This window comes from Mytilus californianus, unplaced genomic scaffold (genome assembly GCF_021869535.1).
Source record: "Mytilus californianus isolate M0D057914Y unplaced genomic scaffold, xbMytCali1.0.p SCAF_18, whole genome shotgun sequence".
Classification (NCBI taxonomy): domain Eukaryota; kingdom Metazoa; phylum Mollusca; class Bivalvia; order Mytilida; family Mytilidae; genus Mytilus; species Mytilus californianus.
The window spans coordinates 7,666,958-7,955,315 of record NW_026262666.1 but is presented as its reverse complement, the minus strand read 5'-3'; the positions used below and the strand labels follow the sequence as shown (position 1 = coordinate 7,955,315).

The following is a 288,358-nucleotide window of genomic DNA, read 5'->3' as shown; positions in this document are numbered from 1 at the left end:
TGTTCTTCCAAAACTGGGTTACAATGTACAAGTGGATTGGTTTATATTAATGACATATTGGATCGTGAGGGAAAATTATCAGAAATTTATATTAGAAAAGTTAATTAATGTGTTAAACTGGATTGCAGAGTTAGAGATGTTAAAATCTTCCATCCAAAAAGAATGGCAGCAAGTTTAAAAAAAGAAAACTCCGTTAAGAGTGAAATCAATATATGTAAGGATAAATTGAGATGGCGAATAACATAAATTAAAGCAAAAGATATTAACAATATAATACTCTACACTATTTTAGTGAATCAAAAATATACAAAGCCAATCGGTTTCAGTATTTGGACAAGATATTTAAAATTGGAATACACACCACATATGTCATCTGTAAACGATTTTATATTTATAATTAAAAAAAAAAAAAAAAAAAAAAAGCTTAAAAGTTTCAGATGGAAACTGCTTCAGTATATTATTCCTATAAAGCAGTTACTATTAAAATGGAACATTTCTGATCAAGGGTCTGAGGCGGGGATGACGCTGACGCACACGTTTATCAAGTTGATTCCATAAATGCTCAATAGGTTTCAAGTCCGGTAATTTGGAAGGCCAAGGTAGCACATTGATGTTATTCTGCTCAAGGTAGTCCATTGTTAAACGCGCTGTGTGAGGCCTAGCATTGTCCTGCTGGAATAACTCCCTCTGTCGGTCAATAACATGCATAAGGTGAGGTTGTACCTTTGGGCCGTTAAATTACCCGGAACATGTACCAATTCCGTTTTACGGTCATTAGCGATAGCCGCCCACATCATGACACTTCCTCCACTTCTTGGACACAAGAGGAAGCAAAACGTTCATTCATGCACCGGTAGACACGAATTCTTCCTTCACGTTTCTAAAGCATAAAACGGGACTCACCACTGAACCAGATTCTGCACCAGTTGCGGAGTGTCCAGCCCCTCAATCTGTTGCACCATCGGACTCTATTCCATCTGTGAAACGGCCTCAAAACGGGTCCCAAATACGGCCTCTTGGATCTAATGCCAAGTAATGTTGTCCCAGTCGATCACAGACTGTTTGTGAGCTGATTCGTCTCAATCCTGGTATCCCAAATGCAGTGGCTGTTGCGTAAACGGTTCAATTCCGTAGATGAAATACCCGGATGTAGCGATCTTGACCAAGAGTCTTTAGGCGAGGTCGTCCACTCCTCGGGCGGTCCTTAGTATAACCAGTCTGCTGGTATCTGTAACAGTTCTAAAGTCGCGAAATTGTGCTCTGGTTAACATATCTACTTAAATTTTCAAACTTGGTCCTTATATGCGCAAAAGTGTAACAGTTGAGTGGACCACAAAATTCTCGTGAAAAACGTTAGCAAAATTTCGCCGCAAAAAAGGTCATATGCACTTTTAGCGAGTCGCAAATTTCATGTGGCAGAGAACCAAATCAAACAAACAGGCATTTTTAAAGTTTAAAACTTACCTGTAAAATTTCGAAGATGCAATTGACCTACATGTATTCATTTTACCTTGTAAAATACATATTTTGCATTTTGAAAGTTCATCCGAGATATGCGTTTCTTCTTTTGAACAGTATATTTTGTCTGTGTACGTCTATTTTGTCTGTGTATGTCTATTTTGTCTGTGTACGTCTATTTTGTCTGTGTATGTCTATTTTGTCTGTGTACGTCTATTTTGTCTGTGTACGTCTATTTTGTCTGTGTACGTCTATTTTGTCTGTATACGTCTATTTTGTCTGTGTACGTCTATTTTGTCTGTGTACGTCTATTTTGTCTGTGTATATCTATTTTGTCTGTGTACGTCTATTTTGTCTGTGTACGTCTATTTTGTCTGTGTACGTCTATTTTGTCTGTGTACGTCTATTTTGTCTGTGTATGTCTATTTTGTCTGTGTACGTCTATTTTGTCTGTGTATGTCTATTTTGTCTGTGTACGTCTATTTTGTCTGTGTATGTCTATTTTGTCGGAGCAGTGGGGTATTGGTGGTTGGTGAAGTCTGTTGTATTGTTGAAAACTTTTGGCGAGTCCTATTATCCTCTCTATAGTCATTATTGCGATATCTTGAAATTCGTTATCGAAAAAAATTGCAATATTTTCCATAATTTAGTATGAACTTGTCAAAAACAAACTCATTAAGGACTGGAGAATCAGTACAATTACAACAGAGATTGGGTTTACAGGTTCAAACTATATTTATGGTAGTATAAGTTGACCCTGGAGCTCATAAACTACGTGAAAATAAGTAGAAATTAGAAGATTTTTAAACAGAAAGGAGAAACTATTATAAACACGGGGGGATATGGTGGTTGGTGTATTGTTGTAGATATCTTTTACATCACTGTAATCAGGCCTTTTGAATCTACACAGAAAGCTTTTCTCAAGAAAGAATAAAATTTTGAGTTTTTGTTGCCAATGGCTAAATTTAAGATGACCACCAACACTTGCACTACTGAACAAAGTTTAAAATAGAACTATGAGTAATACGTTTACAAACACAAAGATTCTTCTCCGAAAAATGAAATCTTCCACTAATTATACTAAGGTGATCCTGTATTAATTTGCATTTTTTTGCCTAATTGAAATAAGAAATGGCCACCAGGATGAATTACAATAAAACCATATGAGTTATACATACATACAGCTTCTAAGAAACCTTCTCATACCTTAGAACTAAATTATGCACACTTGCATCTAAAGTATTCCTATAATTATGAGTTTTCGTTCTATAATTATCATATAGGGAGAGGAAGATCTCTTTTTGCTTAGAGGTCACCACATCAAAGGACTAGGTCAAAGCTGCTAATCAAATAGACAGAAATAGAAATTGTTGCAGAAATGTGGTTTCCTGATGATACATTAAATATGACTGTTACCTAACTTGGACATATGGTCACGAAAGAATGGCGAGCTTATGGGGTCACGGAGGGTCTCAAGGGTAGAGCCCTGTTGGGGGATCCGGGCCTAGTCTCATATAGGATCTAGCAATATGGGCATATATTTCGAACTGATTGAGAGGAGTTTATTTCGATTTCGGAATACGATTATTTGAACTTTATGAGAGTCAAGTATGACTCTTCTACAAAATTATAATAATAAATACATGGCTGGAGAAATAAAGAATGTGTGTTGAAAATTATCTTGATTATCTTTAAAATAATAAATATATAAAAACCTATACCTATGCTATTTATAAATAACAAGTATGAATTTAACAATAAGAGTATCTAACTTTAGTCTATTTCTAATTCAGTAGACAACATTTGCTGAAAAAAATAGTTTTGGGACCGGGTACCAGACTATCTGGTTTATATTTCTCTTTTCCAATACTGACCATGGGGAGGGACACGGGATTTTTTTATTTTTTTTGGGGGGGGGGGGCAGCATATTTTTTTTTATCTGTAACAGTAAGGTACGACTTTGGCGAGCGAAGCGAGTACGAAAGCAGAAACTTTCTTGGGGCTCAAACATTAATGCATTTGTTACAGAACGGTAGGACCATGGCGAGCGAAACTAGAAAATCAAATGAGCTTGATAAGGGGACAATATATTTATTATAATGTGCATTTAGACCAGCAAAGTTATCTTCAACAAGGTATTAAAAATAAGAAGATGTGGTATGATTGCCAATGAGACAACTCTCCACAAGATACTAAATGACACAAAAATTAAAAACTATAGGTCACCGTACGGCCTTCAACAATGAGCAAAGCCCATACCGCATAGTCAGCTATAAAAGGCTTCGAAATGACCAATGTAAAACAATTCAAACGAGAAAACTAACGGCCTAATTTATGTACACAATATTTAATGAACGAAAAAGAAATATGTTACACAGCAACAAACGACAACCACTGAATTACAGGCTCCTGACTTAGGACAGGCACATACAGAATTTAGCTAGACTAGATTAACTAGAAAGTTATTTGAGAAAACTGTCTTTAAACAACTACATGTATTTTTATTTTTTTAACAATGCAAAAATTATTATTACAATAGCAGTCTGGATTTAGAGAAAAACATTCTTGTCATACAGCACTCATTAAAATAATTGATAAATGGTTAGAAGAATTGGACAATGGAAATTTTACTGCTATTCTTTTTTTAGATTTTAAGAAGGCATTTGATACTGTAAATCACAATATCCTTTTTTCCAAACTAAAATTATACAAATGTGATGATCACTCTGTAAAATGGTTTTCATCATACCTTTCGCAGAGAATGTAAAAGGTCAATTTAGGAACCACTGAATCAGAATATATAACTGTAACTTTTGGAGTTTCTCAAGGTTCTATACTTGGACCTTTATTATTCCTTGTTTATATCAATTACTTACCATTAACTTTAGAATATACATAATCTTATCTATATGCTGATGATACAACTCTGCATTTGTCATCTAAATCTATTGTAAATTTTAACATATGTTTGAATAAAGACTAAGAAAATGTTATTAAATAGTGTAAAGAAAATATGGATTCCAAGAAGATGATAAATAACAAGAAATCTAAACGTATGCTTGTTGGATCAGACAGAAAACTGGACAGCTACAATGAATGTTTATGTGTTTTATCACAACATATATAATGTAGCTTTAAATAATGTTGAAGTTGAAAAACTTCTTGGAATCCATGTTGAAAAAAATCTGTCATTGTCAAATCAAATTGATAAAATTTGTGAAATTATTGCAGCCAGAATATACCTGTTAAAAAGGTTGAAACATTATTTACCATTAAAGGGTCTTATTCTTTTTTACAATAGCTATATATTCCCCATAATTGACAACTGTTGTACAGTATGGGGTCTTACCAAAAACTGTAATCGGGAAAGGATTCAAAAGCTCCATAAACGTGCTGCAAGATTAGTCTTACCTTTTTTTTTTTTTTTTTCCATATACTTTAATGTTTAAAGAGCTTGAATGGATGACTATATTTACGAGGATACAATATTTCCAGGCTGTCCTAATGTTTAAATGTATGAATGGTCTAGCACCTGATTATCTATTTACTGCTTGTATTGATCTTTATAATTGTTCGCTCAAGTCGACAACATCTTCTTCATGTACCAATACCTAATCCTGATTTTTTTATAAGAACATTCAAATATTCTGGTCTTACATATATTACCTAGAATAATTTGCCAAATAATATTAAGGAAATTGAACATTTGATCTAGATCAAATGTTCAAACTATTTTTTAACTGTACAGAATGAAGATATCTGAATCTTATGTATTTTTGTTCTATTGAATGCATATGTTCTTTTTCAACTTTTTAGCGTCTTTATATAGGTAACTGTGTTATGCATTTTATTTGTTTGTATTTTTTTCTATTTGTATTAATTGTTTTTGAAGGCCTCAGGGAAGATTAACATGTTATTGTGAAATGAGTTATCTTCGTTAAATAACATTTTTTATTTATTATCATAATCTTTTGTTTACTTACAGTAAAAAAATGAGATACAACTGCCCTTCAGGAAGCACTTGTATCATTATGATATGCTTTCTGATTGCAATAGCTTTTATGTTGAATTTAAATTAAAAACAAAAACAAAAAGAAAGAAGGTTGATGTTAAATCGAATGTCAGTAACTTCAAGATTTTAACTTTGAAACAACAATAATAGAACACAATCAAATCAAATACCTCTCCTACCACCACCACCACAACAAAAAAAAAAAAAAAAAAATAACAAAAACAAAAACAGAACGAAACAAAACAAATAATAAACCGCAATAAAAAACAAAAACGAAACGAAGAAAGGAAAAGAGAGACAAATCTCAAGAATGATGTATAAACTAAACAGTTAACTACTACATCTTCTCAAACTCAGATTTCTGAATAATGCGGAATTTGTAAAATACTCATCAGAAATAATTCCATCCATTCAATAGAAAAATAAGGAGATGTGGTATGATTGCCAATGAGATAGCTATCCATCAAAGTTCAAATGAAGGGGATGTGATAAGCGATTTAAGACAACCTTATGGCATAACAACGAGAAAACCCATACCGTATAGTCGGCTTTAAAAGGCCCGACACTAATATGAAAAAATTCAGTTCAGAAATGTCACTTGCGTTTACTAAACCCGTACAACCAAATATTTCTGATATTAAGCTTGATTTCTCTTTGTCGTTGTTACTTATCTTATTTTTTAAATGATCAAACACATCAAACGAATGGAAAACAACTGTTCTTGACTTGGTACAGATATTTCCTTATGTAGAAAATGGTGGATTAAGCCTGGTTTTATAGCTAGCTAAACCTCTCACTTGTATGACAGTCGCATAAAATTCCATAATGTTGACAACAATATGTGAGCAAAATAAACAGACATAATAGGTAAAAATGTCAAAAATTGGGGTATAGCAGTCATCATTGTGTTGTAACCTTAAGCACTATTAAAACAAACAACTTTGCCAACAAAGAAAAACAAAATGGCATGTAGACACTCGCAAAAGCAAAAATGAAAGACAAGAATAAAAAATTACCATAGCACAATAACATAATGGCGGGATGTATAAATACCGAGCCACGCCAAAAGGATATTAACAAAAATGGACTAAATAGTAAAGGTTAAAAATATACAATGAACAACAAATAAAAAGAACACTATAACACATAATATAGATGATAAACAACGTCAGTACCTAAAATCTATACTTCAAAATCATCATGTATTTTTTGTTGATACGGGATATTTATCTTGGTATCTGAACTTTTTTTAGATACATTGACCTTGATGTGTTCGCTGCAAAGAAGACGCTTCATTCCTGAAAAAAAAACCGTCGTCAATGGCTTTATATTTATAAACCGGATTCATTATCACTGCGTACTGCGTTCGCGATAGTCTATACTTTGAATTGTTTCGGATAGCAAAGCCTTGACATGCGATAGAAAAGTATGGTACAACAGGAAGGATCATTCCCAGTGAAGGTACATTGGCCAAACAAATACGGGGTGATCACCAGGTTCTTTGTTTATAACCTTTATGTTTTTTGTACACAACATTCGTAACGTAAACAGCCCTTAAATTAAAAATTATATCGATGACGAGTATACGGTCTGGGTCTGTCTTTAAAACTTGCTTCATATCATCCATTTATATAATGTGATTTATCATCGCGATGATATATATTATACGGTTTATTCACGGTTCTCCAACATTTGAAAAATCAAACTCGCTTTTATCCAACAAGTGTCAAACATAACATACAGATTTAATTATCACTAATTCTAATTGTGTACTATTAATGATTATCCGGTAAACAAACAATGAATAACTCTGACCATGCACCCATGCAATTGATCAAACGATATATCAATAATTCATGTATCTTTGATTTATACCGACTATGAAATTGATAACCTCTGTGGATTTATCCTACCCACTTTCCATTTGTTAACATCGTCTCATTGATATCAATAATTTATAATTATTTCTAAAAGTATAGAAAATAGTTTTCGACTTAGTTTGTAATAAAGTTTTATCAAATATTGTGTCACAGTATTGGGGGTTAACAGTTTTGTGTTTTTTTAATCACGACAAAATCATCGGTAAATAATAATTGTCTATATTGTTGACAGACAGAACAAAACAAAACAATTCAAAGAAAGAAAGAAAAAGAGAACAATCGCAGGAATGAAGTATCATAAAAACATTTAGCTACTACTTCTTCTCAGACTCATATTTTTGGATAATTCGAAATTTGTAATAATACTCATTACTGTAACATTATACAGGCATTCTAATTATATTTCGTTTATATTTATGACAAAGCAGTAGTAGGAAAGCTTGTGCCACATAATGTTTGAATTAATCGCATGTCTATTGTAGAAACTATTCGACTATTTTTCTGTTTTTAATGAATATATAATTAAGTTGTTGAATTTGAGTGAATACGATACTATATTTTATACGATGAAATTACGACTTGCAAACAAAGGCTACGATCCCATTTAAAAAAAATCCAGTATCAGCCGTTTTAGTAAGTTTTCGTCTTCATTCAATATCGCGTTACGTCCTTTATTATTTCCATGGGTTAACACTTTTTAAGAAAGTGCCCATGGAATTATCCAAAATGACAAAACGTCCGGATGATAGAAGATGAACAATAGAACATATCTCTCCGTTCCTTAAAAATAATGAAGAGTTTACGTCACAAGTGTACTTCACATGGCAAACTATCGTCGTCTTAACTTATAAAGTTTTATAATATATTTAAACGGTTCATTTATTTGTTTTAAATTACAACAATCTTTGTGCTGAATAAATATCCAATTTAATCCGTATAACTTATCCATAACTATTTCCTTAACTTTTATTTGAAGCCTTAGGGTTATCACCAAACATTACTACTTATCATATCAAAGAGAGGCGAAAGACACCAAAGGGATTTTCAAACTCATAAGTCTAAAATAACCTACGACGCCATGGAAAAAACACTGAAAAGACAAAAAAGACAAACAACAGTATAAAAAACACAGCATAAAAAACTAAATACTGAGCAACACGAACCCCACCAAAAACTTGGGTTGATCTCAGGCGCTCAAAATACTAATAAACAAATGAAAATGAATCTTCGTATAATGAAAATGTAGACAAAATATGTACCCGTTACTGTCTCCTGTGGCCACACACAGACGCATCAAAGAGTTTCAAAAGGTGTTAACATGTAGAAAACTTGGCGCTCTCCCTTCATGAGGAATCTTAGTTTACGTTTCCATTCTGAACGGACGTGCCTGTGTATTTATACATCCCGCACAACCAAATGACGCTCCAATTTGGCAAAAGTTTTACTGCTGGTCGGAAGAAAAACAAGAGTGACCATAGTTTAGTCCCTTATCACCCTTGAGATCCTCTCGACATTTACCACCCATCATCATTCTCTCCTTTGTCGTTAGTTTATACTTTATTGAACAAGTTAGTAAATAACTTCAGATCAAATTCTGAAAAAGAAGAACATGTTGAATCTCATGATTTGAGATAAGTTTGGATGCTAGCCTTGGAGTTTTGGCGAGCGGAGAAAGAGATAAAGTCTTATTTCTTTAAGATCTTTATTTTGTGTCTGGTAAAAGAACCAACAACCACGCACCGGCCTTCTTAAGTACATGATTAATGGACTCAAACTTGTTGTTTGGCCATAAATGGTCATGTTTAAGCAGCAGATTTGGCTGACCGAAATAATTCTCTAGTCGGTCGCGTGGATAAAAGCTGAAATAGTTGGCAAAGAAGAAATATATCGAACTGATATTGTCTGTTAAGTAGTTATAATCAGAAATTTCACTTGTGTTCACTAAACCTGTACAACCAAATATTTCAGATATTAAGCTTGATCATCCTTTATTAAAGTAGTTAGTAAATTAACTTCAGATAAAATTCTGAAATAGAAGAACATATTGAATCTCAAGATTTGATGTAAGTTTGGATGCAAGCCTTACAGTTTTGGCGAGCGGAACAAGATAAAATTGAGAATGGAAATGGGGAATGTGTCAAAGAGACAACAACCCGACCATAGAGCAGACACCAGCCGAAGGCCACCAATGGGTCTTCAATGCAGCGAGAAACTTCCGCACCCGGAGGCGTCCTTCAGCTGGCCCCTTAATAAATATGTATACTAGTTGAGTGATAATTAATGGACGTCATACTTTACTCCAAATTATACACAAGAAACTAAAATTAAAAATGATACAAGACTAACAAAGGCCAGAGGCTCCTTACTTCGGACAGGCGCAAAAAGGCGGCGGGGTTAAACATGTTTTTTTAGATCTCAACCCTCCCCCTATATATACCTCTAGCCAATGTAGAAAAAACAAACGTACAACAGTACGCACAGTAAAACTCAGTTCAAGAGAAGTCCGAGTCTGATGTCAGAATTGAAAACAAAAGAAAATAAACAAAATGACAATAATACATAAATAACAACAGACTACTAGCAGTTACTGACATGCCAGCTCCAGACCTCAATTAAACTGATTGAAAGATTATGTCTTCATCATATGAATATCAGGCACAATCCCTCCTAGTAGGGGTTTAGTATTATACCATCATAAAATATATGAGGCATTTTTTAAACATGTCGGATGCCATTACATTGTTTGAATTGTCTTTTATGTTGAAAGGGTTCACCTCTGAAGGTAATACAAGAAATAATCATCATATAGACATGTACAGATGTTTCGAATGACACTTGAGAAAGACAATCGAGAGCTTCCGATGCAGATGTACATTTTTTTCTATTATGAAATAAAAATACTTTTAATGGACAAGATAGATTGAGAAGGTTTTTGTTCAATCTGAGAAACAGAAAAAGTCTTATTTCATTTAAGTTTTTGTGTCTGGTAAATACCCAATTTACAAAATCATAACAACCTTTTGACACTTTATTATAATTGTTTGATGATTTAAACACCACAAGGTTCATCAAACAGGTTTACCCCAAGGGTCAATGAAATTGTTACATTTTATTGAACAGAGATTACCGACTACAAGTCATGTCACCTTATCAAGAAAAAAGTAAAATTACAAAAATACCGAAATCCAAGGAAAATTCAAAACGGAATGCAATTTATCGAATTGCAAAATTAAAAGCTCAAACACATCAAACATCAACTGTTATATTCCTGACTTGGTACAGGCATTTACTTATGTAGAAAATGGTAGATTAAATTAGGTTTTACAGCTAGCAAAACCTCTCACTTGTATGACAGTCGCATAGCATTCCATTATATTGACAACAGTGTGTGAGCAAAACAAACATATACAATATGTCAAAATGTCAGAAATTTCAGTACAGTTGGCAGTCAACATTGTGTAATAATCTTTATCACTATAAAAACAAATAACCATTTCAACAAGTTGTTTATTCTTTGTTATTTCGAACATACTCTCCCGTTCTCGTTTAACGGAAAACAAGTATTTCCCCATCTATCTTATATAGTACATGCCTATCCATGCGTTATAAAATGTTATTCATGAACGACTTTTCATTGTAGATTAATTATATAAATGAAAGTGAAGTCTTAAAAACTGCACTATCAAAATGTAGAACCCCCGAGGCAATTTCCATACGAAAAAGAAAATAAATAAATCATGGGTACTGTTGTTTATCTAATTATGTTAAATGAAAACAGGCGAATAGAACTATAAAAGCCTGTTAAGTTGAGATTTAAACATCCCCCCCCCCCCCCAAAAAAAAAAAGAATTGAAAAGGGGGCAAAGGTGAAGGTAAAAAAATTTTAAATCTAATTTCTAAACGAGAACTTAAAATCATTTAGTGTTAAACATGTTAGTGACATTTTGGATTTTGATGACTCTGAGTTCGAAATGTAGAACAAATGGCTGCAAAACTTGTGAAATTTTAATAACAGATGCTCAATTCACTAGCAATTTAACTAAAAAGTCTTATTTTACTAGAAGTTACGAAGATCTAAAATGTAAATCTACAAATGTCGTCTACGGATTAGAGTGTAACCTCTACGGATTGGTATACGTCGGTGAAACGAAAGGAAGGCTACACAAACGTATGTGCGGCCATAGATCAGATATCAACCTCAATGCAAACGACATTCTGTACCAGCATTTTAATCAGCCTGATCATTCCATCGTTTCTATGACAGTTCGTATTATCGAAAAAATTTACCACACGACTAACAATCCTCAACTTGCAACGCCTCTCCGTAGACAAAAAGAGGACTACTGGATTCGACAATTGGGAACTGCGACACCATATGGTTGCAATGACACAATTGATGGTATAGGTATTCAGTCCTTCCTGTCGCTCAGTGAATGTGATGAATATTTTCAACTCTACTCCTCGACGTAGACGCAGTCATGGTCATCGTCATTATACATCACCTACTTTGCATGATGTCTCTATTAATGACTTGCTGCCATTTATACAAAAGCCGTTAGATATTCATCACATTCGCACGAAACTTTATTCATTACCACTTTCAAAACTGCATTCTCTGTTCAATTTATGTTTGGAAACCACTGTTACAAACCCTCATTCAAACCAATACAAACTTACAGTTATCATTTCGGATATTGCAAGTCACAGACTTTTCAAACCAGTTCGCATTGGAAAAGATGAAAAAGAGAAAAAATCTTTTCTTAAACTTTCCTTTGCCAACAAAGGTCTCGATGGCGTCAACTTAAGCAATACCTTTCATCATAAATTAGTTCAGTCGAAAATACCTCCTTATTTTAAAGATCAGTCTGTACCAATCATTTCTCATATCTATACCAAAGCAATTGCAACTAAAACTTTCAATTACAAACACGTTTTGCAGGATCTCAACATTGACGACTTCAAGTCTAAACCTCCTGATTGCACCTGTGCTAGTTCCTAATTCACATATAATCCGGTTGGCCACGTTATTACCGGAGACTTTAACATTGTCAATAACACTTCCCTGCAAAATTTGTTATCCAAAGGTCCGAAATATTGTGGAAATACAACTTCAAAATACTGATGGATTCAGTCGAGGATTATGCCAGACAATGGGCTAAACGCGAGAAAGAAGACGTAGATACTCTTTCCGAATGGATTAAGGCTGTGAGGTCGTTGATACAAATCCGAATTAAGAAACTAAATGGGTCTATCATTACCCACGCTACGTCAATTTTTAAAGACCCAAATGTTCAAAACACTTGTCCTACCTCCATGACAAATATGTTGTTGTCCCAGCAGATAAAGCCCCAAACAGCATCGTTGTTGTGTGTAAATATCATTACATGAACTGCTTGATAAATCAATTTGGTATTGACAATTCATTTGGAAACTCATCATATACCCTCACGACACTTACCAAAGAGGAAATCCTGGAAAATCATAGGTCTGTTCTATGTTCCTTTGGAATTTCAACCAAAGATGAAGAACTGGATCTTCCATCACTGTATTGGATACCTAAACTACATAAGTGTCCTTACAAACAATGGTATATTGCTGGGTCTTCCAAGTGCTCCACGAAACCTCTTTCTAAATTTTTAACATATATTTTATCAGCAATCAAAGCCGGGCTCCAAAGTTATTGTGAAACTGCCTATTCTAGAGGTGGCGTGAATCAGATGTGGATACTAAAAAAATCCAAAGATCTTTTAGAGTACATACAATCTAAGACTCTCTTGTCTTGCAATATTAAAACATTTGACTTTTCTACACTTTCCACAAGTATTCCCAATTCCAAACTAAAAGACAAATTGAAAGTGTTTTTCAACAGACTGTCGGAATTCCAATGGGAACCAATTGTGCCCCCCTTCTTGCCGACTTGTTTCTTTATTATTATGAGGCTGACTTCATACAGGAACTTCTCAGGAAGAAAGATAAGAAGTTAGCAATAGCCTTCAACTTTACGTTCCGCTATATAGATGATGTTCTCTCACTAAATAATACAAAATTTGGTGACTATGTTGAACGAATCTATCCCATCGAACTAGAGATAAAGGATACTACAGATACAGTTAAGTCTGCCTCATATCTTGACTTACATCTAGAAATTGACAATGCGGGTCGGTTGAAACAAAACTTTTCGACTGAAGAGATGATTTCAGCTTCCCAATTGTGAACTTACCATTTATATGTAGCAACATACCAGCAGCGCCTGCATACGGAGTATATATCTCCCTATTGATATGATATTCCCGGGCCTGTATTTCCTATCATGATTTCCTTGATAGAGGATTGCTGCTCACAAGGAAGCTATTAAACCAAGAGTTCTAAAAGCTGAAGTTGAAATTATCCCTTCGTAAATTTGACGGACGCCATCACGAGTTGGTTGACCGTTATGGAATAACCGTTTCACAGATGATATCGGATATGTTCCTTATGTCGTAACTAAGGATACCCTTCCCTTTTCACGAATGTGACCTACCGAATTAGACTATTTACCGGATTTGTAATAATATAAACAACACGACGGGTGCCACATGTGGACAAGATCTGCTTACCCTTCCGGAGCACCTGAGATCACCCCCAGTTTTTGGTGGGGTTTGTGTTGCTTAGTCTTTTTTCTGTGTTGTGTCATCTGTACTATTATTTATCTGTTTGTCTTTTAATTTTTGGCCATGGCGTTGTCAGTTTGTTTTCGATCTATGAGTTTGACTGTCCCTCTGGTATCTTTCGTCCCTCCTTTAAAGAAACAATGAATGCTGATAAAAAAAAAGAAAAAAAAAGCAATACCTTCATCAATACAAGAAGTAAGCATCTGATGTTGAAACGATTGTAATTTATTGATGAAGTTTTGTCATTATTAAAAAATATTCGATTTTAAAAAACTGTTTCATATAATATTGTGTGCTTTTTAAAATGAAGGAATTTTAGGTAAATAAGTAATAAATTGTACCTGGGGCAGAAAAAATCTCCATTTTTGAATAATTTATCCTTTTTTGTTATCACAAAAATATTTCATTGCTATTTCATTCCACATGTTGAAATGGCGATTAAATATGATTTACATCCCCTTTACTAACCATGTTAACACTTAAAAATAGCTCATATTAAGGTTTGATTATTACAATGGGAAAGGCTAATTTTGTTATGTCACTCGAAGGTGTGAATATGTTCTAAATTAGTTAGACAATACTTGATCATGTTTCATGAACATGACCAAGTATTATCTAACCTATACGTAAATGACATTTAGACAAAATTTGATTAATTGTAAGCAATCCTTCTTACCACAATTAATTTACGATTTCCGAGTGGGAAACAGGGGGAAGTGGAACTTCCTTCATTTCAGCCATTGATTTAACAATAAATGTGTATTTATTAAATTATTCACGGTATGATATAAAATTTCAAGAGAGCTTTAATTTTCTAAGTGTATTAAAAGTCTTGCATCGATCCATATTTTTATAATAATGTTACAATACATACACTAATTTACAACACTTTGAAACTTTGTTCTGTCGTAACCACATTGAAATTTGACGAATTAACAGACACAATGAGACGAAAACCGTTCACCACATAACATCCACTTTAATGTTTTCGGATGTGAATTCTTTTTAATGTGTACGGAAGAAAATCCTGTGTAGTGTATAAAGAAGAAAATCCTTTTTAATGTATACTGAGGAAAATCCTTTAAAAATTGCATGTATATGGAATATTTGTTTAAGCTCACCCGGCCCAAAGGATCAATTAAGCTTTTCTCATCACTTGGCGTCCGTCTTCCGTCGTCGTATGTCGTCGTCTGTTAACTTTTACAAAAACATTATCCTATGAAACTACTAGGGCAAATTTGACCAAACATGGTCACACTCATTATTGGGGTATCTTATTCAAAAAAACGTGTCTGATGATCCCGCCTGCTTACCAAGATAGCCGACATGGCTAAACATAGAACATAGGGGTAACATATTTGTATATTCTGTAGAAAACTTCTATAGATACAGGACATCTTACTTGGGGAGAAATGTTCAGAATGTTGAGCTCTACTTATTCTTCAGTTACGTCAAAACTGTCAGACTACTCCTTATAGGAGTTATTGCCCTTAAATTTCGAAAATCTTACCATTTTTTCTACATTTTTGCCTATTACCATGAAATCTATAATAGATAGAGAGAAACTTTAGATAACAAAAATGATCAGCAAAACAATTTCTACAAATAAGTCAAACATGACCAAAATCGTCAGACGACTCCTTAATAGAGTTATTGCCCTTTAATGACGATTTTTGTTATTTGTTTGCCTTATATCTTCAAAACTATCATAAATAGATAGAAACTTTATACAGCAAAACTAATCAACAAGACAAGATCTACAAATAAGTCTACGGGAATGAATTTGTCAGACGATTCATTATTGGAGTTCTTGCTCTTGAATTTTTATCATTTTTAGTTCTTTTGCCTATTATCTTGAAGTTATTATCATAGACACTTTGAATAGCAAAAAAAGACCAGATCTATAAACAAGTCAAATTTTGCCGAAATAGTTAGTAGACTCTTTAAGAGAATAATTGCCCTTAAATGCCGATGTGTTTACCCAATTTTGTGTTTTGGGTAAAACGCAAAGAAAGTAGAGAGAAAATTGTAAAAATAATTTATGATCACCGATACTAGATCAACAAGAAAAAGATATTTATTTCATGAATTTTATTCTGTTCTACAACTTTGAAAAGTGTCATTTATTGAAAATGCAAATGTATCAAGGTGAGCGACAAAGGCTCTATAGAGCCTCTAGTTAATGTACATGAAAGACTTTTATTGGAACGTTTGTTTTTCCTAAACTGTATAATCTATATAAAAATGTTCAGATTAATTCAACAAATATGGCTTTCTTCCCAAAAGTAGTATGTATTTGAAAAGAAAGAGCATTGATATCCATCCATGACTCAAAATCAGTACACAGCAAGAAAAAAAAAAAAAAAAAGAAAAAAAACACAAACCCATAAAAACAACACCAAAAACCAAAAAGCAGCAATTTTATTGCTGTTCTTCATTTCAAAGTCACATTTAGGCCTTCGAGGTTGTTTTTTTTTCTAATGATTAATTTTGGGTTAGTTGGGGAAACGTAGGAATTATTCAAATGAGAATTGTTTAAAAAAAATCCGAGGTAAACGACAGTTAGAATGGTTTTCAAACAATCTTGATAATTTTGCTAATATACAATGCAATAATCGATTCGCAAGTTTGTGAAGTATTGTATTATATTTGAGGTACTATTTATATAAACGATTACTTGAACAGATGTCGTACTTGAAAATAAATGTTTAACTTAGACGATGTGGTATTATTGCCAATGATTGAAATTATCCACCAAAAATCGATGTGGTATTATTACCAATGATTCAACTATCCACCAAATATCGATTCGGTATTATTGCCATTGATCCAACTGTCCACCAACAATCGATGTGGTATTATTGCCAATGATTCAACTATCAACCAACAATCGATGTGGTACTATTGCCAATGATTAAACTATCCATCAAAAATCGATGTGGTATCATTACCAATGATTCAACTGTCCACCAAAAATCGATGTGGTACTATTTGCAATGATTCAACTATCCACCAAAAATCGATGTGGTATTATTACCAATGATTCAACTATCCACAAACAATCGATGTGGTACTATTGCCTTTGATTCAACTATACACCGGAATTAAATGTGGTATTACTATAAATGATTCAACTATCCACCAAAAATCGATGTGGTACTATTACCAATTATTAAACTACCTACCAACAATCGATGTGGTATTATAACCAATGATTCAACTATCCACCAAAAATCGATGTGGTATTAATACCAATGATTCATCTATCCACCAAACATCGATGTGGTATGATTACCAATGATTCATCTATCCAACAAACATCGATGATGTATTATTACCAATGATTCATCTATCCACCAAACATCCATGTGGTATGATTACCAATGATTCACAAGCCACCAAAAATCGAATGGCATTATGTTTACAGATTCGGATTGCTGTACGACATTCATCTATGTGTTTAACCCCAGTTGTAGAGAAATTTATATAAGAATGTTTCTTTTTATAATCTTATTGCAGTGTAAAAGCGTTGACTGAAGCACACTTTGTATGAAGCGTAAATCCAATGATCAACACACTCCGGAGTAAGAACAGGCATATTACGAATATGGTCGAGCTATTTGTGTTTGTGCTCACCTGTCGAATTAGGAAAGTTCTTAATAGGCACCAGAGTAGAACAAATTTTAATATTTGATAAAGATAAGCTTGATTAATCAGAAGTCCTTAGCAAAAAAAAAAAAAACAGAAATAAAAAAATAACATTGAAAAAAGACACAAAGTACCGATCTGAGATAACTAGCATTTGTTAAAAGCTAGACAAACAACCAAATGACTATGTGTAGAAATAATAAAAAAAACTTTTCCAGATATAGTGTACAGAAGTCAATATCAATATTCCAAAAGAAATTGTTGCAACTGCGAAATGTACAAGAAAGGCGGAAAATACCAAAGGGACATTCAAGTAAGTGTTGACAATACTCAGCCACATACATTATAACTTATAGGCACTATACTGTACAGCCAAGGGAATGCTACTATATTAGAGAGGAACTCAAATTACAGAAATAATTTATTTTACATTGATAAGTCCTTTCCGTTTATATATCTATATTCCCAATGACTTACCACAGATGTTATACATTGATTATCTGATAAGAATGTTAACATTTTGGCATTTTCTGCTGGGTCTTGTAAAAATCTATACGTTAAACTACTTCTATGTTCTCCATAAGATTTTAACAAATCTATTAGTATAGTTTGCTAAATGATATTCGGACACAGACAATAAATACGATATAAAAGTATGTTTATTATTTAAACTTTTCAAAACATTTGTGTAAGATGATAAAGAAATCTGCCTTTTTTATTTCCATGAATGATTTTTGTTAAATATAAACTTCATTTTGAATTATTCTAGTTCTCTGTTGATGAAATATTATTAAAAATCAAATACGTCATTTTCTTAATACATTGCTAGACAACACTTATAAAACAAGCCAAATTTAATAACATTCATTTGTAATATTTGTGAAAAATGCAAGCAAAAAATATTGTTGATTTGCACCAAAATGTAAATCGTACCACAAAAGTATTACCAAGGCATGTCCGTTTTTTGCGTGTTACATGTACATTATGATTTTACGCTCTCTTTGTGCCAATTCGTGAAATTTTACATTCATCATGTTTATATATTATACCTTTTAAACTATCAAATTATCAAATACTTTCATTTTCTATAGGGGAACAGCCGTAAACCTTAAAATTAAATGGCTTGGTGTTGGTGGGTGAGTTATGATTTTTCGGGTTTTAAAGAAAAGATTTTATTGCTAGAAAAAAAGAGGGAAAACAAGTATGCTGAATAATTCGTTTTAAAATTGAAACTCAAAACAATACACACGTTAAACAAATGAAATCTACAAAAAGAATCCAAAAAAAATAACAGTAAATGCAATGGACTGCATAGTTTTAAATTATGTTCAAAGCATATCGCATACATTGTCAACATTACATTAAATAACAATTGATGTGTTCACCTGAAAATATATCGTATGTTTTACATACTAGCTATAGGTTGGTGCCAGTAGCTTACTAAATAATGGTTTGGTACTTGCATTAGAGTACAAATGTAAAAATTCCAATTTCAGTTTTAATTTACGAAATACAGAGTTGTATTAAAGGTATCGCTGAAACCCTTTCAACCGTTTTGGCGGTTTTTCCTCTTTCACTATTGGTAATGAAGAATTCAGCGTCGCTACTCAGTTACATACTTATTAAATGATTATCCATTTGTCACAGTACTATAAATCGACCATCTAAAGCATTCTTACAGAAATTGTTCTTTGAGGATCTCATTCACTACGATTAGCAGATTTTATTCAATGCACCTAAGATGAATAAACTAAGTTAATGTTCCCAAAATGAAATATCGACACGTTGCGCTTTTTCAATTATTTGTGTTTTTCAATGGCACCATATACACGTTAACTAATCGGACAAACGATGAAGAATGACAATTGATGAACGTGCTGACCAATAGACAGGTTTATTTTTTTTTATCATCTTTAAGTTGGAAATTCGATCTTTTTTTGTTGTTCATGTAAAAATAATAAAGCATGTATATATTTCCATCAATTTTAAGATTGGTTATCTAAATGTTCACTACAGTTATTACATTACACATGTTTTTATTTCTGATTACCGCTGACCCCAAAATCTCAAATATATACTAGATACATCAAATGTAAAAAAAAAAATGGAATCTGGATAATCAGTTAGCAAACAATGTGGAAGAAGCAATTGTAAGTGATGTAAAGTCCCCAACATTGAAAATCCTTTCACTAGCACAATGATTAAGCAGTGATACAATATCTATGTATCATCTAACGGCAAAACGGAAAATAGAATTTATCTTCTTGCTTGTTGAACTTGCATAAGTTGGCGAATTATAAACTAAATATAAAATCATAACAAATAATCACTGGCCATTTCATTCCAAAGAAAGAAACTGTCAATTACAAGACACCTCTTTAGAACAGGACATTCTTTTGAAAATATCACCTTTGAAATAATGAAGGCTAACTAAAAATAGGACACACAAGATAGAAATCAGAGAGAGAGAGAGAGAGAGAGAGAGAGAGAGAGAGAGAGAGAGCGATTGGATGCACCAGCTACGTACATGAACACGATGAACCGAATGAAAGAGATTACAACCCGTCTTATAACTTATGGAATAAATCTTGAACTTCATACTAGTTGAATAAACTACAACGAAATGTGCAACAAGCTGCAAAAATATATTCAAATGAAATCCGCGATTAGCTGCAACTATTTCCTATCAGTATCCGATTTTACCTGGATAGCTGCACACGCCATTTTAAGCTAGTTTGAAATATTGCGTGAATATATGAAGGATAAAAACTATTTCTTTAACTCTCATCAGCATGTTAAAGCTACAACTTTATCAACATGTGGTTGCCGATGATCTCAGTAGATGATTGGTTAAGTTTAAAGGTCAAAAATTTTTTATCAGCTCTCTGGATAAATCGTAATGTGCTAACAGGTGATAGTCAAAAGTGACATCTTTATATTTGCATGACGTAGAAATCCGGAATGTGGTGGGCCCTCGAAGGAGGTTTTCGTATATTAAAAGTGAAAACCTATTTGATAATCATTAGAGAACCAGATTCTAACATATAACCTTGTGGATAATCGGATTTATCCAATCCACATAGTTAAAGTATCGAATGTTATAGTCCGAGTACCAATTTAAGAATCTTTAAATATCAGAACATGCCAATGAACAATAAATAAAAAAATACTATTTAATCGAAACAGCTATTGGTAAAAACATATAATTTGCAAACAATGTGCATTCTGATAATGTAGTTACATGTAGTAATGTTCAAGGCCAAGATTATGAAAACACAAACATTGAAGATCTGTTAACATCCCTCTTTCCTCCTTCCCCAAAAAGAAATTAAAACCTAAACAGGTCAAGGATCGATTTTTGACATATGCATTACGAAGATACAATCCTTAATACAAAACGATTTACGAAATCCTATAACAGCAAATTTTAATAACAATGTACTACTGGTGAAAATAATCAAAAAAATTGCATAAACAAAAACGGTGGTAAAACCAGATGAAACGACTGGATAAACGTTTCTTGTATTGCATACATTACTCACCGTGACTTAGAAAAGACTTAACAGAGAAGAGATATAATGGCAAATAGAATAATTTTTATTTTTTTACTTTTGACATAAAGCAATGGATATGGAAGACTTTAAATAATGCAAAAATAATTGTATTACTAACAGTTACGATAGATAAGTGTAAACGATAACTGACCAGTCTAAGGATAATCTAGTCACTGTCCATTTTGAGTTTCCGAACATTCATGAAGTCGATGGGAACAGACATATTTGTTGCAGAAGGTTTTCTGAATGTTCGGTGGATAGTTGAAAATCTAGCTAGGGAAAGTGATGTCTTAATGGAAATGACGTCATTAATTTTCGTTTGATAAGTGACTGTAGTCATCTCTCCAGAAGGGTTGTGTGAACTATTCTCATCACTTGGAGTCTGTCGTCAATCGACCTCGTCGTCGTCGTTCGTTCACTTTGAGAAAAATCTCTGCCTCTGAACCTGCTGGGCCAAATTGAACCCAACTAAGTCACGACCATCATATTAATATTTAGTTTTTTAAGTTTTCCCGATGATCCCTCCTTATTTGAACATAGTTGTAAGCTGCAAGTTATTATTATTATCACTTGATTTTTTATAGGAGTTATTGTTCATAATGGCACTTTTTATTCTATTTTTATTTTAGACAAAAGTATAGGAGATAGAGAGAAACTGTAAACACTAATGATGATCAGCAAGACACGATCAACAAAAAAGAGATTGAGTCATGACTTATGTTCTTGTCTACAATGTTTAACATTAGGTATTGTTTAAGATGTCTATATATCCAGTTGAGAGACACATGCTCTTCAGATGACTTGTTAATATACGTACGCTTTAGGCGAAGTTACAATGAATATTTCGAAAGCATACTTTTTTTTCAATTTTTATGCTGGCCGTCGTAGGTGAATGATGTATGAATGTATTATCTTGAACTGTTTTTATATCTGTGCACTTGACGAAGTTAAGGTAACATATTATTAACAGACATGTTTTTTACATGCATGGCAGGATTGTGCAGTTGGCCATATTAAAGCATTTGAATTTCGATTTATTTTTGAGGGAGTTTTAGGACTTTATCATTTTAATGCTAACTGTAAGTACCATGAATATCAGAAACTGCGATGACATTTTCATATCGGGTAATCTTTCGACCGATTAACATAATTAACCGGTTAACTGGTATTCTAATATGACGATCTTGAAACATTTTGAGTACACACCCGTGGTAAAATATGAATATATTGATATGTCAGCTGATCGTCAACGTCACGGATTGTTTGGGCTGTTCCAATCTTACTCCCATGTCGTTTGCTTACTATGAATGTGGCACCCGAGGTTAGACGGTGTAAATGACGTCATTGAATATGACGTAAGAATATAAACACTCTACGGGAAAATGCACGAATTTGAAATGGAAATTCGTTAAAACATGAAAACATAAACAAAAGATGATAAGAATTTGACGAAAGCCCATTTTCTTAAATAAAACTAAGATAATCAATCAACTTCGTCCAATACTGTCTGAGTATATTATTGCAAATCATTTAAGCAAGTCACTTATTCGGTTTTCTTCGTATTTTACGTCAATATTAATAGTGTGTTCAATTACGAGAACATCAAACAATGCCCTTTACCTAGAGCGCTTCCAAACAAAACAAGTGCTGTCTTTGTCCTATCAGATATAAAATAATTCATGGGGGCTTGAATTTATATTGATTTTTACAATGGGTTGGCCCTTTATGGTGATATTTACACCTCGCTATCGCTCGTGGTAAAATATTAAGCATAAATTGCCAACCCATGGTAAAATCACAATAGAATCAAGCCCTTATGAATTATTTCTTAATTACACTTTATGTTTAAATACAATTTTAAACGATACGATATATTGTATTGATCGTGACATATTTCTTGATTATTATATGTTTTTCGTATTTGCGCGTTAATTGTTTGGCTAATATACGCATAATTAGTATTTACAATTTCTGAATTATAATTTCGTTTGAAATATAACTATTCCTTAAATGCGGATGATTAGCATTTTTACATTTACTCCCACACATTATAATGATTTGATTATCTTACATATATTATAATTTTTCGTGGCTACCCCTTTAATATGATCAAAAACGACTAAAGACATGTTCTTACAAAGTTTCATGATTGTATCACCATTTGTATGATGTTTGTGGTAAGCTGCTCAGCTATACGAATAGAAAAGTATATGTTCATTGCAAACACTATTATTTTTAGTCGTAAACGATCAGTTTGATCTCTTCATCATCTAATAAGGCTGAACAATACATTATATATTCATGTTTACGCTTGTAATCAATTTTCATAAAAATCAACTGAAGTGAATTCATTACTGTTCAGTAGCTTTTGAGATAATTCAATATGTTTACAGGTAACGAACAGCAACTATTAAACAGTCTTAACGTAGACTGAAAAGATCTTAATTGACCGTAACCGAATTGTCTGAACAGTACTGCATTTACTGCAAGCAGTCAATAAGTCAAAAAATTGACTGAAATATATATATATATAAAAAAAAAAAAATTGACGGATCAAAATTGGTTTACTTGTTAAGTATCTTGCACGTACTTTATCGATGTTTACAGTGCATGGAAAAGTCATGTTCAATAAATGGGTATTATTTTGATTTTATTTCTTTTCTTTTCAAATTCATCAGTAACTACTTTAGTTTTGTTAAGTTTAAAGAATCGTGTTAATTTTCATTGATATATACTAGTCAACAAAGTAACGATACAAAAGTTTGATCTCCAATTTATCATAAAATATAATAAATAGGATAAACTATTAAATTTATATCCAATGAAAAACATCCATTTACAAAGCAAATGCATAGCATTAAAAGAATCTGATCAAATTGGAAATTGAGAAAATACCGTGTTATTGAACACGGGGGTCAAATTTATTTTGCGGAAAATGATGACAAAAGTCGGCACTTAATTTCGTAGATGAAAATTAAGTATTTAAATATCTGCACAGGCATTCAAAATTTCAAGCAGACCATGTTTAGGTTTAAAGTTTAAAGTTCTAATATCTTTTTTTAGTTTTTGGGTGAAAATACGATTTTTGCAAAATTGCAAAAAAATAAAATATTCGCCTGAAATCAATGGTTTTGATACGAAAATAACACCCTGTAAATATTAGACCATTTGGGCAATTATATACCATGGTACAGTGTATCAAATTTCATTATATATGGAAAATACGTTCCCTTGTACCGTTTCTTTTGTTGACTAGTATATATTATGTTGATAAAATGGTTATCTTGACTTATTGGACCAAGCCATTAAATAATTTTATTTGCAATTTACTGGGAATCATCGACAAATTATATTATAGGTATTGATAGATTTCAGATCACAGTATTAATTGAGTTTGAAATCTTCGATTATATTATATTTTAATCTTTTCCTGATTATTTCTGGTATTTACAAAATTCTCTTTGTACAAAACATATTATGACAACCAACCAAAGACTGTATGATATGTTTCAAACAATAAATAGTTTGATGTGAAAATTATGTGTTAAATAATATTGTACAACTTAAGGAAATTTATATTCAGGACACTGAAGTTTAAAAAATTACGTTTTCGAACGTTAACTTATGGATTTTGTGATTAATATTGCATAATGTTGTCCATAAAAATCCTATTGATTTATCTAAGTGTATTTGACCGTGTCATGATAAATTGTAAACAATTTGGTATACGTACATGCTGACGTAGAAGTGATTAGATTAACATGTACCTAATATTAGCAGCAGTTGATATACTTTTCAACATTAAAAGCAAACATATACTGTATTTTCAGTGACATGAAGTTAAAAAAGTACCGTCAATTTTATTATTTATTCTTGCTAGATATGCGTCTTGTTCAAGATTGTCATTGAACAATTTCATGCATTAAATGCGAACATGATAATTATTGAAAGTTTCTGTTCCTATTTTAAGCCATCCCTCTAAAGGTTCGTCTTCCGTAATCACGATTTTGCTGACCTTTATAGATGATCAATGTTACATATCGATTCATACAATTTTTGAAGCCAACATCCCATCCTGTTGTCATCGACTGTGGTATAACCAACTGTCACGTATCAGTGATGTTGTATTTACCATGGGCAACATAATGGGTGTTGCGTGTAGAGCAAGATCTGTTCATCTCTTTTGTTGGGTGTATGCTGCTCATTTCTTTTTTTATCTTACGCCTTTTTTCCATTATTCAAGACATTAATCACTACTAATGGAAAACATGGTATTATATATATTGTATGAATGAAAGTAAAACCATACTTTATATACAAATATGATTTATGGGCATGTATCAATATGAACACCATGTCAGAAATACGAATAAGGAGATGATGTATGATTGCCAATACGACTACATGTACATAATATAGATAAAATTAAAACTAGGATGTATACAACTTTAGGGCACTTAAATTCAGTGCAGTAGGAGCTGGTTGCTGTCTGCCATATTCTTCTTTCTTTTCATATATATATTCGTTGCATGAATAAACCCATTGATTTTTTTATGATTTCTCAAACATATTATTTATACCCGCGTCCTTTGGTTTCTTGGAGATAGTCATCTTATTGGCAATCACACCCACCTCCTTAACCATGTCTTACACCTTTTTTCATAGCGAGTTCTTTAACAACTGAAAATGAACAAGTCAGGACAATCGAAACAAGTGAACACTTATGAATACAGATATAAAACAAAAATCATAAAAGGTACTCGTGTAGTTTAGGAAGCAAATACATATGGGAACTTTGAAATGTTCAGTAGCAGCTTTCAATTCAGTCGTTGTTGAAGTACTTCGGTAAGGTACTTACGTTAATCGACTTAAACGTTGTTTACACAACACGCTTTCCTAAAGTTTGTTCTATAGCCTCGGCATCTTTCGGAAGAAATCTTGTATTAGGTCATTTCCGAAATATTTACAACAAAATATCTTCAAAAACTGATGATTTTTTAAAACGAGGAATCAAAACTTTAGAATCAACATTCTCTCGTCTTCAAAATGATTTGCAGAAAGGGAAAAGGGAGGCGTTAATGAGTTTACAAAACACCTCTTCCAGTTAATTTTGATGGTGGATGGAATTTTGGGCCTTTCTTATTTTGATAATCACAGGTTATGACATGATCCTTGTGGCTATTTTGTTACCGGACACTTTGTCAAATACCGTGAGGTGTTGTGTTTCTAAGAAAGGCCCAAATTTCCATCCACCATCAAAATTAACTGGAAGAGGTGTTTTGTAATCATATCAATTATCATTATTAGATACACATTTTGAAATGCAGCTAGTATTGAATAAAAATTACGATTTATAAATTAAGTGCATGAGAAATTATTTCTGCACTAACCTTCATCGTTATCATTCAAATACAAGGAAATCAAATACCTGAACATAACCAGCAGTTTTTCAAATTAATTATTTAAATTAAAATTTCTAATGAATATTGATATGCTGTGTTGTAAGGAATACGCGACGTTTTCAATTAGTTACGTACGTTGGTTTTGTGTTGAAATCATCTTGTTTATTTTAGAATTAGTGTTTTATCCGTTCTTCAAAAGATGTTGAATACATGTTGTTTGACAATAGAAAGTCATAAAGATAAAAAAAATGTACTTATACACCATTCAATACTTTTGTTTATCTTTTTAAACATTGATGATTTTTTTTTTCAAATTAATTCAAGTTAGGTTTTCCACGCTAATGTATTATATAGCTTTTGTTATGACTGCCAGATATAGTTGTGATATTATTTTGCAGAAAAAATGCGATTGTTTTTAACTTTTACAGATAACTTATGCATTTCAGAGGGTGGTTGATGTATGACCAAAATATAACACATAACTTGTAAAAAAATCGCATTCTATATTCATATATATTGTTTTATTGTGTAGTCAAGCGTAACTTGTCAATTTAATAAACCTACAGAGAAAAAAAGTTATATAAAGAACGGACAAGTTGAATTGATATAACGTGACAAAGTCTTTTCTGATGTTCTGGATGATGAATGATATATTATTGTTTTCCTGACGTCCAAAGACAAATATCGCCTGCATTATCAAGACGAGAATTTACAGCAACTACAATAACATGAAATAGGAATTCCACGATAGATATCGACCTATTTGGACTGCCACAGCGAATTGAGGGTATATTGAAAAGTAATAGATACTAATGATTGAAACAGGCTAAGAATTCACCCTCAATGAGAATTCTTTCTACACGAGACATTGGATTTAACGTCCCTATTCTGACCGGCTGCGAATTTATACAACCTGCACATTCAATTGGACGCCTTGCTTACGCAACGATTTTACTGCCACTTGAAAGAACACCAAGCAACCTTTTGGGCCGGATGCTTTAAATTTTTAATATTCTCTGTGAAAATATTTTGCAATTTATTAAGAATCTCAGAGTTTCTCATTTTGGAAGTAAAGCTCTGTATTGTTCTTTTAATATTTCTTCTTGGTCATTTTGAAAGTTTTTGTCCAAAAACCGGGTTGATATGACTGTGTGAACAAGTCCGCGAACATGATGTCACATAAATTTTCAATGGAATGTCGTCGACTTCCGATTTGAGAAAGAATAAATAAATGTAATAAAATAATGGTAATAAAGTTTTCACCAATAACCATAGCATTTACTTTGTTATATAGATACAATGGATAAGCGTGGATTTTTGAAAAAGAAACCATGATCCCGGAGGGCAAATGGTTTGTTTTTCATGAATCTACGCTTATCCATTGTATCTATAACTTAAACTATTGTGTTAATTACTTTTCAAAATTAAAGCCTTTTCTTAATTAGAAGGTACTGTATGTGAGTCCAACAATGCATTGATAAATCTCAGATCACAATTAATTGGTTAACAAAATACAAATATAACACTTCCACCTTTAAAGATCTTTATATTATCAGGCATCTGAAAATTATCTGTTTTTACATTTTCGAACTTATTTCTACTAAAATTGAGAATGAAAATGGGGAATGTGTCAAAGAGACAACAACCCGACCAAAGAGCATATATAAAGTATATATAATAAGTATGTTACCGAAATTTCTAGCACTCTAGGCACATCACGATTTTTTCGCGTAGGAATTTGCGAACAAGGATTTGTAAAATTATGTAGTAAAACAGATTAAATCATACTATATTTATACAACAAAAAATGACAAATAGAATGTAGTCATTTTTGTTTCAAACATGTGAAATAGCCAATAATAATAAAAAAAAAATGAACGATAAAACTCGTTATTTTTACAAAAACATGCACTATAACATGCACAATTAGAAAAAAAAACAACACAGAATTGGGACAAGAGAGATAATACAGGGATTCGAACCTAAACCGACAAATCCCTATCGTTTAACTCGTTGATTTTAAGCAAGCTAACCTCGCGGCTACCAACTTATACTATACGACTGCCCATTGTGTATATATAAAGGTACAACCCCTGTGTGTTCGATGTTCATTTATATATGTATAAAATAGACATCTAAGTTGTAACCCATTGGTAGCTGAGAGGTTTCGTCGATGTGTTGATGTCAGTCATTCATAACAGATTTCAAGTAAGGGTTCGATTCCCAGTGAAGGTATATACAAATTACAAAATTTAAAGGTAAGTTTTTAAATTAATTCCATTAGTGAACAGAAATCAGTAAATTAGCTAATTCAAACTTAATGAAATTAGAGACACAAAGGAAACAATTGAATATAATTTGGTGAGTCCATTTCAGCGGCAGATTTAGGAAGCGTTGATTCTAGAAAAAGAATCTACGGTAAATGAATAGGTTGACGTCACCACAATGGTTTAAGTCCATTTGAATCTAAGGCTTTTTTTTATATCTTCGATAGCTATGTTTTAGTCCTATGATTTGTTTACCAGAAATATTAACAACAAAGACAAAAACTCCCAAAACCTAGGTTTATAAACTTAGTATATGCGCTTGCCATTAATTAGTATAGAAGAAATCGTGGATTTAAGGATGCTGAATACGATTTGTCAATTAGAATTGATGAGAAATAAATGTTCAAGAGTTACAGCATTTAATTATGTTGCAAGATTTTAGTGTCAATTGATTACTTAAGGTAGCTGGGGTATCTTAAGCTACAGAAGTAGACTTCTGGGGATCAATGTACTTTCAAATTTCAATTTGAAAATTGTGGGTCACAGGCCTTGTTTTGTTGTTAAGATACAATGAAATTAAAGAAATCACAGTTACATTGTATTTTATATAAATCAAATACAAGAAACTATTTTTTTCTTTATTGAGGAAACATTTAAGGTTGCAATTCTGTAAATATAGACAATGCAATTTCCCATAGGAACTCCTTTTGCACCTAAAACTGTGCCACTTTTACTGTGAAGTTTCGTGAAAAATTATATCCTAGAACGGAAAGTTGATATGCACTACTATTTTATTCAAAGGTCATAATATAGGGCTGTGCGGCATATTTTCAACATTTATATGCCCTGAACCTCTAAGAGTTTAAACTTATACTTAAATTCTATACTACCCCTACCTCCATTTTGGACCTCCTAAGAATTAAATTTTAGGCGCTACCATGTTTTTCCGTACTGGTAACATTCCCAAGTTATGTCTCTATGAGATGAAACACAGAGATCTTATCTGGAAACCAGTACGTTAACAAATTAACATATCTATGAATATTATATATCTCCCCAAAAGAGGCGTTGCTTGTGAAACAGCTGTATGTACAAAGTGCAACCTATACAATCATTTATTCAAATAGAAAACTCTTGAAAAACACTTTTTCTCACAACAATACTTATTTAACAGAATTATAGAATTAAAGAAATCAGTGCATATACTCTAACTGTTTCTTTACAGTACATTTTATACCCCCACCCCTGTTTCAAACAAGACTTTAATTATTGTCAACTTACCCTATGTGCATGTTTTCTGACAAGAAATGTCTAGAACTTGTTTGAAACTATTCTTATAACAAATTAAAAGCATTTCAGAATACTATAAATGTAAAGTTTAGTAGTTAATCATTCCAACATTCAAGATTATATAAAGTATCCAATCCTGCCTTAGTCTCCAGTCCACATCTTACTGTATGCCTATTTGTCAATTAAAGTTAACAATTTTTACCTCAAATGGTCAGTGTAGAAATGTTGTCACAACAATATCATCTCTAACCATATATCTAACATAATTAAGCAAATATATGAACTAGAAGTGTTTAAACAAAGCCATATTTCTCAAAAGTTATATGTATAAAGTTACCAGTCTAATGTATGTCTTCACTAAAAGTTTTATAGAACTGACTGCTAACATCTGTTTTTTTTTGCATAATTTCAAAGCATAGTTATTGTTTTCTATACAACAGACTTTACAATAATAAAATCATAGCGTTTACAGGTTGAACACTCTGTTTTGTGACCCAGGGGGTAGGCATTTTTCTTGGGTTTTTTTTGCCACTGGGGCCTCACATTTGCTAAATTATTCTGCCTTTTCTGTAAAAATGGAATATTTTAAGTACATTTTTAGGATAGAACTAACTATTGTTAGTTTTTTTGAGGTATTTTTGTATTTCTAGCTTGTATTTGTTTATGCCGCGGTCACAAAAAAAGCACATTCAGGTGTTACGGCTTACTTTTGGGTTATCGACAGAACAAAAACACCTCAAAACAATATTCAGGAAGAATCTATGAGTTTCAATGGCTGCGAAGAGTAAATATCAGCACTTCTTAACAATTCAAATTACAAATATGCATACATTACGAATTTATTTTGAATTCAGGCCTTTAAGTAAACTATGCATACTGCAAACTGTGAATTTATGCTGAGTCATCATAGTTAAGGCCCAGGATTTTCTCAATCTTCATGAAATATTCATAAAACTTTGTATTTGAGTTAATTTCATTTAAATCTCTGAGATAAACCAGATTTGATGAAATTCTATATGTTTTCTTTTTTCACCCTATATAGATTGCACTTCTCTAAATATAGACAATGCAATTTCCCATAGGAACTCTCTTTGCAGGTAAAACTGTGCCACTATTGCTATGAAGTTTCGTGAAAAATTATATCCCAGAATGGAAAGTTGATATGCACTACTATTATTCAAAGGTCAAAGGTCAAAATATAGGGCTGTGCGGCATATTTTCAAAATGTATAGCCCTGAACCTCTAAGAGTTTAAACTTATACTAAAGTTCTAAACTACCTCTACCTCCATTTTTGGACCTCCTAAGAATTAAATTTTAAGCGCTACCATGTTTTTCTATACTGGTAACAATCCCAAGTTATGTCTCTATGAGATGAAACACAGAGATCATATCTGGGAACCAGTACGTTAACAAATTAACATATCTATGAATATTATATATCTCCCCAAAAGAGGCGTGGTTTGTGAAACAGCTGCCTTTACAAAGTGCAACCTAGAGGATATAATTGGTTATATGTGAGTCCAACGATGCATTGATAAATCTCAGATCACAATTAATTGGTTAACAAAATACAAATATAACACTTCCACCTTTAAAGATCTTTATATTATCAGGCATCTGAAAATTATCTGTTTTTACATTTTCGAACTTATTTCTACTAAAATTGAGAATGAAATGGGGAATGTGTCAAAGAGACAACAACCCGACCAAAGAGCATATATAAAGTATATATAATAAGTATGTTACCGAAATTTCTAGCACTCTAGGCACATCACGATTTTTTCGCGTAGGAATTTGCGAACAAGGATTTGTAAAATTATGTAGTAAAACAGATTAAATCATACTATATTTATACAACAAAAAATGACAAATAGAATGTAGTCATTTTTGTTTCAAACATGTAAAATAGCCAATAATAATAAAAAAAAAAATGAACGATAAAACTCGTTATTTTTACAAAAACATGCACTATAACATGCACAATTAGAAAAAAAAAAAACAACACAGAATTGGGACAAGAGAGATAATACAGGGATTCGAACCTAAACCGACAAATCCCTATCGTTTAACTCGTTGATTTTAAGCAAGCTAACCTCGCGGCTACCAACTTATACTATACGACTGCCCATTGTGTATATATAAAGGTACAACCCCTGTGTGTTCGATGTTCATTTATATATGTATAAAATAGACATCTAAGTTGTAACCCATTGGTAGCTGAGAGGTTTCGTCGATGTGTTGATGTCAGTCATTCATAACAGATTTCAAGTAAGGGTTCGATTCCCAGTGAAGGTATATACAAATTACAAAATTTAAAGGTAAGTTTTTAAATTAATTCCATTAGTGAACAGAAATCAGTAAATTAGCTAATTCAAACTTAATGAAATTAGAGACACAAAGGAAACAATTGAATATAATTTGGTGAGTCCATTTCAGCGGCAGATTTAGGAAGCGTTGATTCTAGAAAAAGAATCTACGGTAAATGAATAGGTTGACGTCACCACAATGCTTTAAGTCCATTTGAATCTAAGGCTTTTTTTTATATCTTCGATAGCTATGTTTTAGTCCTATGATTTGTTTACCAGAAATATTAACAACAAAGACAAAAACTCCCAAAACCTAGGTTTATAAACTTAGTATATGCGCTTGCCATTAATTAGTATAGAAGAAATCGTGGATTTAAGGATGCTGAATACGATTTGTCAATTAGAATTGAAGAGAAATAAATGTTCAAGAGTTACAGCATTTAATTATGTTGCAAGATTTTAGTGTCAATTGATTACTTAAGGTAGCTGGGGTATCTTAAGCTACAGAAGTAGACTTCTGGGGATCAATGTACTTTCAAATTTCAATTTGAAAATTGTGGGTCACAGGCCTTGTTTTGTTGTTAAGATACAATGAAATTAAAGAAATCACAGTTACATTGTATTTTATATAAATCAAATACAAGAAACTATTTTTTTCTTTATTGAGGAAACATTTAAGGTTGCAATTCTGTAAATATAGACAATGCAATTTCCCATAGGAACTCCTTTTGCACCTAAAACTGTGCCACTTTTACTGTGAAGTTTCGTGAAAAATTATATCCTAGAACGGAAAGTTGATATGCACTACTATTTTATTCAAAGGTCATAATATAGGGCTGTGCGGCATATTTTCAACATTTATATGCCCTGAACCTCTAAGAGTTTAAACTTATACTTAAATTCTATACTACCCCTACCTCCATTTTGGACCTCCTAAGAATTAAATTTTAGGCGCTACCATGTTTTTCCGTACTGGTAACATTCCCAAGTTATGTCTCTATGAGATGAAACACAGAGATCTTATCTGGAAACCAGTACGTTAACAAATTAACATATCTATGAATATTATATATCTCCCCAAAAGAGGCGTTGCTTGTGAAACAGCTGTATGTACAAAGTGCAACCTATACAATCATTTATTCAAATAGAAAACTCTTGAAAAACACTTTTTCTCACAACAATACTTATTTAACAGAATTATAGAATTAAAGAAATCAGTGCATATACTCTAACTGTTTCTTTACAGTACATTTTATACCCCCACCCCTGTTTCAAACAAGACTTTAATTATTGTCAACTTACCCTATGTGCATGTTTTCTGACATGAAATGTCTAGAACTTGTTTGAAACTATTCTTATAACAAATTAAAAGCATTTCAGAATACTATAAATGTAAAGTTTAGTAGTTAATCATTCCAACATTCAAGATTATATAAAGTATCCAATCCTGCCTTAGTCTCCAGTCCACATCTTACTGTATGCCTATTTGTCAATTAAAGTTAACAATTTTTACCTCAAATGGTCAGTGTAGAAATGTTGTCACAACAATATCATCTCTAACCATATATCTAACATAATTAAGCAAATATATGAACTAGAAGTGTTTAAACAAAGCCATATTTCTCAAAAGTTATATGTATAAAGTTACCAGTCTAATGTATGTCTTCACTAAAAGTTTTATAGAACTGACTGCTAACATCTGTTTTTTTTTGCATAATTTCAAAGCATAGTTATTGTTTTCTATACAACAGACTTTACAATAATAAAATCATAGCGTTTACAGGTTGAACACTCTGTTTTGTGACCCAGGGGGTAGGCATTTTTCTTGGGTTTTTTTTGCCACTGGGGCCTCACATTTGCTAAATTATTCTGCCTTTTCTGTAAAAATGGAATATTTTAAGTACATTTTTAGGATAGAACTAACTATTGTTAGTTTTTTTGAGGTATTTTTGTATTTCTAGCTTGTATTTGTTTATGCCGCGGTCACAAAAAAAGCACATTCAGGTGTTACGGCTTACTTTTGGGTTATCGACAGAACAAAAACACCTCAAAACAATATTCAGGAAGGATCTATGAGTTTCAATGGCTGCGAAGAGTAAATATCAGCACTTCTTAACAATTCAAATTACAAATATGCATACATTACGAGTTTATTTTGAATTCAGGCCTTTAAGTAAACTATGCATACTGCAAACTGTGAATTTATGCTGAGTCATCATAGTTAAGGCCCAGGATTTTCTCAATCTTCATGAAATATTCATAAAACTTTGTATTTGAGTTAATTTCATTTAAATCTCTGAGATAAACCAGATTTGATGAAATTCTATATGTTTTCTTTTTTCACCCTATATAGATTGCACTTCTCTAAATATAGACAATGCAATTTCCCATAGGAACTCTCTTTGCAGGTAAAACTGTGCCACTATTGCTATGAAGTTTCGTGAAAAATTATATCCCAGAATGGAAAGTTGATATGCACTACTATTATTCAAAGGTCAAAGGTCAAAATATAGGGCTGTGCGGCATATTTTCAAAATGTATAGCCCTGAACCTCTAAGAGTTTAAACTTATACTAAAGTTCTAAACTACCTCTACCTCCATTTTTGGACCTCCTAAGAATTAAATTTTAAGCGCTACCATGTTTTTCTATACTGGTAACAATCCCAAGTTATGTCTCTATGAGATGAAACACAGAGATCATATCTGGGAACCAGTACGTTAACAAATTAACATATCTATGAATATTATATATCTCCCCAAAAGAGGCGTGGTTTGTGAAACAGCTGCCTTTACAAAGTGCAACCTAGAGGATATAATTGGTTATATGTGAGTCCAACGATGCATTGATAAATCTCAGATCACAATTAATTGGTTAACAAAATACAAATATAACACTTCCACCTTTAAAGATCTTTATATTATCAGGCATCTGAAAATTATCTGTTTTTACATTTTCGAACTTATTTCTACTAAAATTGAGAATGAAAATGGGGAATGTGTCAAAGAGACAACAACCCGACCAAAGAGCATATATAAAGTATATATAATAAGTATGTTACCGAAATTTCTAGCACTCTAGGCACATCACGATTTTTTCGCGTAGGAATTTGCGAACAAGGATTTGTAAAATTATGTAGTAAAACAGATTAAATCATACTATATTTATACAACAAAAAATGACAAATAGAATGTAGTCATTTTTGTTTCAAACATGTGAAATAGCCAATAATAATAAAAAAAAAAATGAACGATAAAACTCGTTATTTTTACAAAAACATGCACTATAACATGCACAATTAGAAAAAAAAAACAACACAGAATTGGGACAAGAGAGATAATACAGGGATTCGAACCTAAACCGACAAATCCCTATCGTTTAACTCGTTGATTTTAAGCAAGCTAACCTCGCGGCTACCAACTTATACTATACGACTGCCCATTGTGTATATATAAAGGTACAACCCCTGTGTGTTCGATGTTCATTTATATATGTATAAAATAGACATCTAAGTTGTAACCCATTGGTAGCTGAGAGGTTTCGTCGATGTGTTGATGTCAGTCATTCATAACAGATTTCAAGTAAGGGTTCGATTCCCAGTGAAGGTATATACAAATTACAAAATTTAAAGGTAAGTTTTTAAATTAATTCCATTAGTGAACAGAAATCAGTAAATTAGCTAATTCAAACTTAATGAAATTAGAGACACAAAGGAAACAATTGAATATAATTTGGTGAGTCCATTTCAGCGGCAGATTTAGGAAGCGTTGATTCTAGAAAAAGAATCTACGGTAAATGAATAGGTTGACGTCACCACAATGCTTTAAGTCCATTTGAATCTAAGGCTTTTTTTTATATCTTCGATAGCTATGTTTTAGTCCTATGATTTGTTTACCAGAAATATTAACAACAAAGACAAAAACTCCCAAAACCTAGGTTTATAAACTTGGTATATGCGCTTGCCATTAATTAGTATAGAAGAAATCGTGGATTTAAGGATGCTGAATACGATTTGTCAATTAGAATTGAAGAGAAATAAATGTTCAAGAGTTACAGCATTTAATTATGTTGCAAGATTTTAGTGTCAATTGATTACTTAAGGTAGCTGGGGTATCTTAAGCTACAGAAGTAGACTTCTGGGGATCAATGTACTTTCAAATTTCAATTTGAAAATTGTGGGTCACAGGCCTTGTTTTGTTGTTAAGATACAATGAAATTAAAGAAATCACAGTTACATTGTATTTTATATAAATCAAATACAAGAAACTATTTTTTTCTTTATTGAGGAAACATTTAAGGTTGCAATTCTGTAAATATAGACAATGCAATTTCCCATAGGAACTCCTTTTGCACCTAAAACTGTGCCACTTTTACTGTGAAGTTTCGTGAAAAATTATATCCTAGAACGGAAAGTTGATATGCACTACTATTTTATTCAAAGGTCATAATATAGGGCTGTGCGGCATATTTTCAACATTTATATGCCCTGAACCTCTAAGAGTTTAAACTTATACTTAAATTCTATACTACCCCTACCTCCATTTTGGACCTCCTAAGAATTAAATTTTAGGCGCTACCATGTTTTTCCGTACTGGTAACATTCCCAAGTTATGTCTCTATGAGATGAAACACAGAGATCTTATCTGGAAACCAGTACGTTAACAAATTAACATATCTATGAATATTATATATCTCCCCAAAAGAGGCGTTGCTTGTGAAACAGCTGTATGTACAAAGTGCAACCTATACAATCATTTATTCAAATAGAAAACTCTTGAAAAACACTTTTTCTCACAACAATACTTATTTAACAGAATTATAGAATTAAAGAAATCAGTGCATATACTCTAACTGTTTCTTTACAGTACATTTTATACCCCCACCCCTGTTTCAAACAAGACTTTAATTATTGTCAACTTACCCTATGTGCATGTTTTCTGACATGAAATGTCTAGAACTTGTTTGAAACTATTCTTATAACAAATTAAAAGCATTTCAGAATACTATAAATGTAAAGTTTAGTAGTTAATCATTCCAACATTCAAGATTATATAAAGTATCCAATCCTGCCTTAGTCTCCAGTCCACATCTTACTGTATGCCTATTTGTCTATTAAAGTTAACAATTTTTACCTCAAATGGTCAGTGTAGAAATGTTGTCACAACAATATCATCTCTAACCATATATCTAACATAATTAAGCAAATATATGAACTAGAAGTGTTTAAACAAAGCCATATTTCTCAAAAGTTATATGTATAAAGTTACCAGTCTAATGTATGTCTTCACTAAAAGTTTTATAGAACTGACTGCTAACATCTGTTTTTTTTTGCATAATTTCAAAGCATAGTTATTGTTTTCTATACAACAGACTTTACAATAATAAAATCATAGCGTTTACAGGTTGAACACTCTGTTTTGTGACCCAGGGGGTAGGCATTTTTCTTGGGTTTTTTTTGCCACTGGGGCCTCACATTTGCTAAATTATTCTGCCTTTTCTGTAAAAATGGAATATTTTAAGTACATTTTTAGGATAGAACTAACTATTGTTAGTTTTTTTGAGGTATTTTTGTATTTCTAGCTTGTATTTGTTTATGCCGCGGTCACAAAAAAAGCACATTCAGGTGTTACGGCTTACTTTTGGGTTATCGACAGAACAAAAACACCTCAAAACAATATTCAGGAAGGATCTATGAGTTTCAATGGCTGCGAAGAGTAAATATCAGCACTTCTTAACAATTCAAATTACAAATATGCATACATTACGAGTTTATTTTGAATTCAGGCCTTTAAGTAAACTATGCATACTGCAAACTGTGAATTTATGCTGAGTCATCATAGTTAAGGCCCAGGATTTTCTCAATCTTCATGAAATATTCATAAAACTTTGTATTTGAGTTAATTTCATTTAAATCTCTGAGATAAACCAGATTTGATGAAATTCTATATGTTTTCTTTTTTCACCCTATATAGATTGCACTTCTCTAAATATAGACAATGCAATTTCCCATAGGAACTCTCTTTGCAGGTAAAACTGTGCCACTATTGCTATGAAGTTTCGTGAAAAATTATATCCCAGAATGGAAAGTTGATATGCACTACTATTATTCAAAGGTCAAAGGTCAAAATATAGGGCTGTGCGGCATATTTTCAAAATGTATAGCCCTGAACCTCTAAGAGTTTAAACTTATACTAAAGTTCTAAACTACCTCTACCTCCATTTTTGGACCTCCTAAGAATTAAATTTTAAGCGCTACCATGTTTTTCTATACTGGTAACAATCCCAAGTTATGTCTCTATGAGATGAAACACAGAGATCATATCTGGGAACCAGTACGTTAACAAATTAACATATCTATGAATATTATATATCTCCCCAAAAGAGGCGTGGTTTGTGAAACAGCTGCCTTTACAAAGTGCAACCTAGAGGATATAATTGGTTAAAATCAAATAAGAGAATTGCTTTTCATAAATACTTTCGAAATATTAAGTAAAAGTAGGCGGTCAAGGGCCTTACAGTCTTGAAAAAGCAGACAAACAAATACAAAGTGTCCTATCAAATTCAATATTATTAGCTGCCCCTGATTTGAACATTTTTTTCTTCTAAAAATTAAAAAATACATCTAACGATAATTATTTTTTTATAGTTTGATCTTAAAATATCAAGTGTAAGGTGTTGTGTTGTATAATGAATGATACTTTTTAGACTATTTTTAACCCCAAAAAAGTAGCTTTGAAGCATGCATAGAAGGTATACTCAGAAAAAATACACTCGATCTATCTTAATCTATGAAATAGTTTTCATTTTGCCATTTAGACCTGGAATATTTAATCACTCAATTGCAACTAGTCCAGTTTAGTTGTCCAATTCTGAAAATGAGAAGAATAATACTTCTAACTTATTAGAAAGACAAAGATTAGTTCTTTGAAGTGTCTGTGAATTTTCATTGATGTGTAATCATTCAAAACAATTATCGTATACAGTGATACACGTGTTTTGTCGGATTAATTTGTAATATAAGACAGACCATGTTCAACATCGATGTTTGGTTGTTTAGTGTTCATTGTTGTCTTTTTGCCTTCAAGCGTCAGGATGGTACAATTGAATGAGTTTTGGTCTGTTCTGACTGACAGGTGATCTATCGAGCTTTATTCGGATAATATAAACTTGTGTATGTGCTCTTTGTTTGAGAAGAGCCAGGGGTGTTATCGACAAATGTTTATATTTGATTATATAATTTCCTTACACTTGCATTGTAAAGGAGTATATATAGGTTCCGGAGGATAACACTAGAAATTAGTAATCCGCTTGTAGTGATCGGCTTCCTCAACGCCGTTTACGTATTCATATAAAATAGAATTTACTCATTCTGTATAACAGGATGTTCAGAAAATATGTGGGAAAAGAATCGATACAAAAAACCAGTTTTAAAGAACCATATCATTAGCCGGTCTTTCTTTCAAACACATTATTTTCGAGCTTCCATCAATAAAACTCATCATAGATATTGGGATTCAAATTTTGTACGCCTGATTCATTTTACGTTTACAAAAGAGTAATCACTGCACTCGAAAAAAATAAATAAAAAAAAAGCCAAATTAAGTACAAAAAGAGCCTAACATTGTACAAACGAAGAACCCTAATACTTTAAGAAAACAAAAGACAAACACACAAAAAACAGTGCACAAATCACAATACACAATATAGAAAACCAAAGACTGAGCAACAAGAACCCCACCAAAAACTGGGGGTGATCTCAGGTGCTTCAGAAGGGTGAGCAGATCCTGCTCAAAATATGGCACCCGTCGTGTTGCTCATGTTAGTACAAACCCGATGATAAGTCTTATTTGGTAGGTCATATTCGGGGAAAAGAGGACAGGATTGTTGTAACGAAAATTCGAACATATCCGTTATCATCTGTGAAATGGATATTCCATTACGGTCAACCAACTCGTGATGGCGTCTGTGAAATTTACGAAAGGACGATTTCACCACTCGGACTCTTGCTTCAATAGATTCTTTGTGAACAGCAACCCTCTATCAAGAAAATCATGATAGGAAATTCAAGCCATGGAATATCGTATCAACTGTAAGATATATACTCCGTATGTAGGTGTTGCTGGAATGTTGCTGCGTAGAAATGGAAAGTTTACATTAGGGAAACTAAAATCATCTTTTTTTGTCGTAAAGTTTTTTCTTCCAAAGACGTACCTATATGAATTCAGCCTCATATGAATGAAGAAACAAGTCGCAAGATGAGGAGCAAAGTTACTTCCCATCCTCCAAACGAAACAATTATGTGGTCAATCAAGAAATCAAGCATTGTGATTATGTCAATTTCAGAGATTTGTTTGTTTGAATCAGAGTAATTTTTTACAATGTACGATAGATGCCTTTCTAAGACAAGAAACGTGTATCTACGTAGGCGATTTTTTCAAATATGAAATCTATTAAACATTAACATATGTTTATATATCTCTTACAAAAAGACTAAAATTACGGGTAAAAGACTAAGATTATTCACCCGCTCTTCAATGTTAATATGAGGTTGCGGACTTTCATATAATTGGCCTCAGGCATCACTGAAGATATATTGATTGACGTAAAGCACATCAAGTGCACTACAATTAATACTGTTAATGTTATTACAGCAATATTCATAAGATTTGCTAGCTACCTCATTCAAAGTCATTACCCTTTGACATCATTTAGAAAATATCATTTAGCACATTATTCACAGAGAATATTGTACAATTAATGTCGTATGATGAGTTAAATGTGATGTTTATTAATTTTCGAAAACTGATATTCACGGAGGTCAATGTCTCATTCATTATTCCGAGAGAAATCAATGTATTTAACGACAATTATTTACCAAATATAACATAAAACCATTTGCCATAATAAATACATGTAAAAACATCTGACGTTTAGCCTGTTGAATATCACATTTCGTCAGGTGAATATACTGTTTGATTCAAAATCGTATTTAAAAAGAACAACAAGGAATACAATAAAGCAGTGTAGAGTTCCAAAGTTCACAGAAATAATGAACAATCGTAGAGGTTCCTTTCTTTCATAATACCATTAGCGTCATTGATGAGTCTTTTGTAGACGAAACGCACGTCTGACGCAAATTCAAAATTTCAATCCTGGTATCTATGATGAATTTATTTACTGTAATGATATCTATTTTAATCCTTGTAAATTTAAATCTAGTGTATTCAATGCGAAATGCATTATCGTATAACGAATTTTTCTAAATCTTTATTTAAACTTTTCCGAAATGAAAAGAAAAATACTAAAAAAATAATTTACATCAAGAGGGTTTTAGGAAACATATACTATAACCTGATCAAAATTGAATTTGAAAGATGATGATTGTCAATCACTTCTAGCTAATGCAAAGGCGACTTATATCATTATAAAGTAATATTAAGCCAATTGTGTCCATCGCACTCATCAGGTCCAACTATATAAAACTTTTAAAATCCGTATATTTCAAATAACATCATCTAATTGAACAAACAGGATATAAAAATCAATAACAAAATATAGAAATTGTTGTTGCAATTCTAAATAAAAAATCGTTAAGAAGTTGGATGTTTGTTATGCTAGTTATATTTACGAACGTTTAGAGATTAAATTTACTAAAAATAAATTTTATGAGTTCATGCGATTTCCTCAGTTTTTGTTTGTTACTATAAATAAAAAGATGTGGTATAAGTGCCAATGAGACAACTCTCCATCCAAGTCACAATGTATAAAAAGTAAACAATTATGAGTCAAAGTACGGCCTTCAACACGGAGCATTGGCTCACACCGAAAAGCAAGCTATAAAGGGTCCCAAAATGACTATAAAACAATTCAAACAGGAAAACCAACGGTCTAATCTATATAAATGAGAAAGACTTATGAACCACACCAACCAACGACAACGACTGAACAACAGGCTCCTGACTTAGGACTGATGCATACAAATGCTGCCGGTTTAAACGTTTTAACAGGCGCCAGCCTTCACCCAAACCTGAATCATTAGTGTAACATTACAACATAAAAAAACACACTATAAAATATCAATTGAAATGGCTTAACTCGATCCAAAAGACATATAAATAAAAACAAGTAAACATACACTGAACGAATAAGTTTGATCTATGACACAATATAGATAAAATATTAATTAAAAAGGTGTAGGAACAATTTCGAAAAGACAAATCTAGCCTGGCGCAAAATGGCGTTAAATAAAATAACGTACACTGGTAAATCAAAATATAATAATTTTGTAGTTAGGAGCACGGAGTACCTTGATTTGTCTTATTAATCGATATTTGAACATCGGTCAGCAGCTGTTGTCTTAATTTCTACTTTCACATGAAAAATATGCTTCGGTTAAACATGATTTTAGCGCTCAACCTTCCAATCGCATTGACTTAGACAATAGTTAAACAACACCATAACAAGCAGTTTGAAGGTGTTTGGAACATCAGATCAATTCCAAGTACAAAACAACTCACAACACAAAACACACAAAATACATATCTAAGAGTGTTTACAATTCAAATTACAACTTTAACAAATTCATATTCCCACAGACTTTTAAAAATATCAATTATTACCACTTTACGGATTTAGTGTAAAGACGCCATACATAGTCAGCGTTTCATTCGTTCACATTAATTCAATACTTATAGAATAAAGGCTTTTTTGTTTTTGATACTTAGTTTCAAAAGAATATCAAGCGAGCCCGCAAGATGAAAGGAAAAGTGTACAAACTGCCGATAATTTCTTTTACAAGTTCCAACTCCTAGTTCAATGTTTTAATGCTATATCTACACAAATAAAAAACTAAAAACATTGGGCATTCAAGAGCAATACAAAAAGATATACGAACAAATTAAAACATTACTACAAGAGTTACGACGACGTATAACTTGAATGTTTTATTTGCAAAAGCTGACAATCCGTTTTGAATATGAAAAACAAGAGGAAACAAAACTAAGGTTATGAGATAAACAAGAATTGAACGAGACTGGTTGTGTAGGCAAGGTCAACAGTCAATGATACCACAGCTAGAGATGGTTTAAATGGTATAAATCTGTATGAAACGTGAAGCCTTTTGAAAGAAAAATAGTCTTTTTAGTTGATAGTACAACATGTATAGTGCACACTGAATACAACTTTAATTCGGCCATTTTTATGATTAATTGATTCATTGTTTGTTTTAATGTCCTGTTATAGGGTCCGGGGTGAAGGTCAAGAAATTTAGACGACCACTTGAAAATGAGGGTACATTGGATAAGGACAGAACTTTTGCCTTACAACAGGTCACCTCAAAGAGTTGTTGCAAGGGTTCTTAATGTTCAGAGAGCGTGACACTCTCTCTACACCAGGGTTCGGATTTAAATCTCCTTTCTGATCGGAATTTTTGGTGTATTTGTACACTCTATACATCCAAACGGACCTCCTCTTTGGCAAGGGTTTTACTGTCTGTCGGAAGAAGACCAAGAGTAAACATATTTCTATTTCCAAGTCACTCTTGGGTGCCAAATTTTATAAAAAAGTGATTGTATATCATAATTGAACTCTTGAATTGTAAAACGTACGGTTATTAATCAATTTAAAGATTCCAATGCATATTGTTAACAAGATATCAATCATGATAATTTACTAACTTGACCTTCCACTAAATTTTCCGCTTAAACATACTTAAAAATGTAACACATTTTGAGCGATATTTCGATCATCTTAAAACATCCATCGTACATTATGAGGAATTTTTTAACATAACAGTAACATTGGAAAATGCTTTTGTAGCACATGCATTATTCATCTAAACATGATTAACTAGATCGTTATAAGGTATGTTAACTAGCACAATTAACTATCTTAACAAGTTTCTTCAATCAAGCTCACTGTATCATGATATAACGCTGTAGGATTGCACACATCATGATTTCAAATAATTATAAGGTTACCTGACATAATAAGAATAAAGTCAAACTAGTTATTGTAGCAGATTGAATTTTATTCATACAAGTATATCATTATTGTATAGCCCACAAAAAAATGTGTCTAAGGACACGATTGCCCCCTCTCAAGCATGCTTATAATATGTGAACATACTTTTGGGATAGACGGGCGGACGGATGGACGGTCAGGGGTAACAGCAAATGACCCTTTCGCCTAGTAATGGGGGCTTAAAAAACATGGTCATTGTGTTTTGTGTGATATTTTTAACAAACGCTTGCATGCCAGAATGTTAAATCAGGGTAGTATAGGGATTTTCATATAAATTACAAGAGGTGTAGGGTAATACGTCATGGGAACAGGAACACAAGGCAATACTGTTCTTCAAATTTTGTATTTTTATTTATCACTGGTGAGGGGGGATTTACTTCAATGAAAGATCAAAACAAAAACAGTTACCCACAGGTCAACATGATATAATAGGTTCACCCAGTCAAACAGCTTTCTCAGGTATATCACACTATGAGACAAATGTTATTGTTACCCAGGGGACAAAAGACAAATTGAAATCGTTTAAAAATTCTGTTTTTATTGCAGATCTTTGGTCCCGAAATAATAAAATTCCATTCTGGCATTCAAATGTGTGCTTTGTTGAACTTTATTCGCAATGTCTTTACTTTCGATAATATGTAAAGATGTTTTGAATTGTTTTACTCATGTCTTTTCTGGCCTTTCATAGATTAATATGTGCTATGTGTTTTGCTCATTATCGACGACCGCTTAGTGGCCTATGGTTGTTTACTTTTATGTTATTTGGTCTCTGATAGAGAGTTGTCTTATTGGCAAGCATACACATCTTCTCATTTGTATATTATTTACTAATAAAGATGATTGAAATATGCAATGTGTATGCATGATATGAGTAAATTACCTATCAAAAAGAACATTAAAACTTTAAAAATAAAACTGTATTACGATTTACTAAAAATACTGGCGAAGGCCTACTTATATATGCCTGTAATGTCCCTTCCATAATTACACGAGGACAAAAGACTAATTAAAATTGGAGGGTTGAGTGCTCAAAAAAGTAGTTAATGTTTCATGTCCCCTCATAAATTTGGTTTTCATTGCATATCTGTGATTCCGGAGTAATATAACTTGAGTCTGACATTAAAATGTGTGCACTGTTGAACTCTATTCACAATGATCTTATTTTCGTGAATATGATTTAATCTATGACTATGTGTTACAATAACATGTAAATCTAATATACATTAACTGTAGAACACGATTTAAAAAAAAGATTGATAATTGAATAAATTAAATATCTATCAATGATCAATACCCAGACAATTGTTAAGCCATGCTGTTGGATAGGTTATACCTGATTAAATCATCTATCCTACAGTCAATGTTCCAACATTTATCAACCTTGTACGCACGAACATTTTAGTATATTTCTACCTGATATACTGCGCTTAATTAAAGATTAAATAAAGATGCAACACAATCGGTTAAAAGGAAAGACTGTAAGGCAGGGTTTCCGCTTGTGAAAAAAAATCATTATTGGCGAATGAAATTGGCGAAAAAAATATAACGGTTCTACATCATCTTGTTTATTTTTTTCTGGTTTGTCGGACATTTCTCCTTGATCAGACAATACTGGGATTTCACCTTAACAGAAAATCAGTAATCAGTTATTTGTACGGTTGCGAAATATGGGGAACAGGTAACAACGATATCATTGAAAGGGTTCACTTAAAGTTTTGTAAGATGCTTTTACAACTTAAATCGTCAACACCATCTTTTATGGTATATGGCGACCTTTGAAGGTTTCCTCTAGAAATACATATAAAAACAAGAATTGTGTCATTTTGGACAACATTAATTGAAGGTAAAAGTTCGAAACTGTCCTCTATAACATACAAACTGATTTATCAATTGAATATTGTAAATAATGTAGGGTCTCCATGGTTATCGAGTATAATGAGTATACTCAATGATTGTGGATAGGCATATGTATGGAACACACAAACTTTTATTAACAAAAGATGGTTGGTAAACACAATTGCTCAACTGTTTCGGTACTTATACATCCCTCGGATTTCAAATGTTTGGCTTTGAGCATTCCTGATGAAGGTAAATCCAGAAAAGCGCGTCGGACGCATGAAATTATTAAACGTGTTGTTTTCAATTTTTTATTTTGTTCAAAGTACGAAAGATCAATATGAACAAAATTGGCATAGTGAAATGGAAAACTCGTCAAAATCACTTTGTTAACGGCTATTTAAACAAAAACTCGAATTCGAAAGTTATTTTGATATTTAATAATAGAACTCTGCAAGTTTAGGACAACAAATCATAAGCTACCTATTGAACAAGGAAGATGGCAAAATATCCAATGTGAAAAAATAATCTGCACATTATGCGACTTGAATGAATTTGGTGACGAATTTCATTACATTATGTCATGCAGGAAATTTGCCAACATCCGAAATTTATTTATTTATTGAAGAAATTTTTTCAAAACGTCCAAATACACTTAGATATAGTAAACTTATGACCGGCAAAAAAAATCGATACTTTCGAAACTGCAAATTTATTAAAATTGTTAATAAAGGGTTGTGTGATCCTGGCTGACATCTCTCTCATACATGTTGATTTGTTGATTTGTTATTAATATTATGTGTTCTCTGTACCATTCCAATGCAAATGGTTTATCGGCAACAATGGACTACTAAATACAGGTGTTGATTGTATTGTATATTTGTCTGGTTAAATGGTTTTGTTTTTCTGACTTTGAACTAAACAGTAAGAAATTAAAAATAATATCAATTTGGTTCTGAGAAATGTCAGAAAAGTCAGAAATCTGAGCTTGAGACTGAGAAATGTAAAGTTGGAACAATTTAAGAGGACGATTCATTGTCAAACGTCCATACTTGTAGGTTTGTTGGTTGCTTAACGTCCAGTGGCAAAAAATTTCTGGACGAGAACAAATTACCAATAAAACAAAAGATAGGTCCTGTAATAGGGTCCAGTATAAAGGTCAGTAATTTGGACTAGTGCTTAAATTGGATAGAAACAAATTTACCTTGCAGCAGGTCACCTCAAAGATTTGTTGCAAAGATTCTTAACGTTCAGCGAGCGTGGCATTCTCTCTACACGAGGGTTTGGAATTAAATTTCCTTTTTAATCGGAATTGGCTTCGTATTTATACATCCCAGACATCCAAACGGGCGTCCACCTCTGACAAGGGTTTCACTACCGGTCGGAAAAAAAAGATGAAGACTGACCATATTTCAAATCCCAAGTCACCCTTGGGGTGCCAGTTTTATAAAAGTGATTGTGTATCATAATTCTGAACTTTTGAATTGAAAAAAAATACGGTTGTTATTTTTTAAATTTAAAGATGCCAATGCATATTGATTACATGCTATCAATCTTGATAATTTTAATACTTGATGATCTGCACTTAATTTTCGATTTAGAATTTAGAAAGGCGAAGGATACCAAAAAGACATTCAAATTCATAAGTCGAAAATAGACTGACAACGCCATGGCTAAAAAAGAAAAAAGACAAACAGACAAACACCAGTACACAGAACAAAAAGGAAAACCAAAGACTAAGCAACACGAACCCCACCAAAACTGGGGGTGATCTCAGGTTTTTATTTCAAAAATGTAACGCATTTTGAGCGATATTTTAAATATCTTAAACATCAATCGTACATTTTATGAGGAATTTTTAACATACACAGACACATTGGAAAATGTTATTGTAGCACATGCATTAGATTCTTCTAAGCAAGACTCACTAGGTCGTTATACGGTCTGTTCATTTGCATTCTATACTATCTACAAGTCTCACCTTATCATGATATAACGCGATGAGATTAAACAAAATATGATATCAAATGAGTATAAGGTTAACAGACATAATGAACATAAAGCAAAATTAGTTGATGTAGCAGTTTGAGTTGTATCATAGAAGTATTTCATTAATGTATAGCCAAACAACCATTGTCGTTGTTTTTTTATTTTATATGTTTAACAAACAGTTGTCATTGGCTTCAATGACAGAAGGTAGATTCAATGCGTTTGCTGATTTTGTGATGAGTTACAGGCGATGTACGGTATATAGTCAAAGAAACAGGATACAATGACTATAATAATACTCAAATATTTTATAATATTTATCATTGGTGAGGGGATTTACTTCAATCAAAGATCAAACCAAAAACATTTATTCACAGGGTAAAGACAGTGTTGTGTAAACAATAAGTCAATATCTCGATCGTCACGTGTCTATCTAATTTTTTAAACAAATGAACAGAAAATATCAAACGCCGTCAACATTCTTATTACAATTGTCAACATATTTCAATTAATCAATTTCATATCTATGAATAATAATTATTCGATTTTAACATGTTACATATAATAGGTTCACTTAGTCAAACAACTTTCTCAAGCATATCATAATATGTGTTAAAATTACACGGGGAACAGAAGACAAATTGAAATCGTTTAAAAATTTTGTTTTGTATGGCAGATCTTTCATCCCTAAATAATATATATTGATTCTTCGTTGAACTGTATACGCATTGGCTTTACTTTCGATAATATGCAAGGATATTTTTAATTCTTTTTTCTATCGCCATTTCAGGGCAATTTATAGCTTACTATCCGGTATTGCTTTTGCTAATTTTCGACCTATAGTTTTTAATTTTTGAAATATTTGGTCTCTGGTGGAAAGTTTTATTGGCAAAACATAACACATCTTCTTATTTTTGTAATAATTACTAATAAAGAAGGTTGAAATATGCAATGTGTATGCATGATTTGAGAAGTCAATTACGTAAAAAAACATTTAAACTTTAAAATTAAAACTGTATTGCGATCTTCTAAATAATACGAGTCAAGGGTTAATGATATACTGATATATGCCTGTACTATCCCTTCTATCATTACACAAGGAACCAAATACTTATTGAAATCACAGGGGTTGAGTGCTGTAAAGTAGTTTATGTTTCATAAACACCCCCCAACCCCCGTCATTTTTTTGTTTTCACTGCAGATCTTTGATCCCGAAGTAATATATTTGTATAATTGGATTCTGTCACATTAACATGTGTGCACTATTGCATTCTATTCGCAAATATCGTATGTTTGTTACAACAACATGGAAATCTACTATACATAAATGACAACGACTATGCTCGTAAAACACGAGTATACATAACAAAAATAATTGATGATTGCATTCATTAAATATCAATCAACTATCAGTATCAAGAAAATTGCTTAGCCATGCTGTTTGATAGTTAATACCTGATTTTATCATCGGCCCTGCAGTCAATGTTCTAACATTTATCAATCAATTATGCACGCACATTTTTGGTAATATACTGCGCTAATTTTACAAAAGAAAAAAAAAAAGAAAAAAAAAAAAGAATGCAATAAAATATGTTAAAAGGAAAGACTGTTAGGTATTTTATTTCTAAATTTATCTTCTGTTTTGACAGTTTGAGTGGACTATTCATTTTTCTAATGTTCCTTGTTATTCTTTTGTTTTGTTATATTTGTTTTTGCAAATTAACTTATTTGTATTGTATTGTACTGCAATTTCTTTTAACAAAGAGCTGAAAGATGCCAAAGGGACATTCAAACTCATAAGTCGAAGATAAACTGATAACGTCATTACAAAAAAAGAAAAGGATCAACAGACAAACAACAGTACACAAAACACAACATAGAAAACCAAAGACTGAGCAAAAGGTACCCAATCAAAAACTGGATGTGATCTTATATGCTCCTAACGGGTAAGCAGATCCTGCTCCACATGTGGTACCCATTTTGTTGCTCATATTAGTACAAACCCGGTGATCAATTTAATTCAGTAGGTCACATTCAGGGGACAGGATTGTAGTTGCGACAATTGGAACATACCCGATGTCATCTGTGAAACGGATACTCATAAAGGTCAACAAACTCGTGATGGCGTCTTTACAATTTACAAAGGGATGATTTCAACTTCACCACTGGGACCTCTTGATTTAATAGCTTCCTTGTGAGCAGAACATAAGGAAATCATGATATCAAATGCAAGCCCTGGAATATCGTATCAACTGGGAGATATATACTCCGTATGCTGGCTCTGCTGGAATGTTGCGACATGGAAAGTTCACAATTGGGAAGCTGAAATCATCTCTTTTGTCGTAAGGTTTTGTTTTCACCCGACCCTCATTGTCAATTTTTAGATGTAAGTCATGATATGAGGCAGACTTAACTGTAAATGTTGAATCTTTTATCTCAAGTTCCATGGGTTAGATGCGTTTAACATAGTCAACAAATTTTGAATTATTTAGTGAAAGAACATTTTCTATATACTAGTAGCGAAAAGTGAAATTAAAGGAATAAGTTAAAATGCAAACACGATATTAAGTACTAAATCAACTACACATTTTTCATGAGATCAATGAAATATATATTTTGTTGTCTGCTGCTTTTGGAATTTCTTCATTTGTCACCATTCAACATCACAAGATTACAGACGTGACTTTTCGACTTGAATATAATATTCATAATAAGTGATACTCCGACAACACGGCTGTGTCTAGAGGTTGGAAAATTTACACGGGAAGTTACAAACTAAAGATTTCAACTATTTAGAAGAATGATATATTTGATAATTTTCTTAACATTTTGATTTGAAAAATAAAAACAAAACTAATGCAAAAAGAAAACAGAACAAAGAATACAGTTCGCCTTAGAAAATCAACTTGACATAGAAATGAGAAGGTCCGGTAAGGGTTAATTTTGGCCTAAAATTCGAAGTACATCTGATGAAAGATTTTTGTCATGTTTTATACAATGAAGTGTCTTCTTCAGTCGATTCAATTAGATTATGTTAAAGATTTTAACTGAATTGGTCATCAAAGAGGCTCAAATTCAAGCTTAAATATGAAAAATCTATCAAATATGTCATAAAACGTCACTTTTCAGATGGTTTTTGTCTAAAATGAGAGTGGCCGCATTCGTGTTCAGTCTCAACATTTATATATGTTATGGGTTTTCAATAAATACAACATATATTTAAATATTAAGACTGAACACAAGTGCGGCCACTTCCAATTTAGACAAAAAACGCCTTACAATTAGAAAAAATGACAATATTGTGAAGATTTCAGTATTTTTGCATGAAATAATGATGCTAGTACCTGCTGCATATCCATTGTACTGTAAAAAAAACCATATTTATGTAACAAAAGTTTTCAACAACTTTGAAAAACGCTGCATTTTAGGGTCAAAAAGGGGTCTTACCGGACCTTCTCCTTTTGTCATCTTTTATTTAAAGCAGCGATCGTTGTTCAGCCCCTCTAAAAGTAATGGCTTCATGAATAATGTAATTTTGATGGGACCTTTCATGAAAGGAAATTTCAGGAAAATTTGTAATCGTGATCGAGATTGGTAAGTGTCATCTGTACTATTATTTGTCTGTTTGTCTTTTTATTTTTGGCCGTGGCGTTGTCAGTTTGTTTTCGATCTCTGAGTTTGACTGTCCCTCTGGTATCTTTCTTTTCTCTTTTAAGGTGTTATTTTTCAAGTTTCATTATGTGTGTTCTACGTCACTATCAATATTTGTTATATAGAAGATGCATTTAAAATTAATAATACAGTAAAATGAAACAGGATTGAAAAAGAACAAGTAATAATGCTGCTCGCTTGGGAGATAGACTCTGCTCTATCCAAATAACATAATAGATAAATGAGAAATAACGACTTGACAAAATACTTTAAATCAACATAAACCATAATTTTTCACATATAGCAATGATATGGCTGTTATAAAAACCAACAATGGATCCGTTCCAGAACATAATTATATAAGTATATGCATATAACATTATATGAATGATCTTAAGATGAAACTATAACTATAATACTTGTAGAGTATAAATTTTATAATCTGTAATCACATTAAGGTTCTTCGGATTTAATTTCATTCGTCATTCATTGATTAATTGAGTAAAGCTTGATAATGTGTGGAGACATATTTGCTATATTTCTATGCTTTGTTATGTCTCATTGTGAATTTATGGTTATTGAAAAACAGAAGGATGTAATATACACAGGGCATGTTGCTTTTGAAATATTTTCGATACCTATGTGGTCACTTTGTGCTCAGTTGTGTACAAGACTTAGAATCTGCAAATCTATTAATTTCATAACGTTGAATAAAACCTGCCAGATCAACGTAGCTGAGCCTAACTGTTCTACCAGCTGTCTGGCAAATAGTGTTGGAGATAGTTTCGTGGCAGCATCTGCACTTCCTAAGGTAAATAAAACGAAAAATTAGAAAGAAAAAAAAAGACTACCTATTAATATAAACAGGGGCAATATATTGAGATGAAGTTCTGATAAATGTGGACGTAGGTAATTTTGTTTTGATATACAAAACAATATTTCTACTTAACGACACATTATACATGTTAAATACCGGACTTTCATTGCAGCATCCATACTGTAACAGGTAAATATGTTGTAATCATAAAAAGAAAACAAAGCAAAATGTGGCTCACCTCGTTTTAGCACGGATATTTATAGTTTTCAAAAAACAGAGAGAATTGGATGTCGCTTGATATCAACTCAAGTTATTTAATGTTTTTAGTAATTTTTTAGAAAGTAATATGACGCTTGTTGCTATATTGAGCACATGTCATATAAATAGCGGCAACATTAGTAAACCATGGTTCAATAGTCATAATTCGATTAGGCGAAAACAAATCCGGGTAACAAGTTAAGACCGAGGGAAACACATCACCTATAAGGGGAAAACAACGGAACAACAGAATCACTGAATTACAACAAAAGCAAACGCCAACATACATAGAAACGAATTATCTGAGAAAATCTGCTACATTCCTGACTTTGTACAAGACATTTTAAGACAAAATGGTTGGTTAAACCTGGTTTTATGGCTAGCCAAACCTCCCTCTTATATGGCAATGTTAAAGAGACGTATTGATTTGTCTATGATAAGTCATAACAATTTGTTATAAAAACTCAAAGAGAAATTATGTTATGTGGGGAATTACTGAAGGTATACCTACAATATATTAGATATGAAAAAAAAAAACAGTCTGTTTTCAAAATACACATCTGGATGTCTATCTCTAAAAAGTAAACACGTTTAATCTATGCTTTTTCCAATGAGGTCATAAATTCGTTAGATATCTTATAAATTTCCGGATAGGATTGAGCTGGACGTAAACATATCAACAGCATAATTGTCGTTTCTTCTATATTTTGTAATCTAAATCTTCTAGTAACACTGATGATATAGAAGGGAACATTTTGCAATATAATTTACAAATAACATTAAAAAAATGCTTTAACATAATCCTTTAGAAAACCATCAGAGCATATCATGAAAATGATAAACGAACCGAAACCTCTTATTTTTTAATACAAACACCAAACAAAACTTGGGAAACATAAAATAATATATGTTATAACCCACACACAAATAGATTTGACCAATGGATACATGATGCACATGTATGTTTTTGCAAATATATGTAGGCGTAAAGATTTATCAAATAAAAGTATGAAAGCAGCTAAAAGTTCAAATAAAATAAGAAATAAGCATATTTTTTTTATCATTTTCAGCGATTCACCTGGTCATTGCATTAGGTTTTATTTATCTTTTACACATCTAAACTTGAAGACAAATTGAAAGCTTTGGTTCTATTTGTATCATACAAACCAATAGCCAGCATAGATACAAGTATCTTGTTTAAGGGAGGACACATCATATTTTGTGAAACAAAAAACAAAACACTCTGATATAAACAAAACATACTTTGAAACTGACACTATGCAGAACCAATTCTACTTCCCTTTTGTGCCGACTTGTTTCATTTTTCATGAGTGGCAGGTTTTACACAGGGGCTTTTTATGAAGAATAGTCATTTTACTTTGCGTTCTGTTTTAAAGATGATGCCCTCCCACTAAATTATTCAATGTTTGGTGACTACGCTGAACGCATATATTCGCTCGAATTTAAAATAAAGTATACAATAGATACAGTTATTTCAGCCTCTATATCTTGAGAGGGTCAGTTGAGAACAAAACTTTATGACAAAGAGATAATTTCTATGAAACAACAGATGGGTATGAAATATATATCTTCAAGAGGATCAGATCTTGCTTTCCTTACCAGGATTACCCTGGTAGATGGTAGCTGCTTTAAATGACGATATTATACAAAACTTTCCAAGTGTTGATTGTAAAATCACCCCTTTTTAAATGTTACGGACGCCATCATGGGTTGGTTGACCGCTTTAAAAGAGAAGTGAAAGATATCAAAGGAACCTTCAAACTCATTAGTCGAAAATAAACTGACTCATTTAAAATAGCTATTTCACATATCACGACGGGTAAGTTCAATGTGAGTCTTGGCGCCTCTTTTTCTCCAATGTTTCACCACCTAATTACCGAGTGTGAACTTACATGAGCAACCCGACGGGTGCCACATGTTGAGCAGAATCAGCTTAGCAATTCGTGAGCACCAGAAATAAATCACGTTTTTTATGTGGGGATTGTGTTCATAATCTTTGGATTTCTATGTTGTGTTTTGTATACTCTTGTTTGTCGATTGGTCGTTTTTTCGGTTTTGAAATGGCGTTGTTAATTTGTCATCGACTTATGAGTTTGAATATCCCTGTGGCATCTTCTGCCTTTCTTTTTATGAATTTTATATAAATGTGTGTATAAAAATCAAAATATTTATACCTTGTTGTTTAAGGAACTAGCTGGTATATGTAAAGGACATGGCTGTAACATCACTGAAATATGTGTACCAAAGTCAAAGTCAAAAGGCTACCTATGTCATCCATTGATAGGATATAGAATTGGTAAGTTAGATTTATATAGCATTCTAATATATATATATATAAATATACTAGGTAATGTAAGAATACTTGGAGGTAAAATAGTATTTAACCACCACCTAAGTTCCTTTAAATGTATACAATTGGAAAATCGATGAAGCTGGAACAATTGAAAATCAACTTTTTTAAAGATAGAAAAATTAAAGAAATTATCTATAGAACGATGTGAGTTGAATTAGACATTACGCATACGTATTGTCTAATTTTGATTATTCATTAAGATTACAAGCATAAAATTACAAGCGCGGTACACATGTTACAGGGAAGTACGAAATATGTTAATATTTGCTGCATATTAAGATAAAGAAAGGGAAAAATTATGTATTTTCAAAATGTAAAGCTCTTTCAAGATACCAACTTTTGGAGTATTCCACATAGTCCTTAGTATAGTAATATTTCAAAAAATTTACCTATTTTCTACAACTTGTGTTCAAGCATTGCTGTGTGCTCATTGTTACGAAAACTTCCATTACAGGAATATGTGTGAATTTAACGATATAAAAGTTCAGTCTGTTCAGGTTAAGCAATTGCAGAATTTTATTTTTTTAAAGTTGATTACATACAATTGTACTTATTTGATTTAAGTAATTCGAAGAGCAGGTCTTCTTGATTTTTTACATGTTTGTGCGGTCATTTATTTTCATTTAATGTTTACATCATAATAAAGTTCGTTTAGATATGCCTGGTAAATTAATTGTTGATTCTATTGCATATCAATCGATGTTGTTAGTAGTTTTCCCCTGCACTTCTCTGATTAATCAGCAAACATCTACGGGTAATTGAAGTATACAATCAGAAGAAACATAGATTGGTGCTTCATTTTGAGTATTTTTTTCGCATAGCAGCATTTTGTACCATTTTTACACAAAACGCCTATGGCCTGCAATTATCATTGCTTGCTAGAAAATGATATCATTTTATGGTAAGTTTATTTTTATTTCAATTATTGTGTGATATTACTATCTATCAAAATATCAAAGTTGTAGAGAGATTCAGTTATCAGTGTTTGCAAGGGATCTAGTTTTTTGTCATTACAATCATGACTCTATCAACACCGCGATCTGTTCAAATCGTGTTTTTGTTGTCTAATTACCCGCAAACAATTGACTTAAATGAAGACAAGTGTGTATTTAATCTTTTGGAGAAAATTTTTTTACAATGGTTTCAATCAAGGTAGAAAAAAAAGCCGAATTCCGAGAAAATTGAAATTTAGATTTCAAATTTGTCTTGTAAATATTTCTTAGGTTGAAATTTTGAAATAATCAGAACAAAGTAAATTAACGCACCAAAATAAAATGTCTGATGTTTACATAGTCCTTTTTTTATAACTATTTTTTTTGTGTTTTATCAAATTTTATTTAACAGTTCCTCCAAATGTACACATTCTACAATCATTCTATGGTGTTATTATTGGACAGTCTGTTACGTTGGTTTGTTTAGTGACATCTCACTTACCCATCACAGACGTCACTTGGAAGAAAAACATAAACAATTCTATATCGACGATTGATTCTGGTGGCAGTGCTCACTTATATAGTGGTGGCAATGTCGAATCACCATCTCTAATCATATCAAACGTAACACAGAATGATATAGGAACATACATTTGTTCTGCTACCAACATGATAGAAACAAGAAGCAGTAACACCATTACAGTTGTTCTAAATCGTGAGTAAATTAAAACGAAAACTATTTGGTTCAGTTATTTAATCAAATAAGAGAACATTAGATAACCCCAAAAACACTAGTTTTACAACAATCTATATTTGATTTCCAAAATTGATTGTCAAAAACGAGTTCAAAGAACTGATTTATAACACGGAACTTCAAAAGTAAAAACATGGAATACATTTTTTACCCGGAAATACCGATAATGAATGAAGTCACCACCAAGGGCAAATACCATTATATCGTTTTTTTTTCATGATCGTGGCTTTGATTCGTGTAGATGTGGGTGTCCTTATGAATAACAAAAGATGAGTATCATGTTGACATACATTGCCTCACTCTGTTCATGATTTATATCTTTCCGTGTCCTACCATTGTTATAAGTTTTCTAAAAACACAGTCACTATGGGACTTTTTCAGACTATGTGTTTGTGTCGTCTTTGATCTAATGACCATGATGATACAGGAATAGTCGTCTGATCTCTATTTTTTTTTCTATAGTTTTCTTTTCCCAATCGCGAACTTGTAAACTTATATAAAATAAGGAGACGAGACGTGGTTTGATTGCAAATAAGACAATTATCAAAGATTCTTAATGATGTAGATTAGTACAACTGCAGGTCACAAGATGGTTTTCAACAATAAGCCAATTCATACCGTATAATTAGCTTCAAATATAGGCAGAAGATACCAAAGGAATAGTCAAACTTATAAGTCGAAAACGAACTGACAATGTCAAAGTTCAAAGTTTAAGACGATTTGAAAAGAAAAGAAAAGTAAACTACAGACAGAAAAACACTAACTCCACTTAAAATCGGGGGTTCCACTTGATGCAAAAGGCAGTTAAATTTGGAACCGATTTAAACAGAAAAAAACAACGGCCTGATTTAACAATAAACATTAAAACAAATATGATAGTAGCTTTAAGTTTATTATTAAAAAGTGTGTGATTGTACTATGAAGGGTCGATGTTTTTATTTTTTTTTCAATCAAGGAAGAACATATAACAAGAAACGCAAAAAAATTGAAATGAAATTTCTCAATTTTTTGATAAATATCTCTAGAAACAATTTTTCAAATAAGCATTAACATATTGAAGTTAAACATCATTAATTTAACCTAAGAACAAATATTCTATGTTAACATCAACCTTCCTTGTTTGCCTTTTTTTCGTGTTTTTTTATAAAATTATATTCAACAGTTCCTCCACATGTACACATTCCACAGTCATCATATGAGGTAACATTTGGGAAGTCTGTAACTTTGGTTTGTATAGTGACATCTCGTCTACCCCTCACAGATGTCATTTGGAAGAAAAACGTAGGCGGTTCTGTATCGATGATTGATCCAGACGACAGTGCTAATTTATATAGTGGCGGGAATGTTGAATCACCATCTCTAATCATTTTAAACGTAACAGCGAATGATACTGGAACATACATTTGTTCTGCCTCTAACTTAGTTGACATAAGAAGTAGCGACACCATTTCACTTGTCATAAACTGTAAGTAAAATTTCCTCTTTCAATTTGCATTTAAGATTTTTGGGGTACAATTCAAAGTGTTAGTCGTTCAATTCAAAGAAGAGAACATGAAACTATTCCTAAAGAACTAAATAACAAACTCTATTCGATTTCCACGATGTCATGAACGAGTTCAAAGAACTGACTTATAACACAAAATTTCGACTGAACCTATGGAATATATTTTTCTACCTAAAATTACCGATAAATATAGCGATAAAAGTACTGTTTCTTTTTAGTGAAGTATTTGGCATATTACCAATCGCAAAACACCCATTATCTTGTCGTACCATTATTACTGATTTTTTTTCCCAATGACCATGGCTTTGATTCGTTTGGATGTTGCTGTTCTTAACTTTTGATGAAAACCAAAATAGGACTACCATGTTGACACACATTGAATACAAAAAGTAAACAAAGAAACAAAGAATCGTTTGCATGGACATTGTTGTCTGCTACCAAAAATATATTTTAAGTAATATTGATGTTTCAACCATTAAATATGTTTATCTATTATACACTGATATCAAAATAATAGAACGAATCAATAATATGGATTAAGAATTTAACAATTAATTCACAAGCACATTCAAATCTCTACATGTTGTACTGTCGCGAAGTATTCGTTGGCTTGGTATTGATTGCCATGGACCGAATCTACAACTTAAAGACAGTCCAAAATGACGAATTCAGAAAAAAAATAGTAACGTCTTCATTATAGTGTTGGAACCATTTTTTTCTAAATCAGAAACGTTCAAAATGGAAGTGATTTTTAGTCACTAGATTCCCGACTGTATCTAAACAGCAAACTGTTCTTTTTAATTGTTGGAAAAATTGTCTAGTTGCGGCAAACAATTTATTTAATTGAACAAAGGTGTGTGATTATACTATTAGAAGTCACTGGTTTACAATGTTTTCAAAACATGTAGGAAATATTACACTAATCACAGAGATATAAATTTGTAGTTTAAGATGTTTTATAATTAGATCGACCCTTTTTGTTTGATTTTTTTATGCTTTATAAAATTATATTCAACAGTTCCTCCAAATGTACACATTCCACAGTCATCCTATGATGGAATAACTGGACAGTCTGTTACTTTGGTTTGTATAGTGACATCTCAACTACCTCTCACAGACGTCACTTGGAAGAAAAACGTTAGTGGTACTGTATCGACGATTGATCCAGACGACAGTGCTAGCTTATATAGTGGCGGGAATGTTGAATCACCATCTCTAATCATATTAAACGTAACACAGAATGATACAGGAACTTACATGTGTTCTGCTTCCAATAAAGTTGGCACAAGAGGTAGCGACATCATTACTCTTGTTATACACAGTGAGTAAAATTTCCTCTAAAATTTAGTTTACGATATTTGGGATTGAATTAAACAGGTCAGGTCAACATTAGATATAAGAGAACATAAATCTTCTCCAAAATAACTAGTTTAACAACACTATCAATTCAATTTCTGTTATCTCGTATTCGTGTTCACAGAACTGAACTGATTTATAACACAGAACTTCGAAAGTGAACATATAGAATACATGTTCCTACCAAAAATTACCGATTACTATAAAGACAAAAATTAATGTTATAGTAGTGAAGTCGTTAAGCGATTGAAGTCAATGGGTCAGTTGATCAATTTCAATTAGAGAACATTTCATGATACCTCAAAAAAATAGTTTTCCAACAATCTCAAGTTGATTTCCACGATGTCTTAAAACGAGCTCAAAGAATTGACTTATAAAACCGAGAGTATCTTGTCTTGTCATCATTTCCTTTGACAATGAATAATAAGAGATGACTACCCTGTTGAATCATATGGTCTGCCTTTTTGTGTGATATCTTGTGATGTATGCAATTACGTGCACTACCAATCTAAGATGCTTTTCTACAGGCACAATCACATTCTGCCTGTTTCTCATTGCTACTGAAACGTGTGTGCAGTCTTTCAATCTAATAATACAGTAATAGTCGTCTGTAATTTCAGCGATTGTTTTACTTTCCCGATTGTGAACTTGTTTACTGATCTAACATAAGGAGATGTTGTATAATTGCCATTGAGGAAACTATCCAGTAGAGGCCAAATTAAATCGATTAAAGCAACAACTACAGACCATTAGACGGTGATCAACAATGCACAAAACACATACTATCTAGTACGCCATACAAGTTCCAGTAATGGCTTAATATGAAACAATTCAAACGGATTTGATAATTATCTAAAATCAAATATAACAGAAAGCTTGACTTTTGTTTTTCATGTCAGAGTCGCACCATGTCTTGCTTTTATGTGGATGCCAGTAACAATCATTTTTTAATCGGAAGCGTTCAGAACAAGCATCTTGATCAGCAAATACGTCAGGCTATTTTGTATAAATGGCAGTGAAGTTACTTGTTTCCGCGTACCTAAGGTATCTCCCGAAGTATTAATATTCCATTGATCAGTTTTTGATATTATGTATTGATCAGTGAGTTCTTAACGCATTGTAGATTTCAAATATGCATTCATAAAAAACGTAAATTTCTAAATGCATAAGAAGATTCATAAATGACGTATATCCACGATTTATTAAATAATTAAATTCAGACATCTTTCTTAATTACTCTTCTCCTGCCCCCAACAAAATCAAAACAAAACAAAATAAATATGTCTGTTATCAAACTAAATGGTTGATTTGTAACATACAACACGTGTGCGCAATCTTTATTTTTAGAGAAAATTCTTTATTGTATCCAAATCATTAAGAAATTTACTGTTGTTCCACTATTGTCTTCTCGTTCCCTTATTCACCGACATTTGGTTTGTATGCAGTGACTTGTATCACTTAAGTGCAAAAGGCAAAACCTTTATCGAAGAAAATGAGCGTGGAAGGAAGATATTATTAATCGATTCTGAACATAAATCATTAAAAAAACAAATAAAATATCATTTGTGATGACAAGGTTACATCACTTAATATTGGAACGCATGAAAAATACAACCTAATACAAACAATACATATCACTGTGTTTCCTCATTCATTATACCTGTGGCTCAACTAATTATTCATGCATTTGTAGTGTTTATTTATTGAAGTCATGGCGTACAAATTATGGCGCCAAAACAGGAAAGTTTATCATCTCCCATTGCTTTCGATCAACAATCTACGAATGACTTTTTTTTTGTCACCTATAAGATATGGATTAGAAGTCAATGGAAAATGTGAAATCACTAAGTTATGAGTGTATACATGCATTGGTTCAATAAGTTCCTCAAAATTATAAACTGAAAGCAAACTGACAATGTTCTGGCAAAAATGGAAAACGACCAAAAGGTAAACAGTATACAAAACACAACCCAGAAACAAAAGCCTTCGAAACATGGATGATATGACTGTAAAATAGTGTGTGTTAATCAATTTTAGGTATCCCTAATGTTCATGTTCACCAACTGCTATATAATGCTACCTTTGGCAGTACTGTGACTTTGGACTGTTCGGTGAACACAACGACCTCTGCTTCAATAACCGAAGTTTACTGGCAGAAATGGGACGAGTGTCAAATAAAAATCATCTCATCTACAACAACATCTTCGTCTGCTAAGTACAGTGGTAGTACCGTAAATACACCGTCCCTTACAATATTCAACGCTGAGGGACTTGATGTATCATCTTATACATGTGTTGCATCAAATATTGCTGGAACGGGTTACAGTTCAGCTTCATTTCTAAATGTATCAGCAGGTAAAATTTATGTATAGCAGTTATTGACTTTTGTATATATTTTACTTGTTTATGGACATTTATTTACCAAGTAAACAAATAGATACAACTAAATACACCAATCATTATTATTGACGATGTTCTTTGGTTAAAGGGACATTAGTTGTCATATTTATGTTCGTTGATTTGATGGCCATTGTTATATTATAGTTCGTTTCTGTGTGTGTTACATTTTAATGTTGTGTTTTTGTTGTGTCGTTGTTCTCCTCTTATATTTGATGCGTTTCCCTCAGTTTTAGTTTGTAACCCGGATTGGTTTTGATCTCTTTCGATTTATGAGTTTCGAACAGCGGTTTACTACTGTTGCCTTTATTTGACTCAAGATAATATATTTGATTATTTACATATTTAAACGTATGTGCAAATTACAAAAAATAGTTTAAAATGAACAATTTACGTGGCATGGACTTAATAATATTTACTAGCATTACATGTGCATTATAGTCTAGACGCCATCTAGTTACTTATTGGGGTGACCTCCGAAGACTGCCGACGGTCATGTTACCCGATATAAACATAAGTATAGATATGAAAAGCTATCAAACATTTGCCGTTGGATTTTAAAAGGTCTTTTTGATTTCAAACTATAGGTTAAAACAATATGTTAATCATCGTTTGTGCCTGTAAGATAATTTGTGTGGATCAAATCAATCACCCACATGGTTAAATTTCGATGTTGACTTTCTTTTAAGTTACATAGCTGAACACGCCTAGTTAATGCGCAACCAATCTCTAAATAATAGTTAAAATATTGATTCATTAAGGTCGAATTATCCACTTGCAAGCGAATAATTCATCAGTGATGGTTCTTAGCTTATTTTGACAAACTGGAACCAAACTGACTGCTTATAGCGAATTATTATTTCACTCTTTCACTTTCATTATTGATTGAACAAACAACAATCATATTTGTTTTTTGTTATATCTCGTAGCTAGTGCCCATTTATGACACAAATAAGCATAATATTTAAACATAATTCATTTGGCATAACCAGATGTGCAAAGATACTACAAAAACTAGTCCAAAAGAAGATCTTAAGTTAAGTATCAAAATCGGTACTACAGATAAAGAAGACAAAGCTGACAGTAAAGCACAATTTTGTTTAATGGCCACAACCTTAATCCTTAAAAGCAAATAACTGAAACATTTGATAATTTCAAACTGTAATAACTTTGATTCGACAGCCATTCACTAGCCTTAAAACATCAGCAGCTTTTTAATATGTACCAATATGTTCATGAATTCGAGAAGATAGATTAAAAGGAAAATGGTGTTTATTTTTCTGGATTACACATGTTACATGATGAATGATATTGATAGAAATAGCTGTTACTATCAATATTTATAAGTTCCTGCAAATAGAATCATACTTCCATAAACATCTACCAGAAATATTATAAAATTAGGCTAACCTTTTAACTTGGTTTCTTTAGTAATAAATTGTTTAGCCTACATAGATCTAATTTAAATGAAATGTCATGCAAATCCCATCTTTTTGAAGAATTTAAAAGATACGTCAACAATACTGGTAAATACGTTTATTAGTAGATTTTCCATGATAAATTCCTATTTTCTTATTTAAATCAATAGCTAAAAGAGATCTTTAATTGCACAGTATGTTTCAAGTTTTCATCGAGGTTTGTATGGCTACTTTTTACACTTAGTTTAAAATAAGTTTCAGAAAAACTGAATGTCCTGCTAGATCCTGATTTTGTGTTTTTGGCATTTTATTAAAGTACCGAGGCCAAAAATAAAATATGTGAGTTTACTGTCACATGCTGAAAAAAAAGGTTCGGTAGGTCGATTTTTTTACGGGTTGGGATTCAATTGTTGTTTCTTGACACAACCAATTGCCTACATACAGACAAACAAAAGACTGTTTCGAATACTACAGGCAATTACACAAAAGAGCTGACATATACATGTATATTTCCGAACCAACAAGATGCCATTGAACATGCATACCATGATTTATTTCGGAACTTGCTATGCAATATATACTCTAAATTTTACGTTTGTAAAATCGAGAATTTTCAAAACCTCAGGAATTATTAAAATATTAGTTTCATTAGGTTCTTTGAGAGAGATAAAAGTAAATTGTCTAACACTGAACAATGTCACTATTTCTACGACAATGTAGGATTAACCTCAAAATTATTTGGAGACTTTACTTTACATGAATCATTGCTTTTCAAAAGAAAATCGTCACTATCGTGATATCAATTGAATTCATCAATGAAAGTTCTTGAATTGTTAAACAATTGCCTTGTTGTTTAATACGATAAATACCAATAACGGTGACGGAAAAGGCGGGAATTTCCGGAATTTCAGAAAATTGCCGATAAAAAAGTTAGGGTCGTTCGGTTGACCGTAAACACACATATTTGTTTATGGCTCCATCTGATGATTTAAGTCCAAATTCAACTTTTTTTTTAATAAGTCTATTGTTGTATTGTTACACTGCTGTTCCAAGTAATGGTAACGGTAGAGGGCTTACAAACATATTTAGCTTAGTCAAAATCTTAACATAATTATCTAATTCATTTGGTCTATATGCAAGTGTTTGTAGTTATTTACCTACTAATTGCTTCTCGTCCTTGATATTTCACACAATCATGATGACAAAACAACCCCAAAAAATCTTTAAAATCATCAGACTAAAGAATAACAAGGCTATAATCTCGATTCACTTAAATGAAAATATGATCCCTTTGGAATATTACTATTAAGATATTTAAAGCAATTATGAAAAGTTTATTACTTACGTAAATTAAAAGCAGACGAAAACATTTAATGTCAAGGTTGTTAATCCTATATACTGTCATGACATGAACAGAATGGAAACTCCCAAACGTACATTAAACAACGTGTTTTCCTTTATGGTATGGTTTGTGGTTTAAAGACTGGGAGGTTTGCCTTACAGTTCCAAATTTTGGGATCGCAGTTGATGATCTTATCAAAATCAGACAAAAATGAGAAAAAGCTAATACATATGGCCGAACATCTTATGGACTACTCAATTAACAGAATAGGATAAACGAAATATACGAAATAACATGCTTTTTACAAATCAAAGACACGGAAGATTTGAGTAAAACAAGCTATGACTTAATATCAATATATGTTTTATACGGTTAATTAAGGTGATAGCAGTTAACTGATGCATTAAATCTTCTCAATTGATTAAGAGAAGACAAAGCAAGATAAAAAAAAATAAAAAAATGGAGGATCGCGTTAACTTCAAAAGAAGCGAAACCCGGTGAGTCGACAGAGTAAACATCCCCTGCTATGCGTGCAACATCTGCCGTGCGAATCTACACTCAGTTAAATATCAAAATCACGAATGGAACTAGCTTTTAAGATAATAAAACGACTATACTGATATCTAAAGATAAAAGACCGGTAAACATGTCGCTTGTGAGTTGAAACACAGACACATCGATCGTATCGGTTAACTTATTTGTGCTGGTGATCATTTAAAAACAGTCCTTCTAATTTAATTCCAAACTCCAAAATTTCGTTCGTTGACCATTTTTACAAGTAAACGTTGTTCACATCGGATTAGCCCTTGTTCGTTCGTCTTTGGTGGGTAGTTATATCATTAGCAGTCTGTGTTTTCGATAGACGTTTTATGCTTTCTATCAATCTGATGAGTTAAGCCCTTTTCAACTGATTTTTACAGTTTGTTCTCATGTCGTACTGTTACACCACTGTCCCATAATAGAGGAGAGTTTGAGCACACACAAACATGTTTTACCCCGCCATGTTCTGTATGTGCCTGTCCCAAGTCAGCTGGAGCCTGACGTTTAGTGGTTGGACTTCGGAAGATAGTTGTGTCATTGGCAATCATACCATATCTTAATTTTAATACATATAACATCTTCTTATGTGTATACAATACAATGAGTTTTGATTTAGTGCTAGCATAAATATCTTTTTTTAGGTATTCCAATTTGCCTTTTGGACTTCATATGAATAATGTTTTAATACAATTACAAACATACGTATTTAACAATTTAACAAATATCTCTTATTACAGATAACGCAATATTATTATAAAATTTAATTTTGGATGTAATAAGTCTTTTGATTGGCTGAAAGTGTTTTGTCTATTAGCTCATAGACATAATTTTGTTATGTGGCTTAAGTAGTCAGTTTTAAGCATTAATCCCTTCTATCCTGAAAATTGATTTCAAAACCAGTGTACTATGTTATTTCTTTGGAATCGAATACTAGTGATTTATTGGTTTTTCTTTGTTCAAATCTGATTGTAAACGTAAAACATGCAGAACAATATGCAATAAGTAGATTTTGAGAGGTTGTTCTACAAGTTATACCATTGAAGTTTAAATTTGCACTAAGCATGAGTGAAGAGCAATAACTGAACCGTTTGAAGTCACTACAAAGTAGTTTATAAAGGTTATTCATCTTCGGATACACTGAGTCATTTTGCACTTGCAGGAAAAGTCAAATTCAGCACCTATGGTATACAGCAGGAATATTCAAAATACATATATATATATTGACATTTTGTTTATATGTTTATGCATGTGTTATTTTACACTCTTTTTTAACGAAAGCAACTTTTTTTATTCAAGAAATTCCTGATATATAAATACCTAAGTAGACCAGGTTGCATACTTAGGGACCCTGTATTTTTAACAGCCTCACTTGACTAGGGAATATATCAAATGAGTTTGATATCCCAATAACCAGTAAAATTGTTTTTTTTACCTGATAAGCATCATCGCAATGCATAATCATTATCGAAAAAATAAACGGTTCTCTGACTACCATTTATTGTGTTAACATTGACAATTATATATGTGATTGATACAAATAATATTCATAATATGAATTGAAAATTATTGAGATGTGATTGACAAAGTATATATAGATATTAAATCTAGAATTTACCCTTGTATGGATTTAAAAAAAGTTAAGAACGTGTGGTAAGTACTAAAGTAGTATGAAGCATGATAGATGTGGTAATTTTCTAATATACTTAATACAGTATATATGCACAGACATAAATTCAGATATCGATCACAGTTAAAAATATTTGGAGTTTTCTTTCTGCCAAAAATATCTAAATATTTTTTTACAAGTTTATTCTAAGATAAAATAAGTTAAGATAATAACATATGAAATCGAACACACCTTTTGGCTTAGAGCAGTGTAACTCATTATCTTTTCTTATATTTGTTCGATAAAGAGTTAAGCTTTCGCTCTGCACATATGCTTTACATTCTATCGTAACAAGAGCAGTTTTAATTTGTTCTTCATGCGCAATTGCAGAAAATCTGTACAGACTGCACATTCAGTTTGATTTTATCGAATTTATATTTATTACGTATTTCCATTTAAACCATTTGAAATAAAATACTATTGCGTCAACAATTATATTATATGGATTATCTTTGTAGGTTTCTAATAGAAAATCTTTTTCAACAAATGTCTCGTTATTTTTTAAGTTGCAAAGTTTCTGATAGCTGTTTCTGTCAATGGTTTACCATTGTTGCATTGATAACGTAAATGCTCAAATGTTTTATCATCGACATTTTTCGTTTGACATGTGTTGAAGTCTGTTTTCGGTATTTTCTATCCTATGTTTAGCCATTAAAATTCTTTAACTTTTCTTTTAATATATGTTCTACTGAGATTTAATCGAATGTTTTCCAAATGTATATGCTCGCTATACAAATTTCCCCAAATTTGTTTGACACTTAGGGATCTAGGTTCTGTTTAGATACTCAGAGATGTTTTAATGTTGAATCTTTAATCTTAATGATTTTGTTATCTGGATTTAAAATTCAAGTTCTCAGAAATTTAGATTTTTCAAAGTGCATTGAACAGCGTAGGTTTGTTTTTAAATTTACAGGAGTGATTGTGGTATGCAATAGTTCATTCGTGATATTTCAGAAAATACATTTACGTTTTTTTTTGGTTGTTGGTATATTTTATTGCATGATTTAAATTCTCTGATAAATTGTCCCAAATATCACCAATAGTTTTTATTTGACTTAAAAAAAAAAAAAGAACATAAGTATTTGCCCTCAGATTAAATATTTCATTTTACAAATACTAGCAGTTTCTCACATCTATTTTGTTTAACGTAGCCTGTCAATTTTGACCAAGATTGTAAAGAGCTTTTATGATAATGTGGTAGGGTTTGATATCAAATCCTGAAAGGTCAGAACACCTACAAAGAACAAGTTTATCGGCAAATTTCTTATCATATTTGTGTACCAAAATGTACCTTTTAACTAGATAATGGCTTGTGTAATATCGAATATAACGAGTTTGTATTATCTCTTTTCTATCCAACTATCGAAATTTACCTTCCCCATTCCCCCTTTTTAACACCCAAACAAAAAATCTTTCGGTCTACTTGATTTACTTTACCATCCAAAATAAATTTCCATTTTATCTTATTAAAATCTTTTTTTTTTTTTATTATTTCAGGTAAATCTATTATTTCGAACTCATAATCACACACGGACATTATCACATTTTTAACAATTGGGATTTTTCCAGATTATATCAATTTTCCACATTCCAGATATGTACACTATGTTGTACCTTTTCTAATATTGATGTCCAATGTTATAATCAATAATATAATGTTGTATCTGCATTCAATCCTGTCAAAGGCTTTTTGTTGGTCTAAAAAGACAATATCTACATTATTAATATATTCTTTAATAGTCTGTATCAACCTATGTGATTCAGTTATATGTCTGCATTTTACAAACCCTTTTGTAGGGGATTTTAGAAGGACTATTTTAATCTTTCTGCTTGTATTTGTACTATAATTTTGTAATGCGAATGCAGCAGTGTAAACGGGAGCCAGTTTTGTATGTTTTCGCTTTTCCCGCCCTTAAAAAGTAATGTTAAAACTTTCTCACATAGTGATTCTTACAATTTTTTTTATTTAATATTTCTTGCAATTACGTACAAAATTCTTTTTATAAAATATTCCAGAAAATTTTAAAAACAAAAAATGGAAATGACCCCGCCCAGAGCATAATTATTTGTTTTTGTATAATTGTTCAAACTTTCTTTATTTCCTTTGCGGTAATATCACCATGTAAATTTTTTTTGGTTTTTTATGTTTTTTATGTGGCTTGTTAAATCTTGAGCTCTTCAAAATGCCATCCCCCAGAGCTGAATTAATTCGAAAAAAAAACTGAACTGGTTTATTGAGTATTTCGTCTATAATGTATTTAAAATTGCTAGTTTCTGTTTTCATTCTACTCCATAATTCAATTTTACGGTTTTACTGTTCGAGATGGAAAATTTAGTTTGACGATTTTCCCTTTCTTCCGCCCATTTGACACGCGGTCTTTTTTTTAACCTTTGATTTGATCTCATATAGTTTAATTAGTGACATCTGATTTTCGTCCCCAGACGTGATGCTATTTAATTTGAGCCTCTCTAATTTTTGTTCAAGGTTACAAATATAACATTTTTCACTATATCTGATTAAGGTTTTAATTACTTCCATTGTTTATTTTGTGAAATTCAACCAATCTTGAATTTTTTCAAACCTATTTTTCATTTTCCAAGTTATCTACCTAATTTTGAAAGCATTCTTAAATTCTTCACTCTTTGTTGTTAACTTGTCATAATAAAAACGGAATTCTTCTGAACCAATATCATCACGACAAAATTGGTTTCTAACATGTTTTTGTCAAGTGTACAGTTTAAATTCCCAACCAAAATATTGTTATGATCTACAATATCATTGGTAAAATTACCAAACAAATATTAGTATTAAACGATTCAAAAAGCCGTTTTCTCTCAATACCGTTATTGTTGCCAGATACATTTGATATATGATAGTTCGCCCTTTTAGCGTTATTGTTGCATTTTATTATTCGACCGTTTTACGAGTTAGGATAATCAAACACAACATCGCCGGGACAATTTTTTTTTTTTTGTAAAATAGAGACACCCATCTTCCATTCATTTTACCACTGTAATATATCATTAACTGTTCATTTTTTTCATGTAGACAAATTAAAGCATATGTTTGTAAACTAAAAAAGGTGGAAACTAAATTACGTTTCTTTTTATCACGTGAGCAGTTTGCATTCAAAGTTATGATTAGGGTAGACATTCTTTATTTAGTATTTATTTTAACGTATAAGATTTGATTTACATTTTAACATCGCTATGACTCGTTGATTTAATGTAAACGAAACACCATAAACAATCACTTTCAACACTTCCGTTTTAGATTAACTTTAAGTTTTACGAGTCATTAGCCAATTCTAACAATCATTAAACTCTATAAGTGAGCAAATTTCAAATTGTCTATCTTAAAGAATAACAATACAAAAATAGCAATTCATATGGAAGAACTGTAGGCTAATATTGAAAAATAAGCTGTTATAATTATTCAAAAACTGCAGTTTTTGTTTAAGTAAAACTAAAAAAAATGTCTGATTCATCAGGGTAACCTTGCTTGCTTTGTTTAATATCTTTTCTCTGTAGATATTGCCGTCAGCGACATTTGATTAATTTGCGCTTGGTGTCCCCAGAACAAGGGGTTTGCTGGATTTGTGACAACGTAGAAATTCACGTAATTTGACTCGAACTGTTTGAGCTCCTACAATTGTTATACGAACTCCACTTTCATCTGTTTTTTTTATAAAGCGCCTTAATCAGGGTACCATTTTTTGTGAAACTGTGTTCTACAACAATGTACATGATGTAGTTCAGCATTTCATCTTTGAAAAGCGTAAATTTACATTTATAGCTATTTCATTTACTATTTGAATATGGTTATTGTCCCCTTCCCCTAATGATACCACACAGTTCAATATCCGCATAAGTAAATGCGTGTTTTACTTTAACTATGTCTTGTGTTGCATAAGCATTCACCTGATCACAATATTTTACTCTTAATTCACGTTGAATACTGGTAATCCCTTTATTAATTAATTATTTTTTTTATCACAGCTGCTTTTCCAAGAGATTGTAGTGCTCTTGATCCTCTATCCGTATCAGGGGTATACAGAATATATCCAGCAGCATTAGTTGAATTCGATGTCTATTGTGACATGGATACGATGTGTGGAGGATGGACCGTGAGTGATAAGAAAAAAAAAATATACTTGATTCGATTTATATTTAAGGATGTTAGCAACTCTTGTTTTTGACATTTTGTCACATATCCAGAATCTTCTTGTTTTATCCATGTTATGCAATACATAAAATAGTCCCTTAACTCCCACTTTTTTAATTATCTAAAAGGAAGTGAATAAATAAACATTAACAGAAATAATGAATCTTGTCATTCCAATCGCGTAAACATTTCTTTATTTCAACATGTTCAATGAATGACAAATGATAACATATTTATCGTGTTCTGTAGATATAGGTTGTCAATAATATCAGTAGTGATTGAAACTCATTGTGAATGTCATTAACATTATATTAATCATAACATAATTATTATCGTCGTGTTTCCACAGCACACTACATGTGGAGTTATGATTTGAAATTGATATCGTCATATCAAACTTATTGTACTTATAACTTAATTAAACTACTTGAAAATATCTAAATTACTGCAGGTGTTCCAACAGAGAATTGACGGAACGCACAACTTCTTTACAGATTGGAATGCGTATAAAACAGGTTTTGGAGATCTGAACGAGGAATTCTGGCTTGGTATGTTTTGAACATATTTGATAAAAGTGAAATGAGAAACAACATTCAACCCGTATATAAATTAATTAATTAATTTATTTATTTTTAGAAAGTAAGGTATGTTGAAGTGCTGTAAGAGTGTCACAAGAGTACAATATCAAATTATATACATATTCTGTATTTACTAAAGGATGATTGATTGATTGATTGATTCGTTAATGGTTGATGTTTGAATGTTTTAAACGCAACTATCTCCACACTTTACTACGCTATAGCGGCCAGAAGTTGTTGGTGGGTGAAGCCTAGAAAATCCGGAAATTCTTTCAATTAAGATTGGGATCGAACACACTTTTCCACGAGCCAGGTTTAAATTCAAACTAGCCATGAATCTCAAAATTTTAAATATTCAGAAAAAAAGTCTAATTATGTAGATTTTATGTGTTATACTCATTGTAAAGGGGCAGTATTTCCTATTGGAAATTGGAAGAGGTGCGTATGCGCAAATGAACAAATATTGCGGTTCAAATATATAAAAAAGATCTTGACATTTATCGGTTTATTTAGGTTTGAGAGAATAATTTTTGGCAATTGAATGTTTTAAATTAGAACATGACTTTACAATAACACTTAATGCACCAACGGACCCTTAATAAAAACAACGTATTGTCTCCTTGCCTTTAAAAAGTAACATACCGTTATCCCTAACTAAATGATCAAAGCGAGATTAATCGTATCATAAATTATTTTAAATAAAATTAACCACAACATTCTGAAAATTTAACGAATAATCATGTATACATCGATATCAGGGAAACAGAAACAACTCCAACTAAGACAATTGTAAGTAGTGACAGGATGAATTGTAAAAGCAGATTGCTATTTTTAGCCAAAATCTTATGGAGATGTTGCATTATAGATTTACGCTGAAGTCAACTGTTGACACAGAGATATGCTTGTCTTTATGTAATTTTGAGAGTATAATGAACATTTTGCCATAAAAATGGCAATACTTTTAAATGTTAACTATGCAAAACGTTATATATACATGAAACATAACTGAACTTGCAGGGCAATATAACATTCATGGAAAAGAAACATACAAGTCCTAATACAATTCCATACCAAATATTATTGACCTACCACTAGTGGTTTCCTGACACTTATCTAATCTCAATCTTAAAAATGTTAAATGTAAACTAAGGTAAACCGCTTCCGGTATGTTTTGCTTTTTGTTTTTCGTTTTTTTGTTAGATGTTTTTTATTCATATCGACCTGATGAGTTTTTATAGTTTGTTCTTATGTTGTACTGTTACACCACTGTCCCAGGTTAGAGAAGGGTTTGGCGCCAGCAAACTAGTTTAACCTTGCCACATTATGTATGCGTGTGTCCCAAGGCAGAAGTTTGTACTTCAGTGGTTGTCGTTGGTTCATGTCTGACATAGCTGTTTTTCGCAAATTGTTTTGTTATAAATTGGGCTGTTAGTTTTTGTCAGTTAAATTGTTTTATATTTGTCATGTCGGGGCCTTCTATAGCCGACTATACGGTATTGGTTTAATCATTGCTGAAGGCCGTACGGTTGTCTTACAATTGCTTACATTCACTTCATTTTAACTTTGATTGATAGTTGTCTCATTGGTAATAATACCACATCTCCTTATTTTCATAAGCAAACGTTTCAAATTCAATAGACCATGACTGTGGGGTTAGGCCAAATTATCTCCATAAAAATGAGATGCGTTAATTATAAAACAACTGCATACCTAATACCATTGGCCTACTACTAATGTTTTTTTTTCTTCTTAAATCGACCGAATCACAAACAAATACATCGTTGCCGCCGTCGCCGTCGGACGTAGAAAGCTTATTATAAGTCTTTTCTTTTGATTTCGTCGAGGCAGGACAAGAATTTAAAATAAAAAAAAAATGTCAAAGAGTGCTCAGACCCAGTAAAACATGTAAAACTTATATAATAAAACACTTTTAATCTGGCAGGTAAACAAAACCATTTAATCATCAATTGCATAAACAGAGTAATCAGTTATTCGATACTTACACGATTTATAACGAACCTTTATTAAATTATCCGTTTTTAAGTTTAGAAATTATTCAGAAACTAAGGTTAAAACTCTCTCAAGCAACGTTGACCTTCAATGGATTTGACCATTATCTTTAGGTCCTTTTTGGTCATTTAACTTTCAAACTATTTCGTGCATTTTTGTTCTTTTACATCCCTGGCTTTCAAATATTCAACTGTGAGCGATCCGGTTGAAGGTAGGTCAGAAAAGCGCTTCGGACGCATGACATTCGTGCTGTTTTCTTTTTCTTCATAACGTTGAAAACATATGAAAAACATTTGGTGTCGCTAGTCTATTAACATTCAAATGGTAGCATTTCCTTTTGGCAAATATGTGATAAAATACAAACACACTGTGGGTATCAAATGTTCGTTGAAAAAATGATTTTGTTGTTTTTCAAAATGTTGCATACGAAACTATGGAAAATGTAAACTTCGTTAAACATTAAACATTTTAATTCGTGGTTCACCTTTACCTACGAAATCCACAAAAATTGGTATCCCACGAAGAATGGTGAGTCCACAGTGCATGTATTTTACAGAATAAAAGTCTAAAACGTTGCAGTTTAAAAATTATTTTGACAGTTGATTGCTTCTTACGTTAATGTAGTCAATTGTGTAAATGGATGACTATCTTCAGTATTTGTTAAAAAAGAAATAATAACGGACGAAATAAAACTAAACAACAAGTAGTGTTTATGCAATAGTAGTATAAAGCAATCTAATACCTGTGAAACACAGGAAAGGATCTGAAGATATGCTTATGATACTAGGAGTTTTTTTCACACTTCAGCAAGAATAATGAATGGAGAGTACTTAGTTTTATTATACTTCATGTCAAAATGCTAGATTTTAATTGGTTGATACGAGGGAGATAATTTACTCTATCCCATTGCAATACTCAATCACCCTTCTCGGAGACGCTTGATCAAGTGTGTGCTTTATTAAATGTAGAATGTTGGTATATACAAGACGTCATAGATTATTACTTTCAATTGAAATTTAATAGACAGTAATAACAGAACATTCAGTATAATAAATTAAATAACACATATTTGAGATGGTGATAGACCAGCTTGTTACCCATCGACAGACATTGTCAACATTGGCTTCGCCTGAATGATTTATCTAGGTAACAATCTACTCTATCACCCATTTCAGCTATGTGTTATTCATATAATGTTATACGTTCTCAATTAAAAGCGTCATATCTTTGATGATTTTTTTATACGATACATGTACATATATAGTTTTATACAACACTAGCAGAAAACAAAACATCTGTCTATACGATACATATATAGTTTTATACAACACTAGCAGAAAACAAAACATCTGTCTATACGATACATATATAGTTTCATACAACACTAGCAGAAAACAAAACATCTGTCTATACGATACATATATAGTTTCATACAACACTAGCAGAAAACAAAACATCTGTCTATACGATACATATATAGTTTCATACAACACTAGCAGAAAACAAAACATCTGTCTATACGATACATATATAGTTTCATACAACACTAGCAGAAAACAAAACATCTGTCTATACGATACATATATAGTTTTATACAACACTAGCAGAAAACAAAACATCTGTCTATACGATACATATATAGTTTCATACAACACTAGCAGAAAACAAAACATCTGTCTATACGATACATATATAGTTTCATACAACACTAGCAGAAAACAAAACATCTGTCTATACGATACATATATAGTTTCATACAACACTAGCAGAAAACAAAACATCTGTCTATACGATACATATATAGTTTTATACAACACTAGCAGAAAACAAAACATCTGTCTATACGATACATATATAGTTTTATACAACACTAGCAGAAAACAAAACATCTGTCTATACGATACATATATAGTTTCATACAACACTAGCAGAAAACAAAACGTCTGTCTATACGATACATATATAGTTTCATACAACACTAGCAGAAAACAAAACATCTGTCTATACGATACATATATAGTTTTATACAACACTAGCAGAAAACAAAACATCTGTCTAAGCATATGATAAAGGGAATACTAGTATCGTATTACTTTTGTTAATAAGACACTCGTATAAACTTGAGACATCTTTACAATTCATGTATTTGGTACTTGAACGGTATTGAAATGTAAATAAAATTATTTGCATAAAAAATATGTGGTAAATCAATTTTTTTGTCTTTCACTAGGGAATGATTATTTACATTCTATAACGTCATCTGGTCAACACAGACTACGTGTGGAACTTGAGGCCTATGATGGATCAACTGCATATGCTGAATATAGCACATTTAATATCGATGACTCCAAGTCGGATTATATTCTAAATATCAGTGGATATTCTGGAAATGCCGGTATGTAAAGGAATGTACAAAGCGTAAAACAATGAATGAACCAATTGTAATTTCAATGTATTTTCGCATCATTATGCAGTTGTTTATACAATGCATAATTGTTTTCAACTTTACATTACTTTACATTACGAAATAAGTAATGAAGGATTTGTTTGTTTTAAATTAACTTATAGTTATTTCGAAGAAAGACTCAAAACTATAAATTTTTGACGGTCACTATAAGAAGTTAGTTTATTAATACGATGGTGCCAATTCCCCCAAGTAAAGGTAATTTGGTTATTCTATTATATCCTTTTTGGTAGCTCCTTATTAACGTTTTTACATATTATTACATCAAATGTTTAAGTTTGAGCCTTCCTGAGAATACACGAAGAAAAGCCCTTTTCCAGCACACGATGCATTGCGTATTAATTTCATTACAACATGCGACACCAACAACACATGTCTGTCTTACATCTTTTAGAAACAAACATGTCAACAACGTAACAGTTAAGGTATTGGAATATCCCAGTAAAATTGTTTATTATTACGAACATATCAATCAAAAACTTTTTCGTGTCATGCTTACAAAACAAATTACATTGTTTATAAGTTAACATCTTAAAGTTTAAAAGCAAGTATTGATATATTCTTTTAAAAAATGAATAAGACATTTTTTGTTCTCCCATTTTCTTTAACTCGGATCTTGTGTTGAAGATTGAAAAGTTTTGCATCGATCGAGTTATATCTAGCTATCTTGAATGCAATGTGTATAATGAAGAAGAAAAATGTCTTACATTAACATGATAAATAGTAACAACTGCCGACATTTAAATAAAAATTTTGTTTCTTTTTTAATCTAGGGGATAGTTTTGATTACCATAACGGGATGAAATTTTCTACTTCGGACAAAGATAACGATATTGCGTCCTGGAATTGCGCCACTTCTTCCGTTGGTGCATGGTGGTACGCTAATTGTCACAGTTCAAATCTAAACGGGCGTTATGGAATTGTTGATGACCACACTGGTATTGTGTGGCGTGCATTTAAAGACTTTTTGTCGCTTAAAGCTACTAAAATGATGATAAAAAGATACTACTGACATCACATGATAGCTGTACTCTTAATTTGTTTTATTATATAACATGTTTGTGTTAGCAACGATACTTAGTTATGTTTTTCATAAGACAACACCAATAAAACTGAAACCAGTTAGGTTTAACGGTATGCAGTTACAAACCAAAGACCTTGACAATAATTTGAAGGAGAAAATAATGGTGTAGATATAACCCTTTTTGTATAGGGGCATTTTTCAAAGGTCAAAACATAGGATTTTGCGGCATATTTGCAACATCTTTATGCTTCGAACCTCTAGGTGTTTAATTTATACTAAAATTCTGTACTACCCATCCCTTTACTTTGAGTCTTCCTGAGAATTGATGTTAATCCTATCCAACTGTCTTTATACTGGTCAAATTACAAAGTTGTGTCGCTATGAAATAATACATAAATACATATCAGGGAGCCAGTAGTAAACAAAACAAAACATCTTTAGATATTGAAGCGTTGTTTGTAAATTAGCGGTAATTTTTTCTTTCGATTTTATTATTGTATGCACTGCTTTTTGTGCTCTCTAAACGTTTTAAATTAATTTGTCTTTTTTTTTGTTTACATTAATGAAAAAGTAAGACAATTTTCATTTTTAATCAATTCGGCTGGTCGCCTTAGAGGCAAAAGCATCCTGCGATCCAGTTAAGGTAAATAAAAAGCAGTAGTAGTTTAACGATGTTCAAATCTATTAGATTAAAAAAAAAAAGATACAATTTGAAATAGAAAAAAATGAAGAATCGCATAAACTTGAAAAGGGATGAGACCTGGTACGTCGGTAGAGTAATCGTCTCCGCTAGGTGATTCATTCACAGTCAAATTATAATTGTTTTTTTAGAACAAAGACTGACATAAATTAGAACTAATAACATCATTTATAGATACAAACTACTTTTTTATGTCCAACATATGGTTTTAGAGGTTTTTGGTATGTCTGTTATTCCGTTTGTCCGTTCCCGTAAAGTGTTATGGAAAAGATAGTTTACCAAGATTATTAACCCATATTTAATAATATCAATTTGAAACTTAAAACACATGTCCATCTTGATGTGAACTTTTCAATTGTATGATAAATGAGTGTGTCTTTCCCAATTTCACGGTTAACTGAACATATAAATAACCAGACGATGGAGCATTGTGCTTTTATAACACCCATTATAATTCTTTAAAAATCATTGCTGCCATGCCAGCGCATTCATTCATCTTGGTCATATTAATCTAGGATGCATCTTCTTGAAACGATCACTAGTGTTTCCAGTATATATTCAATTCTTTCGCGTTTGTTGACGTCATGTAGTTATGTTTAATGCAGTTTTTCATATTTCTGTTTATAAATGGAGTTTTAAGATTTCACCTTCGAGATTGGTTTGCATCATGTTCATAACTACGTTTATCAGAGGCTGTTATCGTAAGGGGTATAAATCATCAACAAAAGTTGTATTCTCAAGTTAATTTTATGTTTTTTTCGTTTTCGTGTTTTCCTAATGAAAATACATTCTTATTTTTGTTACATGTCTGTCACTTGTATTTCATACGATGATTAATATATTGTGAAATGTTGTGTATTTTGGTAATTTTAACTTCAAATTCAATACCGTATTCATAAAATATAATCAGTGTAATTAGAAAGATATGTTTCATTATTTTTTTTTTTATTTCTAAAATTCAATAGCATATTTATGTTAATATTAAATGTAAGTTTGTTCTATTATGTTTTATTAAATTTCATGCTTATAAGCTATTATGTGTTTATAATTCAATAATTGTTATACAAATGAATTATTTATATGTTTGTTCTTGAGGAGCATTACGTATTTGTTCTCTGGCGCGAATGTTAAATTCTTTTAGGTATGTTTTATATTCTTTATTATTCATGAAATCATTTAACGCCAATTAGGCAAACTTATAAAATCGTCTCTTGTAATTGATCTTATAAAGCATGCCAACAATAACATACAGTATAATATAATCTAAATAATTTTATATAATATATGTTTTATGATATAATGTAATATATGTATTATAATTTGATATGATATATGTATTATAATACAATATAACATAATATACAAAAAAAATCATGTATTCATTATAATATAATATATTCAAACTAGTTAGTATTACAGATTACAAAATGTATCGAGTTTCTTTATTTGATACCATAAAAGTAGAAGAAAAAAATATCGAACTCCAAGGCAAATCGAAAAGGGAAGTCTATAAAAACTGAAAAAAATCGAATGCCATCAATCAACAGAATTACTGACAAGCAAAATACCATACTCTTGACTTGATACAGACATTTTCACAATAAAATTGTTGGTTTAACCTGGTTTTAAAGCTAGCTAAACCTCCCACTGGTATGACAGTTGTCTATAGGTCCGTTATATTGACCAAATTTGATGAACAACCTAAACAGACATAAAAGGTTAAAGTGACAATACATGGGACCCAGCATCCTAAACTGTGTAAACATACATCACAGACATACAAAACAACTCACTAAAAATTTAACATAACCATACAAATCAATCTAATAAAGACGCCAACAAAAAAGGTGTTGTAAATTGTAAATTTAGAATTTGACAATGACGTCAACAAAAAAGGTTTTGTGGTTGATAGAACATACCGTATATAGCATAAACACTTTTTCGACAAAGTCAAAAATAAGTTAATAGAAATACAACGGTAAAATAGAAACAACACTGTAAAAAACCTTTGTGTACGAATCGCACCTCTGGACCAACCTGCCCCACGAATTACCAAAGTTAAAAAGTCAAAAATCCGATGGCTGGTATAAATACCGAGTCACGTCAAAAGTCATACCAGCATACAGATGTCAGTATATATCCTGGCCACTTTCGGTTATATACGAAGCTTGATACCCCCATTTGAAAATTAATAACGTCACATAACAAACGATACTATATATCGTCTAAATCTATACAGACCACTTCAAGAATGTCAGAGACTCACAAAGTTTAAATTAGGCGCCATCAGTGTTATTATCAAAGTATTGAATACAAGGTCAACGCACCCGTCTCTCTCCTATTGCAGTTTCATTTGCATCCCTCAGTTTTTTTTGGTTTTTAACCTTGATTCGTATCTTCTCAATGAATTGATGAGATCTTAACATCGATTAAATTTTGTTGCCTTTAATTTATATTTCAACAGAATGTTTTCTTGTCCGCTTGTAAAAAAGAGGCGGATGATTCTAAAGGGATATTTAAAGCTTATAGATCTAAGAGAAATTGCAAACCATTGGAAAACAGGAAAATACAACAAAACGCCAAACAGCTGTTTCTAATTTATATCGTCCTTGCCTGGAATGAACCTAACATCTTGTTTCTTTTGCAAGGATGATCATTTATAAAATTGAGAATGGAAATGGGGAATGTGTCAAGGCCACCAATGGGTCTTCAATGCAGCGAGGAACTCCTGCACCCGGAGGCGTCCTTCAGCTGGCCCCTAAACAAATATGTATACTAGTTCAGTGATAATGGACGTCATACTAAACTCCAAATTATACACATTGTTCACTAAATTGCACTGTGTAATGAAAAGATTGGTTGATTGATTGATTGATTGTTGGTGTTACTTTCCGCACTCTAAGCTTTGTCATGGCGGCAAGAAAGCCAGAGTGCTCGAAGAAAGCTATCGCTCATCGGCAGGAAAAACTTGCTATCCTAGTCAATTAAGATCGGTACCTGCCACGTGCGGGGTTTGATCTAAAAGCTCGGTCTAGTGATAGAAAGAAGATCTACTAAGACCGCTCGGCCACCTAGGCTATGTGTAATGAAGAACTACACATGGCATAGCATTGTCATACTTATGACATAACACTATAGATTGTATGCATTACAAATTTCTGAATTTACCATTTTTAAGAAAACTTTAAGCCGAAAAAAAATACCGAAACACGTAACGCGTTAAATGACCAAAAGGGAACTTAAATAATAGCCAAATTGATCTTATTTCAGTTTTGCCTAAGGAAGTTAGAACCTTAGTTTCTACAGCAAATTATAAAATTATCAATGGACTACTGAGCTGTTGATTTGTAAAGTTTTTTTTGCATTAAAATGATAAACTTAAGGTTGATGATTAATATATCAGCCCTTTTGATAAGTTTGTATACAACATCAAAACTAGTGAATACTTTATGACAAACGGAAGAGATGTGAAAGAGGTGAATAAGTTTATTTTTTAGCAAAATTTTAAGGAAGACTTAGTATTTGAACAATCTTTCATTTTATAGATAGCATACACCGCTTATCATTGAGAAGCCTAAAATTAATAAGTTAAATAAAACACAATAGAGATAATAATTCATACTTGACATAATAACGTAAATATGTCAATACCATCTTTTAAAACATAACCATCTTCACAGTTGACCTCGATATTATTTTGTGATGCTCCAAACAAATGTAGAACTAGTTTTATGCTATGACAATTCTATGACACTTCCATGTTTTGCACATTTTATCTATAATCTTTCCTTGATACCTCTGACGTAAAATACAGAATACATTTTTTATAATCCGTTAATATTGCATCAAATCAACTGTATATCATTTTGTGGTATCATTGGCAGGAAATAAGACAGGGTGGACTGAAGTAAAGGAACACGGGGATGAGGTTGCGGGAAGTAGGAGTCAAGGGGGAACGGGGGTCAAAGGGGCGCGAACCGGGGGAAGAGGGAAAGATAAAATACGAATATTCTAAAGTTTTCTACCGATATATTCCGATTTATGTCTCGGAGTAAGGGTAAAGAAAAGTAGATGTAGGGGAAGTGAAGTTGGAATAAGGGACCCCCTGTCAACCCCTCAAATAAGAATACTATCGTGGTCACATTGTTTTTGTGTTATATCAGATTCTTTTTTTTGGTTTAGCAATTTTTCTATACAAAATTCATATTAAATAATTGATGATATATAATGATGATTGATGAAGTTTTTAATCAACAATTTGTTAAAATAAATAAATACTTTTATACAATGTTCTTTTTGAATATCTAAATTATATCATTTTAAAGCTTCTATAAACATGTCTTGATCAAAAGTTTCTGCTTAACCATATTACACTGCATGATTGACGACCATGAGAGAAGATCAAAAGTATCAGATTGTATCATATATTTAGTACTTGTTACTGCAATTTTGAATATTTGATAAAGTTGGAAACTCCAGACCTGTATCGCATACACTGTGTTACACACCCCGTATTGCATACCCTGTATCGCACACCTTTTGGAAGATCTCGCGATTGTTTCCGGAACTCCTTAGTTGTCCGCCTGAAATTTCAGAAGATGACAAAGTCGATCATGATAGCCTTGTTCATGCTACTGGAGGGACACATCTGTGTATATATTTAATTTATGCAAGCACTTATTCATTACCATATATCATTTATATCTTTCAAATAAAACAACGAAGATTATAGTTATAGTTTAATCTTTTTCTCCAAAAGGTCTTCAATATTATGTCATCATGGCATCAATGACGTCCAGTTGCCGTATTTCCTGGCATGATACGAAACGTAGTTTTTCTGTAAGGGGGTAGGACTTGGTAATCCTAAGATTTTTCTCTCGTTTCATTTTTCTTATATTCACCCTTGAAAGTGTATGGGTTCGTGCATCATCTGCCGAAGTCTTGTTGAAATTCATCGTTGCATTCTATGTTTATGTTGTATTGAATATTAGCAGCCATATATCGCTGTGTGTTTTTGCACCTGTTCAAATTAGGAGTACAGATAACTGGTCAAATATGTAGTGGATCCGAAGCATATTTAAAAATAACTCTTACGGCTTTCAACAATGAGTAAAACCAATATCGCATAGTCAGCTATAAGAGGCCCCGAAATGACAAATGTAAATCAATTCAAACGAGAAAACTAGCCTGAATGTTAATAAATGGTTTAAAACTATAAAATTAGTCGATTTTTTCTCTACAAAACCTTCTACAGTGTCTCTTTGCATTACTTTGTGTGTCAAAGTGAACATTGTATGGTCTCAACAATAACTGTAGTCAAGTTTATAAGGAAAATTATTAATATTCAGTATGAAACGATTGCCTTTGGGAATAATTGTCATATCTACATTAAAATACGTAATATAAAACTAAGAGGATGTGGTATGATTGTCAATGAGACGAGAGACCAAATAACACAGAAATTATCAACTATCGGTCACCGTACGGCCTTCAACAATGAGTAAAACCAATATCGCATAGTCAGTTATAAGAGGCCCCGAAATGACAAATGTTAATATATTCAAACGAGAAAACTAGCCTGAATGTAAATAAATGGTTTAAAACTATAAAATTAGTCGATTTTTTTTCTACAAAACCTTCTACAATGTCTCTTTGCATTATTTTGTGTGTCGAAGTGAACATTGTATGGTCTCAACCATAACTGTAGTCAAGTTTATAAGGAAAATCATTAATTTTCAGTATGAAACGATTGCCTTTGGGAATAATTGTCATATCTACATTAAAATACGTAATATAAAACTAAGAGGATGTGGTATGATTGTCAATGAGACAAGAGACCAAATGACACAGAAATTTTTAACTATCGGTCACCGTACGGCCTTCAACAATGAGTAAAACCCATATCGCATAGTCAGCTATAAGAGCCCCGAAATGACAAATGTAAATCAATTCAAACGAGAAAATTAATGGTCTGATTTATAAACAAAATAGTGAACGAAAAACAAATATGATATACAGTAACATACGACAATTACCAAATTACAGGCTCCTGACTTTGGACAAGCACATACATAATATGGCGGGGTTAACTTAGTTTGAAGTAATGTTGGGTTTCCTCCTCCAGGCTACAAAATGTCCTTGTCATCGGACGAGCAAACTTTAAATTGAATATTTTGACAGTCTGTCACTATTAAGTACTATCTTTGAGATAAAGTAGGAAATCTTTTAGCATTAGATTGTATTAGGATGGATGTTCAGATTATATCTTCTAGAACATTACCGTTTGTATTTGAAAACCAAAGATTAGTACTAAAACACTATAACTTCATTATTCAATCCTTTTTTTTTCCAATTCATTTTTTCTTCTAAAGAATGATGTCAAGAGTCATTCTAAAAACTCCGCAGAACATAGTTTTTTGTAATCACATTTCATGTATGAATGTTAATTTTGCTAACTTCTCAGCTTTTGATATTTGAATCATTAACATTTGTAATTCCTTAATGTAATGCTTGATGGAGACAAACTTGTCAAATTTTTCTTAGATGCTTCTCCGTCCTGCATCATTCTCATAACAAAATGAAAACAACGTCAACTATGCTTACAGTTTCAATATTACTACTAGGTTAAAACGCACAGGTGACTCCTCATACCTGTGTAAGAGTTGTCTCCCATACCCCTGGCCTACCCCTTTAAATAAGCGGCAACAAGAGGGTTAAATCACAGTCGGCGGACATCTGAAATAGAAGAAATACAGAATTCATTTCAACCAGTCCTGAAATGTTTTGACATCAGACTTCGTTTTCTTGATTGTAATTTCATATTTTTAGATTGAGAACAAAAATTGATCACCTCAGAGTAAGAAAACAACTGGGTTTATTCTCCAATCCACTATACACATACTGCTGCTTTACATGAACGAATTCTAGACACTTGGGCATCGAGACAAATCGGCGCCAGGCCATTCTGCTTCCGTGATAGACATTTCAACACCGAAAAAGACAGTTTGGTATCAAGACAAATCGTTAACTTGTCAAGCTACTTTTTTATATTCCAATGTTGAGCTTTCAAACCTTATCATTATCAACTAACTATATGTCCACAGTGGCCTGATACTGATGTAGGTTTTCCTTGACTTATTACATGTTTACTAATTGGAAACTTCGTGTGTTTTTGGAGTCAGTAAAATCGAATATATTGTAATATGGAATCATTGACGAAGTACAGAATGAATACGTTATATATGTCTTTTCAAATTTTTATTAGAAGTAGCTATATGGGTGTCGTTGGCAGATCCTTTAAACAGATATGTTTCTCCATGCAATCAACAATTTTTAAATTAATGTATACTGGTACATTTCTACGGTGATATTCATAGATCTTTAAATAAATAACAAAATCCTTGTAAAACATTATTTTATTTATTTCAACTAACAATTCAATTTAAATCAGAACAGTACATAAACATCAACAACACTAGATGAGCCATAATTGCTTGGACGAAGCATACATGACAGTTGAAATGAATCACTGGAAACTAAAACTTTTCAATACATCAAGTTTTACTTCTTTGCATTGTCATTTTTGTGGTAGACCATAAACACTGACAAATTTGTTTAAAGAGCCCGGATGCAGATATGATGATGTTACAGTACTGGTCGTAGAGTGCAACTTGAATTGTAGGCCCTAGATTTGCCTGTATTTGCCTACTGTGTGATTTCAAATCATTATTGAAAGCTACATGAGTCTTCAATCAATATAATTCTTGGAAGGCTACTTCAATTTGGAAAAACTAAAGTCCTCTGTTTGAATATATGATAAAGTGATTAAAACATGATAAAATCCGTATCACATGCTGTATTACCTTCGATTAATATCAGACCTCGGGCCTTTGGTCCTCTGGCTTGTATTGGTTACTCGGGTAGATACAGCATGTGATACGGCTTTTATCATGTATTATTCTCTATTTATCGTTTCATTACATTGTCGTACCATAATATTATTAAGTTGAATACCACTGTAAACTTTTTCAAGCAAGATAGATAAGAACACTTCTCTATAATGTCAAATATATATTAATAACGTTCATAGTGTTTTCAGGGAATTTTGTCTGACGCTTTATTTCAGATATGTATACAAAATTGTCTTTAAAGCATGTAGGCATCCAAAGCTTTCGCATGTTTTGCTTTAAGTGTTCTTAATGAAGGTCAATCTTGAATGGAATCTATCATTGTAAGTTTTTTAACTAGATGAAACATAAATGGTACAACACAAAAAAAACACCATAAAAAACCCAATCACATGACTTCTGTCAACACAACATGCACAACACTTATTTCTGGGGGTAACCATTAGCACGCTCGAGAAAACTTATGAAATTCAAATAAAATCATTCAAGTGCATAAAACCCAAAAGGTTCGAGAATGATCACCCAATATCGTCAAAGGTCAAATCTGAATGGTAAAGTTGAGACTTTAGTTATAGCACAATTACATAATTATACGAAGAGCAAATTTGACAGAGAAAAAATCAGGAAAATAATTATTGGTAATCAAAAGAACTTGTTGAATCAACAAAATATTCAAAACATAGGTCGTAAATCAAGTATGTCATGGTAATAGTAGTAAAACTGACCACAACAATTTTTTTTAATGGGGCGTTATAATGACTGACATTCTTTTGAAAATAATGACTTCCTTTTTTGTAACAATATCGCCTCTTCGATAGTTTACACAACACTCAACTAGGGTACTTTAGCCTATTGCTGTTTTATTCATAAACGGAAGAGTTAAATATGATAATATAAGCAAATGTCAAGTTTCAACCAATCACGTGTCGAAATAGTTGCTTGTATTTCCTTCTTAATGTTGAATGTCTTAATAAACAATATTTATTCATATAAACTATAAGATGATTTATATAAACTATAACTAATGATGATTCTTCAAATTACGAGATTTAAAATGTATTTATAAGTATTGAATCAATTTAGGTTATTTTACATTAAAATTATGATGATCATGAGGTGGAGGAGGAGGAGGAGGAGGAGGAGGAGGAGGAGGAGGAGGAGGATGATGATGGTGGGGTCTGCTAAGTTAATAGCCACTTGTCTAATTATTTAAGATTGTATAATGCCCATTTATAATTCATAAGATTTTAAATATCGTTCAAATAGTTTTTATAACAGTGCAAATGATTTCCAAATCGATGAAATAACTTTAAAAATCGTACAAACGATTGTTTTTTTATTATTTATAAAAACAAAACGAATACTATTTTTTTCATTATATTCATTGTACTGCTCAAATATGAATGACGTTTTACGGAAAAGAAAAATGTTCTAAAAATATTACTCGTAACAGGAAAATATTTTATTCTTTTCTTTGTTCTGTGTTAAAACAAAACAAATACTATTATTTCATCATATTCATTGTACTACTCAAATATAAATGACGTTTCACGGAAAAGAAAAATACTGCATACGGTTTTTCCAAATTAATTATGCATTCTAGAAATTGAATATGCATAAAAAAAGGTTTCCTTGTCTTCTTCAACGAGGATATAATGTTTTGTTTTCTTTATTATTTGTTAAAACAAAACGAATACTATTCTTTCATTATATTCATTGTACTCCTCAAATATAAATGACGTTTTACGGAAAAGAAAAATATTCTAAAGATATTGCATACGGTTTTTCAAAATTAATTAGGGTTATTCTCTTTTCTGTCCCAATCTTGTTATAATGTGATATTTGCATCTGCTGATTGATAGGGGTAACATATAGTTATCTGACTATTTTATGTTCGTTACAGTAATGGAGGACATTTCACTAAGACTTTATGAATTTTTGTGCGAAAGGGTAGTGGGATCAGAAAATATGGTAGTTTACAGAAGAAAGTTTTTTGATGTTCATGATGACTTTCTCAATTGCACCGGTGACCATTTAGTGGAATATATCAGCAGTGGTAGTAAGGCCGAGGGCTTAGACTTTCCGGGAAGCGATTTTGATATCATGCTTGTACACAAGATAAAAATTGAAAACAACGATGTTAAGGGAACTAACACAAACTATAAGCACATGGACAGAACTTTTCTATCTCTAGATGTGCGTGTTGCTCAGCCTGGTTTCGGCATGATACTTGTAGATCAGAATCATTCTTTTTTAAATAATGAAATTATAAAGAGGAGTTCTTCTGCATATTTGATGTCGGAATGTGTTGTAGTAAATGACTTCGGAGCATTCCTCTCCGGAAAATTATGGAAAACGATGAATGCAAACTCGAATTTCAGAATAATGTCAATAAAGATAAATGGACCATGTTTAACCAATTTAGATGATTCCATGGACTTAGCATTGGCTTTGCCATGTGACAACTGGGGGAATATTGCAGAGTCATTTTTTACAAGATCAAGATCATCTAAGTGGCCAGTTGAAAAATTAATAGAAAATATCCGTCTAAAAGGTTTCTTGCTTGTACCTGTTGGTAGCAAATCGGATTCAGTAGAAGATAATCCTCTTGAATGGAGAATTTCATTCTCTCAGGCAGAAAAGGTATTGATTCGTTCTTGGAATCATACACAATTCGTATGTTATGCTTTACTTAAGCTTTTCGCAAAAGAAGTCATTAAGAAAGCTGGACATGTTGACAAGTTAATCTGCTCTTACTTTTTGAAAACAACTATACTCTGGTTATCCGAAGAACTCCCTATTTCTATATGGATTCCCAAAAATCTTATTAAATGTTTCATGTTATGTCTTCAACGATTGATTTATTGGAATATTCACGAATACATTCCTAATTATTTCATTCCTGAACACAACATGATCGACAGGAAATTTGAAGCACAACCAAGGGAAGCATTAGTAGGAATTTTAATGAAATTTTATAACATTGGATGGTTAAGTGTGCTAGAATGTCAGTCACTGAAATACTTTCATTGCTTTTATACTGCTAAAATCGCTAAAAGTGGATATGAGTTTAATATAGCCACAATGCCCCTTCTTGAAATTTTTGAGTTTTTTCCAAATGTTACTCAAATTATTGGAAATAAAAATTTTAAATTTTGTTTCGATAAAGCTAGTAATTCGAATGTGTCTATCGTGACACGAAATATGTACTTGCTTCGTCTTATCTGCCTAAGCGAAGATATTGCAGACCACACTTTTTACGAAAGCCATCAAAAGACAAATAAGATTGCATATTTCTTGAGACGGAAGTGGTTATGTCCTGCGATTATCGCAACGTACAAAGACTCTTTATCAGGATGGCTAAGGATTGCATTGTACTTTTTTTTCTATGAACAGTACAATGAAGCATTGACAATTCTTGATTACGGCAGACTTACATGTACTGTAGAAAAGCTGTTTACCTTTAATGTAAAGGATTGTAGGGAGTTTTATTCAACGCGGCAACAAAATGACTCACTGGAGAAAAATACTGTGCTTGAGAACATACGATTGCGGACTATGCGCAAGTTTATTCTATGGTCGGAACCAAACTCTGCAAATGAAACACATCCGTTTATTCATTTGGCCACAACTGTAAGAAAAATCCATTGCCCGTCCGTTGTTTTTATGCACTATCTTAGGTTTCTATGTTTCTACAATTTGAAAAACATAACGCAACTTCGAGATAGCTTACGAAGTTTACATTGGACTGTTAAAAACAATTTCTGTATCGAGCGTGTTAGTTCTATGAAAAATAGAGCATGTTTATATCTGAGTCGAGCATACCTTATTATAGGAAATGAGGAAGAAGCATCGTTTTGGTCATCAGTTGCAGAACGAGTTAAGGACAAATCGCCTAGAAGTAAGTAATTTGTTTCGATTAAATGTTACCATGTTTTTTTAATTATGACATATACATGCTACACTGGCAAATACGTCCAGTAAATGTGCAATCAACGAAATAAACGGTCATATCGAACGAACACAATTACCTGTCTGGACTGTATATGCATTCATGGATAGATTTACGATATATATAATACTTATTAATAGAAAGAGGATCATACAACTAAGTACAAGACAATTTACAATCATCCTAAGGAAAGCATAAATCTGGTGGACAGTCTATACGCACCAGACAAGATATGTATAGAGACCATTATTAAAGATGGTACAACTACGTTTTCACAAACATTCGACATTGACAACCCAATTTTCACCAGTATATTTCCTCTTGGCAGGATTTTTTTATTTCTTAGTGATCAAACCACGATAAAAGTATAAAATCATACACACGAGCGGCGTAATCTAACACAGATAAAGGCAAGGACAAATTTGGATGACCAGGAGTAAAAACTCTCTTGGTAGTCGCGCTATGAAACCCATAAAACCAGCTGAAGGGGATCATTATTTACAAGCTTAACAGTGTAAAGCAAGGATACGATTCAGACCAAAAAATTTTGCACACCATATACATTAAACGTTTGTGAACACCAACCTAAATGGTCATCAGGACCACTTCCAAAACAAATGAAAGTCAACTTTGTCTGAGGGTGATACCTATAAAGTCAGAGGCTTTTTGTCATGGTCTTCTTGTTTTATTTTTTTATATGCCACATCTGTATAATTCTGTTGACTCAGTACATTTAATGACAGATATATTTCGTTTTACATGTTTTATATAATGGCTGGTTAGACATGACACACAAAAGAAAATCAGAAATTGCACTGATGATATTGTTATATTTTCTATTGGATATTAATCGTGTATGTATAAAAATATGATAACTGATTGATTTGTGTTTGCATAAAGTGTATTGGGCAAATATTTCATTCATGTTAAGGACGAGATCAAATTCAAAAGTAATGCAATAGATAGGTACTGCTGAGTGGGTTGATCGGGATTATTCACAAGGTGTCTTAAAAAGAAAATTATCAAAATAAACAAAGACGTAGAGTAAACATCAATGACATTACAATCCAACGATTAAAAAAAACGCAAAACACATAAAAAAGATTTTTTAATTTCTATCAGTCTTTGATCTTAATCAAATACACATCATGCTACACAGGAAAGCAGCAAGTATCCATTTTCAAAAGTTTTTGGTTGACTTTGCTGAGGATCAAACTCACGACTTCTCGAGCTTGAGGTGTGCTATTTATAGTTGGACCATCGAGAGGTTACGCAAAATTTAGAAATCCTGTCAAGGTAACTAAAATATATTTCGAGAAAATCAAGCAGTATTTTACAGGTATAAATTATAATTTCTTATATGTCTTCATAGGATACGCGGAAAAGGAATTTGACGTTTTAAAATTCAATTGACTTTGAATTGATAAGTTCAAAGGGCAGCAACAAAACACTTGACAATAGATATTTGATCAATGATGCAACACATTTTTTTATCCTTTTTGTTGTTATAACATGGCCATATCCCAAAAAAAACCTTTTGTTTGGTTTTTATGACATATCTGTTTTTCCTGTGAACAGATTATTTTTTCCGGAGCACCTGAGATCAACCCTTGGTTTATGGTTGGGTTCTTTAGTTTTTCTCTGGTTTTTGTTTGTGTACTGTGTATGTTAATCTTTTTTTGTTTGTCATGGCGTTGTTAATTTATGAGCACCTGAGATCAACCCTTGGTTTATGGTTGTGTTCTTTAGTTTTCTCTGGTTTTTGTTTGTGTACTGTGTATGTTAATCTTTTTTTGTTTGTCATGGCGTTGTTAATTTATGAGCACCTGAGATCAACCCTTGGTTTATGGTTGTGTTCTTTAGTTTTCTCTGGTTTTTGTTTGTGTACTGTGTCTGTCAATCTTTTTTTTTGTCATGGCGTAGTAATTTATTTTTAACTTATGAGTTTGAATGTCCCTTTAGTACCTTTTGCCAAACTACGCAAAAAATCTTACGAGAAAAAATACTGGTAAGTCATGAACTTTTCAGTTTAACTTACAATATTTTTTTGTCGTAGGAAATTTTGTGAATAAACTCAACATAGATACAAGGATTGAAATTTTGTACGCTAGACGCGCGTTTCGTCAACTAAAGACTCATCAGTGATGCTCGAATCAAAAAAGTTGACAAGAGCCACATTTGTTTCCTTTGAAATACTGCAAGAATTGTATTGAGCATTTTTCATTTTTTTATGTTGTGCAAAACCTGTATATATTAATGTATGTATAGAATATAAGACATGTGTCTTCTTTTATATACTAAATTGAAATTCAAGACATGATTTGTGGCTGTTTACTGCTTAAAGTAATGTCGTCGACCCTACAGTCCTCCGCTCTATTATTTGTTGGGTTTTGTTTTAGAATTGTAAAACTTGGTTGTAGGTGTGTCAAGATACAGCATGTACATGTAGCGTCTAGTTGGATTTCGATCAAGAACTTATTACAAAAAATAAGATAATATATGAAAGTGACAAAAATGCAATAAATTAACATGGCGATGTCTAAAATATACCTCCTAAAATTAAAGCACAGTTATATTCCTTAATGTATGCATCCAGACTTATGAATACGATACTTCCCTCCCCACTTTGCCAAAAAAAAGTCTTCAGTCAAAATCACACAATTCGAATAACAGATATCATAGTCGATCGTTTGTTGTTTAATAAGAAAGTTTTATATAAAAAAAATCAGAAAAAATGTTTTAAGGAAGAATTACCTCTTACATAAATATAACGCGACCACCCCTAAATGCTTTTATGATATAAACACAAAAATGTCATCTTTAAAGAGCCGTCAACCCAAGCATGTATGAAGGATTGTAGTGGTTTACAGAATACAAAATAGTAGAATGAAAGATAAAGAACACATCAAATAAAGCATACAATTGAAGCTAAAGGATTATGGGGAGCTAGATAAGAGAATAATGGGCAAAATTTAAAACAAAATACAGAAAATTGTTGAAAAAATTTAAATTACAAAAATGAAGACCCCTAACTGATAGAGAATCGAAATGGTGTTTCCTTTTTCTGAACTAAGATTAGAAAATAAGGAAAAACATAGTTATAATGTCAATCTCTGAATGGTACCAAATTACAGCAATTTTCTATCAAGTTGATTTTTTGCGTTACACCTGAAAAAGAAATACCACAGATCAATAATTGCTCAGTTCGCTTTATACATTGTATCTTGAATTGCATAAAAAAATTATTATGCAGATCATTTGACAACTAAACGATGACTAAAGAGATATTTCCCTTGATAGAGTGTCTACAAAATAACTCATCAAAGTCACAAATTTTTTAATTGAATTATATATGTATAGTGTTTTATGCATTTACTATTTTAGCTCACCTGAACCAAAGGGCCAAGTGAGCTTTTCTCATCACTTGGCGTCTGTCGACCGCCGTAGTCCGTCGTCGTCTTCTATTAACAACTGTGAAACAACAGGGCCAAATTTGACCAAACATGGCCACAATCATTACTGGAGTATCTTGTTTATAAAATGTGTCCGATAACCCGCCGGCCAACCAAGATGTCCGACATTACTGAAAATTGAACATAGGGGTCAAATTAAAGTTGTGTCTATTATTTTGAAAACCGTTGTACAAAAACCGTTGTACAAAGAGAAAATCTGACAGGAGAAAAAATGCTCAGAATGTTGAGCTCTACCAATTGTTCACTTACCTCAAGCTGTCAGACGACTTCTTACAGGAGTTATTGCCCTAAAATGACAAATTTCACTTTTTTTTTATTTTGTCTTTTATCTTGAAAACTATAACAGATAGTGAGAAACTTTAGATTGCAAAAATAATTAGCAAGACATGTTCTACAAATAATTCCACATTGTCAGTTGTCTCCTTATTCGAGTTATTGCCCTTTGATGACGATTTTTACAAATTTTGTTTTTGGCGTTTTTGCCTTATATCTTAAATACTATTATAGATAGATAGAAACTTTAATAAGCAAAAATGATCAGCAAGACAAGATCTTAAATTAAGACAGAAAGTAACTTATAAACGTGATGATAAATCCCGTGTTCCCAGAAGTCAAGTATAATTATTTTATTGATTTATATTGCAATTTTACAGTATCTTTTAAAAAGAGAATGTTTGTTTGTTTTTTGTTTTTTGTTTTTTTATTACAATGTAGATGAACAAATTAGATATGAAGTAGACAACAATGCTTGTACTGAGTTTTTATTGTTTGTTTGTTTGCAAGAAGGAAAGTTTTGAACGAAAAATAGGCGAACCAAAAATATGGAAGTGGCTGTAAAGGAAATTGACCCAGGGGAAACCCTGCTGTTGGGCATTCTTTTTCTATTTTTTTTTTTTTTTTTTTTTTTTTTTTTTTTGGCATTTTGCATTTTGCATTTTGACATTTCGTGCATCTTATATCACATTTATGACTTCAAACTGGAAATTTCAGATTTTCACTTAAACAGTGAGAAATAAAATCAGTTTGGTTGTGAGAAATGTCACCTCTAAAGTCAGACATATGAACTTGAGACTGAGGAATGTCAAGTTGGAACAATATAGAAGTCAAATTCATTGTCAAACGTCCATACTTGTAGGTTTGTTGGTTGCTTAACGTCCAGTGGTAAATATTTTTAGGACGAGAACAGATTTCCAATAAATACAATTGGTAGGTCCTGTAATAAGGTCCAGGATAAAGGTCGGTAATTTGGACTACCGCTTAAAAATAAGGGTAAATTGGATAGTAACAGAAATCTGACCTTGCAACAGGTCACCTCAGAGAGCTGATCTAAAGGCTCTTAATGTTCAGAGAGCTTGGCACTCTTTCTACACAAGGGTTCGGATTTAAATGTTCTTTCTGATCTGGCTGCGTATTTAAACATCCCGGACATCCAAACGGACTTCCAGCTTTGGCAAGGGTTTCACTACTGGTCGGAAAAAGATAAAGACTGACCGTATTTCAAATCCCCAGGCACCCTTAGGGGTGCCAATTTTATAATAGTCTTCACTAGTAACGGGTTTTACTACAGAAACGGTCATTTTAAACTGAACAACTCTTAAATGCCTGAATCTACCGCAAGGAAAAATATCAAGATCTTTTTCAGTTGTTCAGTACATGTTCAGTACACTAACAATCGCGATCGAGTAAGTACCAGTCAGTACTGATTCAGAAATTAAGAAAAAACGCGTAGCGTTAAACCTGGTACTGTTAAGTAAATTTTAGTACACGTCAGTCCATCATTAGAATCGTTGTCCAGTACTTTTCAGTGTATCAAAATAATATGAGGATAGCTTCCCTTTGAGGAATCGTAATAAAACAAGAGGCTCTCAAGAGCCTGAATCGCTCACCTGTATTTCAGAGGAGAAGATTTTTAAATGTTAGCAAACTTGCTGAACAAATTGTGTAAAATTATTTTTAAAGGGCAATAACTCCTTAAGGGGTCAATTGACAATTTTGGTCATATTAACTTTTTTGTAGATCTTACTTTGCTGAACATTATTGTTGCTTACAGTTTATATATATCTATAATAATATTCAAAAAAATAAGAAAAAACTGCAAAATTTTGTTAAAACTACCAATTCAGTGGCAGTAACCCAACAATGGGTTGTTCGATTCGTCTGACAATTTCAGGGCCGATAGATCTTGACCAATTAAACAAATTTACCCCATGTCACATTTGCTCTAAAAGATTTAGTTTTTGAGATATAAGCCAAAAACTGCATTTGACCCTTATGTTCTATTTTTAGCCATGGCGGCCATGTTTGTCGATGGATACAAACTTCGGATACAATTTATAAACAAGATACCCTAAGGAACGTTTAGATAAAGTTTGAAGGTAATTGGCCCAGTAGTTTCAGAGGAGAAGATTTTTAAATGTTAGCAAACTTGATGAACAAATTGTGTAAAATTGTCTTTAAAGGGCAATAACTCCTTAAGGGGTCAATTGACAATTATGGTCATAGAAAATTTTTTGTAGATCTTACTTTGCTGAACATTATTGCTGCTTACAGTTTATATATATCTATAATAATATTCAAAATAATAACAAAAAACTGCAAAATTTTGTTAAAACTACCAATTCGGTGGCAGCAACACAACAATGGGTTGCTCGATTCGTCTGAAAATTTCAGAGCTGATAGATCTTGACCAATTGAACAATTTTACACCAATGTCAGATTTGCTCTAAAAGCTTTAGTTTTTGAGATATAAGCCAAACACTGCATTTGACCCCTGTGTTCTATTTTTAGCCATGGCGGCCATGTTTGTCGAAGGATCAAAACTTCGGATACAATATATAAACTAGATACCCTAAGGAACATTTAGTTAAAGTTTAAAGGTATTAGGCCCAGTAGTTTCAGAAGAGAAGATTTTTGAAATAGTTTACGACGACAGACGACGACAGACGACAACAGACGACGACGACGACAGACGACGACAACAGACGACGGACGACGACGGACGCCAAGTGATGGCATAAGCTCACATGGGGCCCTTCGGGCCCCGGTGAGCTAAAAAGCGAAAAAAGAAAATGAATAACAATAATAAACAAATAAATATAAGGACACATAATCGACAATGGGACTGTAGATACACGTTTTTGTTAAGATGCGTTTCATTTTCATAAATTGGTAAAAATAACATGAATAATAACTGTTAAAATATTTGTATGGAACCATATGAAATTCTTATAATTATTCTTTAATGGGTACGCAATTATATGATATTGATGACTGTAAACTGAGAGTTCAGCCGTAAAGATTAGAATGATGAATAATCCCGATAGCTTTCGAAAATATCCACGCTATGATTTCGCGCCATTTGTCATTTGACAGTTACTTGGTTGTCCGACTGAAGTAACGTAAGTATATATTTTGAAAACATTTTGACAGTTTCGATTGATATACATATACATTCCTTACTTTACAAGAGTTTTTGTTTGATTTGTGAACTAGTTGAATGATTATTAACTGTTTGTATCCGACGAATTTCACAAGAAGGGAGTTTGGTTATACAACTGTTCATTGAAATTCCTGTTCTTCGACATTTAAAACAAAATAATCTAAAACGAGAAGCTGGTCAATTTCAAGCATTTATGGTATAAAATTTAGCCTTAGGGGCGGATCCCCAAAACCATGATAAAGGAGGGTTCCATCCTTATGTTCCCATTGATCGTCTCAAAAAGGGGTTTAAACCCTGGAACCCCCCCCCCCTTTTGAATCTCCCACTGGGCAGCTCAGTTGTGTAACATTATCAGTGACAACCATAACAAGGGAGCTGCCTGTCGAACCTAGACCATGTACTGATGATGTAGACTAGTATATTAGTGTAGTAGTGCCAAGATCGAACGAATAGAACTTTAACATTGTTTTATATGGAAAAAAGAAAAGCATTTGCTATAAATGGTTATCAACATTTTATTTATACAGCCAGAAGTCAAAGTTTTATCTTTATACACCAATCTCAAGTTTTTTTAAGAAGGAGTTATCAAACAGCTGCCCCGTGCAATCAGTTCCTACTGTGACATATTAACATAAGTATTGTGACATATGAAATTAACTGGAAAGTGCACAAACTCGAAATTTGTCCATTTTGATGTGAAAAAAAAATCCCACTTTGTTATGTAAAAATGGCCCATGTGTCCCTTTCGGTTTGAAAATTTCCCATTAAAAGATATGGTTTTCTTATACAATGTAACTAAATGCAAAGATGATTTTTGGAAGGAAAAAAATTATCATTGGTAAGACATTATTTTGTCATATCCAATGATATTTCTTAACAATTTCTGTTTCTGTCAGGTACATGTCTAAAACCACAAAAACAGGTGTATTACATTTGCATAGATTTGGGGATTAACATATATGTTACATTTGCACACAAAAAAAAATATCACATTTGTGCACTTTAACCTATAGATCTACCTGTATATTTAGCATGCTATTAAATACTCCAATCTTAATTGTCTAGGATTGTCAGTTTTACTATCAAAGGTTTGGTGGTTCTCTAATGGCACTCCAACTTCCTACACCAATATACATAGACCTCCAGGAAATAGTACAATAGTGCTGAAAGTTGCGTTAAACACCAATCAATCAAAATATATATAATGCTTTTCATGAATTTGTTTACCTACACTGACTTATTTTGCTTGTTAATCTAAATCTATAGGAAATTATGTGTTTTCAATACTCGTTGATTTTTAAATTTGTATGGGGAAAACAAAAAAAATGATACACAGAAGAAGAAAAGGCTGTATAGTTTATTGATGAATTAGTCTCATTGGAGATCATACCACATCTCTTTATTTTTAAATAGTGCTGCCACTGCACCTGAGATGAATTATGATTAATTATAAAATAATCGCAAAGACCTTTAGTTTTCTCATTTAACATGTTTACACTGTTTCAAAATTTTCATGTTGGACATTTTATAGCTGACTATATAATAAATTATGGAGGTTTTCATTGTTGAAGGTCGTACAGTGACTTATAATTGCTTATAAAATATCTTTGCCATTTGAACTCTGGTGTATGGTTGTCTCATTGGCAATCATGCCACATCTCCTGATTTTCAAATCAATTAGAACATAACTCATGGCATTAGTTTTCTCTTATGAAAATTTCAGAATTTGTCATGCTGTACCTTTTATTCTCACCACACAATACGGTATGGGTTCTGGTCATTGTTGATATAATTATACAGTGTCTTGTAGTTCTTTAACAACCTCGTCCTTTAGTTTCGGGTGGATAGTTTCTCATTTACCATCATACAACATCTCCTTATCTACCATATCCACGTTTATTACCAGTTGGAGAATGCAGGACAGAAAGCCCTAGACAAAAGGGTACAGGAAAAGTGATCATTAAGTTTTGAGATAAATTTGTGTTTGATTTACCATATTTATATGTTTTAAGTATATTTCGTATTTTCTTGAACAATTATATGTAAAACAACTTTGATATCTACTTATTTGTCCTAAAATTCATAATAACATTGTATCTTCAAAATAAGCGAATTAATACAATGTCGGTTTCAATATTAATTTTAAAATTAATTTGGTCCTCAAAATTTTTTTATATATAATAGAATAGAATATTTTTATTTCCCAAATTAAATGATGTATTATATATTTACTGAAAATGAATTCATAATACAAAACTGAAATTAGAATAGGTAATAATCAGGATGGTCACATTGTATTAGACGTGTTTAAAAGGGGTTTAAATACTGCGCTGATGTTAAATCACTGTGTCTAAACTACCCCGGCGAAAAATGTTTGGACTCATTAGTATCTAATGTCCGGTACGGTAACGCACAATCAACAGACAGAGAAAGGTAGAAATTCTGTTTATTTATATGTTGTTTTAATGATATTGAAGAATATACATACATTACATAACTATTTTCGATAGTGTGATGTAATATTTTCTACCACCGTTCTAGATTTATGGAAAAATAAGTAAAAAGGCACATCAAAATGGTGAATTGAGTGAACCCTGCCTCGAATTTGTTTAATTTCTCTTTAATAATATAGAAGTGGGTCATGAGCACATTGTACGGAAAGAAAGGTACGGAAAGAGAGATATTAACACGGAGATTTCAAGACGTGTCACTATGAACACCTCAATATTTGCATGTCTGTGCATGGAATGAAAGAAGTGGGTCATGTCAAAATTGAAGCGCCCGGTTTTGTCAATGTGTACGACCCGGTTTTGTACTTAAATTTCACAAAGCAGACCCGGTTTTGTCATAGAAAATAATGCATAATCGCATGACGAAAATCAAAATATGGCGTTCAACAGCAGTTTGAGGGATCGTTGAAAAACATTTTCTTTCAGAGGATAACTTATAATCTTTTTGAATCCGTAAACACTTGAATTCCTGCTAAATTAGAACAAAGCAAATTTCAATTTTATTTTGTATAAAAAAAAAGGAAAAATTAAAAAGAAATGAAGGTTTTGAAACGGAATTAGATTTTTTTCATATCAACTATGTAAATTTAAGTGTTCAAACTTAATTAGTGTACGGCCTTGAAATTTTAAGGACGCACATTTGATATGTGATTTTCTGGGACAACAAGATATTTATCTTAGTGTTCCGCTCTACTTAAAGGGAAGACAGTATAATCATTTGAAAATAAATATTCTGAAACTAAACGTTCATTATAAAGCAAGAGAATAAGACAAATGTATGTGCATGCAGAATCGCCCAAGAAAAGGAATTTCCATGCGGCGCAAAGGATCACAATAATAGTGCGTTAAAAATCTGTTTACCACTCCTTGTTACAATAATACTATGTATAAATTAGTATAAAAGTCTTAGGCCATCCGGAAATTGCAATGATGATTATTTGATTGGTAATTTTATAAATAAACAATGTTTTATCTCTCTTTTATTTTCGTTTTTTTTTTTAACATTAACAAATTCTTTAATGCACTAGTATCAAGTTGTTAACAACTGCCCTATATAGTACAACTTTTATATATAGGTTTATCTCTTAATTGTATAATGATTATCGTACATTGACAAATGTTCTACAATTTAAGCAATTTGGTCAAGTTTAAAATTGTCAATATGCAAGGGCGGACAGAGGCCATGGTTTTTGAAAGAAGGGGGGGGGGGGGGGCGGCGTACTCTCTCTGCCCCCTGGATCCCCACTGATATAATGTAACTATATCGTATACCATCATAAAATTTAATAAAAGACGAAAAACAGAGACAGCCGCCAATCGCATATTTACTATAGGGGCTCTGTAATCAAATGAGTTAAGCCTTTTTCAACTCACTGAATTTTATAGTTTGTTCATATGTTGTGCTGTTATACCAGTTTTTTTCTTGGTTTTTTTTTTTTTTTTTTGGAGGGGGGGGGGGGGGGGCTTACACGTTCAACCCCGCCCCACACATAAATCTAGGTCGTTAGTTTTCACATTAGTTTTTTTTTACAGTTTTCATTTTGGGGCCTTTTTTTAGCTTGCTATGCCGTATGGACGTTTCTCATTGTTGGATGCCATACGGTGTTCTATATTTGTTAACTTTTACGTCATTTGGTCTCTGATGGAAAGCTGTCTCATCGTCATTTTTCACGGGCTAAATTGCTAATTAGGTTGTTCTACGAAGACGAAGACGAAGACGGAGATATTGGACGTTATAATGTTGCAAACCAACTTTTATTTATAAAAAGAAATAATTCTTTCATGCCATGCTCAATGCTCATTTTAACATAGGTAAGCATTATATTTGTTAAAATTTTTAAACCAAGCGTTAGCCAGGAATAAATTATTGACAAAATATAATGCCTACCTATGTTTAAATGAGCATAGAGCATGGCATGATAGAATCATTTTGTTTCTAATAGGGAAGTTTAGAACTTGAGTATTTCGAAGCGGACATAAAATACACGTTCAAAAGGCAACCATTTTGATTTGAGATATCCAAAACGTTCTTATAGATATAAGAAGATGTGGTATGAGTGCCAATGAGACAACTCTCCATCAAAGTCACAATTTGTAAAAGTAAACCATTAAAGGTCAAAGTACGGCCTTCAAAACGGAGCTTATCTCTCACTGTTCGTCAATGGATGAACGAATGAGTAAATATATTGTAAACATAGCGTATAGTGTAGTAAAGCATACTATCTTTACTATTTTGATAAATTGATATGTTAACACAATCATTCCACATCTTCTTATTTTTACATCATTACAGTAGTATATAGAAAATAAACAAAAATTTGTGAGATGTATTTCTATTGTTATCCATCTGATGACTTAAGCCTTTTTCAACTGATTTTTATAGTTCGTTCTTATGTTGTACTGTTACACCAATTTCCCAGGTTAGGGGGAGGGTTATGAACTCGCTAACATGTTTAACCCCGCCACATTCCGTATATATGTACCTGTCCCAAGCCAGGGGCCTGTAATTCAGTGGTTGTCGTTTGTTGCTGTGTTACATATTTGCTTTTCGTTCATTTTTTTGTACATAAATTAGGCCGTTAGTTTCCTCGTTTGAATTGTTTTACATTTGTCATTTCGGGGCCTTTTATAGCTGACTAGGCGGTATGAGCTTTGTTCATTGTTGAAGGCCGTACGGTGACCTATAGTTGTTAATTTCTGTGTCATTTGATCTCTTGTGAAGAGCTGTCTCGTTGGCAATCACACCACTTCTTCTTTTTTTTTATATCATAAGGAATTAATGTAAGTACATGCTATAAAGTATTTATTTCCATTTAAACTTAGTTCGAAGATAAGTTCAATAAGGTATACGTATAGCATTCAAAAATGTTTACTACCTACTTCGAAAAGTTCCCGTTTGAAATATATTTTAACACATGTTTGTATTGCAATAACATCTTTATAACATTTTTTTGACTCACATATTTAATTTCTTCTGATGGGCAATGTTCAGATCCGTGCTAACGTAGCTTTTCATAAATTTGTGGTTTCAAAATAAAACTAATTCCTAAAATATTGAGGCAATTACCCCCATCATCAATCCCAGCCTTCCCTTTGTGGTATGGTATCTTGCAGTACAATTTCAGAGAGATCCATACACTTGAACACAAGTTATTGTCTGGAAACTAGAAAAATGCTTATTTTTGGCCCCTTTTTGGCCCCCAATTCCTAAATGTTTCTGCAATTACCCCCAAACTCAATTCCAGCTTTCCCTTTGTGATATGGAACCTTGTAGTACAATTTCAGAAAGATCCATACACTTACACACAAGTTATTGTCCTGAAACTAGAAAAATGCTGGTTTTTTGCCCCTTTTTTGTAAATACCAATACCGATACAAGATTTAAGTGTGGACTTTCTCAAAATGCAATTGCACTGAAAAGTATCCCGGCGTAGTATAATAGTTTACCTTTGTGGTGTGTTTGATACAACATGAGGCGAACAGTTAACGTCGACTCCAAATTTTAAGACGTGCATTGGCCTTACGTAGATCTTCATACATTCATACATTAATTTGTATTTGTTTGATTTAAGAGTGCAAAACAAAACTTAACAAAAATATATGTAAGAGTCAAGAATGGGAATGACGGATTTTACGGCCACAAGTCCAAATATATATGTATTAAGCGATATGATTAGAATATGTTTATTAGTTAAATAACTCAGTTTGTCTCTCCACAATAGATATGTCCTATTTCCGTTGCAAAATAAAGTTAGCATGTATTTTGTGTCCAGGGATACAGGGACGCGTATATATGTGTGGCTTAAACAAATCAGTTCTTATCTGAACTCATCGTTATATCTATATATAAAAAAGAAAATAAAAAGTGGACACAAGTGGATACAGTGCTATTTCTATATAAAACTTTAAGAAGTAGGGGCTACAGTAGAAGGTTGTCTTGCTGCGCATCGTTTTAATGTTCAAGAAAACCACTTTCCATGAGCTATATGTGATTCGTATTGTCTACTTCTTTCTGGGTATGAATGCAATGAATGGACAGAGGGACGAAAGAACGGACGTATCGACCAATTCACCCATCACTATATACCGTCCAATTTAGAAAGCGGAGTGTAAAGTGAATCTACGACAAAGCAAAATGAAGCAAATCGAAAAAAAAAAAAAAATGACCGACATATAATTTAGCAGACTTTGTTTTGAAAGAGGTGAAAATGAATATTCCATTTTCAAAATAGCCTCCTGACCCAAAGATACTAACATTAACTTCTCCATATGAAAGTTTAACGCCACGTTCAACAATATCTCAATTTAATCGTGGTGTTCTGTTTTGTTGGTGGAGGAAGCCGTGGTAACAAGAAAAAAAACAACTTCCGACCCTTTACCGAAACGTAAATTTAACATGCTTGATAATGTCCAAACGTTGTAATCTTTTAATACTTAATTCGATAACCTCTCTTTTTCCGAAAAACTAACTGATAAAAGTTGATAGAAGGAAAAATGTCAGGGCACATTTTTTTATGTGAATAAGAATTAATTCATTTAACATTATATAAAATTGTCAGTGACCTTTCTAGATAAAAAAAAATATAAAGATAATCAAATTGAAAACACTTTTGTTTCAGTCTTTTTTTTAATTGTCAAGTACACAAATTTCTAGTTTGGTTTATTTTTAGAATTTTACGCTACTGTGTAACACATTTCCCTATTCTAGAAAATGATATAAAATAAGGAGATGCGGTATGATTGCCAAAATAGACAACTCTCTACCAGAGACCAAATGACGTAAATGTTTGCAACCATAGATCACCGTATGACGGACCCCCAACACGGAGCAAAACCATTCCCGCGTTTAAAAGCTAAGAAAGGCCCCGACATGACAATTATTTTTCAAATAAATTTCAAATAAACGAACGTTTTGAACACAGATTGATGTAGAGTAAAAAAATCGGATTCGAATGTGATTTGATTCCTGTGTTTTTTTCTATTCATTTATTTTGATCACTTTGTAGATTTTCCTTGTAGTCGTTCAACAAAATAGTAAGAAATGGGGGAACAACGATCTTAAACTTAATTGATCCCTACTATGACACAATGCAAGAATAATGTTCGTGTTGTTTTGCTTGATCCTCGTCCGTGTATTGCAGAATACATTTACTACTTTATTGTTTAAAAATCATTTCAGCATTATCAAACAAACCCATACAGGTAACTATAATGAATGATTATCTCTGCTTTTTGAGATCGTCCCCACTATAGCCTGTAGTGGTATTGGTATTTAACATCAGCGTCAAAATCGTATTGACTTTCCTAACACGTCTATTTGTAATTATCAGAAATCAAAATATACATGCACATTCTATACATGCTACAGGTAATAAACAGATGTCAACAAAACAGGAAATTGTCTTGGGTAAATTTCAAAGGGTCATACATGTAGTTATCGCACACGACTACGATTTCCACAAATGTTAAATTGCACCACTTATCATATACCTACTCACGTAATTTTACTGGATATTCAAACCAATTTGAAAAAGAAGTATGAAGCAACATGCTATATTGTATTCTGTTAAGAAATGCATTTTTATACGACCGCAAAAAATTTTTTGTGGTCGTATATTGGTATGACGTTGGCGTCGTCGTCGTCGTCGTCCGGCGTCGTCCGAAGACACATTGGTTTTCGCACTCTAACTTTAGTTTAAGTGAATGGATCTCTATGAAATTTTACCACAAGGTTCAATACCACAAAAGGAAGGTTGGGATTGATTTTGGGGGTTATGGTACCAACAGTAAAGGAATTAGGGGCCAAAAAGGGGCCAAAAATAAGCATTTTTGTAACTTCCAGACATAACTTATGTGTTAGTGTATGGATCTCTCTGACATTGTACCACAAGGTTCCATATCACAAAAGGAATGCTGGGATTGATTTTGGGGGTAATTGCCTCAACATTTTAGGAATTAGGGGCCAAAAAAGGGGCAAAAAACAAGCATTTTTCTAGTTTCATGACAATAACTTGTGTGTAAGTGTATGGATCTTTCTGAAATTGTACTACAAGGTTCCATATCACAAAGGGAAAGCTGGAATTGAGTTTGGGGGTAATTGCAGAAACATTTAGGAATTGGGGGCCAAAAAGGGGCCAAAAATAAGCATTTTTCTAGTTTCCAGACAATAACTTGTGTTCAAGTGTATGGATCTCTCTGAAATGGTACTGCAAGATACCATACCACAAAGGGAAGGCTGGGATTGATGATGGGGGTAATTGCCTCAATATTTTAGGAATTAGGGGCCAAAAAGGGGCAAAAAACAAGCATTTTTCTAGTTTCAGGACAATAACTTGTGTGTAAGTGTATGGATCTTTCTGAAATTGTACTACAAGGTTCCATATCACAAAGGAAAAGCTGGGTTTGAGTTTGGGGGTAATTGCCCTAAACGTTCAGGAATTTGGGGCCAAAAAGGGGCCAAAAAACACATTTTTCTAGTTTCCAGACAATAACTTGTGTTCAAGTGTATGGATCTCTCTGAAATTGTACTGCAAGGTACCATACCACAAAGGGAAGGCTGGGATTGAGTTTGGGGGTGATGAATCATAAGGGGGTTCAAAAAATTTGGGGGGGGGGGGGTTTCCTTTTTTTTTCTTTTAAAATTTCCATTTTAAGTTGGTTATTTCTGATTTATATTTAAAAGCAAATAATAATGATATGGAAGGAGATACACACCAAACAGGATGTGTAAATTATTATAAAATAAGTATTGTGCAATAGCAAGAAATTTTCAATTGCACAGTATTGCACAATAGCAAGAAATCTTCAATTGCACAGTATTGCGCAATAGCAAGAAATCTTCAATTGCACAGTATTGCGCAATAGCAAGAAATATCCAATAGCACAATATTGCGCAATAGCAAGAAATTGTCAATTGTACAGTATTGTGCAAAAGCAAGAAATATTTAATTGCACAGTATTGTGCAAAAGAAGATACTTCGTATAAATTGCTTATTTCTTGACCAATTTCAATGGGGTTTTATTCTTGAATTCTTGGGGTTTTTTAATATGCTGAATCTAACCGTGTATTTAGTTTTTGGATTTTGGGCCCTGTTTTTAAATTGGTCCACATTGAGGTCCAAAGGGTCCAACATTAAACTTTGTTTGATTTCATCAAAAATTGAATTATTGGGGTTCTTTGATATGCTGAATCTAACCGTGTATTTAAATTCTTAATTTTTGGTTCCGTTTTCAAATTGGTCTACATTAAGGTCCAAAGGGTCCAAAACTAAACTTAGTTTGATTTTAACAAAAATTGAATTCTTAGGGTTCTTTGATATGCTGAATCTAAACATGTATTTAGATTTTTGATTATGGGCCCAGTTTTCAAGTTGGTCCAAATCGGGGTCCAAAATTAAACTTTGTTTGATTTCAACAAAAATTGAACATATGGGGTTCTTTGATATGCTGAATCTAACCATGTATTTAGATTTTTGATTTTTGGGCCCCGTTATCAACTTTGTCCACATTGAGGTCAAAAGGGTCCAAAATTAAACTTTGTTTGATTTCATAAAAAATTGAATTCTTTGGGTTCTTTGATATGCTGAATCTAACCATGTATTTAGATTTTGGATATTGGACCATAAAAGGTGAATGTCCAATTTAAAATTTTTAAGTTCTTAGACCACATTCATTCTGTGGCAGAAACCTATGCTGTGTCAAATATTTAATCACAATCCAAATGCAAAGCTGTATCAAGCTTGAATGTTGTGTCCAAACTTGCCCCAACTGTTAAGGGTTCGACCTCTGCGGTCGTATCGAGCTGCGCCCTGCGGAGCATTTTATTAAAGGTTATATTGGGTATTTTTTTTATCAACTTAAAACATTAATTATTACAAAATGTAATGATGAAAGAAATTAAAACACAAATATCATATGAAACCCAGGGTTTGCTGATAAATTGTAGAAGGAAATTATAGCTATTTTAGTTGGCCGACTTGAGGTACAGTTTTCCCCTAACATGTACTTGTACTAGGACAAAGATCATAAAAATTAACCAGAGACAATTTTATTTTTTATGACCAACAGTGAATTCATTGCTTGCCTTTTCTTTATTCTTCTGGTCTTTAAGTAGTTTATTTACTGTAACAACAGACAAAGGCCAATTTTTAGATAGTTTTTGATACAGTATCTTGAATATATGCCTGTTGAGAATAAAATTGCATGCAAGTTTTTCACTAAAAAGTGAAAAGTCTTTGTATCAGACCATACTGTTTGCAAAAAAAGTTGAATGCAAGAGTCTTTTTGTACTCAGACTTCTTGTATCATGTCACCTGAGTATAGAAATGAGCAAAAAGAAACAAATTTGTATTTCCTATAGCTTCAGTATGCATTTTTAAATGTGAATATGTGCTATGGCCTAAATTGACCCTAAATTATTACTTACTTGGCCTAAGACCATTTTGTACTCATATGATATGCTATTTGTAATTTTTCTTTCCATGAAAGGTACATTAAATACATTTGGAAGGATTATTTATAACAAAAAACTTCACAAATTTAAAATTGATGGAAAATATTACATCTTCATGTAAGGCCCCCCTTCATTCAAAAACCTTTTTTTTTCATTCACAGGCTCATATGAATTTGACTTTTGAATAATTGTAATAAATCTGATACATCAAATGAGTGTTCTTTTGCTTTTAATACATGATATATTAAATATTAGGGCATTTAAAAAGTAATTGTTTGCAATTATTGAATTTTTAAAGCCCCATATGTTGATAGTTGAAATTCTTCAATTTTAATGTCAAAAGCTACACAGTTTTGTCCTTTGATTTTCGTTGTCTACAAATATAGTCCCTATAGTGTGGACACGGTGTTACTGTTTTTTTTTTATACCCTTTCCAAATTTATTTCTTCATGTTTTATGCCTCAAATAGCAAGTAGGGGGATGCAATTACACTGTAAAAAAATTGGGTCATGAATTTTAAAGTGGTCCAGCTAAAAAAGGTTAACAATTAGTATTTCGGAAGCTGTCAAAAGAATTCAAGACCCCCTTAACATAAAATTGTCAATATTTCGAGTTAGAGCTGATGAAGTTTTCTATAATTTTGATATAATTTGTCCCAAAAGTATAACACCATATTGTAAAAATATTCATGATATTGTTGAGAAAGCGCAGGTGGGATTTTTTAATTTTCATTTATTGTCTAAAAGAAATGCACTATGAAATAACTGTGTTCTCGGGCCATGCTATTAAATTTTATTATACCCCTGCTTTAAAAAAGTGGGGTAACTGTTTTACCTCTGTCTGTCCGTCCGTCCATCCATCCGTCCGTCAGTCCGTCCGTCCGTTCCATGAATATTTTTCGTCCGACTTTCTCAGGAACTACACTACAAGGATTTCTGAAATTTGGTTTCAGGGTTTATATAAGTCAGCTATACCGTGTGATGCGTTTTTAGATTCATCACTCAACAACTTCCTGTTTACCGTCAAGTATTTGGGCGGGGGTATCATCAGTGAACAGTAGCTCACAGTTTCACTTGTTATGCCGCTGCAGTAGCGGAGGGGGCATTAAGTTTTACCCTTGTCCGTCTGTACGTACGTCTCAAAATTGGTTTCCGTTCTCTAACTTTAGTTTGCCTCAACCAAATGTTATGAAACTTATACACAATGCTTATTACGACAACACACAGATAAGTTTGAATTTTGGTGGCGTCACTTTTACTGTTCTAGAGTTATGCTCCTTTACAAATGGAAAAATTGCTGAATTTTTCGTTTCCGTTCTCTCACTTTAGCTTGCCTCAACCAAATGTTATGAAACTTATGCACAATGCTTATTACCACAAAACTCAGATCAAGTACAAATTTGGGTAGCGTCACTTTTACAATTCTTGAGTTATATCCCTTTATAATGTTATATTCAAGCGGGGGCATCATCTGTGTCCCATGGACACTGTCACACATTCCCCATTTATTTAATTAGTTATACAAGTGTATGATTTCTTTATTCTGTACATCATTCATTTCTGTAATCAGTATTGTAATTTTTATTTACAGCTGTTATTCTTTATACTTTGGCACCCCATTATTTTCTATTCTTTATATTTTTTTTGGCCATTATTCTAGATTGATTTAACCCCAAATAGACCTACATTACTGCGGAGTCTTATATTTTAGCAAATTCACTTCAAGAAAAAATATATTCTTGTGGATATTTAATTTAGTGGGTTTTTCAAAGTCTAAATACAATTCTTTAGAAAATGTGTATTTCGTTGAACTTTTAATTTTGTGCTTTATCTATTACCACGAAATCCAATATTTGGTATCCCAAACACTTATGAATCCAAAGTAGCAGACATCCACCAATCAACCAAGAATTAACAAATGTCTTAAGGTCAACATATACTTATAAAAACGTTTTTTTGAAATTTTAACTAGAGAATAAAAAAAATTAGATGTGGTATAGTAGTTGCCAATGAAACGAAGACCCATCCAGAGATTAGATGACCTAGAAGTTAAACAACAGGTCACCGTACGGCCTACAGCAATGAGTAAAACAAAGAATGTATATATAAATCCTTGCCAAAACCCAAACAGCATATTTTCTCCAAAGAAAATTTTGTCACAAAGAGTGCATTTCTTTCTAACACAAACGATGCAAACGGCTAAGCGCGCACATGTTTTGATCATTTGTTTCTAACATACGTTTGCAAAGTTTACATATAAACTTTGACAAACTATGCACTCGCTAAAAGTGCGTCTACAGTTTGTCGTTCATCGTTTGTTAGTACGAACGCTACATTTGTTTCTAACTTCAACCTTGAATTTAAGTAAAATTATAAGAAAACATTGGAACAATCTGCAAAAAGTGAAATCTTCGCCCTAGTGCCTATTATATCGTGTAAACGTAACAAAATCATAAAAGAATACCATGCTAAAGCCAGGCAATAGTTGGGAGACTTTTGAAAAAGGACCAATGCTTTAACAGTCTAAGCAAAAAATCCCGAAACACTGTTAGTAATAATCCTAATTATAGGCAACACACTTTCATACACATGAAATAGAAAAAAAAACGGTGTAAAGTCTTGAGATTTATTACTATGTTGGTTGAAGGAACCGCATTTAATTATAGCCGCGTAATAAGTTCGTTTACCAACAACATGTGCATGCATTATTGGAATAATAGCCCACGGGCTACGATTACCGGCAAAGAGTAACAATAAGAAATAATTATTGTTACTTCCGAGACTAGTTGCCGAAATGTTTTTAGTGACGGACGGGGACCTGATTTCACACGGAAATTGCAGGAAACAATAATATCGTTTAAATACAAATATATGATTTTGATTTTGACACCATTCATAAAATATCATATTTTTTTCTGGTTCAATAATCACAATTTACAAAAATACCGTTACAGATCCGGACACGTGCCAAACTGCCCCTTTTAAATTTGATTTTACAACTTTACAAGAGAAGAAAGGCGAAGGATACCAAAGGGACAGTCAAACTCATAAGTCGAAAATAAACTGACTACGCCATGATTAAAAAGGAAAAAGACAAATAACAGCACACAAAATTAACCTAGAAAACCAACGACTGAGCAACACGAATTCAAACCCCACCAAAAACTTGGAGTGATCTCAGGTGCTTCGGAAGGGTAAGCAAATCCTGCTCCACGCGTGGCACCCGTCGTGCTGCTCATGCAAGTTCAAACCCGGTGATATGTCTAATCCTGTAGGTCATATATATGTGAAACAGATATTCCATAACGGTCAACCAATTCGTGATGGCGTCCGTAAAATTTATAAGATACGCAATTATTTCTTGATTATATTGAATTTGAACATTTACTCAATAGCTACATTCAATTCACAAGTGTACGATGCATTTAAAGTTGTTTTAGTTAATAGTGCATTTTAGGTGCACCTTAATATCATCCATTCAGTCTTAGTAGGTCGTAGAAGTTCAAGTAGCCTGGCATCCTGGTCAACCTCCTTTTTGCGTCGGTACGAATCAAATCGACATGTAACCGAATTCATGTGACAATTTAAAAGATTCCAAACAAGGTAAAATGGTCCGTTCGCTGTTTACATTTAACAGATCGGTATAATATAGTTTGACATTTCTATGGGTTACATGTCAGTATGACAGCAACCGAACGACAGAAAACAACCGTAAGACATCTTGAGAGTAGCATGGAGTATTCAACAAAAGACCGGAGTATTAGACATGACCATGATGATAGAATATAGCAAGCTCTAAATTGTCGAAAGTTTATAAAAAAAAAAAATGAAAACAGCATGTTAATAATTTCATGTGTATTAATGTCATTATCAAATTGTGAATAAGTCAAACAAAAACAATTAAAAATCTTAATGAGACGATGGTCAGTTTCTTTCTTTGAAACAGGTTTACGTGTATCAAAATCACTCAGAAAAGTTTTTGTGTCGGACATATGTTTGTATCCATTCAAGCACGGTATTTTAAAAATAAGGAGATGTAGTATGATTGTCCTATCCACCTCAGATCATAGGAAGTGGATGTAAACAATTATAGGCAACCGCGCGGCCTTCAACAATGAGAAAAACCCATATAAAAGGCCCCAAAATGAAAAATATGAATAAATAAATTGAAAAAAAAAATTTACAAAACACAAATATGACAGACATGAACCAACAACTACCGAACTATAAGCGGGGATAAGCATGTTTGAAGGCGCTACCCCCCTTTTTTTTTAACCTACGGCAGTGGTGTAACAGTACAACATAAGAACAACCTACAAAAATCAGATAAAAAAGTTTTAACTCATCAGATCGATACAAGGTAGAAAAACATCTAATAAAAACACAGACTGGACGTGGCATGATATTTATACATCCCCATAAAGTACAGATCTGAGAGTACTCGCAGTTACTGACAGCTAGTTCAAAGCCAATAACAACTAATATTAAAAAAAAACCAATGCATATAATGCACGTGAAGTCGTCAAATTTCTTCAATTATCAAATGTAATTTGTACACTAGTCTATCATCCTTATCAAATGGAGTATTGGGTAGAATTGTATGTACATTATATTCCACCATGAATAGAAACTAAAACTAGAACTTTGGTTCATATCATTTCAATTCTACCAACAAATACTCGATTGAGCCTCAACATGCTCAAAACTATGACATTTGATTCTTAGATACATGATTTTTTTTATTAGTTGTTGTTGGTTTTCAACTATCTTTTTTCCACTTGGTCTTCATCCGATCTACAATAAAACCCTTGTCAAAGTGGGGCGTCCGCTTGGCTGTGCGGGATGTATAAATACGCTGTTTTGTCTGGTCAGAAAGGGGACGTTAACCCCGATGCCTAGTGTAGAGAGAATGTCACGCTTTTTGCACGGTAACAACACTTGCAACAACTCTTTGAGGGGTCCGTAGGTGGTCTGCTGAAAGACAAAATTTCTGTCCCTATCCAATAAACCCTCATTTACTTAGCTCCGCTACGCATCGCTAGGTAAACTCAATTTGCGACAGTCAAATCTACGTTTTACGAAGGCCAAGCTTAAAATACAATACAGTTATCTCCTAATTTTCTAATGTCATTTTCAAATTTTCAAACCTTAATCCTGGACGACCCCTATTACAGGACCTAGTGGCTACCTGTTGTATTTATTGTAAATTTGTTTTTGTTCTAAACATGCCAACTATTTGCCACTGGACGTCAATTTGGTAATCAATCAATCAACTAGATTTCAGTAACTTCGAGTACTCTCAGATCTACGTATAATGACCATAATTATTCCTAAGACTAAAGCAGATAGGGATTTTACAGTAGTGGATATCAGAAAATATGAATTTCTTGAATATTGTCACGATAGTATGAACAGAACCAAACTTCTGCATTGGGAATCAACTGTGTGTGAGGGTATGTGTTTGTGTGGCCTGGGTGAAAGTTTAAGAATCAAAAGATGGATGGTCGATGTGTAGTCCAAAGGATAGTATTATTATATATAGTAGTCTCAGTGTTTACGTGCCTATTCTTTTAATGAAGGATCGTCTATATGTACTATCAATTAACGTATTTATCAACTATCGTCAACCAGAAAGGAAAAGATATGGAAATACTTAATAGTATGTACAACTTAATTAAAAGGCTACGCTGATCTACGCTGGGCAATGCATATTGTAAATAAACATATATTTTTTTTAGATTTCCGATCGTACTGCGCTAATTCACCAGATGTTACATGTATTGTAAAATTATTTATAATAATTCTTCGAATTTTCTTGATGTATATTATCATGATGAAATAACCAGTAAATTTAATACTTTTTGTACACAAAATTTTGCAACTATAATGCTGAAAACCGTTTCCTGTCGTGGGGCCTCGCCCCCCAGAACCGCCTACCAGGGCTCTGCCCTGGACCTGCTGGGGGCCTTTAGCGGCCCCCAGACCCCCTGTCGCTGTTTGTGCTTACAGTTGGTTGGATACCTAGCTACGCCGCTGACAAGTTATATCTCTTTGATCCTATATAAGCTAGCTAAAGATTTCTGATTTTTTTTATCGTACAAGGCTATCAATAAATGATTTTTTTTTTTGTCGCGATTTTTGTTGTTTTTTTTATATTTTCATAAACTTAAAATTAAAATGAATGACAAATGCTTCCAATCTGACTAGTTCTTTTTCTTTCTCCCGGATCAAATTTTGTTTTTCTGAAAAAAAAAACATAACCCCCTTTAATGGTCGGTCCCTATGAACAAATTACATGAGAAGCTATATGAGCAAATGGGACCTTTTTCATATTTGAATGATTAAATTGGTTAAAGATATTATAAATACATGTACATGTATATCTTTATTAAGACTAATAAAGTTGAATAACGACAACTTGAAACCTATAGTACAAATGTATATTAACCAGTAAAATGCAATATACTGTATAATAAAAAAAATATAATTCAAGTGTTTCTTACCGATTAAAAATGCCGTGTGACCGAATAAGGCTAATTCCATGACCAAGTGTTTAGTGTTCGGTGACTCGTATCGGCTCACACTATACATGTATCAGACAAATTAACAAGAAAGGTAATTGCCAACCCAATCAAGGATGTCCACATCGGCTTTAAATCACATGTTACAGTCGGTTGAAAGTTACCTGTGTATATTTAGTTCTAACTTTTAATCTAAAAAAAATGCATGCACAAGTTGTACATGTTTGCACATTTTATTTCTACAAATTATCAAACTATTTCAACTCTCTTCTCAAATGTACTTTTAAGGATTATGATGCAATGTAAAAAAGGGGGTTGAAATAGTCAGTTTTAAAACATGCTATCGTGTTACCATTAAAAATACAAACTACAAGAACTGCACATAAGTTTCAGACATAGGCTTCCCGTGAAGATTATATAAAATTAGATCATGATAAATTGTATGTAGACCTATGGAAGACTTGCATATACTTTCACGGCAATGGCTGCATGCATGACTGCATTCTCTATAGACGACACGTTGGATGATATTGATGATCATAGTTGTTTGCCAAATTGAAATTATCCCACACCAAATTTACTCTTTTTAAACACTTATTTCCTAAATGAATTGATATTATACACAGACCTTGCTGAGTGAACATGTTTAACTTGAGTTAGAGATTCTAAATAATTCTAATATTTTTAAAACATCTTCACAAAAAAAAAAAAATCACAGTATCACAGCTTCACGTGTTACGGTGTATATATATTCATATACTTACTTTGAGCTTCAAAACATAATGTCATTTCATGAAAATGATCGATTGATAATTGCTTAACGTCCAGTGGCAAATATTACATACATGTTCAGAATTTTGTTTATAAAAATAAAATGGTCGTTGATGACAGATATTTCATTGTTTCCGTTAGATTAATTCTCAACTGTTATACACTATATGGGTAAACCTGTCTACTGTCTATTGACTGTATGTTGGTTTTGGGATGTCTTCTGCATATTGTTTTCGTGGGATTGCTGTCTTTTCACTTATACCTAATATATTCTTACAAATGTACATTGAATTTCATACTTGTCGGGTTGTTAAAATAATTGAATGTCGTGGAAATAGCAGTATTTTAGATTAAGTATAATCGTGGAATAAAAACTTTACATACTTGGACATTGCTCATTTTCTTGATCAATATAACTGACAAATAAAACCCTAAAAAATTCGATTAATTTTTACTGTTAATTTTCACTGAAAAGAACAATTTAAACACAACACGTGAGAAATAAACGGAAGCTTCAAACAAAAGTGTACATTATATAATAATAAAATATTTCAGACTGTCTGGTGGAAGAGTAAATGTTGATATTTGTGCTGCGTTCACACGTAATTCGAATTCGATTCACATAAACTAATTCGAATTAGTTTAATTCGCATTCGAAACGTTTTACGTCTAAACGTAAATTCTAATTCGAATTGAAATGCGCGTCAAATTCGCTTTACTGTCCAAACGACGTTAACTTTTAATTCGTATTAACAAAAACGCATTTCTAATGCGAATTGGATAATGCGATTTAGCCAATTCGAATCAATTCGAATTAGAAAAAGAAGAGTATGTGAACGCGATTAGCGAATTCGATTCGCATTCGATGCGAATTCAATTCGAATTAAATGTACGTGTGAACGAGGCATTGGTTTAACGTAAACAGAAACATTAGTTCATCAATATTATCATTTATCCTGCAATCAGGCAACTATTGTACAAATAACAGGCACACAAATAATTTTTTGCTTTATTTGTACTAAAGTCTCCTGTTACCCCTCTTCCATGTTGAGCAAGCGGTAATGTGGATATTTCTTTTTGCGTACCAGTTCATTTTGGGGTCCTCTTCGCAGTCCGCGTTTAAACTATGTTGATTTCTTTGAAAAATTAGAGACAATGATTTAGATTTTAACAACAAAATTTCCAAGTGTTGGGTGTAAATATCAGGATAAAAACAATATATGTACATTGTCGGAAAATATAAAATTTATTTGTACTCGCTGCGAAACAGGAGAAAAGCTCGGCGAGCCTCGCTTTTCGTCAGTGACATTTTATTCAAAATATAAATAAGGAGATGTTGTATGATGCCAATAAGACAAATTTCAATCAGAGTTTCAATGAAAATTTATCAGCAATTATATGCATTCAACCAATACAGACATGTACAGACCGAATAATCTGTGTCTTGTGTATTTATACTTGTCATTTCATATTTAATTTGTCCACCGACCAGAGGAGGAACGACATTCTACATACGGCACGCATATTGCACTTATATTATCGATCGGTCGCAGTCACCTGGACAGTGGAAATTTGTAGGATGATATTATACACATAAGCAATTATATACAGTTGTGATGATTATATAATATACATACATGTATACATAATAATTGAATTTGGTATTTGTCATTATTTGCCGGGCATATACGAATTTACCCCTTCATCAAACTGCTATTTTCCGGGTGCTTTTTTTGTACGACATGGACATTATAATTGAATACTCGTTTATTAAAGTAATTAAACAAATTTTGGGCTTTTATTTTGGTCAACATTTTATTTTATACAAAATTATAAATATTAGACTCTTTTTTTATTTGTCATTAAAAAAAAAAGGAAACACGAGAAAAAACAAGTAAAGAACGAAGCCAACCAATATCCAAATTAAACATGTAATTTAAAAAACAAAAAACTATCTTACATGTGTTGTTTTGGTTTTTTTCTCGGGGGGGGGGGGGGGGGGATGTGATTATTTTTATTTCAATTATCTTGAATATCTAAAATACACAATACATGGTATTTACGTATTTACTGACGGATTTGACAACTATTTTTGGACATTTTATTTGAAAATCGTCGTTTTTTAGCGACTCATTATGCAGCAACGAATGGAGACTTAAGGAGCCTTTTATGTTTTATGCTGTATAAACAATATTCTTTAACTGTTATACATTTCGATTTTTTTTTAACTGGCTAACTAACGAAGTTTTAACAAAAGTTTGTGTCTAGTATTTTTACAGACCTCGAATAAAAATTCCTGTCATTACGGAACATATTCTTTATAGATACAATTTACCAAAAAGAAGTAAAAAATACATTACAGCTTTTATGTAAAAGTTATTTTCGATCATCAATATTTCTTTCCATTTGAAAACTTGCTATATTTTTATGATTGCAATAGAGTATAATTGATATTAAAACATGAACAAATATACATTGAAAATTGAATGATATTCAATGAATTTTAATCTCATAAAACTACATGTCATAGTTACAGTTAAAATTGATTTTTACAATAACAAAGTCTAATTGTCAAGTCCGATTTACTCAATTGAGTATACATTTTTTAAAGGTTAAAAGTTGTAGAATTTTACCGAAAGCCGTTAACGCTAGGTAAATGTGTACGCAATTCCGAAAACATATTTCATTTGAGTTGTAATTTATGCTCATTTAACCATCACATATATATTTTGGACAATTGAACAAAGCAAACAAATTTTCACGGAAGGACATGAATATAATTGAGAAATCACGGTATTACAAACAAGCTCGAATAAAGGGAGACAAACCTTATGAATCTGCACAAACAATTTTATGTCAAAATTGATAAATTTACCTGGTACTGGATGCTACTGAAAACTCCCAATCAACTATTTTATCGATAAACTGACGTGTAACAGTACTGGATTTAACGCTAGGCGTTTTTTCTTAATTACCTTAACCAGTACTGACTGGTACTTAATCGATCGCGATAGTTAGTGTACTGAACATGTACTGAACAACTGAAAAAGATCTTGACATTTTTCCTTGCGGTAAATTCAGGCGTTTAAGAGTTGTTCAGTTTAAACTGACCGTTTCAGTAGTAAAACCCGTTACTAGTGCTTTGTGTATCCTAATTGACTCTTTAATTAAAAAAAACAAGTATGGTTATTATTTCATCAATATGTTCCAATGCATATTGATTACGTGAAATAAAAATTGATAATTTACATACTTGATGATCTGCAATAAATTTTCTACTTAGAAATATTTAAAAGAGAGTCGAAGGATACCAAATGGACATTCAAATTCATAAGTCGAAAATAAACTGATAGCGCCATGGTTCAAAAAGAAAAAAAGACATACAACAGTACACAAAACAAAATAGAAAACCGAAGACTGAGCAAAACGAACCCCACAAAAAACTTGGGTTGATCTCAGGATTTTTTAAAAAGTGTAACCCATTTTGAACGATATTTCGATCATCTTAAAACGTCCACAGTACATTTTATGTTGAATTTGTAACATATACAGAAACATTAAACATTATTATTGTAGCACATGCATTAGATTCTTCTAAACAAGACTCACTAGGTCGTTATAAGGTCTGTTCATTTGCATTCTATACTATCTACAAGTTTCTTTAATTAGTTTCACCTTATCATGACATAACGCTGTTGGATTAAACACAATACGACTTCAAATGATTAATAGCTTACCAGACATAGTTAAAATAACGTCAAATTAGTTATTGTAGCAGATTGAGTTGTATTCATACAAGTATATCATTATTGTATAGCCAAACAACCTTTTGTTGTATATGTTTAACAAACAGTTGTCATTCGCGTCAATGCCATAATTTAAATTCAATTAGTTTACTGATTTTATAGGACTTATAGGCGAATTAGGGTATATGCGTCAAGAAAACAGAAATTCATGACAATAATGTTGTTCACATATTTTATTATATTTATCATCGGTGAAGGGGTTTACTTCAATCAAAGATCAAATAAAAAAAAAGTTATCCACAGAGTAAAGACAGTGTTGTGTAAACAATAAGTCAATACGTTTCTATCTAATTTGTTATAAAATTCAACAGAAAATATCAGTTGGCGTCAACATTCTTGTTAAAATTTTCAGCCTATTTCAATTAATGAATTTCATGTTGATGAATAAGAATTATTCGACTTTATCATGTTACAAATAATAGGTCATTAGTCAAACAGTTTTCTCAGGCATATCATAATATGAGACATATATGTTATAATTACCCGGGGGAACAAAAGACAAATTGAAATCGTTTAAAAATTCGGTTTGTATTGCAGATCTTTGATGCCAAATTTATATATATATCAATAATGTCATTAAAATGTGTGCTTCGTTGAACTCTTTTCGCATTGACTTTACTTTCGATAATATGTAAAGATGTTTTGAATTGTTTCAATTTTGTCATTTCGGGGCTTTTTATAGCCTACTATTCGGTATGGGTTTTGCTCATTGTTGAAGACCGCTCGATTGCCTATAGTTGTTAACTTTTAAGTATTTGGTCTCTGGTTGAAAGTCTCATTGGCAAGCATACCACATCTTTTTTTTAGAAGTCAATTACGTATTCAAAAGAACAATTAAACTTTAAAAATAAAACTCTATTACAATTACTAAATAATACGACTCAATGCTTACTTATATTTGCCTGTAATGTCCCTTATATCATAAATAAGGAACAAAAGACTTATTAAAATCGGAGGGGTTGAGTGCTCAAAAAAGAAGTTTATGTTTCATGTCCTGTCATAAATTTGCTTTTTATTGCAAATCTTCGATCCCGAAGTAATATAATTGGATTCTGGCACATTCACATAATTGCACTGTTGAACTCTATTTGCAAAAGATTTTGTTTTCGTAAATATGATTGTATCTATGAATATGTGTAACAATAACAAGGAAATCTAATATACATAAATGACAACAGATGTAGGTTTTTTATGTGCCAAGTCAAAAAATGATGGTTGGCTAGCTATAAAACCATGTTTAATCTATCATTTTCTACATAAGGAAATGCCTGTGCCAAGTCAGGAATATGACAATTGTTTTCCAATCGTTAGATGTGTTTGGGATTTTCAATTTGCCAGTTGATCAGTTACTTTTTGTTTTGAATTTTCCTATGAATTCGGTATTTTTTGTTATTTTGCTATTTACCAGTTCGTTGATAAAGTCGAGCGTTTAGTTTTGTCAGATTGAATTGATTTTTCATTTTTTTAATTTTCCTTGAATGTTTTGTTAAAGGCTTGCAAATTAATTTGTCGCTCATGTTAGTACAAACCCGGTGATAAGTCTGATTTGATGGGTCACATTCGGGGGACGGGATTGTAGTTACGATAATTGGAACATATTACGTTCTATTTTATCAGCAATCAAAGCCGGGCTCCAAAGTTATTGTGAAACTGCCTATTCTAGAGGTGGCGTGAATCAGATGTGGATACTAAAAAATTCCAAAGATCTTTTAGAGTACATACAATCTAAGACTCTCTCATCTTGCAATAGTAATAAAACATTTGACTTTTCTACACTTTACACAAGTATTTCCCATTCCAAACTAAAAGACAAATTGAAAGAGTTGGTATTACTTTGTTTCATTAAAAAGAATGGCGAACGTAGATACAAGTATCTTGTCTTGGGGAGGGATAAATCCTACTTTGTAAAGAATCACTCTGATTCAAACAAAAAATTCTCTGAAACTGACATTATCAAGATGCTTGATTTCTTGATTGACAAAATATTTGTTACGTTTGGGAGACGTGTTTTTCAACAGACTGTCGGAATTCCAATGGGAACCAATTGTGCCGCTCTTCTTGCCGACCTGTTTCTTTATTATTATGAGGCTGACTTCATACAAGAATTTCTTAGGAAGAAAGATAAGAAGGTAGCAATATCCTTTAACTTTACGTTCCGCTATATAGATGATGTTCTCACACTAAATAATACAAAATTTGGTGACTATGTTGAACGAATCTATCCCATCGAACTAGAGATAAAGGATACTACAGATACAGTTAAGTCTGCCTCATATCTTGACTTACATCTAGAAATTGACAATGAGGGTCGGTTGAAAACAAAACTTTACGACAAAAGAGATGATTTCAGCTTCCCAATTGTGAACTTTCCATTTCTATGTAGCAACATTTCAGCAGCGCCTGCATACGGAGTACATCTCTCCCAATTGATACGATATTCCCGGGCTTGCATTTCCTATCATGATTTCCTTAATAGAGGACTGCTGCTCACAAAGAAGCTATTAAACCAAGAGTTCCAAATGGTGAAGTTGAAATCATCCCTTCGTAAATTGTACGGACGCCATCACGAGTTGGTTGACCGTTATTGAATAACTGTTTCACAGATGTTATGGGATATGTTCCTTATGTCGTAACTGCAATACCCTTCCCTTGTCACGAATGTGACCTACCGAATTAGGTTATTTACCGGATTTGTAATAACATAAGCAACACGACGGGTGCCACACATGGAGCAGGATCTGCTTACCCTTCCGGAGCACCTGAGATCACCCCCAGTTTTTGGTGGGGTTCGTGTTGCTTAGTCTTTAGTTTTCTATGTTGTGTCATCTGTACTATTATTTGTCTGTTTGTGTTTTAATTTTTGGCCATAGCGTTGTCAGTTTGTTTTCGATCTATGAGTTTGACTGTCCCTCTGGTATCTTTCGTCCCTCTTTTACGAAGAGATGATTTCAACTTCACCACTTGGAATTCTTGATTCAATAGCTTCCTTGTGAGCAGAAATTTTATATCAAGAAAATGATGATAGGAAATACAAGCTCTGGATTATCGTATTAAGTGGGGGGTTATAAACTCCGGACGAGGGCGCTCTTGGAATGTTGCTACATAGAAATAGAAAGTTCAAATTTGGGTAGCTATAAACATCTCTATTGTCGTAAGGGTTTGCTTACAACCGACCCGTTTTGACAATTTACTGATGTAAGTCATGATATGAGGCAAACTTAACTTTATCTGTTGTATCCTTTATCTCAACTTCGATTGATTAGACGCGTTCAACATAGTCACCAAATGTTGAATTATTTAGTTAAAGAACATTATTCATATAGCGGAAAGTGAAGTTAAGGGAATAAGTTAAAATGCATACACAATATTAAGTACTGAAGCCACTTAACTATTTTCATGATATCAATAAAATATATATTTTGCAGTCTGCTGCTTATGGAAATTCCTCATGTGTCACCGTTCAACATCACAAGATGATAAACGTGATTTTTCGATTTGAATATGATATTCATAATAATTGATAATCAGATAACACGGTTGTGTCTAGAGATTGAAAAACATTACACGGGAAATTACAAACCAAAGAATTCGTCTTAAGCAATATTTGTTATATGGAAGATGCATTAAACATTATTAATACAATATGATGAAACAAGATTGAAAAAGAACAAGAGTAATTCAATCTCAGCTGCTCGTTTCGGAGATAGACTCTGCTCTATCAAATTAAAATAGTAAATGCATGCTTCATAACGACTTAACAAAATATTTTTAGTCAACATAAACCAAATTTTTCACATATAGAAATGATGTGGCTGTTATGAAAACCAACAATGGATCTGTTCCAGTACATAATTAGATAAGTATATGCGTTTTACACAATATGAAAGATCTTAAGATGAAACTGTAACTATAATACTCGTAGAGTATTTATAATCTGTATTCACACAAAGGTGCTTTAAATTTAAATTCATTCGTAATTCATTGATTATGAGAAACACTTGACAATGTGTGGTGACATATTTGCAATATTTCTATTGTTTGTTTTGTCTCATTGTGAATTTATGGTTATTGAAAAACAGAAGGATGTAATATACACAGGGCATGTTGCTTTTGAAATACTTTCGATACCTATGTGGTCACTTTGTGCCCAGTTGTGTACAAGACTTGAAATCTGCAAGTCCATTAATTTTATATCGTTGAATAAAACCTGCCAGATCAACGTTGCTGAGCCTGACCGTTCTACCAGTTGTCTAACAAATAGTGTTGGAGATAGTTTCGTGGCAGCATCTGCACTTCCAAAGGTATATTACACGATAAATGGGAAAGAAAAAAAAGACTGTATATTACTATTAATGGGAGCAATATATTAAGATGAAGCACTGATATATTAAGACATAGGCAATTTTGTTTTTTGCTATATAAAACAACATTTCCACTTCAGACACATTATATATAATTTAATTTACAAATATCAATTAAATGTTTTAATATAATCTTTTAGAAAACCATCAGAGCATAAAATGAAACAGATAAACTCACCAAAACTTCTGATTTTTTTTACACACACAAACAGATTCGACTAATGGATACACGATGCACATGTATGTTTATGCAAATATATGTAGGCGTAAAGATTTATCAAGTGAAAGGATGAATATTGGCAGCTAAAAGTTCAAATCAAAGCAAAAATAAGCATATTTTTAAATTATTTTCAGCGTTTCAACTGGTCAGTGCATTTGGCTTTATGTATCCTATTTATTCCCTATCTAAACTTGAAGACAAATTGAAAGCTTTAGTCTTATTTGTATTATAAAAACCAATAGCCAGCATTGCTACTATCTTGTTTAATGGGAGGACAAATCATATTTTGTAAAAACAGAAAAACACTCTTATACAAACAAAAAATACTTTGAAAACTGACACTATGAAGAACCAATACTGCTTCCTTTGTGCCGACTTGTTTCATTTTTTCATGTGAGACAGGTTTCTGCACAGGAAATTTTTATGAAGAATTATCCTTTCACCTTACGTTTTGCTTTAAAGATGATGCCCTACTACAAAATAATTCAATGTTTGGTGACTACGTTGAACGCATATATCCGCTCGAATTTAAAATAATATATATAATAGATAGAGTTAAGTCAGACTCTATATCTTGACATACATTTAGAAATTGACAATGAGGGACGGTTGAGAACAAAACTTTACCATATTGGTATGGTCATAATTATAAATTAACTGTTTACAAAACTTTACATTTATGAAATACTAAGGCTTTTCTACCTCAGGAATAGGTTACCTTAGCTGTATTTGGCAAAACTTTTAGGAATTTTTGGTCCTCAATGCTCTTCAACTTCGTACTTTATTTGGCCTTTTTAACTTTTTTTTATTCGAGCGTCACTGATGAATCATTTGTAGACGAAATGCGCGTCTGGTGAAACTACAAAATTTCAATCCTGGTATCTATGATGAGTTTATTTACGACAAAGAGATAATTTGTATCAATCAACAGATGCACATGGGTATGGAATACATATCTCCAAGTGGAGAAGATATCAGAGTTGCTTTTCCTATAAGGATTTCTCTCATAGAGGGTAGCTGCTTTCAGGGAGGCTATTATACAAAGCGTCCCAAGTGTTGACTCTTTAAAGTCACTCCTTTTAAATGTTACGGATGCCATCATAGGTTGGTTGACTGCTATAATATAGTTATTTAACAAATCACGACGGACATGTTTATTGTGTCGTTACCACAGTCTTGGCGCCTCTTTTCCTCCAATGTTTCATCACCGAACTTTACTTATCACCGAATATGTACTTACATGAGCAACCCGACGGTTGCCACATGTGGAACAGAATCAGTATACCAATTCGTTAGCACATGGGATAAATCGAGTTTTTTTTGTGGGGATTGTGTTGCTTAATCTTTAGATTTCTATGTTGTATTTTGTATACTTTTGATTGTCGATTTGTCGTTTATCGATTTTGAAATAGTGTTGTTAGTTTGTCATCGACTTATGAGTTTGACTATCCCTTTGGTATCTTCTGCCTTTCTTTTAAAGATCTATGAATGTGTGTATAAAAGTCAAACTCTTCTTATCCTTGTTGATTAAGGAACTAGCTGGTATATGTAAAGGACATGCCTGTAACATCACTGAAGTATGTGTACCAAAGTCAAAGTCAGAGGGCTACATATGTCATCCCTTAATCGGATATAGAATTGGTAAGTTAGATGTATATATCCTTCTAATATATATGTATACTAGAAAAAACCCGCGCCAGCGCGGCTTGAAGATTACTTGAAATGTTTATGGTGATACAGAGCTTTTGTTGGTGTTATTCAAACTGTTTTTATGCACTGATGCATTGTGTTTTTATTAGTTTGTCAGTTCTTTTTCCATAGGAGTTTGAATGTCCAATTAGTAGCTTCTGTCTCGGTGTTACGCATGTGCTCCTAGAACGGAGGAAATAACTCAGAGGAGAAGACAACCTAGAACACTGATGATTAAAACATTTCTCAGTGGTGCTAGTTTGTAGTATTTCTTTTGTTTTCTCGAAAGGTGAGAGTCAAGTTCTGTCTCTGTGTGATACGGGTGCTCCAAGAACGGAGGAAATAACTCAGAGAAGAAGAAGACAATCTAGTACTCTCTGATGATTTAAAACATTTCTTCAGTGGTGCTAGTTTATAATATTTTGTTTTTGCGTGGTGCGAGTTCTGTCTCTGTGTGACACGGGTGCTCCGAGAAAGGAGGAATTTAGTAAGAGGAGAGAAAAACAATCTAGTGATTCAACATATTTCTTCGAGTTTGTTATATTTGTTTTTTTTCTAGTGGTGCAAGTTTGATAAAGTGCATGATGCAAGTTGTAATAACAAGTGAGCGTGTTTGAGTGGATCAAGTTGGCTGTGGGCCGAGTTGTCGGGCAGAACGCCGACTGAGCATGCGAGAAAGCGTATAAGACACGGATCGATAACGGTCTCCGAATTTGGACATTTTCTCAAAAATTGGCGTTTGTTTTGTTTTTTGTGGAAAAACATTGTTTCAAAGACAAATATAGGAAGTACAAAACACTACATTTATACGTCATTTCACAAATATTTCCGACTTTGTATGGTTTCAGAGGAGTTGCGGCTCAATGCATTCGGTCTCTTCCTTTAGTAGTATATATATATATGTATATATATATATATATAACTTATTGTAAGAATACATAGAGGTGAAATAGTATTTAACCACCGCCTATGTCCCTTTAAATGTATACATTTGGAAAATCGATGAACAATTGAAAAGTTTGTTTTGTTTTTTTTTTAAGATAGAAATATTAAAGAAATTATCTATAGAACTATGTAATTTAAAAAAAACATGCGCATACGTAATACCTAATTTTAATTATTCATTGAGATAATTGCATTAGAAGCTCGTTACACGAAGTATGTTAATATTTGCTGCATATTGAGTTAAAGAAATGGAAAAGTTAGTATTTCCAAAATGTAAAGCTCTTTCAAGATACCAACTTTTGGAGTATTCCAAAAGAGTCCTTAGCATAGTAATATTTTTTAAAACTTGGGTTCGAGCATTCCTGTCTGCTCATTGTTACAAAAACATTCAATACAGGAATATGTGTAAATATAACGATTTAGAAGTTCAGTCTGATCAGTGTTAGCAATTAAAGAATTTTATTTTTATAAAGTTGATTAAAAACAAAGATACACCTACTTTATTAAAATTTAATAAATTGAAAAACAGGTCGTCTCGAGTTTTTACATGTTTGTGTGGTTGTCTATTTTCATTTTATGTTTATCTCATAAAAAGTCTCTTTAAGATATGCCTAGTAAATTAATTTCTAAAGTGTTGATTTCCGGTGCATATCAATCGATGTCGTTAGTATTTTTCCTTGAACGTATCTGGTCAATCAGCAAACATGTACGGAAAATTGACGTATATAATCAATAGAAACATGAATTGGTGTTTCTATTTGAGTAATGTTTTCACATAGCAGCATTTTGTACCAATTTAACACAAAACTCCAATTATTGTGTAGTTTTACTTTGTATCAAAACAGCAAACATTGTAGAGAGAGTCAGTTATCGGTGTTTGCAAGGGAACTAATTTTATGCACTGTGTTCCTGACTGTATCAAAACAGCGATATATCATGTTTTTATTGCCGTTAACATTCGATTTACTTTGAGAGAAGTGTGTTATTATACCAGGGGAGAAACATTGTTTTACAATGTTTTGAATCAAGATAGAACATATGACCCGGATTGCAAAGAAATAAATATTGTTTATGTGTTTTGTAAATATTTCTTAGATTGATATTTTGAAATAATAAAAGCAAAGTAAGTTCACACGACAAAGCAACATGTCTTATGGTAACCTCGTCCTTTTTCATATGCTATTGTTTGTGTTTTATCAAATTTTATTCAACAGTTCCTCCAAATGTACACATTCCACAGTCATCCTATGATGTTATAATTGGACAGTCTGTTACTTTGGTTTGTTTAGTGACATCCCACTTACCCATCACTGACGTCACTTGGAAGAAAAACGTAAACAATTCTGTATCGACGATTGATTCTGGTGGCAGTGCTCACTTATATAGTGGTGGGAATGTCGGATCACCATCTCTATTCATAGCAAACGTAACACAGCATGATATAGCAAAATACATTTGTTCTGCTACCAACATGATAGAAACAAGAAGTAGTAACACCATTACAGTTGTTCTACACCGTGAGTAAAATTTCCGTTCTAAATTTGAATTGAAGATATGTGTGGTTCAATTCAACGGGTCATTCTTTCAATTTAAATAAGAGAACTTACATAACGCTAAAATGAACTAGTTTTATAATCATCTCAATTCTACTTGTCAATACCGAATTCAAAGAACTGAATTACAACACAAAATTTTTGATAGTAAAATTATGGAATACATTTTTGTACCTGAAAATATAATGATAAAAGTGCTGTTTCTTTTAAATGAAGTCACTTGCATATTACCTACTGCAAATACCCTTTATCTTGTGTAGCCATGATGTCGTTTTTTCTAATGACCATGGCTTTGATTCATGTAGATGTGGATGTCCCTATGAATAACAAGAGATGAGTACCATGTTTACATACATTGAATCACTCTGTTCGTGACTTATGTTACTGCCATTGTTATATGTTTTCTACAGGCACAGTCACAATGCGACTTTGTCTGACCATGCGTTTGTGCCGTCCATGATTTAATGATAGAGTAATAGTCGTCTGATCTGTAATTGTATCGATTGTTACCTTTTCCTAATTGTGCATTTGTTAACTGATTTCAAATAAGAAGACATGGTTTGATTGCTAATTACGGAAAAGGCATATACAAATGTGAAAGAACTTATACGAAAAAAAAACCTAAAATAACAGCCTGATTTAACAATGAACAAAAAACAAATATGATAACAACTTGACTTTTGTTGTTTAAAATTGTTTGATTGTACTATGAGGGGTCACCGTTTTAAAATGTTTTCAATCCAGTTAACAGATATAGCAATAAACGCAATTTCTTGGTAAATATTTCGTACAATGACCTTTTTATAAATCATAAAAAAACATAGTGAAAATAATATCATCCTTTTACCTCAGAGAAAATGTTTGATGAAAACATTGATCTTTTTTGTTTGCTATTTTGAGTGTGTTTATAAAACTACATTTAACAGTGCCTCCAAATGTACACATTCCACTGACATCATATGAGATAACTTTTGGGCAGTCCGTGACTTTGGTTTGTGTAGTGACATCTAACCTACCCATCACAGGCGTCACTTGGAAGAAAAACGTAAGCGATTCTGTATCGATGATTGACCCAGACGACAATGCTAGTTTATATAGTGGCGGGAATGTTGATTCACCATCTCTAATCATATTTAACGTAACAGCGAATGATACTGGAATATACATTTGTTCTGCTTCCAACTTAGTTGGCACAAGAAGTAGCGACACCGTTTCACTTGTTATACACTGTAAGTAAAATTTTCTTCTCGCAATTTACATTTACGATATTTCGGGTTAAAGTCCACATGTCAGTCGTTCAATACGAGAAATGGAACTTCAAACTATTCCTTATAGAACTACATGTAACAATCACAATTCGATTTCTACGATGTAATAAAAGAGTTTAAGGAACTGACTTATAACATAAAACTTCGAGAGTGAACATTTTGAAAACATTTTTCAATCTAAAATTATCGATAAGTGTAACGGTAAAAGTACAATGTCTTTTAAGTGATGTCATTGTCATATAACTAATCGCAAAAACCCATTATGATTATATTGTATAGCCATTATTATTGATTTTTTCACTAAGGACCATGGCTTTGATCCTAGTAAATGGTGATATCCTTACAATGAAATATTACTAACCTGTTGACACACATTGTCTGATAAATAAAAAAATAAGAAGATTTGATGTGGTTGCTAATAAAGTTTTGCACAAACATTATTAGCAATCATTATTATAGCAGTCTTTGCTCTAATGATACAGAAATAGTCGTGTCCGAAAGACATGCACAACTGTGGAACAATTTAAACGTAAAATCGGTCTTCAATAGATTAGAAATATCTGTAATTTTGTTATTGAGAAATTTATATGACAGCATGCGTTTAGATAAATTGTTTATATTTAAAATCATTACGGTATGTCTAAAGTGAAACTAATTACTTTCTGGATGATTTGAATTTTCTGGTTTAGAGATGAACTGTTTTAGAAAGAATATTTTGACCTTGACATTGCATATCTGATAGTAAAGATGTTTACATTGGAAGTGCATTTTGATAGCATTTTAAAGTGAAGTTAATTCAAAATGTTTAGTAAGTTCCCAAAAATATATTATAAACTTATGTATTAAGAATCGGGTATCAATTAAGACTTACTGGAAGAAGACACAAAACAAAACAATATCCTATACTGTCATGCAAACAACGTGTAAAATAGAAAACATTACTTGTTACTAGCGGATAATATACCGTATCAGATTTATCCCATAACTTTTAAATAACTGTAAAAGTTATACAATTAGGGCACCTATATGTTGATATTAAGATACTAGAACAAACCAGTTATATGAATTTAGTATTTAACAATCAATACACAAGCACATGCGATTCACTACATGTTGTACTGTCGCGAAGTATTCGTTGGCTTGGCATTACTAGTCATGAAACGAACCTACAACTTAAAGACAGTTTGAAATGACGAGTTTTCAAACACAAACTAGTCACGTCGTCATACATAGTGTTGGAACATCCTTTTTTTTTATTTTGATTGGAAAAGTTCATAACAAACATAATAGTCATATCAGCTAAGTCAGGCTATTTTGCACAAATGGCAGTGAGGTAACTTGTTTTCGTATAATTAATGTAACCCTGGAAGTATAAAAAAGCATTATAGATCCTTTTTCGATATCAAGTGTTGATCAGTGAGTTATAAACGCATATCAATTTCATAAATTGCGTATAATTCTTAATTCATAAATGCTATCATAAATGCGTATTACGTATACTTCACGTTGATCTTTCTTATTTAACGCCAAACAATGAATATGTTTTATATAATTTGTAACATAAAACACGTGAACACAGACTTCCTTCTTTTTTGTTGAAAAAATTGTCAAGATGCGGCAAACAATTGATTTACTTGAACAAAAATTAAATCACAAAAATACTGAACTAATAGGAAAATTCAAAAACAAATGTGTGGGATTATATATTGAAAGTTCATTGGTTTGCAATGTTATCACTCAAGGTAAAAAATAAACACGAATCGCATAGAAATGAAAAATAGCGTTTCTCAATTTTTTGGTAAATATCTCTTGAAATGACCTTTTCAAATAATGGAAAAAAAAAAAATAGAAAAATTAAAAACAAATTGTTCAGAGAAGGTCTTTCCATCCAAAAAGATCAATTTTGATATAGAACTATTAAAATATCATATCCAGCGTCAAATGATAGCTTATTGTACACTGATTCCAAAAATATATGGTTTCTATACATTTTTTTCTAAATAAGGGAGATACATTGTTACTTCCGGTTTGAAAAATGTCACTTCCGGTTTTTTTATAGTTTACTTGATACTGATTTCAAAAATATATGGTTCAATATACTTTTACATTTAATAAGTACAAAAAATAGCTACTTCCGGTTTACACATGGTCACTTCCGGTTGATTTTTTCATGGTCAAGTGGCTTGCAACGTAATGCAAAAAGCCTCATGGCTTTATCATGTATACATATGAGGTAAAAGCAAAGCTCAATATCTAGAACGTCAAATTTACCAACGACCTTGAGCTCAATTTCAAGGTCATAAACCAAGGGCTTCAAATCAAGAGACCCTAGGTCTTAATTATACATAGTTAATGAGTTATATCACTATATGCCTACATTTTAATATAAGACGGGAGAAAACTCCAATTTAATGTTAGTGTACCCTTTCAACCAAAATTTATGTGTTACGAAATGTCGCAACTTACAATTTAGTAAAAATATGTTGTCAATATCTTATACTGTTTTTGAAAAGAATTGAAAATAAGCCAAAATCAAAATTTAAAAAATGACCCTGACCTCTGACCTTGACCTTATTTTCTTTTCTTTTTTTTTGGACCAAGGACCTCAAATAAAAAGATCCTAGGTCTCTATCACTTATGGTTTACAAGATAGAAATGCATATCACTTATATCAAATAAATAAGGGGAAATAACTCTCATATGGAGTGTTCGTATGGCTTCGGTCAAAATTGAACAAATCATGCGAAGGATATAACGAGCAATTTTATAAAATAAATTTGTCGCTTTCTTATACTGGTACGGAGGAGATGTAGTCACAAGGAAAACAGAGTTCGGGGAAATAACTCCTACAAAGAAAAGTATTCGGTTACGCAGGGTGAATTTCAAAGGTGCATAAACTGTTCGATATCATATACCAAACATCTAAGCGATATCTTGCGAAACAAAATTAATACACAAGAAATAAAAGTGGCGGAAGAAAAAGAAAAAAATAATAATCAGAACAAATACAAAAGGTCTTTCCATCGAAAAGTGGAAAGACCTAATAACATTATCCTTTCACCTCAGAAAAGATGTTTCATGATGAAATTGACCTTTGTGTTGCAACTTGTAGTGTTTTATGAAATTATATTTTACAGATCCTCCCAATGTTCACATTTCACAGTCTTCATATGATGTAATAAATGGACAGTCTGTGACTTTGGTTTGTATAGTGACATCTAAACTACCTCTCACAGGCGTCAAATGGAAGAAAAGCGATGGCGGTTCTGTATCGACGATTGATCTAGACGACAGTTCCAGTTTATATAGTGGTGGGAATGTTGGATCACCATCTTTGATTATCTTAAACGTAACACAGAATGATACAGGAACATACATTTGTTCTGCTTCCAATAAAGTTGACACAAGAAGTAGCAACACCATTACACTTGTTATACACAGTGAGTAAAATTTTCTGTCTAAATTTGAATATACGATATTTGGGGTTGAATTTAACAGGTCATTCGTTCGATTGAGAATATAGATATAAGAAAACATAAAACAACCCCCAAAAGAACTGTTAATACAACAATCTCAATTCGATTTCTGTTATCTTATATAAGTGTTCAAAGAACTGAATTGATTTATAACACAAAACTTCGAGAGTGAACACTTTGAATACATTATCCTACCTAAAGTTACCGAATTCTAGAACGGTAAATTTAATGTTATATCAATGCAGTCGCTAGGTGGTTGAAATCAACGAGTCAGTCGTTCAATTGCAATTAGGGAGCATTTAATAATCGCTCAAAAAGCTAGTTTTCCTACAATCTCAATTCGATTTCCATGATATTTCAAAACGTATTCAAAGAATTGACGTTTTTATACCTGAAAGTATCGATAATTAAAGCGATAAAAGTGCTGTATCTTTTTATTGTAGTACCTAGGGCATATATCCGTTGTCTTGTCTTGCCATCATTTGAATGTTCTTCTAATGACAATGGCGTTGATTTGTATTGACGTTGATGTCCTAATGAATAATAAAAGATGTCTACCCTGTTGAATCAAATGGTCTCCTTCTTTGTGTGATGTTTATTGCTGTATACCATAACGTGCACTACAAATATCAGATGCTTTTCTACCGGCAATATCACAATCTGCCTGTTTTTTTGTCTGGGGAATGCCACGTGCGTGCAGTCTATTTAATGATACAGGAATAGTCGTCTGATCTGTAATGTCACCGATTGTTTTACTTTCTTGATTGTAAACTTGTTTTCTGATCTACCATAAGGAGATGTGGCATACTTTTCATTGATAAAACTATCCAGTAGAGCCCAAGTTACATGGATTAAAGCAACTACAAACCATTATAAGGTGTTCAACAATGAGCAAAACACATATCGTCTAGTACGTTTACGAAACTCAGTCATGCCTTGATATGAAACAATAAAAAAAAACGAACGAACGAACTAAATCGGATTTAATGGTAAATTAAAAAAAGATATAACAGAAAGCTTGACTTGTATATTTCATGCAAGAGATGCACTATGTTTTGCTTTATGTGGATGTCAGTAGCAATCATTTAAATCGAAAACGTTCAAAACAAGCATCGTGACCATTACAAATAAGTCAGGCTATTTTGTATAACTAGAAGTAAAGTTACTTCTTTTTTGTGTGCCTAAGGTATCTTCCGGAGTATAAATGTTTCATAGATCTTTTTTCGAAAGTATGTCTTGATCATTGAGTTCTTACCGCATTGTTAATTTCATAAATGCATTCATAAATTGTGTACATTGGAGTGCATAACATTTTCATAAAGGACGTATATTTCACGTAAAATTCAGAAATCTTTCTAAATTACCCCCTCCCTTTTTTCTCTTTTTTTCCCTCAAAAACAAAACAAAACAAAATGCATATGTCTTTTTATAAAAAAAAAATGGTTAATTCGTACTCTAATTCGCAGACAGCTGTTCAGTGACTCATTTTGCTTAGGTTCTTCTGTTGCCTTTTTGACTTCTTTTGAATTGTTTGGAGTTATACTATGCGTATTGCTGTTTGTTTGTTTTTTTTACATTGTTTAGAGGTATAAGGGGAGGGTTGAGATTTACAAAACATGTTTAGAGCCTCTAACATTTGTTAGTTTTATTTGTTTGTTTTTATTTTGGTTAATTTCTATGTTTCGGAGTTTAGTGTGATGTCCATTTTTGCTGAACTAGTACACATATTTCTTTAAGGGCCAGCTGAATCCCGCCTCCGAGTGCGGGATTTTTTCGCTGTGTGGAAGACCCATTGTTGGCATAGGGCTGTGTTTAGCTCTTTGGTTTGGTTGATGTCTCTTTGACACATTCCCTGTTTCCATTTTCAATTTTACTTATAAGTGATACATCACTTAAGTGAAAAGGACGAAACCGTAATCCAAGAAAATAATTGGAAAAAAGTTATTATTAATCGATTCTGACCGAAAAAAGCATTTAAACATTAAATTTAAATAACAATTGTCATGACTAAGTTGCATTATATAAAATGGAAAAGCATGAACAATACAACAAACTACAACAAATACATATAGATTTGTCTTCTAACTGCGGCTCAACTAATTTTTTGGGGTGTTTATTTAGTAAGGTTACGGCGAGAAAATTTCGGCGCCAAACCCGGAAGGTTTATTATCTTCTATTGCTTTTGATCAACACTAAATGAATGGATTTCTTTTTGTCACTTGTACGTTATGGATTAGAAATGAATGTATTCAAAATGGGAAAACATATATGAGTAAAAACATGCATTGACTCAATAATTTCCTCATTATCAATTATAAGAGAGACATACAATACCAAGAGGATATTAAAAACTGTACTAAAATGTCGAAAGCAAACTGACAATGCCCTGGCAAAAATTCAAAACGATCAAAAGACAAACAGTATTACGAAACACAACACAGTAAACTAAAGACTGAGCAACATAAATAATATTATTTGAAATATTGTGTGTAATCAATTTTAGGTGTCCCTATTGTTTATGTTCACCAACTGTTATATAATGCCACCTTTGGCAGTACTGTGACTTTAAACTGTTCAGTGAGCACAACGACCTCTTCTACAATAACCGAAGTTTACTGGCAGAAATGGGATGAGTGTCAGATAAAATACATCTCGTCTACAACAACATCTTCGTCTGCTAAGTACAGTGGGAGTACCGTGAATACACCGTCCCTAACAGTATTCAACGCTGAAGGACTTGATGTAGCATCTTATACATGCTTTGCATCAAATATTGCTGGAACCGGTTATAGTACAGCTTCATTTCTAAATGTATCAGCAGGTAAAATTTATTTATAGCAGTTATTGACATTTTGTATATAATTTACTTGTTAAAGGACATCTATGTAACATACATATATAACAAAAGACATCTATGTAACATACATACATAACAAAAGACACCCATCATTGCTATTGACGATATTTGTTTGGTTTAGAGATACATAAGCATAATTTTCCCATGCCTGGGATGTGTTTTAATTGATTTTAGTCTCTAATGCATGATTTTTTGTAATTAATTGTTTTTGGCTTTTTACTAGCTTTCAGTAACTGCAAGTACTCTCAAATAGTACTTTCGTGCTAATTTGACCGGTTGACACCATTTGTAATGCATTTCTGTTATTCAATGTTTACTTATTTTATGTTTTATCTCGTGTTACTGCTTTTAATGTGTACCACCTTCGATAACTATTTAGTATGACGATAAATTTTCACTTCTGTACTCGTATTTTGAACAACAGAGTTTTTTTTGTAAAAAAATGTTTCTGTAATCCTTACAAATGATCATATTTAAATTTACCTGTGTACGTTACTTTATTTAACGCAATTTTGTCCCAGGTTAAAGTTGTCTTTTTGACATTGATACATCTTTTTTATTTATATTGTATTTATATTGTGTTATAGATCAAACGTATTCGTTAAGTGTATATAGTTGTTTTTGAAAACGATTGAAACATGTGAAATGAACACATTGTAAGTTTTGCGGTCACAAGCACACAATGGATGAACGATACGAAGTGCATGTGTCTCAAGTAGCTACCGACCAGTTTGCGTAATCTTAAATCTTCAGAAAAAAGAATTGTCGTCTGATTTGTTTATGAACCGATTGTGTCATATTTCCGATCATGAAATTGTGAATGAGTGAAGATTTGCATGGCGGGTGATGAATACATAGCAGAAGACGAAAAACCTAATCGCAATCGGCGCTGCGAGTCTCGTTCCTTTTGGGATCAACGTGATTCCCTCATTTGTTTTTTTTTACTTTGATTCGTATGTTTTAGTATATCTACGAAATTTAAACATCGTCAACAATACTGTTGTCCTTGATATTTCGCACAATAATGCCTTTACATAAAACATCTTTGAAATCATCAGACTACAGAATGACAAGACTATAATCCCGATTTACTTTAATGAGTTTCTGATCCCTTTGGAATATTACTATTAAGATATTTAAAGCAACTTTTGAAAAAAGAAAATATTACTTAGGTAAATCGATAAAGAAAGAAACAATTTAAATTCAAGGTTGCTGATCCCATATACTTTAATGATATGAACCTAATGGAGAACCAATACGTATGTTAAGCAATATGTTCAAGGTATAAAATCATAAACTAGCCATATTTACATGTTTGTAGTTTGTAGTAGCATGTACATGTTAAAGGCTATCCTCCTTAACATTTTTTATTTAAATATTGCTTTCAAGAATATTTTTCTTGTAAGATATTCCAGAGTATTATTAAAAAAAATCAGAAATGATCCTGTCATCCCCTTTGAATTTATTTGTTTTTAAATTTGTTAAATTTTCTTTATGTCTCAGTGGTAATATCACCATGATTAATTTTTGTCGTCGTCAGTTAGTTTATTTTCTACGTGGCTTGTCAAATCTTTAGCACTTTCCAAATGCAATCCCTCGGATCTAAATAAATTTTGAAAACATTGAACTTGTTCATTAGTATTTCGTCTATATTGTATTCATGATGGCCATTTTCTGTTTGGTTTTGTTTTCGACTCCATAATTAGTTTTTTGCGTTTTGCTTTACGAGATTGAAAAAAAGTAGCTTGAAGTTTTGCCCTTTCTTCCGTCCATTTGACACGCGTTCTTATTTGTGACGCTTCTGAGTTGATCTCATAGTTGTGTTTAACTAGTGGTTCTATATCTAAAATCTTATTTTCAACGTCCCCGACGTGATGCTATTTAATTTGAGTGTCCGTAATTTTTGTTCAAGTTAACGCTAGAAACATACAGTGTACAGTTGAAATCCCCCATCAAAATATTGTTATGGTCTACACTATCATCGGTAACATTACCAAAACAATTCTGAAAGGATTCAAAAAGCCGTTTCTCTCGCTACCATTATTGTTGGCATATAATTTTGATATATGCACTTTCAGTGTTATTGCTACATTTTATTTTTCTACCGTTTTGCGAGTAAGGATTATCAAACACAACATCACCGGGACAAATTTTTATTTTTTTAAATAGCTTCACCTATCTTCGCCATATTTTGCCACTTTGATATATCATTAACTGTACAATGTGTTTCTTGTAGACAAATTAAATCATATTTTTGTTAACTGAAAAATTGAAAACTAACTTACGTTTCTTTTCATAACGTTAGCCGTTTGCATTTTAAGTTAGTATTTGGATCGACATCCTTTTTTTAGTAAATATTCTAACGTTTACGATTTGATTTGCATTTTAACACCGCTATGCATCGTTAATTTAATTATAAACAATCACAATCAACGCTATCATTGGTATGTTTTACTTTCAGTTTAACGAGTCATTGGTCCATTCTGACAATCATTATACACTATTAGTGAGCACATTTCAAATCATCTATTTAAAAAAATAACAATACAAATATAATAATCCGTATTGAAGAAATGTAGGCTTCTAACTTTTCAAAAACTGCATTTTAGAAAAATAAAACATATGTACAATTGTCATTTTTGATTTTTATTTATAGTTTTCCATACAAAGTAACACCTACGATAGTAATTATCGTCTTTGTATAAGAGTATCATATTGGTTACTTTTCATGTAAAAGAATAAAAAAAAATCTGATTCATCTGGGAAACATTGCTTGCTTTGTTAACTATCTTTCTCTGTAGATATTGGCGTCAGCGATATGTCACTACATTTAGGCTTGGTGTACCCAGGACGAGGAGTTTGCTGGATTTGTGACAACTTAGCTTGACGAAATTCACGTAGATCGACTCGACATATTTTAGCCCTTACAGTTGTTATATGAACTCCATTTATATCTGATTTTTTTTTTTTTTTTTTCATAAAGCGCCTTAATCACGGTACCATTTTTTTGTGAAAATGCATTCTACATCACAAGTCGGTCAGCCCTTCATCTTTGAGAAGTATATAATCACATTTGTAGCTGTTTCATTCACTGTGTGACTATGGTTACTGTTCACTAGTAATGCCACAAAGTCCTATATCCGCATTCGAAAATGTGTGTTGTACTTTAACTATGGCCTGTGTTTCAAAAACATTCACCTGATCACAATATTTTACTCTTAATTCACGTTGAATACTGGTTATCCATTTACTAATACATGATTTTTTTGCTTTATTGCAGCGGCTTTTCCGAGAGATTGTAATGATCTTGGTCTTCTATCGGGATCAGGGGTATACAGAATATATCCAACAACATCAGTTGAGTTCGATGTGTATTGTGACAAAGATATAATGTGTGGAAGATGGACCGTGAGTGATATGAAAGAATACTTGATCCGATTTATATACCAGGATGTTCGCTACTATTGTTTTTGACTTTTTGTCAAACATCCAGAATCCTCTAGTGTAATGGAATCAAACAAATTAGTTTGCTTACCCACACGTTCTTTGTCATGATTTCATTACAAGTACTAGTAGTTTAAAAAGCCATTTTCTTGTTATTTTTCATAGCTTTTAAAAGACAAAAGGTGCCCGAACAAAGAGCAGACAACAGCCGCAGGCCACCAATGGGTCTTCAACGCAGCGAGAAAATCCCGCAGCCGGAGGTGGTCCTCAGCTGGCCCCTAAATAAAATTGTGTACTATTGTGTACCAGTTCAGTGAAAATGGACGTCACACTAAGCTCCAAAACATATAAATGAACTAAAATTAAAAAACATACAAGACTAACAAAGGCCAGAGGCTCCTGACTTGGGACAGGCGCAAAAATGTGGCGGGGTTAAACATGTTTTGTGAAATCTCAACCCTCTCCCTATACCTCTAGCCAATGTAGAATAAAGAAACACATAGCAATACACACAGTAAAACTCATTTCAAAAGAAGTCCGAGTCCGATGTCCGAATAGGTAACAAAAGAAACTAAGCAAAATGACAATGATACATAAATGAACAAAGGACTACTAGCAGTTACTGACATGCCAGCTCCAGACCTAAATTAAACTGATTGAAAGATTATGTCTTCGTCATATGAAAAACCAGTACAATCCCTCCCGTAAGGGGTTTAGTATCATACCATCATAAAATATATTAGAAGAACATAACCCGTATCATGCCAATAACTGGTTTTAGAATAAATGTGTTTATTTCCGATGCAAAGACCCTATGAGTGAATCAATATTAATACCAAAATATGCAATCCTTAATGACTTGACAACAGTATCGTAACTATATCCTTTCCGAATAAGTCTGTTTAAAGGTTTGGTTAGCTTTTGAGGTGAAGCCGACATTTTTGTGCTTTGTAAAGAATATTACCATAAAATATTGAATGTGAAATACCCGAACGTATAAGATGTCTGCATGTTGATTTATATTTACGAATGATGTCCTTGTACCGATGGTAAAATTTAATAAATGTTTTGACTAGTTTGTGATATCGAAAACCCTGGTGTAATAATTTTTCAGTAATACAGAGATTTCTTTCGTTGAAATCAAATACATTGTTACATACACGAGCGAATCGAACAAGTTGAGATATATAAACACCATAAGATGGTGAAAATGGAACGTCACCATCTAAAAATGGATAATTAACAATAGGAAATGAAAAATCTCTCTTTTATCATAAATTTTGGTAATTAGCTTCCCGTTAAAGATATAGATATTAAGATCCAGGAAAAGGCAGTGTTCATTGTTAGTATTAGCTTTATTTAAAGTTAGTTCGGGAGGATAAACCTCTTTAGTGTACATACTAGAGTCGTCATTTTTGAGAGCCAATATATCATCTAAATATCTAAAAGTGTTATTAAATTTTTGAATCAGATGTTTGTCCGATGGGTCTTTGCTGATTTTAGTCATATATTGTAACTCAAAACAATATAGAAACAGGTCCGCAATAAGAGGTGCACAGTTAGTCCCCATGGGAATTCCGATAACCTGACGAAATACGGAATCACCATAGCAAACAAAAATGTTATCTAGTAAAAATTCAAGGACAGTTATAGTATCAAAGCAGGTCCAATTGACATAGTTCTTTTGTTTGTTGTTACTAAAAAATGACCTTAAAGAGTTTGAACATATATATTCGCATTCCGACTTTTTAAATAGATATAAGAAGATGTGGTATGAGTGGCAATGAGACAACTCTCCATCCAAGTCAACATTTATAAAAGTAAACCATTATAGGTCAAAGTATGGTCCTCAACACGGAGCCTTGGCTCACATCGAACAGCAAGCTATAAAGGGCCAGAAAAATTACTAGTGTTAAACCATTCAAACGGGAAAACCAACGGTATAATCTATATAAAAAACGAGAAACGAGAAACACTTATGAACCACATCAACAAACGACAACTACTGAACATCAGATTCCTGACTTATGACAGGTGCAAACAGTTCCAGCGGGTTTAAAGTCTTTAAATGCCCATTTAATCAGGTGTGTGAATTGTTTCTTAATAAGATTATGAGACAAAGTGGTATATAGGGTAGAAAAATCAAAACTTTGAACAGATTCGAAATCACCAATATAAGCATACAATTTATCAAGTACTTCCAACGAATTTTTGACACTCCAAAAGTAATTAATTCCACTATTTTCAAAGGCCTTACTTAAACAATTTATTACCAGGTTTTTTATTGTACCAAGTGTACTAGTAAGTATAATAGATAGTTTAGTAGTGGAACAATGGCTTGAAGACGAAATAAATTTATACTTGTAAGGAGTTTTGTGCAGCTTCGGAAGCCAGTTACAAGTTCTATCAAAACATTTTAAAATAAAGGAGATGTGCTAATGACACAGCCATCAAATGCCAACAGATACTAACAGACGAGGTTTTCCACAACTATACGTCGCTGTACTGATTTTAACAATGAGCAAAACATGTAATGAACACAGAAAAGAATATTCAGATAGGCACACACAACCCTTATCAAAAATAAACAAAAATAAACAAAAAGCATGTTTGTACAGAACATAACATGTAGAGGAAGTTAGGATTTGATGTTGATATCGTCATAGCAAGCTAATAATTGTACTAATAAAAAATTAAATCAATTGTAAATATCTATATTATTGTAGGTGTTCCAAAAGAGATTCGATGGGGCTTACGGATTTTTTAGAGATTGGAATGCTTATAAAATTGGTTTCGGAGACCTGAATCAGGAATTCTGGCTTGGTATGTTTTGAACACAACATTGAATTAAAAATGTATAATGTAATAAGCAATGAGTGATCGATTGATTGATTCGTTTATGATTACTGAAACGCCACTGTCTGCAAACTTTACTATACTGTAGCGGACAGTTGTTACTGATGGGAGAAACCTGGAAAATATAGCAATTCTGTCAATTGAGATTGGTATGGAACACACCTTTCCACGAACCAGGTTTGAATTCAAGCTAGACATGGATCTCAAGGTTTTGAATAATAAGACTCAAAGTCGAATTATGTTGATTTTATGTTTCACACTCATTGCATCAATAATTTGATCATCGATAGGGACAATTTGTCTTCTTGGAAGTCAAAGAGTCGCGTATTAACAAATGGACAAATATTGTGATTCACATATATGAAGAAGATATTGACATCAATCATTTTCTTCAGGTTTGAGAGAAAAATTAATATCAATTGAATGTGCTAAATTAGAACATGACTTAACGTTAACACGTTAAGCACCAAAGCTCCTTTTAAAAACAAGATTTTGTCTGATTACATTTATTAAGTAACACACCCACACCCTTTACTAGATGTTTAGAGCAAGATGATACGTATTATAAGTTATTTTAGTAAAAACTCACATCATTCTAAAACTATAACGCACAATCATGTATACATCGATATCAGGGACACATAGACAACTCATACTAAGACAATTGTAAGGTGAGACATGTTGAGTTCCGAAATTGCAAAAGCAGTTTGATATTTTAAGCCAACATCTTATTGAGATGTTGCATTTTAAATGGACCCTTAAGTAAACTGTTGACACAGATGTATGCTAGTCTTTATGTAATTTTGATAATGTAATGAACATTTGTAATTAAAATGGCAATGCTTTTAAACTATGCAAAACATTATAAGTGAATGAAACATGATCGAAGTTGCAGGGGGAAAATAACACCAATGGAAAGAAGTGCTAATACAACTGCATACAAAATATTATTGGCATACCCCTGGTCGTTTCCTTCAACTAATCTTTTCTCAAACTAAGCACAAGTTTCCAAGTCAGTAGACTATGATTGTGGAGTGGGGCTAAATTATCTCCATAGAAATGAGACACATCAAATTTTATACAACTGCATACCAAATATCAATGACCTACTACTAGCGGTTTCCCTTAAACTGACCTAATCACAAACAAATACATTTTTGACGCACGTCGGACGCAGAAAGCTTAAGTCTCGCCTTTTCGTCATCATCGAGGCTTGACAAAAATTAAAATCAGAACAAAAGAAAAAAGTCAAAAGGTGTGCAGACCCAGTGAAAAATGTAATGCATGTAAAATAAAACACACTTTTAATATGGCAGGTCAATAAACCATCTGATTACGAATTGCACAATTTCAGTAATCAGTTCTTAGGTACTTACACGATTTATAACGAAGCTTTTTTAAATCATTTGTTTATAAATTTGGAAATTATTCAGAAACTAATGTTTCAACTCCATCAAGCAAACTTGACCTTCGATGGATTTGACCATTATTGTTAGGTCCTTTTTGTCTCTTCAATTATCATGACTATTTCGATTTCCCAACATCCGTAGCTTTCAAATGTTAGGCCGTGAGCGTTTCTGTTGAATATGTAATCAGAAAAACGCATTGTATGAATGACATTTATAAAGTGTTGTTTTAATATTCTTCATAACGTTGAGTATATATGAAAAAATCAGGCGCCACTATCAACATTCATAGGGTAGCGCTTTCATTTTCACAAATACGATATTAGATTTAAACAAATACTGTGGGTATCATTTTCGTTGATTGTATTTTTGTGAAAAAATGATTTCGTGGTTTTTCAAAAGTCTGAATACGAAGCTATAGAAAATGTGTACTCCGTTAAACATTCAAGTTCGTGGTTCAACTTTACCCAATAAATCTACGAATAGTAATGAACCCAGAGTATATGTAATTTACAGATAAAAGTATAAACCGTTCCAGTCTAAAAGTGACTTTGACAGTTGATTGATTTGTACGTTAATGTAGTCAAGTTTGTAATAAGATGACTATCTTCAGCAATTGTTCAGAATAAACAGTCGCTCAACAATTAACTTATATCATGAACAAAAAGAAATAATAACGGACGAAATGAAATCAAACAAGTAGGTTTAATACAGTGGTAGTATAAATCAATATAATACCTATGAAACAAAAGAAAGGATTTCAAGATATTGTTATGATACTAGAAATATTGTTTTCACAGCCTAGCAAGAATAATGAATCGAGAGTAATGAGTTATGTTATAAGTTCTATATTAAGGATGTTCGCTCCTCTTGTTTTTGGATTTTTGCCACATATTCGGAATCCTCTGCTTTCATCCATGTAGTATCATTAAAAAAATTTCCCCGCTAACCCCTACTTTTCTTTTTATAATTTTATTACTTATAGTTTAAAAAGCCAAATTTGAAAATCCTATAAAATCCTTGTTATTTTTTCATAATTTTTTAAAGTAAAAGGGTACCAATGTTAAATGTAAGAAAGTTCTAGAGAGAATTATTTCCCGCCAAATTTTCAATGGCTTATATCTCTAAAACAAGCACACGGACCCTACATTTTTTCTGCTTTTTCAGTTCCTTTAATTATATACTATCAATTTATAATAGTCTTTTAAAAAGCTTGTTATTTTGAAACAGAGTAGCGAACATCCTTAAACGCCTCGTATCTTTGATGATTTTTATATACAATACATGATACATGTTCATATACAATAAAATAAAATTGAGAATGGAAATGGGGAATGTGTCAAAGAGACAACAACCCGACCATAGAGCAGACAACAGCCGAAGGCCACCAATGGGTCTTCAATGCAGCGAGAAATTCCCGCTCCCGGAGGCGATCTTCAGCTGGCCCCTAAACAAATATGTATACTAGATCAGTGATAATGGACGTCATACTAAACTCCAAATTATCCAAATGTATAGTTTTAAACAACACTATCAGAAACGAAACATCTTTCTAAGTATATGATAAAGTGAATATGATATTACTTTTGTTAATAAGACACTTATATAAACCTGAGATACCTGTACAATTAGATTTTTGGTACTACATTGTACAACGGACTTGAAATATGAATGGAATTGTTTGCTAAGAAAATATGTGGTAAGTCAATATTTTTGTCTTTCACTAGGTAATGACTATTTACATTACATAACGTCATCTGGTCAATACAGACTACGTGTGGAACTCGAGGCCTATGATGGCTCAACTGCATATGCTGAATATAGCACATTTAGTATCGGTGACTCGCAGTCGGATTATAATCTGAATGTCGGTGGATATTCTGGAAATGCCGGTATGTAGATGAACGTACAAAACGTTAAGTAATGAGTGACCCATTTGCAATTTCAATCCAGTTTTGCTTGATTATATTCTTTTTTATGCAATGTATATTTCTTTTTCAACTTTTCATTACAAACTGTCAAATGAAGGATTTGTTTGTTTTAAATTAACATAGAGTTATCATGAAGAACGACTTGACACTTTAAAAGTTTGACGGTCACTATAAGCAATTGGTTTATTGATACGATGTGCCAGTGTCTCAACACACTAAAGACATGATATTGCGGTCTTTATTTTTTTGATACAAGATAAATATAAATTCAGAAATAATTTTAAAAAGTAAGATTACAACTCCCTCAAGTAAAGTTAATTTGGTTGTTCTATGTATGTCACTTTTTGTAGCTCCTTCTGAACGATTTCACGTATTCATACATCAAATGTTAAAGTTTTAACCTTCCTGAAAATACATCAATAAAAGCGCGTTGTCAGTCAGCACACGATGCATTGCGTGTTACTTATATTACGACAAGCGACACCAACAACACATATTTGTCTTAAATCTTTTAGAAACAAACATGTCAACAGCAAAACAGGATAGGTATATGAATATCCCAGTGAAATTGTTCATCATTACGTACATATCAAGCAAAATCTTTTTCATTGCATGCTTACATAATAAGGTACATGGTTTATAATTCAGCATCTTTAAATTCAAAATCAAATACTAATATACTCTTCAAAAGTTGTTTTGTTCTCCAATTTTCTTTAACCTGGAACTTGTTTATAAGATTGTGATGTTATACATCGATCTCTTAATATCTACCTGCGTATTTTGAATCCAGTGAATATTTTTGAAAAAGAAAAATATTTTACATTTATTATTCTCACATTTGCATGATAAATAGTAGCAATTAATGACTTTTATATAAAATCGTTTGTTTTGTTTTGTTTTTAATCTAGGAGACAATTTTGAATATCATGACGGGATGAAGTTTTCTACTATCGACAGAGATAACGATCTTAAGGACGAAAATTGCGCCAATGTTTATGTTGGTGCATGGTGGTACGATAGTTGTTACGATTCAAATCTAAACGGGCGTTATGGAGTTAGTGATGACGCCACTGGAATTGTGTGGCGTGGATTTAAAGGCTTTTCGTCGTTGAAAGCTACTAAGATGATGATACAAAGATATAAAGATTAATATCACATGGTAGTTTTACTTTTCACTTGTTTTATTATATAACATGTATGTTAAAGGTAGTAACAAACACATTGAATAAAATTAATTTGGCTCGTTTAATTTTCATATAATTTGGACACAATATTTTCTTTGACCCTTTGACAAAAATATAAACTTCAAAAACCTTGAACCACACATGTTATCGGAAAAAATTCATTGGATATTTAGCAGTTTGACAAACACTAATTAAGATCATTGAGAGCTAAAAAGTTATTTAATAATAAAATGTGATTAAAACGTTCAGCTGATTTTTACAGAGTTTTCCCCCTGTAGTGTTATGAACCACCTTAAGCATAGATTCTGAGTGTACGTTTCTCATTAGACAACATCAATAAAACTGAAACTGTTTAACGGTATGCAGTTACAAAACGATTTCTACTTGTGAAAGGTTTGATATGTATAACCAAAGACCTTGACAATTATGTATCAATTGAACGAACAAAATATTAATGTAGAAATCATTGTGAAGTAAAAAGGATTTTTCAAAGGTATCCGAGTTTCATTTTATGACAGTATTTAACAAAAGTACAAAAACTGAAAACTTCATAAGACTTGTTAATAGTTGAACTACTTCTTAAATAAATGAAAAAAGTTATCTTAACAATTCGGTAGCATAATACTATATTGAAATGTTGTCTGATAATAGAATGAAATAGAAATGTGTTCGAAAAATAAGAGAACACTGTGTCCATGGATCATAGATGTCTCCGTTTATAAAACTGCAAGAGTCAATAAACTACTTCAATTTTCTGAGCGGGGAAATGAAACGTTCGGTCAGTACATACACCAGTTAGAGTGTAGACAAAGGAATGTATTCCTGTCAAAATGATTGATCGGACAAAACAGCAAATTTTGGCAATTTTCCATATATAAAGAAAAATAAAACAATAACGATGAAAGTGAAACCAATTTCGGTGATGGAATATAAAGTCTTCTGTTTTTTTTTTTGTTTTTTTTTTTTTGTCTTGTATACACTTTCTTCTGTGCTTTTCAATTCTTTTAGATGATTTACAGTTTTTCTTTAACATGATGAGGTTAGACTATTTTCATTTTTAATTAATTCGGCTGATCGCCTTAGAGCGAAAACAAGATTAGGTAAATTAAAAGCAGCAGTAGTTTACTTATGTTTAAATCTACGAAATTCATTAAGATGGTACATTACACTACAAGGAGATAACTCTGTAAAAATCAGCTGAACGTTTGAATCACGTTCTATTGTTAAGGAAATATTAAGCTTCTCACTGATCAAAATTAGTGTTTGTCAAACTGCTATATATCCAATGGAATTTTTCCGATAAAGTGTGTGGTTCAAGTGTTTTGAAATTTTCATATTTTTGTCAAAGGGTCAAAGTAAATATTTTGTCAAAATTTTATGAAAATTAAATGAGCCAAATTAATTTTAGTCAAGGTGTTTGGTACCACATTAAACAGATACAAATCAAAGCAGAACAAAATTAGGAACCGCAAAACTCAAAAAGTGATGAGATCCGATACGTCGGCAGAGTGAATGTCTACCGCTAGGTGAATCATTTTCTGTCAAATTTATTTGTCCTTCTTTGGAACAAAGTGTGAGATAAGTTAGAAGTAATATGTTAATTTTTTTTTTGCATCAATGGAAACAACTTTTAAATGTCCCACATAGTATTATATAGTTCCAATAGGTTTTTGGCATGTCTGTCATTCCGTTCATCCGTTCACGTAAAGTGTTATGATTAAGATAGTTTACCGTCAAGATTTGATAATAGCAATATTAAACTTAAAACACATGCTCATGATAATGTGAACTTTTCAATTTTATGATAAATGAATGGGTCTACTCCAATATCAAGCTTTACTAAACATATAAATATCGAGCCGACGGAGATGTGTGTGTTGAGCACTCAGGTAATCCCACATACAAAAACATATCATTTGACAAGGATGAGATTTTGGCGAATCATAAGTCCTTCGTGGCTTCAATGAACATTACATTGAACAACAGATCGGAGGACTTTCCTTGTTTGTATTGGATACCTAAGCTTCAAAAAAATCCGTACAAACAACGGTACATGGACGGCTCATCTGCATGTTCGACTAAAGAATTGTCCAATAGATTGGCAAAAATTATGTCCGCAGTGAAAGAGGGTCTTCAGAAATACTGTGAATATGTGTACTCGAGTTGTGGTATTGATCATATGTGAATCCTAAAAAAAATAAAGAACTTCTGGACAATTTTAAATCTCGATCTTTTTCTGAAATTAGTTCTATCAAAACCTTTGATTTTTCAATCCTGTATACCACCATTCCCCTTGTGATATTGAAAAATCGTCTACAAGAAATAATCTACAATACTTTTCAACATAAAAATGATAGCATACGATATAAATTTATTACGTTGGGATACCATACGGCATATTTTGTTAATAGTGAACAAAAAGGTAAAACATGCTACACAGAGGAACAAGTGATCAGTATGCAGAAGTTTCTTATTGACACCATATTTGTTGAAATTGGAGGTAGACTTTTTCAACAAATTGTCGGCATTCCTATTGGAACGAACTGTGCGCCTCTCTTTGTCGACCTCTTCTTATTTTCATATGAGTCGGAGTTCCTTCAGACACTTCAAAAACAAAAAGATCAAAGGAGCCCGATCATTTAATTTCACATTTAGATATATTTATGATGGTCTTTCTATTAACAATCCAAACTTTTCTGATTGGGTTCCATTAATATATCTCCCAGAACTAGAAATTAAAGAAACAACAGACACGGCTTCCTCTGCTTATTTTTAGACTTATACCTTGAATTTGACATACACGGTAATCTTAGTAACAGATTCTATGACAAACGAGACGATTTTAATTTTGAAATTATCAATTTCCCCCACCTTAGTAGTAATATACAAACTTTACTTGCATATGGGATATACATTTCCCAACTCATTCGGTATTCGAGAGCTTACAGCTGCTACTCAGACTTTGTAAAACGTCACCAGTGTCCCAGCAGAAAGTTGGTGATCAGGGGTTTGTCAAAGAACGTCTCGTACTTTTTCTAAAAAAATCATCGGAAGATACCAAGACCTTATTGACAAATATTCCGTATCAACTTCACAAATAATACACGATGGTCTTGAAGTATAGATTCTAGGTACAGAGTTGTTTGTCATCTTAATCACGTGTTATAGTATTCTTTAATTTGTCTTTTTGAATATTACTTTTATTGTTTAGTCTATTTTGGTGATATCCATTTGACGTGGCTCGGTACTTATACATCCCGTCATCGTGTTATTGTGCTATGGTTAATGTTTGTATTCTTGTCTTTCATTTGTTTTAGTGTGCTTTGTCTATATGCCTTTTTCTGTTTCTTTGTTACATATTTGTTTGTTTTTTAGTGATACAGATTATAACACAATGTTGACTGTTGTACCCCTATTTTGACATTTTTACCTATTATGTATATTTGTTTTGTTCACACATCGTTGTCAATATAATGGAATTGTATGCAACTGTCATACAAGTGAGAGGTTTAGCTAGCTATGAAACCAAGTCAGGAATATGACAGTTGTTATCCCTTCTAGATTTTTAATTTCAACTGCCTACATCTTTAAGACTACGTTTTATCGTTTTCATATTTTTCTAATGAAGATGAATTTTCATTTTTGTTAACATGTCTTTCACTTGTATTTCAAACGATGAAATTTTTATGTATTTTTGTAATGTTAACATCGAATTCAATACTATTATTTTCAAATTCATAGTTATCAAATATTATCAGTGTAATTAGCAAGATAGGTTTAATTATGTTTCTCTATTTCTAAAATTCAATAGCATATTTATATTATTATTTCATGTAAGTTTGTTTAATTTTGTTTATTAAATGTTATTTTTAAAAGCTATCATGTGTTTACAATTTAATAGTTGTTATAAATACTGCATCCTTCATGTATTTGTTCTTTAAGAAGCATTACGTATTTGGTCTTGGCTGCAAATATTAAACTCTTTTTGGTATATTTTATATTCCTTATTGTGTATGAGGGGATGAAACACAAGTTTTGCAAACTTATAAAATGTTCTCTCGCAAATTATCTTATGGTACATGCATACAATATAATATAATATAATATTAAATAATATAATATAATAAAATATATAACACAATATAATATAATATAATATAATATAATATAATATAATATAATATCATATCATATAATATATCAAAAATACTTCATCAGATGTACATGATGTCTGTTCAGTCCCGTTGAGGCCAACATATTTAAAATCAAATTTGAACCCAACGTTGACCAGCTGAAATATATTATCTAAAAGGATCAACAATTAGCCATACTCTGAAAATGTCATATCGGATAGTAAGCTATAAAAGTCCATAGAATAACAAAATGCGAAATTATTCAAAACAGAAAAACAACGGACCGTTTTCAATTAACAGGGCATCTGATACACAAATTGTTCAAAAAGAGTTTCCAGGAAGAGCAACTCAAATCGGCACTTCTTAAGTTTTACAGTCACCATCATGAATCTGTTAATCGATACGCTCTCTCTATGTCTCATTTCACTAACAACATATTGTCAAAGTCTCATTTCATTATTAATTGTGTCCTTCTACTGATTGTGACGTTTTGACTGAGTTTGGATTCAAATGGTGAGTGATGCATGCACGGAATAAGATGCATACCCTGTCAACGCACCCGTAACGCTTGAAAAAGAGGCGTAAGATACTAAAGGGACATTCGAAGCTTATAGGTCGAAGAGAAATTGACAAACCATTGGAAAAAAACATGACGAAACGACAAACAACAGTTCCCAATTGATATCGTCTTTGCATGATAAAAACTTATAATAAAGAGTTCCTATTGCAAGGGTGAAGACTTTTTCACTAGTTGTCACTGTGCAATAAAGATTGATTGATTGATTGACTGTTGGTGTTTAACGTCACTTTCAACACTCTTAGCTATGTCGTGGCACCCAGTTTTTATTTCTGGAGAAAACCAAAATGCTGGGAGAAAACCAGCTACCCTCGGCAGGAAAACTCTCAATCCAAGTGAATTGGCCTACCACATGTAGGGTTTGAATCAAAACTCAGTGTTTACAGGCTAGAGATAATGTAGATGAACTACATAGACCGCGCGGTCACCTACGCCCCATGTAATGAAGAACTACACAGGGCAACATTGTCGTACCTTTGAAAAAACACTTTAAGAAGCTCAAATAGAAAAAATACCAAAACACGTGAAACCTATATGACCAATAAGAAAGACCTAAAAATTACAGCCGAAATATCTAAGGTTAGCTTTGACTGAGGGAGTTGGAGTTGTAACCTTAGGTCAAACAAATTCATCAAAGGACAATTTAAGAAAGGTAACTATGTTATAAACCGGGTTAGCACCTGAGGACTGACTACAGAGCTGATGATTTTTTTTTAATTTTTAATAATATACATTAGTTACACGTAATTATATCCATCCTTTAAATATGTTTGTAAAGAAATATCAAACCCTGTTGGCAAGACACATTTCAATAGAGATAAGACTTTTATAGCAAACGGACAAGAAAAGGGAAAGAGGAGAATAAGTCTATTTTATTCCAATCTTTAAGGAAGACTTTGTACTTGATTCCAAGGGTTGAACAATCTGTCATTTTCAAAATAGCATCCATCGCTCATCATTGAGAAGCCTTAAATTAATAAGTTAAATACAAAACGTAGAATTAATATGTTTTAAAGTTTATATCATAACGTACAGTCTTTAAAAAGGCATTAGCTACGAGATATAAAAACAATAATTTAAATATAATTTGTTTGTTCAATCATTAATGAAAGTGAAATAGTGAAATAGTAATTCCCTTTTAGCAGGCTGTTTAGTACAATTTTCTCACAATAAGATAAGAAAACTCGCTGATGAATTATTCACTTGCAACTAAATAAAACGACCTCAATGGCTCCGTATTCATGTGATCTTCAATGTAACCCCTTAGCTAGAGATTGGTTACGCATGTATAATACGTGTTCAGCCATTACAACGCAAAGAATGTCAACATTGAAAGTGAAACAAATGTGAACAATTTGTTGACTGGTTCATTCCACAAAAAATCATTTTTATAAAGGGGAAAACGATGATTAACTTTTGTTTTAACCTATAACATGAAATCAAACAGACCTAGAAAAATCCAGTTGCACGTGGCTGCAATCTATTGATATCTATGTTCATATTTATATCGGGTTATGTGACCGTCGGCAGTTCTCGTAGGTCATCTCGATGGTTAATTGAATGGCGACTAGATTAAAATACGCACAATATGTTATATATATTATCACCTTCGTACCTTGCTAATTGTTTATTTCAGACTTATTGTAATTAGGGTATACGTTTTAGTATGTAATAAATCAAATATGAGAATTTGAGTCAAATCGGTGAACATGAATTTGACAGCTAATGCCCCTTTAATACAAATATACCTTCTATTAGACATAACTATCTTAAGTTCACAGTTGACCTTGATGTTACTTTGAGAGTGATTTTCCAAACTATCATCAGTAAAAATTTGTAAAATTGTATGGTAATCTGTTCATTTCTATATCATACAAACGTATTTTTGAGCCTGTATAAACAATGTTTGAAATAGTACAACAGATTAAAAAAAATGTACAAATGAATAAATATTGTACAAACGATTTGAAAATCTTTCGAACGTTTGAAATAATCTGTATTACAAAATGGAACAAATGCTCTGTGGTAAAAATGTGTTCTTTTAAACAAATTGAATTTGCATAAAAAGGTTTCTTTGTCTGAAGTTACAGGAAAATATTATATCCTTTTCTTTATGTTGTGTGAAAGCAAAATGCAAACCATTTTTTCATACAGTAGTATTGACTGTTTAACTCAAATGAAGATATTGTTACTTGGAAAAGAAAAATATTCTAAATAAATTACATACGGTGTTTTTCAAGTCAATGAGAGTTATTATCTTTTCTGTCCTGATCGTGTGATAAAGTGATATGTGCATCGCTCTAACATGTATCTGATTGTTTATAAGGTGAGCATATGATTTTTTGACTATTTATGTTCGTTACAGCAATAAAGAATTTCACTTAGGCCTTTTAATGTTTTGTGCGAAAGAGTGGTGGGATCAGAAAATAATAGCAGCGGTAGTAAGGCCGAGGGATTTCACTTTCCAGGAAGCGATCTAGATAACATGTGTGTATATAAGATGGCAATTGAAAACACCGATTTTAAGCGAACTAACAATGAACATGAACGTATAAACAGAAATGTTCTATTTTTATTTGTGCTTTATGCTTAGCCTAGTGTCGTGATGATGCATGTAGATCAGAATCACCCTAAAATCGTTAATAACTATAAAAGAAGTCAGTGTGAACCTCTTTTCTTGGAATGTGTTGTGGTTACTGATTTCGGAGCAGTCCTATCCGGAAAATTATGGAAACGTTATGCAAACTTGAATTTCAGGAGAAGCCCAGTTAAGGTAAATGAACCCTGTTTAACCAGTTTAGATGATTTCATTGACTATGCCGTGGCTTTGCCATGTGACAACTGGGAAATATTGCAAACTCATTTTTTACAAGACCAAAATCATCTAAGTGGCTCGCTGAAAACTTAAAAATAGATATTCATATAAAAGGTCTATTGTTTGTACCTGTAGGTAGCAAATCGGATTCAGTAGAAGATATTCCTCTTGAATGAAGAATTTTATTCTCTCAGGCAGAAAAGTTGTTGATCCATTCTTGGAATCATACACAGTTTGTATGTTATGCTTTACTTAAGCTTTTTGTAAAAGACGTCGTTAAGAAAGCTGGACATGTTGAAAAGTTAATTTGCTCTTACTTTATGAAAACAACTATACTCTGGTTATCCGAAGAACTCCGTCTTTCTATATGGAGTCCCCAAAATCTTATTAGATGTTTTGTTGCTATGTCTTGAACGATTGATTTATTGGAATATTTACGAAAACATTCCTAATAAATCATCTAGAACACGATATGATCGACCGTATATTTGAAGGGCAACCACGGGAAGTATTAGTAGGAATTGTATTGAAATTTTATGACATTGAATGGTTAAGTGTGCTAGAATGTCAGTCATTAAAAGACTTTTATTGCTTTTATACTGGTAAAATCGATAAAAGGGGATATTAGTTTAATATAGCCACAATGCCACGACTTCAAATTTTTGAGTTTTTTCCAAATGTTAATCAAATTATTTGAAATAAAAATTTTATATTTTGTTTCGATAAAGCTGGTACATTTTTTAATTCGAATGTGTCTATCGTGACACAAAATATGTACTTGCGTCGTCTAATCTGCCTAAGTGAAGATATTGTAGACCACACATTTTACGAAAGCCATCAGAAGACAAATAAGAATGCATATTCTTTGAGACGGAAATGGTTATGTCCTGCAATTATCGCAACGTACAAAGACTCTTTATCAAGATTGCATTATACTTTTTTTTCTATGAGGAATACAATGAAAAATTGACAATTCTTGATTACTTCCGTTGTTTTTATGCACTATCTTAGGTTTCTATGTTTCTACAACTTGAAAGACACAACGCAACTTGGAGATAGCTTAGAAAGTACTGTTAAAAACAATTTATGTATCGAGCGCGTTAGTTCTATGAAAAATATAGCATGTTTATATTTGGGTCGAGCATACCTGATTATTGGAAATGAGAAAGAAGCATCGTTTTGGTCATCAGAACGAGTCAAGGACAAATCGTCGAGAAGTAAGTAATTTGTTCCGGTTAAATTTTACCATGTTTTTTAATTATGACCTATACATGCTAAACTGGTAAATATGTCCAGTAAATGTGCAATTAACGAAATAAACGGTCATATCAAACGAATACCATTACCTGTATACCAAGGCATTTATGGATAGTTTAACGGTATACATGTAGGACTCAAATATATGATGGGTTCCAGATCTATGGCAAATTCCTAATCTATGGTAAATATGACGTCATAAACACCAAATAATTCATAAATCTATGGCAGTTTTTTGTTTTCTCCAAATCTATGGCAGATTTTGATATTACATAATTTTCCCGGAAAAAAAGTAAACTATAACGTCACAATACTAGCTAACAAACCCATATTAGTCATTCGTAGCAGCAAAATCGCTAGTGCAGGCAATTTCACGCAAATGTATATGTTTTTGGTGTTTTCGGTGTTTATGCGTCGTATTTGTTTCCGCTCCTTGTTTTCTGGTTCTCGTCTGTATTCCTGGTTTGCTCTTTCGCTTAATTGTACGAGTTTTTACTGTGCATTTTGGTTTGCTTTTTGCTTTTCTTTCATAATTTTTCGTTATGCTATGCTGTTTTCTTGTTTTTTGTTTGTATCCCTATGTACTCTTTAATTCCCTTTTAACATAACCAATAGCATTTTGTCATGCTATATAACAGCGACTACCTGTAATATTGTATTACATAATCTTTCTTGAGATTTGGAAACTAAAAAAAAAATCTGTCATAGATTTCTAATAACTATTTACATTATTTTCTCCTATATTTATGTTGAATAACTGTACTGTTAGAGAATTAATGATTATTTTAAGAAATCCACATGTTTGAGGCAAGCCATTACCGGACTTTGACTCAAATCGTCTTCAGTTAAAAAAGATGTATTTACGCTCAAATAAATATTATTCTTCCGGGGCACATCATTTCACTCCTAGAGTCTGTATTTATTTACATCACTTCCTTACTAAGAACATTTTATGGTTGTCATCACGATTTGGTTGACAATTATTCAATGTTCATTTCACAAATGGTTATTGATATGCTTCCTAGTCGTACTCCTAATCCGTTTTTCTTATACTGGCTTTAACTTAAAAGCAGCTTTTTCGCTACATTTGGACATTTCGACTTGTTTAAGGCAACTTTGAAATCATTAGTCCGATATGTACTGACTGGTCCTCCATTTGCAGAAATTCTACCATAGATTTTAAGACAAGAAATTTGCCAAAGATTAGGAAACTAAAAATTTGCCATAGATTAGGATTCTAAAAAATCTGCCATAGATTGAGGATGGCATGACGTCATATTTACCATAGATTAGGAATCTGCCATACATCTGGAACCCACCATAGATTTAAGTCCTACATATATAATACTTATTAATAGAAAGAGGATCATACAAGTACAAGACAAGTCACAATAATCCTAAGGAAAGCATAAATCTGGTAGACAATACATATGCACCAGACAAGAAATGTATAGAAACCATTCTTCACAAGCATTTGACATTGACAACCAAATTTTAACCAGAATATTTCCTCTTAGAACGATTTTTTAAAAATTTCTTGGTGATCAACCCTCGATAAAAGTATCAGATCATACACACGAGTGGCGTTATCGAGCAGAGAAAAAAGCTTGGAGAAATTTGGATGACCAGGAGTAATAACTCTCTTGGAAGCCGCGCTATGAAACATATAACACAAAAGGGATGATTATTTCACTTAGACTTTATAATGTTTTGTGCGAAAGAGTGGTGGGATCAGAAAATAATAGCAGCGGTAGTAAGGCCGAGGGATTTCACTTTCCAGGAAGCGATCTAGATATCATGTGTGCATATAAGATGCCAATTGAAAACATCGATTGTAAGCGAACTAACAATGTTTCCTCTTAGAACGATTTTTTTAAATTTCTTTGTGATCAACCCTCGATAAAAGTATCAGATCATACACACGAGCGGCGTTATCGAGCAGAGAAAAAGGCTAGGAGAAATTTGGATGACCAGGAGTAATAACTCTCTTGGAAGCCGCGCTATGAAACATATAACACAAAAGGGATGATTATTTACAAGCTTAACAGTGTAAAGCAAGGATACGATTCAGACCAAAAACTTTTGCACACAAAATACATTAAACGTTTGTGAACACCAACCTAAATGGTCATCAGCATTTATAAAATCAGAGGCTTGTTTGTCACGGTCTTCTTTTTTATATGCCACATCTGTGTACTTCTTTTTACTCAGTACATTTAATGACAGATATATTTCTTTTTAACTTATGACTGGTAAGAAATGACACACAAAAGAAAATCAGATATTGCATTTATGATATTGTTATATTTTGTTATTGGATATCAATCGTGCACGTATAAAAATAAGATAACTGATTGATTTGTGTTTGCATAACCTGTATTGGGCACATATATTAAGGACGAGATCAAATTCCAAAATAATGCAATAGGTAGGTACTGCAGAGTGGGTTGATCGGGATTATTCGCAAGGTGTCTTTAAAAGAAAACGCTAAACACATAACAAGAATATTCTTTTTCCTATCAGTCTTTGATTTTAATCAAATAAACTTCATGCTACACAGGAAAGCAGCAAGTATCCGTTTTCAAAAGCTTTTTGTGGACTTGGCTGAGGATCAAACTTACAGCTTCCCGCGCTTGAGGTGTTTATAGTTGGACCATCGAGAGGTTATGCAAAATTTAGAAATCCTGTCAAAATAATTAAAATATATTTTAAGAAAATCAAGCAGTATTTTACGAGTATACATCATAATGTCTTATATGTCTTCATAGGATACGCAGAAAAGGAATTTGGGTATAAGTTCAAATGGCAACAAAACACTGTCCTTTCGTTTGGTTTTTATGACATGTCTGTTTTTCCTGCTCTTCTGGAGCACCTAAGACACCTCCCCTCTCCTGGTTTTTGATGGGGTTCGTGTTCCTCTGTGCTTAGTTTTCTCTTGGTCTGTTGGTCTTTTTTTTTTTTTTTTTTTTTGTCATGGCGTTGTTAATTTATTTTCAACTTATGAGTTTGAATGTCCCTTTGGTATCGTTCGCTACCCATCGCAAAAAATCTTACGAGAAAAAAAATACTGATAAGGCATGAACTTTTCAGTTTAACTAACAACATTTTTTTTTACGTAGGATATTGTATGAATAATAGATACAAAGATTGAAATTGTGTACGCCATACGCGCGTTTCGTCTACAAAAGACTCATCAGTGATGCTGAATCAAAATAGTTGATAAGAGACTCATTTGTTTCCTATGAAATACTACAACTATTTTTCATTTTTTTATGTTGAGCAAAACCTGTATATAACATATATATGTTCACACTAATTCGGACTTCATATACAGGAATGTGCTCCTTACGCAGAAACTGCTCCAACAGAGTTATGAGGAGGAAAGATTAAAAATGACACTCCGTAAATTTTATGGACACCATTACCAATTGGTTGATCTATACGATGTGTCTGTGTCTAAACTAACTAATGACATTTTTACCATGTCTTAGATTGTGGTTTGACATCTATGTCGTCTGTCTTCTAAGTACCGAACGTAACCTATTCCCGAATATGACTGTTTTCCCGAGTGTGAATTTGCATTGCTATACGACGTTTCACGTTATTTGTGCATCAAACGTTCGTGTGTTTATTTATGATGTCTCTGTTGTGGTTTCTGTTGGATATTGTGTTATGTTTTATCGTTTGTGGTTTGAATTCTGTATTTTCGGTACATTTCACATATGTCTTATTTGTCAGTATAGTTGAGCTAATTTCCATTTTTCATGGATAAAGTATTGTGTTAGTCCAAATAACTATGACGTCGTCACAGCAATTATTTAAAATAGACTTTTAATACCTTCATAATCATGATAATTATTTGGACTAGTCTTGTGAACATAATTGTTTGAATTTCAAGATTATATATTCGTTACAAAAATATGTCACTGTTTGTGATGTCCTGTGCTGTCGTTAATGGAAGAAGTTCGTTGTTAATCGGCGGTTTACATTTTGTAATGACTATTATATTATTTATTTGTGCGTGTCTCTGTGCTGAGTGTTCTTGCGTTTGTTTGTTTTGTTTTTCTGTCACGTAATGATGTCATTTTAGCGATATTTTCTAACATTGCCATATAAGCGGGAGGTTTGGCTAGCCATGAAATCAGGTTCAACTCACCATTTTTTTCTTAAAATGTCCTGTACCAAGTCAGGAATATGGCAGTTGTTATCATATAGTTCGTTTCTATGAATGTTGCATTGGCGTTTGTTTTTGTTGCACTTCAGTGTTTCTGTTGTTCCGTTGTTTTCCTCTTATAGTTGATGTGTTTCCCTCGGTTTTAGTTTGTAACCCTGATTTGTTTTCTCTGAATCGATTTATGACTTTTGAACAGCGGTATACTACTGTTGTCTTTAAATAACATTGTATGCATAGAGTATAAGACATATGTTTTCTTTTATATACTTAAATGAAATCCAAGACATGATTTGTGGCTGTTTACTCCTTTAGGTAATGTCGTCGGCCCTACAGTCCTCCGCTCATTTATTTGGGGTTTTTTGGGGTTTTTTTTTTTTGCTGTAAAACTTGATAGTAGGTGTGTCAAGATAGCGTTCAGTTTGATTTCGATCAAGAACTTATTACAAAAAATGGGATAATATATGAAAGTGACAAAAATGCAATAAATTAATATGGTGATGTCTAAAATATCATGCCTTAAATTAAAAAAACCCAGTTATATTCCTTAGTGTATGAATCGAAACTTATCAATACGATACTTCCCTCCCCACTTTGCAAAAAAAATAGTTCTGTTTTCATTTTATAGTCGATCGTTTGTTGTTTTAATAAGAAAGTGATTTTTTTTATAATCAGAAAGAATTGATGGTGTTCATGGAATACTATTAAAATTATTATAATTTACTTGTATAGAAAGTTTGATTCTCAACTGACTCTGACTGTAATTTTCTAGATACAAGTCAAAATATGAAGCATAACTAACTTGAAATGTGGTATCTTTCAAGTTCAATGACTTATTTACGATTATCAAAGTATGATTCATCCCTTCCTAATACTAAAAACCCGAATCTACGCTGGTTCTTATTGATCGGTCTGGGAAATTTTTTGGGCTTAGTCGTTCAACTTGTCTATGGCTTTAGAATGACGAATGAAATGTAAATAAGTGAAGAGATGTTTTAATATTACTACATGACGAGAGATTGTTTAATCTATAAATAGTTATCTGCTTAAATTTCTTAAATTAAATGAAATATTAAATATAACTTGATATCAACGAGCCATGCCATCAGTTTTGTCCAAGTATACATGATACCTCAAACAATTGCATTCAGCAACGAAGGGTCAGACCCCGTATTAGTCAATGTCAAAGTTTTCTTGGCTCCTATTGAAAAGAATGATTTAATATTCTGTCTGCAGCTTGATAATGTTGGTTGTAGCAAGTAAGCAGTGTTTAAATCTTCCATGTATCCACTTCCTGATTGCAGATAGTTTGAAATTTCACAACGCTCATTGTACATTTTGCGTCAGTGGAAGGAAATGATCAGTAATGGCCCAGTAAACATGTTACGGGTGCCACATGTGGAGCTGCATCTGCTTACCCTTCGGGAGCACCTGAGATGACCCCCAGTTTTTGGTGGGGTTCGTGTTGCTCAGTCTTTGGTTTTCTATGTTGTGTTTTGTGTGCTGTTGTTTGTCTGTTTGTCTTTTTTCTATTTTAGCCACTTCGTTGTCAGTTTGTTTTCGACTTGTGAGTTTGAATGTCCCTTTGGTATCTTCCGCCCCTCTTTTACCTTAATGCATGCACCAACGGAGGTCCCAAACAGGTATAGGTCTTGTTTCTTTGGGTGCAATATTTTTTTCGACTTTAGTTTTATGATCTTAATGTTCAAATCAACAGTCTTGTTCAAAGATAAAATATATTTATTCGATTCTAAAGAAACAATACAAGTTCAGATTTAGCGTATTTCTTATTACGTCGCGTATTTTGCATTTGAATGTATGAAAGTATATAAGTTGCATTCCCGGGGCTACAATCAGACGAAACAGAAAATCTTAAAAGGATTTAGCAGCGCAGGTCATACACAGAAGTGTAAAAATGGTGATGCAGTAGACAAATAGTAATTATAACCGTAACTTTGCGTGCTAAAACAACAGTTTGCCCGTTTTCCTAAGGTTACGTGCGTGTTTCTTTTTGAAAGAGCATGTTATGGTGTCGTGCTATAAACTTTATAATGTATGGAAATCATGTTAGACTTATAATGACAAAAATAGAAAAGTACAAATGTAAATGTTTGTTACACACGTTCAGTAATGATTTCAATTTTAACTTATTCGAGTTTTCTTTTTTTTTTTCATCAAAGTACAAAATTCCACAAATCTTAGCTACTTGATTTTATATAATTGAATTCTTATTCTTTAAACTTACCGAAATTTTAAAAGAATTATACCTTTTATAGATATTGGTATCAAGTAAAGCAGTGTTAAACGTAAAACGTATTTATTTTTTTAGTTTTCTTTGTTATTTCTTATTCTATTGTAAGAGAAGGAATAACGATCATTATTGTATATTATTACAATGAAATATTTAATTGATTCTTATTTTGTACCCCGAATTTTTGCTGTTTCCGTAATATTCAGTATTAGATAGTTTTAAGCCTTGGTCTTAACAGAAACAAGGAAATGAAAAGAAAAAAACAAATGATGATTTAAATCAAATATTAAGACTGTTCATCTATAACATAACAGAAGTGTCAGTCCAAGTTGCCATCAAAAAAATTTGAGTATCAAAAGCAAAGATTATATTAAAATCGGTGATGAAATGTATAAGAGAGGTTAGAAGTTCTAAATAATCAAACATAATCAGTCAAAGATCTGCAATCAACACAAAATACTTGATTATATTGCATAAGAAAACTACTGATGAGAACTGGACAGTTACATGCTACTACTTTCTGTTGTCATTACATAAGATTTTTATGGATTGACCGCACATTTCTTCATTATAACAGTAATCGTCTAGATATGTATGTCACATTACTCAGAAAGACAAAATTCGCGTTAACTCTGACGATGTGAAGCTGCAAAATCGACGTTTATTTTTTTTTTTTGCCTTTGATTCTTTCCAGCAGGATAGATTATTATAAATTCAAATAGACGATTTTGTTTCGAATTTCAAAATATTTTGCTAGCACCTAGGAAAAACATAATGAGGTCTTTGCATATCAACAAAAATTGAACGGGTTCTTAAAATTCTTTAGAAAGTGACAGCATCACACAGATGTTGTTTGATTGCCAATGAGACCATTCTCTACCAGAGCACAAATGACACAGAAGTTAACAACTGAGTCAATATCCCTAATGGGCCTCAAATTGAGGAACTCAAAAGTTGTGGGTAAATAAAAGATCTCTGTGTAGTGCTATTGGACATGTTTCTATTTGTAACAAGTGACGGAGCTTAACTATTTGTGTTGATTTAGAAAGTAGACGACCATAGAATAAATGTATAAAAACTATGGAGTTATTAAATGAATTTGGTGTATTAAATTGTCAAAGAAATTATTATGTGAAAAAAGGGATTTTTTACCACAAGGAGCCGCATCACGAAAGGATTTTCGGGGTATGCTAATTGACGGAAAAATGAATCACACTTCGTACCCCGAAAATTTAACCACATATGTCATGTATGTGAAAATGTCTCAGCTTCAAAACGAGCCATCATACATATCCAAGTTAACGATGTGGACTGAGCTACAGAAGAAAATGTGACCATTACCACCTATGGAAAATTAATTGCTAATAGTGCCCAAACAATTGGTCATCGTAAGGCCCTAGCAATAAGCAAAACCCATATCACATTGTCTGTTATAATCGGCCCCGAAATAACAAATGTACAACAATTCAAACGAGAAAACTAACGGCCTGATTTATGCACAAAACAATGAACGAAAAACAAATATGATATACAAAAACAAACGACAACCACTAAATTACAGGCAACTGACTTAGAACAGGCAATTACAGAATGTGGTGGGGTTAAACATATTAGTAGGCTGCTCCCCTCGTCTAACATGGGACAATGTTGTAACTGCACAACACAAGAATAATCTATACAAAACAGTAAACGAAAAACAGATATGAGAAACAGCAATAAACGACAACCACTCAATTATAGGCTCATGACCTGGACGGGCACATATAGAATGTGGCGGGGTTAAACAAGTTTATGGACGCCCAACCCTCTCTTAACCTGGGACAGTGATGTAACAGCATAATATATGAACAAATTATAAAAAAAACAGTGAAAAGGGGCTTTACGCATCAGATCGATGCAAAGCAGAAAAAGGAGTAACAAACTTACAGACCGGACGTGTCGGGGTATTTATACATTCCTACAACAAAAACGACACTAAAGACATTAGAGCTAGTTCAAGGTTAATAACAACTAATAAAACAATCATGTATCTAAGACTTAAATATCAATCTGTACACATCCAACATCCAATGGATTAAGTGTCTCGTGTATAGTTACAATGAAATCACATTAAAACATGCTTCTCCCATAATAATAAAAAAGAAGATGTGGTATGATTGCTAATGAGACAACTCTTCACAGAGACCAAATGACACAGAAATTAACAACTATAGGTCACCATACGGCCTTCAAAAATGAGCAAAGCCAATACCGCATAGTCAGCTATAAAAGGTCCCGAAATAACAAATGCAAAACAATTCAAAATAGAAAACTAATGTTCTCCCATAAGTTCACATTGGAGACATTCTCTTCTATATAATTGTTTGCACATTATGCAAACACATACATCTAAAACAATGTCGGTAATTATTTTTGATTTTTTTTTTGTGTGTCAAAAATAATAAATTTGATTTGTTTGTTGTCTAATTAATATCCAGTGACAAATATTTCATGAATTTTACGGACGAGAACATATGTACATTAAATCTGATGGTAAGGTTCTGTAATGAGTCGAGCGGAATAAAGAGCGGAAGTTTTGACTACTACCAGTCAATAATCATATAAGTCTGTGAGATAGGAGACTACATTTTGCCTAACGACAGGCTACCTACACAGACCCTTAAAAGTTATTGCAAGGATTCTCTAAGAAAGCGTGGCATATCCATTCTGAACGGACGTGGCTGTGTACAGTGTTTCTACGCACAGACAATCATACTTTCTGCTTTTGAATTAGATTTATTAATAGAAGTTCAATAATTACCTTATCTCCATACCCCTGACAACCCAATAGATTAAGAATAATTGTAGTGTAAACGTAGAGTCGAAAGCAACGAAAAAAACTAATAAAAACAAAATTAAAAACAAAAAATGACACCTCATTACAAGTGGTGTGGGTTCATGTTCTTTCACAAGAACATTTGTTTGTCTAGTATCCTTTTCGTGAAATTCATGACCATTTTGTGACTGATTCGTGGTACTCCAAAATGAAATTAGGAGCAGGTTATTTCCTTTGTCTGAAAGTAGAACTTCTTCGCATCAATTAATTGCAATAATGAAGAGTCAAAGATTAGTTTTTAATCTCAATCGATTTAAAGATAAATTGTCGTTTATAAAAATATTCAAAAAATAATGGTAGTTTGCCTTTTAACATTCTTGCAATTAAACTCGATTATAAAGCTAGAAATGTTTGTAAATTGAAGTTTCACACCTGCTGTTCCATGTACTTCTCAACTTTCCTTTTCACCTCAGCGATCCAGTATTTCACCCATACATGTACAATTTCAAACCATGTAAATAGTACGTATTCAATTAGAATTTTAAAATCAGGTTCGGTCTTGAGAAAGTGAGTTTCTATAAAGTTAACAACATATCTTATCTTAACACAAAACGATACTTGATTTTATTGAAATATGTTTAGTTTTTTGTTCAAGATTTTTGTACTTTGCAGAATGGAATTAAAATTAAGAAATATAATATTTCCAGGTGATATATGTGAGTGTTTTGTGTACTATTGGAAAAATTCCAAATTTCTGTTACCGTGGATGAAATGTTACCTTTCAAGGTCATAAATGAACCAACAAGTTGCCAATGAAAAAGTCGCAACATCGTAACATATTGAAAAAACTTGCCACCAACTATCGGTAATGCAGATGCGTTAAGTATTTCAAAACAAAATCTGCTGTACACGATTGCAAAATTGAAAGTATCATGTGTATAGTATTGCAACATTAATTGGAGCAGCATACAAAACTTTGCTGTACGCAAAAGTAACATAGATGTTTTTATGGCAAAAGGGAACACATATCCTATTGAATATGCGTAATGATAGTCAGTTATTGTGTGTGATGAAGCTATCATAGAAAACTAGTATTAGACGAGATGGGTATTTGTCCGAATATTTTAATTTTATTCTTTATCACTGTAACTTTTGGTATTCGTTATGACAAATATATGAAAGCCAAGGATGTATAAAAACCGAAACAGTTGAAAAGCTATACGACCAAAATGAACCTAAAATTTAAAAGAGCCAAAATCCATGTGCAAATTTGCCTGAGGGAGTCGATAACTTAGTCCCAAATAATTTCAAATTTAGAAATGGACAATTTTAAAAACGTTTGTTATAAACCATGTCAGTACCGAAGTACTGACTACCCAAATGATAATACCCTCGGGGACTGATAGTCTACCAGCGGAGGTATCGACCCAGTGCTGTAAAAAATGAAAACAACACGTTATAAATTTCATGCGTCCGAAGCGCTTTTCCTTCACCTTCATTAGGATTTACCGTCATTAGGAACGCTCAATGCCAAATATTTGAAAGCTATGAATTGTTAAAGCGATAGTTCCGTAATTCTGCTCAAAGTTATAAAAAAAAACCACACCTGGTGCTAAGGTGGCCAGCCGTTCTTACTTTAAAAGGTATAATTTTGACGTCACAATGGTCTATTATTTAATCCGTCGTAAAGTTCAGAATTGTATATTTTTGGTTCACATTGTAATGAGAAAGTTTGGTTATTAACAAATCTCCGATAGCAATGATAGATTTCAAATTTTGTTTGTTTAACAAATATCATACGTAAGGTTCACATTAATGAGTCAGAAACCAAATTGTAAACATGTTTGCACCTGTCCTAAGTCAGGAACCTGTTGTTCAGTGGTTGTCGTTTGATGATATGGTTCATAAATGTTTCTCGTTTCTCGTTTTTTATAATTTAGACCTTTGGTTCTCCTGTTTGAATTGTTTTACACTAGTCGTTTTGAGACCCTTTGTAGCTTGCTACGTGTTGAATGCCATGCTTTGACATATAATGGTTTACGTTTTACAAATTGTGACTTGGATGGAGAGTTGTCTCCTTGGCACTCATACAACATCTTCTTATATCTATATTGTTAAAACACATCTAGAAGCCGACTAACAGTCTCTCACCAATACACATTTGTTAGAGTTAAAGCACTTGATTACATTTGTTGTATTTTTTTATATTTCTAATCAGATTTCAAGAAAACAAACAAAATAGAGTAAGCATATTCCGTTTTTTTCATCATCGTTTTTTCTGAACTTTTACAATATTTTTCTAATCATCATCTTAGTTTTATTATATTTATATCCATGCCAATAATAGTGTTTAGAGTCCATGCCGTTGAGCCATGAATTACTACATGCACCATGCCACCATGCGCCATGACCGACAGCACATTTATGACTGTTATCGTTATCCTTTGTACTAAACGCTCTACCGTTGTTGTGAGCCATATAATTACCTGAAAGAAAAGCAAAAGAAATATACTTACCACAATTATTGTAACTAGAAGACAACCGCGTCAACAAATAACAAAACTTCAACACAGTACTAAGCTTAAATGTCTAATTGGTGACTAAAACAAACATCTATGTATTACTGGTAAATATTGTAGTTACGTTGTATCTTAGGAAATTGTTTAAAGTTTCGTTTGGCAATGTGTCATTTGTGCAAATGATGAAATATAAAGTTATCAGCATGGTCCATTTTAATATTGTATTTTTGTTTCATTTTTTTCAGTTATTAAATTTAAGAAATCATTTTGAATTATAGAATTATTTCCCTTATGCATAGCTCCGATACAATAACCTGGTCTTACTCCAATTTATGTCCTGTTTGGTTTAATAAGATCTTCAGCGTCTGTATTTTATTTTGGATTTTTTATTATTTTGGCCTCCAGCACCTATGAAGAGACATTAATTGTCTAATTCGGTATCTGATGAACTACTATTGGTACCGTAAATGTTAGTTTTTTTTCATACGGTAGATATAATCTTGACTTGGTTCTTTCGCCTTGTCAAACGGGTAACTTTGGTACCGCAGACGAATTAGTTCCGTTTTCAGTACGCATAGTTAGCGCTTAAATTATGACTGAAACTCTTTCTCCGAAAGAGACTTTCGGAATTTCTGTTGAGACTGGCCTTGCTTACAGAAACCTTTAAATGTAAATGTGGTACAAGTTTAGCAAATTGTTTGTATTCCAATGAAATACAACGTATTAGGGTAAATAATGGGGAATACCTCATATAGAATAAACATACTGAAGAACACAAAAGACTAACACAGGTTAGATATTCTTGACTTCGGTCGGCACGAAAATGTGGCGGCGTTAAACATGTTCAGATTAGTTATATGTTAAAACCAAAAACAATGCGTTTCAGATGATCAAGAACAATTTGTTCAGTTGATATATTATAAAAAGTGGTGTTTTTTAATTATTATCCTTTATTATTTCAGAATTGCATTACATTGTGAACTCGGTGAATGACAGTGGTGATACTTCAGTGCATATTTCGGCCAGATTCTCAAAGAACTAAAATACTGTTCAATTCATGTTGGAAGCTGTACCTTTGTATTTTAAGCTTACAAATAATGAGGTCACTTTTTATCAAACAAATTTAGTATAAATCTGCACCGATAATAATACTCCTCACTAGATAGTAAGAAATGAAAAATCAACGATGTTATGTGCTGCACAATAATGTATAAACTGTCTTTTCAATATTGTTAATACATTTTTCCATTGATTCTTGAGAGCTTACCGGCGGTTCCACTGTAATCTCCAATGGTGAGTTTGTACTTTGAATTCTCGTCTCCAACAATAAAAGTTTTGAATAGAGCATATGTTTTCTTGTTGTTTTTATCAGTAAGGTCAACTCTCAGTTCGTATTTATCTTTACTTGTAAGAATGTTTAAATATTTGTTACCTAAAAAGGGTAAATATAATAGTAGTATTTCTCGCCATTAATTTTTTTTTGTAAAACTAGATACTATCCTGATAAACCAATTAATCCTTTAAAAACACTTTTTCTAAAATGTTAAAAAATCCAACAATGTTATTAGATATTTATACACAGAAATAACCCATATAAGATAACTATAGCATAAATGACAGTCAACATAAACAAAAAATCTTCAATTTCAATGATCCACGAAAATTGAAAAAAAACAATTGAAAGCAATCTTTAAATATGACAGAATCAATTCCAAATTTGACATTGATTCATTTTTGTCATTATTGAACTGATTAAATTTACCAAGCCACAATTCCTTCTGTGGATCACCAAAGCCTTCCTTATAATCTATCCAGTTTCTGTCAAAGCTCGTCTTTCTGTCTATTCTTCTTTGAAATACCTACAATCAAGTATACGAAATAAAGTATCCATTTCTAAGAAAATGAACGATGAAAACAAAATTACTATTATGTTTCCATTAAATGTTCACAACATTAATGAATTCTATATTACTCAAAATGAACATTTTCAATTTGTTTTTATTACATAAAGTAAACATACAAATTTGCTCATTGCTTGTATGTTGTGTACAGTTCACGTTAGCATCAAAAACCACTTGACGATAAATCAAAATTCCTACAAAATGAAGATTTACTTCAGTTAGATTGTTTTTAAGAAAGTATGGTTTTAAAAGATTGATTTTTTTATTCGTTTTTTTTTTCTCAATATGATTTGTTATCTGAAAATGCATTAAAGAAAGAAAAAAACAAATCGAGTTAAATTGTCAACCGTAATTCCGCAATTGATGAATTACACAAACTGAAGCAACGGAAAGTTTAATTCAAGTTCAATAATACAACATTGTGTATTGCTTACTAAATATATAATGGTTTATACTATGAAGAATCGTTGATTTGAACACCAGTCACTGAAAGTATTCATATTTTCAAAAATTAAACATAAGGGATTTTTGAACAACGAATATTCATTAGAACAAGTAATGAGAAATCTATTTTTTTTTCTGCATTTAATATTTTGACATTTTTATTTGTTTGTAATACATGTTATATGTTGTAAAATATTCCTATTTAGACTGCCTTAAGTGGCCAACTTGTTTGGAGATTTTCGATGTCAATGCTTTTTAACTTCTTAGATTTTGCATTCCAACTAAAATCTAAAAATGATAGTGTCAATTTTTTATTAGATTTTAACTGTTTTTAAATATGTTTTTTTATTTCATGCAATTATTTCAGACAACTCAGTATTTTGAATTCATATAACACGTATAATGTAAATAGCAGGTGCTTAACACTCCGAAAAAAAATCACCGAAAAAAAAGGGACTTTCATGTGATACGCCAGACGCGCGTTTCGTGTAAAAAACGTCTTGGGTTTCGTGTTGCTCAATCTTAAGTTTTCTATGTTTTGTGTACTATTGTTGTCCATTTGTTTTTTTCTTTTCTAGCCATGGCATTTTCTGTTTATTTTCGACATATGAGTTTGAATGTGCCTCTGATATCTTTCGCCCCTCTTTTAACCCGATTAAATAGGTAAGCTCGAATAATAAAAACTTGAAAGCCACATTATATACGAACTCGTAGAGGTGTATACACCAAAATTCGAAAACGTTTCGGTGATATTGCATAAGGTCACCTAAGCCAGTGAGTAGAAATCTGTTTTTCAAGTGTAACGACATGTCAATGAAATGTCATGCTACAAAATGTATCAAAAACGTACCAAGTATTTGATTGCTTATACACTGTACGGGTACAAAACTTTCACCTGTTGTGCATCGAATCAGTGGAGGTTAGAATTTGATACACAAGACAAGCGTTTTGTTGTCAATGAAACATGATATATCTAAATATATGCATACTAAATAACAATAAAACATACGGTCCATCCTCCGCCGTCAGTAGACATATCACAGTAAGCCTTGATCCCATTTATCTCATCCGGATATATGGTATATACTCCACTTCGTTTGTTTTTATCGCCTCTCATATAGCTGCAGTCCTTGTACTTGTACTCAATTGGTGCAAGTGTATCTGAAAATTAATGTTGTTAAGATAATTTCTTGGCATAAGTTTGTTTTCCATATCATTATTTTTACGACAATCTTGACATTTCTAATTAGTAAAGCATGTAATTATCAAAGAAAAAACCCAATTTCAAATATTTCCAAATGTTTAGTTTTTGAATTTTCAAAATTTGATATAGAACGCTTTTGAAATCATTAATAATTTGCTAAAAACTATTTGTTAGAGTCTACAGGTAATAGGATAAACGGCACGTCAACGAAATTGCATTTGCAATTTTCTACATAAGAAAATGCCTGTACCAAGTCAGGAATATGACAGTTGTTATCCATTCGTTTGATGTGTTTGTTTATTTGATTTTGCCATTTGATTGGGGACTTTCCTTTTTTAATTTATTCACCATATGTGCACTTCCAATATTATTTTTCATGTCACTGATATGAAATTTAACACTAAAAAATGAAGCGAAACATAAAGCAATAAATAATAATGATAACTAAGAAACAATTTTCAATTAGTTAATCGGTTTGCGGTTTCGGTGATTGTTTTTCCTTTTATATCGTTATCATAGTGTTTACTGTTTTCCTGTACTGATTTTTATTTTATGTTCTTATAAAAGGCTTTTCTTATCTTAACGGAAATCATGTACCTTCATTTAATATTCACACTATTACTGTTTAGCTAGATCTGATTTATTTCATAATGTCCGCTACAATAAAAGACACGAAAACAACAAATACCTAAAGGAACATCTTACCATTTAATGTTTCCATCAAATTTGTTTTCCATTCTTCTAATTCCTGCCTTTGGATTTGCAAATTAGTAGTACTTTTCATGAATTCCTCTTTAAGTTCTTGTGACAAATTAGCAAATTGAGATTTTAGGTCACTCGCAAGATCGTGAAATTTTTGGTTGTTAGAGTCTTGTGATTGCTGCAGCTTCGATAGATATTCTGATAACATTGCTAATTTCAAACTTTCTTGTCTGTGTTCAAACCCACTTAACAAATCTGTTAATTCAGTATTAAAGGTAGATTTACTTTCACTTAAGTTTTTGTAAACTTCAGATACTTCAAGCTTTATCTCCCTTTGCTTGGCCTTAAGATTTTGAATTATATTTGAAAATCGCTTGTCGTATTCTTTTTTTGTCGTGTTCAGTTTTAACGAATAATCTTGTAACATGGATGTCTTTGTCTCGTCTTTCTCATTTTTTACCATGTCTTGAATCTCCTCAGAAAATGTTGATTTAATATCATCGTTGATGTAACTTTCCAACTGTTGGTTCACTGAAGTTATATCAAATTCAGCTACAAGCGGTGCTTTTAGGTCGTTGGAAATCAGTGGCATTCTTACTTGCTTACATTCCGAATTGGACTGCGAACAAGGTTTACTATTTACATGAACAGTCGACAATACAATTATTTGTAAAATAAGTGATATTGTTTTTTCCATAGCCTTCATTGCAAGTTCGTTTTTCCTATATCAATGTAAAGAATATATATCATGGTATATCAAAACATCTGTGCAATATATTAACCTTGTATAATTTATATTAACTTATTGGTTGTCGCTACCAACCAGTATAATTTGACATATTAACATGAAAATTGATATATAATGTAATTATGCGATCACTTTTCTGTATATTTTTGTAAATTGCTTATGATGTGAATAATTTGTTTTAAAGTAAGAAGTAAGTATGACTTTAAAGAAACAACTTTTGGACATATTTAAAAAGCTATCAAAATTGTATATAACTCTCGTTATAATCTGTAGCATTTGTTGTGAAATTTTTATAAGCGATTTCTCGGTATTCGAAACAATGACGTAAATGTTACATCAGATTAATTAGGAAACTGAACTTATAAAACATATATATTGACTTACAAATTTCACAAATGACATCATATGGATATATTTTTTTCAAATATTTTAAAATAAATCATAATATTTCAAGTAAAATCCGTGCAAAACATGGAAAGAGACAATTCTTAACAAATTAAGTTTTGTCTAAAATGTACATTTCCCACTAATTACTTGGATGATTTCAATACAATACAATGACCTGTTTTTTTTTAGTAGAACACATGCATATTTCGACCATATGTTTTGTCAGTGATAGGAAAAAGGAAACAAGAAAATTTGAAACGTTGATGGATATATGGCTGCCCAATGGCGAATTACATGAATATAACAGGTTAATGAAATGTGAATATAGAGCCTGCTTTGTACAAGATCGAAACACTTTGTAAGATTTTTAACTTGCTAGTTCGTTCTCATATTATAAATGCCGCAAAAACATGTCAACCTACCCGAAACATTATACTGACTCCGAGCCCGTCAGCATTTGCTCTTACTCATTATTGCTACTGCCGTATTGCTTCCGCAGAGGGAGCAACTATCCTTTTAAAACTTTGGTTTGGGTAGAAATCCGCAGTTAGGTGTGTAGTTTCGCATTTTAGCCCGTCGTATGATTCAAATATAAAAGTTAGTGTGCAATAAAATTCATTTTTGGATTGACGAAGATAAATATAGATTTCAAAGTGGGTTTTTATGAATATTAAGATTGTGTAATATACTGTGGATTCATTATTATTCTTGGGATATCAATTTGCATGGATTTCATTGGTACAGGTGAACCTCGAAATGAAATGTTCTACGAATAACAAATTTCCTATAGGCTTGTCTGCAGACTTGGGCAAAACCACGAAATTAAATATTTACGAACATATAAATTTATTTTAATCCACGAAAATTGGTACCCACGAAAATGAATAAATCCACAGTATGTATTATGGTCCGTTTTCTGTATGACAGTCTGTATTATCATGTCCAATCCGAACATTGGTCCAGAAATTATTGTAATGTGTTTTCCACCTTTTGTCGTACGAACTTTGTGATTAAATTTTACGAAAAATATCAGGAGAAAGACATTAGAGTTTTATTTAATCATTTGATAGATTAATGTCAATAGTTTCAGAAAAAGTATCACTCAATGGGATTGAAATTTTAGTTTGTATCAAATTTTAGTGGATTATGTGACATTTCCATGCCCCTTTTTGCAATTGTTAATGGTAAATAAACATATGGATACACAACAAAGGAATAGTATTTCACTATTTTAACTGTTGAAAATCAAATCTATTACATACACATGCACAAGTTTTACACTAACAGTTGACTTAATGTATTGGAATGCAAGGAATATAAGATAATTAAAAATTTTTGGGTTAATTTTAATTTTGTTTCCTAACTGTGGAGTGCTACCTTGAACAGCCGAACCTACGATATCCCACATCCGGGTTGAGCAAGCTACCTTGAGAATACCGATGAGGTCTTTGAAAAGTTCAAGAGCAATGCATCTTATGCAAAATGAATTTCATAACTGATGATGATACTATATAATGCTTACCACTAGACTTTTCGTCACTGGAACTTCTTATCGTTTATGCAGTAACCATTACTATAAAATCTCGAGAACATTTCGGTTTATTCTAAACATGTTTTAAATTTCATCATAAAGAATTGACCAATTTGACCGTATTTACACCACCAAAAAAACTCTTATTTTAGAAAACCTATGCACGACATAGTTTTAATGACAGGTAGGACATAAACAACTAAATACAATTGCATGTTCTGATTCAGAAAAGCAAACAATTCATGGACTTTGATGTGCATTTACTTTTAAAGCTTGCAAAAGTTGTAAACACACCTGACTGTCACTTGATCCAGTCTACTCAGCCAACATTTTAAACAACCTTTTGTTCTGCATATATACAGTGTCCACATTGTCAATGTTGATCGATACATGTCACTAATCATACAACACGAGATTTGAGATATAACTCAAACATATATCCGAACTTAGAAGTAACTAGTAAATATGCTGATCAATATCAAGGACAATTTGTTTCAACATGGAAAGGATTTAGATATTGTTTAGGTCTCTTCATACCGTTACCTTTAAATTTTCCTGAAATTCAATAATGTATCTTCGCAAAGTAATACACATGTTTAAGGATGTTTGCTTATCTTGTTTTTGACTTTTTATCAGATATTCAAAAATCCTCTCGTATAGTCCATGTGGTGCCATGAAACAGTTTTGCCAACTAAGACCTAACTGTCTTATCACAATTTTATAACATATAGTTTGAGAAGCCTTTTTTAAATCTTATTATTTTTTCAGTTTAGTTTGTATAAAAAGAAAGGTGTCAATGTTAAATGTGTGAAAAATCAAGAGAGAATCATTTCCCGCCAAATTTTCGATAGCTGATATCTCAAAAATAAAGACATTGATCTTGCAGTTTTTGGGGGATTTTTTTCGTTTTTTGAGTCCCGTTATTTATATTCAATCAGATTATACCACTTTCTTAAAACGCTTTTTATTTTGAAACAGATTAGCGAACATTCTTAATTAGTCGGTTTTCATTAGCTTTCAGTCTTTCCTGCTAGATAGCGTAGTATATTCCTTTACGTAAAGAATAGAGTTTTTTAAATATAATGCTTGAAAAATTACTTACACGGCTTTCTGCTGTCATTACATAAGATTTATATGAAGTCGGCCGGCATTTGTTTCAGTAAAAGTCAGTATAAGTATAAATAGGTAGAGTGTACAACTTATCAAAAAGACATATTTTGTTTACGTCATGAGAGTGTTATGCTGTGACGGAACTTAACAATATATGTATTTCTGCTGTAGATATTACAAACAATAACTGATAAATGGTGAGCCAATTAACTATGATGTTTAGGTGCATCAATGTAATACGCTTATAGCATGTATAGCACCTGCTTTTAATTTAACTACGTTCATCCGATTTATTATCGAATAAACAAATAACCTAATGAAATACATTTACTACAAAGTTTTATCTGAATATAATAAACTACTCGAATAGAATAGATATCTGACAATTATATTAATATTAAAATTTATTAATAATATAAACCAAATTATATAAAGAAAACAACTTCTTCCTTATAAATTTACATTTGATATATTAAAGATATTAAATCTTTGTACCTAAATATTAAATAAATAAATCTAGCTTACCTTTTAAATAGAATAAACAAAAGAAACTCAGTTTCCTGGTTAATGCAAGAACGTTGGCCAAATGACTAAACATTGTTTATGTAGTGACTATTGATACCTGGCGTTCTCGCACCCCAGCCAAAACCAGTTTTCTTTTTTGAACAATTGAATTGTTGCCAAAATTACTACTGCTTCAGAATTTACAGAATGTATTTAATAGTATTTAAAGAGCATCAGGATAATTATTACTTAAATTAAATAAAATTAATTTTCGAAAATATTTTGAACTTTCTATCTTTATAATAAAAGTTATCGAAGATTTGTTAATTTATAATTAGTATTTTATTTATTCAGTGATACATCAATCAGTCGTAGCTCTGCATTTTGATTGGTCATTATAAACATTTTTCTGTGACCCAGTAAATTAATGAATATTTATGAGGCTGAAGCTAAATTGTGTGTTTATGAATATGGTTCTAACCTTGGATTTGATGATAAATCGAAATGCTACGTACTTCTTGGCAAACATTTCATTTTCCGTGATATAGATAATATACTTTATTGTTTTTTTCAGCTCCTGATAATGTACTTTAGTTAATCATTTGTTCCTTAGAAATTAAACTTATTATTCCTTCACTTAATATTTATTGAAATAATTCGTATTTTATTTTGGATATCTTTAAATGAGTAAATTTAACTAGAAAAACAAATTCTTTTTTATTCTTGAATATGTTATTAAAACTAGAAATATGACTTGAACTTTATGTGAACTATTTATAATTTGGAATATTTTCAAGATCGTCCTAGTTCCTTTCATAACATTTACACTGCGAAATCACAGTTTATATCTTTATTTCATACATTTTGTGTACATCAGTCAAACTTTGATGATTTAAAAACCAAAATACATCGGGTTGTCCCTATATAAATTTATTTGGGGAATCATAAAGAAAATAATTTAAGCCACCACATGCTCTTTTAAAACAATGTTAACTGGGCAGTATTTCGATTTATTATAAATCATCCTCCAGTTAAATGTTGTTACCAGAAAATGCTATTTGAAAGAAAATACTGCATGTTTACGGCGCTTTAATTTGTACGTGTATTCACTGCATATTAAATAATATATGTCACAAACATTCCTTAATTTTGTTGTTGATTGTATTCCATTAAATATAAATGTTGCATCATTCCTTTTTAGATACAAAAATATGCAATTTAAATAGATTTAAATTAATTTCATATAATTTAAAACAAAACTGTAAATTTTGTTTTACATTTTATTGCGCCTTCAAGGCTTTTCAACAGGATAACTTATTATAAATCTGAAAAGCATTTTAAAATTACGAATTTCTTTCCAATTTCCAATTGTTTTACCTATAAAGGCATGTTGTAATGATTTTAAATAATAAATTGGAACTGCATTGCACATAAACAGTTAAAATTACATGGTATGGTATGGGCTTTGTCATTGTTGAAGGCCGTACAGTGACCTTTAGTAGTAAATGTCGGTGTCATTTGGTCTCTTGTGGAGAGTTGTCTCATTGACAATTATATCTTCTTATTTTTATATTCATCATACAATATGCTTCTTTCGTAGGTTTGTATTTTCAGAAATAAGTCGGTTCTATATAAGACTTGAAACAATTTACCAAAAATAAAAAAAAAAAAAAAGCAATGTCCGCAATTTCAATGTTCCTATACTGCAAAACTAAAAAAAAATATTATTTTTCGTTTGGTGCTCATAAATCACGCCTTTCAAGACGAGATTCGATTGATATTAAATCTGATAGTGATGATATACAGTGTATTAATTGGGATAAAGAGTGGTAGTGTCAACTATAATTAGACTGTAAGGGTGCTAGTAAGTTACGGGTACACATTTTCCCTTACAATAGGCAAGGAATAGTTTAAATGCAGAGAGCATGGCATTCTCTTTGCATGAATTATTGGATTTGTATTGCTCCCATTCTGGACGGACGTGGGTGTCTATTTATGAATCCGCATAGCCGAAATGTCTTCCTTCTTTCGAATGATATTTACTGATAGCTTCAGTCCAGGAAATACCAATTTTTTATACACTAGTTAGCTCAATATATTAGACATTTAAAGAAAGAGTGGTATATGCGTAAACGAATAAGCAAAGCCAACAAGAAACATAGATATCAAGTTTGCATTCTTACTCTTCTTTCACAAGGACGTATCTTTTCACCTCGTAAGGCATATACTATTCAATGACTCACACACCCTATTACCGGAAAGTGCAGATAGAGGTGCAATATCGATTACATATCAAATACTGCTGTTCACAATGCAACGGCAATTGGAACAGCATAGAACATTCTCCTGGACACGATAGCAAACATATCTATATACTACTCATTTTGTAGTAGTGACAGCCAGTAATGAGGTGAGATTAATCTATCAGTCAACAGGATATAACATTTCCCAGTATCTTAACTGATTATCATATCATTGTAGCTGTTTGCAAACTTATCTAGAATAAACAGGTCATCATGTAATTTGTGTTTGTGCGAAAATACGATTTTTTGTTTTATTAGATAACCTAATTGTAAATTATCGCACAGATACAGTATTTATTGATCAGCGTAAACTTGGAAACGCAAAGAAAAAATAATTTAATCAGTTGCACTTTCATCAGCTTGTAATTCGCCTTTGTATGCACACGGTAGCGTGCTCAACTAGAGTTCAGAAAGTTGAGAGTTTGATTTCTGACCGACTTTTTTGTGAATGGTTGGGGTTGACGAAATAGAGACAAATGGGCAAACCAAACAGAGAATGGCGAAAAATAGACTTAAAATTACGACTTAAGGAAAACTGGTAAAAGATAAAGGATAAATGATATTTGGGTAATACAATCGAAATAATAGAGAAGCAATATCAAAAACATGAATGCAAGTGAAAAACTGAGAAAATAATTAGAAATTTCAACAGGAAGATCTATTCCTTTTAAGACCGGTATTTCCTGTTTCTACCCGAAAAGCCATTCACTTTCAAGCTTATATTGTATCTGACACTACATAATTTAGTATCTTCTTGACGTATGGAGTGTACAAATACATATACATTAGAAAAACAAAACTAAAGGAGCTTTAGGAAACAAGGTTTTTATCTATAAACTAAATACTGCGAGGAAAACTCACAAAATGGCTCTTGCACACAAACAAAGCAATGGCAAATTTAATTATTTATAACGAAAATTCGATCAATTTAAAAAGATAAAAAACAGTTAGGGTACAATTATATTGCATAACGAAGATTATGAATATTTTGAATAGTTTCAGAAAATGTTGTTTATGGAAAGTAAAAGCAGGTGCCGATTCAAAATTGGTACCACACTTAAAACGAAATGGTAATGTTCATATGATCTTTTGAAAGAAAATTGTTAAATAAGAGATGCACACTTGTATTATATTGTGAAGAATCTGCGAAAGTCTCATCATGTCCTGATTACATGTAGAACTTCAGGGGGAAAAGCGGATTCAAATGGGTTCTATAGTTTAATGATATGAAAAAGTCCATGTCATGCCGAGTAAAAATGTATAACCAAAAATACTCCATGCAATTCAAAAAGGGGAAGTCAAAAAAAAAAAAAAAAACTAAAACGCTATTTATCAACGGCACAAATGAAAAACAACTGCCATAATTTTTACTTTGTATAGGCATTTTTCGAAGAAAATGGTAGGTAAAACCTGGTTTTATAGCTAGCTTAACCTCCAAATTGTATGACAGTTATTTAGAGTTCCGTTATGTTGAAACAAATTGGATGTGCAACCGAAACAGACATAATAGAGTAATGTGGTAATAATTGGGACCCAGCAGCTAACATTGTTTATATAAACATCACAGACGTACACCACAACTGACAAATGAATTTAAAAAACATAAAAATCGACAAAGACGCCAACAAAAAAGTGTAGTAGATAGTAAATTTGACGTTGTCAATGACATCATCAAAAAACGTTTTTGTCATTGATAGCACATGCGTACCGTTTATAGTATACACTTTCTCAATAGAATGAGATTTAGGTAAATATAAATACAAGGGTAAATAAAATAGAAACAACACTGTAAAAACCTTTGTTTCCGAATCGCACCCTAGGACCCAGCTGATCCGATAATGCTCAAAGTTAAAAAGTCTAAAACAGGATGGCAGGATGCATAAATACCGAGTCAAGTCAAAAGTCATACGACCAAAAAAGGAAACAACAAATCATAGAAATGGCATAGAAGGTACAAAACAACTTAAATAAGTGAGATTTTTCTAAAGTTTCTTCACATTCTACGCGTATATAGCTATATGAAGCGGTTTATGATCAGTAGCAGATATAAACATGGGGCGGAAAGACGAACAGACAAATGCGAGTCGAAGTAACAGATTTAATAGTATATGCCACTCGTTTCAAATATCGTGGCGTATGATAAATAGTATTATGAAACTAAAAACGAAAGAGCAGGCATATGAATTAAGCAGAATTTTCCTTCCACAGAGTTTAAATGATGTCTACATGTAGAGTAAATGTCTAACCGCGCAATGTGTGTTAGTTTGTGACCGACTCAGACTAGTAAGCATTCAACAGTATTTGAAAAGTAGTTTATTGTGTTATGTTATTCATCAAAACCTTGGTTGGGGGTCTGGGGCTCGGGATGCGGAAAAATCGTTGCTCTCTCATGTCTGTGTTTCTTAACTCGTTTATTTTCAGATGCTTTCGTATTTACTCAAAGGTAAAATAACAAAAATACCGAACTCCGAGGAAAATTCAAAACGGAAAGTCCGTAATCAAATGGCAAAATCAAAAGCTCAAACAGATCAAACGAATGGATAACAACTGTCATATTCCTGACTTGGTATAGGCATTTTCTTAAATTATCCACTTGATCTCCTTTTTGCGGTATGTGTCTTCTTTAACGACCTATTTTTAAGATTTGATATCGACAAACATGTCATCAGTAATTATAAAATTCATACTGAATTCATCATATCAATGGTTGTAATAAAATACCGTGATTTCCCAGTCAAATACAAACCAACAATTGAATCTGAAATACATCTTGTAATCTCACTTGTTTGACGTGTAGAGCAATATAATTTTTTTGTAAAGACATAATAAACGACGTTACAAAGTTAGAACTCGTACAAAAACAAAACGATCAAGTTGTTTACATTAAATGTCAATATAATAAGGACATTAATAATCATACTAAATATAAAATTGTATTTTTAATTTACATATTAAGCTGGTTTGTTTATTATTTATAATTATAACAATGTTTTGTGTGATTTGCTACCATTTTTTTAACATCAATATGTAATAGTATTAAAAGGAAATTGTGTCATTTCGGGATAATATGTCCTGTATCTAATGTTTTCAAATCGGATTTGCAATCTACTTACTATTTAGAATGACATTTGTATCCTCCAATAGTTGTTTTACAGTTTGTTCGGGTCTTTCATGTACACAGACATCTGCAATTTAGTAAACATTGCATTACATTTGCCGTTGATTCATTAAGAAATCATTAGGAAACTTTGGTTGAAGCTACAGCAGGCAAAACTGGCTGTGTGTGGTTTTAGTTGTTCTTTTTGTGATCGTGTTGATATTGTGTGTCTCTAAGGTAATTACACATACTTCGCTTTCATAGTTCTAGTTTTGAATGTGCGCAAGAAGTTTAATCAAGATAAACGCTTCAAATGCTGCAGGTTTCTTCTGTGGTTTCTGTTTTTAAATTTAAATTTTTTCAAATGGAATCTTACCAAATTGCAATAGTCAGTTACTATATTGTCCAGCTGGTTAGATTATGCTTAAACGTAAAACTTGGCACTATGTAAAAAATGGATGATGTTTCTCTCAAAATAACTCTCAGATGTCTAAAAAAGCATTTAATCAATTTTGCTTGAAACCATTGAGTATGACGTCATTAAAGTGTACACCTAACTCATTAACACATACAGCGTATATATCACTTTTGAGCTTATTATTTTATCGTTTTACAAATTCTGATATATTAGTTGTCAACAGTTTAAAAATTCGATACAATACCTATTTTCATTTTACAGTCAAGAAATAAAAATATGCAACAAATCTTAATTGTTAACATTTTTAGTTACATAACGATACAATGTTTGTTTTAGATTTGACAAATCGCTTCAAATTTTTCTGACAAAACAGCAGACAGACTAGTTCCTTTTTTTTGTCCAAACTGTGCAGGGGTAAAATAGAAAGTGTAAATGCATACATAAAAAAATCAAAGTACAATGTTTAATATATATCTACATTTAAGTCAAAAAATCGTTTTATCATTTTTTATGATTATATGTAATATTTCATGAATTAAGCAATATATTATTTGTCATCAAGTATTTAATAAACTGTTCCGATGTAATGAAGGATAATGAAAAGATCCTCTTTAAGTTATAAACAAAAACATCCGGATGTATTGTTGGGGAAGAATGGCAGACGGACGACAAAGTGGTTGATGCGCGGCTTCAGCTGTTTGTATGAAATAACTTAAGTACTGTCCATCCAATATTTGTTTTCAACTTTTGATGTGTTCTTAATGATGACAAAGTGCAGATCATAATTATTTTGTAATTTTCAGTTTATCCATTGATTTTACGATGACATTAATAAATTTTATAATGACAGCCTTTTATTCAGTTGTTATTCAGTTGTTACTTTCTCTAGAATGTTTTAAATGATGTTAAAGACCAGATTTAATTATTGATATGCATCACAATATTGATATGTTCAAATTGGATTGATTGTTTATTGTTTAACCTTCCCCTGCCAATATTTAATGCATGGTCTGAACGAGAACATGGCTGTGATTTTTTACATCCTATGCGGACAAACGATACATGTAAACACCGAGTTGCGATCTTTAGTGATATTTATTAGAAAAGAAGTTTCTTGTAGTGGATTTTGTCGAATTTATGTCAAAGATGATACATATATTGTTTATTGCTGAGAGGACCATTTGAAAACAGATATGTAAATGGATAAAGAAAGCATTCATCATTTTATAAGCTAGGTTTTACCTTCTTTGTTGCAAATTGGCTTATGTTTAAGAAGACATCTTCTTATTGTTTTTTTAAATTTTATTGAAATGTTAAAAACTACACCGTTCTCTGTATCTTATTACACATATGTATATCTTGAAACTTTACACATTCGGTTCAAACCCTCATTTTGCATTGAGATTATAAGAAACATGTGAAATTATCAGGTGATGTTATATTCTATGGCCATTTTATAGTGCAGTTTATAATGTAGTTTATTGTTTTTTTTAAGTAAAAATAGATATTCCCCAATCATGCCAATAGTAATTGAAATACATGTTACCGTTTCATAAGTCAGAAATTAAAATTTATATAGACCAAACATGTATAAATTAAACTTTGCTAGAAGAATCAGTCACATTTAAAGTAAAACAACGATTTTTAATTGCGTTGTTTGACTATGAAGATATTTTTCATTTTTTTATTATTTTTTTTTTATTATTACATGTCATTTACATGCAACATTCTCACGTCATTAATCATTTTCTGTTATATTGAAATGTTTGTGTTTAAATCATTGACTCTAGTTCTGATGATTAATGGTGAGACATCTGCAGAGTTTAGATTTTTTCTTTTGTTTTAATACTGGCAATGCTAGGTCTTTACAGTAGTTAAGTAACAGCTTCCACTTGCAAAGTAATTAAAACTTCATTGGCTGTTTGATTAAGCATTTTTTGGCTTTAAGATTCCAAACGTTTTATGTTTTAGGGTTTCAAAACTTTTGAAAGAGGTTTACTTAGTGAACTTTGTAGTAACACCTGATGTATGCACGTGATAAAGTCATTTCAAGCTCGGCTAGCTAAGCTATACATGTATTTGTGCTTGTGTGTGTTTCACCAATTTAACAACTACAATAATAATTTACAGAAGTCCTATTGAGAATCAAGATACTTTCTATTATAATGAATCCAAGGACCAAAAAAGGTAGGAAAAAACCATAGAAAAAGAGCCATCTATATTTAATACTAATATAAATTAACAACTAACCCTCATTAGCAGGGGTTGGACTTATATGCGTAGGCAGTTATTGATAATGTACTTTGTTGATATTGGTTAGATACTAGGTATCATTATAGTTCGTCATTATAACATTAAGGGTATCAGTTTTATTGCACCACTTTGACAACTAAAGTCTCTCCAGTACTGCTCGAGTCCAATTTATTTTAAAAAATTGAAATGTTAAAGAGTTGATCAAACGAAAATTGATATAACGCATAGCCAGAAGCAAAATCCAGAAAGGGAATCGTATTTTCATGTCAGTACCGAAGGATTCACTCGGGTTTAACAATCAACGAGCAGACGTATAGACCCAGTGGTAGCGATAACGTTAACGGTACTAATTTAACCACACCAAATGCGCAATTTGACAATTAATGTTTTTTTCAGTGATGTTTTATGCCAAATCATTTCCAAATAAATAGCCTAACATCAACGTTGACGAGCTAATCAAACCCAAAATGACCTAAAGTATAGCGGATTCTTGGCAAGTAATCCAAGCTTTACATGAAGGAGATGTATTTTTTAATTCAAAATAGTTTCCTAATATTTTGTTAGATATAATAATATTCATTTTTACAAATGTACACCTTTGGAATTTCTTTTCTGTAGTAAAACAGCAATGCAAACAACTTTGTTTTCTACTTAACAGAGCTTAAAACAATTATAATAAACAACCTTGAAAATGAAAAAAAATCACTTTATGAATACTATTCGTCCGAAGAGCTCATCTGAGTTTGCCTTCATTAGAGAAGCAGAACTATTGAAAGACATGGATTTTATCAGTTTTAGTCTGGTTGAGTTCTATAAACATAAAAAATCTTTGGAAATGAAATACTGAAAGTGTTGGATTTTTTTCATTAAGATATTGTCAAAATTTTGAAATGCAATGACAGATTTGTTTGTATATCTGTCATTATAGTATACGAACACTGACACTTCATTGTAATATCTGGTAAGATTGAGGGAATTTGATGTTTTTTCCATTAAACATAGTAAAAGGAGTATATGTATATAAAGGAATTCATGTGCTATGTCCTTGTTTAATAATTAGTACTATTGTAGTAAATAAACCATTTTGTAAGATGTTTCGGCCACTGGCCTTCTTCAATCTCTGTATTATTCTTCTTTCTATTATAATGAAACCAAGGACAAAAAACATTTTATATTAAACGATATTTTAACAGTTCTTATTCTTATTCTTATTTTTTTTCTTTGAAAATATCTGTGTATTTTTTACACATAGAAAGATAGCCGACTTATCTTGCCGTCCCTTTATGATTTTTTCATTTAAATTTATCCCAAACAAAACCAGTGAGCATATGCATAATCTGTCTTCTTTTCAATATAATTAGAAAATGTTATCGTTCTTTGGTCAGATTCGTATACTACGTATCAAATGTATGATCAATTTGTTCCCTTTGAATCATTGATTATAAAAAAACATCAAATTGAACTCGATAAAATATATCTACACATCATGAATATATAAACTATTCTAGATATATATTCATGTGTAAACAGATGAAAAATATTGCAATGTTTAAATTCATACTATATATCAAATAAGACAGCTTTTGGCAATCTGTTGATAAAAACCGTGCATTGGGTTGCTTCTTACAAGCATTTGATCTTCAGCAATTTAGCATTATGTCAAAGTTTTACCTTTTATAAAATCATGCTATTGGAGTGAAATAACGATTGAATTGATAAGTTGATATTACAGACTCTTTGCCTAAAACTAAAAAAGTTAAAAATAGTATCCTTTTTTTCACTCTTCTACCTAAATACCCTTTGAACAAACGACAACTACTGAACATCAGGTTCCTGACTTAAGACAGGTGCAAACAAATGCAGAGGGTTTAAAAGTTTTAATACGCGCCAACCTTCTTCCTCACCTAAAACAATAGTGTAACATCACAACATAGAAAGACAAACTATAAAATATCAATTGAAATGGCTTAACGCAATCAAAAGACATATTAACAAAAACAAGTGAACATACACTGCACAAATAAATCTGATCTATGACATAATGTAAATACAAAATAAATAAAACAAGGGGATTAGATATAAAACAATATCAGAAGACAACCATAATCTCGGACAAAATGCCGCCAAATAAAATATCGTACACAGGTAAATGAAAATAATTTTGTTGTAAGGTATACATGAGTACAGAAATATGTTTTATACAAAATAGATATTTTTGTTGTTCATAGTACGAGAACAGAAGTGAAAATTATTGTCATACCAAACACTTATCAAAGGTGGAATATATTTAAAATAGTGTGACGAGATATAACGCTAAATAACAAACATGCATTACAGATTTTATCAACAGGCCAAATTAACACGTAAGTACGATTTGAGAGTACTCGCAGTTAATGACAGCTAGTTAAAAGCCAAAAACAATTAATAATAAAAAATCATGCATCAGATATTAAAATCAACTAAAACACATCCCAGGGATTTAGTGTTTTAACGTCCTGGACAGCAAAAGAAGACATGACTTATGCAACGCCAAAATAAAAGTATCGACAAGCAGTAGGATAGTTAGGAGTTATGCATATATATTTCGAATTGGTGTTACTAATTCCAATAAGCAACTTCATAATCTACAGGCCTTTAAGAATATATACCTTATGTCATTTGTTATCAAACATTTCTCATTCAATTCTTTTCTGTAATTTTGAAAGAGAACGGACAAGTAAACGGAAGCAAATGTGCATTAAAAAGAAATGCATGCGTACTGTCAAAGTCAAATACGGGATGCTGAAATAAATCATCAGCGCTTACCGTTTCAATTGTATCAGAGAGGATAAACCAGGGAGGTTGCAGATTCTAATACAGATAAAAGATTTATAATTCGCTGTTTTCTCTATTTAACTTGGTATTGTTTTCCATCGGAGATATTTGCAAAATAAATCACGGGTTGTTTTCTACAGATAGTAGTAGAAGTTATCAGTCATTTAAAAAATTAACTGTATGCTAATTTTTACAGGTTTCCAATATGACTATTCATAAAAGAATGTATCAACCTTTTTAAATTCGTTCGATTATACTTATCCAAATTGTAATTTAAATAGAAGCCTTCAAGGAAATAAACCAATAACTAAACAGGTTTATATGTGTTCCCTGAAAAGATAGCGACCCTTTGTATAAATTCAAAACACTCGCAATTTGATCACCTTGATTCTACGAAACAAAATTATTAATCGTAGTGACATGTTGCCATAACCAACTGAAAAAGGTAAATTATTTTTTTTTTTTTAAATCTTCCTTTCAGTTTGTATTTTGTTGTACTTTTATATCAAAGAAACCAAATATGGTCCTATCTTATACTTGTACATTTTATTACAAAGTTTAATTGTTATGTTTAACAGGAAGATATTTAAATATTTCATTAATTTCCTTATTCTTAGCGAATGCAAAACTCATTAAATGTTCTCCTTATACTGCATTATTTAATTGAAATTACTTTTTACGGAAATTTTATCAAAAAAATAAAAAAAGTATCAAATCTAAGAGGGTTATTCCCTTTACAATATTGATATCGTCATATGAAGGTACATGCACAGTTCTTTTTAAAGATACGACAATTTAATCAGAAGTAAATACATTTTTACATTTATTTGACTATTTAGTGTCATTTTTATATTACCGAAATGGAGGAAATTTCTCAAAGACTTTACAAGTTTTTGTGCGAAAGAGTAGTTGGCTCCGAAAAGATTGTACTTTATAGAAGACAATTTTTTAACGTTCGTGATGCATTTCTAAATTGCACTGGGACAAAGTCCGTTGAGTATGTTAGTAGTGGCAGTAAGGCCGAGGGATTACACTTCCAAGGGAGTGATCTGGATATTATGTTTATATGCAAGATGCCAGTACAAAATAACGATATTAAAAGCACCAGCTCTTCGTGTAAACGTATGCACACACATTTTCTATTTTTGGATATACATGTTGCTCAACCTGGTTTCGGAATGATAAGAGTAGACCAGAATCACCCTAAATTAATTAATAAAAATAGAAAAAAAAGTCCAATTGGAAACATGTTTTCGAAGTGTGTTGTTGTTACTGATTTCGGAGCAGTTCTTTCTGGAAAAATATGGAAATCGATTAATGCGAATTTGAATTGTAAAAAAATGTCAGTCAAGGTAAATGGACCCTGTTTGACTACACTAGATGATTCGATAGACTTTGCCTTTGCTTTGAAATGTGACAACTGGGCAGGAATTGCCAATTCATTTTTTACAAGATCGAGATCATCAAACTGGCCTGCTGAAATCTTAATAGAAAAGATCCGTCAACAAGGTATTTTGCTTGTTCCTGTAGGTAGCAAATCGGATTCAGTAGAAGATAATCCTCTTGAATGGAGACTTTCATTCTCTCAAGCAGAAAAGATATTGATTCATTCTTGGAATCATACACAATTTGTATGCTACGCTTTACTTAAGCTTTTTGTTAAAGAAGTCGTTAAGGTAGCTGGAAATGTTGACAAGTTAATCTGCTCTTACTTTTTGAAAACAACTATACTCTGGATATCCGAAGAACTTCCCCATTCAATTTGGACTCCAAACAATCTTATAAAATGCTTTATGTTGTGTCTTCAACGTCTGATTTATTGGAATATTCATGAATACATTCCTAATTATTTCATTCCAGAACACAACATGATTGACAGGAAATTCGAAGGGCAACCACGGGAATCTTTAGTTGCAATTTTAAAGAATTTTTATGATATTGGATGGTTAAGTGTTTTAGAATGCCAGTCACTGAAGGACTTTAATTGCTTTTATGATGCTAAAGTCGCTCAAAGTAGACACGAGTTTAATATAGCTATTATGCCACTGGTTAATATGTTTGGATATGATCCGACCATTACCGAAATTGTTGGAAACAAACATTTTGATTTGTGTGTGGATAAATTCAGTAATTTTGATCTTTCTATCAAAACACGAAGTATATATTTGCTTTGTCTTATTTGCCTTAGCGAAGAAATTGCACAGGAAACATTCTACAGAAGCCATCAAAAGTCAAATAAGAGTGACTATTCGTTGAGACGTAAGTGGTTTTGTCCAGCAATTATTGCAACGTACAAAGACTCTTTATCAGGATGGCTGATGATCGCTTTGTACTTTTATTTCCATGAACAATACAATGAAGCATTGACAATTCTTGATTACGGTAGACTTACATGTACTGTAGAAAAGTTGTTTACCTTCAACCTAAGGGACTGTACAGAGTTTTTTGTAACAAAGCCACCGAAAGAAATATTGCATAACAATGCTACCTTTAGAGACATAAGATTGCGGACAATGCGCAAGTTTATGTTAAGGCCGGAACCAAACACTGTCATCGAAACAGACCTGTTTATCCATTTGTCTAAAAAACCTCGAGCAATCCTTTGTCCATCCGTTGTTTTCCTGCACTATATTCAATTTCTATGTTTCTACCAGCTAAACAACATACAACAACTGCGAGATAGCTTACAGAGACTACATTGGACTGTTAAAAACAACTACTGTATCGACCGTATTAGCCCTTGGAAGAACAGAGCATGTTTATATCTGAGTCGAGCATACCAGATTATTGGAAACGAAAAAGAAGCATTGTTTTGGTTAACAGTTGCACAACGACTTAAGGACAAATCGTCTAATAGCCAATGAGTTGATTTGGTTGAATTTTGCAATATGTTTTAAATTAAAATTTTAGAATAAACTCATTTTTTGGAAAGTCATATATACCCGTTCAGTTTACTTTCTGTCATATTCGTACCAGATGAACAAAATGACATCAACGGGAAAGCGAATCCTAGTTTTCCGTTACGTTGTTTATCGAGTCTGTAAATTCAAATACGATCCAGGCATCGTATTGGTCATTTAAATAAACTTATAATGAAAAGGTTTACAATTTTACACTCTACGTAGATTTTTCAGTCTTGTTTTTATCGGTAAAAATAAATAAAAAAGTCAATGAAATATAATTTCTACAAAGACATATAAACAGTCACGGTCCAACCTTCTGTTGGCAATGCACACGATCATGTGTTTTCTAACTGTTCATGAGGTCTTTACACTAAATTCATTGGATTTTGTTTATTTAAGTCTAAGATAAATCTGATTTTAAGACGATTTTATTGGCTTTGAACTATGCTTTCAATAACTGTGAGTACTCTGATGTCTGTATTTTTTAAATTTTTTGTTTGTTTGTGATATTGTGCTTTGTGCCGTTATGTTAAATTAAAGAGATATTGTATGATTCGCAAATGAGACACCTGTACACCAAAGTTCAAATACAGTTAATGTTAGTAATTAATGGCCACCGTACTGCCTTCAACAATGAGAATACCCATACTATATAGTCGGCTATATGCAATTGAGAAAACTCACAGCCTTCTTTACAACAAAACAATTTACAAAAAACAAATAAGACAGACATGAACCAAGGACAACCACTGAATTACATATTCCAGACTTTTTTATTTGTGTTTGTATATTTCTAACCTTAAATGTTTAATCCATTTCAGTTATATCCTTTTGGCGTGAAATGAATTTATACACCCGACATTGTGTTAGTGTGTCATGGTAATTGTTTTTTTAATCTTATCTTTCATTTTTGCTTATATGCTTTGTTCATAGAGAGTAAATATGCATTTTTTTTCTTTGTTGACATAGTTTTTGTTTTTATAGTTATTCAGATTATAACAAAATGTACCCCAATTGTTCACATTTTTACATATTATGTCTATTTGTGTTGCTCACACCTTGTTGTCAATATAAAAATGTACCCCAATTGTTCACATTTTTACATATTATGTCTGTTTGTGTTGCTCACACCTTGTTGTCAATATAAAAATGTACCCCAATTGTTCACATTTTTACATATTATGTCTGTTTGTGTTGCTCACACCTTGTTGTCAATATAAAAATGTACCCCAATTGTTCACATTTTTACATATTATGTCTGTTTGTGTTGCTCACACCTTGTTGTCAATATAAAAATGTACCCCAATTGTTCACATTTTTACATATTATGTCTGTTTGTGTTGCTCACACCTTGTTGTCAATATAAAAATGTACCCCAATTGTTCACATTTTTACATATTATGTCTGTTTGTGTTGCTCACAACTTGTTGTCAATATAAAAATGTACCCCAATTGTTCACATTTTTACATATTATGTCTGTTTGTGTTGCTCACACCTTGTTGTCAATATAAAAATGTACCCCAATTGTTCACATTTTTACATATTATGTCTGTTTGTGTTGCTCACACCTTGTTGTCAATATAAAAATGTACCCCAATTGTTCACATTTTTACATATTATGTCTGTTTGTGTTGCTCACACCTTGTTGTCAATATAAAAATGTACCCCAATTGTTCACATTTTTACATATTATGTCTGTTTGTGTTGCTCACACCTTGTTGTCAATATAAAAATGTACCCCAATTGTTCACATTTTTACATATTATGTCTGTTTGTGTTGCTCACACCTTGTTGTCAATATAAAAATGTACCCCAATTGTTCACATTTTTACATATTATGTCTGTTTGTGTTGCTCACACCTTGTTGTCAATATAAAAATGTACCCCAATTGTTCACATTTTTTCATATTATGTCTGTTTGTGTTGCTCACACCTTGTTGTCAATATAAAAATGTACCCCAATTGTTCACATTTTTACATATTATGTCTGTTTGTGTTGCTCACACCTTGTTGTCAATATAAAAATGTACCCCAATTGTTCACATTTTTACATATTATGTCTGTTTGTGTTGCTCACACCTTGTTGTCAATATAAAAATGTACCCCAATTGTTCACATTTTTACATATTATGTCTGTTTGTGTTGCTCACACCTTGTTGTCAATATAAAAATGTACCCCAATTGTTCACATTTTTACATATTATGTCTGTTTGTGTTGCTCACACCTTGTTGTCAATATAAAAATGTACCCCAATTGTTCACATTTTTACATATTATGTCTGTTTGTGTTGCTCACACCTTGTTGTCAATATAAAAATGTACCCCAATTGTTCACATTTTTACATATTATGTCTGTTTGTGTTGCTCACACCTTGTTGTCAATATAAAAATGTACCCCAATTGTTCACATTTTTACATATTATGTCTGTTTGTGTTGCTCACACCTTGTTGTCAATATAAAAATGTACCCCAATAGTTCACATTTTTACATATCATGTCTGTTTGTGTTGCTCACACCTTGTTATAATTGAATTCTATTCGACAGTCATACAAGTGGGAAGTTCGCTAGCTATAAAATCAGGTTTAATTTCTCATTTTCCACATAAGGTAATGCCTGTATCAAGTCAGGAATGCCTGTATCAAGTCAGGAATATCACAGTTATTGTCCATTCGTTTGATTTGTTTCAGCTTTTAATTTTGCCATTTGATATTTTTGATTTTTCTAGGAGTTCAGCATTTTTTTATTTTACTTTTTTCAACACAATTGTGAAACATGTTTAAATTTGGAGGTAAAGTTTCTTTTCTATTAGCGGCAGTAACAATTATGTTGGGAATGTGGCTTTTTTAAGAACGTTGCTATTCGAAATTTTGATAGATTTTTTGTAATTGTCCGTTTCGTAACATCATTATAAATTATTGTATAAAGATAGATAAGTAAAAGAGGCAAAGGATCCCAATAACTGGATGAGTAGAAAAGGGAAATACAATTCTAATAAAAAAATGCAGTTAATTGGTCGCCATTAAGACATTAGTAAAACAAACACATAACCAAGACTGAGCATATACAAAGTCACCTTTATAAAACCATAGAAGAGGGTAGATATAATATGTAATATTAAAAACTTATAGTAGACAGCTCTCTCACAACCCTAAAAAACTACAACTGTAAACTATAAGGGCTCACACCACAAGCACGCATATATATATTCTATAGCATACACACAGCAGTAGCATGGTGATATTGATAGTTCGTTCTTATGTTGGATTGTTACGCTGCTGTCCAGGATTATGGCGAAGTTAGGACGCCTGCAAGCAGTTCAGTGAAATGCCAGTGTAGTGAATAAAAATAAGAAATTGTGGTATGAGTGCCAATGAGACAACCATCAATCCAAGTCACAATGTGAAAAAGGTAACCAATTATAGGTCAAAGTACGGCCTTCAACACGGAGCCTTGGCTCACACCGAACAGCAAGCTATAAAAGGCCCCAAAATGACTGCTATTTTCGGATTGAAGGCATCACAGCGACCAAGAGCAGGCAGGTGGAATACTCCAAGCAATGCGTTGTTCTGTTGCGTTTTCCGTTTTTAAGGGCTGGTTGTGTTTCTTTCTACTCGAAACAATAAGAATTTATATCCCTCCTCATTTTATTTTCAACTCTTTATTGATGTCCTTTGAGCCATTAGTTGAAAACCTCATGATCAAATTACATTTAAAGACCCCAAGTTAGAATGACCCACGGGTGATTATATATAGTATTTTTAAATACACATCTTTTTCCTGCTTTAAGTGAACTATGCGTAGCAATTAGACAGTATTTCGGGGTTTAGATTTTTGGAATGCATTTTGATCTTGTTTGTCTGCATTTGAATAAATAACAATGATTTATTAAGCACTAATTAATTCAAGATATGCAACCATTTACAACATTCTGAACTAGATCTAAAACTGTAAAGAAGGCGCGATGAAGTACAAGCCACAAAAGCGATTTCTTTCACCGAATTTATTTTGAAAAATTACATGCTACTGCTTTTCGTTTGCATTACATAAGATTTTTAAGAGCCACCGTGAATTTATTTTAGTAACAATCAGTAACAATATGTTAAGTGAAATAGACAACAAGAAGAGAAAATCCGCGTAACCTGGTGACGGTGCAACACTGAAAAAATATCATTTTACATGCTTTACATATATCATTCGGGGGAGGGAAATTAGCAGATTTACGTCGCTCCCTACGTGCATTTATAGATTTATCGATATTTCACACATTTTAATTGGTTCGATCTCAGAAAATATAAGTTCTATATATAGTACATAATTTGCATTCCAAAGAAATAAATATTTAAAATTACGTGATTGTACTACATGTATGCCTTCAATGCTTTCAAGCAAGATAATTCATCATAATTTTGAAGAGCATTTGATTTTAGATTGCCGACTTCTTTTCAATTTTGAATTTCATTTCAACACCTAGGCAAAACAAACTGCGATCCTGGCTATTAAAAAGGACGTATCACGTTACTTGAAAAACTCTAAAGCTATTGGAAGTGCATCATATATCTATCGATAAAAGAGATTACATTAAAAAGTAAAATAGCAAAAATACCGGACTCTAAGTAAAATTAAAAAAGGAAAGTCCCTTATCAAATGGCAAAAACATAATTCTTCAATATCTTTGCATTTACAGGAGACAATTTGTTCTAAGAAGAATTGACACCATTTGCCAAAAATCTATTTTTAAAACAATGTCGGTAATTTTCTAAAGTTTTTGTGTGGCAAGACTAAAACGATTGTGCTTTTTTTTTCTTTTTGCAAAATGACCAGTGCAAATATTCTTTTTAAGGACGAGAACAAATTCACATTTAATCCAATATCAAGGTTTTACAGTATGTCAAGCGGGATAAAGCACCATAGTTTCGACCATCTCTATATAATATTGGTACGAGTATGTTAGATAGACATTTGCCTTGAGACAGGCAACCTATACCTAAAGCTATCCTCGCAGTTATTGAAGGAATTCTGTTCAGTCCAGAAAGCGTTGCATTCTCGATGCATGAAGTATAGAATATGTTGTTCCCATTATTGACGGACATGGTAGCGTATTTATGTATTGTTCTTCCCTCTTTAGAGTGTGATTTCCTATTACGGGAGGTTCAGGAACTACCATATGTCTATACCCTAGTTAGCCCTATGGATTCAGAATAAAAGTGTGTTGTAAAGTTACGTAAATGCGAAGCAAAGCAAAAAACGAAAATCAAAAACAATCAAAAACAAAAAGACAACTTATATCCAGTTTGCGTTCTTTCGCAAATAGGTATTTTTCACCACATAAGGCCTAAAATATTGAATGATTGACACAACCTATTACCGGCTATCGCTACTGTAGGTGTTGATTACATAGGTAAACACATAAAAATCTGCTGTATGCAAGTTCGATGGGAGGGAAATAATCAATATAGTCAACCAACACTTGATTAATTAGTGAGTACATCATCTTAATAGCGGAATGTGAAGTTAAATGATAATGCTAGCTTTTGTTTCCTTTTTTTGAGAAACTCCTGTATGAAGTCTGCCTCATATGACTCAAAGAAACAAGTCGACAAGAATAGGAGCAGAAATCTTGCATGCTCTTTGTATGCTTCTTTTTTTCCTGTTTTTTTTTTTTTTTTTTTTTTTTTTTTTTGTTGGGATTAGAGTGTTTGTTGTTTGTTGTGTTTTTTTTGTAGTATAACACTTGCCCTTGAGGATACAACAGATACAGTTAAGTTTGCCTCATATCTTGACTTATATCTAGAAATCGACAATGAGGGTCGGTTGAAAACAAAAGTTTATGACAAAAGAGATGATTTCAGCTTCCAAACTGTAAACCTTCCATTTTTATGTAGCAACATTCATGCAGCGCTTGCATACGGAGTATATATCTGCCAGTTGATACGATATTCCAGGGCTTGTATTTCCTATCATGATTTCCTTAATAGGGGGTTGCTGCTCACAAAGAGGCTATTAAACCAAGAGTTTTAAGTGGTTAAGTTCATCTCTTCGTAAATTTTACGAAAGCCATGGCGTTATCAGTTTATTTTCGACTTATGAGTTTGAATGTCCCTTTGATATCTTTCGCCTCTCTTTATCATGTCATTTCGTCTATTGACAACTCAGATTTTTAGTACGCTTCAAATCAATAATACGTATGATAACGATTTGTGTGCACACGACTTGTTTTCTCGAATAACCTTCATATGGAACGCTAAATGCCTAAAGCTAGGTTAGCCAAAAATATAAAACGGTTGTGACAATAAATTACAAAACGGCAAAATCGTTAAAACATGATTTGACAAAAGCAAACTAAAAGATAAAAATAAAAAAAAATATTTGAAAATTGTTTGCATTGAACATGTTGAAAATCAACAAATGCATTATTAATCACGTGATTTAAAAATCACATGAAAATTTTGCATGTTGATTTGTTGTCGATACGAAGAAAGTTCATTGATGCTAAGGCCTTTTGTATATTTAATAGTTTTCTTTCTTCCTGTATTTTCTTTTTAAACATTTCACAGGACATCTTCTATGTCCTTTTTAACAAATTAAAACACAAAAGATAAATTGAACCGTAGTTGACCTTTGACTTTGAAAGACTCATCGTGAAATTTGGAGAATGCTCTCACACTTTTCAACCTTAATCCATATTTCAAAATACCAGTCAGGTTTTATCTTTTTACATTAGTAACTATAGTTTAAAATCTTTGTACTATGTAGATATATATAGAATTCGAACGCTGATAACCCTGGTTGGGTTTTTTTTTTCAACGAATTGATAAAATCTATAACGCATTATTTGAAAGATTTAGTTTCACGAAAAAAATGCGCAATTCTGTAATAACAAGAAAGAAGATAAACTTGTGTTTTAATCCTGTTTTTTGTTTCTACTACTTCCATGACTTCTGTGTTGGGTTTGATCACGATCCTTTTCATGGCAAACTAACGAACAAAACCTGCGAGGTAAAACTGCATCTTTAACATCTTTAAACGTTTAAATAGCTAAGAAATGATTTTTCTAATGCATGCATCATTTCTTATTGTACGCTACAAGATAGCGATTCCATTACATGCACTTAATATCATACAAATATATTTGTTGATCAAATGTGTTGATTTGAGTGTGCATGCATTACTATTAGTTCGATAATTTTGCTTGATTAAATTATATCCTTCAGGCAAATGTTTTAATCATAGGAACACCTCAACATATAATTCACATTTTGAAAATTTAATTTTAAAACAAAACAATGACTATATAGAAAGCAATAAATCAGAGATATTAGTCATACAACTGAACAACTGGCTTTCTAGTCACCTTGAATCATTAAATGGGATCAAATGAGTGTAGGAAGGGACTTTTATGTCACAGCTCCCATAAACTGGAAGATTACATGGTAGTATTCGTTCTTGTTTCCAGCTGTTTGTCTGAATATCATATACATCTTTTTCAAATCTATCAAAGTTATTATCGGAAACAGACGCGCCAACGACGTAAATACTGTTCCATGCAGCATACATACCAAAATGATTTCCTTTTGTAGGTAAATCTGCACAGAAAGAAAATATTTTCGTCCGGATGTCATACTGCAGAAAATATCCCTCGCTTGAAGCAACGAATATTTTCGAATCATGGAGAAGGGCTCTGCAGTCCGTACAATGTTTCGAAAAATTGGCCACTACTTCGACAGTTTTTTCATTTGGGTCAAAGGTTAAAAGGCCCGTTGACTTTATATTTCCATCACTTAATAATTCGGCAACAATGTATATTTTATCAAAATAAGTCATACATGGAGCGAATGAAAGTTTTACGTTGTCCGGTAGCTGTGCAATTGTTTTCCATGACTTTTTAATCGATAACATATTTCGATGGTGCTTTATGTCCAGTTCTTCAATTTCTAACACATTGTTTCCTTTATGGTGGCCACCAAGAGCGTAAATGAAATCTCCAAGAACCACCAATGAACACTCTGACCGTTGATGATTGAGATTATGACAGTTTTCATGCTTTAATAGAACAGCATCGTACCGAACCACATGTTTGCCAGATGCAATGTAAACATAAGGTGCTTCGGTTTCATCTTTTTGCGCACAAGCAACAGAAAACCTGTCCATTACGTCATGACTTTTAAACAGTTTCCTGTGACATACTAGATCGCCATCGCAGTTGAAAACAACAACTACTATAGTAGACTTTGATGTTATAGACGGCATGATCATAGCATGATATAAATGGTATGTTTTTTCGGTGTCGTAATATTTTCGAGGAGACCGCTGTCTTTGGACTGAATGTAAAAGTTTACCGTAAAACTTCAAACGATTTTCATGATTCCAATTCAGCCATTTTGCCAATGCTCGAAAAATGTCATCATGTTTAAAAACGTCTTTGACTTGACAAATTCTTTCTAAGTTTTGTTCATGGAGGTATTCGAAAGAATCAGTATCCCACAGATTCTTAAAATGTTTGGTTATCAACGCTATGGCTTCTTTCTTGAGAGATAAAAGCTGATACTTTTCCGCAATTTGTAAAGCATCTATTGAATTCTTGACATCGACTATTTCAAGCAGCTTCTCCTCACAAGCTGTCTTCAGAGGACGAGATATGCCACTTACTTCTAAATACAACGAAATGTCGTCAATATGAAGTAGTTCCTTACAGACTTGGCCAGTTTTGAGAACTTCCACAACATGCTTTCTGATATGCTCCGGGAAACGGTGTACCATCTCACACCTATCACAGCTCATTTGACAATACATCACAACGGACGAATTTCTTAATTCTGTAAGATACAAGGAAGATCTACATTTAAAATACTGTATGACTACTTCTAAAACTTCAGGAATTTGTCACACAAGAGTATACGTTGCATGGAACTATGAAATTCCAATCAGAAGCAACAAATAAAAGTTATGTATATGTTAACAAGACATTAATGTTTTCTTCCGCTTTGGACAGCTGAAACACATGAAAGCCTATATGAGTCCTCTATGTATAAACAAACTGTTTAAAGGTTGTCGTTAAGTATGATTTAAAATGCATTATAATATTTGATTATGTAAAATTGTTATTTCCCTTCTTTAATTGATTTTAAATATGCAAAGGAAAAACACTCCTTACAATTCAGATGAATTTATCAAAATACTTCAATTTTGCATATGCAATATTAGATACATTAAAGTGTATGAATAAGAAAAACACTGAAAGCACATGTGATGTTTGAGAATATAATTTCTGACACAAATATTTGACACAGTAAATAGCTTTCCTAATACATAACCGCAATTGAGCACAGTTAAAATAGACAATGACCAGTAGTTTAATAATACAAACGCATTAACAATAAATGTTTATATAGTTTATAAAGCCTCTCGCCTTATGATAACATGTTTAACCTAATAATCAAGCCAAATAGATTTTATCAAAATAATATATGTTAGAATTGCTACAAGTTCTAACACACTTTATATAGACTTCTTTCTTACACTGTTATATATAAAAATAAATACAAACTAAGACATGTTAGAATTACTGATCTTACCTTTGACGCTACAATATACTTTTTGCAACACACAGTTATTTCCTAACAGATAAAAAAGAGTTTATGTGTTATGTATCTATCTTTTGTAATTTTAAATATATGTAATATAACAATAATGTCGTTTCGTTTCTCTTTATCTATATAACTCCTATTTTGTGTGGGAGTTGGTAATTTTCAGAGGCTAAAAATAACTTATGTACACTCAGGTTGAAGTCTTATGATAAACATCCGTATAAAATTTACCTTTATATTGAATCCTTTACCAGAGTGTTTACTGCTAAGATAAACTATCATGCGACTGATCCCCGCGCCAACGACAAATTATTCATATGTCAACCAATAATTAAATTCTTTGATCAGTTATATGTATTTGACAATTATATTCTAATACTAAATACAGACCCACAATATAGTTAAAATGCATTACTAGTATTTTTAAAACATACAAATGTACATATCACTATTTGCACATAAATGACCTTGCACTTTATCTACAAAAGATGCACATTTAATTATTTGGGTTATCGATATTTCATTTTGCGTCTTTTAAAATAGAATAAAAGGTTGAAAAAAGTTATACTTACAGTTGACTTTAAAATAGATATTGTAGAAGTTTCAAGTAATACAAAGATTTTAATTTGCAAATTATTGTTATGAAAGTTTAAATTTTAAATAAAAAAAAATATGCATTCAAATTTGTATTTTTAAAATTCTGTTTGCACAATTACAGCATCACAGATCAAACTAGTGCAATAATGAGTGAGTAATATTATGTTGACAATGTATAGACATGATTTACAATATTTAGACATGAAATGGTATAGATTCAATTCGATGTTTTTTTATATTTTGTGTTCCCGGCGAAATCATAAGGAGTATAAATTGGACGTTATTTTTTCAGATTTAAGCGTTCCCCCTTGAACATCACACCCACCTACACACACACACGCACACACACACTAACCATGTAAGAAGTTTGAGCAGGATGTATCAAAAACAAACTGATCAAGCATCATACGTTCAGAGGAGGATGTACTAAACAAACCTGATTATGAACGATTTTTTAAATACTACTATAAAATCTCTATAGTTATGACATGCAGTTTCTAAACAGGAAAACTATACCACGTTGATATGGAATAAAGCAAAAGGATTCCATTAATTAAACGAACATGGTTGACTACCAATTACCAAATCAATTGGTTATTGTCTTGATTCTTTGAAATGTAGAAATTTATTTCTACCTAAGCTCTGATAGTAAATTGAAATAAATAATCAGGTAATTTATGTTTAACATTTCCGATCTGATCAATGTAAAAAAGGAATTTAAAAAAAAGTCGAAATTAGTTGTTTACCATATTTATACACCCAGATGTATCGGGTATACAAATAGTATAACATCACAATTGAAAGTTCCTAATCAGGTAAGGTATGAGCATATCAAATCAGATGCTTTGTGCCAAACAACGTATTTTGTTTCATGAACATATCAATTCGTCTTTATTACCACATTATCTTTTTCTTTCTTTCTTTTTTTTTTTTTGTTTTGTTTGCCTATATGTATTATATTCTATCTGTTCCCCTTTTGGAAGAAGGCCGCTTCAGACGTCGACATTTATAAAGTGCTATTTTCATCTATCATGTGTATAGGACATATAAATAATACAAAATTTACCAGGTATTTTGAGGAAACTAAAAAAAAACAACCAAAACTAATGAATTATTAGGGTTATTATTATTGAATTGAATATTTAATTATTGCCAAGGGATACCTCTTTAATGAATTCTTACAGTAATGATAGAATCAATTTTATTAATGATTACGTTTATGCCTAATGGCAATATTTTGAAAATCTTCAAAAATGAACGGAAAATTGCAGTAAAAGAGAGGCGAAAGATACCAAAGGGACATTCAAACTCATAAGTCGAAAATGACCTGACAATGTCATGCCTAAAAAAGAAAAAGACAAACAGACAAACAACAGTACACAAAACACAACATAGAAAACGTGTTATTTAAATGAGAACTTTATATCACATATAAATTTGTACGCGCACCCCTTGATTATAGACACATTCAGTTGTATGTACTACATCAGCATTTTACTGGTCAGCCTGACGTTGTCATGTGTTCTTTACGCTAAATTAGTCATATCATTTGTTTTCCAGAAACTGTCAGTTTAACTAAGTTCTAAATTTTCTCATTAGGTATGTAAAAGAATCTTTGATAAAATAAAAAAGAAATCAGACTTGGAACAAATATAATAATATTAGGTTTAGGTTTTGGTAAGGCGTCAAGCTTAATACAAATCAATATGAGCATTCAAGGAAGATCCCGTTACAATGTTTACCAAAATTTGAAAGACTCTTTCACTTGTTAAAAATAGCTTGTTGATATCTAAAAATATAGGTGCACTATAGAAACTTTACATTTAAACTGAAGGTCACATTTATTGCGTAATTACAATAGTAAAAGCACTTAACCTGAAGTCGGTCAAGGATGAACACGTCATTTCAGTATTTATTTCACTAAAAGGCTAATAAAATATTAGATGGAACCAACTGTTAATGAATTTGATTAATCAACTTCTATCAAGGTTGAAGAATAATTATGTTAAGCATTTATTTTATTTTCTATTTTTACAAGAGGTATATTTCAAACATAAACCATTTTATCTATCTTATAAACTGAAGCAAATGATATTATCTTGTTTTTGTCCAAATCAAAATCTAATAAGATAAAGTAATTGAGAAAAGACCATGTAGACCAATGAAATATTTCAGGAAAACTTTCATAACGGAAAAATAGTGAATAAATAGAATACATTGTAAGTCATATATGTATTAAAGTATTGTAAACAAATAGAATACATTGTAAGTCATATATGTATTAAAGTATTGTAAACAAATAGAATACATTGTAAGTCATATATGTATTAAAGTATTGTAAACAAATAGAATACATTGTAAGTCATATATGTATTAAAGTATTGTAAACAAATAGAATACATTGTAAGTCATATATGTATTAAAGTACTGTGAATAAATAGAATACATTGTAAGTCATATATGTATGTAAGTACTGTGAATAAATATTGTGATTATTAGTATTTACATAGCAATTTCATAAAGAAATTCATTTTAGTGAAATAACCATACGTGATACATGATAGAGATGGTATCAATGAAATAACCATACGTGATACATGATATAGATGGTATCAATGAAATAACCATACGTGATACATGATAGAGATTGTATCAGTGAAATAACCATACGTGATACATGATAGAGATGGTATCAGTGAATTAACCATACGTGATACATGATAGAGATGGTATCAATGAAATAACCACACGTGATACATGATAGAGATGGTATCAGTGAAATAACCATACGTGAAACATGATAGAGATGGTATCAATGAAATAACCACACGTGATACATGATAGAGATGGTATCAGTGGAATAACAATACGTGATACATGATAGAGATGGTATCAATGAAATAACCACACGTGATACATGATAGAGATGGTATCAGTGAAATAACCATACGTGATACATGATAGAGATGGTATCAATGAAATAACCACACGTGATACATGATAGAGATGGTATCAATGAAATAACCATACGTGAAACATGATAGAGATGGTATCAATGAAATAACCACACGTGATACATGATAGAGATGGTATCAGTGAAATAACCATACGTGATACATGATAATGATGGTATCAGTGAAATAACCATTCGTGATACATGATAGAGATGGTATCAGTGAAATAACCATACGTGATACATGATAGAGATGGTATCAGTAAAATAACCATACGTGATACATGATAGAGATGGTTACAATGAAATACCCATACGTAATACATGATAGAGATGGTATCAATGAAATAACCATACGTGATACATGGTAGAGATGGTATCAGTGAAATAACCATACGTGATACATGATAGAGATGGTATCAGTGAAATAACCATACGTGATACATGATAGAGATGGTACCAGTGAAATAACCATACGTGATACATGATAGAGATAGTATCAGTGAAATAACCATACGTGATACATGATAGAGATGGTATCAATGAAATAACCATACGTGATACATGATAGAGATGGTATCAATGAAATACCCATACGTAATACATGATAGAGATGGTATCAATGAAATAACCATACGTGATACATGATAGAGATGGTATCAGTGAAATAACCATACGTGATACATGATAGAGATGGTATCAGTGAAATAACCATACGTGATACATGATAGAGATGGTACTAGTGAAATAACCATACGTGATACATGATAGAGATAGTATCAGTGAAATAACCATACGTGATACATGAAAGAGATGGTATCAGTAAAATAACCATACGTGATGCATGATAGAGATGGTATCAATGAAATAACCATACGTGATACATGATAGAGATGGTATCAGGGAAATACCATACGTGATACATGATAGAGATGGTATCAGTGAAATAACCATACGTGATACATGATATAGATGGTATCAATGAAATAACCATACGTGATACATGATAGAGATGGTATTATTTAAATAACCATACGTGATACATGATAGAGATGGTATCAGTGAAATAACCATACGTGATACATGATAGAGATGGTATCAGTGAAATCAGTTATTTCTTATGACATCAGACTCGGACTTCTCTTGAACTGAATTTTAATGTGCGTATTGTTATGCGTCTACTTTTCTACATTGGCTAGAGGTATAGGGAGAGGGTTGAGATCTCATAAACATGTTTAACCCCGCCGCATTTTTGCGCCTGTCCCAAGTCAGGAGCCTCTAGCCTTTGTTAGTCTTGTATTATTTTTAATTTTAGTTTCTTGTGTACAATTTGGAGTTTAGTATGGCGTTCATTATCACTGAACTAGTATATATATTTGTTTAGGGGCCAGCTGAAGGACGCCTCCGGGTGCGGGAATTTCTCGCTGCATTGAAGACCTGTTGGTGGCCATCTGCTGTTGTCTGTTCTGTGGTCGGGTTGTTTTCTCTTTGACACATTCCCCATTTCCATTCTCAATTTTATGGTATCAGTGAAATAACCATACGTGATACATGATGGAGATGGTATCAGTGAAATAACCATACATGATACATGATAGAGATGGTATCAGTGAAATAACCATACATGATACATGATAGAGATGGTATCAGTGAAATAACCATACATGATACATGATAGAGATGGTATCAGTGAAATAACCATACGTGATACATGATAGAGATGGTATCAATGAAATACCCATACGTGATACATGATAGAGATGGTATCAGTGAAATACCCATTCGTGATACATGATAGAGATGGTATCAATGAAATAACCATACGTGATACATGATAGAGATGGTATCAATGAAATAACCATACGTGATACATGATATAGATGGTATCAATGAAATAACCATACGTGATACATGATAGAGATGGTATCAGTGAAATAACCATACGTGATACATGATAAAGATGGTATCAGTGAAATAACCATACGTGATACATGATAGAGATGGTATCAGTGAATTAACCATACGTGATACATGATAGAGATGGTATCAGTGAAATAACCATACGTGATACATGATAGAGATGGTATCAGTGAAATAACCATACGTGATACATGATAGAGATGGTATCAATGAAATAACCATACGTGATACATGATAGAGATGATATCAAATACATTTACAAAGTCCTTTTATATTGAGGGGTGCTCCGTAAACGGAGGGATCTACGTACATACATACATACATACATACATACACACATACATACATGCATACATACATACATATATTGCCGTCAATGTGACGAAAAATGAAAAATGACATAAATTACTAAATACATAGATTAACCTAACAGTCTGTAACAAATAAAAGTTGCATAAAAATAAAATAGCATTCTGTGTCACCAATATACCTCATGGGATTATAGTTTTTCGTTTGTCATGATACAGTAGTTTATAGTTCTAATACATGCATAAGGTAAAACTATTGTATCTAGTCTAAAATTATATGACTAATTACATTAACTGTGTATGGCAGGGATTCATATCTATTCATGAACAGATATTGATATGCTAGCACGACACTTGGCATACAATAGTATTTCAATAAGAAACAAAGTTACTTGAAAAAAGTAATGGATTGACGCCAATGTAACAGGTTGGTTGTTTGATGTGTTTCCTCCCCAGTCAATTATGTGCAGGTACCACACAGCCAGCAATCTTCACATTGCAGCAATTAAAAGTTAAACGACAACAAGTATAGGTCTAGTGATGAAACAACTTTACGAACAAGTAGGAAATTGGTTAGACTTCAAAATTAATAAGGCACCAATAAAATGTGGGTTTTTTTAACATTAGGTTTTGAACTTCCAATGGTTTGGCCTCGAGCATTACTGATTGGTACCGTTTATATTATTACCTACCATAGAACAAAGAAAAAATAGACAAAAACTTAGATGTAAACCTTATTTTTTCTTATTTCTTGTCATTTTCTTAATAGATTCTTGTGATTTGCATGATTGGTTAATTACCCGGTTATAAATAACACACCCTCCCAGCTAACCTATGAACACCCGAGTATATAATTTTGGTAAAATTCCTTACAAAATAACGTTTTGTTTTGTTTATTTCATTCTTTTATTTGAATGCAAATCTGTAAGAATAACCGCGTTCAATCGCATAGTGCAAACAACAAGAATCGTCTAAACTATTCAGAAAATTGTCCAAGTTCGCTCGTTACACTACAAAAACAAAAAGTTGAGTTTGGTAATTGTTTCAAATATGTCTGAACCACTTGTTGACTCGATAAAGCGGAAATAAATTTACTAGCCTTTCTTTTTATACATATAAAGACTCTGAGAGTTATATCTACAGTGTTACAGTAGTGATTTTATTCTTCCAGTGTGTTGTTGACCTTTCAAATAAAGAGTGTAACTTTAGATTTGTTGACAAAAAAAAATATAATCCAAACTTTGTGTTGATATCTGATACGCAATTAAAAGTAATGAGTGCATTGTTATATCGCACAATAGAATTACAAACGTTTTCCCTTTAGCTGTACAACATCAATTGTTTCTAATTTCATAGACAAAACAAGAACCCTGTTGATTTATTAAAACAAATCATATTATTGTCGTTACTACAATTCCGTCCCCTTTCCGCTGAATTAGACCTATCGAATTAGACTTATCACCGGGTTTTGAACTAATGGATGAGCACCACGACGGGATTCATCCAAGTCAAAATTCCCATTTGCAAAATATATGTATGTATTATTTGAATGTTATGTCTTTGAAAACATCCAAATTATGCCGCAATATGATACAAATGTAGTATGGATCAATAAATAGTCAATTATTAATATATTCTGCATTAAACAGTTGAAGATGTTACACAAAAAGAATTTATGATAATAATCATCTCTAATGCACCTCTTCGTCTATATTGTAAGGTGTTACTATCCATTTATCAATCTTTTTAATTGAAATTTGAATTTTATAAGCTAGAAATGTTTGATTTTATGGTAACTTTCACTAATATATGTATGACATATAAATTTCATCAGTTTTTGAAGTGTTCAAGCTGAATGGAATATCCCCTTAACTGTCCTGAACCTATGATATCTTTCATAGATCTTTATGTAAAGCTTTACTTGTCATACTGGTCAATAGATGGACACTGTACTGTTCCCCGTTAGTCAATAAAACTCCATATTTTTGTACGAATAACGTAGACAAAATTTTCATTTTTATAGTCCAAAACAGGAAATTGAGAGAAAGAGTACGAAAAAACTCCCAAAAGCACTGATTATGGCTTGCTCTTCTCACCTATATAATTAATCATGCAAATGACATTGAATTTTGGCTAGAATGGTTAAAAAATTAATAAGACTATCCAATTAGCACAAAGACAGTATCAAGGGAAGGGACTTTGCAATGAGGTGTGATCTGAGAAATCTAATGATAAATCACTATGATAAGAAGTATTTTTCTCACCAACCCAAACCATCAGGGACTATGTGCTTCATGCGCATGATTTTTCCAACTGCTTGAGGCCGTACAGACTAACTTCTATGATTTGATGGTCCCAGGTGTGTGCATGGACATTCCCAGTTGCTTTCAACATATCTATTTAAATCCATCAAATAATATACCAGCTATTTTCTGTAGGGTTGTCTAAGATATCTCTACAGTCTTTTCTCCATAATAATCCGTGCTTATGTTTATTCGCTAGATAATTTGAACTCTGACTGACTGGGTTTCGTTTTAAAGTTTAATAAGCGTTCCAGTAAAACGTGGCTAGTGACAAGATATATATTTTTTTTCTTCAGAAATACCCTTTAAATGATACGGAATATGACAATTATTGCATAATCTCATGTGCTTGAGCAAATAGGCCTTATATGATTAGAAAATATCTATTTATCAAACATTTTGTAATAGAAAATTCAAGCACTCTTTGCATCTAAGTAAAAAGAGGTAGAAATTTACCAAAAGGACATTCAAAACTGAAAAATTGACAACACCAAGAAAGAAAAAAAAAGAAAGACTACGAATTTTCATCTATTCAAATGTATCTTAAAACCTTCACTAAATATGTAACAGTAGTTTACAAATGTTCAAATTTCATAAATAGATTGAGAATACAAATCAAGATAACAAAGGGAATCGCATGAACTGTTAAGTACAAAGAACTATACAAGGAAATTAACTATAAGTACAAGCTATAGATTTATGTTGATTAGAACGGCTTCTTGTACTGTAAAAGAGGAGCGAAAGATACCAGAGGGACATTCAATCTCATAAATCGAAATCAAACTTTCAAGGCCATGGCTAAAAAAGAGAAAGACAAACAGATAAACAATAGTACACAAAACAACATAGAAAAGTTAAGACTAAGCAACACGAACCCCACCAAAAACTGGGGGTGATCTCAGGTGCTCCGGAAGGGTAAGAAAATCCTGCTCCACGTGTGGTACCCATCGTGTTGTACTCTAAAATCGTTACTGTGTCAGTTGTATATTAGTGTCAGTTGTTTTGTTTGTGCTTCGTGCAGATTTGATGAGTAAAGCCATTTCCACTATCTTATACAGGTTGTTCTTATGTTTTGCTGTTACATCATTGTCCAAGGTTGGTTATGTGTTCACAAATATGTTCAGCCCCACCACATATCTGTCTAATATCAACAGCCTATAATTCGAGGGTTGCCGTTTGTTTCTGTCAGTAATATGTGTTTTCAGTTTATACTTTTGTCATTAAACACCCGTTGTTGTTGTTTTTTTTTTTCGTTTGAATTGTTTCACATTTTGTCATATCCAGGCCTTTAAAAACTGACTATACGCGTTTGACTTTGCTCATTGTTACCAGTGACGTCACTTTTTGTGGCGTTGATACATTCGTCTGACGTACGGTTTATCATTCTTTTGTGCTGTATTTATTTTCTGTCGTGAATTAATGTTAGTTGTTCGTTGTTATTCTGTGGTTTACATGTTCAAATGTACTATTATATTATTTATTTATGTATTTCTCTGTCCTGAATGTTCTTGCATTTAATTGTACTGTATTCCTGTCACGTAATGTTGTCATTTAAGTGGTATTTTTAACATTGCCATATGGTTTGGATAGCCATAAAACCAGGTTCAACCCACCATTTATTCTTAAAATGTCCTCTACCAAGTCAGGAATATGGCAGTTATTATCACATACTCCGTTTCTATGTATGTGAGCGTTTGTTTTTGTAGCAGTTCAGTGTTTCTGTTGTTCCGTTTTGTTTCCTCTTATAGTTGATGTGTTTCTCTCTGTGTTGGTTTGTGACCCGGATTTGTTTCAGTTATATCGATTTATGACTATTGAGCAGCGGTACTACTCTTACTTTTATTTAAATCCGCGTTATTTGGAATCTTGTTGATAGTTTTCTCATTGGTAATCATACCATTTATCTTTATTATATATTGTCATCTACTACTTACAATACATAGTATATAGTATATAGTGTATGATTCCTTTTTGTAATTCGGATTGTCAGTACTATTATTTATCTGTATTTTCACAAATATTTGTTGCTGAAGAAAAATGATTAAGTTTGAATAAATACCATTGGTATTTTAGTGATAATCAAAACATGTTTTCTAAACTCATGTCTAAGTTCAATCCATCACTTGCCTATATACACATCAATAAATGTTCATTTTAATTTAGGAGATTTTGTATTCTTATTAGTAATAGCAAGATTGATCAGTGTTTATATTCATTCCATTAGAACATTTGATTTTTGCCAAGTATCTGCCAATACTGTCAGAAATGAAACCGTTCGGTTCATTATGTAAATACCAAATACATTTTTGATTATTAAGTCCATCCTCTTTACTGAATAATACTTTACTATCCTGTTCATCTTTTGATATTACTATTATTATTTGAGATCTCCAGTCTGCTACAATAATGTTGTCATATGTATCTGTACAAAGTCCTTGCGGTCCTAATAAATCTTATGTATATTTCCAGATATGTCCGCCTGATTCATCAAAACAGTATACTGCTTTATCATCATAGTCAGTAAAGATAACTCTGTCATGACAGTACACAAAGTACTCTAGGTATGATATACTCTTAACTTGTATTGAATTGAGTTTATTTCCTTCCAAGTTTATAATGCGGATTTCATCTTTATTCAAACCAACAGCAAGATAATTATTGCAGAATGATAATCCCATGCATGCTTTGCCTAATGTGATAAGTTTGGTTACAGTTTCTGTTTACATATTGAAGATCTTAATATCTTTCCTATCGGGAAAAGTTATGGCAATAGTATCCTGATCGACCTGTGTGACACTGAAAGGCTTATCAGATATAGGTAACTGCTTCTGCCATCAGAGGTAAGTAGGTTGAGTTTACCTTTTTTTTCAACTACTATAACTCTTTCATTTGTCAGACAAATCATGTCACTAATGTACTTCTAAAGGTTCATCTTTGTCTTGTTCGCGATATTCGTTGTCATGTTGTGTATGTTAGATTGTTTTCGTGATTCTACTTGTGCTTTCCTGTTCCAACTTGTTACTCTTATCTTGGTTCTATCAGATTTAACAACTTTTACATCCCCAAAGGTTTTAAATGATTTTAATTCGCTAAGGATCTTTTCTGTCTCACCATTTTGCCTAATTTGGACGTGAACTTGATTAGCCTCCTCAAGAGTTCCAAATGGTGAAGTTGAAGTCATCCCTTCGTTAATTTTACGGACGCCATCACGAGTTGGTTGACCGTTATGGAATAACCGTTTCACAGATGATATCGGATATGTTCCTTATGTCGTAACTACAATACCCTCCCTTTTCACGAATGTGACTTACCGAATTAGACTATTTTCCAGATTTGTAATAACATAAGCAACACGACAGGTGCCACATGTGGAGTAGGATCTGCTTACCCTTCCGGAGCACCTGAGATCACCCCCAGTTTTTGGTGGGGTTCGTGTTGCTTAGTCTTTGGTTTTCTATGTTGTGTCATCTGTACTATTATTTGTCTGTTTGTCTTTTTATTTTTGGCCATGGCGTTGTCAGTTTGTTTTCGATCTATGAGTTTGACTGTCCCTCTGGTATCTTTCGTCCCCCTTTCATTGCTTTCCACATCTTCAACATATTGGCGATATTGATGTACTTTTTGTTCAATAATATGTATCCATCAAAATGTTTGTAGTTAAGACGTACGTATTGTGCCTGCGTGCAAATTTTCTGATTTTATACCTTTTTCTTTTTTCCTTCAATTTCAGATATAAAGCCTTTTAGTTTTGATTTCTCCCGATCCCATGTGGTATCAGCTTCTTTGCATAGCTACTTCTCTAGTTGCTCTAAATGTTGATTTATTTCCCTCCGAATTTTACTGATAGATTGTTTAATGCTTTCATATTGGTGTTCCTCTTTTTTTATATTTCTTGATTTATCATTAGCCATTTTATTTAAGAAATGTAAGATGGAGGTTATTTATTTCTCTACAGATTCATTTGAATTTTCTATATTTGTTTCGTCCACTACTCTTGTTAAGCTTTTGATCCCGGTACATTTTGAATGATGACTTGCAATACATTCATCACAGCAAGGCATTAAATGACTAAGACAGTACAAGTCTAACTTTCACCATGTGCGTCACATTATGCTTTAATAGAGCGTATGGGATGTATATATATTTTAGAAGTTTAAATATCGATGGTTTTGTGATCAACTGTAGATTTAAATCTTTTATGATGACCGGAACATGTTGAACATAATCCTTCATCACAGTTGTAAAACCATATGTCAGCTTTAGTGCTTACTTTATCCTGTTTACAGGGTCCACATCGTCCATGTTTTCTTGATGCCATGATCTAATTATAAGAATAACATAGTCAGTTGTAACTATAAATATGAACTATTGCTTTATTTTTATCTTTCACTAAAAATGTGGTTTGTTGGCATTTGCTAAATCGACCCCCACTACCTTGTCTATACCAAAGAATATCTACAGCTTACATTTTGCTTTGACACTTGCTTATTACTGAACATCCTATGTTGACCTCTAATTATCCTGTACCATATTTTGTGTCGTTGGTTTGCTGTCTCGTTGACATTTAACCTACTTCTACTTGAATTGTTCGGAATATTTAGTATTTTCTACCCCATGAATAGATTACCTTATCTGTACCTTTTGGAATTTTGGGTCCTCAATACTCTTTAATTTCGTACTGTATTTGACCTTTTTACCTTTTTTTATTCGAGCGTCACTGATGAGTCTTTTGTGGACGAAACGCAAGTCTGGCAAGCAAACTTTTCAGCCTGGTATCTATGATGAGTTCATTTCGATATACAAATTATAAGTTTTCCAGCTTGCATTAAATTGTCCGTATTATAAAAACCGCCATAAGATATACAATATATATATATATTATTAATTCGTATTTTTTAACTAATTTGATTCGTTCAGAGATAGTCACATGTTAAACTATATTTTCGAAGGTAGAGAGAAAACGGCGGATAGCAAAAAGCATATTGCACAGCAAAAAGCATATTGCACGGTTATATTTAGAATATCTAAAAACCGATATACTTTGTGACGTCATGTTATGAATTTCATGATATTGTTAAAAGTTTTATAAAAAAATATCTCTGATCGATTATTTGAAGAAAAAAAATCTTCATATACATAAGATGTAAAAAAAAAAAGGAAATGAAATAACAACTTATATGTTGTTATGTCTAGGAGACAATATGATATCTATAAAATTCCAACAAAATCAAAAAATCAAATCAGAATTTTGATACAAATATGGTCGGAAATTAATAATATAATAATTATAGCCTATTGATGAGGTCAATACAGGATATATCGACCCAAAGAAGTATATCGACCTCGGACTTCGTACTCAGTCAATATTCTTCTTTCAGGTCAATATATCCTTGTATCGACCTCATACAAAGGCTATAATTGTATAATATACGCTTTATAACTTTCTTGATATGGACCACATCATACAAGTGTAAATGATGTCATCATATAACCACAAAATATTATATAAAAATAAGAAGATGTGCAATGATTGCAAATGAGACAACTCTCCACTAAATATAAATTCGTGAAAAATGTAAAATATTTGCATAGAGTACTTAGTTTGATACATATAAATAAAAAGATGTGGTATTAGTGACAATGAGACAATGAGACAACTCTCATCCAAGTCACAATGTATAAAAAGTTAACAATTATAGGTCAAAGTATGGCCTTCAACACGGAGCCTTGGCTCACAACGAACAGCAAGCTATAAAGAACCCCAAAATGACTAGTGTAATTGCTGTTATTCTTTGGTTTACATGTTGTTATTCTGTGGTTTACATGTTGTAATGTACTATCATATTATTTATTTATGTATGTCTCTGTCCTGAGTGTTCTTGCGTCTATTTGAAATGTATTCCTGTCACGTAATGTTGTCATTTTAGCGGTATTTTTAATATTGCCATATAAGAAGAGGTTTGGCTAGCCATAAAACCATGTTCAACCCATCATTTTTTCTTAAAATATCTTGTTCCAAGTCAGGAATATGGTAGTTGTTATCAAATAGTCCGTTTCTATGTATGTTGGCGTTTGTTTTTGACCAAAATAATGGATTTTTAAGTATCGTGATGTTTTTTTATGAAGATATGATTTTTGTTTTCAGAAATTGTCAGTTTAACTAAGTACTAAATTTTCTCATTAGGTATGTCGATGAATCTTTGATAGAATAAGAAAAAAATCAGCCTTGGAACAAATATAAAAAATGTACGATTTACCTTGATGTTGATAAGGCGTCAAGCTTAATACAAATTGACATAAGCTTCCAAGGAAGATCATTGATTACCAAAATTTGAAAAATTTGATTTTATTTTCAGTTGCTTAAAATAGTATGTTGATATCTTAAAATATAAGTGCACTATAGAAATTTTACATTTAGACTGAAGGTCAATTTTATTGTGTAATTTCAATAGTAAAAGTACTTAACATGAAGTCAGTCAAGGCTGTACACGTCATTTAAGTATTGATTTCACTAAAAGGCAAATGAAATATTAAATGGAACACACTATAAATGAATTTGATAAATCAACTCATATTAAGGTTGAAGAATAATTAATATAAACAAGTTTATTTTATTTTCTATTTTTAAAAGAGGTATATTTCAAAAATAAACCATCTAATATACCTTATAAACTGAAGCAAATGATCATATCTTGTTTTTGTCCTAATCAAAATCTAAAAAGATAAAGTAATTGAGAAAAACCATGTAGACCAAGGGGATATTTAAGGGTAACTTTCATAGATGGTAAATAAAAAGAATACGTAGTAAGTCATATATTATGTTAGTACTGTGAATTAATATTGCGATTATTATTATTTGCATAATATGTTCAAAATTACAAAAAAAAAAGCATAAGGTACAGAAAAGTTATAATTTAAGAAAAAATTAATTTAGCCAAATTTAACACGAAATTTCTTAACCATAAGAAACAAAACAATTTGCCACAATTCACAAAAAAATTAAAAGCTTGTATTTGACAACGAGGAACAACATAAGTGTTTAAAAAAATCTTTTTACAGTTGAATTCAATAAAACTAATGTTACGCAATAAATAAACTTCAAATACTGTCATTCCAGCCATTCTTTATTACCTTGGTTTAATAATCTACCTTGCATTAAATTCACAACATATTGATGATTTTTTTATGGAAATTCTGAACAAACGTGCTCTACGGTACGCACATGACCAAATCTTTTGCAAGAGGAAAATAGACAACTTAGAGGGTATACAATCTAAATGCGCGTTAACTAAACAGCCAATTCCTTGAGCGGTCAAACCTCTAACGAAGAATTTAGATTTTTTATTACAATAAGCTTATATTTCTGAATTTGTTAAACATGCACTATTCAAATCGTGCCAGAAACAAATCATATAACATGAATTCAGTCAAAAGGTAAGAAGAATACACGTGTAGTTCATATTAGAGACTATACTGTTTTGTTATGTGTTCAATACATTAGCTTCTTTGATACCTTTTAGATTGTAATGATTTAAAACATTTTATATGATTCGATTTGCACTCTTGGTGTAGAATTGCCTCGATGAAAGTTATTGCAGAAACGTTTTGTGTGCCTTATTGTGTGTATTCAGGGTAGACTTGTTCTCTATATTTTATTCATTTGTATTTCGTTGTGTTATTGTCATTATACGATAGTTGGCCTTTTGGTGGTCCGCTTAATTACATTGCAAAGACCACGCCGAGTTAAAACCGAGTTCATTGGATTCCCCGACTGTTGACAAATGTCAGCAAGATTGATGAAAATATTTAATTTCATGGTAACTTTCACTAGTATATGTATGTGACACATATAAATTCCATCATTTTTTTAAGTGTTCAAGTTTGATGGAAAATCCCTTTGAAAATCGACTGATCCTATGGAATCTTCCAGAAATCCTTATATAAACCTTTAGTTCACGGGCTGTTCCAGAGATTGACTCTTAAGTGTTCCTCGTTAGTCAATAAAACTGTTTATGTTATCGATAAACGTAGACAAATTTTCCATTTTGATAGTCCAAAAGTGCTGATTTGATGAGTTAAGCCATTACGCCTACTTTTACAGGTTGTTCTTATGAGTTGCTGTTACATCATTGTCCACGGTTAGGTTGGCCGCTGTTCAGTGCTCACAAACAAGTTCAACCCAACCACATTCTGTATATGTCTGCCTAGTATCAAGAGCCTGGTTTTCGATGGTTGTCGTTTGTTTCTGTCAGTAAATTTGTTTTAGTCTAAACTTTTTGTCATTAAACACCCATTGTTTTTTTATTCGTTTGAATTTTTTTACATTGTGTCATATCCGGGCCTTTTAGAACTAACTATACGCTTTTGGCTTTGCTCATGGTTGGAGGCATACGGTAACCTATTGTTTTGCTTAAATCCACTTCATTTGGAATCTAGGGGATAGTTGTCTCATTGGTAATCATACCAATCTATCTTTATAATATATTGTTATCTATTACTGACAACACATAGAATATAATGTATGATTCCTTTTTGTAATTAGGATTGTCAGTACTATTATATATCTGTTTTTTTCACAAATAATGATTTAGTTTGAATAAATACCATTGTGATTTTAATGATAATCAATATATGTTTGCAATATTCATGTCTAAGTTCAATCCATCACTTGCCTATATGCACATCAATTAATATTCATTTTAATTTAAGATACATTGTATTCTCATTGGTAATAGCAAGAATGTTCAATGTTTGTTTTCATTCATTAGAAAAGTTGAATTTTGCCAAGTATCTGCCACTACTGTCACAAAAAAAACCGTACGGTTCATTATATTTATACCAAATACATTTTTGATTATTAAGTCCATCCTCTTCACTGAGCAATATTTTACTATCCTGTCCATCTTTTGATATTACTATTATTCTTTGAGATCTCCAATCTGCTACGATAATGTTGCCAAATGTATCTGTACAAAGTCCCTGTGGTCCTAATAAACTCTGTGTATATTTCCAGACCTGTGTACCTGATTCATCAAAACAGTATACTGCTTTATCATCGTAGTCAGTATAGATAACTCTGTCATGAGAGTACACAAGGTACTCTAGGTATGATATACTCTTAACTTGTATTGACTTGAGTTCATTTCCATCCAAGTCTATAATGCGGATTTCATCTTTATTCAAACCAACAGCAAGATAATTATTGCAGAATGATAATCCCATACATGCTTTGCCTAATGTGATAAGTTTGGTTACTGTTTCTGTTTCCAAATTGAAGATCTTAATATCTTTCCTATCAGGAAAAGTTATGGCAATAGTGTCTTGATTGATCTGTGTAACACTGAAAGGCTTATCAGATATTGGTAACTGTTTTTGAAGTCTGCCATCAGAAGTAAGTAGGTTGACTTTACCTTTTTCTTCAACTACTATAACTCGTTCATTTGTCAGACAAATCATGTCACTGATGTACTTTCCAATGTTCATCTTTGTTTTTGTCAAGATATTCATTGTCATGTTGTGTATGTTAGATTGTTCTCGTGAATCTACTTGTGCTCTCCTGTTCAAACTTGTTACTCTTATCTTGGTTCTATCAGATTTAACAACTTTCACATCTCCAAAGGTTTTTAATGATTTTAATTCGCTAAGTATCTTTTCTGTCTCACCATTTTGCCTAATTTGGATGTCAACTTGATTAGCCTCCTTATTGCTTTCCACATCTTCAACATATTGGCGATATTGATGTACTTTTTGTTCAACAATATGTATCCATAAAAACGATTGTAGTTTAGACGTACGTATTGTGCCTGCGTGCAAATCATCTTGTATTTTCTTTACCTTTTTCTTTTTTTCTTCAATTTCAGATATAAAGCCTTTTAGTTTTGATTTCTCCCGATCCCATGTAGTATCAGCTTCTTTGCATAGCTTCTTCTCTAGTTGCTCTAAATGTTGATTTATTTCCCTCCGAATGTTACTGATTGATTCTTTAATGCTTCCATATTGGTGTTCCCCTTTTTTTATATTTCTTGATTTTTCATTAGCCATTTTATTTAAGAAATGTAGGATGGAGGTAATTTCTTTCTCTACAGAACCTTTTGAATTGTCTATTTTGGTTTCGTCCACTACTTTTGCTAAGCTTTTGATTCCTGTACATTTTGAATGATGACTTGAAATACATTCATCACAGCAAGGCATTAAATGACTGGGACAGTACAAGTTTAAATGTTCACCATGTGCGTCACATTCTGTTTTAATAGAGCATACGGGATGTTTATGTCTGTAGTAGGTTTGGATATCGATGGTCTTGTGATCAACTGTAGATTTAAATCTTTTATGATGACCGGAACATGTTGAACATAATCCTTCATCACAGTTGTAACACCAGATGTCAGCTTTTATGCTTACTTTATCTTGGTTACAAGGTCCACATCTTACAGGTTTACTTGATGCCATGACCTAAATATAAGGATAACATAGTCAGTGATTTACTGTAGATGCTTTTTTTTTTTAATCTTTCACTTAAACTGTGGTTTTGATGGCATTTGATAAATCAATCCCCACTACCTTGTTCATACTATAAAATACCTACAGCTTATATATAGCTTTAATACTTGCTTGTTATTGAACAATCTATGTTGACCTCTAAATTCCCTGTATCACATTTTGTTTTCTTGGTTTGCTGTCTCATTCACATTTGACCTACTTCTTGAATTATTCGAAATATTTAGGATGTTCTACCCCCATGAATAGATTACCTTAGCTGTACTTGGCAAAACCTTTTGAGTTTTGGGTCCTCAATACTCTTCAATTTCGTACTGTCTTTATCCTTTTTAACTGTTTTGATTATAGCGTCACTGATGATTCTTTTGTTGACGAAATGCGGGTCTGGAAAACAAAACAAAAATGTTCAGCCTGGTATCTATGATCAATTTATTTCGATATACAAATGTTTATGTTCCCAGCTTACATGAAATGGTCAGCATCATAAAAAAAAACTGTCATAAGATATCCAACATATATATGCTATATAAGTTTTTTGACATGGACCACATCTTTCAAGGAAAAATGATTTGAATATCTAACCATAAGAATAATATAAAGATAAGAAGATGTGCAATGACTGTAAATGACACAATTCTCCACCAAATATAAATTCGTGAAACATGTAATATATATGCATAGGAGACTTAGTTTGGTACATATGCGTGCATATGCACTTATTGCGGACCTGTTTCTGTATTGTTATGAGTTACAATTTATGACTAAAATCAGCAAAGATCCATCAAAACAACATCTTACACAAAAATTTAATAACACTTTTAGATATTTGGATGATATTTTGGCTCTCAATAATGACGACTTCAGAATGTACACTAAAGAGATTTATCCTGCTAAACCGACTTTAAATAAAGCTAATACTAACAATAAACACTGCACTTCCCTGGATCTTAATATCTATATATTTAACGGGAGGATTAATACTAAAATTTACGATAAAAGAGAAGATTTTTCATTCCTTATTATTAATTATCCATTTTTAGAGGGTTACGTTCCCTTGTCACCATCTTAGGGTGTTTATATATCTCAACTTTATCGATTCGCGCTTGTATATTAGAACGTATTTGATCTTAACGAAAGATATCTCTGTATTACTGAAAAATTGTTACACCAGGGTTTTCGATATCACAAACTAGTCAAAACATTTATTAAGTTTTATCATCGGGACAAGGACATCATTCGTAAATATAAATTAACATGCAGACATCGTATACGTTCAGGTATTTCACATCCAATCTTTTATGGTAATATTCTATACAAAGCACAAAATGTCGTCATTCACCTCAAAATATAACCAAACCTTTAAACAGACTTATTCAGAAGGGATATAGCTACGAAACTGTTGTCAGGTCATTAAAGAATTAATATTGATTGCATCGGAAATAAACACATTTATTCTAAAACCAGTTGTTGGCATGATAGAGGTTATGTTTTTCTCATATATCTTATGATGGTATGACGCTAAACCCATAACGGGAGGGATTGTGCTTGATCTTTCAATCAGTTTAATTGAAGTCTGGAGCTGGCATGTCAGTAACTGCTCGTAGTCCTTTGTTAATTTATGCATCATTGTCATTTTGCTTAGTTTCTTCTGTTACCTTTTCTGACATCGGACTCGGACTTATTTTAATCTGATTTTTACTGTGCGTATTGCCGATTGTTTGATTATTCTACATTGGCTGGAGATACAGGGGAGGGTTGAGATCTCACAAAACATGTTTAATCCTGCCGCATGTTTGTGCCTGTCCTAAGTCAGGAGCCTCTGGTCTTTGTTAGTCTTGTATGTTTTTTTAATTTTAGTTCATTTATATTTTTTACTGAACTAGTACACATTTTTGTTTAGGGGCCAGCTGAAGCCCGCCTCCGGGTGCGGGATTTTCTGGCTGTGTTGAAGACCATTGGTGGCATTCGGCTGTTTTCTGCTCTTTGGTCGGGTTGTTGTCTTTTTGACACATTCCCCATTTCAATTCTCAATTTTATTGGTTCAAAAATGATTCATCTATCAATTTTATCTGTTTTACTTTCTTAAAAACTGTAGATAATGCAGAAGCTGTAAAAGCAAAAAAGTAAAAGCGACGCAACATCTACGAATACGTTAAAATAACTAAACTCAGTTCCCTGTCAAAGTTATTGCCAGTACATCATTAATTAGTTTTCATCAAAAGATCATCTAACGTAATATATTCATAAATATAGATCATTGACATATATTTTAGGACACACAAATGTTTAGCTTTTCAAGATGTCTTAATCATGTTAATATGTTAACTGATTAAAATGAGCAATTGACCTTTTAAATATTGGCCCCTAGATTTTATTTCATTTTTAGTTTCCTGTTTTTCCTTTTTTTTTTAGGGGCGTCTTTAATGGAAATACAGAGATATATTTATAACAAGCTAACACGTATATTAAAATTACAAACAGTCTTAAAGACACAGTTAACAAAGCACGATCTCGTTAAAATTGATCAGCTGTCCGTGTGTATTTTAGACTAGACACCATATAATTAACCATTAGTATCCCTAGTAGCAATATTTAAGTCTGAAACGGTCATTTTGGTCTGATCAAGTCTTAATCGACTGGATTTACTGCTAGCGAAAAACGTCAAGACTTTTTTCAGATTTTCAGACGCTGTCACGATATACTGTCTTAAATCCGTTCAGTCATGTCAAGATAAACAAGACAAATTCCGCTAACATCCGATTACAACTTGATCAGATCATGTTCAGATCAAATTAGACCAAAGGTAAAAATGCTATTTAGATTTTGTAAGATCGTGTTCAGTCGTGTTAAGATTTTAAATAATCGCATGCAAAACGGGCGACACTTTTTTTCTGTTTATCAGCGGTTGTTCCCCCTTTATGAATAAAATCGGCAAAGAATGGAGGGTATTCTTTTGTGGTCTTTTAATGTTATAAGGTATGTCTTTTAATCAAATAACGTTTGCAAACTTGCAATTAATTTTTTTCCAATGTTTTTTCAAGTCAACATTTAATTGGTTATATAAGAAAAAATAATTGGTGTAACCAGAAAAATGTGTAAGTCATAAAAGCTTTGCAGTCGTGCTTTCTGGCATTAAGTGATTTAATTTATTCATTCCGTCTGTACAGATATAGAAGATTAGAAATAAATATCCAAAATGATCTTAACAAATTTTCGTCTGTGATTTAAAATAATTGTTCATAGCCATATAACATTTGTCATGGAAAATATATTCTGAGTACTGTGAATTTATTTATTTTCCTGGTTATCAACTTTCGTGGATTCGGGAAAACTTGCACTTTCGTGGATATTTGAATTCGTGGTTTTGCCAATCTCTGCATACAAAGCAAACAGAAAATTTGCAATTCGTTGAACATTTGAATTCGTGGTTCAACTGCACACACGAAACCCACGAAAATTGGTATCTAACGAATAATAATGAATCCACAGTATCTCATTTACTTTATATGTTTCAAATTTTTGACATATGACAGATGTTTGGTGAGAGTTATTTACATTTCAATATACGGATTATCTGAGCAGTCAACCGAAACGGGTTGTCAAACACTATCTTTATAATTATAAATACTCGTGCAACGCTGTGGCTGTTTTATCCATGGAAGTTAAGTGAACTATATTTCCATGTTTTATCATATATAAGAACACACCGGATAACATTATTACATTAACAAATTATTAAACATTATCTCAAAATAAATGCAACAAGAATTCAAGCATATTTCAAAGATCTAGATAACAGTTTATATTTAGTATAAGTATCTATATAACCCGATTCTGATACTTCTCTGACCTTTTTTTAGCATCAAGTCTTTTTTTAGCAAGAACTAATAAAAGAATAAACTATATTATAGTAGAATATAAAATGGAATAAGTTAAGAAATGATTGGTTAAAAGAATATGTACATAATTATAAATCTAGTTTACAGTTTATATTTCTGTTTCGTAGCAGATTTGTTTTATATATCAACCGTGTTACTTCTCATTTAAAAAAAAACAAATGTTAAAGTGGCTTGGTACCTAAACGGCTCTATGGTGCTTCAAAAAATATATTCTTTTAATAATTAAAATTTAATAAATCTTTATTTATCGAGGCCAATGAACAATTTCCCAAACTGTAAAAAGAAAATGTGTAATAAAACGTAATTATTTCAAGATTTTTCTCTTATATATTCAATCAATTGTCAGCAAATTATTTGTGACTTTTTGCCCTATAAAATTTGTAAATTTCTGTCCTGTGACTATTTGTCCGCTGTCCGTTAGAAATGACCTCCTGCACCCAGGGAGAGAATGATGCCGAGACTACCAATGCTAATTGTTAGATAGAATAGTAAGTACATCAGTCATTCTCAATTTTAAATATATATATTCAAATTATGCATGCTGGTGCTTAAACAATCTGTTTCAAATGTTTAATTTAAAGAATTCTCTGATTTCAAAACTTAAATCTTTCTCTTTTGCTTTCTATTGCTATCATTCGCATACCATGTAATATTGTTTGCTGAACATTCAACTATCTTAGCCAAGCATGTGCACTTCGGAATGCAATCTTTAGAAAAAAATAAACCGGTTTTAAATTATGTACATTGTGTTCGACTTATAATCCTTTAATCTTTGAAATAGTCATAAATTACTATGAATATAATTATTCTGTTGCATCTACGTAACTTTATATGCGTGTGTTTTACTTAAAAAGGTGTGAATATGTTTTAATTTTCTTTCAACAAAATTTCCTTCTTCAATTTGCTATTCGTCTACAACAACAAAAAACAGATTTATTATTTAGTTTTTGCCATCGAAGTTCTTGATGTATGTTTTTTATGATCTATCTATCAGGTAAATACAAAAAATGAATTGAGAGTTTTGCAAGTACATTGACGGCTGTGAATTAAGGATTAGTTATTTTATGGAAAACTCATTTAACTGGATGGTAATATTAACCTTAGTCTGTCTTTCAATAATTTGATCATTTTTCCATCTTTTTCAAATTATAGATAAAGAATAAAATGAAAATTTGTTTTCGATTGCTTTCAGGCAGAGAGAAACATTTTTTTTTGCTTTATTTCAAATAATTGCAAAAGATTTTTAGCACGAATATAAAACTATTCTTAATCTTTTCCAAATGCAAATATAATTTGGTGGGTTTTTTTTTTGCACATTGTAGATGAAAATTGTATGATCTAACTTCTTTCAGAGGTCTGTCGAATCTTGAAAATATGACAATTCCGTGAATCACACGTTGCTACATAGAATTCTTGCAAAATTCAGAAACTTGCAGTACTTGAAATAGTTGAAAATAATCTTATAACTGAATTGTGACTGTTTGTCCGTGACATTTTGTTTGTGATGTTTTGTCCTGTGACTTTCTGTCCTAGTGTAATCATAAGTACAAGTTAAATACAAGCTAATAGTGTATAACCATTATCACAAGTAGGAAACAAGCAATTTTGTATTTTAAACTAGAGTCACAATGGGCCAACCCACCATAATAGAAACTATAAATAAATGTGATAAACAAAAGTGCACTTGCTAAAATATGTCGCCTGCTTTACTTATTATGACTAAATGTATCTGTACGTCGAAACACTGCTAAGGTCTCCGTAGTGCAGTAAGGACTTATAATGTGCCACTAAGGACTTATAATATGCCACTAAAGACTAGAAAGGGTGCTGTTACATGTACATTGTTTTCATATTATGGTAGAGATTGATATCAAATACATAAATTCCAAATTTTATATAAAAAGAACCTCAAATAAATCAGTGATTGAACAATATATAGTGGCACGTGCCGTTTTTTCTTTGATATTGCCGAAAATCAGTGAAACGATTGACACGGGCCAACTTATATATCAATTGTTAAACAATCATAATCATTTAAATTTAAATTATAAACAATTGTAAAGACTAGTGCTAAATATGTATAATTAAATATTCTGTTCTTATTTACAAAGATTAAAAGGACAAATCATTTTGTTTTTGGTTTATTTCTCTTCCGACAAAGTTATCTGCGTGCATGGCTTTGATGTGCATCAACTATTAAGTTAGAATGTGGTCAGCTTTTAAAATGTTAATGTATTTAAGAGTTATCAAGACAAAAGGAATAAAAATGTCGACAATAAAAAAAAATGATATTCTATGCTCAAAATAGATATAAGAAGTTGAGGTATAAGTGCTAATGAGTCAACACTCCATCCAAGTCACAATGTACAAAGTAAACCATTATCGGTCAAAGTTCGGCCTTCAACACGGAGCATTGGCTCACACCGAACAGCAAGCTATAAAGAGCCCAAAAATGACTAGTGTAAAACAAGTTCAAACATGAAAACAAACGGTCTTATCTATTTGAAAAATTCGTAAGGGTTCCGCGGAACCCAGTGTTTCGCCTACTTTTGCTGTTAGTCGCAGGCTCAACGAAAATGGGGAAAAAATATTAAAAATGTTCCTCTAGATACTATCTTTTGATTGTAAGAAGCTTCTGTCCAAGTTTGGTAAAAATCCAGGATGGTTTATGAATCTAATACATGTTTTAAAAACTTTAACTACAGACTTTATGTAATGTTAAATGTTTTAAAAACATTAACTGCAGACTGTATGTAATGTAAACTGGAAGAAAAACTAAGTCCATTTATAAGTAATATACAGAAAAACAGGAAATATTTTTTTACAAATTTGCTTCTAGATACTAGTTTTTGATCATAAAAAAGCTTCTGTCCAAGTTTGTTAGAAATCCAGGATACTTTAAGAAAGTTATTAAAATTTTAAAAACTTTACCCACAGAGTGAATGTAATGTAAACTGGAAGAAAAACTAAGTCCATTTATAAGTAATATACAGAAAAACAGGAAATATTTTTTTACAAAATTTACTTCTGGATACCATCTTATGATCATAAACAAGCTTCTGTCCAAATTTGGTAGAAATCCAGGATAGTTTAAGAAAGTTATTGAAATTTCAAAAACTTTAACCACAGAGTGAATATTTGTGGACGCCGCCGACGACAACGACGACGACGACGCCGACGACGGAACATAGGATCGCTATGTCTCGCTTTTGCGACAAAAGTCGCAAGCTCGACAAAAACGAGAAACGAAAAACACTTATGAACCACACCAACAAACGACATTAACTGAACAACAGGTTCCTGACTTAGGACAGATGCAAACAAATGCAGCGAGTTTAAATGTTCAAAAGCCTTATTATACGAATAATTACCGAGACTTACGTTACAATGTTTTTAATATTTTCAGAATCGTATGTGTTAATTTACAGCAAAAGATATAATTTTGTCAGAAACAAATATGATTTGTTCTAACTTAAATAGCTTAGAAAATATCCTTTTGCCAAATGATAAGAACATTTTTTAATTTGTAATACTTATTACTTCATAATCTATATCTGACACGGCTTCTCGTCTAGATTATGTTTGCCGCTGGAAGGTAAGCAGTCAACACTCATTCAATCAAAGTTTGCTCTTAAAAATGAAGTAAACAATATAGGCTACAATTGTATCCATCACTTGGTGTCTGTTGTCTGTGTGTACCGTAAACATACTGAATTTGTTTTTGTCCAGAAATATATTCGTTAAACGAGTTCAAGTATGTAAATATATTCATAGGGTTATGTGGTAGTTGAAATTATTCAATGCAATCATTCTGTGTCCGTCGTCGTCTTTCATACATATCAAATGTTGTATCCACTGTTTGCTGTTCATTTGAACGTCGTCTGTTGTTTATGGCAGTCAGGCCTCGGTCTTTAAATTTAAGCCTCCACTTAAGTAATGACCAATCATAGGAAGTTCCATTTTTTTCTCGGGACAAACATTTTTTCTTTACTAAAAAAACACTAAACAATTTTCTATATTTTATCATAAATTAACCGATGTATACTTTATATTTTAAACTATAGAAGTTGAATTAAAAAAAAGACTTATAAACAATGATAAATCCCTAAGTATTTATATGGTAAACAAATCTAGTGTCTGGGTTATTTTATTATGCAAATCATTAAATTTTCATTTTATTTAAGATGATAGTGTAGTTATGTAATTTGACACGTGTCTTACGGTTCACGGATTTTCGGCAAAATCAAAGAAAAACCGGCACGTGCTTAAACATTGGTCAATTATTCATTTATTTTGGTGTCTTCAACCTATACCAACAACAAATAGGGGTGGATCCAGAACCTTGATGTCTGGGGGGCACCATGAGACCAACATTAAATATTTATTTAGAGATGTATATATGCGAGTGTGGTTGGTAATGGTTTGGGGTGTCAGATCATCATTTTTATAGTTCTATATTTTTAAATTTGTTTTATTGTTCATTCTTCTGCCAATTGATCTGTATTATAATTGTCCTAAACATGCATGTAATATTTGCCACTGGACGTTAAGCAACCAACAATCCCCTCTTTATTCTGTTATTTATATCTATTTATATTTATTGGTCCCATTATTCTCTTTTCTGTAAACCCAATCAGTGACCCCTTTCATATCCCATAAATGGTGACCCATTCCTAGCCTTATACATGTATGTACGTGGTAATTGAAACAGGAAAAATATACTGTCATATATTACTGTATGCTTGGACTAATGGATAAACGTTACAGTATAAGTTCCAGATTATGTTTTATAACATACAATTGCGTTTTATTAATGATTATATATATGACAATGACACTCATTTTTTTTATGGAAAGAGGAAGGGGGGCAGTTTTTTTAAACAAATTGTTGGTTTTCTTTGAAAAAAAAAAGAGTGAAAAAAAAAAAATACGAAATTCAGTTTAAAAAAATCTTGTTTGAAAAAAAAGTTTGTTGTTGAATAAAATCACTAAAAAGACAGTTTTGAAGAAAAAAAAATCACAAAAATGGTAATGTGAGAATTTTGTTATGAAGACATATCTCATATATCGATACTCACATTCTTAATTGACACTAAACATTTATTTGTACATATTTGTTTAAAACACAGATTTTGGTCAGTAATTTCTTTCCTGATCAGAAGATTTCACGTGTTAATCGATCTTAATCTGTGATATTGTATCAAAAACCAATAAAAATATTCGTACTTTTCCAATCAACATGTACCTGTATATAGTTTACATCTAATCTTTTGAAAAGAGACATTACTCACAGCTGTTAATATTTACACACCCACCGATAAGTGGTTATCAATCACAACTGTTGAAGCTGGCGTTAATAAACGGCCAGTTAAAAAGTCAAATCAAGCTGTGATTAATTTCCGCTTTAAATAAGCAGATTTAGTAGCAATACAATTATGTTAGAAACTTTTTTGGTGACATTGACTTGGGGGCACCTGCCCACTGTACCCCCCGGTAAATCCGCCACTGGACAAACACCAAAACATGTTCCTGTTTTAGAAATTTTAAGTTAGTGTTTTAAAGTCATAAATTTTGGGGAAAAAATACAATAGTATGTCTCATATAAACTTTCAAGGTTTTGCAGTAAAAATTCGTATTCGTTGCCTAGTTTCTTGTCCCGTTTGTTTGTTGGTTATAAGATTTAAAAAAAAAACAATTATGACTTGTTATTCATCTTCAAAATTCTGACCAATATAGCGAAACAAGTAAAGTATTTACAAGTTCATAAAATTTAGAACCAAGGCTTTGACTATTATACTTTTTAGTATAATAGTCCAAGATCAAGGCATATACATGCATAGCTTTTTTTCTTTTAAAAGAATAATTTTATGTAATTCATTTTGTCTGTGTTTGAGGTAAAGCTTTATTTAGATCCTAGATTCATATGATAATATAGTGACAAACAGTTGTAGAACAATATAAGGTGCCAGACTTACTTGTCATGGTCGCGATGTTAAGACTCTATAGATGTGTAGTAGGTCAAGTCAAAGGAGAGACGACACTCTACACGCAGATTTCTCTCGGTCGCAGCATGGAAGTATTTTACTTCCATGCTGCGACCGAGAGAAATCTATTATACTTCCATGCTTCGACCGAGGGAAATCTGCATGCAGAGTGTCGTCCCTAAATATATTATTTCCATGGTCGCAGTGATATGTGTCATTTGTTACTAGCCCGTCATGGTGTGAACATAGATTTAATAGCGATGGCTATTATATCAATGGTGTGAACATCAAATTTTTTTGTTTGAAATTATAAACATGAGCAGTAATACACAGTTGTAATTATTATACAATATTCATACATGATAAACGAATTTGGTAATTGTCATTTTTTTTTGCGGGGAATACAATAATTTGTCCCGTTATTTAACTGCTAAATCCGGTGGACTTACCGGTATTTCGTACGACATGTAGTGTACATCATGTACTTAAATCAAATCAAATACACGTTTTGTTTATTCTTTGAATTGAGTTTCAGTTTTTATTCGGGACAAAATTTTATTTGATACGAAATTATCAATATTTGAATTGTTGCATTTATCAGTACAAAAAAAAACACTCACACAAAAACGTTTTATCGGCTTAATATGCAGCAACGAATATAGACTTATTGAGACCTGTTATGTTCAAGGTTGTATGAACAAAATACTCTTTTACTAGTATAAACTGCAATGATTTTTACATGCAAACTAAAGAAATATTAGCAAAAATAAATGCCTTGTATTTTAACACAGATCGAACACAAAGTCCCGTCACTATGGGAGATTAATGTAATTTTTCAAAAAGAAGTAAAAAAATATTAAATATCTTATGTAATAGTTATTTTCGATCTTCAATACATCTTTCTATGAGAAAAGTTTTAATGAATGCAATAGAGTACATTTGATATTCCAAAAAAAATATGCACAAATCGATCTATTTCATTATATAAAATTGCCAAACGCGGGTTCTGAAATCGTACCACGTGATATGAAAAGTTCGCACGCCTGACCTAGGGTGTCTTCCGTTCTCTAAAACCAACTATACAAATACAAGAAATACCAGATCTGCGACTTTTGGTATTTATATTTACTCTTATTACTCTCATTTAATATTTTATGCATAAGTGCAATATTGGGAATGATTTATTTCCCAACAAGCTAACTAAATAAATTAATTAACCCTCTAGCTGATCAGACGTTAATACAACTACTATCAGTCTATACGGAGTGAAGTATCTTTATTTCTTCAAATAGGCTTTTTGGGGATCATTGTACGTCCAGTGGCATATATTACATGCATGTCGGAACAGGAAAATTGACAATAGGTACTGTTAGAACCATGTTCACATTATTATACATTATAGCCAACAATTGTGATGATGACGAATTTCTTAAAACTGTTCGAGAACAATCTAATTGAAATATTAATCTGTGATTTTACTATATCCATAATTTCGACGAACCACTCCGTATTATATAAGCGGCCTCGGTGGCCAAGTAATCTAAGTAGTCGGACTATTGTGTCACTAGCCTGTCGAATTCTGCACTTGGCAGGAGCCCTTGACTCCAATCCTAATTGTTTGTTTTCATACCGAAGGTCTGCGGTTCTATCCGGTCACTCCAGCTTCCTCCTCAAATAAAATAACCGTCACGATATGGCACAATAGTGCTGAAAGTTGCGTTAAACACCAACAATTAATCAATCAATCAGTATTATTTTACCAATGTATCGAGATTGTTTTGTAACAAACGAAAAGTTTTCTGTTTTTATTAACACCGCTGGGCTTCCACTTGAATTTCACGGGAATTTATGGTCTTTACTTTAGTCTTGTGTTGTCATCCGTATCAATAAAATCGCAAATTTGAAATGAGATTCAAAAACGTCTTGGATAAGTGAGAGATGTATCTATGCCAGAACAGTAGTATCAAATATACAGTATTAAATAGTTTTAAAGTGTCCGAATCACTTGCAACGGATGAAAAGATGAATTACGGACTAGATTTGATTTGGCAATCTTTATGATTTTTTGAGACCTTTATGTTTTAAGCGATTTCATGTATGGACTACTAGCCAAAATAATTGCATGCATTTTTCTTTATTATATGTCCTTTTGGACACGAAAAGCTTATTTCAATATAACATGGATTTGTATTTGTAGCTTAAAAAATCCTTAAAAATAAATTAAAATTGAGAATTTTTATAATACACAAAATGTACATTCTACACAGATACCGACATTTGTTCATATCAATTTTTGTTTAATTACGGAATTTAACCGCACATCTCTGCCGCACATCATAAAAAAAATCTAAAATATGTTTATTTCAGTTATCCTTGAATGTAGTTCGGACACGGTTGAATTGACAGGTCTACATTCACCTTTTGTCATTATTTGAACGATTTGTATGATATAAATTTGATTACAGAACCTGTATTTAAATAGTCTTAAACTTTCATGTCGTTTATAGACAATTTCCTTAGTGCATAATGACTTTTAATGAATAATTCTTCTTTCTCAAATCTATCACGGCAATACAGTTTACTTTACGAAGGACTTGTATAGTAGGATATTACTATACAAATCCTTGACCGTGGTTTTACAGAGTTTGTCAATACGTTCAGCTTTTCACATGTGTAGCTAAAAATACAATAAATTCATACATATATCACGTTGGTACCCAGCTGTATCTAGGTTGTATTCACGATACACGTGCGTTAATATTACCTGGTGGGGTTTAGTAAGTGCCCATCTTCTTTATAAATGTATTGATTTTAATTAAGGTTTCCATGTTTGCAAAGCTTAAAAACTAAAAGTTCAAATCTAAATCTAGTATATAAAAAAATATTATGTCTTAATATCTAATAGGGTCACAGCCCAAAGCTGCGCAGACCATCCTGGAGCCTCTCTTTAACTTACGGGACAACTGCATTTAAATCATCGTCGCGTAGAATTAAGTAAAAATTAAAAGCACATCATGTTCTGCTGTCGAGGTTAGGCTTTATATTTTATGCCGAGTGACTATTTAGTTATAAGTCAAAGTGAATCAATTTATGCTTCCCACTTGTATCTTAAAATTTGTTTTAGAACCACTGAACAGAAGGGAAGCAAACTTGATAGATATTTCTTCAACAGGATTGTTTTCTGGTTGATATTTCAATTTTGATTGCCAACAAACCATTGCTGCTTTTGCCTATTCAAGACTTATTTTCAAAAACCAAGCATAGCAAATATATTCCTTTAATGGTTCTTAGCAAGTGTTGTTATTTTGGTGCTAATGAAAAATTCAAAATAACTCCCTATAGAGGTGAAAACTTTCTTTGAAGCTAAAAATATCAAATTCTGTATATGCTACATTCTGTATAAGTTATTTACTTATTGCTTTTAATCTGATATTGATGAAAAGACTTGTAGGGCACCAATTGGGGTAAAGAGGTAAAATTAGTCAATAGATCAATTACAATAAACTAAACTGATATCCTCTAAGAGTCATTAAGGGCATACGATACAGAAAAGGTCACTCGTTTTTTTGGGTTTTTTTTGTTTTTCTTTTTTCACAATTTTTATTTGATACAAACTATCGAAATATGGAAAGAAAAATACACAAACATGACTTATTTGTCAAGATACTTTAGCATGAAATACCTGTGTCATTTAAGAACATAAAATTTCAGTATTTCATACTTTTCCGAAAAAATAACACAACTTTCGAATGGAAATAGATATTTTCATCTGTTTGTTTGGAACGGTCCCTTTATCTAAAAGAAAGGGAGGTTTACTGCATTAACATTTTTTTGCAAAACATACAGTTATATTAACAAAAAGCCATAGACATTTGTTTTGCTAGTACAAAGGCATATAGAAAAAATTCTATAGATGAACTTTTTCTTACAAGTTTAATACAACACTTTTAAGGTATAACATAGTCGATTGCAAACGATGAAATCGGGGTTCATGTGCTTCTTTTTTTTTGCTAGAAATAGAAAACTTTTAAATGCTGGAAATCCCATTTCCCTTTATAACACCAAATTAAGTTGCAGTGTATTCCTAATGCAGCATCGTCGTACACCAAAACGCAATTTAAATAACTGTCATGTATGAGATTATAGATGATAGAAAATAAAATTGTATCCCCTCACAGGAGATTTGGTGTGCTTGAATATACATAATATTCGTTTTCCATTACATATATTTTGAAATTCGCTTAACCGATTTGATGACGTTAGTGATTTATTTCGCGAGTTTTGTATGCTTATCATTAGGCAACGTTCCGAAAACAAAGTTAAATTTTGTGCATTATTATCTGCTACTGTATAGTATTCCATTAACAATCTAGATTTTAAATGATTTGAACAATACACATCGATTTAAAAAACAATATTACTCACCTTTCTCTTCATAAGCAGATGGCAAGGAAAATAATCAAATTGTGACTTTCGAGAAGGACTTAATTCAATCTTTGGATTTGGATACTAAATCGAAAAAGTAAAATTGTCGGACATTTTCTGCTTTAGATGTTGAAACTCTCTTAAGCTATACAGCACATATTTTGTTATCAATCTTATTAATAAATGTAAAATGTGAACATATTTTTTGTTTCTCTATAGGGCAGAACAAACCTTTTCTCTCCAAAATTGAAGGTAAGGAATTTAACACATTGCCATTGATGAAGCTTGACCTTTCTATCTTAAAATGTTGTTTGCCTAACTTAATTTTGACTTACTTACATTTTATTAAAATAAAATATATGAAAAATATAAATACCTCCAAATTTAAAACACCCACTTAGCTGTATGTAATGCAAAAATCATTTTCCTTCACTTTTTTCAAATCTTGGCCTACAAAAAAGGAAATAAGAACATAATCGACATTAAATACTTGAGGACATCTGTTAGTAAGCTTTCAAACAATAATCAGTACATTTCGCATATTTAATCTTCTTTTCATAGAGGCATTTATATTATTAATTGAAAGAAGATTATTATCTGTCACGTATGTGGATTAGGGTTTTTAATGCCAGATTTAAATAGGGCTTTTCATGTAAGAAATTGATAATTATACCCTCCGCAAAAAAAGTGCAGAATGTATAGTGCTTGTGACCATTGTCAGTCCGTCCAAACATCTGTCCACCAGTCGTCGCTTTGGTTTACAAGGATAGCACTTTTGACCAAATGTGCATTGTGAGCTATTGCTACTTTACCCTGACTTTTGGTGAATATATCATATATATATATTTTCGTGTTTTGTCATTTAAAACTATAGAGAAATTGTAAAATAATTGACCAACAAGATTATATTTAGGACCAAAATCGTCAATTGGCCCCCTCCAGTAAATAATATTTGGGTGTTGCGGTAGTTTATCACTTTATGAGCATACTACACACTTATTCACCATTTTTAATTTCTTTTGAACGTTTTCCTGCTCGTGTCGAAGACAACCTACTTCACCGCACACCTTAATCTCTAAACATTTTTTAAAACATTTTGGAGATTCCGAATCAGCAGAATAGTCTAAAGAATAAAACTCATTACCGGGTTAGTATTTACATGAGAAACACCACGGGTGTTACATACGGAGCAGGATCTGCTCGGAAGTATTATTGCTTTGTCTTCAGTTTTTAATGTGTTTTGCATGTTTTGTATACTGTTGTTTGTTTGTCTTTAAATAGATTTTAGTTTTAGCTTTGACATTGTCAGCTGTATTTTTTTTTTCTCGACATATGAGTTTAAATAACCTGTTGGTGTCTTTTGCGTCATATTTAGCATCATAAGGGTATTTAAGACTCTGTGCTTAATTTTCCTTTAGCTATGTCAAAACACCATTATTAATGTAAATAGAAGTATACTTGGAAAAAATACTGTAAGGTTACGTTTACCTTGATGATGGTAATGCGTCAAGCTTAATACAAATAGATTTACCTTAAGTATTCAAGAAAGTTCCCGCAACAACGGTTACCAAAATTCCTTCAGACTTAAAAATCCTATATGTTTCTAAACATATTATGTTTAATTATGAAAATATAAGTCCATTATAGAAACTTAACATTAAGACTGAAGGTCATTTGAATTGCGTAATTTAATTAGTAAAAATAATTACCATGAAGTAGGTCAAGGTTTCACACGTCATTACAGTATTGATTTTATTAGGTTAATGAAATAAGATATACTAGTACTAAAAAATTGAACGGGTTTAACTGATAAACTTATATTTAGCAATGTTTAGATGGATAACCATCTTAAACATTTATTTGTTTTTTTACTATTTTTCTTAAGGTATATTGCAAACATTATATTTCATTTCATTGATCGAATAAATCAATACCTTAAGCAATTCATAAAACCCCATATAAATCAAAATATATTACGATATATCTTATTGATATGGCATAGACCAATACAATATCTTAATATGAAGATTTTTGAAATGGGCAGATGATGAATAAATAAAATATTTTCTTTAAATAAATATTGCGAGAGCTCTCCATATATACGCAAATTTCAATTCAAATATTCGACACTATGGAGTGATTATTAATGTTTAAATAATGAAAAAAAAATCATTTCAGTTGCATGTTTAACAATGTGTAATTCTTGATTGAGAATCTACAAAATACTTGACAATCTCATTTCAAATTGTAACAGTCGTCGATGGTATATGATTGGTTTTAAATCAATATTGATATAGTCCTAACAAATGTACATGTAAATGAGTCTAATAGTTTGTTAAAGATAAAAGTTGCACTTAAAGTTAAAATTGCATCAATTTTCGTGGCACAGAAATACACAAATACAGAATTAAAGTATATAATGAATTATATTTGGTCTGAATTGATACGAAAAAGAGAGGCGAAGGATAGAAACGGACACTTAATCTCCCAAACTGAAAACAAACTGACAATGCCATTGGCAACAAAGAAAAAGACAAACAACAAACGACAGCACACAAAACACAAAATATAAAACTGAAGAATATAAACACGAACCCCACCAAAACCAGGGAGTGATCTCTTGTGCTCCTGAAGGGTAAGCAGATCCTGCTCCACATGTGGCACTCGTTGTGTTACTCATGTAAATACAAATCCGGTACTAAGTCTAATTAGGTATGTCACATTCGGGGAAAAGGAGTTTATTCCTTTATTTGATTCGATTTGCGGTTCATTTTAAACAAATATTGATACAACATTTATATAACAATTGTTTAAATAATAAGAATAAGAAGATTTGTTATGATTGTGAATGAGACTATTTTTTTTACTTACGTGATACGCAATCAAAAGGTGGAAATTTAAACAATCATATAACTAGTTGATTTTGACATGCTGTTTCATTATTAAGCCTTTAGACGGATTGCAAGGACAACCCCGAACCTTAAAACCATAAATTCCTACCAAAAAACATATTTGTGTGCTGCTGAAATATTTTATAATAACAGATTTTTTATGCAGTCTTTACATAAATTGTCATGGCTTTAAATAATCATATTTTCATACATTGTGACCTATAAATAATGGAGATATGGTGCAACATATATACACAATCAATATTAATGGCGAAATGTATCTGATTAAGGAGCTCAGTTACCATCTCTTCAGTGCTGGTTGACCCTTTACTAAATCAAGCAAAGGCATATCTATATTTCATTGAATAATTTGGTATTTGACCTGTTGAGAATTTGATTGTTGTTATGAAAGTAAAGTCCTGGGAAAAATTCGACAACTATTAAATTGTGTTGGTTTTTAATCATAAGGAAAATATTATACACAATAATTGTACGTAATTGGTATTATTTATTTTTACTTAACCAGTTTTGTACATCACATTGTACGTATAGTGTCTGTTCTGTATAATCGATATCATATACTATAAACAACTATCGACAATATATTAAAGATCCAAGATATAACGGAAGAACAAATTATGTGAAATCGACTAAAAACAAAAAGTTAAATAAAATAATTACCAAAAAAGGAAAATTCTAAAGTCAGGTATTAAATGGCAAAATCAAAAGCTCAAACATATCAAACGAATGGAAAACAACTGTCATTTTCCTAACTTGGTACAAGCATCTCCTTGTGTAAATCAATCTATTGAATGTCATTCTAGTCATTATATACTAGCTTGGTTTAGTAATCTAATTTCATGTAATACATTATATATTGAATTTCTATCGATTTCCTAAAGCGGAGTGCTAGAAAAATGAGCAGTTGTTCTAAAATGCCTTAATCTCTCAAAATTTACGGATGATATCGATATACGTGCTAACAACATGAGTTTCTTTGATAACGTTAGTGCCTATGGCAGTGGATTCTGAAATGACACTGGGTGCTCTCACATTCATGTTTTACCAAACCAAATTCCTTATAACAAAGGTAATAAGCCTGTTTTCCAGTGGTTGTTGTCGATTGCTGTCTGTCTTATTTGTTTCTCTGTTATTGTTTTCAGCATAAACCTTGTCCTTGGTTTTCTGTTAAGAATTCTTTAAAATTTTGTCAACCTATAGCTGTTAACATCTTCGCCCTTTGTTTCTGGTCGAAATATATCTCTTTCATAAGCATGCCACATCTTTTTTTAAATACATGTGTTGTTAATGAAAATCAAGTGCTCTCTAAAAACTGGAAGGAAAGTTTGTACTAGTTATCACATTATTATTTCACAGAGATTCATGTATAACTTGCAGTACTTTGAATCTATCATCATATTTCTAGTCGGCAAGTGTTATGGTAGATGAAACACTGTATTCTATTAACCACTATTTAGAAGACACAGAATGGCTGGGAAAAAAGTCATATCCAATTAAAATGGCGGTAAAAGGTCAAGTATGCACAAAACAAGCACTTAAGCGCATATAATTATTACTCTGTAACAAGAACCTAAATATAATTCTCTAAACTGTAGGTAAAAAGTTCTAGAAAACAAACTGTAAAATCTTATACAGGTGTATCAATCATGCTTAGTTAGCTTCCTGCAGTAAGGGGAACATGTCGACCCTGTTTTCCAAAATTATGCGCCGTTTCTTATTTTATTGTTCGAGTTAATCATCATTTACTGGATTTAAGTAAAAGTAAATTACTAAGTAATCTTTAAATAGTTTTACTACATTCAAGTAATTTAGTTTTAATTAATACTATGCGTTATAACTTAAATCACGTAAAAAATCGATTTGGTATTTTTAAGTAATTCCCTAAGCATAGTTAGTAATACTTAGTAAAAGTAAGTAATTGTAAGTAAATTAGTAAGTAATATCATTACTCAAAATAAGTAAAAGTAATTTTTTTAGAGTGTGCACTGTGCGGCTTTTTTCTTTTGTGGTTTAGTTTATGACATATGTTCTTTTATCTTTACATACAGGATGAATCGTCTTATTTGTAATTCTAACGATTGCGTCCTATTGTCGATTATGACACTTTGAGTGAGTAAGGATTCATATTGAGGTTGATGCATGCATAACAGGTGGATAACAGGTGAATAAAAGCTGGTGCTTACCCTATCGACGCATCAAGTCTCGCTCATGTTTGGGTTAATGCGATTCCCTTTGTTAGTTTTGTTTTTTTTGGTTATTTTTTATTATGTTAACTTGATTTGTCTTCTGTTGCCTATATTTAACCACAACGCATGAATTTGATTTAGTCTTTCTATCTGGACAATGAGTTGTTTGTTGTTACCTGTCTTTGGATTTTTAGGAGAGGTTGGGTGTAAGTCGTCTATGTGCGATGTTGTACTCTCAAGTATTATTGTAATTCCTGTTATCTGTGTAATGCTTTATGTGTATTGAAAAAAATGGTAATCTAGTTTTTTTTAGCATTACACGAAAAAAATGTAAATACAATGAAAAACACCTATCTGGTATCTAAATGGCATAACGGTCTTTCCGTGGATGCATTGACTTCCAGTCACTTTATTTCAAATCAGAAGTTGATACATCTGGTAACTTTTAAGAGGATCTATTTTACTAAAACAACTCATTATCATTCAACGAATAGAAAATAGTTATAATTCGACTTATGTAAGGAAAAGGATATATGTGGTAAACATAAACGTGACAGAAACTCAACGATACAAATTGAAAAGAGGAAAATAGTCAAAGTAGATACAAATGCCTTGTTTTATTGGAAGATAGATCTTTCTTTGTTAAAATAAATCCATTTTAAGCAAAACAATTCTTAAAAGTGATATCATATCTATATTCAATGCTATCCAAAAAATGAATGATTTGATCATTTGATTGGTCTTATGCTAGGTAATCTTGATAGTCTAGAGTGATGAAGTACCTGGAATTTGGAAATAACTCTTTCTCTGCCAGGCACATGGTGTTTATAAATTTGAGAGCTGTTCAACATGATCGTTATCTGTGTTTTTTTTGTAAACTAACAGGTTATAAAAACTCACTCATCTGGTCAGTCTCGTTAAAATCAGTGTTTGATTCAATGACATTTGCCATGGTACTGTCCTGATATCAGATATGGAATTGGTATAGAATTATTATCAACTGCACAAGTCCTGTCTAATAATAAAACTCATGTTGATGTCGATTTGTCTTTGTGAGTTGTATTAATATTCAGTCATGTCCAGTTAGATGTTAGACTTTGGTGCTGATGCCCTTGTCACTTTGCAGAATGTATTTTAAGAATTGTTTATTTGTTTTCATTCTGAATATGTATGCCACTGGACCGAAACAAAAATAATCAAATCAATCAAACGTCTTGTATATTCATATTATATTTGACACTTGGTGTTAAGCACACATATACTAATGAGCAAAGCAAAGATTAGTGATTGTATTTATCCACTGACATGATCTACAGAAACTGCAAAGTCTACTTTATATCTAGACTAATACAATACCGAGATAGATGCAGTGAGAGACCACTACATGTAGTAATTAACTTTATTTTGAGAGATATGATTTGAGCTTTTTATGTTTTAACATTGCATCTGTTCATATGGAGTATACGTCTATCAGTAGATGCAATATTCTAAGCTTATTATTTTTCTAATATTTATAATTCCAATATATTTGAAATATGTCAATACAACTGCCATTCAACCTGTAAAAACATGATGTCCGTATTTTCTGGATTGAGTGTTTCTACTGATAAGCCGGCTATCGAACGAATTTTTAAAGCGCCTTTTCCTATTTAATGTAGGCGTTACTCAATTATTCGTTTTCTGTGTTAAATTGTTGTTTGTTTGTTTTGGGTTTTTTATCCGTTTTTTGTTTGTTTTTTTTTTACAGTAGTTATGCGTATTTTTTAGAGTTTAGATTTTGGTGCTAAATAATTTATGATTCTCATTAGTATAATTAGACTAAATTAGTGAATCACCTCAGCACCTTGTGAATGTTATTTATATATTTTGATAAAAATGTGTGTTGTGCTATTGTGATAATTATTGAATAGCTAATCCAAGAATTCAAATATAGAAAAATATTCAACCAGTGGCCGAACAGCAAATTAATAGTTGAATGCACTTAGCGCATGACTTCATTACCGGTGTTGTTTCGTCACGAGTTGATTTTTGTCCAATATCTTGTTTCTTTGATTAATTATTCTTTTAATTACATTGACCATGGACTTTGAGTTGAAATAAAGTAGACATTTAATGGATTTATATCTTTTTTTAACGCACTCGCCATTGTTTTGATGCAACGTCATTGGCATGGCACTGCCATGGTGAATAACGACGAAAAGACAAACAAAAGTTTACAACACATTTTATATAGGTAACTAAAGACTAAAGATTATTAATCTCAAAATAGAGACGGTGATATTCCTTTGGCACCATCGTACGGTGTTTATGTATTACAACTCATTCGCTATGCCCGTGTCTGTTTGTAACGGTCTGGACTTCAATGAATGTAATCTATGTATTACTGGTAAATTATTAAGTCAGGGATTTTGTTACCACAAATTACTTAAAACCTCCAGTAAATTCTACCCTAGGTTTAAAAATTTGGTTTTGAAGTATGGTTATACCTGTAGAAAACTTATTTCAAACGGGATAGCTCATCCTCATATTTACGGAGGAGTTGTTTACCGATACGGAATTTGGAAATGATCCGGGTAGACTTATCGATCCTTTAAATAAACTTATTCCAAAAGCACAACACTGTTATTAGATCTTTAAATATTATTTTTTGTTTAGAATTGATATTGATTGTTATCAGTAGATTACAATGAAACTAAATGTATTTTTTTTTATACATATGCACATTCATGGCTCTACAATCTGTCGATACCTGTATCTTGGCATTACACAAAGTCATGTTTATGACGTTTTTACACTTATTCCATTGGATGCAGGATGTGTACTTATTGATATTTTTGTCTTAGATGCAGGATTTTTTTTTCATACGTTGTTATTGGCTTTGTACTAGCTGTCAGTAACTGCGAGTATTTTCGGAGCTGTACTAATATTCTTTCTGTTGTGTGGATAAATTATAAGTGTGTATCTTTGTTGATTTTTTCTAATATTTATAATTCCAATATATTTGAAATATGTCAATACAACTGCCATTCAACCTGTAAAAACATGATCACAAAATTCAATTCCGTCGAGTTCAAGTGTCAAATATTTGTTATATAAACATGAATTTTAAATCAGTACTCTTTGTTCACTGTAGCAAACTTAAATACTATCAAGATGCGGTGCGTAAAGGATTTATCATTCTTGATTTGAAAAAGCCGTTTCGATAAAACAAATCAAATGTTAAAACTTGTTGTTTCGTATGTATTTCTATAGACGCAAAAGGAAAGTTTTGCTATGAACAACGTGCTACCGGTTTTGTGGTTCCTTATTTCCTTGTATGAACATGTACTTTAGTATACTCATTTATATTTTGTTGAGTAAAACATCATGTAAGTTTTACTAATTCTTTATTTGGTTCTTTTATTCCTTTGAATTGCCATCTATTAAAAATGGTAAGAATTACTAAATCTAAATCTTGTTAAACTGTCTTCCTTTGGAATATATTAGAATTTGATGCGACTGTCATACAAGTGAGAGGTTTAGTGCTATTTAACCAGGTTTAATCTGCCATTTTCTACATCAGAAAATGCCTGTACGAAGTCAGGAATATGACAGTTGTTATCCATTCGTTTGATGTGTTTGAGCTTTTGATTTTGCCATTTGATTAGGACTTATATCTAGAAATTGACTATGAGGGTAGGTTGAAAGCAAAACTTTACGACAAAAGAGATGATTTCGGCTTCCCAATTTTGACCTTTTCATTTTTAAACAAAGAGTTCCAAATGGTGAAGTTGAAATCATCACTTCGTAAATTTTACGGACGCCATCACGAGTTGGTTGACAGTTATGGAATATCCGTTGTACAGATAAAATATTGGATATGTTCCTTATGTCTTAACTACAATCCCCTAACCTTTTCACGAATGTGACCTACCGAATTAGACTATTTACTGGCTTTGTAATAACATGAGCAATACGACGGTTGCCACATGTGGAACAGAATCTGCTTACCCTTCCGGAGCATCTGAGATCACCCCCAGTTTTTGGTGGGGTTCGTGTTGCTGTTGTACCCGTATTTGTGGCATTTTTACCTATTGTGTTTGTTTGGTTCACACATCGTTGTCAATATATTGGAATTTGAAGCGACTGTCAAATAAGTGTGAGGTTTAGCGCTTTAAAATCAGGTTTAATCCACCATTTTTTACATTTGAAAATGTCTGTACCAAGTCAGGAATATGACAGTTGTTGTCCATTCATTTGACGTGTTTTATCATATGATTTTGCCATTTGATTAGGGACTTTCCGTTTTGAATTTTCCTCTGAGTTCAGTATTTTTATGATTTTTACTTTTTAACATAAGTGTTTTCTAATTATAAAACGTTTTTCTTTTTACGGAGCTTACAGTTGCAAAACTTTGAGATGAAAGCAAACGTCTTTTTCATTGGATTTTTGATAGTTTTGCTCTTCCAAGGTAATAAGAATAAATTCAAGGTACATCGTGAACAGAATGTTTGCAACATACATAATAGATCAATCAACTGTCAAATGCTAAAATTTGAATTCACCATTTATAGAAAAATGTATTAACGAAATATCTGGGAAAGATTCTTCTTTTTCTTTTTTTATACAATTTTACCTTCAAGTATCATATCTGAAGGTTGAAATCAAATTTACTATTTTAACAAATTTATACAGACAAATCAGGTACAAAACTAAAGAAAACAAATTATTGTATTTTTCGTTGTAACACTTAACGTTGAAATAAAATAATAATAATAATAATTAATAATAATAATAATAATAATAATAGTAATAATAATAATAATAATAACAATAATAATAATAATAATAATAATAATAATAATATCATAATAATAATAATTAATAATAATAATAGATAATAATAATAATTAATAATAATAATTAATAATAACAATAATTAATAATTAATAATAATAATAATAATAATAATAATAATAATAATAATAATAATAATAACAATAATAATAAAAATAATAATAATATCAATAATAATAGTTATAATAATAATAATAATAATAATAAAAATAATAATAACACTTATCATTGTTATATTAATAATAACAATAATAGTAAAAATAATAATGATAATACAAATAATAATAATAATAATGATTATAATTATAATAATAATAATAATAATAATAATAACAATAACATAAATGATAATATTAATAATAATAAGTATGTCATGAATGTATTTCCAGCTGCAAGTGGATCAAATGGGTGTCCATCTCATTCAAACGAATGTAATGCTTACTGTCATTCTAGTGGCTGTCGTGGTGGGTACTGCGGCGGTATGATGATTTTGAAAATAACATGTACATGCTTAAGACCATGCTCATGGAAAAAACGTAAAAACCTATAATACAAAAATTGTTTCCAGTGAGTTTTTTATTTACATTAAAATTTTTACTTTGTAGTATATTCGTTTACAAATTTTGGACACGTTAAATAGAAATGGACGGGATCCTCAAAATACCTCTGTTATTGAATTTGTTCACATTTATCAACAAATGCGTTTTACCAAACAAAAATGTATACAAAAGATTCCTAAAACTGAAATGATTCAAAGTGCGATATGATTTGAATGCAATAAAAAACGTTTTAAGGAAATAATCCAGTATAAGGTACATTGTATGCTCTGGACCTTTCGTATTGAAAGCCAAGTAATAAAAGTAAACATCCCAAGGATCTTATCAAAACAATAAAAAAATGTCCAAATTCTAGTTTTTAAAAAGAATGTATTTTTATCTCAGTTACATTTCCTAATGAAGTGGAAACTTACAAACAAAATGTAGCATATGAATATTTTCTTTCCATACAAGTTTTTCTGGATCCCAGCGTTACCCCAGTTTAAGAGGAAATTTGTATTGCTTAAAGCTAAGGACTTTTAGATTTGCAACAGTACTTTACCGATGTAAAACAGTCGAAACTTAGGATTCAGATTTTAATCAACCGATGTTGGTCCCAGTGACAGTAGATAATTAAAATACTGACATGATATTAGCTCTGATGACTCCTCGATCTGATAGTTTGCGAATAAATCATACATAGTTCGATTTCCTTGTAGACTGCTACTTGCAGGTTGTTGGTTTTTTTTTCAGTGTAAAATATTTCATTTTGATTTAGAATAATAACATATCCACGGCTAATCAACTTGGTTTATGTCAACAAAGATGGTCGATCTAATCGAGATACCTGAAAAAGGAAAGGTGATAGGCACTGTCTAATAATGAATAATGAATTCAATGAATGCCGCATTCTGATCAGACGTTACTGTGTACGAAAATGTCAAACAGACACTCTCTCCGAATAGTAATTTTTCGATATTGAAGAAATCAAAGTGACCATAATTATGATATACATATGTGACCCTTGTGTGTGTATGTAGTACTCATCGGTTTACCCTTGTCCTTAAAATCCACAGCGTAAACTTCTCTTTTTTTTCATCACCGTCTTTGTATAAACATAAGGAGATGTACCAACTATCCACCAAAGTTCAAATAAAGTGGATGTAAGCAATTATAGGCAACCGTACGGCCTTCAACAATGAGAAATCGTGATTATTTGAATTTCTGAATCTAAAGGCCAGATCTCATCTTGAAAATTTTTCCACTATCAGCTTCCAATGATACTTTCAACTTATGGAATTTTTTTCCTGAAATGTTACCATAGTTATCATTATGGTACGATATGGTACAATATTTACCGATAAAAGATATTCGTTTACCAAAATATAGACCATGTGCAATTTTTAGTACAAAACGTTAGAATTGCATATACAATAATACAATTAAAGCAATTGACAGCAATACATAAAATAATCGTGTTTTCTATTTTTATTTTAGGTACTTTGACATTACCAGAGAATGTAATATTGACTTTAGGTCTTTCATTTTATTTCAATGAACAAATTGTAATACGAAGCTTTTGATTGTAATGTTAACCTCACTACTACAATTGTATTGTTATTTGCTATTATCACTTTAGATCTAAATAATGAATTAGTGCTCGCTTGAAATATAATTACAGTTTTATAACATATAAATGCTTGTTTGTATATAAACCAGTTGAGTAATGATACCTCAAGTCTTCTTTTTCAAGTAACTGTAATGAAAGGGGTATTGATATGCAATTTATTTAATTTTTCTTCTTACTTGAGAATCTAAATTTGGTTACTATTTTAAGGTCATTCTACTATTATATAGCCATGTACATTGTTGAAATTTTGAAATCCGTAGATCTTAAATTTGTGGCTTGCATAAAATCCCTACTGCTACTTTCATTTTTTTAATTAAGATTAGATAATAGGAACAAACAAAAAATGTCAATCTATGAATGATACCAATGCAAGTTACAGCAATTTTCTATCAAGTTGCATTTGATTTATTCCGTTACACCTAAAAACATATACCACAGATACAGTAATTGTTCAAGTCGCTCCATACATTGTACATTGATTTTCATAAAAAAAATTATTATGAAGATCAGTTGACAACTAGACGATGACAAAAAAGATAATTCCCTTGATACAGTGTCAGAAAAAGCTATGATATCAAGTGTGTAAGGTTAAGGTCATCTCACCGTCAGTGCCAACGTGAGCAATTAACCTGTTTTTGCAACACTGTTGACTAAACATATGTTCCAATTATTAAAGCAAGAATCCCGTTTTCTTTATATTTTAATTTTATATATTTAGTGTTTTATGCATTGACGTTTTTATTTAGATCACATGAACCAAAGGGCCAAGTGAATTTTTCTCATTACTTTGCGTCCGTTGACCGTTGTAGTCCGTCGTCATTTCTATTAACAACTGTGATACAACAGGGCCAACTTTTACCATTTGTTCAAACAAGGCCACAATCATCATTGGATTATCTAGTTTTAAAAATAAGCCTGACGACCCGCAGGCCAACCAAGATGGCTGACATTGCTAAAATATAACATAAAGGTCAAATTCAAATTTGGCTATTATTTTGATAACCATTGTACAAAAGGAACATCTGACAGGAGAAAAAATGTCCAGAATGTTGAGATCTACAAATTGGTCACTTACTGAAGCTGTTGTAACGTGTTAAACTCCATAAAGCCTAGTCAGTAAGAATACATTTAAATTAAATCTAAAATTTCTTAATACTGTTTGCTTCAAACAGAGAGAACAAAATTCCAATACCATTAAACCTACCGATATTATTATACCTGATGCGCATTTCTACAAAACATGTCCATTCAATGATGGGCTAACATATTTGAAAATCCAAATCTTATTCAAAAATATATGACGTAATAAAACCAATAGGTACAAGGTTCCGAAAAGCCGGACAAGGCAGTTACAACAGACTTTAGGGATCTTAAGACTGACCACCACGATACCTATCAAACTGGAGATACACCCCGGAAAAGATAATCCTTTGTGTAACTATTAGCATCCGTCACGATCAATTGTAATGAGATTTTTTAACCAGCTGTTTTAATTAGATGTAGATTAAATGTTGTTTAAGGACATACTCCAACATCTTCAATCCCAATCAATACAATGTTGAACCTGTATCAAAACTTTGGATTTTTGTACGCTCTACACTTTCATTAATAAGGTGAAAAATCGACGACATCTTTTACAAAAAAAATGGCTCCTGCTTACAAATCTTTGTTTGAGCTCTCGCCATATCTTACTTTGTGAAATACCACACCGATTCCAACAAACAACTAAAATTGTGTGATTTAGTGGTTATCGTTTGTTGTTGTATCTTGTCAATAGACTGCATAGATTTTAAATGACCGCAAGCAATTTTTCTGAACTATAATGTCATTAATGATCAAACGCAGTGGATATATATGAAACTGTATTAAAAGACTAAATATAACTTAATAGTTTACTGGGCAGTCCTTTCTGGTATTGCAAAAATAGTTCATTTTTAAACTTTAATATACTGGAAAAAAATACACCTATAGTGGGTATCAATAAAAAAAAAAGAAGGAATATGTGTACAAATAGGAAAAGTTTGTTCATTTAAACCTAAATGGTCACATTTTCGCGATATTAAGCTAAAAGATCCTAACCTCAAGTATATCATCAATTCAAACAAGAAGAGAAAAAAAGGAATTCTCTGAGATATATTCAGTAGAATGCTACAAAGACGATTTGATAACAAGCATATACTGAAAATGATGTTAAAAAAAAGTTTAAATATTTGTACGAACAACTGTATATACAAAATGGCGTTAATAATGAATCGTTTGATATGTATTTTTTTGCATTTATGAGTGAAAAAATGTACCTTACATGATTTATCTTTTTCAACACTGTATACAACAGAATTATTTTCTAAATTGTAAAACATTAGTTTCAAGATATATTATATATATGTTTTTTTTTTCTTTCATAATAGAAAATCTAATACTGACACCATGTTTTTCCAGTTTGCCTTCACAGGATGTGTCTTTTGAAAAACTAGTAGGTGGTAGTAGTCAATTATATAATAAACATGAGAGTAGAAAAATCAGTTAAAGCCCAAAGTTTGTTTTTAAAGCCATAGGTTATAACTTACTTCGTTGGTTACTTGTAAAACAAAATTATTTTTATACTAAGAACATTCTCTTTGTGAGATGATTCCAGTAAACATCTGATTCTAATATTTATTTGGTAATGTTGTAATTTGACAATCGGCTACGACACTTATATATAACTTGTCTTCATCAAATAATGATAAACAGTATAAAATGCTTCAAACGGGGAAATTATTTACGAAAATCTTTTCGTCCTTGTATGCGAATCCGGTAAGAGTCTTTGCACGCTTCTCCACCTTGACACCGAGTTGATGCAAACTAGATTAACGGGTTTGAATTAAATCTTGCAAGTAATCTGAAGACATAACAGAGATGAAATACTAACGTATTTATTGCTAGTTATTGTTCCTGATTAAATAAACTCAGCATAGATACCCGAATTTAAATTTGGATCGTCAATCGCGCGTTTTGTTTTTGTTTGTTTGTTTTGTTCAGGTATCATTGTCAATATAATGGAACTTCATGCGACTGTCATACAAGTGAGAGATTTAGCTGGTTATAAAACCATGTTCGATCCACCATTTTCTACATAAGAAAATGTCTGTACCAAGTCAGGAATATGACAGTTGTTATCCATTCGTTTGATGTGTTAGAGCTTTTGATTTTGCCATTTGATAAAGGACTTTCCTTTTTAAATGTTTCTAGGTGTTCAGTATTTTCAACATTCAACATTCTGACTGTCGTGATAATTCGATTTGTTTATGAAATCAGTTCTTTTATAGTTTTTTTTTATTATTATTCAATATTCGGCTCTTTGAACTTGTTGAATAAAGCATCTCAATATTAGTAATCAAGTGAACTGGGGAAATATTATAAACCGTTACGTATTTTCGTGTACTAAAACCTGTATTGTTTCTTTAAATTTTAAATTGTACGACCCTAGTATTCAAATATCATGAATTTATAAAAAGAAACCAAAAATTTCAAAAACATTTAATGAAATATGACTTTTAATATGCATTCTTGGAGGCCACGGCGCATTACATCTTTACTTTCCACTCATCATTGTTGAGTTTGCAGCTGGAACCTCCAACATACATTTAAATATTGCATGAAGGAGTCTGTTGATCACCCATATCTTCAGGAATCTGTAATATAAAATATGTTTGATAACACCAAGTGTGGACTCACATGTAAATTAAGCGAAGTATGTGTGATTTATAATTCAAATCGTATTCACGATTTGGTCATTATACTGTTTTGTATTTGACCAGTTTTATGATTAAGCGATGATTTTTGACAACTATTGGAACTTAACTGACATGAGTTGTTTATCAGATCAGATAATTTGTGGAATGCTTTGTTGTATTTGTCTGAAATTTGTTTTGACGCTAACGATTTTCTTTAATCCCTCGGAAGACTTACATTCAATTTGACATACAGAATTCAGTTTTTTATTATTATGAAAGTATAGTACCGGTATTGTGTTCCCCTTCTTTACTGCATTATATATTTCCTTTTCGTCTAGCCAATCAATCTGCATCTGCCTGTCTTTAGAGGCGTTCATAGAACTACCAAAACATTTTCAGTAACTTCTTTTCTTTTGTAATCGGCTCTACGTTCGAAGGTCTGGAAAATATTTTAAAAAAATGTAAAGAGTTAATTTAACCATTGCAACAAAAGGACATTTACCACTTAAGGAGGCTCGAGGATACAAAAAATTCAGAAAAAGTTAAACATTTTTTTTTTTCATTACAAATTTTATTCATTACTTTATTAGTTGTAACTTTATCATATGGTACAAAAATCATCCATAAAAATCAATTCGTTTTGGCCCAAGATGACTTTTAAAATGTAATTCTCATTAAAGAAACCTCCAAATTATCTCCCTTTGGTGCAAAAATGCGAATGTTTGGCATTTAATTGAAATATCTGTTTTAACTCATCGGTTTTTTTTATTCATTTTTTCAAAAGAAGTTGTACTTAATCTAAACTTTTGTAAAATTTGAGCGATTTCTGTAATTAAGCGTTTTTTTTATTTCGATATTACCTCTTTTTCTCCTATAAGTTCAAGAGAAAAAAGTACCTCTACAAAAATGTATGTTTCTTTCAAAGGCAGAGATTGTGAGCTTAAATGAACGGTGACCCCATTTTTTTATTTTATTTTTCTATTTAACATATGATAAAGTTAATTTATAGAAAAATATAGCGAAATCCTATATAAAAAAAAAATGACTTATACCCGCGAGCCCCCTTAATATGTGTTTTTAACATAAACGAAAAGATTTAAAAGGATACAGTACAATAAGTAATATGCGTTGTCATTTTCTACTGTGAAATATGTACATGTACCAACTTGTAGTTAATATTAACAAGGATTTGTATGTATCAATTACAGTAGTAAACCCTTGATACTACGCAAGCGTTTCCATCGATGAATAAACAACAATTGGTCAGGATGCAAAAGGTTGGTCAAATCATCTTCTCTAAAGAAAATTACATATTAATTTTAATGGATATATGATCTCAAGTAAATAAAATTTAGTTCGTTGTCCGTTCATGAATATTCATGACATGTGACCATTCGTTTGCACTTAAAACCCGTGCGGTCATCTTTCTGACCATCGACTCTCGCTATAGCCTAAAGAAGAGACACGTGTATTCACGGATGATTTAATGTATATTTGTATTTGTAATTATGATTACTATAATTATCATGTTTGTATTTGATACATAAGATATAGAATTAAAGGTTATAGCGAGTAGCGCACCTACATTTAATCTTTTGTTCTTTGTTAAGGCCATAGAATATAATTACTTTATATTCGGACGAACGTAGTGAGGGAGAACATAAAGGATGTGCTATTTGTCAGACTGAGTATGTTTGTTAAATACATATAGATATAAGATACTCAGGTATATATTGTGATTAACAAATTTTCATTTTACAAAGAAAAGGGTAGATTGATTTGATTTTCTATTCTGCTCTGTTTCCAAGTTCTAATAAAAACTAATTTTCATTTCGGTTACACAACAGATACAGATGGAGCTTGGGAAAAAATTGATCTGTTTTATACATATTCTTACATCTTTCACTGGTTGTGGCATATTCTTGCCACCGGAGCCTTTCATTTCCTTAAGATTAACGGGGTCAACATTATTGTGGTTCTCGTCGTCTGTCTTATGATCTTGTCCAAACATAAACAAAGTAATACAATGTTGTTACCATAACATGTAAATATTTGAAATGGTTTTTTTACAAGCATCATTCGTCAATCGGAACTAGACAAACAGTTGTTGTCTGCTCTATGGTCGGGTTGTTGTCTCTTTGACACATTCCCCATTTGCATTCTCAATTTTATTTTAGTCTGATTATTAAGCTGTGCTAATTGTCAATATATTTGTTAAAACATATAGATGTAAAACGCTCATGTAAATAGTGTTCTTAAAATGTTTTCATTATACAGAAAAAAGTATTGTTGATTTGATCTACCATTTTGCTTTGTTTCCAAATTCTATTCTAAACCTTTTTTGTCAGACCCAAATAATAATTACGCTTGTAAAAATTGTATATTTCTAAGATATACTGTTACATCTCTGACTGGGTTTTCATTATAAAGAAAATGGTAGGGTAGATTTGATTTACTAAATCGCTTTTTTTCTCAAATTATTTTATAAACAATTTTTTTTTTCGGTTGAAAAACAGATAAAGGAGGTGCTTGGTGAAAATTGGATCGGTTTAAGATATACTCTTACATCTTTCGCTTGTGGCGAATTCTTGTCACCAGATCCCTTCATGTCCTCAGGGTTCACGGAATCAACTCTCCTCTGATTTGTAAAACCATTGTATCCAAGGTTGTTGTCGTCTTTTTCATGATCTTGTCCACTCTTAAAAAAGTAATACAATGTTGTTACCATAACATACTGGTATTTAAATTGTTTTTTTATTACAAGCATCATTCGTACTTGGAACAAGACAAACTGTTTTAGCTTGAGTATTGAGCTGTGCTATTTGTCAGTATGTTTGTAACATACATTTAACATATAGATATAAATGATCAGGTAAAAAGTGTGCTGAACATGTTTTCATTATACATAGAAAAGGGTAGTGTGGGTGTGGATTTGATATACCATTTTGCTTCGTTTCCAAATTCTATTTAAAACTGTTTTTGTTACAAAACAAATAATGATTGCACTTGGAAAAATTCGATACTTCCAAGATATACTCTTACATACTTGACTAGGTTTGTATTATTTAAAGAAAAGGGTTGTTTTAATTTACTGTTTTGCTTTTTTAAACTAAGTTTTATTTCGGTTATAAAACAGATAATGATGGCGCATGGAGAAAAGTGGATTTGTTTTAGATTTACGCTTACATTGTTCTCTTGTAGCAAATTCTTGTCATCAGAGTCTCTCATGTTTGCAAGGTTAAAAGGTTCAACTTTCCTCGGATTCGTCAAACCACTGCATCCAAGGTTCTCATCGTCTGTCTCACGATCTTGTCCAAACTTTAAAAAGTAATACAATATTGTTACCATAACATGCTGGTATTAGAATTAAATTTTATCACAATCATCATTCATCCTTCGGATCTTGACAAATTGTAATAGCTTGAGTATTGAGCTATGCTTATGCTATATGCCAGAGTGTTTATGAAATACTAATAACATATAGATGTAAACTGCACAAGTATATAGTGTGTTTAACAAGTTTTCATTATACAAAGAAAAGGGTAGGATTAAATTGATTTACCATTTTGCAGTGTTTCCAAATTCTATTATAAACTAAACAAAATGTCGGTAAAACAACAGATACTAATGGCAATTGGGAAAAAGTGGATCTGTTTAAAACATATTCTTACATCTTTCACTGGTTGTGGCATATTCTTGCCACCAGAGCCATTCATGTCCTTACGATATCCGGTACCAACATTCTTGTGGTTCGTCAAGCTACGGCATTCAAGGTTCTCGTCGTCTGTCTCACGATCTTGTCCAATCTTAAACAAAGTAATACAATGTTGTTACCATAACATGCACATATTTAAATTGATTTCTTTACAAGCATCATTCGACAATCGGAACTTGACCAACTGTTAAACCTTGAGTATTGAGCTGCGCTTATTGTCAGTATGTTTGTAAAATACAAATAAAATATAGATGTAAAATGGTCAGGTATATAGTGTGCTTATCGTGTTTTCATTATACAAAAAGAAAGGGTAAGGTTGATTTCATTTACTGTTTTTCTTTGATATTAATAACTTGTTTTTATTTCGGTTGGACAACAGATAATGATGGCGCTTGAAGAAAATTAAATTGGTTTAATATATACTCTTACATCTGTCAATTGTGGCAAATTCTTGTCACCAGAGCCCTTCATGTCTTCAGGGTTCACGGGATCAACTCTCCTATGGTTTGTAAAACCACTGTATCCAAGGTTCTTGTCGTCATTTTCATGATCTTGTCCACTCTTAAAAAAGTAATACAATGTTGTTACCATAACATACTGGTATTTTAATTGTTTTTTATTACAAGCATCATTCGTACTTGGGAACAAGACAAACTGTTTTATATGGAACGCCAAAACTGTCTTGTAATGACTATTTTCATTATATGATGTGCATTTACCTTTATATGATGTCCAAATATCCTTATATGATGTGCAAACATCATTATATGATGTGCAAACATCATTATATGATGTGCAAACATATTTATATGATGTGCATATATACTTATATGATGTACATATAAACTTATATAATGTGCAAACATTCTTATATGATGTGCAAACATTCTTATATGATGTGCAAATATACTTATATGATATGCAAATATACTTATATGATGTGCAAATATACTTATATGATATGGAAAGATCCGTATATGATGTGCAAATATCCTTATATGATGTGCATTTTCCCTTATATTATGTGCAAGCATCTTTATATGATGTGGTTGTGTCATTATATAATGTGCTATTATTTTATATCATGTGGTTCGGTTAACTTCATTATATAATGTCGAAACGTCATTATATGATGTGCGTTCATCGTCGTTATGGTCAATGAACATGGTTACGATTAGAATGATTATTGTGTACGTCATAACTTATTCCTATCTGCTTCTGCGGAGTTACTATAATGCTGGTTCAAATCTGTTGCTTTCGCAAGCGAGAGTGCATTTTAAATATAAAGTGAGACAGTGCAATTTAACAAAAATTAACGTTTCAAACATTTTGAAGGAAGATTAAGATCAATTAATACAGGAGCTAGTTGAACAATTTCTCGGCTAAGGCGAAAATATGACATCAAAATGTTGTAGGCCCTGTTTATAGCTTCCGGTTCGGTTTGAGCAAACGATCAAAGAGACAACAACCCGACCATAGAGTCAGTTTTGAAAATATTTCTTAACGATAGCTACAAAGTTATCCTCTCTTGCATATATAATTATACCGGTATGGATGATTGGTTGATTAATGTGTTGATTGATTGGTCTTTAACGCCACTTTCAACACTATCATGTTATTTCGTGGTAGAGTGTTTATATTGATGGAGAAAGCCGTAGTCACCGGAGAGAACCACCGACTTTCTGTATGAAAACTAATAATTCTATGCAATTAAGATTGGAGTCGAGCTGACCTGCCACGTGTGGGATTCGAACTCACAACCTAAGTGTTAACAGGCTGGAAATACAGAAAGGTCGACTACTTCGACCACTTGGCCACCGGGACACCCAAGTCAGGAGCCTGTAATTCGGTGGTTGTCGTTTGTTGATATGTTACATATTCTTTTTTTACATTTTTTGTACATAAATTAGACCGTTAGTTTTCTCGTTTGAATTGTTTTACATTTGTCATTTCGGGGCCTTTTATAGCTGACTATGCGGTATGGGCTTTGCTCATTTTTGAAGGCCGTACGGTGACCTAAAGTTGTTAATTTCTGTGTCATTTTGGTCTCTTGTTGAGAGTTGTCTCAATGGCAATCATACCACATCTTCTTTTTTATATTAATCCTGTTTTGTACTAGACCGACACCCTGAGCCGGATTTTTAACATGCTAATTCATAGGAATACATTTCACCTTACCAGGACACATTATTCTGATTCCGAGCCGACCAGTCTTTGCTTTTACTCCTTAATTTCGCGTGCTTAGCAGGTAAGCAGCAAATATCAATTTTCAAGTCTTTGGTCTTGAACCGGCCGGTGTTCGAACTCACGAACTCCTACACTCGAAGCGAACATGCTACAATGAAAGCACCGCCACTAGACAGTATTCCGTAGTATCCGAAACGAAAGCCGTTCAGATAAACAACTCCAGTCTCTAGTAGACAGGGATAACGTACTGACCATTGATTTTTTTGTGATTTGGGGGTGGGGGTCAAGTTTTTTTTTGTAAATGTTTGATACCAAATTTCTTGAAAGATATCTTTTTTTCAGAAAGGAAGCAACATAGTTTGTTTCATTGAAAATGTGAGAAAAAACTAAAACATAATGAAATAAAATAAAATAACCATGTTATTGAGAAAAAAAGTTTATTATTTTATTAAAGTCGAAAAATATGTTTGTTCTGAACACAAGGAAATACACATGCTCCTGTCCACACTAGATAAAGAGTCGTTGCCTAACCAATCTGATTAAGATACAGTGTACAAATAATCTGTCTAAGTTTTGATTACAAGGATCTGACACTTCATTTTTACATCGTATGACCGTGAGGGCATTCCGGTGTATTGCTGTTGCCTAGATTTTCAATACGTAACTTTAGTGTTGGGATTCTAACCGATCTATAAACATGAGAAAAACGCGGACATTATCGAGTGCAAAATAACATTCCTTATCGCTTGTTATAAATTTATTGTTTCAATGGATACTTCTAAAAATATATTTTTTAGAACATAAATTAATAATATGAAAATGTTTTGTCGTTAGAAATATATATATATATATATAAGTAAAAAATCTTTAATATCGATGCACACGTACAGAACAAGTGTGTTAATGCATGCGCAAGAATATCTCAAGAACTTTTGCAATCTCCCATGCAGAGTTATCGGTCTTTGTTCTCTCTCAAGAACCGATAACTCTGCATTGGACATTGGACGTTTTGCTGGAAATATGAATGCCTACTCAAATCCAATCTATTAGAACAAATCGAATTTTTACAGAAGAGTGTCCACCATGCACTTGCACTACACTGTTAGTAATATAGTAGAACAGAATGATATACAAATGGATGAAAATCCATATATACATGTAACTGTAATATACAAATATTAATACAATGTATAACAACAAACCAGAGTATACTGATTTGTATCACTACAATATAATAGTTATTCCGATGAGGTTGAATTTATCATCCACGCACGAACTTGTCTCAGAAAAAAAAATATATCTGTACATTAACCTCACTTTCAGGTATAGAGATGTGATTTTTTTTCTGAGACAAGTGCTTGTTACCATCCACAAGAACTTGCGGTCATCCGATGTTTAGTACTTCAGTATTTTGATACTTTCTGTTCTGGTAAATATTACAAAAGCCAATAAAAATCCTATTTTTGAGGGTGTATATAAATCCGACAAAACCAGAGAATCCCAATGGTCTTTAAACAGAAAATAAAATGTAGCGTTTTCAGATACGTGTACGCATAGCTTGGACACACACTATCTGTAATTCAATTAGATTGGTGTCTAAATGAACACTAAAACACTACATTATTCTTTACTGAGGCCTGGTGGTCTTTGACAGATAGAGAATTGTGTTTTAAATTTTTCCAAGTGAAGATTTTTGGCGGTGTCTTTAAATATTATGCATTTATCTTGAAAACTACAATAAAATAAAACAAATAGTGCAATGTGTCTGAATATATTTAAGAAATAATTCATGGCAGCCGTAGATTTGTTTTCATTTAACCATGGCTTTGGCATTTATATTCGATTATTTTACCCTGAGCGTAGACCCATCGATTTAAACTATACTTTGTAATTCAAAACTTGACCATTTTCCAACAATATCTGGTGGATTTTTTTTTTTTAATTTTAAATCGAGGTACCAACATGTCACGTTTTTTCTCTTTTTAAATCTCAACCATTTTCCAAACGATCGCTACATATTTGAGCCGGGTTTATATGAATTCCGCAGAAACAGATCGGAATCAGTTATGACGTAGACAGTAATCATTCTAATCGTAATCATGTTCGTTGACCATAACGGCGATGAACGCACATCATATAATGACGTTTTTGACATCGTATAAGGAAGTTAACCGAACCACATGATATAAGATTACAAACACATAATATAATGACACAAACACATTATATAAAGATGTTTGCACATAATATAAGGGAAAATACACATCATATAAGGATATTGGTACATCATATAAGTATATTTGCACATCATATAAGGATCTTTGCACATCATACAGGGTTCTTTGCACATCATATAAGGATGTTTGCACATCCTATAAGTACATTTGGACATCATATAAGTACGTTTGCAGATCACATAAGGATATTTGCACATCATATAAGAATGTTTTCACATCATATAAGTATGTTTGTACATCATATAAGTACATTTGCACATCATACAAGTATATTTGTACATCATATAAGTATGTATGCACATCATATAAGTATATTTGCACATCATATAAAGATGTTAGGACATCATATAAAAAAACTTGCACATAATATAAGCATATTTGCACTTCATATAAAGGTGTTTGCACATAATATAATGACACGTGCACGTCATATAATGGTAAATGCACATTATATAATGAAAATGATCATAACAAGACAGTTTTGGCGTTGCATAGTTTTAGCTTGAGTATTGAGCTGTGCTATTTGTCAGTATGTTTGTAAAATACATTTAACATATAGATATAAATGCTCAGGTATAAAGTGTGCTGAACATGTTTTCATTATACATATAAAAGGGTAGTGTGGATTTGATATACCATTTTGCTTTGTTTCCAAATTCTATTTAAAACTTTTTTTTTGTTACACAACAAATAATGATTGCACTTGGAAAAAATCGATACTTCTAAGATATACTCTTTTATCTTTGACTGGGCTTGTATTATATAAAGAAACGGGTAGCCTAAGGGTTGTTTTGATTTACTATTTTGCTTTTTTAAACTAATTTTTATTTCGGTTATAAAACAGATAATGATGGCGCATGGAGAAAAGTGGATCTGTTTAAGATATACTCTTACATTTTTTACTTGTGGCAAATTCTTCTCATCAGAGCCCTTCATGTCTTCAAGGTGAAAAGGTTCAACTTTCATCGGGTTCGTAAACCCACTGCTTCCAAGGTTTTCATCGTCTGTCTCACGATCTTGTCCAAACTTTAAAAAGTAATACAATATTGTTACCATAACATGCTGGTATTAAAATTGAACTTTTTGTTACCATAACATGCTGGTATTAAAATTGAACTTTATTACAATCATCATTCATCCTCCGTATCTTGACAAACTGTAATAGCTTGAGTATTGAGCTATGCTTATGCTATATGTCAGAATGTTTATAAAATACTTATAACATATAGATGTAAAATGCACAAGTAAATAGTGCGTTTAACAAGTTTTCATTATACAAAGAAAAGGGTAGGGTTAAATTAATTTACCATTTTGTTGTGTTTCCAAATTCTATTATAAATTAAAAAAAAAATCGGTAAAACAACAGATACTGATGGCAATTGGGAAAAACAGTGGATCTGTTTAAAACATATTCTTACATCTTTCACTGGTTGTGGCATATTCTTGCCACCAGAGCCCTTCATGTCATTAAGATAACCGGGATCAACATTCTTGTGGTTCGTCAAGCTACGGCATCCAAGGTTCTCGTCGTCTGTCTCACGATCTTGTCCAATCTTAAACAAAGTAATACAATGTTGTTACCATAACATGCACATATTTGAATTGATTTCTTTACAAGCATCATTCGTCAATCGGAACTTGACAAAATGTTATAGCTTGAGTATTGAGCTGTGCTAATTGTCAGTATGTTTGTAAAAAACAAATAAGATATATGATGTAAAATACTCAGGTATATAGTGTGCTTATCATGTTTTCATTATACAAAGAAAAGGGTAAGGTTTATTTAATTATTGATTTTGCTTTGTTTCCAAATTCTATTATAAACTAATTTTTATTTCGGTTACACAACAGATAATGATGGCGCCTCACTCAAAATAAATCGGTCTAAGATATACTCTTACATCTTTTAATGGTTGTAGCAAATTCGTATCACCAGAGCCCTTCATGTCTTCAATGTAAACGGGATCAACTTCCTTCTGTTTCGTCAAAGCATTGCATCCATGATTCCTATCGTATGTCTCACGACCTTGTCCACGCTTAAAAAAGTAATACAATATTGTTATCATAACATGCTTGTATTTGAATTGTTTTTTATTACAAGCATCGATCGTCCTTCGGAACTAGACAACAGTTTTAGCTTGAGTATTGAGCTGTGCTATTTGTCAGTATGTTTGTAAAATAAATATAACATATAGATGTAAAACGTTCAGGTAAATAGTGTTCTTAAAATGTTTTCATTATACAAAAAAGGTAGTGTTGATTTGATCTTCTATTTTGCTTTGTTTCCAAATTCTATTCTAGACCTTTATTGTCAGTGAACAAATAATGATTACGCTTGACAAAACTGTATATTTCTAAGATATACTCTTACATATTTGACTGGGTTTTCTTTATAAAGAAAAAGGTATGGTTGATTTAATTTACTACTTTGCTTTTTTTCCAAATTCTATTATAAACTACTTTTTTTTCGGTTAGAAAACAGATAAAGAAGGTGCTTGGAGAAAATTGGATCGGTTTAAGATATACTCTTACATCTCTGACTTGTTGCAAATTCTTGTCACAAGAGCCCTTCATGTCCTCAGGGTTCACGGGATCAACTCTCCTCTGATTTGTAAAACCATTGTATCCAAGGTTCTCGTCGTCTGTCTCACGATCTTGTCCACACTTAAAAAAGTAATACAATGTTGTGAACATTTGATTGTTTTTTAATTACAAGCATTATTCGTCCTTCGGATCTTGACAAACTGTAATAGCTTGAGTATTGACCTGTGCTAATTGTCAGAATGCTTGTAATATACAAATAACATATAGATGTCAAATGCGCAGCTTAACATTTTTTCATTATACAAAGAACGGAGCAAGGTTGATTTCATTTATTATTTGGCTCTGTTTCCAAACTCTATTATAAACCGATTTTTATTTCGGTAACTCACAAATAATGATTCGATTGGAAACAAATTATCTGTTTAAGATATACTCTTACATCTTTATTTGGTTTTGGCAATTTCTTGTCACCAGAGCCCTTCGTCAGGATTGTGTCCTCGCGGATAACGTGGTCAACTAATTTTTTATTACAAGCACCATTTGGCCTTCGAAATTTGACAAAATGTTATAGCCTGAGTATAGCTATAATTTTGGGATTACTGGTCTACACAGGGCATTTTGGCTATTTATTTGACTTCCTATAAAGATTAACAACAGGATTTTTTTAAAGATATTTATGGTTTACTTAAATATTCCAATTACTAGAATAAAAGGAGTTATCTTCATATTTGTAACGGACCAGAAACTGAATAGTTATAAAAATATGTACTTTTTATGATTTTCTAAAAATACTTTCTTACAGGATTATATCCCTTTGAATAATCTACAAACTCTTTGTTATTACTTAAGTTTCAACACATCAATATTTAATAGTTCATTATAGTTTATCGTGTTGTTTTCATGGTGTTGGAATTTGTCGTTTCCATAGATAACTTTTGCCGTAAACATGGGAATACAGGTTCCCGGTACATTACAGCATCTGCGATATGGGAACCAGATGAAATTTTTTATGGACTTCATTCATAATCTTGTTTAAGCAAATAAAATTGCAATCATATCTTATAACACCCCTTGTGGACTGTTTTCAATTGTTAACGGTAAACTAGGAGTTAAACAGCACTTTGTTATAATTTTTCATCGGTCAGATTTCAGTAAGTAAAAAAAAACTGTAATAAATTACAAACTAAAAAAGTAGTAAACTAGATATATTTTCTGTAAACATTGTACTCGTCAGAATTAAATAGATTATCGGCAACTTAAGATGGCAAGGGTGTCTTTCTCCATCTTGGAGTTTGAAGTAGCAGTAACAATTGGTCTAACTCTTAAATGAAAGTGCAAATTTTTATAGTAGTTTGTAATTCATGTGTAAGACTTTTCATGTTGATATAGAAAATTATGTGTTTTATCATATTTGCGGCTACATTTTAAAAAGAGATCACAATATTTTTTTTTCTCAATTATTCAAGATTGTCACATAATGGGAGATAACTCAGATAAAATATTTTATAATAAAAAGTGTTGTGAATTTATCTATTTTGATATGTAGCAAGAAAACAAGTCCGGTGGCTTAATCTTTTTCTTTTCTTATCTGAAAGCATGTTAAAAAGATATCTTCTTACATATTATCTTGAAATTATATGGTGTAGTTTTCATTTTATCACACAAAGTTGTATTTTCTATGCATAATCTATATAAAATATGACATCCGGTGACACATACTTTTTATCAAAGTTTTGACAAAAGCATAAAAACCTGAAGCGTGAAAAAAAAAAATCCGGTGACACATTTTTTTTATCAAAGTTTTGACAATAAACTCATCATATATACCAGATTTAGATTTTGTAATTACGCCAGTCGCGCGTTTCGTCTACAAAAGACTCCTCAGTGAGCTCGAACATACAAAAGTTAAAAAGACCAAATAAAGCACGAAGTTGTAGCATGATAAAAACTACATTATGACAAATTATTAAAATATTCTAAGGAATTTAATAAAGACCCCCATCCACCTTTTAACATAGCTATTATTCTTAACTCAGGAAACTACGCTACTTTGCTGTTGCGCATGACCTCAGCTGTTGCAGAACATTCTATTTTGGTTCTTTTCTAAATTTACTTACCAGACTCTTCAATGTTAGCCATCCAATATATTTTTTTCCGAAGATTTGGCTAATAAAACATCTACCTGCTGCTACTGTCTCACTTTCTGATAGTGCAAATACCGCTGAGGTGGTGGAGAGAGCATCCTATATTGAAAAAATGCCTTAGATACGTTTTTGTTTTACAAATGTAAACTATCATGAAGTTAGTAAGTAAACTATTAATATAAATCTTGATCTTATAATGTTTTTTTTATTACTTTTTCGTTCAATGTCATTCATAAATGCACCCCAAAGGTGACTGGGGAATAAAATGTGGTCACTTTGGTTTGCTTCTGACCGGCATTAAAACCCTTAGTATAAGTTTTGCATCAGTTTCGTTGTGCGGGATATAACAGTACGCAACCACGTTCATTCAGAATGAATAGTTTAAAAAGATACCTGTTGTTAATAGAATGCAAGGCTATCTGCATGTTGACAACCATCACAACAACTAAGGGAAAGTATGTGGCCTGTTTAAAAACAAAATGTTTGTCCCTATTCAAATATACTCTCGTTTTCAAGTGATGGCCCAAATTTCCCCAACCTTCATCACGGAAAGCCCCTATTACATGACCTACTTATTGTATTATCTGCTGTAAAAAAGGTGTCGTCAGAAATATATGAAATATTTGCCAATGTACGTTAAGCTACCATAAATTATTAATCAATCATTCATAGATGTTGTCTTTATATTGTAACTGAATATTTCGTGTTTATTTGCTTACATTATCACCAACAGCCTCGTTGATATGGTTATCCATATTGTTTCCCATTTTTCGTCTTTATTCTTGGACTGTAAAAATAATTCAAAATATTGTTAACATGTACATCAGTTTAAGAATAATTTAAATGTGTACGGTTACTGCTGTCTCATCACCACTTACTTGTTAGTTAGCCACAAATGAGCAAATTTATATTGCTGACATCCACAAATGGTGCATGTAATGGTCAGGGAGTGTATCTGTTCAAAGCTAGTGACGTAAATCCCAGTTTTTTGTTTCTTGTTTGTATTTTTGTCTTTTCATTGCAGTGTATAATTCTATTTTTTTTTTTTTCGTCTTTTATTGTGGTTTCTGTTCCCCAAGTATAGAATAATGGTATCTTTTTCAAGCACGATAATGAAGAGTAAACATGAAAAAAAGGTTATTGTTGGTAGAAACCATTGTTGTTTTTTGTATTTAATTCTAATTATATTTCTTTTTAAAATCTTTTCCAAATGGTTGATTGATGGGCATACCGTGTTTCTTCTCATAAATCTTCTTTACTAAATGCAGATTTGCCTGAATGGTTGAGCAAACACAGCAGGAGATTCTCACCATGTCGATGAATCCGGCCTCCTTTTTTGTTATTTAACTTTTAAACTATGATTAATTACTAACAACAGTAATGCAAGCAAATTGTAAGTTATGACCATTAGTTTTTAATTTTTTTTTGTGCAACACCTTAAAATTAAATGAATTACAGCATATACGGACCGAAATATCGTGTATATCTTATTATGATATATAAGCATAGATTATGTTACCTTACCTTTCAACGTATTTAATGCGTATGAGGAAAAATTTCAACTGATATAATATATCACATGTCTTATAAATAGTAACTTACTATTTTGAAATACTAAGAAACGAAACCAAAAGTTCATTTGCCAGTTTTTTTAAAACATGTTGATAAATATGGTGTTGAAAATATTTTCAAAACTCATGACGGTTTATCTGTTAAACTTTCAAATGTATTCATGTTCAATCGTGTCTATTCAACTAAAACGTGTCAAACTGTTGCAGGCCAAAATAAGAAAGTTCAAAAGTCATAACTCCTAGAAAAAGTTGAATCATAATTTACTATAGATATACACATCTACATGATATATCTGTATTATTTATTAAGTTTCATGAAATTCTGTTGTGTGGATTCAGAGGAGTGGCAATGAAAAACTGTTGTAGTATTCTATTTAGGTCAAAATTCAAATTTCAAAGAGCAAAACGCCTTCATAAAAAGTTGAATCATAATTTCCTTTCCAAATGCAAATCTTCACAATATGTTCTACTTATCTAACATGTGAAGCAGGATCTCCTTATATATCTGGAGCACATGACATCCCCCCCTGTTTTTTGTGGGGTTGGTGTTGCCGTCTTTCAATGTTTTGCATGTTGTATTTTCTGTGTAATTGTTAGTCTGTTGGTCTTTTTTTCTTTTTTAGTCATGGCGATGTCATAAATTTCTGTTGCGGTGTTTTGGATGATGAGTTCAGATGACATTAACAGGACTGACAGACTTACTGACGGACGGACTGGTCCAAAACATGATGCATAACGGACGTTTGTCCCGTGGGGTATAATTAGAAGATCACAATTTGTGAAGGGACAAATGAATTTGGTATAATATTTTTTAATATATCATTTGCATTTAGGTGTCATGAATTTCTTACTTATTCCTATACCTTACGGCCAGGTACTTATATAAAACCAAGTTAGATTATCACGTATTATCAAAATACAGTTTTAAATATAAACAAGCTGGTGGCTTCGCTGAAGTGGACAATTATTGCAATTTTTGCTTGATCATTGTCTAGATTCTTTCGAATTATTTGAACAAAAAGGTTTGAAATGCAAATGTATTCTCGTAGTCGAACACATGTTTTGGGACATAACCCAGATCGTGGTAATAGCAGGTTACATAACACCTATGCTTATAGAGTGTAGATATACGACTATGTACATATGGATGTATAACATATTTAAAATTCTCTAGTTAGCTGAAACCACAAAACAAAATGACAATATAAGAATGAAATGAATTCCGTTAAACTTGTTTTCTACTCATCGAATCAATGGTCGTTCAAAAATCCCACATGTTGATATATATGGTTTTTGTCAGAATGTATGTCAATTTCTTGTGTTACAAATTATGATGTTGATTGCAAAGTTTTGATAACACTTGCAAATGTGGTGTCTTTAATGTACAAATGTTACATTGTTCCATATTTAGCAAATACTTTTAACCAGACTGATGCTCTTTAATGTTTCTTCGTTACCTATATGACGCGGCTCTGTACTTATACATCCCGTCATTATGTAATTTTGTGTATCTTGTCTTTAATTTTTGCTAATATGCTTGGTCTATATGTCATTTTGTGCTTCTTTGTTACATATTTTTTTTTTTTTTTTTTTAGTGATTCAGATTATAACACAATGTTGATTGCTGTATATTTGACATTTTTACCTATTATATAGATATAAGAAGATGTGGTATGAGTGCCAATGAGACAACTCTCCATCCAAGTCAAAATTTATAAAAGTAAACCATTATAGGTCACAGTACGGTCTTCAACACGGAGCCTTGGCTCACACCGAACAGTAAACTATAAAGGGCCCCAAAAAATTACTAGTGTAAAACCATTCAAACGGGAAAACCAACGGTCTCATCTATATAAAAAACGAGAAACGAGAAACACTTATGAACCACATCATTTTGTCTGTTTGTTTTGAACGCGCATCGTTGTCAATATAATGGAATTTGATGCGACTGTCATACAAGTGAGAGGTTTAGCTAGCTATAAATTCAGGTTCAATCCACTATTTTCTACATACGAAAATGCCTGTACCAAGTCAGGAATATGACATTTGTTATCTATTCGTTTGATGTGTTAGAGCTTTTTATTTTGCCATTTGATTAGAAACAATCGTTTTGAATTTTCCTCGGAGTTCAGTATTTTTGTGATTTTAATTTTTAAAGAGGTCTTAATCATTCAAAGTTTGAACTGTTTATTCTTAAGCTTGGTGAAGGCATGAATATGACTGTAGATTATAATGAACCCGTCTTCTCGTGGCTAAGCCAAATGTGGATAGGACTTATATTTCCTGTTAATTTGTTGATTTTGATTTAGATACAATAAGTTATAAGTCAACCTAATATGTTAAGCATGTTTGAAAATAAGGAGTATATCAGTTGTAGAATCAAAATAGTTTCTTTTTAATCAAATAGTTAGAAAGAAAATATGTTTTGCATGTTTATAAACGTAAATTAAAACCCGTCATGTCATGTTGGAAATTTTTTATTGTATTTTCCGTAAACATTTTTCATACAATTTAAATAAATTGCACTGATTGAAATTTTATCACATATGTGATATGTGATTAAAAAGGTGTGTATCATTATGAACATCTCCATGATATTTACCCGGAAGTAAAATTGATATATATAAATAAACATTCCTATAATGCTCAAAATTATAAAAAAATATGGAAACTCTAAATCTGTTAATAGATCGATTGGAATGTGTATAGTCTAAACTGCATTGAATCTCGTGACTATGACATACTCAAAATTGACATTCACTACAGTAACTAGTTATTATAATTCGATTTAAGTATATACTTTCATGTTTCACATAGCTCTATTTTAATTGGATTATAATGTACTTTTACATGTTATTTGTCACTTTTACCAACCCCCAACCCCCCTTTCGAAAGTAAAATTGGTATAAATAAACATTCCTACAATGATCATAATTATAAATAAACATGGAAAATTTAAATCCCTTAATAGATTGATTGGAATGTGTATAGTCAAAACTGCATTGAATCTCGTAACTAGGACATACTAAAAATTGACATTTACTACAGTAATTAGTTATAAGATTCGATTAACAATAACACAATGATTGGTTGCATAAATACAGAGCCACGTAAAAAGAATTTATCACATAAAAAAAATCAAATTAAACGGTAAAAGTAATATTCATAAAGAGAAATATAAGAATACTGTAACACGTTGTTAGGATGATAAACATCGTCAGTGCCCAGAATCTGTACTATCGTAATATGGACCATCGTGTATTATTTATGAAGTTGATACGGAATATTTATCAACCAGAACTTTGTACTTTCCACACTTCCTGCACTTTTTTTAGAAAAAGGACGAGACGTTCTTAACATATCACTAGTTCATCAACTTTCTACTCAGACACTGGTGACGTTTCACAAAGTCTGCGTAACAGCTGCAAGCTTTTTAATACCGAATCAGTTGGGAAATATATATCCCATATGCAGATGAAGTTGGTATAAGGTTGGGGGATTTGAAACCATTGAAGTTGAAGAATTCTTAAAATAACATGAATAAAAAATGCAGTGGTACAGCTGCTGTATCTTTAAAACTCCCTTGGACATTATTTATTTGACAAAAGATAAATTGATGACTGTTGTCTACCAACAGAAGAACGAAATCTCAAGTTCGTAAAAATGTCTGATACCAAATTTAAGAGTAACTTTTTCGAATATAGTCTATCAAAAGAAAGATAGTTAACCAGAAACAACTTGCATGTGTTTAGTCAGTGGTGCATTGTTGTCACACAATCACTAAATAAAGGCAACAGTAGTATACCGCTGTTAAAACGTCATAAAACGATTGGGAGAAAACAAATCTGGTTAACAAACTAAAACCAAGGAAAACACATCAACTATAAGAGGAAAACAACGAAACAACAGAACACTGAAGTGTTACAAAAAAACAAACAACAATGCAACATACATAGAAACGAAATATTAGATACCAACTTCCATATTTTTGACTTGGTACAGGACATTTTAAGGAAATTAATTTGAAAAATAATTGAAGCACATTCCATTGGATTTAATGATGCCGAAAAAATATAGGACTTTTTATGAAATCAAAAAAAAAAAATTTTTTTTTTCAGTTCCATTTTAATCGTTGATTATGTAGATTTAGATGAGATGATAAATATAGTAAATTATCAGTCAACTTAATATGTACAGCATGTTAAACAAGCATTCTGATAGTATTGCATGGCAATACATAGTCATTAAGAATTAATTGTACTTGAACAAAATGCTAACTTGATCTAACCTTGTAATGGTGTAAACTATATTACAAATATCAATTCATTATCTTCAAACATGACGAAAAATGTGAGGAAAATTGATTATCTAAGTGACTTTTATAAGTCAAAGAGCCATAGCTCGGCACAAAATCATCAGACGAAAACAATAATTGAACTTGGTCTGTGTCTTGTCATGATAAAACAATATACCAAATATTAAATCAATATCTTCACACACGAAGAAAAAGTGTGAAAAACTGATTTCCCGGACTGACTGATGAGCAGACATACAGACAGAAAGACTGACAGACAAACGTACTGAAAACTAAAGTCCCCTTCGACTTCGTCAATAGGGGACTAAAACAAGAAATGTATCAGTTAACAATTTAAGATATTTTCTTTTTTGTATTTTCCGTAAATATCTATCACAAACATTTTCAGAAATTGCACTATTTGAATTGTGAGTTCCCATTTTATTCCACATGTAATCTCGGATTTAAGAATCAATACAAGTGTTTACATGTGATTTAACCCAGAAAGTCAATAATTCTAATTTTAAAATTTGTGCATACGCATGAAAAACGCAGCCAAATTTGGAATAATTTCATTTTATATTCATACTTTTTGTTTAAATTGTGTCAATATGAAATAAAAAGTATATTTAGATTTTAAAATCATGTTGAAAAAAACTGAATAGCATCGTTAAAATTGCACAAATGCATGTGCAAAGGTTATAGTAAAACTGTCATAACATTTTATCATCAAATTGTTGTCAAATTCAAAAGTCATCAAATACTTAAAAACTTATTATATGTTAAATTGTTTAAGGTAGATATTGTCATTCTTTTAAAAGTACTTACATGTTATTTAAAGTTAATATTGTACAATTGATTTGGTATTTACTGCGCAGCAAATAAAATATTCAAGAAAGAAATATGCAATATACGTATATGTAGAATCATTTGTTGAATGTATTTCAGGAAACCGACTTCCTAATGTAATACAGTGTTTGTTGTCCTGATTTGTAGCCTGGTAAATAGATCTATAAATGAATTGTCATCATCACTTAGAAAAAGAAGGAATTATTTGAAATAGAAGTAGTTTTATTTTAAATATACTTATTGTGTTCATGGACTTACATCTTATCTTACTTTTGTACTTCGAATTCATAAAGAAATTGAATAACATGTTAAACTAGAAAATGAATATTAAATCTTACTATTTGAACATTTACTATATCGATTTTTGTGTGTATGAACACTTCATATCTCTCAGTAACTTGAGTTTTATTTAGTTTTTTATGGTCAATCAAGTTCACTGGATATAAAGAAAATATATGTTTAATTCTTTTAAGTTTACAAAAACGAAACAAAAAGTTAAAACATTTCCATAAATCATTTACAAGTTTCCGTATATAATAGATCTAATTTTAAGATAGACCTTTTGAAAAACTCTGATTCCATATCCGTTTTTGTCCTTTTGATTAATCATTATTTCAACAATTGTATTAGGTTTTATATTTCCAAAACATTTTGGCACGAGCTTAACTGTCGAAATGCTCATCTGGTGTAGTAAAATTGTTACCGTTTGTATTATTAAAATGTGATATAATAATTACCTAGAACGTACAACACAATACGTTCATTTAATATCATTATAAAACCGCAAATCAGTCGTGTGCTCCGGAAAGGAATATTTCTGAAAAAAGCTAGGCAGTTTCGTCTTTTTGATATCAAATATCGAATATCAATTTGCAATCGAATTCTAAAATTATAGTTAAACTTTGCGAAAGAAAACTTGATACAACGTATATATTTGTATGGTTTGCATCAATGAATTAAAAAAGAGAGAATGCTTTGGTCATGTATTTAATACATAAAAAAATGAATTAAAATCTTTACGTAAATCAATTGATCTGCACATATGCCTTATCTTTAAAAAGATACATGTTTTATAATTGAGATACATATTGATTGTTGATATTATTAAGCATCGTTTTATCAGTGCAGTCGATTAATCGTTACACAGTGGTTTTAAAAAATATATAGAATTTATTAAATTATTTTTCTATTTTTAAAAAGAATGAAATGAATTCCGTTAAACTTATTTTCTACTAATCGCATCAAAGGTCGTTCAAAAATCCCACATGTTGATATATATGGTTTTTGTCAGAATGTTTGTCAATTTCTTGTGTTACAAATTATGATGTTGATTGCAAAGTTTTGATAACACTTGCAAATGTGGTGTCTTTAATGTACAAATGTTACATTGTTCCATATTTAGCAAATACTTTTAACCAGACTGATGCTCTTTAATGTTTCTTCGTTACCTATATGACGCGGCTCTGTACTTGTACATCCCGTCATTGTGTAATTGTACTATGGCAAATTTGTGTATTCTTGTCTTTAATGTTTTCTAATATGCGTGGTCTATGTGTCATTTTGTGCCTCTTTGTTACATATTTGTTTGTTTGTTTTAGTGATTCAGATTATAACACAATGTTGATTGCTGTATATTTGACATTTTTACCTATTATGTCTGTTTGTTTTGAACGCGCATCGTTGTCAATATAATGGAATTTGATGCGACTGTCATACAAGTGAGAGGTTTAGCTAGCTATAAATTCAGGTTCAATCCACTATTTTCTTCATAAGAAAATGCCTGTACCAAGTCAGGAATATGACATTTGTTATCTATTCGTTTGATGTGTTAGAGCTTTTTATTTTGCCATTTGATTAGGAACAATCGTTTTGAATTTTTCTCGGAGTTCAGTATTTTTGTGATTTTACTTTTTAAAGAGGTCTTAATCATTCAAAGTTTGAACTGTTTATTCTTAAGCTTGGTAAAGGCATGAATATGACTGTAGATTATAATTAACCCGTCTTCTCGTGGCTAAGCCAAATGTGGATAGGACTTATATTTCCTGTTAATTTGTTGATTTTGATTTAGATACAATAAGTTATAAGTCAACCTAATATGTTAAGCATGTTTGAAAATAAGGAGTATATCAGTTGTAGAATCAAAATAGTTTCTTTTTAATCAAATAGTTAGAAAGAAAATATGTTTTGCATGTTTATAAACGTAAATTAAAACCCGTCATGTCATGTTGGAAATTTTTTATTGTATTTTCCGTAAACATTTTTCATACAATTTAAATAAATTGCACTGATTGAAATTTTATCACATATGTGATATGTGATTAAAAAGGTGTGTATCATTATGAGCATCTCCATGATATTTACCCGGAAGTAAAATTGATATATATAAATAAACATTCCTATAATGCTCAAAATAATAAATAAACATGGAAACTCTAAATCTGTTAATAGATCGATTGGAATGTGTATAGTCTAAACTGCATTGAATCTCGTGACTATGACATACTCAAAATTGACATTCACTACAGTAACTAGTTATTATAATTCGATTTAAGTATATACTTTCATGTTTCACATAGCTCTATTTTAATTGGATTATAATGTACTTTTACATGTTATTTGTCACTTTTACCAACCCCCAACCCCCCTTTCGAAAGTAAAATTGGTATAAATAAACATTCCTACAATGATCATAATTATAAATAAACATGGAAAATTTAAATCCCTTATTAGATTGATTGGAATGTGTATAGTCAAAACTGCATTGAATCTCGTAACTAGGACATACTAAAAATTGACATTTACTACAGTAATTAGTTATAAGATTCGATTAACAATAACACAATGATTGGTTGCATAAATACAGAGCCACGTAAAAAGAATTTATCACATAAAAAAAAACCAAATTAAACGGTAAAAGTAATATTCATAAAGAGAATATAAGAATACTGTAACACGTTGTTAGGATGATAAACATCGTCAGTGCCCAGAATCTGTACTATCGTAATATGGACCATCGTGTATTATTTATGAAGTTGATACGGAATATTTATCAACCAGAACTTTGTACTTTCCACACTTCCTGCACTTTTTTTAGAAAAAGGACGAGACGTTCTTAACATATCACTAGTTCATCAACTTTCTACTCAGACACTGGTGACGTTTCACAAAGTCTGCGTAACAGCTGCAAGCTTTTTAATACCGAATCAGTTGGGAAATATATATCCCATATGCAGATGAAGTTGGTATAAGGTTGGGGGATTTGAAACCATTGAAGTTGAAGAATTCTTAAAATAACATGAATAAAAAATGCAGTGGTACAGCTGCTGTATCTTTAAAACTCCCTTGGACATTATTTATTTGACAAAAGATAAATTGATGACTGTTGTCTACCAACAGAAGAACGAAATCTCAAGTTCGTAAAAATGTCTGATACCAAATTTAAGAGTAACTTTTTCGAATATAGTCTATCAAAAGAAAGATAGTTAACCAGAAACAACTTGCATGTGTTTAGTCAGTGGTGCATTGTTGTCACACAATCACTAAATAAAGGCAACAGTAGTATACCGCTGTTAAAACGTCATAAAACGATTGGGAGAAAACAAATCTGGTTAACAAACTAAAACCAAGGAAAACACATCAACTATAAGAGGAAAACAACGAAACAACAGAACACTGAAGTGTTACAAAAAAACAAACAACAATGCAACATACATAGAAACGAAATATTAGATACCAACTACCTTATTTTTGACTTGGTACAGGACATTTTAAGGAAATTAATTTGAAAAATAATTGAAGCACATTCCATTGGATTTAATGATGCCGAAAAAATATAGGACTTTTTATGAAATCAAAAAAAAAAAATTTTTTTTTTCAGTTCCATTTTAATCGTTGATTATGTAGATTTAGATGAGATGATAAATATAGTAAATTATCAGTCAACTTAATATGTATAGCATGTTAAACAAGCATTCTGATAGTATTGCATGGCAATACATAGTCATTAAGAATTAATTGTACTTGAACAAAATGCTAACTTGATCTAACCTTGTAATGGTGTAAACTATATTACAAATATCAATTCAATATCTTCAAACATGACGAAAAATGTGAGGAAAATTGATTATCTAAGTGACTTTTATAAGTCAAAGAGCCATAGCTCGGCACAAAATCATCAGACGAAAACAATAATTGAACTTGGTCTGTGTCTTGTCATGATAAAACAATATACCAAATATTAAATCAATATCTTCAAACACGAAGAAAAAGTGTGAAAAACTGATTTCCCGGACTGACTGATGAGCAGACATACAGACAGAAAGACTGACAGACGGACGTACTGAAAACTAAAGTCCCCTTCGACTTCGTCAATAGGGGACTAAAACAAGAAATGTATCAGTTAACAATTTAAGATATTTTCTTTTTTGTATTTTCCGTAAATATCTATCACAAACATTTTCAGAAATTGCACTATTTGAATTGTGAGTTCCCATTTTATTCCACATGTAATCTCGGATTTAAGAATCAATACAAGTGTTTACATGTGATTTAACCCAGAAAGTCAATAATTCTAATTTTAAAATTTGTGCATACGCATGAAAAACGCAGCCAAATTTGGAATAATTTCATTTTATATTCATACTTTTTGTTTAAATTGTGTCAATATGAAATAAAAAGTATATTTAGATTTTAAAATCATGTTGAAAAAAACTGAATAGCATCGTTAAAATTGCACAAATGCATGTGCAAAGGTTATAGTAAAACTGTCATAACATTTTATCATCAAATTGTTGTCAAATTCAAAAGTCATCAAATACTTAAAAACTTATTATATGTTAAATTGTTTAAGGTAGATATTGTCATTCTTTTAAAAGTACTTACATGTTATTTAAAGTTAATATTGTACAATTGATTTGGTATTTACTGCGCAGCAAATAAAATATTCAAGAAAGAAATATGCAATATACGTATATGTAGAATCATTTGTTGAATGTATTTCAGGAAACCGACTTCCTAATGTAATACAGTGTTTGTTGTCCTGATTTGTAGCCTGGTAAATAGATCTATAAATGAATTGTCATCATCACTTAGAAAAAGAAGGAATTATTTGAAATAGAAGTAGTTTTATTTTAAATATACTTATTGTGTTCATGGACTTACATCTTATCTTACTTTTGTACTTCGAATTCATAAAGAAATTGAATAACATGTTAAACTAGAAAATGAATATTAAATCTTACTATTTGAACATTTACTATATCGATTTTTGTGTGTATGAACACTTCATATCTCTCAGTAACTTGAGTTTTATTTAGTTTTTTATGGTCAATCAAGTTCACTGGATATAAAGAAAATATATGTTTAATTCTTTTAAGTTTACAAAAACGAAACAAAAAGTTAAAACATTTCCATAAATCATTTACAAGTTTCCGTATATAATAGATCTAATTTTAAGATAGACCTTTTGAAAAACTCTGATTCCATATCCGTTTTTGTCCTTTTGATTAATCATTATTTCAACAATTGTATTAGGTTTTATATTTCCAAAACATTTTGGCACGAGCTTAACTGTCGAAATGCTCATCTGGTGTAGTAAAATTGTTACCGTTTGTATTATTAAAATGTGATATAATAATTACCTAGAACGTACAACACAATACGTTCATTTAATATCATTATAAAACCGCAAATCAGTCGTGTGCTCCGGAAAGGAATATTTCTGAAAAAAGCTAGGCAGTTTCGTCTTTTTGATATCAAATATCGAATATCAATTTGCAATCGAATTCTAAAATTATAGTTAAACTTTGCGAAAGAAAACTTGATACAACGTATATATTTGTATGGTTTGCATCAATGAATTAAAAAAGAGAGAATGCTTTGGTCATGTATTTAATACATAAAAAAATGAATTAAAATCTTTACGTAAATCAATTGATCTGCACATATGCCTTATCTTTAAAAAGATACATGTTTTATAATTGAGATACATATTGATTGTTGATATTATTAAGCATCGTTTTATCAGTGCAGTCGATTAATCGTTACACAGTGGTTTTAAAAAATATATAGAATTTATTAAATTATTTTTTTATTTTTAAAAAGAATGAAATGAATTCCGTTAAACTTATTTTCTACTAATCGCATCAAAGGTCGTTCAAAAATCCCACATGTTGATATATATGGTTTTTGTCAGAATGTTTGTCAATTTCTTGTGTTACAAATTATGATGTTGATTGCAAAGTTTTGATAACACTTGCAAATGTGGTGTCTTTAATGTACAAATGTTACATTGTTCCATATTTAGCAAATACTTTTAACCAGACTGATGCTCTTTAATGTTTCTTCGTTACCTATATGACGCGGCTCTGTACTTGTACATCCCGTCATTGTGTAATTGTACTATGGCAAATTTGTGTATTCTTGTCTTTAATTTTTTCTAATATGCGTGGTCTATGTGTCATTTTGTGCCTCTTTGTTACATATTTGTTTGTTTTTTTTTAGTGATTCAGATTATAACACAATGTTGATTGCTGTATATTTGACATTTTTACCTATTATGTCTGTTTGTTTTGAACGCGCATCGTTGTCAATATAATGGAATTTGATGCGACTGTCATACAAGTGAGAGGTTTAGCTAGCTATAAATTCAGGTTCAATCCACTATTTTCTTCATAAGAAAATGCCTGTACCAAGTCAGGAATATGACATTTGTTATCTATTCGTTTGATGTGTTAGAGCTTTTTATTACATTGGTTGCAATGAATTACATTGATTTCCCAGTGAAATAAAAACCGATAATTTCACATGTGAAATAAACGTGGTTATTTCACTCCTCTGACGTCATACAACAATAGGCGTTGTCAAGACGTCGATAACGTCGGATCAAAACAAATTGTGAATGCGTAGAAAAAGATATAGTTCCTTACATTTTCTACTTTAATTTCATAAAAAAAAGCATTTGCCAATGTAATAAAAAGAATAACTAATCAAAGAATTCAAATATCGAAAAATATTCAACTCGTGACCGAACAACACTGATAATTAACTCATGCGCTACGCGCATTCGTGAATTAATGTGTTGTTCGGTCACTCGTTGAATATTTTTCTCTATTTGAATTCTTCGATTAGTTATTCTATAATTATTTTGCCATTTGATTAGGAACAATCGTTTTGAATTTTTCTCGGAGTTCAGTATTTTTGTGATTTTACTTTTTAAAGAGGTCTTAATCATTCAAAGTTTGAACTGTTTATTCTTAAGCTTGGTGAAGGCATGAATATGACTGTAGATTATAATTAACCCGTCTTCTCGTGGCTAAGCCAAATGTGGATAGGACTTATATTTCCTGTTAATTTGTTGATTTTGATTTAGATACAATAAGTTATAAGTCAACCTAATATGTTAAGCATGTTTGAAAATAAGGAGTATATCAGTTGTAGAATCAAAATAGTTTCTTTTTAATCAAATAGTTAGAAAGAAAATATGTTTTGCATGTTTATAAACGTAAATTAAAACCCGTCATGTCATGTTGGAAATTTTTTATTGTATTTTCCGTAAACATTTTACATACAATTTAACTAAATTGCACTGATCGAAATTTTATCACATATGTGATATGTGATTAAAAAAGTGTGTATCATTATGAACATCTCCATGATATTTACCCGAAAGTAAAATTTATATATATATAAATAAACATTCCTATAATGCTCAACATTATAAATAAACATGGAAACTCTAAATCTGTTAATAGATCGATTGGAATGTGTATAGTCTAAACTGCATTGAATCTCGTGACTATGACATACTCAAAATTGACATTCACTACAGTAACTAGTTATTATAATTCGATTTAAGTATATACTTTCATGTTTCACATAGCTCTATTTTAATTGGATTATAATGTACTTTTACATGTTATTTGTCACTTTTACCAACCCCCAACCCCCCTTTCGAAAGTAAAATTGGTATAAATAAACATTCCTACAATGATCATAATTATAAATAAACATGGAAAATTTAAATCCCTTAATAGATTGATTGGAATGTGTATAGTCAAAACTGCATTGAATCTCGTAACTAGGACATACTAAAAATTGACATTTACTACAGTAATTAGTTATAAGATTCGATTAACAATAACACAATGATTGGTTGCATAAATACAGAGCCACGTAAAAAGAATTTATCACATAAAAAAAAACCAAATTAAACGGTAAAAGTAATATTCATAAAGAGAAATATAAGAATACTGTAACACGTTGTTAGGATGATAAACATCGTCAGTGCCCAGAATCTGTACTATCGTAATATGGACCATCGTGTATTATTTATGAAGTTGATACGGAATATTTATCAACCAGAACTTTGTACTTTCCACACTTCCTGCACTTTTTTTAGAAAAAGGACGAGACGTTCTTAACATATCACTAGTTCATCAACTTTCTACTCAGACACTGGTGACGTTTCACAAAGTCTGCGTAACAGCTGCAAGCTTTTTAATACCGAATCAGTTGGGAAATATATATCCCATATGCAGATGAAGTTGGTATAAGGTTGGGGGATTTGAAACCATTGAAGTTGAAGAATTCTTAAAATAACATGAATAAAAAATGCAGTGGTACAGCTGCTGTATCTTTAAAACTCCCTTGGACATTATTTATTTGACAAAAGATAAATTGATGACTGTTGTCTACCAACAGAAGAACGAAATCTCAAGTTCGTAAAAATGTCTGATACCAAATTTAAGAGTAACTTTTTCGAATATAGTCTATCAAAAGAAAGATAGTTAACCAGAAACAACTTGCATGTGTTTAGTCAGTGGTGCATTGTTGTCACACAATCACTAAATAAAGGCAACAGTAGTATACCGCTGTTAAAACGTCATAAAACGATTGGGAGAAAACAAATCTGGTTAACAAACTAAAACCAAGGAAAACACATCAACTATAAGAGGAAAACAACGAAACAACAGAACACTGAAGTGTTACAAAAAAACAAACAACAATGCAACATACATAGAAACGAAATATTAGATACCAACTTCCATATTTTTGACTTGGTACAGGACATTTTAAGGAAATTAATTTGAAAAATAATTGAAGCACATTCCATTGGATTTAATGATGCCGAAAAAATATAGGACTTTTTATGAAATCAAAAAAAAATTTTTTTTTTTTTTCAGTTCCATTTTAATCGTTGATTATGTAGATTTAGATGAGATGATAAATATAGTAAATTATCAGTCAACTTAATATGTATAGCATGTTAAACAAGCATTCTGATAGTATTGCATGGCAATACATAGTCATTAAGAATTAATTGTACTTGAACAAAATGCTAACTTGATCTAACCTTGTAATGGTGTAAACTATATTACAAATATCAATTCAATATCTTCAAACACGACGAAAAATGTGAGGAAAATTGATTATCTAAGTGACTTTTATAAGTCAAAGAGCCATAGCTCGGCACAAAATCATCAGACGAAAACAATAATTGAACCTGGTCTGTGTCTTGTCATGATAAAACAATATACCAAATATTAAATCAATATCTTCAAACACGAAGAAAAAGTGTGAAAAACTGATTTCCCGGACTGACTGATGAGCAGACATACAGACAGAAAGACTGACAGACGGACGTACTGAAAAATAAAGTCCCCTTCGACTTCGTCAATAGGGGACTAAAACAAGAAATGTATCAGTTAACAATTTAAGATATTTTCTTTTTTGTATTTTCCGTAAATATCTATCACAAACATTTTCAGAAATTGCACTATTTGAATTGTGAGTTCCCATTTTATTCCACATGTAATCTCGGATTTAAGAATCAAAACAAGTGTTTACATGTGATTTAACCCAGAAAGTCAATAATTCTAATTTTTAAATTTGTGCATACGCATGAAAAACGCAGCCAAATTTGGAATAATTTCATTTTATATTCATACTTTTTGTTTAAATTGTGTCAATATGAAATAAAAAGTATATTTAGATTTTAAAATCATGTTGAAAAAAACAGAATAGCATCATTAAAATTGCACAAATGCATGTGCAAAGGTTATAGTAAAACTGTCATAACATTTTATCATCAAATTGTTGTCAAATTCAAAAGTCATCAAATACTTAAAAACTTATTATATGTTAAATTGTTTAAGGTAGATATTGTCATTCTTTTAAAAGTACTTACATGTTATTTAAAGTTAATATTGTACAATTGATTTGGTATTTACTGCGCAGCAAATAAAATATTCAAGAAAGAAATATGCAATATACGTATATGTAGAATCATTTGTTGAATGTATTTCAGGAAACCGACTTCCTAATGTAATACAGTGTTTGTTGTCCTGATTTGTAGCCTGGTAAATAGATCTATAAATGAATTGTCATCATCACTTAGAAAAAGAAGGAATTATTTGAAATAGAAGTAGTTTTATTTTAAATATACTTATTGTGTTCATGGACTTACATCTTATCTTACTTTTGTACTTCGAATTCATAAAGAAATTGAATAACATGTTAAACTAGAAAATGAATATTAAATCTTACTATTTGAACATTTACTATATCGATTTTTGTGTGTATGAACACTTCATATCTCTCAGTAACTTGAGTTTTATTTAGTTTTTTATGGTCAATCAAGTTCACTGGATATAAAGAAAATATATGTTTAATTCTTTTAAGTTTTCCAAAAACGAAACAAAAAGTTAAAACATTTCCATAAATCATTTACAAGTTTCCGTATATAATAGATCTAATTTTAAGATAGACCTTTTGAAAAACTCTGATTCCATATCCGTTTTTGTCCTTTTGATTAATCATTATTTCAACAATTGTATTAGGTTTTATATTTCCAAAACATTTTGGCACGAGCTTAACTGTCGAAATGCTCATCTGGTGTAGTAAAATTGTTACCGTTTGTATTATTAAAATGTGATATAATAATTACCTAGAACGTACAACACAATACGTTCATTTAATATCATTATAAAACCGCAAATCAGTCGTGTGCTCCGGAAAGGAATATTTCTGAAAAAAGCTAGGCAGTTTCGTCTTTTTGACATCAAATATCGAATATCAATTTGCAATCGAATTCTAAAATTATAGTTAAACTTTGCGAAAGAAAACTTGATACAACGTATATATTTGTATGGTTTGCATCAATGAATTAAAAAAGAGAGAATGCTTTGGTCATGTATTTAATACATATAAAAATGAATTAAAATCTTTACGTAAATCAATTGATCTGCACATATGCCTTATCTTTAAAAAGATACATGTTTTATAATTGAGATACATATTGATTGTTGATATTATTAAGCATCGTTTTATCAGTGCAGTCGATTAATCGTCACACAGTGGTTTTAAAAAATATATAGAATTTATTAAATTATTTTTCTATTTTTAAAAAGAATGAAATGAATTCCGTTAAACTTATTTTCTACTAATCGCATCAAAGGTCGTTCAAAAATCCCACATGTTGATATATATATGGTTTTTGTCAGAATGTTTGTCAATTTCTTGTGTTACAAATTATGATGTTGATTGCAAAGTTTTGATAACACTTGCAAATGTGGTGTCTTTAATGTACAAATGTTACATTGTTCCATATTTAGCAAATACTTTTAACCAGACTGATGCTCTTTAATGTTTCTTCGTTACCTATATGACGCGGCTCTGTACTTATACATCCCGTCATTGTGTAATTGTACTATGGCAAATTTGTGTATTCTTGTCTTTAATTTTTTCTAATATGCTTGATCTATGTGTCATTTTGTGCCTCTTTGTTACATATTTGTTTGTTTTTTTTTAGTGATTCAGATTATAACACAATGTTGATTGCTGTATATTTGACATTTTTACCTATTATGTCTGTTTGTTTTGAACGCGCATCGTTGTCAATATAATGGAATTTGATGCGACTGTCATACAAGTGAGAGGTTTAGCTAGCTATAAATTCAGGTTCAATCCACTATTTTCTACATACGAAAATGCCTGTACCAAGTCAGGAATATGACATTTGTTATCTATTCGTTTGATGTGTTAGAGCTTTTTATTTTGCCATTGATTAGGAACAATCGTTTTGAATTTTCCTCGGAGTTCAGTATTTTTGTGATTTTACTTTTTAAAGAGGTCTTAATCATTCAAAGTTTGAACTGTTTATTCTTAAGCTTGGTAAAGGCATGAATATGACTGTAGATTATAATTAACCCGTCTTCTCGTGGCTTTGCCAAATGTGGATAGGACTTATGATATGAATAAATAAACCTTATTCTTTCATTTCCTGTTAATTTGTTGATTTTGATTTAGATACAATAAGTTATAAGTCAACCTAATATGTTAAGCATGTTTGAAAATAAGGAGTATATCAGTTGTAGAATCAAAATAGTTTCTTTTTAATCAAATAGTTAGAAAGAAAATATGTTTTGCATGTTTATAAACGTAAATTAAAACCCGTCATGTCATGTTGGAAATTTTTTATTGTATTTTCCGTAAACATTTTTCATACAATTTAACTAAATTGCATTGATTAAAATTTTATCACATATGTGATATGTGAATAAAAAGGTGAGTATCATTATGAACATCTCCATGATATTTACCCGGAAGTAAAATTGATATATATATATATATAAATAAACATTCCTACAATGCTAGAAATTATAAATAAACATGGAAAATCTAAATCTGTTAATAGATCGATTGGAATGTGTATAGTCTAAACTGCATTGAATCTCGTGACTAGGGCATACTCAAAATTGACATTTACTACAGTTACTAGTTATTAGGATTCGAGATTGAAGTGTATACTTTCATGTTTCACGTAGCTCTATTTTAATTGGATTATAATGTACTTTTACATGTTATTTGTCACTTTTACCAACCCCAAACCCCCCTTTCGAAAGTAAAATTGGTATAAATAAACATTCCTACAATGATCATAATTATAAATAAACATGGAAAATTTAAATCCCTTAATAGATTGATTAGAATGTGTATAGTCAAAACTGCATTGAATCTCCTAACTAGGACATACTAAAAATTGACGTTTACTACAGTAATTAGTTGTTAGATTTGATTTAAGTGTATACTTTCATGTTTCATGTAGCTCTATTTTAATTGGATGATAAGGTACTTTTACATGTTATTTGCCACTTTTACCAACAACAACCCACCCCCTTTTCGAAAGTTGGGATATGTTCCCATTTTATCACATATGTAATCTTTGTTTATAAAAAGGTGTGTATCATAATAAGTGGTGTTGTGTGATTTATCTGGAAGTAAAATTGGTATAAATAAACATTCCTACAATGATCATAATTATAAATAACATGGAAAATCTAAATCTTTTAATAGACATTTACTACAGTAACTCGTGTATCTCTAATTTAATTGCGTGATAATGAATTTTTACATGCTATTTGTCAGTTTTACCACCAGCCATCAACCCACCCTATGTTGTGATGTTACATTATTGTTTTGGGTAGGGTTGAAGTTTGGTTAAACCGGCTGCATTTGTTTGCACCTGTCCTAAGTCAGGAACCAGATGTTCAGTAGTTGTTGTTTGTTGATGACGTTCAAAAGTGTTTTTCGTTTCTCGTTTTTTTATATAGATAAGACCGTTGGTTTTCCAAGTTGATTGGTTTTACACTAGTAATTTATGGGGGCTGTTTTAAAGCCTGCTGTTCGGTGTGAGCCAAGTCTCCTTGTTTATAAGACCGTACTTTGACCTATAACGTTTTTTTATTTACAAATTGTAACTTGGATGGAAAGTTGTCTTATTGGCACTCATACTACATCTTCTTATATCTATTACACTAAGGATGTTGATTGACGTGTCTTTGATTTTTTTTTAAATATGTTTATAGAACGAAAATTCAGGAAAATCTGACGTGACAGGGAAAATATATAAAAACAAATGTTTGGACGACACTTAAATAATTTTGTTTGTTTTGTACGTCATTCTACTATGCAAAACTGTAAAAAAAAGGGAGTGTTCAAAATCGATTTGTTCAGATGAATGGAATTTTTCAGCACAAAATACAAATAATCTAATAGAAAGAATTTTGAAGTACTAGTTTGTGTTAAACGTTGGAATATAAATATTCAAGTAAAATAAAACGTCAAATTCTAACTCTGTTATATTTTAAATGTCTATAAACTATAATGCAGCTGGCTCCTACTGTAAATTATATCATTATCTTATTTCAATATTGACAGAAAGTGTAACATTTTGTTATTGTTTCTAAACACCATTCAATTTGTTTTAGTGTATACTTATTTTGTAGATCAATTGTTCATTTTAGTCTCTATAATGTCAAGAATTTTTTTATAATATATATGTAAAGGGGTGTCTAAAGATACCAAAGGGACATTTAAACTCTAAGATCGAAAATGGCTAAAAAGAAAAACACAACCAAACAAACCAACAAATAAACAAACGACAAACACAATATAGAAAACCACAGAATAAGCATTGCTTGACGGACATGCACCTTCATTCCTTGAAAATATTTACATATAAATGAGCGGTTTTCTTATGATATTTTTCTTTGGTTATTCGGATAAGAATACCACAAAAGTGATAAAGCAAACTATGTCATTCAAATTTAGTTTTCAGAAACAGGGATGTTTTTTTTTACCCCATACAATATAGGGAACACGTATAAGCAATAGAATATATACTACAAGATGAAGAATGAAGACACAAAAACAATAATAAAAGCGCTGTTCCTTTGCTTTTTTGTGTGCATTTGCTGTTAGGTTTTTGTTTTGTCATGAATGGATACCCTATATCCTTTGTTTTTCTCTTACACAAGCCTACGAAAGATCTCTGTTCAAGGCATTATCAATCGTTATTAACAATATGTGGATTCATACATCATTGCATGAACTAGTATAACTAATATTGCAATGCGACATTCCGATCGTGTGTTCAGTAATGTTTACTAACATTCCGGTGTCTATTCAACATTAAATTCAAAATAACGTTTTTTGATTGATTGATTGATTGATTGCATATAAATATGATAAATACGTCAACTGTTTTTGTTCTTAATGATTGCGCCAAAAAAATAAACAACTCACTTGTTTTATTTGTAATTCTGATTGAACCCCTATGATATACTTTCTTGAAATATGGGTTAATATGAAGTTTGGGTATCAACAAGAGAACGCAACCACATGTATATTCATTTGAATAAGACAATACATTTATTCAAATTATTAGCATTCACAGATTAAACATATAATTATAAGGTATGAAATTTCCTTGTTAAAATTGTAGACATAAGGCATAACTGGCATATTTTTTTGGGTAATTCATCAAAAGTCATCAAATACATTTAAAACAAATAATATTATAGTAATAGTATACATTGTGATTGTGTTATAAGTACTTACATTTTTACTTCAGGTAATAATATAAAACAGGTATTGCATATACTGCGTACAAGCCAATATTACCTCATATACCATGTATACTGTATCTGCATTGTTATTGATTTTTAACTGGATTTCATTGGTTGAACTGACTTCCTTTTTATGAAGGTTCAGCGGAGAAATAAAAATAAAATGTCACAATCTTCGTGATTAAAGATAATTGATTTGAAAGAGAATGGTATTCTATTTTGAAATAGCTGACTTTTAACGAACATTTAAGATGTAAAACAGAAAATACAGAAATAGATTCTATATTGTTAACATTGTCTTTTCTGTTTTTCCATATCGCTCACAAACTAAATTTGTCGGTCAATCCAATTTAAGATATATTTAGACGACATACGTTTATTTTGTTTACAATTTACAAAAACGAAACCAAAAGAAGAATCATTTCCAGAAAACAATTACACATTTGTACATATAATAGATAGTACTACTATATATAGGTCCAAATTAGTTTTAAAATATACTTTTTTAATTGTGTTATAGTTATCTACAATTTGTTCAGTGCAGCTACTTTTTTTATAATATTTACTCTGAAGATCGTCGTCATTCAAAGGCAAATAGTGCACATTACATTCATTTCATATCATGAATCACTAAACAGTGTTGTCCTTTAAAAAATAGAAATTGCCGAATGTGTTATACATATACTTCGTTTCAATTTTCTTATATTCAGTTACAATCGGATATAAATATACTGTTTAATTACCCAAAAGAAAGCATAATACAATGTACGATTTTCTTAATTTTTTTTCTATTATCATTTATTCAGAGAAGATGTAGTATGATTGCCAATGAAACAACTCTTCACAAGAGACCAACTGATACAGAAATTAACAACTATAGGTCACCGTACGGCCTTCAACAATAGGCAAAGCCCATACCGCATAGTGAGCTATAAAAGGCCACGAAAAGACAATGTAAAACAATTCAAACGAGAAAACTAACGGCCTTATTATGTACAAAAAAAGAACGAAAAACAAATATGTCACACATAAACAAAAGACAACCACTGATTTACAGGCTCCTGACAAGCACATACATACAGAATCTTTTAGGTTTTTTTATCAATATTTATCTATGACAATATTATTTGTTCGTATATAAAATACTTTAAAGTATGAAAAGAAATTCTATGAAAAATACTTCACATATATCATTATAAGATAAGTAAATGTTTCATAATAGACGTTTAGTATGTATGTTGTTTAAATGCATTGATGACATCCTTTTATCAGTGCAGAACCTGGTTTTATGGCATACCAAAACTCCCGCTTTATGACAATGATAAAAAAATATTGCTTAAACGCTGCGTGACAAAATCGCCATAGCACAATAACACAATGATTGGTTGTATAAATACAGAGCCACGTAAAAGAGATATCACACACAAAAAAATACCACAAATTAAACGGTAAAAGTAATATTCATAAAGAGAAATATAAGAATACTGTAACACGTTGTTAGGATGATAAACATCATCAGTGCCCAGAATCTGTACTATCGTAATATGGACCATCGTGTATTATTTGTGAAGTTCATACGGAATATTTATCAACCAGAACTTTGTACCTTCCACACTTACTGCACTTTTTTTAGAAAAAGGACGAGATGTTCTTAACATGTCACTAGTTCATCAACTTTCTACTCAGACACTGGTGACGTTTCACAAAGTCTGCGTAACAGCTGTAAGCTTTTTAATACAGAATCAGTTTGAAAAGATAAATTGATGACTGTTGTCTACCAAAAGAAGAACGAAATTTCAAGTTCATAAAAATGTCTGATTCCAAATTTAAGAGTAACTTTTCGAATATAGTCTATTAAAAGAAAGATAGTCAACCAGAAACTACTTGCATGTGTTTAGTCAGTGGTGCATTGTTGTCGCACAATCACTAAATAAAGTAAACAGTAGTATCCCGCTGATAAAACGTCATAAAACGATTGGGGGAAAACAAATCTGGTTAACAAACTAAAACCAAAGAAAACACATCAACTATAAGAGGAAAACAACGAAACAACAGAACACTGAAGTGTTACAAAAAAAAAAAAAAACAACAATGCAACATACATAGAAACGAACTATTAGATAACAACTTCCATATTTTTTACTTGGTACAGGACATTTTAAGGAAAATAATTTGAATAATAATTGAAGCACATTCCATTGGATTTAATGTTGCCGAAAATATATAGGACTTTTTATGAAATCGAAAAAAACAAATTTTGTTTTTTCAGTTCCATTTTAATTGTTGATTTTGTAGATTTAGATGAGATGATAAATATAGTAAATTAGCAGTCAACTGAATATGTATTGCATGTTAAACAAGCATTCTGATAGTATTGCGTGGCAATACATAGTCATTAAGAATTAATTGTACTTGAACAAAATGCTAACTTGATCTAACCTTGTAATGGTGTAAACTATATAACAAATATCAGGTCAATATCTTCAAGCATGACGAAAAATTTTGAGGAAAATTGATTACCTACGTGACTTTTATAAGTCAAAGAACCATAGCTCTGCACAAAATCATCAGACGAAAACAAAAATTGAATTTGATCTGTATCTTGTCATGATAAAACAATATACCAAATATTAAATCAATATCTTCAAACACGAAGAAAAAAGTGTGAAAAACTGATTTCCCGGACTGACTGATGAGCAGATAGACAGACAGAAAGACTGACAGACGGACGTACTGAAACCTAAAGTCCCCTTCGACTTCGTCAATAGGGGACTAAAACAAGAAATGTATCAGTAAACAATTTAAAATATTATCTTTTTTGTATTTTCCGTAAATATCTATCACAAACATTTTCAGAAATTGCACTAATTGAATTGTAAGTTCCTATTTTATTCCACATGTAATCTCGGATTTAAGAATCAATATAAGTGTTTACATGTGATTTAACCCGGAAAATCAATAATTTTAATTTTAAAATTTGTGCATACGCATGAAAAACGCAGCCAAATTTGGAATAAATTCATTTTATAAGCATCGTTAGAATTGCACAAATGCATGTGCAAAGGTTATGGTAAAACTGGCATAACATTTTATCATCAAATTGTTGTCAAATTCAAAAGTCATCAAATACTTAAAAACTTATAATATGTTAAATTGTTTAAGGTAAATATTGTGATTTTTTTAAAAGTACTTACATGTTATTTAAAGTTAATATTGTACAATTGATTTGGTATTTACTGCGCAGCAAACAAAATATTCAAGAAAGAAATATGCAATATACATATATGTAGAATCATTTGTTGAATGTATTTCAGGAAACACGACTTCCTAATGTAATACAGTGTTTTGTTGTCCTGATTTGTAGCCTGGAAAATAGATCTATAAATACATTGTCATCATCACTTAGAAAAAGAAGGAATTATTTGAAATAGAAGTAGTTTTATTTTAAATATACTTATTGCGTTCATGGACTTACATCTTATCTTATTTTTGTACTTAGAATTCATAAAGAAATTGAATAACATGTTAAACTAGAAAATGAATATTAAATCTTACTATTTGAACATTTACTTTATTGATTTTTTTTGTGTATGAACACTTCATTTCTCTCAGTAACTTGAGTTTTATTTAGTTTTTTATGATCAATCAAGTTCACTGGATATAAAGAAACCAAAAGTAAAAACATTTCCATAAATCATTTACAAGTATCCGTATATTATAGATCTAATTTTAAGATAGACATTTTTAAAAACTCTGATTCCATATCTGTTTTTGTCCTTTTGATTAATCATTTCTTCAACAATTGTATTAGGTTTTATATTTCCAAAACATTTTGGCACGAGCTGCACTGTCGAAATGCTCAGCTGGTGTAGTAAAAGTGTTACCGTTTGTATTATTAAAATGTGATATACAAAAATACCTAGAACGTACTACACAATACGTTCATTTAATATCATTATAAAACCACTAATCAGTCGTGTGCTACGGAAAGGAATATTTCTGAAAAAAGCTAAGTAGTTTCGTCTTTTTGATATCAAATGTCAAATATCAATTTGCAATCGAATTCTCAAATTATAGTTAAACTTTGCGAAAGAAAACTTGATACAACATATATGTTTGTATGGTTTGCATCAATGAATTAAAAAAGAGAGAATGCTTTGGTCATGTATTTAATACATAAAAATATAAATTAAAATCTTTACGAAAATCAATTGATCTGCACATATGCCTTATCTTTAAATAGATACATGTTTTATAATTGAGATACATATTGATTGTTGATATTATTTAAAAACGTTTTATCCATGTTATCAGTGCAGTCGATTAATCGTTACACAGTGGTTTTAAAAAATATATAGAATTTATTAATTTATTTTTCTATTATTAAATTTTTATTTATTATTTTATGGCAATAGATTTTATGATTCCATTGAAGTAAATAAAGGTAGTATACCGCTGTTCGAAATTCATAAATCTATTGAGAAAAAAAACAATTCCGGGTTACAAACTAAAACTGAGGGAAACACATCATATATAAGAGTAGAACTAGGACACAACAGAAACACAACATTAAAATGTAACACACACAGAAACGACCTATAATATAACAATGGCCATTTTCCTGACTTGGTACAGGACATTTTAAGAGACAATGGTGGGTTGAACATGGTTTTGTGGTTACCAAACCTCCCGCTTTTATGGCAATGTTAAATATAACATTAAAATGACAACATTACATGACAGGACTAAAATACAAATAAATGGGAGAACATATAGGACAGAGAATCATACGAATAATAGCTAACAAAATGTACCAGGTTTAGAATTTAATATGCAATCGCGCGTTTCGTCCACACATGACTAACCAGTGACGCTCAAATCAAAAAAGGGTCGAAAGCCAAAACAAGTATTAAAATAGTCATAGCTTTAAAAATGCAAACATTTCTTAGAATTTTGTCTATGGTTTAAATCCCTTATATCGCTCTGATAAAAATAAATATGGCACAATCAGTCTGGGCAGACAAGGCAGTTCTTCACTTACAGATTAACTGAAAGGTATATATAATATAACATACATCGTGATCATACTGATGTAGGATATCTGTTATCCGAAATATCTAACATTTGTTCGTTTTATTGTAATTTTTTGGTGATGTTGTACCCTTTTAGACTCGTTATATTTTATATTTTGTAGTGTACTGTATCATAATTCTATGGTCCATCGCCCCTTAAGATGTATCGTTGGCAATTATTCAGTCATGTAATATAATATATATATAATAAATTTGTCAGTTTGTAGGAAACTTTAATATTGAAATCTAAAATATAGACTAACTAATATGAATTTGATGCCATCACAAATAGGCTTTTTTGTATTTATACATATACAAACTTATTACGTTTGTAGATATTAATTTTCTATACTAAAAGTATCACTAAAGTTTTAAAAGGTCAACGGAGAATTATGTTTTAAATTAGGTCAGTACCACTACCGTCGGTAACAAACAGTCCAGTGGCATCGATCCATTAGTACAGATGATAAAATTGCGTCCTAAGCGGTTTTATGTAGTTATCCTAATTAGGACTTTTCAAATAAAAAGGTAAAGCCAAAAACGTTTAAATTTTCAGACTAGATAAGATTTCAAATCAAAAATAACATGCACCTGGATATACCAATAATGTAAAATATACTTTAATAAAAACCATGTTTTTCCACCAGTACAATGTAGTAACATAAATCCAGTTAACGAATAACTAATTACAAGATTATATAAATGTATGCTGCCAAATTTATAAGTATGAGAACTTGTCTATTAAAAACTGTTGCCTACAATTGATTACATTGACTTCGTTTCAACTCTGATGGATAGTTGTCTCCCTGGCAATCATACCATATGTCCTTTTCGTACTGTTCGGATATAAAGTAATAAAAACAATTGTTATTTGAACAGTTTCTAAATAACCTTTTGAAAAGATAGTTGAA

The 288,358-nt window shown here is 31.7% G+C and overlaps 4 protein-coding genes and 2 long non-coding RNA genes across 8 annotated transcripts; 1 reads left to right on the top strand and 5 right to left on the bottom strand.

The window, feature by feature from the left end:
- The first annotated feature begins 63,347 nt into the window (after window positions 1-63,347).
- LOC127726802 (tenascin-like) lies at window positions 63,348-145,067 on the top strand. The gene is made up of 9 exons (XM_052234256.1): window positions 63,348-63,438; window positions 71,321-71,448; window positions 71,938-72,034; window positions 76,305-76,469; window positions 77,312-77,476; window positions 135,108-135,425; window positions 138,742-138,869; window positions 141,632-141,728; window positions 144,895-145,067. The coding sequence occupies exons 1-9, from the start codon at window positions 63,348-63,350 to the stop codon at window positions 145,065-145,067; spliced, it is 1,362 nt and encodes a 453-aa protein (XP_052090216.1).
- Window positions 145,068-166,484: 21,417 nt separating this feature from the next.
- LOC127726649 (fibrinogen-like protein 1) lies at window positions 166,485-175,482 on the bottom strand. Of its 2 annotated transcripts, XM_052234089.1 has the most exons (6): window positions 175,373-175,482; window positions 171,075-171,793; window positions 170,175-170,326; window positions 168,583-168,679; window positions 168,088-168,252; window positions 166,485-166,787 (listed from the first exon to the last, which is right to left on the bottom strand). In XM_052234089.1, exons 2-6 carry the CDS (start codon window positions 171,775-171,777, stop codon window positions 166,588-166,590), a joined length of 1,317 nt encoding a protein of 438 aa, XP_052090049.1. In that variant the 5' UTR covers window positions 171,778-171,793; window positions 175,373-175,482; the 3' UTR covers window positions 166,485-166,587. The 2 variants fall into 2 exon arrangements, with proteins under 2 accessions (XP_052090049.1, XP_052090050.1); XM_052234090.1 differs by lacking the exon at window positions 168,088-168,252 and having other exon boundaries at window positions 175,373-175,457.
- A 20,907-nt stretch (window positions 175,483-196,389) lies between these two features.
- LOC127726645 (uncharacterized) lies at window positions 196,390-199,338 on the bottom strand. The gene is made up of 2 exons (XM_052234080.1): window positions 198,714-199,338; window positions 196,390-197,954 (listed from the first exon to the last, which is right to left on the bottom strand). The coding sequence occupies exon 2, from the start codon at window positions 197,929-197,931 to the stop codon at window positions 196,489-196,491; it is 1,443 nt and encodes a 480-aa protein (XP_052090040.1). The 5' UTR covers window positions 197,932-197,954; window positions 198,714-199,338; the 3' UTR covers window positions 196,390-196,488.
- Window positions 199,339-208,958: 9,620 nt separating this feature from the next.
- On the bottom strand, window positions 208,959-213,155 carry LOC127726670 (uncharacterized). Its single transcript, XR_007993631.1, has 2 exons — window positions 213,064-213,155; window positions 208,959-211,127 (listed from the first exon to the last, which is right to left on the bottom strand). It is a non-coding gene; the product is annotated as an uncharacterized LOC127726670 (long non-coding RNA).
- A 2,248-nt stretch (window positions 213,156-215,403) lies between these two features.
- On the bottom strand, window positions 215,404-233,266 carry LOC127726640 (uncharacterized). Of its 2 annotated transcripts, XM_052234073.1 has the most exons (4): window positions 233,143-233,266; window positions 231,988-232,061; window positions 217,558-217,687; window positions 215,404-217,258 (listed from the first exon to the last, which is right to left on the bottom strand). In XM_052234073.1, the coding sequence occupies exon 4, from the start codon at window positions 217,253-217,255 to the stop codon at window positions 215,564-215,566; it is 1,692 nt and encodes a 563-aa protein (XP_052090033.1). In that variant the 5' UTR covers window positions 217,256-217,258; window positions 217,558-217,687; window positions 231,988-232,061; window positions 233,143-233,266; the 3' UTR covers window positions 215,404-215,563. The 2 variants fall into 2 exon arrangements, with proteins under 2 accessions (XP_052090033.1, XP_052090034.1); XM_052234074.1 differs by lacking the exons at window positions 231,988-232,061; window positions 233,143-233,266 and having other exon boundaries at window positions 217,558-217,861.
- Window positions 233,267-247,214: 13,948 nt separating this feature from the next.
- On the bottom strand, window positions 247,215-247,817 carry LOC127726672 (uncharacterized). Its single transcript, XR_007993633.1, has 2 exons — window positions 247,715-247,817; window positions 247,215-247,385 (listed from the first exon to the last, which is right to left on the bottom strand). It is a non-coding gene; the product is annotated as an uncharacterized LOC127726672 (long non-coding RNA).
- Window positions 247,818-288,358: the final 40,541 nt, after the last annotated feature.

Excerpts from the sequence above, each read along its gene's own strand:
- LOC127726649 (XM_052234089.1), bottom strand. The coding sequence starts at position 171,777 with ATGAAGGCTATGGAAAAAACAATATCACTTATTTTACAAATAATTGTA. Across the intron at positions 168,680-170,174 it reads CTGACGGCGGAGGATGGACC|GTATTTCAAAGAAGAATAGA; the intron begins GTATGTTTTATT and ends ACTTGATTGTAG. Across the intron at positions 166,788-168,087 it reads AGATTACAGTGGAACCGCCG|GTAATTATATGGCTCACAAC; the intron begins GTAAGCTCTCAA and ends CTTTTCTTTCAG.
- LOC127726802 (XM_052234256.1), top strand. The coding sequence starts at position 63,348 with ATGTGCAAAGATACTACAAAAACTAGTCCAAAAGAAGATCTTAAGTTA. Across the intron at positions 72,035-76,304 it reads GAACGAGGAATTCTGGCTTG|GGAATGATTATTTACATTCT; the intron begins GTATGTTTTGAA and ends GTCTTTCACTAG. Across the intron at positions 141,729-144,894 it reads GAATCAGGAATTCTGGCTTG|GTAATGACTATTTACATTAC; the intron begins GTATGTTTTGAA and ends GTCTTTCACTAG.
- LOC127726640 (XM_052234073.1), bottom strand. The coding sequence starts at position 217,255 with ATGGCATCAAGTAAACCTGTAAGATGTGGACCTTGTAACCAAGATAAA.
- LOC127726645 (XM_052234080.1), bottom strand. The coding sequence starts at position 197,931 with ATGTATTGTCAAATGAGCTGTGATAGGTGTGAGATGGTACACCGTTTC.